This window comes from Mustela putorius, unplaced genomic scaffold (genome assembly GCF_011764305.1).
Source record: "Mustela putorius furo isolate JIRA1106 unplaced genomic scaffold, ASM1176430v1.1 tig00000145_pilon_pilon_pilon, whole genome shotgun sequence".
NCBI lineage: Eukaryota > Metazoa > Chordata > Mammalia > Carnivora > Mustelidae > Mustela > Mustela putorius.
This window is the reverse complement of record NW_025421294.1, coordinates 26123667-26411093: the sequence shown is the minus strand read 5'-3', so window position 1 is coordinate 26411093 and position 287427 is coordinate 26123667. Positions and strand designations below refer to the sequence as shown.

The 287427-nt window shown below is 42.5% G+C and overlaps 6 protein-coding genes across 29 annotated transcripts in view; 5 read left to right on the top strand and 1 right to left on the bottom strand.

Annotated features, from left to right (window-relative positions):
* The first annotated feature begins 6680 nt into the window (after nt 1–6680).
* JADE2 (jade family PHD finger 2) lies at nt 6681–60136 on the top strand. Of its 15 annotated transcripts, none has more exons than XM_013052492.2 (13): nt 6687–6787; nt 12109–12293; nt 17166–17265; nt 19420–19508; nt 31018–31175; nt 35671–35831; nt 36512–36723; nt 37852–38019; nt 39580–39696; nt 40651–41115; nt 51253–51370; nt 53972–54100; nt 55419–60136. In XM_013052492.2, the coding sequence occupies exons 3-13, from the start codon at nt 17166–17168 to the stop codon at nt 56222–56224; spliced, it is 2523 nt and encodes an 840-aa protein (XP_012907946.1). In that variant the 5' UTR covers nt 6687–6787; nt 12109–12293; the 3' UTR covers nt 56225–60136. The 15 variants fall into 15 exon arrangements, with proteins under 15 accessions (XP_012907948.1, XP_004745013.1, XP_012907946.1 ...); XM_045075498.1 differs by lacking the exon at nt 6687–6787 and adding an exon at nt 7994–8368 and having other exon boundaries at nt 17166–17223; XM_013052491.2 differs by lacking the exon at nt 6687–6787 and adding an exon at nt 7994–8368.
* A 19961-nt stretch (nt 60137–80097) lies between these two features.
* Nucleotides 80098–107642, bottom strand: SAR1B (secretion associated Ras related GTPase 1B). The gene is made up of 7 exons (XM_004744948.3): nt 107528–107642; nt 94238–94313; nt 89525–89644; nt 85347–85412; nt 83555–83658; nt 82261–82392; nt 80098–80731 (listed from the first exon to the last, which is right to left on the bottom strand). Exons 2-7 carry the CDS (start codon nt 94293–94295, stop codon nt 80615–80617), a joined length of 597 nt encoding a protein of 198 aa, XP_004745005.1. The 5' UTR covers nt 94296–94313; nt 107528–107642; the 3' UTR covers nt 80098–80614.
* Nucleotides 107643–119727: 12085 nt separating this feature from the next.
* On the top strand, nt 119728–187538 carry SEC24A (SEC24 homolog A, COPII coat complex component). 4 transcript variants are annotated; one of them, XM_045075495.1, is made up of 23 exons: nt 119728–119856; nt 139170–139661; nt 145171–145290; nt 150105–150182; nt 150995–151155; nt 151440–151612; nt 152674–152776; nt 153957–154083; nt 155648–155757; nt 157557–157669; nt 160049–160167; nt 165590–165645; nt 166737–166943; nt 168021–168141; nt 168471–168629; nt 172213–172386; nt 174615–174725; nt 177711–177886; nt 180551–180688; nt 183190–183294; nt 183605–183697; nt 184176–184279; nt 184553–187538. In XM_045075495.1, the coding sequence occupies exons 1-23, from the start codon at nt 119760–119762 to the stop codon at nt 184665–184667; spliced, it is 3252 nt and encodes a 1083-aa protein (XP_044931430.1). In that variant the 5' UTR covers nt 119728–119759; the 3' UTR covers nt 184668–187538. The 4 variants fall into 4 exon arrangements, with proteins under 4 accessions (XP_044931430.1, XP_004745004.1, XP_012907942.1 ...); XM_004744947.3 differs by having other exon boundaries at nt 145120–145290; XM_013052488.2 differs by lacking the exon at nt 145171–145290.
* A 3331-nt stretch (nt 187539–190869) lies between these two features.
* On the top strand, nt 190870–201454 carry CAMLG (calcium modulating ligand). The gene is made up of 4 exons (XM_004744945.3): nt 190870–191151; nt 192788–193248; nt 194844–194909; nt 200838–201454. Exons 1-4 carry the CDS (start codon nt 190980–190982, stop codon nt 201027–201029), a joined length of 891 nt encoding a protein of 296 aa, XP_004745002.1. The 5' UTR covers nt 190870–190979; the 3' UTR covers nt 201030–201454.
* A 6247-nt stretch (nt 201455–207701) lies between these two features.
* Nucleotides 207702–278299, top strand: DDX46 (DEAD-box helicase 46). 5 transcript variants are annotated; one of them, XR_006605366.1, is made up of 25 exons: nt 207702–207907; nt 211702–211890; nt 214261–214404; nt 219621–219717; nt 223627–223792; nt 227039–227190; nt 228090–228203; nt 229883–230048; nt 230765–230885; nt 231460–231635; nt 232579–232700; nt 235054–235132; nt 236908–236990; nt 249418–249582; nt 250311–250473; nt 258693–258886; nt 261440–261577; nt 261871–262020; nt 265957–266133; nt 268128–268346; nt 268677–268821; nt 275144–275217; nt 276468–276672; nt 276829–276907; nt 277977–278299. XR_006605366.1 is itself a non-coding variant. In XM_045075494.1 (23 exons), exons 1-23 carry the CDS (start codon nt 207891–207893, stop codon nt 276513–276515), a joined length of 3096 nt encoding a protein of 1031 aa, XP_044931429.1. In that variant the 5' UTR covers nt 207702–207890; the 3' UTR covers nt 276516–278299. The 5 variants fall into 5 exon arrangements, 2 of the variants coding, with proteins under 2 accessions (XP_044931429.1, XP_012907941.1); XR_006605365.1 differs by having other exon boundaries at nt 276829–278299; XR_006605364.1 differs by having other exon boundaries at nt 276468–276907.
* Nucleotides 278300–284077: 5778 nt separating this feature from the next.
* The window catches only part of CUNH5orf24 (chromosome unknown C5orf24 homolog), an 11442-nt gene continuing 8092 nt past the window's right edge, over nt 284078–287427 (top strand). The window contains exons 1-2 of one of the 3 annotated variants that reach the window (XM_045075492.1): nt 284078–284432; nt 286766–286842. In XM_045075492.1, the coding sequence (XP_044931427.1) occupies nt 286840–286842 (3 nt within the window). In that variant the 5' untranslated portion in view covers nt 284078–284432; nt 286766–286839. The remainder of the gene's footprint in view (nt 284433–286765; nt 286843–287427) is intronic. The other 2 variants (XM_045075491.1, XM_004744943.3) reach the window with 2 other exon arrangements.

Here is a 287427-nt window from a genome sequence, read left to right as displayed (position 1 = left end):
GATCTGGACCTGGAACTCACTGTCATAAGACAAAGCCTTGTTTACATAGGTGCTTGTTCTTTCTAATAAATGCATATTCTTTCTCATAAAACCGGATTACCTCCAGCATGGCTATGAATTCATCAGTAAACACGTGGGAAGGGTCTTTCTTTGTAAGACTGCCAGATGAGGGGATATTTGCTTCAATTTATCAGAAACTCTGGGGGAAAGCCAAAGAGTTTTGCTTACACTGTTCAACTTGACTTGGAGCCAGTGCCTTTGGTTCTCAGTGGTTTTTGGACTGAACCAGGCCCCTCAGCTCCACCCGGGGCGTCTCACACGTTGATGAGTGTCTGGTCAAACTGGCCCCTGACTTGGCCGGAGGTACTGCCTGCTGCCAGTTTCTGGGGAAGTGTTTAGAGGCCCCAGGGATCTTCTTTGCTTTCTGCCATCTGTGGCCACTGGGCTGGGTCTGAGAGTCTGAGAAGAGACAGGTGGCCTGGCTGGCACGTCATCCAGACATCTCCTAGAGCTGGTCAGTACCATCCCTAAACCAGCTGGTGAAGGCTCCAGAGGGGTGCTTCTCCCAGGCATGCATCTGTAGCACCACAGAAAGTGGCCAAGCTGGATCTCGCCAGGACAGCGTCTTAAGCCACAGATGCAGCCCCGGGCAGCTTTTCTATCTGTCCCAGACTCCACCTGCAGCTCCTGCCTGGAGTCTCGGAGGCAGAGCTGCTGGATTTGTCCTCTCCTGAGTGCCAAATTATGCACTTTGCAGAAGACTTGGCATAGAGTAGGCAGCCAGGAAACACTGACTGAATGACCAACAGAAAGAATTTCTACAGATATGTGACCATCCATGTCTATAAACATACATATTACAGAGAACTTCTCATTTTCAGGTAGAATCTTGGAACAAGCTGTAACAACTATAAATTTTCCCACTCTCTCTTAAACCCACTTAATCAGACTTTTGTCCATGCCACTCTGTTGACATGGCTTTTATCAACATTACCAGTGACCTCTACATGACTGAAACTAACCATCAGTTGTCACTCCGTATCTCACCTTATTCCCCTTGGTAGCTTTGTACATAGAGTTTTCCTCCCTCCTGAAACTCTCTTACCTTGGTTTCCAGGACATTCCTCCTATCTCTCTGGATACTACTGCTTCCCTTTAACTCTCTCCCCTCTCCCAATTTTAACAAAATTATCACTACTATTTTTGAAGATTTTATTTCTAAGTCACCTCTGTACCTAACATGGGACTCAAACTCACAACCCTGAGATCAAGAGTCACATGTTCTTGACTCTTGAATGAACCAGGCAGGTGCCCCTCCCCCCATTTTTAAAAAATTGTGGTGAGATACCCATAACATAAATTTTACTATCTTAATCATTTTAAGTGTACAGTTCAGTGATATTAAGTACATTCACACTGTTGTGCAACCATCACCACCATTCATCTCTGGAAATTTTTCATCTTGCAAAACTGAAACTGTACACATTCAATGATGAGTCCCCATCTCCCCTCCCTACCCCAGCCCCTGGCAAACACCATTCCTCTTTCTGTCTCTATGAATTTCACCAGCCTAGACATCTACAGTATTTGTCTTTTTGTGACTGGCTTATTTCACTTAGCATAAGGACCTAAAACTTCATATCCATGTTGTAGCATGTGTCAGAGTCTCCTTCCTTTTTAAGGCTGAATAATATTCCATTAGATGTCTATACTGCATTTTGTTTACCCATTCATCCATTAACAGACCCTTGGGTTGCTTCCAGTTTAGTTATTGTGAATAATGCTGCTGTGAACACATGTACACAAATATCTCTTCAAGATCCTGTTTTTAATTCTTCTGAGTATATACCCAGAAATGGAATTGCTGGATCATATGGTAATTCTATTTTTAATTTTCTGAGGACTGGACATACTGTTTTCCACTGTAGTGGTACTATTTTACATTCTCACTGATGGAGCACAAGGGTCCTAATTTCTCCACATCCTTGTCAACACGTGTTATTTTCTGTTTTCTAAAAATAGTAGCTATCTTGGGACACCTGCCTGGCTCAGTTGGTAGAGTACTCGACTCTGGATCTCGGGGCTCTGAGTTCAAACTCCATGTTGGGTATGGAGCCTACTTTAAAATAAAATGTAAAGGGGCACTTGGCTCGGTCGGTTAAGCATCAGACTCTTGATTTTGGCTCAGGTCATGATCTCAGGGTTGTGAGACTGAGCCCTGGGAAGGGCTCCACCCTCAGCATGGAGTCTGCTTGAGATTCTCTCTCTCCCTCTCTCTTTGTCCCTCCCCAGCTTGTGCTCTCTCGCTCTCTCTCTCAAATAAATAAATAAAATCTTCTTAAAATTTTTTTAAAAAGAAATAAAATAAAATAGTAGTTATCCTACTGGGCATGAGGTGGTACCTCACTGCTGCTTTGATCTGCACTTGCCTAATGGTTAGCAATCTTGAGCATCTTTTCATGTGCTTATTGGCCATTTGTATTTTTGCTTTGGAGAAATGTCTGAATAATTCCTTTTCACAATATCTTGGCTGATTCCTCTTCATCTTTCAGAACTCTTAATCTTGCAGTGGCCAAGGGCACCATCCTTGGACCTCTTTTCTTTCTACACTCACTTCCTGAGTGATCTCAAACAACCTTATATAGCTTTAAATACCAGCCGCCTGCAGACACCTTTCAAAAGATAGCTTCAGCCCAGAACATGCTCCTGAGGTGAGGCTACCATTTCTAGCTGCCTACAGAATGACTGCTTTTGGACGTCTAGGAGGTATGTTAACCTTACCACGTGTAACACTGAGCTCCTTATCCTCCTCCAAATCTACTCCTTCCCTAGTCTCCACATCTCAGTTAATGGCAATTCTATTTTTCCACTGGCTCAAGAGAAAATTTTTTTGTCATTCTTGACTTCTTGTTTTCTCATACCCCATCAAGAAATGTCAGAGCTGGGACGCCTGGGTGGCTCAGTTGGTTAAGCAGCTGCCTTCGGCTCAGGTCATGATCCCAGCATCCTGGGATCGAGTCCCACATCGGGCTCCTTGCTCGGCAAGGAGCCTGCTTCTCCCTCTGCCTCTGCCTGCCATTCTGTCTACCTGTGCTCGCTTGCTCTCCCCCCACCCCGATAAATAAATAAAATCTTTAAAAAAAAAAAAGAAATGTCAGAGCTATCTTCATAATATGGAATTTGACCACTTCCACTGCTACCTATTACCTTCTAACCTGTCCTCCAGCTTCAGCCTTTCTACTTTCAGGCTGTCCTTCCTCTGGCAGCAAACTACCCTGTAAAATCCAGTGTCAGATCATGTCACTCCTCTGCTCAAATCCATCTTTATTTTGCCTAGCAAAAGCCAAGTTCCTAATAACGCCCTATATAATCTTTTTCTTATACATTTACATAGTAAGCACATTGCTGCCTCAGGACCTTTGCATTTGCTGGTCTCTCTGTGGAGACAGTGGTTCCTTTTACTTTGTACCATGGACCCCTTTGGCAGTCTGTGATGCCTGTGGATTCCTTCTCAGAATATCTTTAAATCCATAAAATGAGTTTCATGAATTATAAGGAAAACCAATTATATTGAAATACAACTCTCAAAATATTTTTAAAATATGTAATATAGTAATATATGTGTTCCTTATTAATTCATTAAATCATAAGAGCTAGCAGCACAATTACGAAGTAGTGACAACTGTCATGATATTTTAAGATAGTTGTAACAACTATAATGTGATATGAAAATATCTATGATTGCTACAAGCAACAGTGTCACAGGTGCTGCTAATAATACTGTAATTTGCTGTCTGCATTCATAGTAGAAGAACATGCTAAATGTTAATTAGTGAAAATAAAGGTATAATTTTTACCCCATCTAAAGTCAAGACCCCCTGGATTTCTATCCACAGATCTCTGGAGGGGGGCGGTGACCTTGTGGACTCCATGCCAAAGAAACCCCAGCTTAGAATGTTCCCTCTTCCCCATAAGCCCTCCCAGCTCATTCCTTCATTTCCTTTTATTCAGAAGCCACATTCTCAGGCAGTTCTTCCCAGAGGACTCTATTTAAATTGCATGACCACATTCCCTATCCCCCTTTCCTACTTAATTTTTTCAAAATAGCACTTACTCACCTTCAGATATAATATTTTTTAAAGATTTTATTTATTTATTTGACAGAGAGAGACAGCGAGAGAAGGAACACAGCAGGGGGAGTGGGTGAGGTAGAAGCAGGCTTCCCGCTGAGCAGGGAGCCCCATGCAAGCCTCAATCCAGGACCCTGGAATCATAACCTGAACTGAAGGCAGACGCTTACCCAACTGAGCCACCCAATTGCCCCTAAATATAATATTTTATTTTTTAAAATTTTGTATTTCTTTCTACTAGAAAGTGAGTTCTGTGAGAGGGTGTCATTTTTGTGCTGTCCTCAGCCTCTAGCATGACGCATGGTATACAGGAGGCACTCAATAAATATTTGTTGACAAAAGTGAATGATTACATCTCCAAGAACTTTATGTTTCTTATTTTTTTTTCTGTAATAAGTTAATGATTTGTGAGACTTTTACTAAAGACTAAGGAGTTATAATTAGCTCCATTGCTATTATTCTGTTAACATTTTCTTCTTTTTTTTTTTTAAGATTTTATTTATTTATTTATTTGACAGAGAGAGATCACAAGTAGGCAGAGAGGCAGGCAGAGAGAGAGAGGAGGAAGCAGGCTCCCCGCTGAGCAGAGAGCGCGATGTGGGACTCAATCCCAGGACCCTGAGATCATGACCCGAGCCGAAGGCTTAACCCACTGAGCCACCCAGGCGCCCCACTGTTAACATTTTCAAGGTTAACCTTAAACAGTAGCAGAGAGCAGTGGAAATCCAAGAATTCTCCAGTCCTAAACAAGAAGTGCCTTCCAAGGACTCCTTCGGGGACCTGGCTTTCCCCCAAAGTCAGTGAACCACCTTAGAGGCAAAATGCCACCCACAAAATTCTTTCTTGCTATTATGACAATCAGGCCCCCATCCTCAATGAAACCAATAATGCTAATACTTTTTATTTCTGGCAGTGTGGTAAAACGGAAAAAATGCAGTCTTTGAGATCATCTGCTAGGTGCCAATTCTATATAACCATTTGCTAGCTTGTGTGACTGTTTGTAAGTCACTAAACCTTTCTGAATAGGTAAGATGAGATTTTTGTGAGGACAAAATGGAATGAGTTGCATAGTGCACAGCACAGAGCAGGTGCTCTATAAACGGTCATCTTCTCTCTCTTCTATCTCTCTAGGTCATTTTATAACTACTTACCAAGGTCACAGGATCCCAACCGCTAAGAGGAGGAGCCTGTCCAGCCTTTTGGTGCACATTAGCCCTCTGCAATTAGACCTGATCAGAGCAGTTTCTTTAGGCTGTGCCACTGTCAACGGGTGCCTCGATTACCACTTCAGATGTGTGGTTGAGACTGTTATCTGGACCTTGACCATGAAGCCCACCACGTACCCCAGTTTTTTCTCCTGGCCTTTCTTTTTGCCCTAACTAGGAGATCTTGTCTATGTTCTCATGGAGAGCAAGACAGAAATCATTGTTCTGCAGTTTTTCAGTGTTAAGAACCTTCAGGGAGCATATTCACCCTTCCAAAACTTAAGCACCAGAGAAAATGCTCTTGTGTGATGTGCACTCTGAGCCAGGAGTGTTTGTATTTTCACAAACAGCATATATATACAGACACACCGCTTCAGGACCCCTCCAGCCATCCTGTTCTACGAAGAGGAAAGAGACCCAGAGAAATGAATGCACTTGTCCACATCAAGTAGCTTCTCAACTGCAAACCTAGGATAAGAATTCAGGTAGCTAACCATTTTGTTACATGCAGACAGCCTGCGTCATGTTTTCTGCCATGGAGCTTGGGTTTGAAAAAATCCTAACAAAAAATCCTAACAACTGACCACTCAGAGCTGGAGTCAGGTCTAACCAGGAGGTGGTACCCCAGTTCCTCAATCTTGCCAGACAAGCCTCCCCAAACTTTGTGAATGAAGGCCAAGGAAGAAAATGTTGCAGTGCCTCCCTTTGAGTACATATTTCTTTCTTGTTGCAAAAAGTGCTTATTTCTGCATTCATCATCTCCCTCTTTGTTGTGTAGACAATTTACCCTGTCAGAGGATTTGTGCTGTTATTATGAGTTTGTTTATTATTAGATTTATTTCTCCTATAAGGAAATGTGTTCACAACATTCCATCGGGGGATCTTTTTAATTGTCACATAAATGTCATCTTATGTAAATTGAATATTTATCTTTCCACAGAAGGGGGTTAGAAGGGAAAGAAGGAAAGAATAAACAACCTTCAGTCTTGGAGAGGGAAGGCGGTTCCTGATCCCGTTCACCAACTCACCCACGTGCCGTCAAAGCCAAAGGTGAGTTGAAAAAAATGACTGTATTATCTCTGAGGGGCAGCCAAAAGGGAGAGTTAAAGAAAAGTTGGCAACGATGCTTTGGGGATGTTGACCCAGGCTCCCAGGTCTCCCCCACCAAACCCAGCCTGAGACCAGACCACCCCCTCCCCAGCTGGGAGCATCCGGAGAAGGCTGCAGCTGCCCCCCACCCCACCCCACCCAGGAGGCCAGCCCAGCTCCTTCCTCGAGAGAAGGTGAGCGCGGCGGGTGCCGCGGGTTGGGTGGGTGTGGCCCGTGGCTCCGGGAACCGATCCAAGGCCCCGCCACCGCCCGCGAGCCGCCCGACAGCCCGCCTGCCTGGCGAGCGCAAGCGCTTCTTCCAGAAACTGCGAGGATCCGAGCGCACTGTTTGTGCACCACAAGGTCAAGTCGGGAAGTGGAGCCGGAGGAGGAGGGGCGAGGAGGCGAAGGGTGGGGAAAGGGGCGCCCCGCTTCCTCGCCCAGTGCCAGCCTTTGGAAGTTGCCCCCTCGATTTTTAACCCTTTAGGGGTAATGGGAAGGACGAGCTGGGGGTTGGGGGAAGGGGACACTGTGGGGCAAACTCCTACTGGGACCGGGGCAAGCAGCTACCCACCCACCCATCATTGCGTTCCCCAACCCCCGGAAATGCGGGGCAGAGCTGGGAGCTCGGAGGCACCCGGGCGGGGGAGGGGGCGACGAACCCGAGAAGGACCCTCTCCACGGACCGCCCCTCTTTCTTGAGGTCGCCCACAATTTCAAGTTCCCCCCGCCCGGGTTGTTAGTTTCCATCTGCCGTGGGTGGGGGAGGAGGGCCGCGCCCCCTCCCCCAGACTCGCGCGCGCGCCCCTCCCCTCCGCTCCTGCCAGCACTTTCTGCTCACTTCTGGCGCTGCAAAGCGCCACGCGATTTATTCGATTCGCATTTTTAAACCAGCGATTCAGGAGCAGGGCCTAGGGCGAGGGTCTTCCAGCGTTGGAGCCCCGGGAGGCGGGGTGCTCAGTGCAAACCTCGTTCCCTCCGCGAGTGTCGCCTTCAGGCTGTTATTTGCAAAGAAACGTCTTTTTGACGCAGGGAGAAATGGCAAATTTTAAGTACGTCATTAATATGGCGCCAAAAGATTTTTTTAAGTATAAGCTTGCTTTTTTTTTTTTTTTTAAAGGTTGCGGGGGGCGCCGCCCGGGTCTGGGGAGCGAAGGGGGCGGAGTGTGAGCAGAAAGTGTGAGTGAGAGAGTGGAGGGGCGGGGTATGTGTGTGAGTGTGTGAAGTGTGAGCAGACCTGATGGGACTTGCACGGGCGCAGCCGCCGCTCGGGCCCGGCCCTGGGGACAGGGCGGGCTGGGGGCGCCCCAGAGCCCATGGGGAGTCTGGGCCCGAGGTGCAGGCAGACGGGCAGCCCGGCAGAACACCCTCCCCCATGAGGCCTGCAACGCTACCTGGACCCGCTTCCGAAGCCAAACAACTGGGCTGGGGGTGGGGCGGGCGGCTGGGGGTGTCAGGAGTGGAGATCCGAGTGAATAAGAAAAAAGTGGCTACTCCCCCTCCCTCGCTCCTCCCGCCCGCCCCCACCCCACCCCCACCCCAACACATTTTTTTTTTTTTCTAAAGAGATCACAAGGAAGTCTTGGTTTAAAAAGAAACAGAAACATACACAGGGGGATTGGTGAATGGTGCCGACCGCGGCCATCGCAGTTGGAGGCTATTTTGGAGGGGGGGTGGTGAGTAGCGTCCATGGAGTTACTTTGCGCCCATTCCTAGAGGCAAGGGTTTAGGTCCAGAGGGCTGACCGTCCCCAGCAAGGGTGCGGGGCCGGGGACGCCGCGGGCCCGGCCGCCTCCCTCACCGCGACCCCGGATGGATGCGCGCCCCCCGCCCGCCCGCGCCGGCCCCAGGAGCTCGGGGTTTCGGGTGCATCCTTCCCGCGCCGGCCCCCGCCGCGGCGCGTAGTCCAGGGCAGCGCCCCTCGGAAGGGCACCGTGGAGGAAGGTAAGATCCAGCCCCGAGCGATGGGCCCTGCGCATCTCCACGGCGTTATTTTGTGTTTTTTGCAACAGATCTGCCAGCGCTCCTCGCTCCCTCGCTCTCGCTCGCTCTCTCTCTCTTGCTCGCTCGCTCCCTCTCTCTCCTGCTGGCTGCCTGTTCTAGGAAGCCAGGGCGCGGGGGGGGGGGGGGCGGGAGATGCACAGCACAGGGGAGAGAGATTGCGCATGTTGGTCAGTCGTGTTTTAAAGAGTACATTGCGGGGAGGCTGAGAGGGGCGCATGCAACAACAACTTTTGGAAGGGTGAGCTTGGCGACCTTCTTTATTAATGACTGCGGCAAAGCGCCCCCGGGCCGGTGAGGGGGCGCGGGCGGGCGGGGGCGCGCCAGGGCTGCAACTTGCCCCGCGGGCTCTGGCCGCGCGGAGGGGCTGCGGCGGGAGACAGCAGTGGTGGGGAGGTCGTTCCGCCGGGGATGGGCGTTCAGAGGACCTGGAGCTATCTGCCCTCCTGTCGCCCTGAGTTTCATTTTGTTGATACGCAGCACGTCCGGCCGCCGAACCGGGCTGAGCCGGTGCACATGACTCCGCGCTGGGCTCACGTGCAGCCGGTCCGGTCCCAGACACCTTCCGGGGGCCACCGCCTCCGCCCTGTCGCCCCCTCTCTGGGTTGGGTGCACGCGGGCGCTGCACGCGGGGGCAGCATGCTTAGCTCCCGGGCGCGGAGGCTCTGCACAAATTAAACACAGTGTTTTGGAGGGGCGGGGGACACCCTTTCCAGGTGAGTATGCCGGGTGTGCAGCCCCGACGTACCGGGCGGGGGCTGGGGTCGGGGGCAGCCCCCCCTTCGGGGCTGCGCGGGAGACCGGCGGGGGAGAAGCGCTAGGAGAGTGGAAATGTACCGGCTGCGGCCGGAGCGGCGGGTGCGCGCCCGCGGGGCGACGGCAGGGGGCGTGGCCCTTGTTTACCTTCTCCCAACTCAGCCGGTTCGCGTCCCGCTTCGGGGACAGTACTGCAGTCCCCTAACCTCCGCCTCCGTCTCTGCCCCCTGGGTGGTACCGGGAAGATGTAGGCAAGTGGCAGTCTCAGCCCGGGACATACACACCTGACCCTCAAATAAGTGACACTGCAGCCCCAGCCCCCACTAAGCACCGCTGCAGTCCCTCTCCCGGATCCCCGGCCGCGCCCCGCCCCCGGCAGTGGCATCTTCCCGGCCTCACCTCCTTCCTCCCTCTCTCCCTCCCTCCTTCCCACCCACTCGCCTGCGCCTGCGGAGCGGCACCCGCCCGCTTCCTCCCCGCCTGGCTGCAGACTTGTGGCTCCCTCCGGTCCCTTCCCGCCTATCCCTGAGCCTAAGACACTCTGGTCTCCAGGCCAAGGGATGAGAAGGGGTCAGCTTGGCGACTCGTAGCTGTTATATCAGAAGGTGGGGATGTCTGCGAGACAGGCAGGAAGGCTTCGCTGTGGCTTCCAGAGGCCCAGGACACCCCACACACAACCAGTCCCCCGCCACACGTAGCTGCCCACTTCCCTAGAGGTTCGGCTCCTCTTACCGGCTTCACCTAAAGCCCTCCCCCCGCCCCAGGCGTCAGGTCCGCCACCCCGGCCCGAACCGCCTCTTGCCCTTCCTTCGCCTGGGCCGGAGCCCCCCGCAGCCACCTCCGGCTCCTCCTCCCGGCTCCCGCGGTCGGAATCACGCCGGCGCGCCTCCAGCCTGCGGTCCCGCTGACTGCCTCCAGGGGCAGGCTGGAGGCACGCGCCACCCCTCCTCCCAATCCTCTTAGCCTCAACCGCGGGCCGGGACGCTTTTTTTTTAACCACCTTGGCTGCAGGTCTCTTGTGCCCCGGGCTGTTGGGGGCGGGAGGGACCGTGTTTCCCTGTTCCCTGAGCCAAGGACACGCTGCGCCGGGCGACTCTGGTCTCTGCAGATTTCCAGACTTTGCTCCCGCGCTTAGCACCCCTCGCTCATCCACTGCGGGACATAAAGTTTTACCCAGAGGCTGAGTTTTGCAGGGGGTTATAGGGAGGCTCCTTGTCTGCACTCACAGCTGCGCTAAAGAGAATTGGGGAGGAGCTGAAAGGGCAGGACTGGCCAGCAGCCTTGCCTTTGTTGGAAAGGGGAGGAGCCCTGAGCTTTGAGCCTAGACTGGCGGTCAGGATGTCCCCTTTACGTTTCTGTTTGCAGACTGAATCAGGGGCCCAGGTGGTGGTACGGCTGCCTGGCCCCTCCTTCCACAGTGGCATTAACTCCCTCCCTTTACTGGTAAAATTCCCAGTAGGACATTTGGCAAAGGGGCCGTGCAAGGAGCTGCCAACCGGGCCTGGCCCTGTTTCCTGGGTTCCCAGGGTGCTGGCTTCTCCCCTACCCTGACTTCCTCTATCACCTTAGGGCCCCAAGTGAAGGAACCATCCCTCCCGTCTCTTTTTCCTCAGGCGGGTTGGGACTTGCAAAGCGATCTAACAAGCAGAGGAGGAAAATAACAACAGAATAACTGTAAGGGGAAGGAATGAGTAATAAAGCCGACCCAGGCAGGGAGGAGTGCTTTCATGTTTAAGAGACGCTATTTGCTTTTTAGGTCACAGGCTGCAAAACAGGCTTTGATCCGAAGTGGGCGAATAATTTATTGAGAAAGTTTGCATGGTGGGGGAAAAAAGGGGATGTTTGTTTGATCTGGAGTCCTCTGCGTTGTCCCAAGTGCTGTTGGGTGTTTGGAGTGGAAAAGCATTTGGTTCTACAGCAAATCCCTCACAGAGGGAAGTCCTTGCCCCAGGCAGCAAGCCTTGCACTGAATGTTGATTTTGAAACTGTTTGGCCAAAGGTCTCTCTAGCACTTTTGGAGATGAAGTGTTTAAGGACAAAGTTGTTTGGACTTGGGATGCAGCAATGTTTCCAGAACATTTCCCATCCAGCATGCTTTTCCTTTGCCTAAATTGCTCGGCTAAATGGCCAGTAACACTAATCCAAGAGAGCTTCCACTTGGCTTTCATTGGCAGGTGAGGTGGGACTGCTGGTCCCAGCCCCCAGGGTGCACCCCAGAATTTTGAGAGTAGGCCTTTGACACTGACTACCACATCTTTGAGGTAGCACTGGTGGGGGGCGGTGGCGAGCAGGGTGTTCTGGCTAACTGGAGTTGCTGGTGACAGGGAGGAGGTTATCTTATACCCAAGACCCGGTTCAGTGACTTCCAGTCCAAATTCTTCACAACTCATTTAGCAAGCTCTTCACAGACCTCAAAGTTAGTTCTACCTTTAGGTGCTCCAGGGCAAGGTCAGGATTGTGGGGAGGAGTTAACCCCTGGCCTGCTTTGTCTTCCATCCACAAAAGACCCTGACTGTGTGGCTCAAAGTTTAGGAACCCAGAAAGGTTCTCAGATAACTCATAGGAATCTGGAGTACCCCAGCCACACTCTGGGCTACAACAGGCCTGAGTACCATCGGGAGGTGGCGGGGTGGGGAGGGGGCAGGGTACACCACCTGGCGTCAGATAACCTGAATTTGAATGCTATAGCTGTGCAGTCATCAGCTGTGACAGTTGCTTTGTTCCTCACTTTCTTCATCTGCAAGTGGGGTTAATAACAGTCCCTACCCCATGATTGGTGTATGGATTGAGCAATATATTGCATAAAGAAGATTAAACCCAAAGCCAGGCATGTGGTAAGCACTTGATTAGTATTGGCCATTTTTACTATTATTAATGAACTGGAGAGGGCCCAGATGCAGCTTTGACCTTTGATCTCTCCCCTTTAGGCTAGGCCAGAGAGCCAGCTCCCTTCCCTGAAGAAGGGCTCGGAAGGACCTTGCAGTGGCCAATGGGCAGCCATCTGTGGGAGCGAGCGGACTGAGCTCTGCCCTCTCTGAGGTGGAGGGTAGGGTGAGAAGGTGCAGAAGGACAAAGTAGACAAAGCCCCTTTCATTCTTCCAGGATCCCCTAGGTATGTCCCCAGAACTGGGTTTGGGGGGTGAGTGTGGGCAGCATGTTTCAAGGGAGCTGGGTACCCTCTGGGACACTTGGTATTGCAGGTGGGCCATGATGAGTGTTGGAGGAGGACTAAGGTGCCCCTATGCTCGGAGAAGCAAGTTTGAGGATCTGTGTGTACAAAATCTTTTCTGTAATAGCAATTACTGTCCCCGAGAAGGCATTAAAGTTAATGAGAGATAGGAAAGAGCGGGGCTCGACCCCCGCTTAAAGCGGTTTAAGAGCATGCAGTTTTTGTTTTCTGAATGTCTGGCCTTCCCGACACAAGGAGGCTCTGAGGACAGGTTTTCCAGCCGAAATATCATTAAATTGTATTAGCATCTTATTACACACACGCCTAAGCGGTCTGCCTCAGACAGGGAGAGTTTTTGTTTCTCTTTGAAAGATTGTCTGGAATGGTAAATTGCCTGCTTGAAAGCCATTCCCCCCCCTTACCTTTTTTAAGGAAGAAGACGAAGTCCTGCTGTGTGTGGTGGCGGGCAGGGCAGGCCTGGTGTCCCCCAGGGAGGAGAGGCCGGAGGCCAGGTTGGGGTGTTTTAACTGCCCAGGGAGCTGCTGCACTAGTGGAGCTGAAAGGCCCACTGTTCCCAGGGTCAGCTGGAAGAGCGTTAATGGAGGCCCAGGGTGTTTGAGTTTATTTGCAGAGAGGTCTTTAAAGGGGGCTGGCATTGGGCATTGATGTTTCAAGTCCAGACCCAAGGCCCCCACTAAGGCCAATGGCTAGTGCTGCCAAGAAAACATCTGCCACCAAATTGCTGCCCTATTACTTAGTTGACATTGATCATTAGCCAGGAGCCCAACCAAATAAAGCCTCCTGGAAAATGTGTGAGGTTAAGATGGGGAAGGCAGGCTGTGAAAACAGGACAAAATCTTGGCCTGGGGTGTTTGTTCCTGCAAGCTGCAGGCCGGCCAGTTGGGCTCTGTGCTCCCCACACTTCTGTAGGGAAGGGACAAGAACATACTCCACACTCCCTGGGTACCAAGCCCATATCGTGTGCTGGGGATAACATCAGGGGCCATCGGGGCTCTCGCGGAGATCCAGACAGACCGTGCTTCTCACTCCCCTCTCTGAGGAGGAAGGCATTCAACAAGTAGATCACCAGACTGTAATTGTGGTGGAGGCTCTGAAGATGTTGACTAACGGCGTTGTGGGCTCTCTTTAGAGAAGGTAGCAGGCGAAGACCTCCTTGACATTGAAGCTGAAATGTGAAGGATAAAACATCAGACATGTACGCACTACATAGAATCTTCCAGGCAGAGAGCACATCTGTGCATAGGTCCCAAAGCATGGAATTTGTGGCTTCTTTCCGGAGATGAAAGGAGACCAGTGTAGCTAGAAAGCCGTGAGGAAGGGGATAGTGGGCCCTGTGAACTTGCTGAGGTAGGAAGGGGCCGGATCGTGTAGGATATTGTGGTCAAGAGTTTGAGTTTTGTCCTTTGATCGGCAGGAAGCCTTTGAAAGATTTTAAAAAGAGGGGGTATGACACGATCTGATTTATGTTTTTTTAAAGGTCACTCTGGCTGCTCTGTGGATTCTAGATAGGGGAGGAGCGATAGCGGGAGCTAGGAAATGAATGCAAAGTCCAGGCAAGAGATGGGACTGGTTCGGGCCAGGTTGGTAGCAGTAGACAGGCAGGACAAATGGATGCATTCAGCGTAAGTTCTGGAGGGAGAGCCCACTGGACTTGTCAGGGGTTGGCTGTGGGGCAGAGATTGCAGAGAGGCCGTGGGGCTGCTGCATTGAAGGATCCCTAGGACACCATGCTCAGAGGAGAGCTGTGTCTCTGTGTCTCTGTGCTGGGGATGGTGTGGGAGGTGCCAAGGGGAGGAAAAAGGGACCCTTGCTCTCCTAGACTCTCCTTTATAGGTAGGGCTTCAAAAGCCCCCACAAGTAAGTGCCTTAGGACAGTAGGGTGTTCTCCCAGAGCAGACCTTGCTTTGGGACAGGTTGGAGGAGCTAGTGGAGAGAGGAAACTAGAGGCCAAAACCCAAGTGTCAGCACCCACCCGCCTGGCCTGGATTTTGGCTTTGGTGAAGGAGTCCTCCCTGTCTCCTAGCTGTGTTGGAATGGGGGTTCCAGGGACAAAGGACTGTCCCATGGGAGAGCCCAGGCCTCCTTTGGCACTTCATTAGCCACTTACAGTGGAGGCTCACCTGAGGCAGGGAGGCCTTTGGAACAGACCTGGTTCAAAGGAAAGAAGCTTCACTCACAAAACAGTAGCTTCCCTCTGAAGCTTGGTTATTATTCCAATTAAGCCACACACAATCTGCTCCCTTAATAACACCCTATCCCAGAGAACTCTAGGGTGTTTTCACAGAGGGCAGGTTGGACAGGGCTGAGGGTGGGGTACAGGTCTGCATGCTGCAAGTCACTGTGACAGGTCCCTGGGCAGCAGGAAACAACATTACCAGAAGGGCATTGGCCGTCAGAGGGTCCTGTCCCAGGTGGTCTGATTTACAGTGTAGGTGCCCCTGGGTGAGGGGGTGTGGCTCAGAGGACTTCTCACCTGGCCCCAGATTATCACAGAATGACTAGCACTTATGTGGAGAGCCAGCCACCGCGCTCAGGGCTCAACGCTGCTCTCATTTATTCTCACCAGCCAATTCTGGCCCATAGATGTGTTTAGTTTGGCCCTCTCAAAGTGTTTTTAAAATTCTGAAACAATTGCCAACATTGGAAGTTCAGGAGACTTATGTGAAAATCCAGATGGAATCCTTGTCGTCTGGGAGGCACATCTTTCCCAAGAACCCAGGTCTGTAGAGGAGTAGAGTTAGAATTTGAATTCAATAACCCAAATCCAGAGTTTCTTTTCTTCTTTGGGAGATGTGGGCCTGGAAGTGGAAGCACCTGGGATCCACGGGCAGGATTGCAAGAAAGAAAAGTAGAGGCGGTCATAGCACATATCCTGCTGCTGCCCCCACCTGTGAGAGTGCTGGGCTGGTAAGAGGCAGGCTAGGCTCAGGGCCCTGTCAAAGTCATCTTTGTCACACTCAGATGCCGGAGGAGAGCAAGGATGGAAGCTGTGGGTAGCAGAGCATTATTGTCCCATTCAATCCACAACCTGGGCCATGGGACTGCTTGTACTCTGTTGCACGGAGGCAGAGAAGTCTGAAGGTGAAGAGCATGTGCTCCTGAACCAGATAAACTTCTTATAAGCACTGTGATCTTGAGCAAGTCATTTAACCTCTGTGCTTCCTTTTCCTCATCTGCAAAAGGGAAGCAGCCATCATGCCCACTGGCATAGAGGGTCTGCTCTTAGGGTTTCATGAGGTCCCTGTGTACCAAGGCATCCTCCTCTTTCTGTCACAGTGTTGAGGAATTTACATCCCTGGCACTTATGCCGCTGGTAGCCTCAGGCTCTGCCTGCCCCTGTGGAGCTGCCCAAGGGAATCTTTCTATCATCCTAATCCTGCTGTTAGGGGACACTGGAGTGGGGAGAATGTCTTGGCTGAGGTCAGGTCTGAGGCGGAGGGTCCTGGTTGGCCTAGAGGTCTGGATGGTCATGCCCCACCTTAAAGAGCTGATGTTCCCTTGTCTCTGCAGGGTCACCGGGATATAATGGGAAACCCAGGGCTCGGCACAAACAGACTTGTTGGAGTGGGTGGCAGTGACAGGCGCCCCATGGGGACCGGTGGGGACCCCGGTTGGCCGGCAGCTAGACTGAGCAGCAGGACTTCTCTTGACTGACACTGGCTCCTTGCCCTTTGCTTCGGGCAGTGAGGTGGCCCAGGTTCCAGACGAACAGGAAAGTGATTGGAAAATGCTATGGGTTCTGAATCCCAGATCTGTTCTCACATTAGGACTCAGCTACTGACTAGCTGTGAGACACAGGGCAGGTGAACAAGCCCCTTGGGTTGCTCCCCTCCAAGAAGAGACAGAAGCAAGCCCTGCCACCCTGGACTCTGTGGGATCCAAGGAAATAGTGGGTGGGAAAGCGTTCCCCACAGGCAAGAGCTGACCCTGGCACAAAAGGCAGCTCTCAGTGTGGGCTCAGGCATAAGACCACATGGATTCAAATCCCAGTTCAGCCAGTTAGAGTTGGACAAGGCCCGGTGCCTCGGTAGTCAGGGAAGCCAATGGCTCGGAGCTTCCGGGGGTGTTAGGATCATGAGCCGAGCCAGTGTTGTTAAGAGGAAGGAGTTCAGTATGGGGAGCTGCTCATCCTACCTTGAAGTAAAATCCTGTAGTTGAGATAAAGGTGGTTAATGTTCTTATCTGGGGAAGGACATCGCTTGAAGGAGGGTAGCCCAGCCTAGGACCAATCCCCCTGGGCCGGGCGTGTCTCAGGAACCCAGCTTGGAGCGTCCCTCCTCCTATGTCCTTTCCACACTCCTCTGGCCACCACCCTCAGAATGTGCCTTCAGTGCTATCTGAGCTGGCTTGTCTCTAAACTCAGGTGGCATGGTCCCTCTGGAAGAATCAGTCTTGTTTCCCCTTCCTGCATCTCCTCTGGGGTGGGAGTGGATTCTCTGGACCACTTGAGTTGCCTTGAGTGGAAGCTAGGGCTGAGCAGGCCCTAATCATTGTTCTGGGGCCACTGACTCCCTTGCCCTCCTTCTGTCGTCTTTGGCTGGACTCCTGCTCATCTTGGGGCTCTGGACTCGGGAGGTGGGAGATGCAGCCCTCTGTCCCACTCCCAGGGCTCCTGTGGGTGGCTTGGGAGAGAGGGTGAGGCTGGCTGGGAGAAGGCTAGGGCAAGAGGGCCTTGTTCTTGTTCTTAACTGCAGCAGGGTGAGTATGGGGAGGTAGGTTATTGGGCAGTTTTCTGAGAATCTGAGGATTCCCCAAGCCTCCTATAAGTATAATGGAGCCTGCCTTTTGTTGCAGATGGAAGAGAAGAGGCGAAAATACTCCATCAGCAGCGACAACTCTGACACCACTGACAGTAAGGCCTTCCATTTGGGGCTCCTACAAGGAAAGCATTTGAGTAATTATCAGGCCCCCAGGCCCAAATGGGGGGAGGCTGCCCCATTGTCTCAGTGTTGATGAAAGTGTTAATCAGGCCAGGTCCTTGTACTTAGTACTGAGAAAGTCGTACATATGTGTGGCCTCTAGACCCTTGCTGTCTTCTTCACCCTACTCCCCTCTACCCCCTAGGTCTCAGTCCCACGTGTTTTTCTCTGGTTGGAAAAGATCATCTCCCCTCTATTTTTTTGCATTTGCTGCTCCTGGCTGCTAGGAGCACATCCCTCTCCCTCTGGCCCTTAATGTTAGATCAGGACCCTGTTGAAAGTCTCTGCACAACAGACAGAAAATCTGTTAAGTTTTATTATAATTACCTGATAGAAGTATCATTTCTTAATTAGCGGTAAGCTCCTTGATAAGCGGGGTCATGTCTGGCTCATTGCTGTGTCCCCAGTTAGAGCAGGTACATAATAGGTGTTCAGTAAATGTTTGTCAACGGAATTAACAAGGGATCTTGGCAGGAGAATCTGAGAGGTAGACTTGTGTATGGGCTGTGTGGCAGCTGGATGACGTGGGGTTGGGGGTCACAGGGATGGTCGAGGAGAAAAGAGGCTTAGGGAGCCCCTTCTCAAATGTGGGGGGAGATAAGGGAGGTTTGCAGAAGGTGGGAGCTTTTCTCTGATACCAGAAGGCCGCTCTTCCCAGATGCCTTAGGAACCTGCCCTGCATGAGCTGGTCCAGTAAGGAGTTCTGTTGTACCCTACGTAGGAGAGGTACACTGCCAACTCCCTGCAGCCTGGTGGGAACCCACACAGAGGAAGAGGCTGAGCTCATTGCCAGGGAGGCTGGGCCTGGAGCCCTGCAGCTCTGCACCTCAGTTTGTTCACGAATGTGCTGAGCAGCTGGGGATAGCCCCCCAAGATCCTGAGGACAGACACCAAGATGGCCAGTCAGTCCCAGCCCCTTCCCTACCTCCAGGTCTCATTCACTGCCCTTTAGAATCTGTTTGCTCAGCTCGGCTCTGGTGTCTAACCTGGCCAGCCCTTCCTCCCTGTGGCAGGAGATCACAGCGTCCCGCCCTCTGTGGCCGCAACCACATTGGCTGTGGCTTGTCTCAGCAGAGCCAAGAAGAACCGCATCCTTTGCTTCTGACTTCAGTCAGGCACGGGAACCCCTGAGGGCCAGGCACCTGCAGGAGTGGGGGTCCGGGCAGCTGCAGTAGAGTTGGGCTGGACTGTGGCTTACTCCCTTCCCACCAGCCCCCCACTCGTGCACCCACCCATGGCTGCTGCCCCTTGGACCCACGGGATAAAGGCTGTAGTCCTGCGGTCCAGCAAGGGCCTCGGACTCTAGTGGTAATATCTCATGTGTATCGAGCCAGGCTCTGGGCCGGGGACTCTGCTAAGCCTTAAGAGGCGTGGCGTCCCTGAATTCTCACAGCTTTTTGTTAAGTTAAGTTCAGGTTAAGTCATTTGCCCAGGGTGACAAGCTAGCAAATGGGTTTACTTTATTTTTATTTTTATTTTTTTAAAGATTTTATTTATTTATTTGACAGACAGAAATCACAAGTAGGCAGAGAGGCAGGCAGAGAGAGAGGAGGAAGCAGGCTCCCTGTTGAGCAGAGAGCCCGATGTGGGACTCGATCCCAGGACCCTGAGATCATGACCCAAGCCGAAGGCAGAGGCTTTAACCCATTGAGCCACCCAGGCACCCCATGGTTTACTTTAGAGCAGCATTCTTCCTACTGGCCTTTCGTGCCTCTGCGTATCCACTGGGCATCATCCCAGATAGGATAGTGTCTCCAGTTATCCCCACCTAGGGCAGGAATGAAGCATGGCCACAGATGGCCTCCTTCCCCAAGGAATAAGCAGAGGATCAGAGAGGGCAAGAGACCTGTAATGGATCACAGAATAAGCTAATCCTGAGTTTGGGTCACTGCCTTTTATTTCCTAAGCCCCTATGCTTGGTGAGCGGAGGAAGCACTCACGTCCCCACGCGTCCTTGGAGAGGTCCAGAGCAGGGACAGGGTCTCACAGAGGTTTCCACCTCCTGAACATGCAAGTCAGAGCCTTCCTTACAAGCTTCCTGTCCTTGGGCAGGGGTAGGTGGTGGGTGGGTGGGTGGGTGGTGTTCCTGGCCTTCCAGGGGCCCCTAATGGGCTGTGCTCTCTCTGCAGGTCACGCTACATCTGCTTCACGATGCTCCAAACTGCCCAGCAGCACCAAGTCGGGCTGGCCCCGGCAGAACGAAAAGAAGCCCTCAGAGGTGGGTAGTGATGAGTGTCTGGACAAAGAGGAAGCAGTGGTGGGGAAGTGACAGGAGCGGACTGCCGTGGAGAGTGAGGGAGGGAACGCTGCAGATGCGAGGTGGGGGGAGCCTTCCCCCCCAGAGAGAAGAAGCCCTGCAGAGCCAGGCCAGTGTTGCTAAGTGCCATGAATGGGAGAAGGGGGTACATGTGCCAGCAGTAGCCGTGTAGGTTGTTGTAAAGATGTTCCAGTTGAGCTGAGTGAGAGTAGAGGCCTTTCAAGGATCATAAGCAGGGTAATGACCAAGTCTGATGTGTTCACAAAAGGCCCCACTGGCTGCTACGAAGAGAAAGGAAAATGTGGGCAGGGGTGGGAGCCGGGAGGACTGCTCTGCAGCTGTCCAGGAGAGAAGCCATGGTGGCTGACAGCCAAGTAGTGGCAGTAGAAGAGGAAGCAGTCAGATTTGGAATGTTCCGGAGGATAAGCCAAGGGCACCACGAGGTGCTGATATGGGGGTGAGGGCTGGGGTCCTCAGGATCATCCAATTAAGTTATCTGCTCTTTCTGCCCGAGTCCCATGCATCTGCATCCCAAGCCTTCCGTACTTGGGCCTGGGATGTTGCTTATGGCAGGTAGAGGTAGGTATGCCTGCCTTCTCAAGCTGTGAAAAAGAGCACCGGAGGTGGGTGGTGTTGGACATGAATGGACATCATGATCCTGCTTCTTGTGGCCCCTGAAAAATCACATCCTAGGACCACGTCACACTCTCTCAGGTCCTCAGTGCATTGCACAGGGCACAGAAGAGGCCCTTTGCACAGATGCAGCTGCAAGTGCATTGAGCCCCCAGGAATGGGGTTTGAATCTGGCCCTACAGCATAGCCAGGAGCTGGGCTGGACATTTCACTTTTTTGATCCTTCTCAGTGCATCTGTTACAATGAGGAAATTGAGGATCCCAGGGTTGTGTAGCGAAGACCTGAAGCTCTTGAGGCCAACATTACCAAGGGTGGGAAGGCCCAGAGTCTTGGTGCATAGCCCTTGAAGTGGAGTCGGGGAGGTATCTTTGTTCTGAGCCTGGAGCCCTGCTCCCCACTAACTGCAGAAGCAATCATGGCTTCGGGGGCAGTCCTGAGCAGCGGTAGTTAACCTGTCCCTTGGGGATAGGGGGCGCATCTGCCGCAGAACCTTGCATTTGGAAAAAAAAGCTCCTCGAGCTGGCCTACCCTAGGATTCTCTTTTTTGTGTGTGTAGGGTGCGGATTGGGACCTGATGCCTCCCATCCCCGTCCCCCAACCTAGTGCCCTCCTTTGGCCCCATGGGAGAGGGGTAAAGGTGGAAAGAGATGCCTCTGGGAATGCAGTAAGGACTGGGATGAAAGCTGAGAATTAGGTGGGCATGAGGGATACTGTTTTGAAGTTCTTAGCGCCCTCTTGTATCAGCCCTGCTCAGTGGGTAGATGGATGTGCTCAGGGGCACTGGAATGCACGAGGCAGAGTGTGCTGTAGGACTCTGGGAGCCTCTGGGACCACCTCTCTTCTCCTCTACCCTCACTCCCCTCCTGCCCTCTTACCCCCAACTTAGAGCCACTGGGCCTCCCCAGTTACTATAGTTGCATTAGTAAAACAATAGCCACTTTATGTTCCTTTCCTATACCTAGGAGGCAGGAATTCTCTGCCCTTTTTGGAGATGAGGAACCTGTCTCAGAATTCAACCTGCCCCTGCCCACTGTGGCTATTCAGATTGGAGAAGAGTGGGTAGTTCTGGGGAGTTGCTGGGGATGGCTGGTTCCCCCAACTCTGCCTGCCCTGCTTTCTCCAAGCACCAGCAGGAGGTGGGGCCGTTTCTCAAGGTAGTGATCCCAAGGGCAGGGCTGCCATCTGTACCCTGGATAGGCCAGGGGCTGGGAGGAAACAGGTGTCAGTGAAGGCTGAGGGGAAAGAGTGATTTGCATGAGGCTAAAAATTCCCCTCCCTCTTGGGTTTTCCAGCACAGAGCCTTTGAACCTTTCTCCACCTAAAAATAGAATCACATCTTTGTAGGGGTGCCGATGCCCAGCTCTGCTGGGGACTGTATAGCCCTGGGTTTGAGCCCCAGGGCCTCTGCAGGCAGCTCTGAGGCCTGACTGAAGACATCCGCCCTCAAGTCCTGGGCTCCAGGAGGGCTGAGGAAGCCCTCCCTGCCTTGAACTGTGGCCAAGGACAAGTTTTTCCTCCCACAGCAGGCTGGAGTGCAGCCTGTGAGGTTTCCCTCGTCCCCTAAGTGAGGAGGCTGAACCATAGCCGGCATAAATTCCAAGTGATCGTGGGGCCGAGAGGAAACCATCAATGAAAGCTTCCAAATTATTTGGCTCATGAGAAGGCAGAGATGAAAAGCAAGGATTTGGCGGCAGATAATGTTTGCGCTAAATCTCCTCGCTGGGCTGTTCCCTCTCTTTCTGTGAGGGGGTTGAAGAGGAGTCCCTTGATAGTCTGTAGGGCCTAAGGGGAGAGAGCTTTGGTCACCTTGGTGGAAGGGGATTTGGGAGTCCCATCTGTCCAGTCCCCTGCAGTAATATACCTGTGGGGTGGCTCTCAGGCTGGTCATACAGTGTGTTTCCAGTCTGACCCAAGATCCCAGCCAGAATACTTGTAAATTGATGTGCATGGTGCAGGCCTGTCCCTGGTGGGGAGCCCATGGTTCCCTTTGTCTCTTCATTTCTCAGTGTGGACAGTGATGGCATGGGGGTTTTGATAACTAGGAGTTCTTAGCTTAGCAGCAGCACCAGCACATAGTGAAGCCAAAAGCCACAGTAAGGGCTGGGCTTGGGTCTACGCCAGACCAGCGGCTGCCCCTGTGATGACCTGCCAGGGGCCGCCCTCCTCAGTGCTCCTGAAGGTATAAATCTAGGGGTTCTCTCTATACCAGAGTAAGGTGCTGCAGGGCTGGAAAAAAGTGCTCTGACCAGGAGTCAGGACCCTGGACAGGGCTGAGGCCTGGAGGCCCAGCTTCCCTTCTGGTCTTTAACCAGTCAGTGGCCTCCCTGGCCAGAGTGAAAGAAGGGGTGGGGGAATACAGGCCTCAGTACTGGAGCTGAAGGGACAGGCCCAGGGGTTCCTGGGAAAATGGGTTTTCGGTGGAAGTGTACCAAGTCTGAAGTCGGCTGCAGGATCCCCTTTGGCAGTAGAGGACAAAGGTATAGTTGACCCCAAGGACACAGGCTGCTCCCTTCCTCTGCTCTGCCTGCCTATAGGATCCCAACAAAGCTGAGATGTGTCCCTTAGGGCTTAAATCAGCAGACCAGCCCTGAAGGAAGGGAAGGGCTTAGCCTGTCCTGGGAAGGGGGTACTAGTTATAAACCATGCTATGGCCTTGGGTTTCTGGCTTGGCTTGTCAGACCAGATCGCATAACCATTATTGGTGCTTACCACTTCGTGGGTCCTAACTCTGCGAATCTGATGGAATCATGAAGGCTATTCTTTTAAATACTAATACCAGGCCCCCATCCTACCTCATCCCCAGAAGCTCTGACTTAAATGGTCTAGAGTGGGGACCCCAGGTCTCTGTACTTTTCTCGAAGCCCTTTTGTTGGAAACCAGGTTTGAGAACTACTGCCACAGACCTTTCTCCTTAATTTGCCAAGATGGGAGTTCCTGACTTGATCCTCCCTGGAAGGACCCTGAAGCCGAAGGAAAAAGGGGAGGCCTTCCAGCCTGGTTCAGTGACCTAAGCAAAGGCAGGGAATGTGGGTGAGTGGGGTCCACCTGCTGATCCCTCCCTCACCAACAGTGGCCAAGGGACTGACAGTTTTCTGCCAAACCATCGGCCTGGCCTTGGTATGAAGGACAGTTCAGGAGAAGACCTGAGGCTGGCCCCGTAGGTTGGAAGCTGCTGTTTGAGGCTGTGTCTTTCTCAGGCCTGGTGCAAAGAGGCAGACGGAAGGACAGGCCGAGCGGTGGGGGTTTCCCCTGGGCAGGGTTTTCAGGAAGTCTGAGCCCCCAAAAATCAGCCAATGGGCAGGGACCCGGGTCTTCAGGACCCAAGAGCTACTGATAGTGATTAAGCTCAGCAAGCATGTGAGGGCACCTGACAGGCCCAGCTGGGTGCCAGCGGGGAGAGGATGGGGGAGATGCAGAAAATGCAGGTGCTGTCTCCAGGGAGCTGGTCCTTTGGTAGTAGGATGCAGGTGCTAAACAGGAAAGCGTCTGTTAGGAGAGGTGCGGCCAGCTTTGCCACTGAGGAACTCTGACTGTTCGTCCCTGAGCCTCCAGGTCATCATCTGTAGAGCCCTGCCATGGCCTCTCTGTTCAGTAGAAGTAGCTGTCCTTCCCTGAGGCTTGTGGATCCCAAAGGTGGAGGAAGTGAGTGGAGGTGCAGCCTCCCTGGGATCAAAGTCTTCGATGGTCCCAGAATGGGGTGGGATAGGAGTTGGGATGCATCTGTCCTTTTCCTTTGTAGGCCTTGGTGACAAATTGGTAACCCCCTAGATGAGAGAATAGGGCTCTCTGCAGTTTCCACAGGGGCCCTTTACCATACTCAGTTTCTTGCCCTTGGGGACAGGGCCTCAGAGAAAAAGATGATCCTTGTGAATGCACAGTCTCTGTCACCACTGGGGTGTCCCCTAGACTCAGGGTCCATGAAAGTTTCTAAGTCCCCCCCCCCCCCGAAAAGGCAGCAAGGATGCAGCTTAATGGCTTGACCTGTTGCTTTTAAAAAATGGGATCCTTCTACCCTGGGTACCGGCATGGGTGGCCAGAATGTGTTGGGGTGCAAAACCACAGGGTAAAGAAGATGCCATCCTAGAGGAGCACAGGTGCTATCCAGATGTTTGAAATAACATTTTTTATTAAAACAGTGATGGCATATGTTACAGTAAAAGGCAAAATGCCGACAAACTTTAAAGATAAAATACAAGGGGCACCTGGGTGGCTCAGTGGGTTAAGCCGCTGCCTTCAAGTTCAGGTCATGATCTCAGGGTCCTGGGATCCAGCCCCGCCTGCATCAGGCTCTTTGCTCAGCAGGGAGCCTGCTTCCCCGACCCCCACCTCTCTGCCTACTTGTGATCTCTTTCTCTCTGTCAAATAAATAAATAACATCTTTTTTTTAAATAAATTAATTTTAAAAAATAAAGATAAAATACGAGAAATCCAGAAAGGTTTTATGCTTGCCCTGTGGTTTCAAGCCATGTTTCTAGTCAACAGTTCCTCTGCCGCCCCGTGGGGCATGCAGGCAGGCGGTGAGGGGGAGCCCTTCCACTGGGCCAAGTGCCTGCTTTCTTAGACTCCTGCTGCCTTCCTCTGGAGTGGGGAGCAGAATCCACTTCCAGTATAGTTAGAACCAGTGCTGCTCTCGCCAGCTGGAAAGTCCTCCTGGCCTCTGGGGCTTGTCTTGCAAAAGAAATGTGTGTAATAAATTCTTTTAAAGAGCAGGAAGTGCTGTTATCCTTGTGAAAGAGAAAGAGGGTATGTGTTTGAGAGATGAAGAAGTCTGACCAAATTAGCCTAGTGGTAGCTTGAATGGGGCTGGGCAGAGGGTGGCTGTGTTCAGAGTCCTTCTCTGGTGTTTTATGACTAATTTAAAGTAAGTTTGCTTTTGGCTGAGATACTCTCTTTTTTTTCTTTCTAAGATTTATTTATTTATTTGAGAGAGCCAGCAGGGGAGGGTGGAGGAGAGAAGAGAGGAAAAGAGAATCCTAAGCAGCCTCAGTGCTGAGCAGAGCCCAATACAGGGCTTGATCTCATAACCCTGAGATCATGACCTGAGGTGAAACCAGTAGTCGGAAGCTTAGCTGACTGTGCCAACCAGGCACCCCTGGCTGAGATACTCTTTGTATCAGATTCCAGCCCAGGAGGCTTTTTTTGTTTTGTTTTGTTTTTAAGATTTTATTTATTTATTTGAGAGAGAGCATGCGTGCATGAGTAGGGGGGGGACAGGCTCCCTCCTATCTGCAGGGAGCCTGACTTAGACCTCAGTCCCAGGACCCTGGGATCATGACTTGAGAAGAAGGCAGATGCTTAACGACTGAGCCACCCACACACCCCTCCCCCAGGAGAGACTTTGTAAAAGAAGAAATACCTGGCTGGCTCCCAGGCAGTAATATTGCAGCAGTTAAAATATAGTGCAGACCTCAAATAGTGGTTTACTTTGAGTCTCAGTTTCTCTATCTGTAAAATGGAGGTGATATGGATCAGTTGGCATTATATGTAGAGATACATGTATATTATATATACGTAAAACATTTAGAATGGCACCTGATTTAATAGGACAGTTACTTTTCAAAATTAACTGTTTTTTTAATAAAAGATTTTATTTATTTAAAAAAAAAAGATTTTATTGATTTATTTGACAGAGAGATCACAAGTAGGCAGAGAGGCAGGCAGATAGAGAGTGGGGGAAGTAGGCTCCCCGCTGAGCAGAGAGCCTAATGCAGGACTCCATCCCAGGACTGTGAGATCATGACCTGAGCCAAAGGCAAAGACTTAACCCACTGAGGCACCCAGGTGCCCCTTAGCTGTTGTTTCTAATGAGATGAAGTGCTCAGAAAAAAAGCAATTGGGATTTAAAATGAGGTATTCAGTAGTAATTTCATTTGGCTCTTTCAGGACAGACCCCCAAACATCCTTTGGAAGATTTGGGGGAAGGTGCCACTCCTAGCTTTATATTGGGACTCCTTGACAATGGTCAAGGAGAGGCCATCTTGGCCAAAGCTATTTTCATTGACTTTGGGACAGTGACCAAGACCAGTTCCTAAAGTCACCTGGAATAATCTTTGGGGCCAGTCCCCTGCATACCAGGCAGGATAGGAAGTTTCAGAGTTTAGTCCCACTTCAGACAAATCCTGGGGTTCATTCATTTATTCGCTGTACAGCATTTCTTGAACACCTGCTGCATGGCGGGAATGGTGCCACAGACCGGTCCAGTGATAATCAGGGCACATGCAGCCTCTGCTTCTCTCAGCTGAATTACTGGAGGAGATGGACATCCAACAAATAATTACACAAATAATCCTACTTTGTAATTAATGATAAGTGGCAGAGCCATTCCTTATATAACTGAACTTCCTCTTGGTGTCTCTCGATCTGAAATACACCCTGATACAATAATTCACCCTTGAGAAAAAGAAGCAGAGACCAAGGTCCCAGGATGAGATGTTCAAATGACATCCACTAATCTCGTGATCATGTATAAGAACGACCCAGGGAAAGTTGCCTGTGGTTGTTGTCTTGGCTTTTAGAGGTCATGTCAGCCTCCACTTTTAGTTTCTGGTAGAGCCTGTTCTGGGTTCTTCCTGGGGAAATAGGTGTGGAAAACCAGACTGTTCGTGGTTGTCGTCTTCAGTCTCAGGAAGAGGAACTGGAGGTCAGGGCCGTGCATGTATCCCTGCGTCTGGGCAGAACAGGGTCGAGTGCTTCCTCCAGAGCTGCTCTGGCTCCCCAGCACTCAGATTGGTTATTACCTTTGAGTTTTAGACCTTTAGACGTTCTTCATACTGTTTGAAGAAGCTACAATTAACATCTCCCAAGCAGCCCCAGCAGAATGTGGTTGCTAGGCAGCAGACCTTTAAAGACAATTTGTCATTTTCTGCCATAAGAGAGAAAAAATAGTAAACATACACGTTCTTGGAAAATTACTTGTTTTCCACCTTCTAACTTTCTGGCCCTGGCAAGGCCTCTGGTTCATCAGTGTCTGTTTTATTCTTTATTTAGTTTTCATAAATAATTCAGAGGCATTTGGGGAGAATAATTGAGTTTTTTTCAAGCTTAACCTCTGGTCATTTGGAACAAAAAGGATGTTTGGGTGGCAGTTGGGTTGCCGTATTTATGGACAGGTTGTGTATAAATGTACAGAGACTCCTTTGGAAGGTGCAGAGGACCCAACTGCCCAGCTGTACGTAACCTTGGGCAGCAACCCAAGAAGGTGGCTTCCGGTCCGTGGAAAGCTCTTGAGCCATTCAGCCTTTGTTTAGCACCTCTCAGGGGCTAGGCCCCATGTACACTGTTGGGCTCCAGCCTGTGGCCTGGCCAGACCTCACTGAGCTCACCAACTCTTGTGGGGGCTACATGGTAATTCCAATACAGGGGCTGTGGGAGGTCAGAGGAAGCCCAGAACCCAGCCTGGGATTGGGGAAGGTTTTCCAGAGCAGATGTGGATGGGACCGAGAACTCCAAGATATAATAGGCCGGCACCACTTTGGTAAGAGAGAAGAACATCCCAGCAGGGTGCTTCTCTGTGCCAAGGGTAAAAAGTGCTCCACAGACTATGTGTATCTGTGTGGCCACAGGGGCTGGTTGGCCCTGCAGCTCAGCCTGAGGGAAGACAGTGGAAAGCCACCCAAGGGCAGGGTGTGGAATTTGCAAAAGCCACCATCTGATTTGCATTTTTCAGCCTTTGGGGAAGCTGATTTGGCTCCTTACGGGCATTGAGCATGTGGCCAAAGGGGGCAAGGGGGTTGTGGGGGAATGCTGGCTGGCCTCAGAGTTTGTGGTCGGGGATCCTTTGCCACTTCTACCATGTAGGACCTGGTATAGGTTATTTAACTAATCTCAGGTTAAAGTCCCAGAATAGGCATTGATGGATGGCAGCACTGGCCTCACAGAGGTGGTGTAGGGACCACTATTAAATTAATTCCAGAATATCCCTTACACTGCTACCATATCCCACAGTGCTCTTCACCTGTTGGCTGCTGCCATTATGACAATGCTCCCCTTCCTGCACTTCCATCAGTCCCCTGCCCAAAAGGGCCACCTGTGTCCAGTCTGACACCTGATCCCTGAGTGACCAGGATGAAACGTGCACCTCTCTTGGGGCTAGACTCTTTCTCTCTCTCTCTCTCTTTCTCTCCCTCCCTCCTTCCCTCTTTCCCTCTGTCTTCCTCACCTCCTCTCTTTCCTTCCCTCCCTCCCTACCTCCCCCCTCTCTCCTTCCCTCTCCTTACTGAATCTGACCCAGTTGAGCTTGGAATCCCTTCTGTCTTGCTGAGTTCTCAACATTATGCCTGTTCCTAGCTCAGGGCCACCTGTCCCCTGCTTGTGAGGCTTGGCATTCTGGTCTTTAAGATTCCAACTTTGGGGGTGCCTGGGTGGCTCAGTGGGTTAGGCCGCTGCCTTCGGCTCGGGTCATGATCTCAGGGTCCTGGGATTGAGCCCCTCATCAGGCTCTCTGCTCAGCAGGGGGCCTGCTTCCCTTCCTTTCTCTCTCTGCCTGCCTCTCTGCCTACTTGTGATCTCTGTCAAATAAATAAATAAAATCTTTAAAAAAAAAAAAAGACTCCAACTTTGGTAGGGCACTGGTCCTTGGGCTTCGAGCCCTGCAGACCAGAGGCTGAGAATTGCTCTAGTTGGGTCCCCTTGCTTGGGGACTTCAGCTCTACGTATATCCTTGAGGTACCTTACCTTGTTGATGGGGTTTTAGAAAGCACCGTGGAGCACTGTGGAGGAGCCAGCTGAGGGCCGCAGACCCCCTCGGGTAATTTACCAGAGAGGCCCTTTCATTCATTCATTTCCTTACTCAGCCCCTATTTTCTAAGCACCTACTATGTGGCAATCATCATGCCAAGCACTGAGAACAGAGCAGACAGCAGGATTACCGTAAGGGAGATGGGGGGAGGTGGCAATAAATAAATAAATAAATAAATAACAACAGAAGAATACCAGTTAATTGTTGGGGTGTAAGTGCTGGGAAGCAAGGTAGGTTGACAGAGTGAAAGTGGCTCTGTGGGACGCTGGGCACTCCCGGAGTCAGGGTGATTGGGAAAGGAATCCTAAAGAAGATGGTGCTTATATGTCAGCCAGGATGAGGGAAGAACAATAGCTTTTAGACTTACCCGTGAGTCTCTGGAGGAGCGATTTCTGGGCCGAGATGATGAGCTGTCCCAGGTGGGAGGCTCCCTGTGGCATCAGAGCGACAGGGTTTTGGCCTGGACCCCACTTGGTTTACCAGGATCAGAGAACTCGAAGGCTGTGATGTGTCCCCTGTGGGTTCAGTTTACCCCATCAGGCCCCATCCTGGCTCCAGAAGGAAATAACCCAGCCCCAGTCCTGCCGGGCTCGGCAGAGGCGTCACCTAGGGAAGGCCCAAGCCAGGAGACGGGGACTTGGGAAGAACAGCACGGAAGCACCCACTGCCTGAGTTTGTGTTCTTGTATCAGCCGTCTTCACTGCTTGCTATTAAGATATGCAAATTATCAGGGCTGTGAGATCTTCGCCGCATTTCATCTTCTGCTTAATTAGTATTTAATCGTAATCTCATTTTAATTTTTTCACACTGGCACCCTAATTAAATGTTAGGGTGTTAGTCTTAACAATTAAATTATATTGGCAAATAGAGTCTTCAGGAAACTTGACCTTTTCCAAGCCGGGGCCCTCTCTAGCCAGATGCAAATGTTAATTAGATTTCTGCAAGATGCTGCCTTGAGTCCCCTTGGTGCGCCCATTTCGGTTGTTTTCTCCTTGTCGTGGCCCTCGATTCAAAGGAGGCAGATACCCACAACCAGTGAGTTGGGCCCCTGGTAGGCAGAGGTTTGCATGGAACGGCTTGGTCATGAGCCTCTGGAAGGCCAGTGAAGCTGGTTTTTCTGGGGACGGGGAGGTTTGTTGAAGTTTCGTCTGCGGCCTGCAGTGCTCTTGGAAGTGGTTTCTTAACTAGTCCTTCTCGTTGGGTGATCTGGAGCTGTCACTGAGACCTGAGGCAGCCTTTTGTGGAGGCCACAGTGAGGTCAGGCATTGGGGAGAGAGGGCATTGGTGGCAGTTGGGCTGGGCTTGCAGATTGTTCTGGGGTAGGAAGGCGGAGGGGATGGTTGGGGACAGACAACACTGGGAAGAGCAACTTCCTCTTGAATGAGCCGTTGCCTGGAAGAACACTGAGCAGGAGGGTGCGGACATTCATGGCCTGGCTCTGAGAAGATCTGGATGGGCTTGACTGAGAAAAAATGCAGCCCTATCCACCTCTGACTCTCACACACAGAGCATGGCCCTGTGTTGCCCCGGCTGAGCAGGGAACATGCTGTCCTTGTTCCTAAGGGACACTGGAGACCCTCACCCATCTATAAGCTCTGCCGGGGGCTGGCCTCTCCCTCAGCTGTCGACATAAGGTCCTGGCCTTTCCCTTGCCTGGCGTTGGTGCCCTGCACTCCTTCGCACCTCCCCTCCAGCCTCTGTTGGCAATAGGAACATAATTCTAAACCTTCTATAGAAAGGCCCCCAGGAGGCAGTCCTTTAATGGCAGTAATGCCTTCACAGAAGCCTTTCTACTATCTGGTTTTGCCCTTAAGTGTTTCCCCTTCCCTCTGAAGTCCACTGCCAGCCGTCATTCAAACTCTGTCCTTTAACATATCAGAACACAGGTGAATTCAGTTCCACATTTACCAAACATCTCCTGTGTACAGAGCCCTGGGCTGAGTTCAGAGAAGATGTGTCATTGTCATGATTGCCTTCATGTTGGCTTCTTACTCTGAAGTAAGCGGGCGGAAAGCCCACCTGAGCTGCCTTTGCCTCTTCCTGCCCTGGCTGCAGAGCAGACCCCCCTGAGGCACTCTTTCCTCCCCTCCTCCTGACAGGTCTTCCGGACAGACTTGATCACAGCCATGAAGATCCCAGACTCCTGCCAGCTCAGCCCGGATGACTACTACATCCTAGCGGACCCATGGCGACAGGAATGGGAGAAGGGTGTGCAGGTGCCCGCTGGGGCAGAGGCCATTCCGGAGCCCGTAGTGAGGTAAGCCAGACAGCCCATGCCAGGGAGCCCTAGACAGAAGAGGCAAGGGTCCTTTGTGGCCTGTCTCTAGTCTGTCTTAGATGCTTTGGTCTCCTCAACCACTGAAAAATTCCAGAAATACTAGTAGTCTCCCTTTGAGGCAAGGGCCTGGGCTTGGGCTCGGGCTCAGCTCTGGAGCCAGATGGCTTGGGTTCAAATTGCCATTTCCATTCAGTGTGACCTTGGGCCAGAAATGTAATCTCCCTGGGCCTCGGTTTCCTTGTCTGTGAAATGGGAGCAGTAACAATACCTCTTACTTTGTATGGTGGTCGGGATGACAGGACAGTGACGCATGGGAGACACTTGGCCCAGGGCCTGGCACATACCAGTGCTGGGTAGAAACTGGCCATGGATTAGCTTGATGTCAATCCAAGTTGAGTCCCATGAGCGGATCTCATCAGGGAAGTTTCCAGGGGTCTAAATAGTCTCTCAGACAGGGCTAAGCTGTGCTATTGACTTCTTAAACCTTTTTAAGGAGTTGTGAGTGGGAGGGAGATTTATGCTGGCACACAGCAGATGCTCAGGAAGCTCTGGCTATGACCATCCTCAAGAGGATTCCCCAACAGCGCTGGGTCAGGGCTGGGTCAGGGCTGGGTCAGTGGGTATCCTCTCTAGGCTTTGTAGATTCTGGTCTTGTGGATCGGAGAGACCCCTGGTGTGTCTTGGCCGTGGCCCTTCCTCCAGTGACAGAAGACAGACAAGTGCTACTCTCTGCACCCTGGAAAACCCCCTAAATCTTGTCTCTGGGCCAAGGGACCTGATGCCCTGGCCTCCCCGGCCCACCAGCACACTAGCAGCCCGGTGGCTCTCTCTTAGGCCCATTTGACCAGGTCTGAGGGAAAGAGTGCAGCCTTCATCGCCCTTGACATTGGCACCATTGCTTGCTGGCAGCCACACCTAGAGTGGCTCACAGACCCTCAGTGCCCAGCTGGTGCCAGGTCTGTGCTGGGCACAGGATTACAGGGATAAATCAGACTCTGTACCCTGCCTAGGTGCATTGTGAGGACTGGGTGCTGGGCAGAGCTCATGCTGTGGCTTCTAAGGTCTGAGTGCCTGCCAGCGCTTGGTGTCAGGCTCTCTGAGAATCAGGGGAGCTCTAGGCTTCTCTAGAAGGGAGAACATGTGGAGTTTTCTAGAGGGAGTGGATTCTCCACATCCCCTACCTGGGGCCAGAAACAGGGCTTAAGCTCCTAGCCAGTTTCACACCTTCATTTCACCAGACTAAGGAACTGTTATTAACCTATTTGAACCAGTTTCCTCCTCTGTAAAGTGGGGCTAATAATAGTAGCTGCCTAATGGTGTGATGGGGACTGCAGGAGAATACACATGGCAGGGACCCAGGCAGCAAAGGGGCGGGGCAGGCCAGCAGCTGGGGAGAGAGGTGCCTCCTGATGAGGCTTGGCCCAGCTGTCTGTTCTCCCTCCTTGACGTCAGTGTCAGGTGGTTCCAGAAACATCCAGTGGCCTGGGTAATTAATTGCAAATGCTTCCACACCAGTAGCATGGCTTCTGCCTGCCAGCTCAATGCCTTATCTGTTGACAACAAGAACAGAGCACGTGTTCAGGCAGCTCTGGCTCAAGGAGGTGCATTCCCTGGGTATGCACTGCGCCTCTAAGCTGACAGGAGCCAGGCCTGTCCGTGCTCTCTGAAGAGGACAGATTGGAGCAGGGCAGGCTGTTCTCGAGGAGAAGGCTCCCCTGTCTCCCTCCAGCCCAGTCCCTCCGTCTTCTTGTGGACCTCCCACTGAAAGGCCCTTATCTAGAAGCCACTGCAGCTGCCAGCACAGGCAGAATTGTTACAGCCGCTCTTCTTGAGAATCTGCTGGGTTGAGCCTATTACGTTCATCTTCTCAGTTAATTATCATACCAGCCCTAAAAGTACATCTTACTGCCCTGATTTGATAGATGAGGAAGCTGGGAAATTCTTCTGGGGAATTCCCTGCGTGACCGCCAGGGCCTCGGGGGCTGGGCCAGGAAATTACAAGCCCCGGGTTGCCCCCGTGAGGCCCAGAGAGAACCTGTGCCCCAGTCACACTGGCATACTGGCTGCCTTTCCCCTGCTGCTACCCCAGCGCGTTCCATCTCCCCCCTTTTAATCCAGTCTTTCCTGGCCCTGGGGCAGGTCTGCCTACCTCATGGTCTGAAATTTCTCCGGGTAATGAGAACCTGTCTCACCCCCTGATGGCGAACTGAGTGATGGCCTCTGCTGCTCCCTCTCTGTGGCCAGAAGACTCCACCCAGGGCAAAGCCAGCCTCTGGTACAGGTGTCCTCTTTTTGGAGTAGACACCCTCCCCCAGGTCCCAGCCCAGCCATCCACTTCCTGCAGCTGACCTCTGTCCTGCCGGCTAGAGCTGAGATGGTGTCCTTAGCCTGGGGTCAGATAAGCCCATGCCTGGGAAGAGACCTTCTGCCAGAGCCAAAGAGGTGTCACAGAGGAAGCTGAGGGCCCCAGGAAGGACAGAAAATGCCTTCTCTGACGTGAGCCCCTGAACCCTAGATTCTTCGAGAAAGAAAGGAACATGATCTTGGATCCAGGGGTCTGACCAGGTGGCAGCTGAGTGACCACACAGGTCGTAGCGTGAGGCCAGTAGGTCATGAGGCAAAGCTCAGATCCAAAACCTGACTGAGCCTGCTCTGGGGGGCACAAACAAAGCAGAGTCAAGACAAAAGTAATCTATGTTTTTAAAAGAATATATTAATTCCAATAAGACCCTCAGGGGACTTTGTAGGACTGAGAATATCGGTACTGCATCCATTTGGAATGATGTGTCTTTCAGGAGGATTGGGGAAGTCATACCATTAGTGGTTACCTGAGGCTTCCTTCATCTGGGCCTCCCACGTGGGACAGGGTGGAGCCAAGCACTTTCCCTTGCTCCTTGCGCCCCTCAGCCTCCTCCGACCCTCCCCTCCTGGTCTGCAGGCTGTTCTTGCCTCCCTTTCTCCTCCATCCTTTCTGCCCCTCTGGCTGACACGTGCCAACTCCTGGAGCCCAGGAGTCCTCCCCACAGCTCAGCCACGTCTCTGCCACCCTGCCTTCTCCTCCCCAGTCTGCACTGAGTCCCAGCCCCTGGCAGCCCTGCCTTCGACCCCAGGAGGCCTCTTGGGCAAGTGAGGGGCCTCTCAGCCCTGGCAGGGCTGGCCAGATGGAAACCAGGCTCCGCAGCGATAACCATGGCAACCGGTGGGGGGTGGGAAGAGCTGGCATTTTGAACTGGCATCGGGAACTCAGGGGCAGCACACAGCTGAGCCAAGAGGGGAAACTGGGCCCTCCCAAGGCAAAAAGCCCTCCTATTCCATTTCAGAAGGAGGAAAGTGATATCCAGAGGACTTAAAATACGCACTCAAGCACCTGTAGGGCTTGCTGTGTGCCAGGCACTGTTCTCAGAGCTTTACACATATCCGTCCATTTAACCCCTGCCAGCCATAGAAGGTAAGTACTGTTACTGCTAGGTTATTTTTTTGGATGAGGTCACTGGGCCCAGAGAAGTTAAGCAGCTTGCCCAGATCGCACAGAGTGGTAGGTCAAGGGGTGCCTGGCAGGCTCAGTTGGTAGAGCCTGTGACTCTTATCTTGGGGTCCAAGGTCGAGCCCCACATTGGGGCTAGGGTTTACTTAAAAGAAAATAGCGGATCAGGACTTTGAGTCCACATTCTGCAGCTAGGACCCTTCCCATCTGCCTCAGGGAGGGGCGTGGCCCAAGGGAGGGCCACGCTGGAGTGTGGTCCTGGGAATGTAGTAGGCATATCTTTCTGTCCAGGGGAGGAGGCCTCCATCTTGCACTGAGGGTGGAGGCACCACTGTGAGAGACTTACGGCCCAGGTTGCATTGTATCTGGGGAGGGAGACCTTTTCTGTAGAGAGGGCGATCCTGCCCTGCAATACTGTACCCCCCAGATAAGGCCCCTTCTCACTCTAGAGGAGGCCTAGCCTCACGTCCCCTTGTGGAGATGTGAGGACAATCCCTGGCCTCCCACCTAGCCTTGAGGGGTATATGCTAAAGGACCTGAAGCCTTACTGACTCGACCCCACTTCTCCCAAAGTGCCTGGCACAGAGCATTGCCCAGAAGAGCACATGGACTGCCTGTTGGATAGCCCCAGGCAAGGCAGATCTAGGTCATGGAGCTTTAACTGAGCCCAGATGCCCTCATGAGAGGACCAGGAGAGGTGTGCTATGGGCAGGATGGATGTTTACGGGATGTGCAGGACAGTGGGTCAGCACCCACTCCCAGTCCACATTCTGTCCTTTGGTCTCCTCTCCTGCTTACCCATAGTCCTTGGAGTCTCTGCAGGTGGGCAGGCAGGACAAGGTAGTATTAGGAGGTGACCTCAAAGTCTCACACTTCACTTGCCCACCAGCTCCTCAGCTGGGCTGGCCAACTCACTGGAGGTCCCCAGACCCAGTGAGGGTGGCAGGCTGAGGGTCCCTCCCCTCATGTTACCCTCTCTTGATTTCCTAGGATCCTCCCGCCGCTGGAAGGCCCCCCTACCCAGGTGTCCCCTAGCTGCTCTGAACTTGGCGAGGGCTCCCAGCCTGATTGGCCTGGGGGTAGCCGCTATGACCTGGACGAGATTGATGCCTACTGGCTGGAGCTCATCAACTCGGAGCTCAAGGAGATGGGTAGGTGACCTGCCAGGCTGAGAGCGGGATTGGGGCAGGCCAGGCAGAGTTTTCTTTAAATGGCAGCATTCTCACCCTCAGAAGGGCAGTGCCCACCACGAGGCTTTGGCGCTGCATGGATATGAAAGAAAGTCACTACCACATTACTGATCAGAGAACTTGTTTGGGGTCTCTGTGCCTCATGTGCTATAGCTGTCAGGTGGGAACAATAATGACCTGTCATTTGCAGAGTTCTTGAGGTTATTGATAAGCCTGTTACGCAGAGATTAAGTGAGCACATAAGTGAGGCTAGGATGACAGATGGGGTGTGGGGTCAGTTAGTAGGGGCCTCCTGGCTGGAGCCCACCAATATGTCCTAGGATGGTCCCCCGCCCAGCCCATATATGCAGCTCAGGCAGTGGATTGCCCATGCATGCAGCTGCATCCCAAAGATCCTTCCATGTTGTCCACATGTACACATGTGTGGTCACAAGCTGGCTGTCTAAAGTCAGAAGAGCAGGACCAGCCGCCAGGGGTGTGTGATATTGAACAGTCCAGCCCATCCCGTTTCCAGATGATGGCACTGAGGCCCATGACAGTGGATGCATTTTCCCAGGTCATACAGCGGACAAGTGGAGCCCCCTCCATACACCTGTCCTGACAACCCAGGCTCTTAACACCGTCCCCTGCTGTCCTCACAGAGAGGCCAGAGCTGGACGAGCTGACACTGGAGCGAGTGCTAGAGGAGCTGGAGACCCTGTGCCACCAGAATATGGTACGGGCCATCGAGACTCAGGAGGGGCTGGGCATCGAGTATGATGAAGACGTTGTCTGTGACGTGTGCCGTTCTCCGGAGGGTGAAGATGGCAACGAGATGGTCTTCTGTGACAAATGCAACGTTTGCGTGCACCAGGTGGGCAGCCCCTCTGCCCCACCCCCATCCTCGCCTGCTGCTGGCAGCTGGTCATCCTGGTCCTTGCTAGAGGGATGCCATAGCCCCACAGCTGCAGGCCCTCAGAAAGCAGGACGAGGGAGGAGGAAGGTGATGGAGTGAGTGCCCCAGGGCTCAGCGCTGTCCCCAGACTTGAGTAAATACCCGCTGAGTGGTCTTTACATCCTTTTCCTGGGGGCCCCTCGCTCCATCTATCCGCACTGAACTCCCTGACCCCCTGCTCCTCCCCTCCGACCTGAACTGAGGAAAAGGCTGCACAGTGCGGTGATGGAAAGCAAAGCCTGGAGCTAGGCTGCCTGATTGCAAACTGTGGCCTTGCCCTTTATAATCTCTGTGACCTTGGGTAATATCTTAATCTCTCTGGGCCTCTACTTCCTCAACTCTAAGTAAAAATTAGTCGTTGGGAGGATTCAGTTATTCCTAGGAGTTCTTTGCTTAAACAGTATAGTACAGGCTAAAAGTATTTACCACTGCTGATCTTACAAACCAGGTGTGTTGCCAGACGTGCTCTCCCTCTTCATCTTGAGCCCAAACCTCGCAGGTTTTAGGCATCTCTGAGCCTTACTTGCAGAAGACTTGACTGGAACCTAGTGGACCCACTCTAGCTCTGACTTGAACACACACTACTCCTTAGCCATTGCTGCTGGAAGAGCTCCTGGGGAGCTCAGAGGCAGTGGACCCCTCATTCATTCATGTCCCTTATACATAGTAGCTCATAGGTTCATAAGCCCTAGGCATGACTAGAAGGAGCCCCTTTCACAAATCTCTGAACAGAGAAGAATGCTCAGGGCCTTGTCCTCAGGCAGCATACAAACCCAAATTTGTGTCCAACTTCTAGGAGCTCATGGACGCTTCTGAAGTCCAACACTTACTAGGAACATCTGACCAAGATGACTTTCCTCCCAACAGAGGGCAGAACTGAGCCCTTCTGCGGAGGACTGGAGTCTTGGCCTTAGAATCCGTCCAGAGGCCTCCTTGCCAGAGCCTGCTAGCAGTGGGGTTCTGTAGCTCCTCACATGGGCTGGCCAGGGCTGTTTGCAGCTGACTCCCCACCAGATGTAGATGGTGACCACCTTGCTCTCTTCCCAGGCATGCTATGGGATCCTCAAGGTGCCCACGGGCAGCTGGCTGTGCCGGACATGTGCCCTGGGTGTCCAGCCAAAGTGCCTGCTCTGCCCCAAGCGAGGAGGAGCCTTGAAGCCCACCAGAAGCGGGACCAAGTGGGTGCACGTCAGCTGCGCGCTGTGGATTCCTGAGGTGGGCAGATCGGGGCGGGGGGTGGCCCTGGGGAAGTGGAGCATAGAACTACGGGAGCAGAGCACTGAGAAAGAAGCAGGCTTCTGTAAAAAGGGGTGTCTCATGTAGCACCTGAGAAGAACTGGGGCAGCAACCCATAGAGAGCTTTGCCTGTGGACTTGGGTAGAGCTCAGGTGGTGGTTTCCATGCTTAGGTGAGATTGTGAGCCTGGGGTACCCAGGGGGTAGGTCTGAGAGCCGAGCAGAAGTCAGGCAGCAGAGCCGAGGGGAAAGTGTGTTGTGGGTCCCTCGAAATCCAGGCAGTGGTTCCAACCAACATCAGGCTCCTTGCTTAAAACAAAAATAAGCCAGCTGACCTAAAAGGAAATCAGGTAGTCAGGCAGAGAGCTAATTAGAAGTGGATGGTGGTCCTGCTACCATGGCTGTGGCTCAGATGGAGGAGTTGGCCTGGGTCTGAGTCTAGGTGGTGGGGGACCGTGGGTGACAGGCCAGGCCCACTGTGACTTAGTGAGTCACCAGAGCACTGAGCCCCTGGAAGGCCATCCTGTTTTATTTGAAATAGGAAATGCTGAAATTCACCAGAGTTTCTGCCCCAACCCTGCTGTGTGCCCCAACTCGGAATATGGCCCCCCTCCGTTGCTGCCTGTGCCGGCAAGCAAGCCAGGTGGCCCTTTCAGCAGGGGCCCTTTCCCTTCTTGGGCTTCAGTCTGAAGGCTCTTACAGCGACCCCCACTAGGCTTCTGTCGTGATCGTGGTTGTGCTGACAGTGGTATCTTGCTCCCAGAGCAGCTCTTCAAAGCTGGGACTACCTCTGAGTATGCCCTGGGCTGGGCATTACAGAGACAGAACTAGCAAGAGCTCTTCCTCACCACGGGGGCCCTGTGGTTCAGGACCTCTGGACAGGGGCCCTTCTGCCGTCTTAGGCATGGACAGTGGGGAGGCAGATGGATTCACTGGGGCTGAGGGGTGGGCTGTGCCCAGGAGAGTTAGATAATGGTTGTTGGCTTGTCCCCGTAGGAGGGATAGGCAGGACTAAACAAAGGCATATCCCCAGTGCCCAGGAAAGCCCTGGAGGAGAAGAGATGCTGCCTTGAGGCCTTAGTTGCTGCCCAGAAATATAAACTAAATAAACACATGTTCTAATAAGAACTCCAAAGGTGCTAGTACGGAAGGGGTGACATACAGAAGACACGGGCATGCTGCATATACTCACCTGTGTGTGCATCTGCATGCGCACATGCACACGCATGCGCACACTCACACACACACACACACACACATTCTGCAGCCTCCCTGCCTCAAGGCCCACACCGCCACGGGCACATACACACACTCAGCTACACGGACTGATGTGTACTCTCAAACATGGTCACAAACAACTTAAGACCAGTCACAGGTGAGCAGACACTAGTTTACTTACTTCCTGGTCAGCTTGGGATTCGGGCTGTCGCACTGCCCTGTGTGCCCACTGCCTGGTTTTGGCAGATAACTCCCTTCTGGGGGATCACTAGAGTTGAGCTGGGGAGGAGAGGCCTGATGCAGCTCCCTGTCTCTTGCCCAGGTCAGCATTGGGTGCCCAGAGAAGATGGAGCCCATCACCAAGATCTCACATATCCCCGCCAGCCGCTGGGCTCTGTCCTGCAACCTTTGCAAGGAGTGCACGGGCACCTGCATCCAGGTACGAGGTCCTTCACCCCGTGGCTGTCCAGGGACTTCTGACATCAAATGTAACACGTGGGAGGGGCAGGAAACACTCCTCCTCCAGGTGAGCTAACAGGCTCTCCCCATGCAGGGCCAGGCTATGACAGTCTGTCCATAGCAGGGGGTCCCAAATTCTGGCATGCATCAGTTTTATCTGAGGGGCTTGTTAAGACAGGCTTGCTGGGCCTGTTCCCCGGGGTCCTGATTCAGTGGATCTGGAATGGGCTGAGAATTTGCTTTTCCAGCAAGTTCCCAGATGATGTGATGCTGCTGGTTTTGGGGTTGGAAAATGGGGGTTCATTTTTTGTCCTCATTTTCCTAGCAACAGTTGTCATTGCAGACACTAGATGTACTTCCACCCATTTTTAAGACTTTCAAAATGACTTGTGCTTGCAACATAAAGGTTCATTAATAGTTGGGTGCGGTATTGCTGAAACATTTTATGAGTGGCCCACAACCATCTTCCAAGGCTAGGGGAGAGTAGCAGACCCTGAGTTGGCCCCAGCTGCCTCGGCAAGAGAAGGAAGGGGCCCACTTCCAGCCCCTCTTCCCAGAGGACAAAGGAGACGCACAACCCTCCATCTCAGTTCATGCTGTGGAAGGGAGGCAGTGACCGACCATCCCCCAGCCTCTTTCTCCTAATTCCTCTTGTTCCAAAGTCGTTTTACCCACACAGTCATGCAGCTTATCCTCAAGGATTGTCTGATCACCTGACTGTCCATTTCCCCGGAATATGTATGGTGCTGAACCCCATTTCAGGCTCCCCTAGAACTCCCCCTTCCCATTTACCGGAGCTCCTTCCATATCCACAGGATGTTGGGCGTCCGTGCCACTTTAGGTCAGATCTCGCCAGGAGCCTGGATTCTCAGGAACCTCTTCCTTCCTCTCAGGGCTCCCCTTGTGCCTCACACTTGCCCTCCTCTCCCTCCAGTGTTCCATGCCTTCCTGCGTCACAGCGTTCCACGTCACATGCGCCTTTGACCATGGCCTGGAAATGCGGACTATCTTAGCAGACAACGACGAGGTCAAATTCAAGTCGTTCTGCCAGGAGCACAGTGACGGGGGCCCCAGGGGGGAGCCCACTTCCGACCCCGCAGAGCCCAGCCCGGCTGGCGAGGACCTGGAGAAGGTGACCGTGCGCAAACAGCGGCTGCAGCAACTGGAGGAAGACTTCTACGAGCTGGTGGAGCCCGCCGAGGTGGCTGAGCGGCTGGAGCTGGCTGAGGCGCTGGTGGACTTCATCTACCAGTACTGGAAGCTGAAGAGGAAAGCCAACGCCAACCAGCCGCTACTGACCCCCAAGACCGACGAGGTGGACAACCTGGCCCAGCAGGAGCAGGATGTCCTCTACCGCCGCCTCAAGCTCTTCACACACCTGAGGCAGGACTTGGAGAGGGTGAGTGGCCCCGGCTCTGGCCCACTGGCCAGCCTGCCTACCCAATGGATGTCCTGGGAACCTTTCCGCCCCGTGCACTCTGCCTTGCAGCAGCCACGGCTCTCCAGGACTCAGACGGTGCGCTCTGGCCGAGGGGCTGAGGACCTCCGGTTCTGTAACGGGGCGGGGCTGTCTGCTGCGGGGCAGAAGAGGGGAGCATCTGGCCCTTGAGTCTCTGAGCCCCTCTTGTCCCTACCTTTTTATAGGCCTGAAGGGTTGGGGGCCCTGCCAGGGTCCTGCAGCTAGAGGGCATCAGAGCTGGGCCACAGCCTAGGCTTCCAGCTTCTGCTGGTCTCTGTCCCCATTTGTGGCCTCTGTGAGCCATGCCTATTCCCAGCACGTGAGCTTCTGCTTGGAATCCGAGGCCAGGGAGGAACTGGGAGTCATAGCAGTTTGGATCAACCCGACAAACACGTGCTGGGCCAGGGCAGGGAAGACAGGTGTTAATGTGGGGTGCGGGGGCATGCAGGTGGGCCGAGACACAGTGGCCTGTGTGGAGAGAAGGGAGCTCAGTGGGTGGGTCATGATGTGTGTGGAAACTGCGGAATATTTTAAGCAGGGACTGTCCCTCTCTGGCTGCAACTTCCAAACGCTCACCCTGGTGAAGGAATTGTGGGGCCTGTAGCAGATAGGTGACCCAAACCCCCCAGCTGTGTGCCGGGAGACAGGGGGTCTGGGCATGGTGCAAGGTGGTAGTCCTGGGAGCTGAGTCACGTGAGGAGACACATGGCTTCCGGGTGAGCTGTGGTGGTTGAAGGGTAGTGAGAGTTGCTTTCCTGGAGCAGTGGAGGCCCCCAAAGCTTCAGTTCCCTTCTACTCCCCCAGAAAAGAGGTGAGGAGTTTCCACCTTCTTTGGGGAAGCCCTCAAACTCGACTCTTCTTTCCCACTGTGTTACCTCCAGTGCTACAACCAGGTTGGAGGCAACCCAAGGATGAAACAGGATGGTCTCTAAACCATCCTGGTGCTGTTCCAGTCCCTCGTCTTTGGGACATTCAGTTCGAGGGTTCCAGAGCACATGAGATCATGTCACAGTGTCTTCCGTGTGTGGCACAGAGACACCTGCCTATCCTTGCCCCAGGTCTTGTTAGGAGACAGACCTGTGTGGACACGTTCAGGGGGCTTTGTGTGACGTGAGGCAGCCGCTTATCTTGGGTCCATCTCTGTTGGCAAGTCTATAAAATGGGTAGAACAGTTTGGCAGGTGATCTGTTATATTGGGGAGAACATGAGATGGAGATGCTGAAACTGGGCCCGGTTTGCCCAATCTCCATCAGCCTCATCCTCTCCCCAGAGCGCTAGTCAAGGGGAAACGACTCTGCTGGCCTGGGAGGGGGCTTACTGCCTGGTAGCTGGCCTGGCAGAAGAGGCAGGTAGAGAGTGGGGACAGCAGATGTCCCTGGCTCCAGCCAGGCCAGAGGGCAAGGCCATCTACGTTGTAGCCGCCACTTCCTGGGCAGCCCAGTGCCCTGTCTCATGTGGCAGTGGCGTCAAGTATATGAGGACATGGAGTACTTTCAGAGACCAGAGCTGCCTCCAGAGTTGTCCTCGGGCCACCCCTGAGTCTGCACCCTCCAGGGCTCCAGTGCTCACACCTTGCTTTTACTCCCTATTTCCCAAATGACCCCTCAGGTCTGACCTCCCTAGGGTCTGTCCTGGTCAGCCCATGGTCTGGCTCCAGCTGGGCAGTGTAGGAGAAACCAGGAGGCGGGTGACTTATTTAATCATCAACCTGGAAAAAGAGACACAGTTATTCCTGCTGGCCCTAATGAGCAGATGAGAAAGCTAGGGGTCTGGAAGGATCTGGAAGATGAATGACAGGGAGCCTTTGAGGAAAGTGTGTTTTCTAGGATATGACTTGAATTTGGACCTGAATGGGGGTGGGGGTGGGAGGTTTGTTCTAAGGAGAGTTGTTGCCTTAACCTCCTGTTCTCTACACTTCCTGAGCGAAAGCATCCTTATATCAGTCCCCCCAACCTCTGGTCCTCACTGTCAGCTGGTGCAGCTGTGCCCAGGAGCCAAGGTCAAGAGCTAGGATGCCAGAAGGTTCCCAGGCAACCAGAGCTGCCATGCAGACACCTTTGGGAAAGGGACAGAGCCCTCCAAAGTCAGGTGTGAATCTGCCTACTCTTCCTCCAGGAAGAGGGGGCAGGGCTGACTTTTCAGGGCTTGGGAGGGCCCCATCAAAATGCTTGTCCAGAAGCCCCCGAGCTGAACTGGCGGGCACCAGCTGAGAACAAAGTGAGGGAGTGCACAGCCTTGGCTGGCCAAGGAGAGACTGCTAGACTCACCCCTCCAGGTCTAGCCTTGGGGCCTTTCACAGCCATGCACTGGTGGCTTGTGTGAGTGAGCAGGGCTGAGAGCTCTGCCACGGGGAGATGCTTTCTGTGGAGACCCATGACTGTTGGTGGCCTGGCCATGGCCCAGTGCCAACGGCCAAAAGGAGCCAGCTTCTGACTGGGCACCAGGCCAGCTTGGGGGCCAGGTGCATCAGGGACCGGGGTCGGGGTTGAGACGGAAGCCTTGGGCAGCCTGGGTTTGCATCCAGTTCCGGCATTTCCCAGCTGTGTGTCTTCTGAGTTTCAGTTTCCTTTCTGTAAAATGGGAATAAGGAGCCAACTGACCTTGGCGTCACAGCAAAGGTGGGAGCACAGTGACCTCTGCTGTCCACCATGGTTATAGTTGCTGTCTGGCTCTTAGAAGAGTGGGCTGCTTGGAGAGGAGCCCCGTGGAGGACTGAGCACACAGGCCTGGTGCAAGGACCTGGGGAGAAATCACAGAGCATACTTCCTGATCACTGTGTCCCCCAAGGCCAGGCAGGGGTTTTGCTGAGAGAAGCAGAAGCCAGGGCCATGCTTCCACCACTAGCCTAAAGTCCCGTTTTATGGTCGGCTTGGAAAATGTGTGTCCCTAAAATCTCAGCCGCAGGCCGTGGTCCCAGCATGCTGCTCAGGAAGGCACGGCTGCTGCCGGCTCCCAGAGTTATTCACAGCTGACACAAAAATTGCAGCGCTGATGAGCAGCCTGTCAACGTGGCCTGGTGTCCCCTAGCAACCGTGCCAGCGGCTTGGGCTGCATGGAGCTCCATGCCTGTGGCTCTGGTCTGGTTACCAGGAGTTTGCTTAAGAACATGACTTGGCTTGGGAAAGAGGGGAGAATTCTCAGACACACTCCCCCCTCCCTGAGGAAAGACCTGTGAGATCTCCCCAAGGCCACACTTCTGATACTCTCCAACACTCGCCACCCACCCACTTCCTTGTCAGATCAGTCATACCCCATCTCCTCTGTCCTCAGTACCCGGACTTGTTCTCATTGGCCTCCCACCAAAGCCTGCCTTGTGCCCCAGAACTGTAGCCCCTCAACCCCTCTATCGCCCATCTCTAGCACATTACCACTCATGTCCTCACTCCACTGAAACCTGGTCACCCCCTCACCCTGCTGCCCCATCAATAACTGCAACCTCGAATCCCCCTGTTTGCCCATAGCCTCCTGTCTCCCTGCTCCATTCCGCAGCCCCCCTTGGCTGTCCCCCGTTTTCTTTAGCCCCACCCCATTTGGCTTGCTGCCCATGCCCTTGCCACTGTGTGAAGGCCACATACCTGGCAGAGGCCCACCTGTTAGCAATCCCATTGTGCTGAGCAGCAAGTAAGCCTCACCGAGGTTCCTGTCAGCCAGCTTTGTTCTGTGATGTTCTGGGTTCCCCAGCCCAAACACTCCTCGTCTGCACCCCTATTTCATCTTACTCTGGGCTCCCCCTTCTCAGCCCTCAACCTTACTTCCTGTGCCTCAGACAAGAGGCAGCCCTCCAACGTCTGGCCGGTGGAGCCCTCTGTCGGTTCTCTCCCCTTTCTCCTTATCCCCCCTTCCCCCAGTGCGCACCCTGTAGCACAGGAGTCGTCCTTTTCTTTAGGCTCACTCAATCGCCAGGATTTGAGTCCGTTTCACCTTCTCGCATCTCTGAAAACACATCTTCCCTCCCCATTGTCCCTCTAGTTCTGGGACCCGCTACTACCCCCATCCCTATCTTCCCTTTCCTGTCCTCCCTCACTGTTCTTAATTCCTTGCTTCCCACTCTGGCCAGGCTCCTGCCACCACCATATTCCAGAACTATCCACCAAGGCCAATAGCTTCCATCTTCCTACCTCTCGTGGCCACTACACCATCCTCATCCTCCAGCATTCTCAGCCATGGTAGCCACTGTCAGACATACCTTTGGTCTTAAATTATGTTTCTTTTGGCCCCAGGGATCATCAGTTCACCACACCCAGGGGGACTTCTCAGTGCTCTGCTCCATGGCTCTGCTCCCCCTTAGGAGGCTGGTCCAGCCCACACCTCCCTTCTGGGCTCCAGCATCTCATGTCCAGCACACCCAGGTCCAAGCTTGCTCCCCCCACAACCTCCCTAGTCTCCACAGATGCCTCAGCACTGGTCTAGTCTAGCTCAGTACAACTGGCCAGAAGCCTTCCCTGCCCCTCCCCTCTCCTCACCCGTATTCAGGTTCACTCTGTAAAATTTGCTGATACTGCAACAATTTCATCAAAATAGAAAGGCTGTTTTTATGACCAATCCCTAGTTTGGGGAGACTTTGCTACTTGGTTGATTTTTTTTTTTCATTCTGATTTTTATTTTTAAAAGATTTTATTTATTTATTTGACAGAGACTACAAGCAGGCAGAGAGGCAGGTGTGGTGGGGGGGAAGTAGGCTCCCAGCTGAGCAGAGAGCCCGATGTAGGGCTCGATCCCAGGACCCTGAGATCATGACCTGAGCCAAAGGCAGAGGCTTTAACCCACTGAGCTTCCCCCCACCCCCAGACGCCTCTCTGACGTTTTTAAAAGAATTTATTTATTTACGGGGGAGGGAGAATAGCTGGGGATGAGGAGAGGGAAAGGGAGAAGCAGGCTCCCTGCTGATCAAGGAGCTCCATGTGGGGCTCCATCCCAGGACCCTGAGATGATAACCTGATCTCATGTCAGACACAACCCAACTGAGCCACCTAAATGCCCCTCACTCCCATTTTCTTCTAAGAGAACTTTCTATGTTTATAATAAAAAAAACAAAAACCAATAATGACAGTGTAAGGAATTTGATAGGTCGGATGAGCTTCTGCGGTATCAATATTTGGTCCCCAAAAGCCGTCACAGAAGAGAAATGCTCCATTTGGTAAAATTAAGTATGGAACCAACAAATGGCTTTTTTTTTTTGAACCAACAGTCTTGAGAGAAATTAAAGAATTAGTTGATGATTCCAGGGTGAGGGGGCAGCAGGGAGTCCCATCCCAACCAGTGTGTAGGCATTGTTGAGATTTTCACAGGAAGAAGCATTCCTGTCTTCTACAGCAAGAGCCTCCAGGTATCACTGATTGTGTAGTGTACCTTATCAGGAGAAAAACTCAGCATTTACCTACAATATGTTATACTTTTTCATGTCTCGTTCATGTCTACCACTGTATATTAAGAAGCAGACATAATCAGAATTTCTCACAGGATCAAAAAGACTCTGGTAGGGGTGCTTGGCTGGCTCCATCCGTAGAGTGTGTGACTCTTGATCTCAGTGTTGGGAGTTGCAGTTCACGCTGGGTATGGAGGTCACTTAAAAATAAAATCTTAAAAACACACACACACACTCACACCAGTAGATATTTTAATGTCTTTTTCCTATACGGTGATGAACTAACTCAGTAGCGTGTGCAGCTCACTTTGGAGGTGCTTGGCTGAGGATAGTAATTTTCAGATTAGGTAGTGCTATATAAAATATGTATTTGAGGACCCAATCCCCAGAGACTTTGCTATTCTCCCAAGCCTGGGAATCTGTGTGGGTTTTTGTTTGTTTGTTTGTTTGTATAAGTAAGTTGCACACCCATTGTGGAACCCAACACAGGGCTTGAACTTACAACCCCAAGACCAACACCTGAGCTAAGATCAAGTCAGATACTTTTTTTTTTTTAAGATTTTATTTATTTATTTGACAGAGAGAGATCACAAGTAGGCAGAGAGGCAGGCAGAGAGAGAGGAGGAAGCAGGCTCCCTGCTGAGCAGAGAGCCAGATGCGGGGCTCGATCCCAGGACTCTGAGATCATGACCTGAGCCGAAGGCAGCGGCTCAACCCACTGAGCCACCCAGGCGCCCTCAAGTCAGATACTTAAATGACTGAGGCCATCCAGGCTCCCCACTAGGAATCCGTGGGGGATTTTTTTGTTTTTGCTTTTAATATTTTATTTATTCACTTGACAGAAAAAGAGAGAAAGCACGAGCAGGGGAAGCTGCAGGCAGAGGCAGAGGGAGAAGCAGACTCCTGGCGTAGCTGGGATTCTGATGTGGGACTCAATCTCAGGACCCTGGGATCACAGCCCGAGCTGAAGGCAGACACTTAACCAACTGAGCCACGTAGGTGCCTTGGGAGTCCGTGTTTTTAACCAGCTACCCAAGGGATCTTGATGCTGGTAATTCATTTGGGTTTGCCTTAAGAAACCCTTTTGTAAAAGAGAAAAGACCAAAAAAAGTCTGTATTTTATTTATTTATTTTTTAAGATTTTATTTATTTATTTGACAGAGAGAAAGATCACAAGTAGGCAGAGAGGCAGGCAGAGAGAGAGTGGGGTAGCAGGCTCCCTGCTAAGCAGAGAGCCCGATGCAGGGCTCAATCCCAGGACCCTGAGATGATGACCTGAGCTGAAGGCAGAGGCTTAACCCACTGAGCCACCCAGACACCCCAAAGTCTGTATTTTAATAGGAAGTTCTTAAGTGTTGGTTTCTTTGAGAGGGGCATCTGCAGTTCTGAGTCTCAGGTCATCTTTCGAAGTTAGTGTTAAAGTTTGAGAATGAGGAGCGCCTGGGTGGTTCAGCGGGTTAGGCCGCTGCCTTCGGCTCAGGTCATGATCTCAGGGTCCTGGGATCGAGCCCCGCATCGGGCTCTCTGCTCAATGGGGAGCCTGCTTCCTCCTCTCTCTCTGCCTGCCTCTCTGCCTACTTGTGATCTCTCTCTCTGTCAAATAAATAAATAAAATCTTTAAAAAAATAAAAAATAAAAAAAAATAAAGTTTGAGAATGACATATTTGGTAAATTTCTTTAAAGCCATACCTTAACTGATCTGTGTTTTAGGTTGAACATGTTGACTGGTTTGTTTTCAGGCCTCCAGAGTATCCATGAATTTGTCTACCTCTCTTCATCCCCAGTGTCCCCATGCACACTAGGCCATGCGACTGCCGGGAGGGAAACGGACTAGGATACAGGGAGAAAAATGTTGGGTTGCTTGGATGCATTGGACAAGGAAGGTCTTTCAGAGGTGACATTTGAGCCAGGACCTGAAGGACAAGGTCCAGCCTTGGAAAGAGCCTCAAATATATACAAAGGCCCCAAGGCAGAAAGGGGTTGGACACAGAAAGGACAACACTGGAGGGCTATGGGATATGGGCTGTGAGGTGCCTGGGGGCAGTCAGATTGGGCAAGGCTTTGGACTTGGCTCTGATTTTTTTTTTTTTTTTTTCTTAAGTGTCATAGGAAGCTGTGTTCATTTTCTAGGCCTTCTATAACAGAGCATTACAAACTCAAAGCCTTTACAGAAATGTGTTTTCTTTTTTCTTTTTTCTTTTTTTTTTTTAAGATTTTATTTGTTTATTTGACAGAGAGAGACAGAGAGGTCACAAGTAGGCAGAGAGGCAGGCAGAGAGAGAGAGAGAGAGGGAGAAGCAGGCTCCCCGCCAAGGAGAGAGCCCGATGTGGGGCTCGATCCCAGGACCCTGGGATCATGACCTGGGCCGAAGGCAGAGGCTTAACCCACTGTGCCACCCAGGCGCCCCCCAGAAATGTGTTTTCTTAACAGTTCTAGAGACTCCCAAGTCCAGGATCAGGGCATTGTCAAGGTTGATTCTGTCTAGAGGCTCTGAGGGAGGATCTGTTCCAGGCCTCTCTCTCCCGGCTTTTGATTCCCAGCAATGCTTAGCATTTTTTGACTTGTAGAACCCTGATTCCATCTCTCCCTGTGTTGTCACATGGCATGCTTTCTATACTTCTTCACATGGTCTTCACGTGGCCTCTTATTCTAGGAATACCAGTCACTAGATTTAGGGTTCATTCATATCTGGTATGACCTCATCTTTGCTGATCATATCTGAGATTACACGTGGACGTAAAATTTGGCAAGGGGCACTGTTCATCCTGGTAGGAAAACCAGTGGGGGTATTAAGGGGAGGGGGATTTTACATTTCAAGAAGATGGTCTGAGGATGCCTACCTGTCCCAGTGGAGTTGATATGATGACCAGAAGTGGAGGGAGCTGATAGGAATGAGGTTCTCTAGGGACTAATGGGGCGTGCTGATGGACTGGCTCTGGGGGCACGTGAGGAGGAGCTAGGTCCTGAAGGGTGACTCCAGGGTCTCAGCACTTACATCCCACCCCCCCATCCCCAGCAAAGTCCCTCCTCAGATCTCCTCGACCTGGCTCAGTCAGGTAAAGTCTGGCACGCTAGCCACAAGGTCTCGCCCTGCCTCTCCCCTGCCTGGCCTATGTGTGCCCTTGTGCATGATCATCTCTCACTTGGCCTGACTTCCCCTATGTGCACGAAGCCTTCTCACCACCCCAGGTCTGGATCAGGGTTGCCTTGTCCTGTCAATACTTGCTTTACATCTCTCTGCCCTGCTAGGCAGGAAGCCCTCAGAAGGAAGGGATCTCCCCAATGGCACTCTGCACCGCTGAGCCCAGGGCCCAACGCCACCTGAGTTCCCAGAGCCACAGCTGGTGTTCAGGGATATGTGGCTATGAGGCGGTCCTGAGGAAGTCCAGGATTTGAGAGGAAGCAAGGGCTCTTAAGCAGGGCCAGGTGGCTGCCCCTTAGGGAGGTATGGGCCATGGATGGCCTGTGTCCAGGGTCTAAGCTGGGTGCACTTAGCAGTGTGGAGTGCTCTTTGGAGTTTCTGCAGAGCCTGGCATTTCTGGGATCTCTCCTACTGCTAGGTTCAGGAAGGAAGGGGAGGATGCCCATGTCTACAGAGGGATGTGATCACAGCTGTCCCCCAGGCCAGGAGAAATGCAGGTCATGACAAAGGCAAGGACTCTCGAACCCACAGGTCACCCCCGGGCAGCTTAAGGACATGAAGCCTGAACTCGGCTTTGAAGGCAGAACCCAGCCACAGACAGAGAGACCATCCTGGTGGAACCCAGAATTCCAGCTCACAGCTGCTGGCCAGCTGTCCCTGCTTTGAGGCTCCACCCTGAGCTGAACACGATGCTGGAACAAGGAAATGTCTTGATGGAGGGGGCCTGGTTTTGGCCCCAGAAGTGTGCCATTCTGAGAGCAGCAATGAGGGGATGGCATGCTGGAGAAGGGTGCCAGGTGGACAGGGAACAACATGGCCCAGGCTTCAGGTGCTTTCAGAACAGCTGCAGAAGTGGGTCTGTGTCCCATGAACTGATCTCCCAGGCACTCAACACTCTTCCTAGCTGACCGAAGGGAGTCAGAGAGGCCCCTACCCTCCCTCCTGAGGACATAGCCATGTGGACTAGGGGCCTTGGCCAGAGCAGGCGTGAGCTTGGCTTGGGTCCTAGTGCAGCAAGTGGACATGGCTTGGCCACAGCAGGAACCCTGCTGGGTCAGAAGCTGTTGTGCTGGAGGTGTCACTGCTCTGTGTCCTAAGACAGGAGTTGGGTTTGCCACGGGGCTTATGGCTGAGGAATGTCTTAGAAAAAGAGGCTTTGAACAGGAAGCAGAGGGATGGACCTGGTGACCTTGCCAGGTCCCAGTGAGCCTTGGGGCACTGTAAATAGGAGAGGGCAGCCATACTGGAAAGGCCTTGAGGGGCAGCTTGGCAGACTGGGCCAGGAAATGGTGGCCAGGAAGAGGTGGGGGAGTCCCCAGCCTGAGCTCACCAGATGCTCTCCCTGCGTCCCTTCCTGACTCTGGCTCAGTGGGGGCCGCAGGATCAAGGCTCTGCTCCACCTGTGTTTTGGACCAGAGAACTGTGGCTCGGGGCCGAGGACACACTCGTGGCTTGGGAACTGATTCCCAGATGTCCTGGGCAGAGTGGGCAGCGGTGGCCCCCCACAGTGGGGAGGTCAGGGGTGACCACCCGTGAGTAAAGTGGCAAACCTCTCTCTTGTCTCCTCAGGTTAGAAATCTGTGCTACATGGTGACGAGGCGCGAGAGGACGAAGCACGCCATCTGCAAACTCCAGGAGCAGATATTCCACCTGCAGATGAAACTGATTGAACAGGACCTGTGTCGAGGTGGGTGCCTTCCCTGCCATCTGCCAGCCCCTGCTCAGTGTGCACACTATCAGGGGGCCATGGCCCAGGGAGGGTATGTGTTCAGGGCCTGTACATGTACAGGGGGCATGTACAAGGAGCCCGGGGCTGCTGGCCCATGCATGGACTGTCCATAACCAACTAGTAGACCGAGATGGGACTGCTTAGGGCCCTCTTGTGTGTTGACTGACAAGGAGCCAGAGCTGGGAATGTAGGCTTCGGGCCAGGGAACTTTCTGGTCCACTGGGAACACCTAAGTACTTCCAGGGCCATCATGGTTCTGGAGTGGACGGCATGTCAACAGTGGCTCTAGGCTGGTGTTGGGGCAGGAAGGGCGGAAGCTAGTGAGCTTCTCTGAACCCATGTGCCTCCGTGTGGATCCTGAATCAGGCAGCTGCTCCAGAGATGGAAGAGAACCTGTGTGTTCTTACCCTCTGACCTCATCTGATAGAATTTAGACACTGTACCAGCAGGGTTTTTTCTTTATTTTCTTCAGCTGTTGCTGTGACATGCACTCAAAAGATCTGGAAATCAAGGCCAAAGAAGCTTCAACATTGCTGCAGTCTGTTAGTTGTGTGGATACTGCCAGACACAGGGCCCTTCCCAGAGTGTGTGCATCTTAAGGAGGGCAGTGCTTCACTCAAAAAAGGGCTCTTTAATGTTGGAAGACATGTAGCCAGATGGAGAGAGATTTTGAGCCAGCAGCTGCCTCTGCTGGGCCACCCTCAGAGCAAGCCCCTGGTACCACCCCGTCCTCGCCCCAGCCAAGCTGCCTGCTGTGCCCTTTGGGATCATGACCCACTCTGGCCTAAGAAACCTTAGCCCTGCCAGATACAAGCCCTGGTTCAGGCTGGGTCGAGTGCATGCAGAGGTCAGACCTTACTGTGCTTCCCCAGGACTGGCAGCTTCCTGGCAGCCAGAGCTTTCCAGGCTCCCTCTTAATCTGTTGATTTTTTGCAGCAAGCATGAACTGAGTGTAGACAGTATGCCAGGCTCTGTGCTGGGCACCGTGGGGCACACTGCCATGGACTGAATGGATAGAGTCCCTGTCCTTGTGGAGCCTCTCATCTGGAAAGGTAAAGGAGAGTGGTGCCCGAGGGGCTGCAGCTGGCTCCAGTGCAGAGACAGTATCAGGGATGGCTTCACAGCAGTGGTTATTCTGGAAACACATCAGGCTTCCTGGGAAGCATTTGGCTGCAGATGGAGAGCCCCACCATCAGGGTGACAGAAAGTGGCAGGGCATGTAGTAGCCTCAGGTACAGGATTCCAGAATTCCAGAAACCTGGTCAAGAGCCAGGGTCCTCCTGTCCCCGTGTTGAGTCTGGGCACTTTTACAGCTCCTAGACCTGAGTGGCAGCAGCAGGCAGCCCTTTGTTCAGAGCAGGCCATTTGGAGGGGAGACAGGTTTGCCCCTACCTGACTGATAGCCTTGGGGTTTTGACATTCAGCCCCTGGGACAGGACATGGCTACCACCAGCAGATTGTTGAGGCGCCTATCTGGCCAAACGGCTGGAGAAGGCTTCCCACAGTAGTGACGTTTATGCCGTGAGCTAAACCAGGTGGAGGGCAGGACGGTTTGGAATCCGAGAAGCCAAAGCCTGTCTTTTTAGAGAAACTGGAAGGAGGCTGGCCTAGCAGCCACTGGGACAATAAAAGGATGATGTCTCAAATGAGGTTTGGGGGTTGATGGGGTCAGAAATTCAAAGTCTTGTGGTCTCAAAGATCTCAGACTTTCCGAGGGAAGTAAGGGAAGCTTCGAAGTCTCCAAATTACGTAGGCACAGGTCCCACCTTAGAGATGAGACTTTTGAGGCCCAGCTTGAGGTTGCGCCGGCAGTTAGCAACGGAGCTGGGAAGACTGCATATCCCTCAACCTCCTTGTGAAGCTTTATCTGGAAACCGCGCCAGCCTTTAGCTAAAAATCTAGGAGATTTTTGGCAACTAGGCCTCTCCCTACAGATGTCCTCCCCTGTTCCAGTATTCTCAGGGGCTCCCTAGACCTGTGTGGTCAGGTATCAAAAGGATATGAGGGCCAGGTGTGCACCCCTAGTCTGCCATCTATTGAGTGACCTCAAGAGCAGATCAGGAGACCAGGGAGGAGACTTGCTCAAGGGCCTGACTAGAACCCATGTCTCAACACTTCAGTGTTCCTCCACCCTATCCTGCCTGGCTCCTCGGCCTGGTCTTGAAGGCCCTGTCCTGGCCACTCAGCTTGGCCCTCCTGCCTGTCCTGACTGCTCAACTTCTTCCCCCACCGACCAGGACTCCCTCCACATCTATAGGCCTGTAGATCAGCTTGCTTTCCAGGTCCTCCAGGGTGTCCTCCACCCTCTTCCTGGTCCTGTGCCCTCCCCAAGCTGCTCAAGAGCAGCAGTAGGCAGTGACCCCTCCCTTTCCCACCAGCTGTCCCTGACTCACTGGAGCCCCACTTAACCCAGGTGCCCATGACTCTGATCCCGGGGCCCATTAGCAGGGCAAGGTGACCTGGAAGGTGAGGCTCAGGTGAGCGAGGACTCCTAGGACGGTTTTGACTGAGCTGCTCCGGGTAACCACTTCCCTCCTGCTCTTTCTTTCCCTGGCACAGAGGGGTCTGGGAGGAGAGCAAAGGGCAAGAAGAGCGACTCGAAAAGGAAAGGCCGCGAGGGCCCAAAGGGCAGCCCCGAGAAGAAAGAGAAAGTGAAAGCGGGGCCTGACTCAGTCCTGGGGCAGCTGGGTGAGTGAGTGGCCACACTGGCCTGGCAGACATGGCCAGGCTCACACCATCACTCCATTTGTAGCCTCCAACCTAAGGTCAGCAGGATCTCCCAGCACCTCTATTGCACCTAGTAGGAAGGCCAAAGGGCTAACCAGGCCCTTCCATACTCAGGGGCTCACACCTTTTAGCCTAAGGGAAACCAGGTAGGGTCTCAAGAGTCCTGCCTGGGATCCCAAGAAATTCCCCTTTTGTAGACCTGGAGACTAGGCCGGGGACTCAGGAGCTGGCACGCACATTCCCCTAGCCAGTCTTGGAAGCCAGATTTTTCTGGAGGCCCTCAAGGGATCCGGTAGGCCATGTAGGCCCTTCTAGAATGTAGCCCTATGCTGGGAGATGAGGGTCTGCCGGAATTCTCCATCCTGGTCCCACTCTGCTGGAATTTCTCCAATGAGCCCTCCCTCCAGCACCAGGGAGCCTTCCTGGAGCCACCCAGAGAGACCCAAAGGAGATGCCACAGGTACTGGCCCAGCCCATCGTCATTCACAGAGTCCTTACTGCAGCCGCATTAAGCAGAACAGCTCTTGAATGTCCCCCGGCTCTGGGCTCTGTCTCCCGGGGTGTCATATGCTTCCCCGGAACACTTTTTAGGTATGGCTGTGGCATCTTCCAGACCTCACCTCCAGCAGGGAGGCCTCAGGTCATCTTGTCTTTCCATCAGTCTCAAGAAGGGGACCACTTGGGTATCAAAAGGAAGGCCCAGGATCACCTGCCGCCCCAGACCCCCAAGAGGGAATTTCTACCCAGAAGCCCTTGGCTACCCTATTCATGCCTGACACACTGATCCAGCTTCTCTGCTTTGGAAGGAGCGCTTATGAAAACCCAGCGCCCCCTGGTGGCATGAGGGTGTTTCCCTTCATTCCTCTATCTCCTGCTTCCCTGGGGTTGGAGGTGGTGGGCAGAGCTGGCTTCACGGGTGTGTATTTGTACGTTCTCAAAGGGCTCTTGCTTGGTTTAGTGTTCTGCTCTTGTTGCCTTGAAATATCTTAATAATTTTTGAACAGGGAACCCGCATTTTCCCTTTGCATTCTGCACCACAAATCATGAAGCCATTTCTGGGAGTAGCTTGATCTGGGGGAGAGGGGTATATGTTGTGGCCTCTCCTCTTACGTGGTGTTGGTGGGAGGGATCAGCAAATCCAGACAGCTCAGTGTGGTCTGGCACAGAGTGAGGGAGGGAGGCAGGTGGCCTGCTGGGGAGGGTCTGAGAGGGCTTCCTGAGAGAGGGTATGACCCACACCTGCGAGCATCTCACTTGCCTCCTCTCTCCCCTCGGCCAGGCCTGTCCACCTCTTTCCCCATCGATGGCACCTTCTTCAACAGCTGGCTGGCTCAGTCAGTACAGATCACGGCAGAAAACATGGCCATGAGCGAGTGGTCACTGAACCATGGGCACCGTGAAGACCCCGCTCCCGGGCTGCTGTCAGAGGAGCTGCTGCAAGACGAGGAGACACTGCTGAGCTTCATGCGGGACCCATCACTGCGCCCCGGGGACCCTGCCAGGAAAGCCCGGGGCCGCACCCGCCTGCCTGCCAAGAAGAAGCCACCACAGGATGGGCCTGGCTCACGGACCATTCCAGACAAATCCCCCAAGAAGCCCTGGGGCCAGGATGCGGGCTCCGGCAAGGGGGGGCAAGGGCCAGTGGCCCGGAAAGCAACGCGGCGAACGCCTTCCCACCTGCCATCTAGCCCTGCAGCTGGGGACTGTCCCATCCCAGCAGCCCCCGAGAGCCCCCCTCTGGTCCCCGAGACCCCGGACGAGGCCGTCCCAATGGCTGCCGACTCGAATGTCCAAGTGCCTGGCCCTCCAGTGAGCCCCAAGCCCTTGGGCCGGCTCCGGCTGCCCCGCGAAAACAAGGGAACCCGGAGATCGCCAGGTGCCAGGCCTGATGCTGGGACAGGACCGCCCTCTGCTGTGGCCGAGAGGCCCAAGGTCAGCTTACACTTTGACACTGAGACTGATGGCTACTTCTCTGATGGGGAGATGAGTGACTCAGATGTGGAAGCTGAGGACAGTGGGGTGCAGCAGGCTCCCCGGGAAGCAGGGGCTGAGGAGGTGGTCCGCATGGGGGTACTGGCCTCCTAAGTCACCCCTACCCCATCCCGGGCCCTGCCCTGGTCCTCCCATGAGGCCTCAGCCCAGTCACAACTGCCATTTCCTATCTCTGCTGAGTGTCTCAGACCCTTGAGACTGCCACTCTGTTGTGGTTTTATTTTTAATATAGAGAGAGTTTTGAATTCCACACTGTTGTCTTTCCTCTGTGCTGGCCTAGGACAGTAGGATTCCTTCCACGGCTCTGGCCGCAAGGACCATCGCAGGTCCTGGTCACTGTCCTTGTCTTGGCAGCACCCCGCCCCGGCCCACAAGGCCTCGGCGGGCTCCTGGCTAGATGTAGGCAAGGTGAGGAAGAGCCCAGGACTCCAGCCCGCTGCCACTGGGTGACACAGACCGTCGTTTGGGCATTATTTCATGGCAGATGGGCCAGCCCAGGGCCTGCCCCGCCTTGTCCCCAAATCCTACTGGGGTCCATTTGGGGGGTCCTGCTGCACTCCACTGATCCCCAAGGAAGTCTAATAAGTGATACCCAGCCAGAGTCTACTCACTGTCACAAGCACAACGAGCTTATACAAGAAAGCACTGAGGGGGGCGCAGAGGGCCCGCTGGTTCCAGAGGAACCGCAGCTGTTCCTGATCAACCCACATCATCTGAGGCCTGCCTGCCCACCCCGCGACCCTCTACTCCCTTGCTGCTCCACCCCTGCCAGTGCCCAGCCCGGCGGCTCGGAGAAAGGGTTCCTGGAACTCTTCCTGAGCTGTGCCATTTACTCAGGGGACTCCCAAACAGCCAGCCGCCAGTGCCGGTGGAGGGCTGCAAGGGAGGGCCAGTGCCCAGACAGGGGCGTGGGGCTCGGACTCCCCCACTTAGAGAATTGCTCTGGGGCTCCAACTTCCTTCCTTCCTTCGGGGCCAGTCTCGGCCCAAGTCTGGTCACTCCCAGACGACTGACCTGACCAGACCAGACCGTTTGCCTTTTCAAATTTTCCAGTCCTGCTAAGAGACGAGCTTCTTCCTCAGTTTCCTTTTGGAAACTCCTCCTTCCAACAAGCAGTGGGATCCCGGGGCCTGGGATAGGGATCAAGTCTTGCTGAATGTTCCTGGTACCTCTATCCCTATGAGCCGTGACCCCCTCTCCTGGCTATGCCTTCCCTCCCCACCACCGACCCGCCTGCCACCTTTTCCGTTTCACCCTCTAGGTCCCAGGTAGTTGCTCTGAAGAGTTTCAGTGGAGAGGCCCCAGGGTGATAGCTCAGGGAACAAACAAACAAGGAATTCAGTGAAAACATGGCTTTTTTTCTTTCATGAATTACTCCTGGGTCACTTCCGCCACTGGTGAAGCTAGAACTTCTCCAACAAGAACCTTGCAAAAGTCCAGTGAATCAGTCGAATCATTCTATGGATGCCAAAGAATATTTTGACCATAACACAGCACAGCCTGGACCTGACAACTTGTCACTTGGACTTTTTTTTTTTTCTTTTAATGGAGTTCTTTAGCAACAAAGTGTAGAGATGTGTTCATTGCACACACCCAAGGAGACAAGCCCGAGCTCTTGGAAAAGGATGCTGTTCTGCTGCTGCTCAACTGTTCAAATTGGGAAGCGGGACTCAGCATAGGATTTCAGGTCCGGGGCTGGGTCCACCATGAGCTTTCCCAAACTCAGACTCACAGAGGGGGCGAAGAATCCTGACCGCAAAACCAGCATGGCAAAAGTCTTTACCATGTGGTTCCCCTGACACAGATATACAACCTGCAAATCAGCGGGATGGGGAGCAGCTTGGCCACCCACCCCTGACTCCGAAACTTTCAAGGTACGACAGTGGCATTGTCATCGACACTCAGTTTCATGGGAATTTTAACAAAATAGGAAGCGAAGATAGGACTCCGTTCAGAAGATCAGGCAAATTGGTCCAGGTGGAATGGACTCAGGACGGGCTTCCAGGATTCTGGGCGTTGGGGTGGCACAAGGTACCATGTAGAGTTGAGTCGGCCTGCCTCCTTGGCAGTCATGGCCAGTGCAGTGTCCGCACCGGCGCCCCAATCCCCGTTCTCTGTTTACTGCCTTTGAACAGTCCTCCTTCCCCGTGCTCTGGGTCACAATCTTGTCTGTACTGGATTGCCGGGTCTGACCTCGCAGGAAGCCAGGGAACGAGCTTAAAGAACAACCAAATGCTGCCGGGGGTGGGGGTGGGGTGTCAGGAATGGCTCAGGCCCAGTAGACTCAGCACTTCCCCCCTCACCCGTTCATGTGTTCCGAGGCAGAGTCTGGGCTCCCTGGGGGCAGGAGAGAACTGGGCAGAGAATACAGCATGTCTGGCCAGGGTCTGGTCTGGGTAGGCCAGGCAGGGGGCAGCCAGCTCTCTTTGGGGGGCCTCTGCCCAGGCCTCTTGATGTGCTTCTCTGTTGGCTTTTGACTTTGGACTGGACTCTCTCTGGGGCCATGTCCTGCACAGGGATCTGTTCGGCCAGCTGGTGAGGGAAGTAGGGGTAGGGGGCCTTCACTCCCAGGCCAGGCCCTAGAGTTATTCTTGCCGGGCAGCTGTCCACCTTTAGGGCACCCAGCAAGACTACACAGAGGTCAAGGATGCTGGTCCCCACCACTGTCATTTCCTCCATTAGCCATAGCCTCTTCACTTACTCTCTGGTCTACTGCTCACCATGTGGACAGCTTTGCCACCCCTGGTGTTGAGCTTGGAAAGAGGGAAGAAAGCAGGAGGCCTTTTGCAGGCCATAGGCCGAGGCAGAGCCCATGCTTGACCACATATGTCCCCACTCACTGGCCCTCTTCTGGGAGGGAGAAGCTGCTCTGTTACTCATTCTGTCATTCCCCATTTTCCCAGTCTGGGCTGCACAGCTCCACCTTCCCCCTTTTCACAGTGAGAAAAGGATAAGTTGCAAGGAAAGTATTTTTATGGATCATAAATGTATTTTAAAGTGACTAAGGAGAAGAAAGGTAGAAGGCTTTATTTTATTAAATGAGCTCTCTGACTTTGTGACAGTGTGTGGCATTTGTAATATGAAGGTCTCGATTTCCTTCGAGAAGCCCCTGAGGTTTCCACACGTGGGTGCCAGGCTATAGGTGTGTGCCTCTGTACCAGGGCACATCTCCTGTGTCCTTGTGCATGCGTGTTTGTGTGTCATGTATGGGCACGTTGTGGGACTGACTGGGGCAATTTCTAGAGAATCACCTGTGTGCTACTAACAGACGTTGGCAGCAGCTGGACTTGGCATTTCCTTGCTCATGGCCAGATGTGGCCAGCCTCTGCCCATGCCCGGAGGTCTGCAGAATGATCCAGATGCCTGTCACAAGGCCCTTGGGGAGGCCACTTCCCACACCCCTGGCCCAGCTGGCCACATTGGCCAAAGAGCCAGGGATGGAGTCTGGGACTTTTGGTTGTTCTTTAAGGCACTTCCTGCCACCTTGTCCCTCAGACACACAAAACACTCTGTGCTCCGCAAACGACTCGGGGTGGGGGGATGATATGAATGTCACAGGAGGCGACACCTTCTGTCCTTGTTTCAAAGAAAGTGATGTGCCATTTGTTAATATACAAGAGAAATATTGAAAATATATTGAAAAGAGCAATTTTAAATTATTTTTGGCTTATGTTGCAATATTTATTTTCTTGTATTAGAAAAGATTCCTTTGTAGAGAAAAAATGTATTTTTCATTAACGCAAAGACCTATTTCTCCTTTTTGTACATTGTCCACGTTCGCTCCCCTTAACGAGCAATAGAATGTATGGCCGCCTCGCCACGGCCAGTGCCCGCGTGCCCTGCATGATTCCGTGTTGCCGCTGCTGCGTAGCTCCCACTCCCATCCTGTCCTGCTCACTCATAGGGCTTTCTGGACCCGGGCTCCCACCAGGGCCAGTGTCTCAAGGAGCCCTTTGCACTCCTCGTGTGTTGGCAAACGCAGTTAATAAAGCAATGTTTTCTGTGCCGGCTGGTGTGAGGCTTTGTTGCACCAAGGGGGTGGGGGGTGCACACCCCACAGCCAGCAGAGGCTTGGTGACCCAGCAAGTGCTCAGGAGTCCTGTAGTGATGCTCCGACCGAATCTGGGGCTGTGCTCAAGGGCAGTGTTTGCTCCTCACTGTTGGCATCCACCGGGATTTGGGTGAGGGAAGTTCCCAGAGGCACAGCTGTGATGGGAGGCAAAATTCCACATCACTGGCAGGATGCCTGCACTTGTCCCACCCTGCTGTGGGCCACCTACGAGGGACACTGGGAAGGTTTGCAGAGCACCTCGGGCACCTGTCCCTCCATCAGGGAAGTTTTGTTTCTCATTCCTGATTGCCTGAGCACCTGCTCGGTGCCGGGCTCTAGAAGGTGTTAGGAGCATAGCCACAATCCCTGCTCCAGGGCAGCTCACTGTCCAGCAGGTACAAAGATGACGAGTGGACAGGGAGTTACAGAGGCCTGGGCTGATTGGGGGATGGGAGGAGTTCAGGACAGGTTTCCCTGAAGAAGGGATAATACCAATCACTCATTCACCAATGAATCTTGACCATATACCTCCATTCTGCCAGCATGCTGGGTTGGATACCAAACATCACCAGGAGCCTGCCATCCTAGAACTTCCAGTAGAGACCTGAAGAATAAACGGTTGCTCAGTCAAGGGCAGCGGGGTAGAAGGAAGGGCCAACAGCATTCCTGAAAAGGCTCGGGCATGTGCAAAGATGCATCAAACTATGCAGAGTCGGAAGGGATCTTAAACCTCCTCTTAGAGCCAGAGGCGGGAAGAGGTAGAATTGAGATTCAAGGAACCTAGCTTCTAGAGCCACCGACTCAAGTTTCCTGCCAGCAAGAATTGCCCCATTTTGTCACTGGTGCAATAGGCAGAAGCCCCCAAGGCTACCTCCAGATCCAAGGTCTGTGGCCACAGCACAGAAGACATGGGAAGTGAACCTGGGGTTTCTGATTAGCCAGCCCACCTGTCACAGGGGCCAGCTGCCCTGGGCTCGCACCCCAGCACCCCATCCTCTCAGTCCTCCCTCCACTGGCACCATGCCACGCCCACTTGGCCACCTTGGTCCAGAAAAGTGATGCAGGGGCCCTGCTGCCAGACTGCCAGACCCACACCTGAAAGCTGACCGAGCTGCTACACAGGCCAGAAAGGCCAAGACACCTGTGGGTCTAAAGCAGCAGTGTTTGGTAGACATCAAGTGCAAGCACACATGTAATTCTGGTAGCCGCACATTTTTTTTTAATTTAATTTTCTTTATTTATTTGACAGAGAGAGAGATCACAAGCAGGCAGAGAGGCAGGCAGAGAGAGAGGGGGAAGCAGGCTCCCTGCTGAGCAGAGAGCCCGATGCGGGGCTCGATCCCAGGATCCTGGGATCATGACCTGAACCGAAGGCAGAGGATTAACCCACTGAGCCACCCAGGTGCCCCTAGCCGCACATTTTAAAAAGTGAAAACAAACATGTAAGATGGAATTATAATAATTTTATTTAACCTATCATCCAAATATAAGCACTTAAACATGTAGATCATATAAAACAATTGCTAATGAGATATTTTACATTCTTCTGCAGGCCAGTGTGTTTTCTGCATTTACAGCACATCTCAGTTTGGTAGCCAAGCCACCTTTTGAGTTCAATGGCCATGTGGCTAGTACCTACTCTTTTGAGTATCATAGGCCTAGAGGCCATCGGCTGCCTCCTGGATTGCTTTGGATTGACCCAGGCTTGTGGGGAGTGAGGGACAGACAGACAGCCATTGGGAACCCTTGTCCCGCTTCCACAGAGGAAGGCAGAGGAGTAGACCTGGCCCTAGTTCCCAGCCAAGTCCCTCTGGGGTCCCTTTCTGCACCCACTCAAGTCCACATGACTGCTTCACGGCAGGGGTCTCACAACTGGCTGGGGCTCCTAGGCCTTTGCCCCTGCAGCTGCTTCTGTTATCTCTGTCCCTGAGAACAGGACAGGACGAGTGTGGACTGAGCTGCTCCCAGCTCCCTCGTGGAGGGCCAGTTCTTTCCCAGTATCTCCCAGGAGGGGTGTGTCATTCATCCACCCTTCTATCTTGCTTGCACCGATTCCACACTCGCTGAACACCTGCTACTGGGCCCTGAGGACGTTAGGATGACCATATGCCTGTAGGAAGAGACCGGGCCAGTGTGGGAGACACACCTTAATCATGTGATCCCAGAGCAGTGTCCACTACTCACTAAGACCATCCTGTGAGCTGGGTGGGAGGGGGTCTCTGAGAACCTCCCCTGTTCTCACCAAATTTCTGCAAGGGTAGGGTATGGGGCGCCATCTGCTGCCCGTCGGGCCCAAGCACAGATGCCTCCAGCAAGGAGTCTCAAGGACCCCAGGAACAGGCCCAACCATGCAGTCCCTAGTTTCAGGAGTCCAGACCTCCCCAAGACACCCATGCCCCCATCCATGGCCCTTCATGAGCCAGCACAGAGAAGGATCTTCTTTATCAGCCTTCAGGATAAGGGACCAGAGGGCTCCTGAGAAGCTAAGGCATTGGTTTAGGCCTATGGGGTTCCCACACTGGGTAGCGTGGGTGGACCGGGGATTTCCAAGCCCTGCTATCTCATAACTCCTAAAGCAATGGAGGAAATCAATGGCGGGTTGGAGAGGGAGTGCTCCACACTCCCAGAGATGGCGTTAGTCCCTCTCACTGCACCCCTATGAGTCTGCCTCAGCCACCTACTCTTCATTCCCCTGATGAGAAACACAGGCAGGACATGGGGTTTCATGATCACCATTTGGGGGGTTGCCTGATAAAAGAAGAAATCCTGAAATATGGATTTTAGGGCAGCTTTCTGGGCTTCAGGCAGACTCACTGCCTAGAGTCAAAGAGAGCGCGAGGCAAGGATGGGGGCTCAGTCAAGCAGGTGACTTAGGGGCAAGCTTAGTGAAGCAGGATTGGGCTTGACACCCTGTGCTCCAAGCCAGGCCTGGAGTTCAGAAGCATCCACATCATCTATCCTTGGGGAACCTGGGTCGGGAGGCAAAGGTCCTGGTCCTGGCTTGTGAGGGAGATCCTCAGTGGGTTTGGAGGTTAGGTTGCCAGATATAGCAAATAACAGTACTGGAGCCACAGTGAAATTAGAATTTCAAATAAATACTGAATAATTCTTCAGTACAACTATGTACCAAATATTGCATCCTGGATTTTCCCTGGCAATCGTAGCAGGAGCCTCTTGTTCTCCACTATATCATGGCCCGGGCAGAGGGGTGATTTTTCATGGTGTGTAAGACTGGAGAAGATCCCAGACTGTCTCCACAACTCCAGAATGCTCACCCCTGAAGTTCAAGAGCAATGGAAAGGGGGCTGCAGCCAGTAGCCAGGACACACAGAACCCAAGACGGGCCTGCCCCCATTTCATCTCACATCCCAGCCTAAGGCTGAATGGAACTCCATCCTTGAAGGAACCCTTCTCCCTAGAGCTGTTTGACGCCCACTGGCCATTTATTACTGACGCAGGTGAGTGTCTAAAACACTTCTGTTGGCTGCAGTACTAATAGCCAAGAGGTGGAAGCAAACCACATGTCCATCAGTGGATGAATGGATAAGGAAATGGTGTCAGATCCATGCAATGGAGTGTTACCTGGTCTTGAAATGAAAGCAAATTCTGACATATGAACACTGAACACATGTTGCTAAGTAAGTGAAATTAGCAATCACAAAAAAGACACATCCTACATCATCGGTCTTATATGAGGTATCTCAGTAGTTAGGCTGGTAGAAACAGGAAGTAGGGTGGCGGGTGCCAGGGTCTAGGAGCAGAGGAGGTGGGAGCTGTTCAGCAGGTGCGTGAGCTAGGATGGAAAGAGGAGTTAACTTGGATCAGAGGGCTTCAAGCTCTCAACAGAAAGGAGGAGGGGGAAGGGACGACAGCAGATTAAGAATGTGTCTGTTTGGGGCGCCTGGGTGGCTCGGGTCATGATCTCAGTGTCCTAGTGACCTAGGATCGAGCCCCGCATCGGGCTCTCTGCTCAGCGGGGAGCCTGCTTCCCCTTCTCTCTCTGCCTAGTTCTCTGCCTACTTGTGATCTCTCTCTGTCAAATAAATAAATAAAATCTTTAAAAAAAAAAAAAAAAAAAGAATGTGTCTGTTTTGTAGAACAAGCAGCTCCCACCAAGGAGATTAGGGCCAGGTGTTCCCCTGGATAACCAGCGGCATGAGCCAGTTTGAGCCGGACTCTTGCTGAGGCCTTCAAGAGAAGCCCCCTAAATTGCCCTGAAGTTACCTTTAACTCATTATAATTCTAAGATCTCTTGGGCGGGAGTTGGGGGGGGGAGGGTTCAGCCATTTTTTAACACACCATGTATGCACAGCGCCTTGACATGCTAAGCTGAGCATGCGCAATTTATCCGAAGTGCTTAAGTAACAAAATACGGGTGAGTTCCTTAATGGGTTGGGCTCCATGCCCCTGTTCTGAAGCATACTGAATAAACGTCCCTGTATTAACCCTAAGAGGAGGCAGTGCTTCGAGAGCTATCTCCCTGTCTCCTTACTTGCGACAAGTAATAAAAACTCTTTGCTCCCAACACTTCCTTGGGTGGTGGTCAATTTGATGCACCCCAAGCGGCAAACCCCTTGAGTTCAGTTGCTGGTATAGAGGCAGGATAGGGGATTCTGTGGATCTGGTGCTCAGCAGTGTGCATATGGTTGACTGCACTGTACTTTACACTTAGAAGTGGTATGTGGGAGTGCCTGGATGGCTCATTCAGTTGAGCGGCTGCCTTTGACTGCCGTCACGATCCCAGAGTCTTGGGATACAGCCCCGCGTTGTTAGGCTCCCTGCTCGGGAGCCTGCTTCTCCTTCTCCCCCTCTTTCCTCACACTCCCTAATACATAGATACATACATACATAAAAGAACTTGCTACGTGTATTTTATGCTATGTGTTTTTTCATCACCCCAGTTTAAAAAAAAAATACTATGGGTCAGGGGTGAAATCCCTGCTACATTCAATAAGGCACATTCAATAAGGTTGTTTTTTTACAGCAACAACAAACAAAATGTTAAGCAAAAAGAAGCCATTCTAAAAAACTTTCAAAAAAAAAAAAAAGAAGTTGATATTGGGGCCTTTCCTGGGGCACCCGACTCCTGTAGGTCCCCCAACTCAAAGCTTAAACTCAAGGCTTCTTGCTGCAGAAATGGAATCTGGGGAATTTGGGTGTAATGGAGAATTAAGGACTGGTATTTTGGTCCTTCTGGGCCTCAATTCCTTCATTTGTTAAATGAGGATGACAGGGGCGCCTGGATGGCTCAGAGGGTTGAGCCTCTGCCTTTGGCTCAGGTCAGGATCTCAGGGTCCTGGGATCGAGTCCCACATCGGGCTCTCTGCTCAGCAGGGAGCCTGCTTCCTCCTCTCTCTCTCTCTGCCTGCCTCTCTGCCTGCTTGTGATCTCTGTCTGTCAAATAAATAAATAAAATCTTTAAAAAAAAAAAAAGAGAGGATGAGAGTTCCTGCTGGACCCCCATGCAGGGTAGGTGAGAGGTTTTAAGGGGATACAGACATGCGGTAGGCAAAATGAGGACTCCGCAAAGGTGGAAGAGGAGGGGAAGAGGAGGTTTGGGCAGAGAACAGCTCTGGGCTGGCAGACTAACCAGAGGTGAGGAGGCCAGAGGGATTTGTTTACTAACTCACTTCCTGGAATCTGAGCTGGCAGAGCCTGGTTGTTTACAAGTTCTCAAGGGCCTCCCTACCCCCATCCAGGACAACTGTGGTCTGGGGTGAGGGCCTGTCTGCTCCCTGGGTGGGGGCTGAAATAGGGGCTGGTTGTACACCTCTGAGGGCTGTCAGGGAGCAGCTCATTGTGATACCTGTAACAGTCAGCTGCCTGGGCCTGAGAAACCCCCAGCCTACCAGCTGAGTTCTCGGGTGGCAGTCCTGTACACAGTCCTGTACACTTGAAACCTTGTAACCCAAGAGATAGAATGTAGCTGAATAGAACATCCCTCCTATCCCCCCCACCCCTTTTTGCAAAGAAGGAATGTTCCATTGCTAAGAACTGAATGTTGTGAGCAACATGAAACTCACAAGGTGGGGTGGTTTACAGGAGAAGCCAAGACAGAAAGTGACTCAGCAAAATAAACCTTCACCTGTCCATGTTCCAAAACTCCCATTTTGGGGCCTGGTTCTGGTCACAGGTGCTTAGTTTCATAGCCTGGCTTCCCACATGCTAGCCATAACATTCATGCCCATTAGCTTACAGAAGGAAGCTTGGGAAGGAGGTCAGGTGGGCCTAATCGCTGCCTCATCCACTGTTAAGACTCCATAATGGGTTAATGTCAAAGGAAGAATGATGTGCCCTGAAGAGGCACCAGAAATCAGAAGGGATGCTCAAATCTCAGAGAAACCCCACCTCCACCCCCCCAAAACAGGAGCACTTCCTTCTAGTCAAGAAAGGGTATGGGACTGGCACCAGTTTGCACCATTAATCCTGGTTCCTGCTTGGCCCTCATCTTTGGAGCTGCATCTGGGTGAGAGGACTCGAGTTTGGGGGGTAGGGGAAAGAGAAAGCTCATCTTGTTGCAGGGTTCTTGTCTCACAGAGTTGAAGAATGAATCTCACGGACAAAAAGGTGAAGTGAGGTGAAAATTTATTAAGTGAAGGCAAGAACAGAAAGGAAAGGAAAGGTAAGGAAAGGAAAAACCTCTGTAGAGTGAGAGGGGTCAGGAATGGGTTGCCATTTAAGGGCTTTTACCCCCTGCATTATAAATAACTGACCAGGGAATTCCGTAAATACATCATCTGTAACATTTAGGACAAACAAGGTGGATCTGTTATAGTCCCTTCTATCTGAGTAATCTCTTGTCTGTAACACTTCTCCACATCTGGGATTTCTGTGAGCCTGATTACTAGCCCTCCTACATGTCCCTTACTCAGTCTTCCAAACCAACTTCTTGAGAACAGTTTCTGAATTTTAATGACAGAGAGACTGCCATTTTAAAGGCAATCCAGTGCTAAGTCATCTGTGCTAAAAAAAAAAAAAAAAAATCTTCTTTAAATTCAACTATAATTGTCTCCTTGAAGCTTGTTCCTATTCACAGGTCCTCCTGAGTCCTGAAGCCAGAGATCATGGACAGTCCAGTGTTCACTGGACAGCCCTTAGGCTATTTGATGAGTTAAGATAAGCCCATCTGACTCTTCAAGTTGGGTACTTTCTGAGGGGATTAGAATGCAGATAGGTATGCCCCTCCCCTTACTCCTACAATTACACTTGCATCATTTGATTGGTGGAACCAGCAGATCCCCACACTTTTCAGGTAAAGCCAGTCCCACGTCACAGGCTTACAGAGAGAGGGGTCAGATGGAACTGATGCTGTCTCAGTTCCTCGCTCTCCCGGCAGTATCCTCAGGGAGCACCCACCTGTTACTGACCCCAGGGCTTGGCCAGGCGTTTTATAGGTTGACAATCCCTGCTGTTTCAACAGCTTCATGCTTGACTTTTAGTTTTACCTCAAATCAGCATATTCCCCACTGTCAGCACCACACATTCTGGTGTACATGCTCAATAGTCAATGTGGCATTTTAAGAAGGACATGTCTAGGGGCGCCTGGGTGGCTCAGTGGTTTGGGCTGCTGCCTTTGGCTCGGGTCATGATCTCAGGGTCCTGGGATCGAGCCCTGCATCGGGCTCCAAGCTCCGCAGGAAGCCTGCTTCCCTCTCTCTCTCTCTCTCTCTGCCTGCCTCTCTGCCTACTTGTGATCTCTGTCAAATAAATAAATAAAATCTTAAAAAAAAAAAGAAAAGAAGGACATGTCTATCCAGAGGGTCCCAACTTCAAATAGCATGTCTGGATCCTGATCTGATGGTCCCAAGAGCAGAATATCCTGGTGGATCACTAGCTCCTACTGTGGATTGCTAAACATGGTCATACCTCATACAAGGCTGATTTTGGGACCAGTGTCAGAAATAATGTACATAGGGGTGCCTGGGTGTTCCCTCACTCGCTCTCTCTCTCTCTGTTAAATAAATAAATAAATAATCTTTTTAAAAAATGTACATATCATTACAGGTAAGAAACAGGATGGGAAAAACCTGGGGTTCTTCTCCTGCTTCCTCCTCAGGTCAGGCTTCATGCTCTTCAGTCTTTCCCTCCACTCTTGTCTTTTTCCTAGAACATTCTTCCCATAGTCCTCTTCAGGCACTGAGCTCTATCAGTCCCCAAATTACAACATGGCTTTTATTGTGATGCCTTTGTCTTTTGTGGGTTACCTAATTGGCACATCCTCTCTCACCTCTCCACCTAACCAATTTGTACTCCTTTTGGTGCGTGCTTTCTAAAAGCCTCCTTGGTAATGTTTGGGAACCTTTTCCTTTTGCCTCCCATGGTTTCCTGGGCAGATCTTTACCCATTTTTCAGTATGTGATGCCAGTTGCCAGCAGGTATTCAGGAAATGCCTACAGACTAAAGGAGAAGCAGACCGAAAGTGAGGCCACGCACCCAGAACTGAATCTAACGGCAGCACAATACTTGCCAAGTGCCTGGTGATAAATAATAGTTCCCCATATGTAAAGCTTTGTGTGTGAGAGAGGGGGGAAAAAAGCGAGAACCCTAGTGGGGTTCCTCCCTATTTTGCCCAGCCCAGCACTGACATATGGGGTGGTAGGCAAAGGCTGTCCAATCATCTCATAGAACAGTCGGAGCACTGCTTCTCGGAGAAGGAAGGCAGAATGAAGCCCCGGAGAGTCCAGGAGGGACCCCACTGCTACTCAACTACCAGAGGACTGATGATTCTCAGCCTGGCCCTATATAGAAGCTGGAGTGGAGAAAAACTCAGGTTGTTCTCTAAATGGCTTCGTGCCCTTGCCATCAGCGGTCAGGCAGTCAGGAAAGAAGGCAGCATTGAAGAGCTTCCTTCAGGAGCTGACAGAACTCTGTTCCTGGGCAATGGAGCCCTTAGTTACACACGAGCTCCCACCTACTTTGCTTCTCCAGCGCTAGAGCTCTTCAACTCGACCTCAGACCCAGTCCCACTGGCGGACGTTCTCCAAAGTGACGTCCCCGAGCACGGCGCGCTCCCCGTCGCCCCGCCCCCGTCACCCGAACGCCGCTCTCTCATAGGCTGGAGCTCTACCTGCAGCCCCACCCCGCGCCTTGGCCCCGTCGCCGCGCCCAGTTTGAAGCTTCCTCCCGGCCGCGTGGGCAAGTGTTGCTTGGAGCTGACCGCTGAGGCTCCAAGCGTTTCCTACCTCAGCGCGAGGTTCTGGGGGTAAGTGGAGGGAGATGTGGAGGCCTCGCCGGGGTCAAGGGGCAGAGAAAAGAGACGCAAGGGTGGGCCGTCACCTACTGAGATCTCCAGGAGGAAGGGCAGCAGGACGAGACCCGTACTGCTGATTTTTACTTCCCCTCAGGTGACCCGAGACGTTTCCTTAGCTCACCCCCAATTCCTCGTCCTCGGATCAAAACCTTAACTGCCCTCCTGGTTCCGCGCCTTATTTTGGTTCACGAACTTACTTGAGACTGATGCATACTGAATCGTTTTTGCAGTAGACTATACCAACACGACTGAGCATGAAGTTCTGCCTCAAATTTTAAGAGGTTCAGGACGTTCTGACAAGTCAGGGAACCCATGTTAAGACTTAGCCTGCCCCCAGTACTTCTGCCTATTTGGACACAACCCAGGGGCTATATTTTGTACATAAATGTACATCGTTTTATATATATATATATATATGACTACCATTTGTTGAGTGCTTAGTACATTTTTGCAGTGTATTTTCTTATTTTATCCTTTCAACAATTCCTTGGAGGTAGGGATTCTAATCTCCACCTAGGTTTACAATGCTTAGGTCATTTGTTACTGCTGAAAAAAGGGCTAAAGGAGTTAAAAGCCAGATTCCACAAATAAAATTTAGGCCTTTATTTATTCCTCACGAATTCAGAGAGAACCAGTGTTTGACCACTTTTTCTACTGCTATAAGACCGAAGAAAGGGGCGCCTGGGTGGCTCAATGGTTAAGTCTCTGCCTTCAGCTCAGGTTATGATCTCAAGGTCCTCGGATCAAGCCCCACAATGGGCTCTCTGCTCCTGTTCCACCACCCCTCCCCACCTTCTTGTGATCTCTCTCTCTCTCTCTCAAATAAATAAATAAAATCTTTTTAAAAAATTTCTAAGAGACTAAAGAAAGCAGATGGTAGCTATAATTTTGGGTATATAGTTGTTGAACCAATGTGTTGTATACTTGAAACTAATGTAACATTGTGCATCAACTATACTTAATCAATTTGAAGAATAGGACCCACTCCCAAAGCTAAATGTGGTTCATCATGCTGTTATTTTATTTTTTTATTTTTTAAGGGATTTTATTATTTTTTAAGATTTTACTTGTCAGAGGGCAGAAGCAGGGGGAGGGGCGGGCAGAGGGAGAATTAGACTCCTTGCTCAGGGGGGCGTCAATCCCAGGACCCAAGGATCTCGTGGTGTGCTGGAGGCAGATGCTTAACTGAGGGAGCCACCCAGGGATCCCAGTATTTTATTTATTTTAGTCACAGATTTTATTTATTGTGCAAGAGAGAGCGGGGGCATGGGACAGAGGCAGAGGGAGAGGGCGAGGGAGAGAGAAGCGAGCTACGTGCTGCGGGCAGAGCCTGATCCATGCTCAGCATCCCATGACGGTGAGATCATGACCAGAGCCAAAACCAAGAGTCAGAGGCTTCATCAGCTGGGCTACCCAAGCGCCCCTATCATGTAGTTCTATTCATAAGTAAGGCACTAGTGTAGTTGAACTGGTCCTGTTACTCCATTGTGATGGCCAAACCCCTTCCTGTGCTAAACTGTCGTAACAAAATGATGCTTCTGCTAAAGTTAAATGTTTTCTGTTTTCCTGGAAATTATACTAATTTACTTAGTCTAGAGCATTTTTACAGCAAAACAGTTGGCTAGAGGCATTGCCTTCTGAGTCTAGTAATTTGTTTTTACAGAGGTGTCACAGATGTGTCTCAGAGGTGGCAGAACTTGATGTGGACCTTGAAGGTGAAGAATTTGGATGAGGCAATTGGGACATTCCAGGTGAGAGAAAGGTGTGCAAGACGGCTCTTGTTGTGGGCCAGGTGCAGGACATAAAGTGGATTAGGAGGTACAAACTTCCAGTTATAAAATAAATAAGTCACAAAGATGAAAAGTATAGCATAGGGAAGATAGTTAATAATACTGTAATAACATTGTATGGTGGCAGATAGTGACTAAACTTACTGTGATGAGCATTAAGTGTAGAATTGTCATATCAGTATGCTATACACCTGAAACTAATATAATATGTCATTATATTGGGTATGTCAACTCTACTTCACTTTAAAAAATTCTTTAAATTTTATTTATTCATTTATTTATATTTATCTACTTTAGAGAAAGGACATGTGCATGTGCAAGCAGGGGGAAGAGTGGAGGGAGAGGGAGAGAGAATCCGGAAGCACACACCTTGTGGATTGCCAAGCACTGTGTTGGGCTCCAGCCCATGACCCTGAGATCATGACCTGAGCCAAAATCAAGAGTTGGTTTCTTCACCAACTGAGCCACCTAGGCACCCCAACTTTTTTTTTTTTTTTTTTTTAAGTGAAGACCCTAGAATAGCCAAAAGTCAACTTGATTTTCTCCAGACTGCATTCAGCCTGGTATGGGCTTCCCAGTCCGGATACAGGTCTAGACAGACTTGAACCCAAACCCAAGTGCTAGGAGAACCATAAAAGTGGTGCTGTAACTTGGTAATATTTCTAATCTCTCTAGTTTGTGAAATTTTGCTAATCCCAGATCAAATGGGACTACAATTCCAATACTGAATTTCACCTTCAGTTGCTTTTTTTTTTTTCTTTTTAAGATTTTATTTATTTATTTGACAGAGATCACAAGTAGGCAGAAAGGGAGTCAGAGAGAGAGGAGGAAGCAGGCTCCCTGCCAAGCAGAGAGCCTGATTTGGGGCTCGATTCTATGATCCTGGGATCATGACCTGAGCCGAAGGCAGAGGCTTTAACCCACTGAGCCACCCAGGGGCCCGCCTTTTTTTTTTTTAAAGATTTTATTTATTTGACAGAGAGACTACAAGCGGGGGTTGTAGCAGGCAGAGGGAGAGGGAGAAGCAGGCTCCCCTCTGAGCAGGGGGAGCAGGATGTGGAATTCGATTCAGAGACCCCAGAATCATGACCTGAGCTGCAGGCATTTGCTTAACCAACTGAGCCACCCAGGTGCCCCACTTTTAGTTACTTTTTGCTCAAGAAAGCAGTGAACAGGGGCACCAAAGCTGATAAGAGAGAGCTGGGATTTCAGCTCAGGTAAGGTCTGAGTCTAGACACCCCATTCTTCATCTCTAGTTGCTTGTTTAAGTTAGAGAAAAAGAGACAGCTACAGAAAAGAAGAAAAGGTATCCAAAGTTTCTGGCCCCTTAGGCCCTAACTGTTCGGGTGTATTCTCTTTTCATTTAAAGTTGCTTTTATGGGATGCCTGGGTGGCTCAGTAGGTTAAATCCTCTTCCTTCAGCTCAGGTCATGATCCCAGGGTCCTGGGATGGAGCCCTGCATCCGGCTCTCTGCTCAGCAGGGAGCCTGCTTCCCTTCTTCTCTCTCTGCCTACTTGTGATCTCTGTCTGTCAAATAAATAAATAAAATCTTAAAAAAAAAAAGAAAGCATGAACAAAAATCTCCATTTTGACCCCTGTCCACCTGTATCTCTCCTCCAATTATTTCTTCTCCTTTTTTACTTTTAAACAGCCTTGAAACCTGTTAGGTAGAAAACCTTTTGACTGCATTGATGTGTTACCTATTAACCCAAGCCCTTTCAGTACAATCAAGGAAGAAAGCTCTTGAGTTAACTTTTGCAACATAAAGAGCTTGTTTGTAGTGGCATATTGCCATCACTGAAGTTAGTGACTTTAGTAAACATCTTAAATTACTTGTTATAACGTCCCAAATCAAAACCCACGTTCCAAAGCAAAGCTTACTTTATATACTACGTAATAGCCAGAAAATTATTGAGCCTTGATGTCAAATTTTATTTTTAAAATTTTATTCTTTTATTTATTTAAAGATTTTTATTTATTTGTAAGAAAGCACATGGTGGGCCGGGGGGCAGGGTGCGTGGGCAGAGGGAGAATGAAAGGCAGAAGCTGACTCAATGCTGAGTGTGGAGTCTAACTCGGGGCTCCATCCCAGGACCCTGACATCATGACTTGAGCGGAAGTAAGATGTTTACCTGACTGAGCCACCCAGGCACCCCTAATATTTATTTATTTATTTAAGTTTATCTAAGTAATGTCTACCCAACATGAGGCTTGAATTCACGACCCCCAAGATCTAGAGTTGCATGCTCTTCTGACTAAGCCACCTAGGAACCCCTTTAATGTCTAACTTTTAAATAAATCAAGGTTAAGAGGCTTTGTAAATAGAGGTCCTGACTTTTGTCAGTGAACTGCATCCCTAGCTGAACCCTGTATAAGGGATGCCACAGAAAGAAGGCCTTTTTTTAGGACCTTCGTTTTGTTTTAGGACTTTATAGTTAACAAGTTTTTAAGCAGTGTCTTACCTTTCTGGGGTTTTTTTGTGTGTGTGTGTGTTTAAAGATTTTATTTATTTATTTGATGACAGAGATCACAAGTAGGCAGAGAGAGGCAGGCAGAGAGGAGGAAGCAGGCTCCCTGCTGAGCAGAGAGCCCGATGCAGGGCTCTATCCCAGGACCCTGGGATCATGACCTGAGCAGAAGGCAGAGGCTTTATTTAATCCACTGAGCCACCCAGGTGCCTCAGTGTCTTGCCTTTCAATAAGGAGAGTGGCCACCACCCAAAGGGCTTCATTTACATTTATGTTGTTTTTTAGGAAGTTCCCTATTCAGAGCAAGGTGTCTTTCACATTCTGCAGAGGTCTCTGACCATTGCATTACTTGTACCTTTGAAAAAGATACAGCCTGGGTGGTTCATTTGGTTAAGCGACTGCCTTCCACCCTGGTCATGGTCTTGGAGTCCTGGGATTGAGTCCCACATCGGGCTCCCCGTTTGGCGGGAAGTCTGCTTCTCCCTCTGACCTCTTCCCCCTCTCATGCTTTCTCTCTCTCTCTCATTCTCTCTCCCTTTCAAATAAATAAAATCTTAAAAAAAAAAAAAAGATATAGCTAAATTCAAGAAAATGGGCTAAACTGGACATTATTTCTCATTATTTGTCCTTTCATTGCACTCTATCTTCCTGTTAGTTTCAACTCAACAAATAATTTGAGTCCAGAGGTAGATCTATTTGATGGACACAACTGTAATAGAATCGTGATTGCTTATGTTAAAAGAGCTAGCCCAAAGGTGGTTGTCTTTCTGTCCATTTTTGTGGGAAATGTTAAAGGTAGGAAATGTTTAAGTCTCAAAAGTAACTCAATAATCCTTACCAAAATGATTAATGTTTTTCTTCACTGATGAACCAGTAATCGTTTAGTGTTATTAGTATTTAGTATTGTTACATCTCTATTCCTGCTAAATGAAAAATTCATGTACTCTGGTATCAGAAAAACCTGAGAAGCTTGTGAATGATCCAGATTCCTGCCCTCCACCCCCACTCCAGATCTACTGAATCACCACCTTTGGTTGGATTTTTTTCTTTTGTGCTTTTCAAAAAGATCTTCCCAGGAGGGGTGCCTGGCTGGCTCAGTCAGTTGAGTATGGGACTCTTGATCTCAGGAGTTGTGAGTTAGATCCCCACATTGGGCAAAGAGTTTACATTAAAAAATAAACAGATAAAATAAAATCTTCCCAGGAGATTCTGATGCATACTAACGCTAGAGAACTTTGATATAGATAAAACCACTGGTTGCTTTATTTTTTACATTTCAGCAGAGTGAATATTGTGTCAGTTCGACTTCAGTTTGCCCTTGTTTTCAGGCAAGGTAGGCCTTGATATTTAAGCAAAGTTTCTTAAGAATCTTTGTACAAAGGGAAAGTTCTATTCATAATTTCAAAGTCCAAGAAATTTCCAGTGAGCAAAATGAAAATTAAAGTTGGATGATAAAGACAGAACTTGACACTAGAGTTTTTCAAAGACCATGTTAGCGTTTTATTTTTCTATTCCTGACACTCAAATTCATAGGGGGTGAATAATAAAACAAAATCAAAATAACATACAAACACAATTCAATTCAAGAACATTTAACCATCAATCGTAGCTGTTCTTTATAAAATACATAAAGGTAAACAGAAACATCTTCATATAAATTATGCTTAACAATCTGTATACACTGTGAAACCATTGTTAAAATCCACACTGAGATGCTAGTGCAAGCAATGGTATACAAAAGTGCAAACAAGGTTAGTGATAAAAAGAACTGACTGACTTACCATTAAACATACTCTATAATTCAAATACTGAAGTCCTCACTACAGAAAACACTTTGATCACTTTCAAAGTAACGTGACTACATTCACCCTGAGTGCTCTCACCTCAGTATGGCAACTGTATGATGATGAGTTCAGGTTAGGAGTGGCACCAGGGAACAGAGAAACCCATGTGAAGTTGGTCATTCTGATGTGAATCTTTACACTTGATAAAGAAAACAATTCCAAAGACCACTTGTATGTCAAAAGCTGTAGAACTATCACCCCCTTTCCCCCAAAATGTTTAAAATTGAAATTAATTCAAATTCTCCCTCCCTTATTTAAAGAAGAATTCATCCACTCCAGTGAAGCTTTTCCAAAAATAACTTGGCGTGAAATCACTCAAAAGGCTTTTCCATTTCTGCCCTAAAATCTATTTGGGGCAAGGATGCTCCTGAAACAAAGTTTACTTTTTTATTTTTTAAAAGATTTTATTTATTTATTTGACAGAGAGAGACACAGCAAGAAAGGGAACACAGGCAGGGGGGAGTGGGAGTGGGATAGGGAGAAGCAGAAGCAGGCTTCCCACTGAGCAGGGAGCCCAATACAGGTCTCTATCCCAGGACCCTGGGATCAGGACCTGAGCAGAAGGCAGACACTTGACTGAGCCACCCAGGTGCTCCATAAGGTCTACTCTGGATAAATTTGCTTAGTGTGATTATTTTTGATTCTTTTAAAAACTGTAGTCAAATCCCTGAACAATCAATCAGTGGTATTAAATGCATTAATTACTTAATGTTCTAAATTATGAGAACAAAAATTTGTTGGTTCAGAGCTACATCTTCAATATGACTCTTCAGTGACTCTGTAGATTCCCTTCATACTTTTTTTTTAAATATTTTTCTTAGTTATTTATTAGAGAGAATGAGAGAGAGAGCATGAGAGGAGACAGGTCAGCAGGAGAAGCAGACTCCCTGCTGAGCAGGGAGCCCAATGTGGGACTCCATCCTGGGACTCCAGGATCATAAACTGAGCCAAAGGCAGTCACTTAACCCACTGTGCCACCGGGGTGCCCCACTTCATACTTTTTATCCAGGTGTAGTGTAGGAGTGTGAGGGAGGGATGGTTCTAGGGACCAAGAGTAGACACATGGTTTTAACAAAATCCCAATCACTTTGCACAGAGACAGAGTCCCATAATCCAAGACCTGTTCTTTCCTTCCTTTTTGGGGGGATGGGGGCTTAAAAAGCACTGATTTGCATTTCAAAAGACCAGTGATGGAAGCCATCAGAAGCATACCATATAGTTTTGAGAATTTAGACCTTCACTGAAGATACACCGTTTTCTGAACGCTTAGATTTATAGCAAAAAATAGTAAAGGTTCATAGAAAACCTTTAATTCATCATTAATTTTGCATTAAGGAATTTTTTTTTGCTCATCTCTATTTTTTTCATGCTTTCTTGGAAATTTTTGGAACCTTCACCAACTTTTACATAGGTTTAAATTGATTCAAACAATATATTCTAAGTAAAATGAACACAAGATATTTTGAGAGCATTCCCTTCATATTAGCTCTTCTCATTGTAGTCTATTGAAAATTTGGCAATAAATCTTTGCAAACTTGAATCACATAACTATCAAAACTGAAATGCCACAGTGAGTCACAACCAATACAGTTTCACAACATGTAAACCTTTCTCTTACAACTCTCAAATCATGTCAGCTAGAATTACACTGTTTTTAATGATCGAACTTGTGAAAATGATGTGTTTTGAATGTGACTGATCAAATCATTTTGCAGAAGGCAAGAAACAGTATTATTATAGCTATTACCTTATTTTAATTATTTTGCAAGTTTATGTGCTGTAAAGTACTAGGAAGACGTGTGAGCTGGTTCAAAACTCAGGAAAAAAAAAACATTGTAAACCACAGTAAATGTGTATATGCATATAAGCACACAAAACTAAAATTGACATCTATGCAGGCAGTATCTGGATTCATACATCTTTGGCATTCAAAGATACTGGGTCAACCAAGCCAATGGTGAAGAATTTTTTTCACATATTTCAGAAAATGTCTTGCCCCAATTTTAAAATGCTATGCTCTTCTCTCCATTTTAAAAATTCACTGAGCTAAAGACAAACTGGAATCAGTTTAAAAAGTTACCCGAAAATATAATTAACAGCAATCCTTGAAAGAGGTGTGAGGTTAAAGCTTTCATTAAAATGAGAAATGCAGGCTGAGATCTTGTTTTTTAGAGCTGTAGACTAAAGATTTTAATGTATGTTTTGAGCAGTGCCTGATTTATATAGAATCCAATCTTGTATACATTTTCACAACTTATGGTAAAAGGTACAAAATTAATCTATGTCCCCAATGCTACAATTTACCCCCAAAATACTGAACAGGCGCACATACTTGCACAAGCATGTAGAGAGTAAATGTCTTCCCCATGTGCTTTTACTTTTTCTTGCAATTCTCTTAATATGCTTCTCTTGAAGGGGAACAGTGACTCAATGGATGTGTTCAGAGGAGCTGGAAGAGTGAGATGGTAAGCCCAATGACTCGGGCCCATCTCCCCAGAGCTGAGATGAAAGCCACTTGCTGCTATGTGCAGCTTCATTTCTGAACATTCAGGCCATAAGAATCTCTCATCATTGGGAAAAGAGCCACAGTTTAGTTGTGGTCCACAACTGACTTTAATTCTATGATCCCAGTGTCAGAACTAGAATGAGAATTCTGGAATGATATATTTTGTTACCAGAAAGCATTTCTCCACTTCAGAGAAATTAGGAGGGTTTTTTCCTTTATACCAATTTATGACACAAGTAATTGATTTCACAATATCACAATATAAGGAAATACTTGAAGAAAATGCAATGTCCTTGTAGGTGCTCAAGATAGATACCAACAAGAGACAGTTACTTTTAATAAGGCCTAGTTCTGTTTAGTCAGGATATTAGAAGTACTTGATTTATTTTTCATTCGTTTAAGTAATCTTTACATCTAGTGTGGGGCTTGAACTCACAACCCCAAGGTCGAGTCACATGCTCCATAAAATAAGCCAGTCAGGTGCCCCTAAGAGTGAGTACTTGAATTAAATGTGGCAAAATAAACCAACAGGTTGATATGTCATCTCCTCCTTTTCCCATGATGCTAGTGATGATTCGGAGCAGGGAAGAAGCTCTTATTTTCATTTGAAAGAAAGGTTAAAGTGAAACAGAAGAGCCATATTACTAAAACCAGAGGTCATGCTGAAATGACCTTGTTGATTTAGCTAACTGGTGATTCCTTCCAGTCATATCCCTTAATCCTTAATCTGTCTCAGATGTTCCATTATTAATGATAGAACTAGAGTAACTGATTTGGAAAAAAGCTAAAGAAAACACTAATTCTGATGTTAAAATTATTCTTGATGGAATGGAGCAATCTATTCTCAATGGAACTAGTTAAATATACTATAAAATCCTGGTTTATAACCAAGAGAGAACTAACTCTCTTTTTTTTTTTTTTTTTTTTAAAGATTTTATTTATTTATTTGTTTGACAGAGAGAAATCACAAGTAGATGGAGAGGCAGGCAGAGAGAGAGAGAGGGCGAAGCAGGCTCCCTGCTGAGCAGAGAGCCCGATGCGGGACTTGATCCCAGGACCCTGAGATCATGACCTGAGCCGAAGGCAGCAGCTTAACCCACTGAGCCACCCAGGCGCCCCGAGAACTAACTCTCTTAAGTTTAAATCTTTAAAAATACATATTTGGCACTTATCTTTCAGCTTATTTTAGTAATTATAGGAATCTCAGAACCTCATGGAAAAGAATTACTCAATTTCTTAGAAAGTTAAAGTGCTTTAAAAGCTACCTAAAACATTAATCTATCAGTGAGGCTTGCAGATGCTATCACACAGCAGGCATTACTTGTAAAAACAAAAGACTTTGTGCTATAAATATAAAGTAAGAGCTGACAGCAATTAAGAAAAAAGAAAATCGAACACAAGCATTCATTGATTTCTAATGAGAAATAAAATATGCCAAACAATGCAAAAGAGCTATAGGACAGGACCAGAATCCCCACGCAGCTCAGATGGCAGAATAGGCTTCCTTTCTCCTCACACATACAGGCCTCTACAATGAAGCTACGCACAAGGTGCTGTGCTACCTGTTGCATCATTATTTAAAAGGGAGTGGGGAGTACCTCTAAATGTGGGGACACTGGTGCCCGTCACTACTTTTGGTGAAAAGGCACAAATGACCAAACAGGGCACCGGTAAATTGGAACACTTCAGAATCAGACAACTGGAATGGAGCTATAGGCCTATCAAACCCCCAATTAACCCTGTGTTGTACCAGATATGCTTTTCTTCAAAAGACGGATCCCACAGAAACTAGAAAGTGGATCCCATCAGCATTAATCATGGTAGCATTACTGTGACAAATACACGCGATGCAGAGAGAAATGTGTAAAATGGAACCAAACACAGTGTGTCTTCTGGTAAATGCAAAAGCTTCTAGAGACTTACACATTATCCTAAAAATTCTGAAGTGATCTCCCTGCCCCACAACCCCCTCATACGTATGTTATTAAATACTAAAAACGTCAGAGCATACTAGCTAGATAAGACACATTAAAATGAAACACCTGCCCAACAAAGATGCCAAACATCAGGATATGTTTTATTGCATGACGTTTGCATAAGAAAAAATATTATTGAAAACTGTAAGGCATCATGCAATCATCAATAACCTAATTATTAACTGTACACTTAAGATAGGTGGACATATAATCTAAAATTTAAAAACTAGTTCCAAAATAGTACATAAAAATTTAACATGATGAGCTTTTAAACATGGTTTGTATTCGTAGCTTTACGTTGTTAAAAAGTGCTTCAAATGTACTGCTGGAAAGTTGTTCTTTATAAATGGCACTGGGGATAATGTCAGATTATAAACTGTATAAACTATTTTATGGAATTAGAAAGCTAACATTGTGATACTCAAACTTGAATCAGTTTTCAATTTGCACTCAAATTAAGTTGATATAATATTAATAATCTAAAAAAATCTGTTTTCTAACCAACAAAAGTCTATTGAATTCAAGTTATGCATGTTGAGTGGATCAAATCTCTGAGTAGGCCTGAATGATGAGACCTGGAACCGATGCAAGTGGTTGTTAATCAATGTACTGTGCCATCCAACGGAAACCTTCTCCGTAACCTTGCCTTTTGAGCACGCTGCACATGAAAACTTCTAAGGGTCGGGCATTCAGTTCCTTCAGAGATACATTGCCCTAGAAGGGAAGACAGACATTATATTATGATGGATGACCTCTTTATGAAATAAAAGCTCCACTTTACAGCTTCTACATCTCAGAACAAAGGGTGACTGTGCTTAAGCCTCGGGTGTTGGGCAGACAAGTGCCTTAGACACACAAGAAATCTCCTCCTCTCACTCAGTGGGAAAGAGGGGAGTTTGTGAGGCACATAAAAATGAAAACAGTCTTTGACTTGGAAAAATTTAAGTTACCCAAGCCGGCTTCACTAATATTAAAGACAAACCTTTCTGAGTAGGTTTATGACTAAACAAGGCATTTCCTAAAAATGGGGAGTTGACTTACTGAAAAGAAGACACAGAAAACAGACTAAAGTCTACCCTAACACCAGAGTCTCCTTCAAAACAGTGCAGTATTTCTCTACTCTGAAAGAAATACATATAAACCAAGAAAATTTTGTTTGTATATTCTGAGATTTTTCTATACCAACGTCTCTCCCTCATACAAATTCACTGTAAAAATTGACTGCAAAAATAACACATTTTGAAGCTTATTATAAAGTATTATGTTCAGGGCGCCTAGATGGCTCAGTTAAGCATCTGCCTTCCGCTCAGGTCATGATTTCCGAGTCCTGGGATTCAGCCCAGCATGGGGCTCCCTGCTCAGCAGGGAGTCTGCTTCTCCCTCTCCCTCCCCCACCCCCTTATGCTCACTCTCCTTCTCTCCTATAAGTAAAATCTTTTAAAAAAAAGTATTATGTTCGGGACACCTGGGTGGCTCAGTTGGTTGAGCAACTGCCTTCAGCTCAGGTCATGGTCCCCACGTCCTGGGATCAAGTCCCACATGGGGCTCCTTGCTCGGCAGGGAGCCTGCTTCTCCCTCTGCCTCTGCCTGCCATTCTGTCTGCCTGTGCTCGCTCTCTCCCCTCCCCCTCTCTGATAAATAAATAAAATCTTAAAAAAAAAAAAAGTATTATGTTCAAAAAATCCCAACACTCCTGTATTCAAATCTACATTTTATTTTTATCTCTGATGAACTCAGGGTCTAAATACACTATTGGAATGCTTAAACATTTAAGTATATTATTTGGGGGCTAATTCTGAAAATCTATGACAAATAAAACTTTGAAAGTTTTCATTTGGTTTCCCACAAGCATGAGTTTTGACATTCTTGTTATCCCCAAGAAAAGGTTTCATTCAGTGGTAGAAAGAAAACACATAAAGACATTTAAAGACCCAAATGTACAAATGAGTTTTTATGAAAAAAAAAAAAAAATAATAATGGGCATATGTAGTTGGACAACAGTAATTTAAAAAGACATTTTGTTGTATACTTAAAACTAACATTACATATAAGTTATACCTCAAAAAAGAAAAAAAAAGGCAGACCGCCAGTTGAACTAATCACCATGATTACTGCTAGTGCTAATATTGGAATTAAACTATTTCAGAAGATAAAAATAAATAAGACACTGAACTGAAAGACCTTTACACTGTCAAATGAAATATTCACACTAGTCAACAAAAAAAGAAAACTCTTTTATTTACCTTTCCTGTTGTCTGACCATATAAACCAAACATCTCTCGTAACCTCTCTTCACTGATGGCTTCAGGTCTGTCAATCTTATTCCCAAGAATCAGTATAGGCACATTAGCAATGGTTTCATCTGTCATTAGTGACTGAAACAAGACAAAATGAAAGATAAGATGTTGATATGAAACTATCTGAAGAGCTCCTTATGACAAGATACCAATGAGTAACAAGGACTCATTCTCTACCATAGCATGTCAGTTCTGCCAAATTCCATTGACAAACTTTTTGTACATTTGAAAGTAAGATCAGGGGTGCTTGGCTGGCTCAGTCAGTAGAACCTGCAATTCTTAATCTGAGCCTTGTGAGTTTTAGCTCCAAGCTGGGTAGAGAGAGGAGTTAAAAACAAACAAAAAAATAACCTTAAAAACACACAAAAAAGTGAGCTCAAAGAAACTGTAAGCTCCTTGTGTAAATGCTCAACTCTGCTTCTCGCTCTGTGAATCACTAAGGGACTCTAAAACAAACACCTTGAAGCTAGCAGACCTGGTTTCAATTCTAGTTCTACTGCTTATGAATTGTGAGATCTTGAACAAATAAGCCTCAGTGAAGCTCAAAGAGAATTTGGAAGAGTAGCACCTACCTTATGGAGTTGATTTGGGAATTAAATGATATAATATACACATGCCTGGCACAAAGTAGGTAGTCAGGAAATCCCTGACCCTGTTCCATGACCACAGAACCTACCTGGACTTTGCCACATGAACAATTTTGCCTGCTCTGGGCAGAGGCACAGTCAGGTCAAATCACTGCTTCCTCTGTGGTCCCAGATCAAGCCCTGGCCTTCCTGGCTGTTCCTGAGCCACTTTATGAAGCATCTGACCTGGGAGAGGGGGAAGAATAGTGCCTACACATGCCACCACTCACTCGTAGAAGTGGTGACTAAGATAGCATGTTACACCATTGCCAGGTTCCGGCCAACTCCTGAAGAAAACGGCATCTAGGATGACCAGGGACTCAATACCAAGGCACTCCAGGTATGCCGCAAACATGAAATATACTACAAAGGTACGCTGCACAGAGTGAGCTTAGGTCTTCAGGAAGAAGGACTGTACTAGTATGTCCTCAAAAGCTACAATTACTCGAAGCTACTGTCTCTGTGTTCTAAGCAGAGTTAACCACTGAGCTCCATAAATTGCCAGGAGTTGTATCAGAGACTACAGAAAAGCTGCACTCTGATATTTAGATCTCCAACCTATTTCTTCAACCTTACCAGAGTGATTCAGCTACGTTTAGTTTTAGTTAACTTACATCAAGTTCTTCTTTTGATTCTAACAGCCTTTCATGGTCTGCACAATCCACCAGAAATACAATGCCATTGATAGCAGGAAGGTAGTTTTTCCACACTCTTCGAGCTAACAAAAACAATCAGGAGTTAGATTTTATTTGCCGGTCAAACCTAGCAGATGGTTTGATGGAAGAGTCCAACAAGAAACCAAGTTTAATTATCCCTTAGCTGCTACCACTTCACTATATATTTAAATTCATCTTTAACCCAGGATCACCAAATTTTTCCAGAGGACCAAGGAAGGCTTTCCTTGATATAAGCAAGTCAAATATTTTTACTCTACTCCAGTTCTCCCAAGTTAGAAGTGGAATTATTGTTTGCTACCAATGGACAATGATGCACATTAAGTTCACTGGATGACTGTCACTATTTTTAAAATTTATATGCAATATTCATTTTCTGACATTTCAAGTTTAGCAGTTATTTTGCCACTGATAAATTTGGAGTCAGTGAAAGAAGGAAATTAGTGGGTACAGATTTGTTAAGTTAAAATAATAAAACAAACTGTTATAACAGAAATTAACTGAAGTCAACAAAACCTTTAGGGTAATTTTTCTATGACATTATTTTTAGAGAAGTTTTAGGGGTGCCTTAGGGGTAAGCAACTGACTTCAGTTTTTATCTTAAAAACAACACAGAAATTAAATCTCAGACTCCATTAGGTTCCAATTCTCTCTAACCATTGTATTCTGGAGTATTTCATATATATTTCAAATAATTATAATGTCTCAAATGTGCATTCACTAGCCACAACCACCAAAATCTTTTCAACTATTTGTCACAGGAGCTTTAGAATGCCCACCAACTTTGTAATATTCACTATTTATGAATTACCATGTGCTGGGTACTGTCATGTCTTTTGGGGGACATATGAAATACACTTTAGTTCCTCAAAGTTTAGTAGAGGATATAACAGAGTCTTTTCCAAACTTGTAGACATTTACACAAACGCACTAAGCACCATGGAAATATAATTAAGAGCATTCCCAGGTGAGAATGGGAGGTAGCCACACTTACGCTGGGCCCTGAAGGTGGGTTACTTGTGTGCAGATGGGGATGGCATGAGCAAAAGCCCAGAGAGGAAGAACACCGAGAGGGTTTTGTTTGGTTGGAGAACAGAGAATAGAAAAGGGAACAGGGGAAAATAAAGACTCAAAAAATAAACTGGGATCAGATTATAGAGATCACAAATGCCAGGTCAATGAGTTTGGCTTCCATTTTATAGGTCAGCCATTGAAAGTTTTTAATACAGAGCAGTAACATCATAACATGATTATGACAATTGGTGAAATGTGGATTGGAGCAGAGGACAGAGGCTAAATTTAGGTTACATGCTTTATACCAAAAGCAATTAAGACTTAAACTGACCAGGAGTATCATGAAAATCACTTTGGTTTAAAGCTTATCTTGTGGTGGGATGCCTGGGTGGCTCAGTGGGTTAAGCCTCTGCCCTCAGCTGGGGTCATGGTCACAGGGTTCTGGGATCGAGCCCCACGTCAGGCTCTTTGCTCAGCGGGGAACCTGCTTCCTCCTCTCTCTCTGCCTGCCTCTCTGCCTATTTGTGATCTCTGTCTGTCAAATAAATAAATAAATAAATAATTTTTTTTAAAAAAAAAGCTTATCTCGTGGTAACAATTCTTAAATTTTAAGTGTACTCTGCCTTCCTTAACAGAACAAGATTTCATGAACTGGAAACTAATGGCCACATTTTTATTAAAATAAAACCAAACAACTATAAGTGTAATAGAATCTTACCTTGCACATGTCCACCCAAATCAAAAGTTGTAAAGGTCATGCCAGCAATGGTTAGTTCTTCTGAAGCTAAATAACAATATGGTAAGAAAATCATATTATTCTTACAAGAAAATCAGATATCCATTCATGGTATATATTGCTACTTAATGTTTGATTGCAAATTAGTTCAAATCAAACATTTAGGCACTAATACAAGAATTTGTTATAATTAGATATACTTCAATTTATACTGACAACATAATGCAAGTCATGATAATATTCTAGTATTCACTAACCTCCACAAATCCAACATTTTTTTCCTTCTCTCTTTCTCCTGCTGAAAATATTAACTATTCAGATAATTATTTGCTGTGAATTCAAGTAACTGCTCCAACCTAATAATTTTTTCTATAATTCATCTTAGATGATACCAGGGAAATTTTCTCTCACGGCTGTCATATTACCAAGTGACGACAGTCTTTAATGATAAACATGGTTGCAATAAAAATTTTTGCTATGTCTTCAAATTTTTTTCTGCTCCCTCCCTCCCTTCCTCTCCTAGGACTTCAAGTATAGGTTGGCTAGACTGCTTTGTTTTTGTTTTTAAGATTTTATTCATCTACTTGATGGACAGAGATCACAAGTAGGCAGAGAGGCAGGCAGAGAGAAAGAGGGAAGCAGGCCCCCTGCTGAGCAGAGAGCCTGAAACATGGCTCCATCCCAGGACCCTGGGATCATGACCTGAGCCAAAGGCAGAGGCTTTAACCCACTGAGCCACCCAGATGCCCTAGACTGCTTCATATTTGCCCGCAAGTCACTGAGTATCTGTTCATTTCACTTTTCTCTGTGCTTCATTTTATACACTTTCTATTATGTTGACTTAAGTTCACTGGTCCTTGCTTCTGCAGTACTGGCATTAATTTGTTGTTAATCCTATGGAGTGAAAATTTCACTTCAGTTACTGTTATTTTTTTCATTTGTAGACGTTTCCACTTGGTTGTGTCTTGTATCTTCCATTTCTTTCCTCATTCTTTTCATGTTTTCCTTCAGTCTGTGAGCACATTCATCACAGCTCTTTTGGCATCCTCATCTACTAATTCCATGATCTTAGTCACTTCTGGGTCTATCACTACTGATTGATTTTTCTCCTGGTTTTGGGTCACACTTGATTGCTTCTTTGCATGTCTAGTCATTTTTTACTCGATGCTGGATTTCACTGTATTCCTTTGAAGTGAGGTGGACTTTGTGCTGGCAGACAGTTATACTGCTTGCAGATCAGTTTTTAAGTTTTGTTAGGTTATAGTTGTCTTTACTTTACCAGTACTTCTGCCCCATTACTAAGGTATGGACCTTATGGAGTCTCTAGTGAATGCCAGGTCTCTCCTTTGCGGTTGGTGGGAATATGAATGATTCCTGGGCACATGTGAACTCTGAGAATTACTTGGTTAACAGCTCTGCTACAATTATTCTTTCTCCAGAAATTGTTTTTTGATTGGCCAAGGGGAGTTTTACCCTATGCACATGGATTGGTATTTAGCCATGAACCTTTCTGCAGTTCTTTGTCTGCAGAGCTCCTTCCTCTCTGGTATTATGCCAAGCAAATTCTCGTCACCTCAGTCTCTGTCTCAACTCAGCAAGGATACTGGGTTATGTTTGGATTTCTTCTCCCTGCACCACGGTCTGAAGATTATCTCTGTGGTAAAACTTGAATAAAGAAAGGTTTGTTTTCCTTCTCTCAGGAATCATAGTCCTGTGTTAGATATTGTCCAGTTCTGAAAACAGTTGTAGTATATACGTTTGTCCAGTTTTCTAGCTGCTTACAGTGGGATAATTCCAGATGCTCTTACTGCCCCAGAGCAAAAGCAGAAGTCCCCTATAATTATAATGAAAGGTTCAGTATAATTTTAACTATCCATTATATTGCTGAGGCGCCAGAGTATTTTATTAAAAATTCTTTATGTCGCCTCCCAACTGAATAAACCAATACAATTCGTGTTCAAAGTGTGTTCCTTCCCATAAGGTAAATATAATGCTTGGATTATATTTACTTGGGAAATTACCTTTATGGTTACAATCCCTAATATGCTAATATACTCCCTACTTTATAAAATGTCCCAGCTTGAGTAAGACACAGAAAACTTTTAATATCCCAGGGAGTTTGCCCTTTCCCACTCACTGTCCACTCCCAGGAGTAATCTGAATTCTATCATCACAGGTTTGTTGCACCTGTTCTAGAATTTCATATAAATGACACCATACAGTATGTAACTTTTGTGATCATCTTCTTCCAAGCATCATAATATATACTGTATATATAAACAGTTATCCCTATTTCTTATTGAATAGAATTTCATCATTTATTCTTTTGGTGGGGATGGGTATCTGTGCTGTTTCCAGTTTGGGGCTATAACAAAGAAAGCTGGTATAAGCATTCTTGTACAAGGATTTTGGCAAATATATATTTTCATTTCTTCTTGATAAATACTTAGCAAAGGAACTGTCAGATCATAGGGTAGATACATATTACCTTTATCTCATATGTTCTTGATTAATGGAAAATGTTGAGATAAAATGAACAAGAACGGCATGAAAGTTGAGTGGCAGATGTTTTCTGCCACTGCTTTCACTCCTCATACTTTGAACAATGTGTGACATAAAGTAGGTGTCAATAAGTATCTGATGAATAAAGGAGAGCAACATCAAAAATATAAAAATGGGGGTGCCTGGCCAGCTCACTTCATAGAGCATGCAACTCTTGTTCTCAGGGTTACACACTGAAGCCCCATGTTGGGTGTACAGGTTACTTAAAATCTTTAAAAAAATTTTTTTAACTGACTTACACCTAATATAATACCACACCACTCTATAGTCTCTTGAGTATATAAATTGCATGCAATTTATATACTCAATTTCACAATTATCATTTTTTCTTTAATAGTATTGTTCTTGTATCAGAATCTTATTTGCCAAGCTCCACTCTTATCCTAATATAAAAAAAGATGTATCAGTTTTATGAAATCTTCCTTTTCCAACTAAGAGTTTTATTGATAAAATAGTACTTTTTGTTATTCTCCTTCCTTTTTCTCTGTATATTTACTGAATTAAATAATTATCATATTATTATCTACTTTCTGGTCCAGTGCTCAATTTTATGCTGATTATTTAAATCTACCCTCATTATTTCATAATTAATCTGTGATTAGCTTGCTTTTGAACTAGTTGTTTAAAAAAATAAAATTAGAGGCACCGAGTGGCTCAGGACATGATCACAGGGTCCTGAGATCGAGCCCCACACTGGGCTTTCTGCTCAGCGGGAAGCCTGCTTCTCTGCCTACTTGTGATCTCTGTCAAAATAAATAAATAAAATCTTGAAAAAAATGAAAAAAAAAAAAAACCAAAAAACTTTATGTCTACTTGACTTATAGTCTTTTCAAGTGACAGAAGGTCACAGGTATTTAAATTAGGCTTCTATTCTAATAATTTTGTCACTTTAACATGAACTTTACTTTCTCAAATAGTACCACGATATAACCTTATATACTTACTAGATGGTATCTACTAAGTGATTTACAGAGTCATTGTTAATGTCATTCAGGCAGTCTTTCTTAAAGAAACCACAGTAAATTGTTTTTCAAATTTTCTAAATTGTTTTTCAAATTGTTCTAAAACTTTCTATAAATGTATCTGTATGTGCCCTGTTTTTTGTAATAATTCTATGGTCTTTATAACATACTTTATTGAGGTTTCTCAGAGTAGAGAACTGACTGGTTAACAAATGTCACTAGCAAAGTATAAGACTATAATCTGTCCACTGAATAATGATTAGAAGTACAGTTTTAAAACTTGAAAGAAATTTAGGTTATCTAAACAAGGTAACGGTGACTATTTATAAAGCCTAAGCAATATCTGGTTGGAAAGACCTCAATCACGTTAAAATCCCTGAGACAGTAACTTTAATTCCTCTAGCTGAAGAAGGGTATACTAACTGAAAAAAAGCTATGTGTATTATTTTAAGATCTAAATGTACTTCTTGGAAGTGGAGTGGGTCAGCTATGATTTATTATACTATTTTAAGAATAGGTCATATCACCTGATCATAATATACCAAAAAACACCAAAGATAAAAAAAATTTTTGGTTAGTACGTATGAACTGGTATCATTTGATAAAGTAACATGTTGTACATGGGAATATACTTACTGGGATGTAACGTTGGGACATGTTGTCCAAGTCTGTCATCTTTTAGCATGTGTAGCAATGTTGTTTTTCCTGCATTATCCAATCCAAGAAATACCAATTTACCAGTTTTCTTATATAATCCTGCAGAGTAAGAGCTATGATTAGTCAAAATTCTCTCTGACATAGATTATCCAAGCAAAAGACTTCAAATAATAGTATAACATTTACATTAGTATAGTATATACATATATATACATATACATAAGTATAACATTTACATAAGGAAAATATGTTTTGAACTTGTAAGATTTTAAAATTGGCTTGAATAAGCTTGAATTTCTAATCTATTTTTTGTTTTGAAGAGCTATTCTAAATCTGTCATGATTTCCAAGTTCAGGTCTTTTTTTTTTTTTTTAGATTTTATTCATTCATTTGACAGAGAGACAGAGAGAGCTAGAGATAGCGCAAGCAGGGGAAGCAGTAGGCAGAGGGATCTGACAGTGATCACAGGCTCATGACCTGAGCTGAAGGCAAATGCTCAATGGACTGAGCCTCCCAGGCACCCCTCAAATCATTTCAAAACTAAACTTTGGGGACGCCTGGGTGGCTCAGTTGGTTAAGCTGCTGCCTTCAGCTCAGGTCATGATCCCAGGGTCCTGGGATCAAGTCCCACATCGGGCTCCTTGCTAGGCAGGGAGCCTGCTTCTCTCGCTGCCTCTGCCTGCCACTCTGTCTGCTTGTGTGTATTCTCTCTCTCTGACAAATAAAATAAATCTTTAAAAAAAAAACAAAACAAACAAAAAAAACCACTAAACTTTGTCCCAGTCATTGAATGTGTTACCTAAACTTGTCTCAATACCACAATGCTGATTCCCTTGACAAGTTAGGGATAAATAGCAATGTTCTCTATTAGAGAAATACTCATAACATACTTGATATCATGTATTTATGAAGCTGGACCAAAAGGAAAATTAAAGGAATTTTCATGGTTGATAAAAAAGTAAGAAGTTATGACAATAAAAATCATAATGAGTTTTTTCAATGAAAAGTTTAGGTCACTGTCAAATTTCCCTGAGAATATGGTTAAACTATTCACAGAATTGCCGAAAACTAAAGCAATAACAAAAAGAACCAAGCACATAATTTAGATGTATCAACCAATACTGATAGAGGAAGTGACAGGAAAAAGATCATTGACCAATTTGTAAGAGATTAGCATTTACTGTGAAATTCAAAATTGAGCTTTATTATTTTTTTTAAAGGTTTTTTTTTCCCCCCCAGAGGAGTTTTAGGTTTACAACAAAACTGATAGGACAGTACAAGAGATTTCCAGTGTCACTCACCAAAATGGTACGTTTTTAACCAATGATGAACCTATACTGATACATCATAATCACCCAGAGTTACCTTAGGGCTCAGCTCACTCTTAGTTTGTATATTCTGTTTGTTTGTTTGTTTGTTTGTTTGTTTTTAAGACCATTCATCTACCGGACAGAGATCACAAGTAGGCAGAGAGGCAGGCAGAGAGAGAGGAGGAAGCAGGCTCCCTGCTGAGCAGAGAGCCCGATGTGGGGCTCGATCCCAGAACCCTGGGATCACGACCTGAGTCAAAGGCAGAGTCTTTAACCCACTGAGCCACCCAGGCGCCCCTATTCTGTGTTTTGACAGACATATAAGAACATACATCCATCACTGTAATATCATACAAAGTATTTTCACTGCCCTAAAAATCCTGTATGTTCTGCCCGTTCATCCCACCCTTCCCCCACTGCCTGGCAACCACTCATCTTTTTAGTCTCCATATTTCTGCCTTTTTGCCTTGCCAGAATGTCATATAGTTGAAATCAGACAGTATGTAGCCTTTTGAGATTGGTTTCTTTTACTTAGTAATATGCATTTCAGCTTCCTCCATGTCTTTTCATGGCTTGATAGCTCATTTCTTTTTGGTGCTGAATAATACTCCACTGTCTAGACGAACCAATTTAGTTCTCTGTTCAACTACTGTAGGATACCTTGGTTGCTTCCAAGTTTTGGCAATTACAAATGAAGCTGCTATAAAACATCAGTGTGCAGGTTCACGTGTGGATCTAAGCTCTAAACTCCTCTGGGTAAATACCAAGGAGCACAACTGCTATACTGTATGGTAAGAGTATGTCTAGTGTTTTAAGAAATCACCCAGTCTTCCAAAGTGTCTGTACCATTTTGCAGTCCCAGCAGTGAATGAAAGTTCTTGCTGACCCACATCCTGTCAGCATCTGTTACTGTCAATGTCCAGCTTTTGAACATTCTAATAGGGTATGTGGTAATATTGAACTTTATGTTTCATGTGTTTAACTGTCTCACACACATGGAATTACATGAGCACTGGGGACATAGCAGCAATTCCAAAAATATTCACTCAGCCAATAAATGAACTTTTAAAGACATAAGGCATTGTCATTCAGGTTACCCATTTAAATAAGTTCATGCCAAAATAATACCCAACTCTTTATCCACATTGAAGCATAAGAAGTAAATTGTTTAAAGTCCTAATCTTCTTTTTTTATTTTTTTTAAGTCCTAATCTTTTGATAACCCAGTCACCAAGAGTTCTGATCCTAAGGGGAAGACTGTCTTCCATATTTACTTGAGCTGGGATACTACATTTCTTATTTAATCATGAATTGTGACTAACACATTTTTATACATTTGTATTTTTTTTTAAGATTTTATGTATTTATTAGAGAGAGCAAAAGCAGAGAGAGGGGCAGAGGAAGAGGGAGAAGCAGACTCCCCACCGAGCAAGGAACCTGATAGGGGATACCATCCTAGGACCCTGGGATCATGACCTGAGCCAAAGGCAGACGCTTAACAAACTGAACCACCTAGGCACCCTGACATTTCTATTTCTTAAAATGTCTCTACACAGATTGTTTCTAACCAGTGCAATCACAATCAATCTTACCATCCTTTTAAGTAGTAGAAGTGCACTGGATAAGATTCCAAAAGGGAACACGTACAATGTTTCAGCTTTAATCTTTAAAGTGGGTTGGATTAAATCCTTATCTTGTGACAGGCACTATTAAGCAAGCTGTTACACATTATGTAATCCTTAAAATAACTCTTTTAAGTAAATACTATTATCTTCTTTTTTACAGAAGGGAACAAAGGCTTAAAGTTAACTTGCTCAAATGCTGAAGTTAGAAGTAAGATTTGAAATCACACCTGATGCCAAAGCTTTGGTTCATTTCTTTTCTCTACACTGCCTCCCACTGTTAGCCCTATTAACCTCTTGCTCCTGCGTATGAGGCAATTTATTTTGCTTTTTCAACATAGTTCAGTAGACATTAATTTTTCTATAAACTGAGATATAGATACCAACCTGTTACAACCTGGGTTATCCCAGTATAATGAAGTTTAAAATTTTTATTTCTGACCCAGTTGTTGCAAATATGTAACAAAATATTTCAATCTGATAAAAATATTTAAGAGCTCTTGAGGAGGTAATGTAGAGAGATCTGATACTTGACCTGTAGTAGAGTGACATTATAAAATGTGAGGAATTTTATTTTAAAAAGGGGGAAAAAAAAAAAAACCCAAACCTTGATTTTTAAAATGTGCAAACATTGAGGTCTAAATAAGAAATAAAAATAGATTGACAAAATTTGATCTTACATTTTTGTCCTTTTAATACATAGTAATCAAACAAAATGTGTATTTTCCAAACAAAATTTATTTCCTTTGTTAAAACTATGTTTATGGAAAAAGAGCCATTTATATAGAAGATGATAATTCATAAGTATGGTTGTGGCCAGTGAGGAATTATGTTGACAACTCTGTAATTACATGAAATGCGTCTCTTTGTTCCAGTTCAAGATGATGATTACATGGAGACTAAACTTAGGGCATGATTTGAAAATAGAAGACCAGAAATATCTTCATTAATTACTACAATAATAAAATTGTATACATCAGAACATAAAAGTTAATCAAAAGCTTGTTTCACTGGAAAATGTGAGAAGTTGAGAGTGTAAATAAGAGAATAAGATGCTAAAATTTTTCCTCTTTAAAATCTAGAAGAGAGGAAAATCACTAGTCAGATTTGCTGGGTATACAAGTCTTATTTAGCAGATTATATGCTGCCAGTTATGATATACAAGGTACTTTATGGAACGTTCATTTTATAGTAACAAAAATAAAGCAGAGAATTCCTGTGAGTGTATTAAATGAGATAAAGTATCTAAAGCACTTAGGTAAAGTGGCTAATCAAAGGTACATAATATTCCTATCAACAACCTTAAGGGGTAGAATTATTTTTAATTTACAGATAAGGAAACTAAGGTTAAGGTGGAAAAAGTAATTTGCCCAAGACTACATAATTTACAAGTGACACAGTGAGTAACTACATTTGTATGATTTCTTTTTTTTTTTTTAATTAAAGATATTTATTTATTTATTTATTTGACAGACAGATCTCAAGTAGGCAGAGAGGCAGGCAGAGAGAGAGAGGAGAAAGCAGGCTCCCCACTGAGCAGAGAGCTCGATGCAGGACTCAATCCCAGGACCCTGAGATCATGACCTGAGTCGAAGGCAGAGGTTTTAACCCACTGAGCCACCCAGGCGCCCCCATTTGTATGATTTCTAAGCTCACATTCACAACTACTGGGTTATAATATAAAGAGGCTCTAGACAAATAAGCACTTTTATTTAAGTAGGATTAAATGGGATAACAATAAAGAACAAAGAGCCAACATACCTAAAAACTGTAGCACACTGCTGAAACCACTGTAAATCCAGTCAAATATGAAGGACATATCGAAATCTTACTGGGTCTGGAAAAGAAAGTGTTTGAATTTAGTAGTCACCATTTAACAACATTAAACGTGAACTCTGAGTAAATAATCCTACGAGAACCTTACAATAAGGAGTTAGCCATTCATATCCAGGGTGATCTTTTTTTTTTTTTTTAAGATTTTTATTTATTTGAGAGAGAGAGAGAGAAATCACAAGTAAGCAGAGCAGAGAGCCTGATGCGGGGCTCAATCCCAGGACACTGAGATCATGACCTAAGCCAAAGGCAGAGGCTCAACCCACTGAGCCACCTAGGTGCCTGTATCCAGAGTGGTCTAATCTGATATATACTGATGCATTAAAAAAAAAAAAGGCCATTAAAATACAAACTAGTGGGGTGCCTGCCTAGCTTAATTGGTAGAACATTTGACTCTTAATCTCAGAATCCTGAGTTCAAGCCCCATGTGGGTTGTAGAGCTTACTTTAAAAAAGGAGAAGGTGGGGGGTGGACGTCTTTAAGTGTCTGCCTTTGGTTTGGGTCATGATCCCAGGTCCTGGGATGGAGTCCCTCATTGAGCTCCTTGCTCCTCAGAGAGCCTGCTTTTCCCCCTGCTTGTTCTCCCCCGACCCCTTTCTTTGACGAATACAAAAAATCTTGAAAAAAAAGAAAAAGTAAAAGCTCTTTCCATTTTTAAAAAACCCACCAAAAGAAAGTGACTAAACAAACAAACAAACAAACAAAAAACCAACAACCAGAGACCATTACTTGCCAATCAGAGTGGCAAACATGAAAATGAAGTGTAACAGCCAGAACTGGAAAAATGTGGTAAGAGAGGCAGTTAGTGGCAGTATAAATTGGTACAAATCTTTTTAACAACTAATTCAGCAGTAATAAATGTTATACCGTTTGACCCAAGAATTCTTATTCACTTATTTATTTACTTATTTATATAAGATAGGCTTTAATTTGCAACCCTGAGATCAAGACTTGAGCTTGAGATGAAGAGTGGGATGCTTAACCAACTGACCCCCCAGAAACCTCCCCAAGAATTCTACTTTTAGAAATTGTCCTAAATACAGACAATCTTTATGTAAAAAAGATATGCATCAAAGCATTATGTAAGAAAAATTTTGGAAATAATCTATAATCAACAGTAATTTAAATGAAGTATATATGGTCTATGAAATACGTACCAAAACCTTAGAGTGGGGGTAGGAAGAGCAAAGAGAAAGAGATGAAACAAGGAAATTTATGATAATTAAGTAAGTTTTCCAAGTTTGATTATACCTAAGTGGAGTAAAAACCCACTTTCTGTTACTTTTGGTCTTTTATAGCAGATGGTAATAGGTGGCAAATTTGGGGGTCTATCATCTTTCCGCATTTTTCAAATTTTAATCATATTACTAAATATTAAAAAACCATTTTCTTAAATCACAGTAGAAAATGCAGAGCATAGTTTCGTTTAGCATTTACTTGACATGGCTTGATAACTAATAAAGCTAATATGGAAAGAAAAGGGAAAAAATCCTGGAGAAATTAAAGATCACATACACAAAAATACATTTTCAGATAACAAAGTTCATTTTCTTTTTTTATATATATATTTTTTAAGATTTTATTTATTTATTTGACAGAGATCACAAGTAGGCAGTGAGGCAGGCAGAGAGAGAGGGGGAAGAAGGCTCCCCACTGAGCAGAGAGCCGGATGCGGGGCTTGATCCCAGGACCCTCACACCATGACCTGAGCCGAAGGCAGAGGCTTTAACCCACTAAGCCACCCAGGCGCCCCCAAAGTTCATTTTCTAGCGCTAAACAAAACCCAGGCCCAAATTTGGGCCAAGTCTTACCAATTTGAAAAGTTCTTTGACATCTTTAGACAAGTGTGACACACTTCTTTCTTTTTCTTTCTTTTAGATTTTATTTATTTATATGACAGACAGAAGCACAGCATGAGAGGGAACACAAGCAGGGGGAGTGGGAGAGAGAGAAGCAGGCTTCCCGCTGAACAGGGAGCCCGATGCAGGACTCGATCCCAGGACCCTGCGATCATGACCTAAGCTGACCTTAGCTGTGAGCAGATGCTTAACAACTGAGCCACCCAGGTGTTCCACAACACTGCTTTCTTTAACCATTTCCGTCAGTGGGCTGCCAACCTTGATCCAGGTAGGCCCAGCAAACTCAAGAATTGCTAGATAAGGTGTTAGGAGATTACATTGCATTGAAAGTGAGAGAAAAAAGAGACACCTACCTCCAGTTTAGGAGGCCTAGCAGTATTTACTAGGATATTCCCTGGATCCAGCCAATAGCCTCTCCTCTCTTCCATCCCCTTACTTTAACTCGCAAGAGCAAAATTTTGTTCTTGCAACCAGTCCATTCCTGACTGAGAGTGACTCACAAATTATGAAGTTTCATGGGTCAGTAGCACAAAAATGAGAACTAGAAGAGCCACAAATATATACAAAAATCTAGGGATGCATGGGTGGTTCAGTTGGTTAAGCACCTGCCTTTGGCTCAGGTCTCGATCTCAGCATCCTGGGATGGGGTCCCATATCTGGCTTCTTGCTCAGCAGGGAGCCTGCTTCTCCCTCTGCCTGCTGAGCCCCCTGCTTGTGCACAAATGTGCTCTCTCTCTGACGTAATAATTAAATCCTCACCACCGCTCACTTGCTCTCTCTCTAAATAAATAAATCTTAAAAAAATATCCAGTACCTTAGAAATTCTTATTTTACTCAAGTTGAAAATTATCTCTCATTCTTTATTATTCTTCTAGGTCATGTAGAAATTTGAAACTTGTAGTCACAGAAAATATATATAAGGGACTTATCTTTCCTGAAGATTTTTAGGTAAGATGTTTATTTTTCAAATAGAATCATAACTTTTACTGCAGGAAATCAAATAAAGCAGTGGTATATTAAGACGTTTTTTTTAAAGATTTTATTTATTTTTTTGTCAGAGAGAATGAGCACAAGCAGAGGCAGAGGGAGAAGCAGGCTCCCCGCTGAGCAAGGAGCCTGATGTGGGACTTGATCCAAGGACGCTGGGATTCTGACCTGAGCCGAAGGCAGCTGCTTAACCAACTGAGCCACCCAGGCGTCCCAAGACATTTTATTTAATTCTAACGATTACCAAATTCATATTATGTCCAAGATCCTGAGCTAAACACCATACAGGATACAAATATAATAAACACAGCTCTTTCTCTTGAAAAGGTTATAGTCTAGAGAGGTAAGTTAGCTACACAAATGTAATTCAACTGAAAAATGTTAAAACTGAATAGAATATTATCTAGGATGGTAACAACTTACCCTATAGAATTTCAAAACTTATACAAACACAAAGAAAAAAAACTGTCCATACTGAAAATCTTAAGCTATAAGGGGATTAATAATCCTAACAGTGGAAAATCAGAATAAAAGAAGTAATGCAGTAGGAAGGGGTATGGTATGCTCACAAATGACTTTATGTTCTGTATAGAAAAAGAGAAAAACAGTCCTCCTTGTCTCTACATACACAGTCCTATTTCCACAGTTCTACAAAGGCAACAAGTTGTAGCTAAGGAAAGGTTTCTTGGATGATGTTCAGCCTGAATCTTGAAGATTAAGTAAAGGTTTGCTAAGTGGTTGTTGGTTGTTATACTATGTGCAGAGGTGTGAAACGAAGTGAGGACAGCAAAAACTCAGGTACTGTGATGGGACAGGTTAGGGGGCTGCAAACAGTGTTAGTCAACAGATGGTCACCAGTGAGGCATAAGTCAGAATGAGAAACAAATCTGAGACTAAATTTAGGCATTTGGTCTCATGCTTGCTACCTGAAACATTTGGACCTAAGAAACAATATTCAATCAGTCTTTCAATTTAACAAAGCAAAGCTCACAAGAAGTAGCAGCTACCCCTGTAAGCATTATAATTTGCTGAAAGGTTAAAAACAAGAGCTACAGAGCCAGGACTTTACCACTGACCTTAGACAAGTTATTTTAATTTCCTTACCTGTAAACTGGGGACAATAATAGCTACCTGAGATGGCTGTGAAGATTATATCCATTACTACACACAAAGCACTTAGCAGCTGGCATGGAAGAAGCATTCAGCGTTAGCTGCTCTATTTCTCCTACCATGTGGCCCACAGGCACTTTGTGGATGTCACCACTAAATACCCCAACAACCTTTCAAAGTAAATATTATATTATTTTTATTTTTAAGTAGGCTCCATGCCCAATGTGGGGCTTAAACTCAGGACCCCAAGATGGAGAGTTGCATGCTCTACTGACTGGGCCCCAAAGTAAATACATTACTGTTCCATTTTACAGAAGAAGAAACTGAAGTTATAATAACTAAATTTCAAGTATTAGGGATTGTCACATTCAAGTTCCAAACATGGGTCTTTCTGATTTACAGGTCCATTCCCTTTCTCTTACGTTATAGTGGCCTTATGACCGTTTTAAAGGCTTAGATTTTCTCTCTTTTTTTTTTTTTTTTAAGATTTTTATTTATCTATTTGACACAGAGGGGCGCCTGGGTGGCTCAGTGGGTTAAAGCTTCTGCCTTTGGCTCGGGTCGTGATCCTAGGGTCCTGGGATGGAGCCCCGCATCCGGCTCTCTGCTCTGCGGGGAGCCTGCTTCCCCCCCTCTCTCTGCCTGCCTCTCTGCCTATTTGAGATCTCTGTCTGTCAAAAAAAAAAATCTTGTTTATTTGACAGAGAGAAAGAGAGAGAGAGAACAAGCAGGGGAAGTGGCCGGTGGAGGGAGAGGGAGAGGGAGATGGGAGAAGCAGACACCCTGCTGAGCAGGGAGCCTGATGTGGGACTCAATGCCAGGACCCTGAGATCATGACCTGAGCTGAAGGCTGAGGCTTAACTCACTGAGCCACCCAGGCATTCCAAGGCCTAGATTTTTTTTTTTTTTAAAGATTTTATTTATTTGACAGAGAGAGATAGAGACAGCAAGAGAGGGAATACAAGCAGGAGGAGTGGGAAAGGGAGAAGCAGGCTTCCCACTGAGTAGGGAGCCCAATTCGGGGCTGGATCCTAGGATCCTGGGATCATGACCTGAGCTGAAGGCAGACGTTTTCTTAAAGACTGAGCCACCCAGGCACCCCAAGGCTTAAATTTTTTTAAATGGTTATGTACCATTTTTTTAAATTACTCCAGCTTATAACTCTGATGTGTAATTCCTCCTCCCTCACATCCCACATCCAGTTAAGTTACATCCCAGCTCTATCAGTTTTTGTAGTCTCAAGCTTTCTTTGATTCATACAGGCACCAGTAAGTGAAGAGCCTTAAATCACATTCCCAAACTATCATCTTAACCTCAAATTCTGTTTGTACCAGTTTGTACACACCCTCCAGAATGGCTTCATCAAAATGTCATCTTAGACTTGACTTGTTGCATGATCAGGGTGACTATAACTCCCAGCTTGCTGGGGACAGTCTCCGCAAAGTTAGCTCAGTACAATTATTATTTTTTTAATATTTTATTTATTTATTTGACAAAGAGAGCGAGCGAGCGAGAGATCACAAGTAGGCAGAGAGGTAGGCAGAGGGAAAGGGGGAAGCCGGCTCCCTGCTCTGCTTGACTCGAGCCCAGGACCTGAGATCATGACCTGAGCCAATAGCAGAGGCTTAACCCACTGAGCCACCCAGATGCCCCAGTACAATTATTAATAGTACTTCCTTTTATTCTCAGAAACATCCTGATTAGATAAGAAATTATATGGCCACCCTATACCTTTGGATAGAGAGCCACTAGAGGTCTGTGGGCTGAGAAATGATTCAAACTCCTCATCCTGTAATTCAAAACTTCCACTATCTATCTTTTGGTCACCTTTACAAGCTTAAATCTTCTCTATTTGTAGCTTTCCCTGGGTCAAAGTGAACCACTTGCCATTCACTGCTGGTGACCTATACTTTACCACCTTAAAACCTCTACCCATTCTCCTTCCCAACCAACAAATGAATTTCTCCTATCTATTCTGCCTAAAGGCCTCCTGCCTCAAGCACCAGCCAAATGCTATGGAAGAAATGACTTTTCACTTGAGATGGTCTTAAGGGACAGAAGAGTAGAAGAACCAAAAGAACCCTGAAAGGATAGAACTAGAAGAGGGGCGCCTGGGTGGCTCAGTCAGTTAAGCATCTGCCTTCAGCTCAGGTCATAATTGTAGGGTCCTGGGATTGAGCCCGGAGTCAGGCTCCCTGCTCAGAGAGGAGTCAGTTTCTCCCTCTCTCTGCCCTTCTATCCGCTTGTGTTCTCTTTCGTTCACTCTCTCGGATAAATAAAATCTTAAAAAAACAAAAACAAAAAACCAAGAAGAGATGGTGGAAAAAGTGGAAAGAAGTTAGCCCCACGAAGTACCACTTTGCAGTACCACTGCAAAGATGTCACAGCTTTCTTCGTGACAAGGTGACAACCGCTGAGAGCATAAGCCCCCCACAGCAGAGCGGAAGTCCTAGAGACCCAAGGCCAGTACTTAAAGCACAGCAGAGCGAGGTCTCCAGAAGTAATTAACTGTGTGACCTTAGAACAAGCTAGAGTTTCTTTTGCAAACTCTGGCAGGGTGTTATGAAGATCAAGTGAGATAAAACGCACAAAATAAGTACTTAATACCTGGCTGCTGTTATTATGGAGAGAGTAGAACAGAAGGTCAATAGCTAGAGGCAGTAAGGAAAGATTCTTCTTTCAAAGAGTTTGAAATGAATGACAGAAATGGGATTTTCTTCTTAAGGAAGGGTAAGTATGGGCGCCTGGGTGGCTCAGTGGGTTGGGCCGCTGCCTTCGGCTCAGGTCATGATCTCAGAGTCCTGGGATCGAGTCCCGCATCGGGCTCTCTGCTCAGCGGAGAAGCCTGCTTCCCTCTCTCTCTCTGCCTGCCTCTCCATCTACTTGTGATTTCTCTCTGTCAAATAAATAAATAAAATCTTTAAAAAAAAAAAAAAAAAAAAAAAGGAAGGGTAAGTATGTTGATAAGGAGCTAGCAGAAAGCAAAAGGGCAAAGTCTCAAGAAAAGCCAGGGCTGAGAGCACGTCTGCTCTAAGAGTAGAAGGAAGGAGAGCCAGGAACGTACAGAGGAGGTTGCAGGAATCCAACAACGAAAGTGAAGAATGAGTACAGAGACTTTTCTGAGGAGCAGAGTGAAGATTCGAATAGCTACTGTGGGGAAAAGATCAAGTTAAAGGACTGCTAAAAAGAGCCAAGTGCTTGATTGGGGCTGAAAAACATTCACAGCTCTGCCCATCTGCATGGATTTCCAACCTCCCCTGCTGCCCTCACCTCCCAGTGAGGATCAGCTTTACAGAACATGGAGTGAACAGGGATTAGGACCTGAAAAAAGACAAGGGGAACAGGAATTTGAGAGTACTAATGAGAGGCTGAAGTGGTATGATCAAAAGTTCAGGCTGTGTGAGTAAAGGTATAAAGGCAGCTAGTATATAGGGATAAACTTGGGAGCAAAGGCAGGCTTCTCACAGAAGAGAACTAAGAGAACGGGGGAAAATCTGATCAAAAAGCAACTGTAAAGATAGTCATAGTAAAAAGGGCGAGAAAAGTGAAAGATGGAGCAGAACTGTGTCAGCAAACTGGAGGAGAATGCCGTGTTCAGAAATTCAAGAGCATCAGATCCGGGTGGTGGCAAGTTCCAAGGCCTGGCTCTGGCATAGACAGATGAAGAAAACTGGAGTGAAAGAAAGGGGAAGCCAGGATACATGGTATACTGTCCACACTGACAGCAAAATCACCTGGAAGAACGGAGAGCTAGAGAGAGCAAGACTGTGAATCGACTGACAAAGTCCTTGAAAGGGTGCCTGGCTGGTTCAGTCAATGCAGCATGTGACTCTTGATCTTGGGGTCATAAGTTTGAACCCCATGTTGAGAGCAGAATTTACTAAAAAAGGAATTCCTCACTGAAGATGACTGTTAGTAGGTGAAAGCTATGAGACTGACAGAGAGTGGAATAGGGTAGGGTAAGCCTTAAAAGAAAAATGACTTTGCATAAAGATGGTCCAAATTTGCTGTTGTAAATAATTTATTAACACATATGGGGAAACTCTGCTTTAGAAGATAATGAGATACTAATATTTCTATAAAGTTGTGGTTTCTAAGGACCTTAAAACAAGGTAGCAAGCATTAGTCATTTCAAAGTAGAATTAAAAATGCCCAACTAAGAATAAAGTTACTTAGCCACAGATACCTGAGCCCTGAAGAAGTTACACAACACCATGAATACACTATTAGACATGTGAAGAGCAAAGGTCAAGAATAAGGAAACATATACACGTCAGCAGATTTATTTATTGCATGAACAACAAACAGGAAAGTGCCTATACAGATTAGAAAAGTGATCTACTCTAGTAACACGAAAATCAGCACTTAAGAGTAGAATCGAGCAGAAGCTCTCAAATTACAAATAACTGCTTAAAGCCTTCTCCCATTAAACTTAAATGAATGATTCCATTTACATGAAATGTCCTGAACATGTAAGTTCTCAGACCAAGTTAGTGGTTGTCAGACAAGGGAGGTAAAGGGGAAACAGGGAGTGACTGCTAATAAGTAGTGGATTTCTTTTAGGGTGATGAAAATGTTCTGGAATAGATAGTGGTGATGGTTGCAGAACACTGTGAATATACTAAAAACACTGAACTGCATACCTTTTTTTTTTTTTAATTGTATACTTTAAGAGGATAAATTTTATGGTATGTGAACCATCAATAAAGCTATTATTAAAAAATAAAGACTGAGGGTTGCTGGGGGAGTAGGAGGAAGGAATAGGGTGGCTGGGTTATGGACACTGGGGGGGTATGTGCTATGGTGAGTTCTGTGAAATGTGTAAGACTGATGATTCACAGACCTGTACCCCGAGGCAAATAATACATTATATGTCAATATAAATAATTTTAAAAAACAGAAATAAAAATAAAAGCGCCAATGATCTAAAAAGGCAAATATAACACCAGAGTAGCATTACAGAAACAATACATTATTAATTTTGGGAAGCAAAGGATGATAAAGCTATGGTGCAAGTGAGTTCCTATCCTAGAATTTTAAAAATCTGGATTTAATATGCACCATTTGAAATACTATCATTTTTTTCTGGGAAAGGCAATCTTTCTGAGCTCCAGTTTTTTCTTACCTATAACAGGAATATATTATCTGCCTCACAGAGTTTTAAGAATAATTAATTATGATAATGTACCTGAAAACATTTTGAATACTATACAATGTAACATGGCATTAACTCATTCTGACTTAATTAACTGAAATTCAAAATAAATATTTTAATGATTTTTTTAAAGTAATCTCTACACCCAGCATGGAGTTTGAACTCATAACCCTGAGATAAAGAGTTGTACACTCTATAAACTGAACCAGGTGCCTCCTCAAAAGCATAAACTCTAAATGCCAATTTTCAAGTTAACTTCAACATTAACAAGAATATGGAAAAACTTCAGTATTTTAAAACGAAAAAAATTTTTTAGAGAGAAAAAGGTGGGAGGAGGAAGGGGGGGTAGAATCTTAAGCAGGCTCCATGCCAGAGCTAAGCCTGACTCAGGGCTCTCTCTCACAAAACCCTGAGATCATCGCCTTAGCAGAAATCAAGAGTCAGATGCTTACCCGACTGAACCACCCAGATGCCCCGATATGAAGAAGTTTTTAATGATACTTTTCATGAATAGCTTCACTTTAAATATTAACAACATTGTCACTGTCACCAGAGAAGATACTAGAGTAATTTCCTTCAACTCTAGGTGAAGATATTTACTAGAAAAGATTAATCATAATTTTCTATCCAACTTCATCGGGTTTATAATGAAAATGTGCATAAATTCCATAAGATCAGTAAACTACCTGTAAGCTAATTCAGAAATTAATGCACACTTCTCTTTCAAATTCAAATAGGACTAGAAATATGAGCCCAAACTCTGCTTGACCGTCTTTTATAGAATTTCAGTGCATTACCAAGGATGAAAAGTAATAATGTTAAATTAATGTTAAGTAATAATGTTAAATTACCTGTGCATTACCAAGAATGAAAAGTAATGTTAAATGTTTCGAGACAGTGCTGCCCTTATAAATATTCTCCCCTAAAATTCTTAAGATTTTTCTTTCTATAGCCTTTAAAGTTTTGAAACAGTGATGCAAATACAAAACTCAAGAAAACATTTTATGATTGAATGCATAGCAATCATAGTAATGGAATTAGACCTTTGCATTCACGTAATCAACAAGAATAAAAACTCAAGTTTCCTTTGGGGAAAAGTGACACTCAACTGGAAGGTTAAATCTGTGACAAATATAAATAGGATTTTTTTTAAGAGTGAGCGAAGGGGGAAAAATGCTTTGTTATGAAAAGTTGTGAGTCTTGAGTACTACACTTGCCTATACTGAATTAAGAAAATGAAAATCAATATAAGCAGTGACAAATTCAAACCTTAAAATACTTTTTTTAAAAACTTCTAGGCCAAGGGTGCCCAGGTGGCTCAGTGGGTTAAAGCCGCTGTCTTCAGGGGCACCTGGGTGGCTCAGTGGATTAAGGTCTCTCCCTTCAGCTCAGGTCACGATCTCAGGGTCCTGGGAGAGCCCTGCATCCGGCTCTCTGCTCAGCAAGTAGACTGCTTCCTCCTCTCTCTCTCTGCCTGCCTCTCTGCCTACTTGTGATCTCTCTCTGTAAAATAAATAAATAAAATCTTTAAAACAACAACAACAGGGGCGCCTGGGTGGCTCAGTGGATTGAGCCGCTGCCTTCGGCTCAGGTCATGATCTCGGGGTCCTGGGATCGAGTCCCGCATCGGGCTCTCTGCTCAGCAGGGAGCCTGCTTCCCTCTCTCTCTCTCTCTGCCTGCCTCTCCGTCTACTTGTGATTTCTCTCTGTCAAATAAATAAATAAAATCTTTAAAAAAAAAAAAAATAAAAATAAAAAAATAAAACAACAACAACAATAAAACCCTCCAGGCCCAACATGGGGCTTGAACTCATGACCCCAAGATCAAAAGTAGCATGCCCCACCGACTGAGCCAGCCAGGCGCCCCCTTAAAATACACTCCCTTAATTGAAATTGTTCAAAAGCTATATACAAGAAAAAGAAAATTTTTCTTTTTCTTCAAATTTTTATTTAAATTCTAGTGAGTTAACATGCAGCGCATATTGGTTTCAGGAGAATTCAGTGGTTCATCACTTACAAAAGAAATATTTCAAACGTGTAATTTTTTTTTTTTTAAGATTTTTATTTATTTATTTGACAGAGATCACAAGTAGGCAGAGGGGCAGGCAGAGAGAGAGAGGAGGAAGCAGGCTACTTGCTGAGCAGAGAGCCCGATGCGGGGCTCGATCCCAGAACCCTGGGATCATGACCTGAGCCGAAGGCAGAGGCTTTAACCCACTGAGCCACCCAGGCGCCCCTCAAACGTGTAATTTTAAAGGTTTTTAGTTAGTAATGTTTTGCAGACAAATCATTTAAATGAGTATCAGACAAGTACACTCAAAAGAGGGTGGAGAAATCATCATTACTATAGAATTCTGACTTATAAACTTCAAACAATGTGCCAGTGATTTTCATTCATGACAGCCTAATCTTTTTTTTTTTTTAAGATTTTATTTATTTGACAGAGAGAGATCACAAGTAGGCAGAGAGGCAGGCAGAGAGAGAGGGGGAAGCAGGCTCCCCACTAAGCAGAGAGCCCGATGTGGGGCTTGATCCCACTGAACTATAAGATTAGTTAAGTTCCAAATATCTTGGTAATGAATGTATATCCTCAAAACAGTATTAGAGGAGCGCCTGGGTGGCTCAGTGGGTTAAAGCCTCTGCCTTCAACTGGGGTCATGATCTCAGGGTCCTGGGATTGAGTCCCACATCGGACTCTCTGCTCAGCAGGGAGCCTGCTTCCTCCTCTCTCTGCCTGCCTCTCTGCCTACTTGTAATCTCTGTCAAATAAATAAAATCTTAAAAAAAAAGTATTGGGCACCTGGGTGGCTCAGTGGGTTAAGCCGCTGCCTTCCGCTCAGGTCATGATCTCAGGGTCCTGGGATAGAGTCCCACATGGGACTCTCTGCTCAGCAGGGGCCTGCTTCCCTTCCTCTCTCTCTGCCTGCCTCTCTGCCTACTTGTGATCTCTATCTGTTAAAGAAATAAATAAAATCTTTAAAAAAAAAAAGTATTAGCTATACATTGCTTTACTAAGTCTGCACCACAATTATTGACAAATAATTAATTTTCCCTTATTCCTCATCTGTAAAACAGAGATGATATCATTACCTTCCTTAATGAATTGTGTGAATGGTTAGCAACTCACACATAGGAGACAGTAAATGTTTCCTTTTCTCTCATACTCTTTTTTTTTTTTAAGATTTTATTTTATTGAGGTAGAAAGAGAGAGAGTGCGCCCAAGCCAGGGGAAGAAGCAGAAGGAGAAGCAGACTCCCCGCTGAGCAAGGAACCCACACCCTACTGGATCCCAGAACCTTGAGATCATGAGCAGACGCTTAACAGAATGAACCACCCAGTCGCCCCTTCTTTCATCCTCTAAACTGGTATTTTAACACTGAACCTAGGATATTCTTCAGAGTAAGACCCGTGGTAATACTGAGCTTGACAGATAAATATGCAAATACTACTACTTTTAATTTTTCAAGTTAAAAGGATTCCCTCACCTCGTTTTGCTCAAGTGTACCAAATACTTGAAGTACCTAATGAGTTTGGCTTTTGGGCCAGTGAGGTCAGAGCTTCAGCTGTTGTCAAAACAAATCTCTATGCTGTTCAAAAATCTGGGAACAATTTATAAATCATTAGTTTTCCCCCAACCAGTATCTTTTCTCCCACTCACCTGGGACTTGGGCTATGGCCAAACGTTAACTTCTACTAGTAAGGAAGCTCACTTTGCCAGCACACTAACTGGGAGAACTGAAAACACCGCGTCGCAGGGTCCGGAGCTGTCAATGATCCCGGCCGCCTTTGCCTGATCAGGTGAGGAAACTGAGGCTGAGGGGAAGGAAGGGCTTATCTACGCCTTACAGTCAGCTCGTTCTTTCCTCAAATGATACCGTTTGACAGCAGCAGGTGCACTATCCAGAGGACTCTAAGAGCGACCACCGCAGAGCAGGAAAAGAACCCGTTCCCTTTAGCGCTGCCTGACTCCGGAGAGGAAAACAGGGACCCCTTTCTCTCTTGGCCACAACCAGGGACCCCGGTGGGCTCAGGTCCGAAAAGTGCACTTTCCCTGTGATCCACAGCTGCCGCCTGCCGGTTCTACCGGGGAAAGAGACCGGCACTCACCTGCGAATGGGCAGATCGCAATTCCCCACCTGGAGTCCGCCCTACAACCTTCTAGTTCGAACTGCAAAACGCGATGGCTGCCGAGGTCCCAGCTCCCGTCAGCTCCTTCCGGGCCGGGGCGGGTGGGGGGGGGGGTGTGCTTCCCTCCCGATGGTCCGCAGGGCCATCGTTCCACGAGCCCAAAGTTCCGCCTCCTCGCGGTTCCGCCGCCAACACCTAGGCTGAGCGCGCTTGAGGGCTGGAGCCAAACTCGTCTCCCCATGCCGGTCAGGAAGGGCTTCAGAGGTCCGAGGGCCTAGGCAGAGAAGCAAACGCGAGTCTGTAGCTTGGGAAAATTATACATTACATCCGTTTTTAAAAATACATTTTTTAAAAATATATCTTTTAAAGTACACCTGTTTCTTGAATTCACAAGTAATTTTACAAAACGTAATTATGTGCCAGATAATAGGTTGGATGCTAGGTTTTGAGCTTTAAACAAGACTGTCCTGACTCTGCTGTTCTTTACTGGTGGATTAACGGTATCTTCCTTAAATGTGTTTAAATAAGAATATTTGAGTGCCTTGAATGGAAGTGTGAGGCTCTCATGATTGCTCACAAGCCTGGTTTTGAGGCCATAGGGACAGAAGAAGGAGCTGTTTGGGGTTAAAGAATGGGTTATTCAATAGAAGAAAATTCTATGACTTCCTCTGCTGGATCTCCCTCTTTTGGCTGCAGCCTCAGAAAATGCCTTAGCCCATGTGTCTTCCCTTCACATTTGCCATTTCTTCTGCTAGAACAAATTTTCTAAACCTCTCCTCTCTACCTCCCTATGTCATCTATACTCTTCAGGTCTCAGCACAGAGACCTCTCATCAAAATCTCCCTCCCAGGGGTGCCTGGGTGGCTCCTTCGATTAAGCTTCTCACCCTGTTTTCAGCTCAGGTCATAATCTCAGGGTTTGAGATCCAGCCCCAAGTATGGTTCCGTGTTTAGTGGTGAGTCTGCTTGAGATTCTCTCCCTCCTATTACCCCTCTACTCCTGCCCACCCCCAGGTCTCCCTCTCTCTCAAATAAATATATAAATAAATAAATAAAATTTTGTGTGATTTTATTTATGTATTTGACAGAGAAAGAAACCGCAAGAGCAGGAATATGAGCTGGGAGAGTAGGAGAGGGAAAACAACCTTCCCCATGAGCAGGGAGTATGATGTGGGGGGCTCAATCCTACGACCCTAGGATCATGAACCCAGTGGAAGGCAGACACTTAACAGCTGAGCCACCAGGAGCTCCTAATCAAATAAAATCTCAAAAATCAAAACAAAAAATAAAACAAAACTCCCTCCCAGGGGCACCTGGGTGGCTCAGTGGGTTGAGCTGCTGCCTTCGGCTTGGGTCATGATCTCAAGGTCCTGGGATCGAGTCCCACGTCGGGCTCTCTGCTCAGCGGGGAGCCTGCTTCCTTCTCTCTCTCTCTCTCCCTCTCTGCCTACTTGTGATCTCTCTGTCAAATAAATAAATAAAATCTTTAAAAAAAAAAAAAAACTCCCTCCCAATCTTGGTTTCCCCAGCAACTGTATAATTAGCCTATTACCATTCGAGTTACTTATAATTGTCCAAGTAAATATGTGATTGATTGTGTAGAGTCTCTCCCAATAGACATTCTGTATGCTTCCTAAGATTAGGAACCATATCTACCTTTTCCTCCCTTGAACCTGTTTTCAATGCTTGGCATATAATAGGTGCTCAATACATATGAGCAAGTGATCTATTCATAAATGAAGGACTCCTACGTACTTTTTAAAAAAAGGGTTTTATGGGTGCCTGGGTGGCTTATTGGGTTAAGCCTCTGCCTGGGGCTCTGGTCATGATCTCAGGGTCCTGGGATGGAGGCCCACATCGGGCTCTCTGCTCAGCGGGGAGCCTGCTTTCCCTTCTCTCTGCCTACTTGTGATTTCTCTTTTTCTGTCAAATAAATAAATAAAATCTTTTTTAAAAAGTAAAAAAACACAAGAGAGCAAGAGAACACAAGCAGGGTGTCCCAATGCAGGGCTCAATCCCAGGACCCTGGGATCATGACCTGTGCGGAAGGCAGTCACTTAACCGGCTGAGCCACCCAGGCATCCCTCCTAGGTACATTTTTGTCCTCAAGGGATTGAAGAATTTCCCTAAAGTCCATTGATCTAAGTTAGAGGAACTTGTTTTTCCAGTCTAGGTTCCCCTCTACTCTCCTTTCCACTTACCTACTCTTGAATCCTGTTTGATTTCTTTAAAATTAATAAAAGGAAATCTCATTTAAAATGGAGTCAGGACGGGTGCCTGGCTGGCTCAGTCAGTGGAGGATGGGACTCTGTCTTGAGATCATGAGCTGGAGCCCAATGTTGGGTATAGAAATCACTTAAATAAATAAATCCTCAGGGCGCCTGGGTGGCTCAGTGGGTTAAAGCCTCTGCCTTCAGCTCAGGTCATGATCCCAGGGTCCTGGGATCAAGACCTGCATCTGGCTCTCTGCTCAGCAGGGAGCCTGCTTCCTCCTCTCTCTCTCTGCCTGATTTTCTGCCTACTTGTGATCTCTGTCTGTCAAATAAATGAATATAATCTCTTTAAAAAAATAAATAAAAATAAATCCTAACACACACACACACACACACACACATATTAAATAAATAAATCTTAATAAAATCTTAAAAAATAATCTTAATCTTAAAAATCTTTAAAAAATAAATTTTAATCACGTATACACACACACACACACACACACACACTGGAGTCAGGAACCAGAAATGGAAGCTCTTATACCCTGCCACTCTTCCTCCATTGCAGACCCTTCCATTGCATTCCCCATATGAAAAAAAACTATTTACCTCTGTAACAGGAGGAAAGGATTTCTTTGTCCAGCAACAGCCCAGCCAATGAGAGACTGTCACAATTGAGCCAATGAAAAGCCACTAAACTTAGAGCTCCCAGTTTATTCTGAGAGGTGTTTTGTTTATAACAAAGGCCTCTCAACTTAGCCAGTCCTCTGTAAAGAGTGGTCCTCTCCCATGTTCTCTAGACTTGCAAAGCCTTAGCCTGTGTGTCTGGAAATGCAGTTCTCTGCTATTTCAGAATAAACTTTTTTTTTTCCCAGTAAGATAACTGACAGTTTAATTTTTAAGGTTAACAGTTTTTTGTTTTGTTTTCTTTCAGTTATAGAGAGACAAAGAGAGCACGCAAGCCGGGGCAGGCAAAGGGAGAAGGAGAGAGAGAATTCCAAGCAGACTCCATGCTCAGGATGACACCCCCAACATGGGGCTCAATCCCATGACCCTGAAATCAGGACCCGAGCAGAAATCAAGAGTCTAATGCTCAACCCACTGAACCACCCAGGCGCCCCTTAAGGTTAACAGGTTTAACAAATGCTTCTAAGTAGTTAAAGGACTAGTTCACTGGATTCCTCAAAATTATAGCTCTTATCTTGATAGCCTTTCTTTCCTGATATTGCTGGCATTTTATTCAGCCTTAAAAAATCTAAACTCCTGGCTTCAGCAAGAAGTTGTAAAATATCTAGGAATGCAGAGTTGTGACAATAGGCAAAACATAGTGTCTTTACTCAAGGACCTCCCAGTTTGGCAGGAAAATGAGTTAAGTCACACCTGACTTTCAAAAAAGATGAGGGGAGAGAGGATAATGTAGAAAATGGTGATGGTGATGAGGGAGTGAAGAAGCCAGTGATGCCAGTGTTTGAGACATTCTTTTTTTTTTTTAAGATTTTATTTATTTATTTGACAAATAGATCACAAGTAGGCAGAGAGGCAGGCAGAGAGAGAGGATGAAGCAGCTCCCTGCTGAGCAGAGAGCCAGATGCGGGGCTCTATCCCAGGACCCTGGGATCATGACCTGAGCCGAAGGCAGAGGCTTTAACCCACTGAGCCACCCAGGCGCCCCTGTTTGAGATAGTCTTAAAGGCTACATAACATATTTCTCCCCATTCTTTTTGATGATTGTTGTTATAAAAGTAATACATATTAATTATAAAAAGTTTGGGGTGCCTCGGTGGCTCAGTCAGTTAAGAGGCTGCCTTTGGCTCAGGTCATGAACCCAGAGTCCTGGGATTAAGCCCCGGGTCGGGCTCCCTGCTCAGTGGAGAATCTACCTTTTCCTCTTCCTCTATCTGCTGCTCTGCCTACGTCTGCCCTCTATCTCTCTGTCAAAAAAAAAAAGAAAGGAAAAGAAAAGAAAACGTTTAGAAAACCCAGAAAAATACCTCCTGGAAACAAAAATCACCCCCAGTCTCACCTCACAGATTAAACCATTCTTATTAGATTATAATCATACTATACACAGTTTTATAAAACATTTAAAATTTAAAACATTTATTATAGACACTTTACCATGTAATTAATGATTCTAAATTCTGAATTTTAACGGATACATTTTTAATAGAATATAAAAGATAAGAGCACAACTTCTAGCCACAGACTATGCTTCTAACAAAACTAGCCACCTAGAGTGCCCGTGTAGGTAAAATGGGGATTAATATCCAGAAGATTCAGAAGGGATGATATAAGAGAAAATAACATACAAAAAGGGGGAGAGATGGAAAAAGCACCAGGCAGGTATTATGATTTGACTGGGTAGATTTGGGCTGGACTATCATAGGCTCCCATATTATAGAGCCTCTTGAGGGTTTTGAATAGAGCAGAAACGTGTTCAGTGTTGTTTTTGAAAGTTTGCTCTAGGGGAGTCTGGGTGGCTCAGTCGTTAAGCATCTGCCTTGGGCTCAGGTCATGATCCCAGCGTCCTGGATTCAAGCCCCACATAGAGCCCAGCATTGAGCTCCCTGCTTGGTGGGGAGTCTGCTTCTCCCTCTCCCACTTCCCCTGCTTGTGTTCCCTCTCTCACCGTCTCTCTGCCAAATAAATAAATAAATAAATAATCTTTTAAGGAAGAAAGAAAGTTAGTTTGCTCTAGCAGCAACTAGTGTGGGTTGTATTGGAACAGCTTGACTGAAAACAGAGCTCAGGAATGAGGTTGGTCCAATCATGCAGGTAAGTGGTAACACAGGCCTAGGTTGGGTCTGCGAGAACAAAGAAATATGGAGTTGTGTGTGAGAATCTATAAATCCTTGAACAAACCTGTAAGATGTCATGATTGATAGCATATTATTAGCTAAAATAAAAGAGTTTTTCAAAGTCCAGAATTTTAACTTGGATTACTTAAATTCCCACAATAGCAACCTCACTGCAGATTACTGGTATCCCTGGCCTAGTTTAATGCAACAACTCCATTCTTCTCCCTGCAGTCAATAATCATCACAGCTGTTGGATTTTTTTAAAGTAAGCTTTAGGCCCAATGTGGTGTTTAAAGTCATGACCCCAAGAACAAGATTTACATGCTCCACCCACTAAGACGGCCAGGCACCCCAGATTTTTTTCTTTTTAGTTTCTTTGAAGATTTTATTTATTTATTTGAGAGGGAGTGAGTGAGGGAGAGAGAGAGAGAGAGCAAAAGTGCGCACAAGTTAGGGAAGAGGCAGAGGAAGGGAGAAGCAGACTCCCTGCTCAACGGAATCAGGAGCTGAGCCAAAGGCAGATGATCAACCAGCTGAGCCACCTAGGTGCCTTCCTTACTGATTTAAAAAAAAAAAAAAAGGAATTCAGGGATGCCTGGGTGGCTCAGATGGTTAAGCATCTTGTGGGCGCCTGGGTGGCTCAGTGGTTTAAGCCGCTGTCTTTGGCTCAGGTCATGATCTCAGGGTCCTGGGATCGAGTCCCGCATCGGGCTCTCTGCTCAGCAGGGAGCCTGCTTCCCTCTCTCTCTGCCTGCCTCTCCATCTACTTGTGATTTCTCTCTGTCAAATAAATAAATAAAATCTTTAAAAAAAAAAAAAAGCATCTTGTGGCTCAGGTTATGATCTCCAGGTCCTGGCATGGAGCCTCAGGTCAGTTTCCTAGCTCAGTTTCCTGGCTCATCAGGGAGTCTGCTTCTCCCTTTCCCTCTGCCTCTCCCCCTACTTGTGCTCTCTCTTTCTCCGCCTCTGTCTCTGTATCTCTCTCCAATGAATAACTAAAATCTTTTTAAGAAATAAAATAAAATTGCATTCATCTTAAAGCACGACTTGGATCAAATTACTCCCCTCTTTATAACTCTTCAACTGCTTCCCAAGGCCTATAAACTTCTTACAATGCCTTACAAGAGGTATTGCTCTGCCTTATCTACTTCTCCAATCTTACCTCTTGCCATTTCTGCCTTGCTCACCATAGCAAGCTCATTCCTGCCTCTGCATTTTGTAGGTGGTGTTGCCTTTGACCAGAGCCTTTCTTCTTTCCATTTTTTCTCTTTGTATAGCTACCTCTCTCATCCTTTGGATCACACCTTAAATGTCACCTCTTGTCCTGACCATCCTAACCAAACCAGATTCCTACTTGTTACTTGTTGTCTCAGTACCAATACTTCAATACCACTGACAAAAATTTAAATTTAAAAATAATGTATTTATGGGCGCCTGGGTGGCTCAGTGGGTTAAAGCCTCTGTCTTTGGCTCAGGTCATGATCCTGGGGTCCTGGGATGGAGCCTGGCATCAGGCTCTCTGCTCAGCGGGGAGCCTGCTTCCCCTTCTCTCTCTGCCTGCTGCTCTGCCTATTTGTGACTTCTCTCTGTCAAATAAATATATAAAATCTTTAAATAAAATAAACAAAAATCTTTTTAAAAAAGAACCTGAAAGAATGAAAGACAACATAATTTAGAAATAAGTACTAGTAATGTGGTTTAGACTATACTTGAAATATGAACTCGAAGTAGTGAATTGTTGAGGGGCAAAATAGTCAGAAGAATGGAAACGATGACACTTTAAATTCATTCACTTGAAAACATTTAGTGAACACCTGTTAAAGGTGAGGCCCTAAGCCAAGTGCCGAGAATATAGATGTGAGAAGGACACATCCTTGGTTTCTACTATCTGAGGATCTAAAAACAAGACACATATGAAATTTTAAAAATTACCTTATGGGGTGCCTGGGTGGCTCAGTGGGTTAAGCCTCTGCCTTCGGGCCCAGGTCATAATCCCAGGGTCCTGGGATTGAGCCCCGCATGGGGCTCTCTGCTTGTTAGGGACCCTGCTTCCCCCTCTCTCTCTGCCTGCCTCTCTGTCTACTTGTGAGCTCTATCTGTCAAATAAGTAAATAAAATCTTTAAAAAAAAAATCACCTTAGAATGGGGAGGATATGTATAGAATTTTATTCCAGGAAGAAAGGTAAACATAGCCTCAAGCATTTAACAATGAGAAGTGTTATGGGAAAAAAAAAACCCACAATAAGCAAGATAAGAGGGTTAGAATGAGCAGAGAGGGTATGCTATTGTAGGGGTATTTAGAGAAGGGGTAAACAATAAGTTATTGTGAATAAAGCCTGAAGTGGTGAGAGATTGAGCCACAGGTATATCTTTCAGAAGAGCATCGTGGGTTAAGAAGTTAAGTGTAGGGGCGCCTGCTGTGGCTAAGTGGGTTAAAGCCTCTGCCTTCAGCTCAGGTCACGATCCCAGAGTCCTGGTGATGAGGGAGCTGGAGGCTGGCTGAGGACAAAGCAAAAGCTGGTTTACAAATGTCCTAAATTTCACTAACAAAGACGATTGATAGCAGGATTGTGACACCCCACCAAAAAGTCTCCCAACGATCTTAATGTTAATGGATGGTCTAAAGACAACATTGATCCAGCAGCAAGGGCAAGGCCTCTGGCAGGCTTGGAACATCCTGGCACCTTGTAGGCCCTCTTTAGCATATGAAAACTCCACTGAAACCTCCCTTCCCCTCACCTTCCCCCAAAAGCAGGGTACATAACCTGCCATCCCTCACAACCCGGGGCAGCAGCTCTTCCTGCCCACGGGTCCTGTCCCCGTGCTTTAATAAACCACCATTTTGCACCAAAGATGTCTCAAGAATTCTTTCTTGGTCATCGGCTCCGGACCTCAGCCCACCAAACCTCACCTAGGTTCTAGAACTTCATCACTGGGATTGAGCCCCGCATCAGGCTCTCTGCTCAGCAGGGAGCCTACTTCCTCCCTCTCTCTCTGCCTGCCTCTCTGCCTACTTGTGATCTCTGTCAAATAAAAAAAAGAAAAAAAAGAAGTTAAGTGTAAAAGGCAGGCTTGTGGTTGGGTAGGTGGAGAAACAGCAAGTATGTGTATAGTGGAGTGAGTGAGAGAGTGTGGAAGATGAAGACAGAGAGGTATCAGGGCCAGGACATGTGGGACTTAGAAGGTTGAGTGGGGATTTGGGTTTTACTCTGTGCAAGATGAGAAAAGCCATGCAGAGAAACTTGATGGAACAGACAAGGGGAGCAATTATAGGTGTTGGGGTAAAGGAAAAGACAGAATAAAGACAGAATCAGTATTTAGGAGCTCAGTTAAACATGTAAGATGGATTGGAGAGAGGCAAACCAGAAAGGCTATCCCTGGAGCTCCCGTGCAAAATAATGAAAATTAACCAGTGGGTGGTGAGAATGGCAAGAACCTACATAAAGATGCAAAGTTTTCAAAGAGAACGATGCGATTTACTGGCTTGGTGTGAGATGAGTGCTCTTGCGGTGTAGCTTCTGAGCTACTGACTTTAGATACAAACAGATGTCCTGCCAGAGGCAAATGAGGCCAAGGGAACTGTTCTTAAAATGGAGTCACAAGAATTTCAGAACCTGTTGTTTGTAACTGAAACCTTTTTTTTGTTTGTTTCTTTGTTTGAAATAGGACACATATTTAAATAATTAAAGGACCTAAATTAACTCCCCCTATTCTGAAAAGTAAACAGAATTGTTCCCATTTATCAGCTGACAATTCAACCTGAGGAACAGGCAGGCAAAGGGGCCCTCCTGTATGAGCCTGGGTTCACTTCTGCATGTCAGCGAATTTTGTTTTATTTTATTTTTAAAAAATATTTTATTTATTTATTTGACAGAGACCACAGGTAGGCAGAGAAGCAGGCAGAGAGATGGGGAAGCAGGCTCCCCGCTGAGCAGAGAGCCCGATGTGGGACTCAATCCCAGGAACCTGAGATCATGACCTGAGCCGAAGGCAGAGGCTTTAACCTACTGAGCCACCCAGGTGCCCCTGTCAGCGAATTTTATTAGGAATGCTTGTCTACCTCTTTGGTTTAAAATAAATAATCACATTTAATGGAATATTCTTTGTATAGTGCTGAGACTCTGAAGTATCACCTAGTTTTTTTGTTTGTTTATCATCTTTAGTAGGATTGAAGGCTTTGAAAATAATGCGTGGAAAATCTGATACATATACATATGAAGGGTGTATCTGTGGCATAAGGTCCTGCTGTTCTGGAAAACAAGGATAAAAAGGTAGAATATATTACTGGCATCAGTTTAGAAAAATGTATGGTACTGTAGGATAGATTCATATAGTTAAGTAAAAAAAAAATCAATACCCTTAATAACTCATAATAGCACTAATAATTTTTCCTTGATATTTATATAGTCACACTTTAAGAAGTCAGAGAAGGGTTTGACAATGTATGGATGACATTTAAAAAGAAAAATACTGTTGGGGCGCTTGGGAGGCTCAGTCATTAGGCGTCCGCTTTTGGCTCTGGTAGTGATCCTGGAGTCCTGAGATTGATCCCCACATTGAGCCCCATATTAGGCTCCCTTCTCTGGGGGGGGCCTGCTTCTCCCTCTCCCACTCCCCCTGCTTGTGTTCCCTCTCTCACTGTGTCTCTCTCCGTCAAATAAATAAAATATTTTTAAAAAGGAAAAAAAATTACCTTTTTAACTATGTTGCCTCACCTCAATTCCTTAAACTTAACTTCCTATTGTCCCTGAGAGTGGGCAGATGACAAATGCTGCTTTTCTCCTCGGTATTTTATTTTTTTATTGTAAATTTAGCTTTTTATTTTTTATTAAAATTATTTTTATTAACATATAATGTATTATTTACCCCAGGGGTATAGGTCTGTGAATCATCAGGCTTTACATATTTCACAGCACTCACCGTAGCCCATATCCTCCCCAATATCCATAACCCAACCCACCCTAGTCCTACCCCCACTCCCCCCAGCATCTCCTAAGTATTTTAAAACTATCACTTAGCCATAGTTTTTGGGGGGAATAAAAACAACACAAGGAAGGGGGACAAATTTTAGAAAAAGGAGTATTTACTTACTAGCATATTATGTTTTTTTTTTTTTTAACCAACCGTGGTTGGTTTATTTAGCCAGCCATTGGTTTGTTTAACCAACCATGATTTATGTTTCAAAATGTCTAATCTTTTAGGTGTTTTTTTTTCCCCTCTGAGCACACAGATATTGCTTAAACAGAATAAAGTCCAAAGAAAGTTTGATTTAACCAAATGAAACTCCGGTGCCAAAGTCAATAAACCAATTAAGGAGTTGCATTAAAAAAGAAAAAAAATTAAACTACTGCAAGTTTGAGACCAGGTCTAAGCATTTGTCTCTTTGAAGAATGACGGTGACTTTCTCTCTGACCTCAGGAAGGTATAGTCTCTCTGAGTTCCGTTTTCTTTTTAAAACATTGAGAGGCTTGTGTTGCTCATATTTTTGATTAATCTTGAGATATATGATTTGGGATTTTGTTATAGGGAAACAGTTTGACTAAAAGTATCATCTTCATTCTAAAGAAACCTTCATACTTGCATCTTGTGCAAAGGAGTTTAATTGTTTAACTCCACACAAGACAAATACATTTTTAGTAAGGTTCTGAGGCAAATGATAGAAACAGGATTAGGAGAAAATTTAACCCTTAATTATTTGAATTCTTACTGTTTGCTTTTCAGGTCTGACACAATGGTTTAGCTCTTGCTCTAATGATTATATACCATAACATTATACAATATAAATACAGTATTTCATAGCAGGCATTTACAAAATCCTTGGCGTGACTTTTTTTTTTTTTAAGGTTTATTTATTTATTGGAGAGAACCCAAGTAGGGAGGAGGGGCAGAGGAAGAGGGAGAAGCAGACTCCCCCCTGAGCAAGGAACCCAATGCAGAACTCCATACCAGGACCCTGGGATCATGACTTGAGCTGAAGGCGCTCAACCAACTGAGCCATCCAGGCGCCCTTGGTAGGATACTTTAATCAACAGAACAAATCTGTAGATTAAAGAAGAGCTTTGTCATCAGCTCAGGGCAGGAAAAACCCAAGTAGAATGAAGGTAGGTAAAATGGTTAAGGAGACCATCAATTAACTGTATTATCCCACCTCCCTAAAAGTATATATAAAAAAATAAGTCTGTTTGCCCAGAAAGGAAGTTTGAATGTTCTCCCTTACTGTAACCTCTTAGAAGAGGAACTAAAACTGCCATTTAAACCTGCTGCTCAATGTGATGATGTTAATGAACTTTCGCGTGACTATGCTATGAATCAGCGAGTTTCAAAATTAAAATTAGTTGAGTCGTCCAGTGAAAACAGAGTTGCTCCTCGATTTGATTACTTTTAACACACGTACATAATTACCCCCCCTTAAAACAAGCAAACAACCCCCCCAAAAAAACCCTTATAATTTACACTTGGAATATAATGAAATGTGAAATGAAATACTGCGACTAATATTCATCAGTTCAGCTACCAGAGGCATAGTTTTAAGAGAGGACGATGACGTCTGTCGTCTCAGGTTATCTTCACAAACGCCGAGAGAGGAACTGTCAGTCCCACCCCTCGAAAGTGGCTCCCGAAGCCCGGCCTGCCCTCAGATTCTAGCCCTGCCCGCGAGATGACGTTCACTACGGCGGGGATTTCCGTAGCAGTGACACACGCCACTTCCGGCCGGCGGTGCGACTCAGTGACGTGGCAGGCGAGGTCGAGCACGGTCCTTCGGGCAGGGACACCCGGAGCTATCGGGCGGTCTGGGAAGCCCTGAGAGGAAAAAAGAGCGCACCGACCGCAGCAGCGACTTCGACCGAGCCCGGAGCCGGAAGTGCCACGTGTCTCGATTGCGCCTGCGCGGTCAGCGGCTGACAGGCACTTCCGGCTGGGGCCTCTCTCCTCTTTCGGTAGGCTGCCGCCTTCCAGCCCGGAGTTCTCGGCCCCACCTGTCCGACTCCCTGGCGTCAGCTCCCAGGCCAACCCGTGGCCGCTCGCGGGCTGGGAAGAATGCAGCGCCATGCCTAGGGCATGATGCGCCACCCTCTCTCCTCGCCTCAGTCCTGAGTTGGTGGTTCCTTCCCTCCGCTTCCAGCAGTCGTCTTTCAGCTCTTAGTTTGGCGCTGTCGCAGACCCCGACCATCCCCTGCCAACCCCGACGCGCACTGTCGTCATGTCCCAGCCGGGGATACCGGCCTCCGGCGGCGCCCCAACCGGCCTCCAGGCCCAGAACGGGGCCGCCTCGGCGTCGGGGTCTCTCTACAGCAACGGTAAGTACTGCCCCGGGGGGGCGGGCGGCTGGCGCGGCCTGGGCTCTAGCTGACCTTTGGTTACTGCCGCTGCCTATGGCGACAGAAGAGGGTGACCTCCCGGCCAGGCAAATGAGCGGGTGGTGGTGGGCGCCTGGGCGAAGGAGACCGCCGTGAATATCCAGCCGCAATCCCAGACTCGTCTTAAGTTGTTTCATATTTATTTATTCATGCGTTCAGTGAACAATTAATGAGTGCTTGCTGAATACTACACGCTGGGAATACGTGGGTGAAAGATACAGATTCGGTGCATACCTCAGTACTCGCATGCAAGACTCATAGTGCCTGTTCATGTGCTTTCCCCTTCCTTGCCACTTCACCCTGTCTTCCAAGACAGCACAGCTCCGGGACTGATTCATTTATTTCAGTTCCACAGGGCCTGCGGTGGGGTGGGGGTGGGGGGGCGTCTGAATTTATGGAGGTAAATGAATGTGCTTTTGGCAGGCCCCTTTAAGGCCTGCTCGTGTCTTCCAGAACCATAGGCGAATGTACTTAGGCCACTTGTTAAGTTTTTCAGCTTTGGAAGAACCAAATAATAGGGGATGATCTCCTGTTTGATTTCCAGAGGTCTTTACTCACTTGGAAAAGTGGTCGGAAACACCTCTGAACCTCTCTCGAGAGTGTACATGTGGCACTGCACTTTCTTAGTTGGTGTTAGAGTTAGTTTTATGCCTCTTCTAGGACTCTTTAAATTGTCTTACATGGTGATTGGGTAAACTTACTATAATTGTTATATTAGAGAAAGAAAGATTTTTTGCCAAAATCTTTCCAAGTTACTGATTTACGAATAAATCTTTGGCTCATCATAACAAAACTAGTAGAATAAAACTAATATACTTAAAATGCCCATTGTAATCTAAGATTTTTGAGAAGTTCAGGAAAATAGCCAGTGACTAAAATACCCAATTTACATTGTGTTTAGAGAAGACTAGTGTTTCTTTACAAAGAAGGCTCTAAAAGACTTTTAAAAATGTCTTGAGTAGGCAGGTATGTAGGCAGAAGCAAGAATAAGTGTAAGCACTGTAATGGTATTAAGTTGAATGAATTGTTCCTTCTCATACTTGTGGTAACAGATTAAGTAAACTGCGTTTGATTCTAGGCTATTTAGTAACATTTACACTGAGGATGAAATCATTTTAAGACTTTCACTTTGAGGCAGAAAAACTGAATATGTCATATGATTGCAGACAACCTCTCTTCCTGTCCTTCCTGCTGCTTTCTTGCAGTGTATTCAATAAACTTCTATATCCTTAAAAAAAAAAAAAGTCATATGGCTACGGCTTTTTCTTATAATCTATAAAGTGCAGTTTTACATGAGCAAGTCCTGCAAATACGCTTGTCAGTTTATATTTAAGTGCATTGTGATAATTTTGGTGTTATACTGAAGGAAGTTAGCCACTGCAACATGTAGTATAAAAGATTTTGTCACCTCTGTTGGCTTAACTCTGTCCAACAGACATTTGTTGCACACTTTCTAAGTTCTGTCCTTGGGAATGTAAAAGAAAACAAGAAAACAGTCCCTGTGCACACATTGCCCAGGGCCAATTGAGAATTCACTTAGAAAAGGAAATCCTTAGACTACAAATAGCATTTTGAAGGTATAATTTTGAAAGTCTTTATTATCCCCATTTCTAAAGTTTTTGTAGAATTATTTTCAGTAAAATGGCTAATGGTGTGTGCTGGGTTTCTTTGTTGTTCATCCTGCTAATAATAAAGACAGTAGGGATGCAGTGAACAATTGGAGAGGGTATTTCTCTAGAAGGTGGAAGAAAGAGTTCAGTGTTGAAATCTGATTTTATTGGTTAACTCTTTTAGGGCAGTTATTGGTCCTAAAGTATCTTTTGAATACTCGTACTGTAAATTTAAAAATATATATATTTTATTTATTTGTTTGACAGAGAGAGAGGGAACACAAGCAGGGGGAGTTGGAGAGGGAGAAGCAAGCACCCTGCCAAGCAAGGAGCCTGACACAGGGGCTGTATCTCAGGACCTGGCATCATGACCTGAGCTGAAGGCAGGCACTTAATGACTGGGCCACCTAGGCTCCCCTGAATACTCATACTGTAGATTTAATGTAGCTTTTTATTTTTTTAAAAGATTTATTTATTGGGGCACCTGGGTGGCTCAGTGGGTTAAGCCTCAGTGGGTTAAGCCTCAATGGTCATGATCTCGGGGTCCTGGGATCGAGCCCTGCATCGGGCTCTCTGCTCAGCAGTGAGCCTATTTCCACTGCCTGCCTCTCTTCCTACTTGTGATCTCTCTCTCTGTCAAATAAATAAATAAAATCTTTAAAAAAAAGATTTTTTTGTTTGTTTTTAGGGAGGAAGAGAGAGAGAGAGGGTGTGCAAGCCTGAGTGCACCTGAGGGCGAGCCAGGGGAAGGGCAGAGGAAGAGGGGTAGAATCTTCAGCAGACTCTCTGGTGAGCACAGACTACCAGGAGGGGCTCCATCTCACGACCCTGAGATCATGATCAGAGCTGAAATCAAGAGTCAGATGCCTAACTGACTGAGACACCCAGGCACCTGTTAATGTAGCTTTTTAAAAATTACAGTTGATACATAATGTTAAATTAATTTTGGTTATGTAGCATTACTGATTGGACTTTTCTATGTGCTGTGCTTATTTTTACTACAAGTGTAGCTACCATCTGTCACCATACAATCCTATTACAAATACAATTGACTATATTTCCTAGGCTGCATCTCTCATCCCCATGACTTACTCATTGCATAGCTGGAAGTTTGTACCTCCCAATGTAGCTTTTTTATTTTTTTTTTTATTTTTTATTTTTTTAAAGATTTTATTTTTTTTTTTTTTTTTTTTTTTTTTTTTTTTAAAGATTTTATTTATTTATTTGACAGAGAGAAATCACAAGCAGACGGAGAGGCAGGTAGAGAGAGAGGAAGGGAAGCAGGCTCCCTGCTGAGCAGAGAGCCCGATGCGGGACTCGATCCCAGGACCCTGAGATCATGACCCGAGCCGAAGGCAGCGGCTTAACCCACTGAGCCACCCAGGCGCCCTAAAGATTTTATTTATTTATTTGACAGACAGAGATCACAAGTAGGCAGAGAGGCAGGCAGAGAGAGAGGAGGAAGCAGGCTCCCCGCAGAGCAGAGAGCCCGATGCGGGGCTTGATCCCACGACCCTGGGACCATGACCCGAGCTGAAGGCAGAGGCTTAACCCACTGAGCCACCCAGGCGCCCCTGTAGCTTTTTTAAATTGCATATTACAGGGGCGCCTGGGTGGCTCAGTGGGTTAAGCCGCTGCCTTTAGCTCGGGTCATGATCTCGGGGTCCTGGGATCGAGTCCTGCATCGGGCTCTCTGCTCGGCAGGGAGCCTGCTTCCCTCTCTGTCTACTGTGATCTCTCTCTGTCAAATAAATAAATAAAATCTTAAAAAAAAAACTTAAAAAAAAATAAAAAAAATAAATTGCATATTACAGTTCAGTTGAATATTCAGATACTTTTTAGAAAATCAAAAGACTGAATAGTTACCTTTTCCATTTTTCTGTAACTTATTGTGGTATTTTATAGTGTCATTATATGTAATTCCTGACACACCAGGACATTTTTTTTCTGTGGTAGATTGTTACATTGCAATCTAAAGGTTGTCTAGACAAGTTTTTCTAAGTCTGTATAGATTTGTGTACACATAGTTTTTTTGCAAAAATTGACAATGAAACTGTAAGGCTATATAAACTGGCATATCTTCATCTCATTAATATGTAATAAGGCTAAAGGCAAATAATAACTCCCACTCTTTTTTGTTAAAGATTTAAAAAAAAATTTTTTTTAAGTGATCTCTGTACCTGTGTGGCTCAAACTCACAACCCCAAGTATGAATCCCATGCTTTACTGACTGAGATAGCCAGGTGCTCTTCATGACTCCCACTTTTTTTTCCTTTTTTTTTTTTTTAATTTGAGACAGAGGAAGAGAGAGAGAGTGCATACATACTCTGTGGGAGCGGGGCAGAGAGGGAGAGGGACAAGCAGCCTACACACTGAGTGCAGAGCCCAACATGGGACTCCATTTCACAAACCTGAGATCATGATCTGAGCCAGAATCAAGTTGGCCGTTTAATCAGATGAGCCACCCAGGTATCCCATGACTCCCACTTTTAATTAGTTGGATTTTTTGACTACTTGGATCAATTTGCCAAGGCAGTTTCTAACTGTAGTTTTACTAATTTTATTTTTTGGTAATATTTACGTAATGTTCACTTTCTCCCAAATATAGTAGAGGTCTCAAAGGATATTTGTCATCATTTGTACCACCCAGATACCCCTGGTTTAATGTATGTAATTTTTTAATTTTTTGAAGAGTTTGTTTGAGAGAGAGAGCAAGCAAGCACACAAGCAGGTGGAGAGGCAGAGAGAGGAGAAGTGGACTCCTCGCTGAGCAGGGAGACCGATGTGGAGCTTGATCCCAGGACTTTGGGATCGTAACCTGAACTGAAGGCAGGCACTTAACCAGCTGAGCCACTGAAGTGCCCCTAACATATGTAATTTTGTAAAATAATACCTTTCTGCCCTCTGGACTATAAAAACTATACAAGCAAGGCTATCTGCTTTTGCACATCATCCTCTCTCCAACTTTCCACATGGTATCTAGCACATTTGAGGAATTACCAGTTTCATTGAATGGAAGTTTTAGAATTAGGTGTTTTGGAATTTAAGTCACTAAATATGTATTCACGTAATACAAGATTAGAGCTCATTTCCAAACTCCTTTTTTTCTGATGTATTTTTAGTGGTTTTTTTTTTTTTTTTTTTTTTTTTTTACAATATTAACTAAGAAAATAGAGTATGTTGGGGGTTGTTATTTGGTCATCAATTTAAATGTTAGACTTGTGCCATCTGCTGTAGGCATGACAGAATGTAGGTCTTTTTTAGTTTCATTATGATGTAAACCATGTTTATGATTGTGTATTTGATATAGAAAATCTCTAGTTATGAACAAAGCATGCTACAAATAAAATTGGCATGTGGTCTGTGATTGTTGTGGCCTTTTCATATTTTCAGTAGGGGCAATAACTTTGGACTTCCAAAACTTTTTGTGTATCTCTGTGAGAACTTTTGGTGTTGAGCTTCATGTTTGTCTCTGCTGATAGACTGGAAGTTCCTGAAAGACAGATATAGTAACCATAAGAACTAACATTTATTGTTTACATATTCCAAACCCAGTGCTAGGTTACATTATACCCATTATCTCATCTAATACTCACAACTGCACTGTGGGGTAAGAACTGTTAAGTACTGACAAGGAAACTATGATGCGGGATGCCTGGGTGGCTCAGTGGGATGTGCGTCTGCCTTAGGCTCCGGTTGTGGTCCAGGGGTTCTGGGACAGAGTCCCCCATCTGTTTCTCCCTCTGCCCCTCCCCTGTGCTCATGCACATGCGCATTCTCTCTCTCTCTCTCTCTCTCACTTGCGTGCTATCTTGAATAAATCAATAAAATCTTTAAAAAAAAAAAAAGGAAACTGTGATGGGTGGACAAGGAACTAGTTTAAGGTCACACAGCTAATAAATTGTGGAAACTAGATTTCAAGCGTAGGCAGTCTTAGTTAACCACTCTTACTCAGTTTATCTGGTTGTTATATCTGAATCTCAGGACCTAGCACCTGGAATTAGAGCCTGAATCAAGGATCAGAACCTTCTCTTTGGTTTCTTTGTGTAGGTGGATGCATATGATTATAGTAAGCTTATATTTTTCAAAATTGCCACGTAGCTTATTCTCCCTTGGATTATAATTATTATATAACCTGACCCTCACTTTTTTTAGTATATAGTCAGTTTCTTTGCTATTTCAACATCACATTTCATAAATGTTTTCCAGATTTTGTAATTGCTCCTACCCCACTTAGATTCCTTGCATTTGCTTTTCTCTTTCCATTGCTTTCCGAGTGCTATTATTTTTTAGTGACTGACCCACAAGTTGTACTCACACAGTGGCATCCATTTGTCGCACTTTAAGTTTCATTTGGTGAGCTCTCTTAGTGATCAGAATATATTTAATGTGTGGGGTGAGGTGCTGAATGAGATTCTTTCCCAATATTTAATTTATCATTCAAACCTGTTGTATTTAAAAATACCTACTCAAAGGGGCGCCTGGGTGGCTCAGTGGGTTAAAGCCTCTGTCTTTCGCTCAGGTCATGATCCCAGGATTCTGGGATCAAGCCCCACATCGGACTCTCTGCTCAGCAGGGAGCCTGCTTTCCTTCCTCTCTCTGCCTGTCAAAACAAAAACAAAAACAAAAAACCTACACAAAAAGAAGGAACTTGTCAAGGTTTAAGGAACATATTGCTCTCTCAAATGGGATATTTTTGAATACTTGGTCATTTTTCTCTGACTTTTACTTATACTTCTGTGTATGACACCATAATTAATAGAACCATACTCTGGAGAGCCTTGAATTAATTTAAATTGGTCATTCAGTTGAATTCATGTATGATTGATGGAAAATGTAAACTGTCCCTGGCAAATAGTATGTATTTACTGAATGGATTAATGAATGAATTGCTTAAGAATACAAAGAGTGCTCGTCTTTTTGCTTCAAATTTTAGGGAAAACCATTCTTGGCGCCATCTTTTCCCTTTAGTATTAAATTTGCATGAAAGGGATAGTTTATGGATTGTGCTTTTTTGACTGTCCAGTAGGCTTTCTTGAAGAAACTTGTAAAATTAAAATTTATTTTGGGGGCACTTGGGTGGCTTAGATGATTAAGTGTCTGCCTTGAGCTCAGGTCATGATCTCCAGGTCCTGGGATGAAGCCTGGCAGGGTCCCAGCTCAGCAGAGCTTCTCCCTATCCCTCTGCCTCTCCCCTTGCCTGTGCTCTCTCTGTTTCTTCCTCTCTCAAATAAATAAATAAAATATTTTTAAAAAATAAAATTTATTTTTTATTCATTGGAATAGTATACTGAAGTTTTTTGAAAATTTTTGCATTTTAGATTTCATTAGTAATCATATATCAAGGCATTTTGGCACATCAGTGGTTTCTTCATAAAGTTTCTTCTGATGTACATGAGAACCCCTAGGACATGACATTTTTACTAATGGGGGTTCTGGGATCCCATTGAGTGCAACAGAAATGGAATTTACAGGGGCAACTGGGTGGCTCAGTGGGTTAAGGCCTCTGCCTTCTGCTTGGATCATGGTCTCAGGGTCCTGGGATTGAGCCCCACATTGGGCTCTCGGCTCGGCGGGGAGCCTGCTTCCCCACACCCCTCTGCCTGCCTCTCTGCCTGTTTGTGATCTCTCTCTGTGTGTCAAGTAAATGAGTAAAATCTTTGGGGGGAAAAAAAAAGAAATGGAATTTACAAAGTTGGAACTTGTATCTCTTTGATTCTGAAGCTGCTGTTTGGGTAATTGAGTAGCAATCATTTACTTTTAAAGATTTATTTATTTATTTATTTACTTTGAGAAAGAGTAGGGGGAGGAGCAGAGGGAGAGGAAGAAGCAGAGTGCAGAGCCCTCCACAGGGCTTGATCTTATAACCCCAAGACAGACCTGAGCCGAAATCAGGTCAGACCCTCAGCCTACTGAACCACCCAAGTGCTGCCATCTGCTTTTATTTTAATCTCTTGTTTGCATCTTTGCCTCTTTACCTTCTCTAAATTTGGCTTCTATTTCCACACATCCCCCAAAACAGCTTTAAATAAGGCTACAGATGACTTTTTAGTTATTAAATACAAAAAATATTTTCATTTCTCATATTTTTCTTTTTTTTTTTTAAAGATTTGATTTATTTATTTGACAGAGAGAGATCACAAGTAGACGGAGAGGCAGGCAGAGAGAGAGAGAGAGAGAGAGGGGAGGAAGCAGGCTCCCCTCTGAGCAGGGAGCCCGATGCGGGACTCGATCCCAGGACCTTGAGATCATGACCTGAGCCGAACGGCTTAACCCACTGAGCCACCCAGGTGCCCCATCATTTCTCATATTTTTCAAGCAGCATCTGATGTTCTTCATTACTACTTGTTTCCATTTAAGACTCTTCTGATTTGTCTTTTTTTCCTCAACAGCAGTATTCTTTTTTTTTTTTTAAAGATTTTATTTATTTATTTGACAGAGAGAAATCACAAGTAGATGGAGAGGCAGGCAGAGAGAGAGAGGGAAGCAGGCTCCCTGCAGAGCAGAGAGCCTGATATGAGGCTGGATCCCAGGACCCTGAGATCATGACCTGAGCCGAAGGCAGCGGCTTAACCCACTGAGCCACCCAGGCGCCCCTCAACAGCAGTATTCTTAATTTTCTTCTTTTTTTGATTGCCTTTTTTCTCCTCTCTCTTCTTTAAAATTTATTTGCCAGAGAGAGGGCATGATCAGGGAGAAGTGGCAGAGGGAGAGGGAGAAGCAGGCTCCCCACTGAGCAGGGAGCCTGATGTGGGACTCAGTCCCAGCACCCTGGGATCCTGAAGGCAGATACTTAACTGACTGAGCCACCCAGATGTCCCTTCTTTTCTCTCTTTCTTAAATATTGGTGTTTCTCAGGTTCTGATTTGGTTCTCTTCTTTTTCTTTTGTTCTTAATAATAATAACAATAGGGGTGCCTAGCTGGTTCAGTCAGTATAGCATGTGACTTTTGGTCTAAAGGTTGTGAGTTTGAGCTCCATGTTGGGTGTAGAGATTACTTAAAAATAAAATCTTTCCTGGCTGGCACAGTTAAGTAGAGTATGGGCTCTTGTGAGTTTGAGCCTCAAGTTGGCTATAGAGATTATACAAAAAAAAAAAAAAAAAAAGAAGAAGAAGAAGCAAAAAAACTTTAAAAATTTAAAAAGAAAACCCCCCAAATTTTTTTTCACATCATTTCTGTAGCTAGGTTTCTTCTTTTCTTACTCTATGTATACTTCCGGATGTCATTAATCCCCATGGTATTAAATGTTGTGTATGTGCCAGTGATTGCCAAAGTTATAATCATAAGCTGAAATCCGTCTCTTTGGCTGCAGATAGATGTCTTTCTGTTGTACATCTGTACTTGGATTTCTTGGTGACACCTGAAAGTATATTTAAAATAATTCTTTATTCCCTCCTCCTTTTGCTGTTCTCTATCTTTCCCAATTCTTTTCTTCTCCTTCTCTCCAGTGAATGGCACTGCTGTCCACTGAGTTGTTCAGTTTGGAATCTGGGGAGTTATCCCTGATTGCTTCCTCTATTCACTTTCTTCACATGAACTCAGATATTCAGTTCCACATCAAGTCCCATTAGTTGTATTTCTTCAGTCAGTTTTTAAAACTTACGTATGGGTGTTAAATATTTGTTTGCAACTCTAATGTTAAATTTTTTTTTTAAAAAGGTATGCAAACACAAAGCTAGGCTTAAACTTCATATGTTTATAGGTTCTGTACAATGTAAAAGTAAAAGTTAAAATAAAAACATCTGTAAAAGCAGTACAGTTCAAAGTTAACATATTAAATAATGTGATGGATTATGTCGGGTTGAAGCCAAAACTGATTGGATTGTTTTAATTTTGTACGTGTTGGAACATCATTTGGGGGTTATCATGGTCAGTCTTCTTTTCTTTTTAAACTCAAGTGTTGCCTGGGTGGCTGAGGGGGTTGAGCATCCAACTTGATCTCAGTTCAGGTCTTGATCTCAGTATGAGGCCCACCTTGGGCTCCATGCTGCTCATGGATCTACTTAAAAAAATGCGGGGCACCTGGGTGGCTCAGTGTTTGACTTTGGCTCAAGTTGTGATCTCGGGATCCTGGGATGGAGCCCTCCATTGGGCTCCACACTCAGTGGGAGTCAGCTTCTCCCTCTTCCTCTGCCCCATTTCCATTCATTTTTCTTTCTCTCTCTCTATCTCTCTCAAATAAATAAATATAATCTTCAGAAATTGAAAAAATAAAGATGAAACTTGTTTTCAGTTGTGGGGGAAGAACTTTTCCTACACTGTTAGATTTGGTGTTTGGGGGCCTGTGAATTAAACTGGCAAGAGACAGAGATCAGTAAGAGAGAAGATACCATTTTTTTATATAGTATGAGAGTTTACAAAGATGTGACTCAAGGAGACAGATAGAATTTGGAATTTAGGTACTATCCTTTCTTTTTTTTTTCCTGGATTTTATTTATTTATTTGACAGAGAAGGAGAGCACAAATGGGGAACGGGAGAGGGAGAAGCAGGTCCCCACTGAGCAGGAAGCTGATGTAGGGCTCAATTCCAGGACCCTGGGATCATGACCTGAACCAAAGGCAGACATTTAACTGACTGAGCTGCCAACCACCCCTTAGGTGCCATCTTAATAGCAGAAGGGGAGAGAGAGAATGGCACTTACGGTAAAACAAAATGATTTTTAGGAAAAATGGGGCCCTTAATAGAATTGATGGGAGATTTGATAGTTCTGTGGCAATATGTTTAAGTGTGGTGTGGAGACTTCTCATTTCAGGTGATAGGAGTCAGTTATCTCTGGTTGTTCCTGGGCTGGAGATTTATGATAATTGAGTTTTTTGGCATTCTTTTGGGAGGCTCTGCTTTTGGTTGACTAAGAGATTTAAGGAACTTATGCCCTGTGCTCAGAATAACTTGTATATCACAGTGCTGTGTTCTCGACCCATTCATAATCTCTGATCTCTAATTTTGATGGACTACTTACTTTATTAATGACTTCAGAATAAAAAAAAAAATTAAAATCATTTTAAGTAAGCTCTAAGCCCAGCATGGGGCTTGAACTCATGATCCTGAAATCAAGAGTCACATACTCAGTTGGTTAAGTGTCAGACTTCAGCTCAGGTCATGATCTCAGGGTCCTGGGATTGAGCCCCATGTTGGGCTCCCCACTCATCAGGGAGTCTCTCCCTCTTCCGCTGCCCTCCCCCCCTTGTGCACACACTGGCTCTCTTTCTCTCTCAAATAAATAAATAAATAAATAATTTTTTATCTTAAAGTCATACACTCTACTGGCAGCCAGCCAGGTGCTGCCTTATTTTGTGCATTTTTAAAAAGGATTTTATTTATTTGACAGAGCGTGTGTTGGAAAGGGGGAGAGAGGGGGAGAGAGAGAATCTTAAGCAGACTTTGTGTGGAGCATGGAGCCCCATGTAGGGCTCAGTCCCAGGACCCTGAGATCATGACCTGAGCAGAAACTGAGAGTTGGACTCTCAACTCTCAACCTACTGCATCACCCATTTGTGCATATTTTTTTAAAAGATTTTATTTATTTATTTGACAGAGAGAAATCACAAGTAGATGGATAGGCAGGCAGAGAGAGAGAGAGAGAGAGGGAAGCAGGCTCCCTGCCGAGCAGAAAGCCCGATGCGGGACTCGATCCCAGGACCCAGCGATCATGACCTGAGCCGAAGGCAGGGTCTTAACCCACTGAGCCACCCAGGCGCCCCACCATTTGTGCATTTTGATGATGCTTGGCTTTCATGTGGCTGGACCTGGATTGAAGGCCTTTTTTTGCATTTAGCCTATGATAAAACAGTAAATAAAAATACAAAATGAACCATGAAATCTTGTGATAAGATTAGGCTGTGAAATATCTGTTTTTACCCATAAGACCCACAATATGCTTATGAATTAACTTTTGACAAATGTTTTTACTTCTTTATATTTATTTATTTATTTTTAAAAGATTTTATTTATTTATTTGACAAGAGAGATCACAATTAGGCAGAGAGAGAGTGAGAGAGGGAAGCAGGCTCCCTGCTGAGCGGAGAGCCCCATGCGGGACTCGATCCCAGGACCTTGAGATCATGACCTGAGCCGAAGGCAGCAGCTTAACCCCCTGAGCCATCCAGGTGCCCATATTTATTTATCTTTGACAAATGTTCTTACTGATTCAAACATCTCTATATTCCCATGGCTGCTTTTTATTTAGTCAGTGGTTTCTTGTCTGGACTACAGCTGTAGACTCCTTTCAGTCTCTGATCTCTTCTCTAATCCCTAAGAGGTTCTCTTACATGCAAATTTAAAATGTCTCACAGGTAGCCTTTCCAAGCCTCCCATTGCTCTTAGGATGAAATCCAGACTTTTTTTTTTTTTTTTTTTTTAAGACTTTATTTATTTAAGAGCTAGAGAAAGAGAGAGAGAGAGTGAGAGCACACACCTGGGGCGGAGTAGAGGTTGAGGAACAAGGAGACTGTTCTGAATGTGTAGTTGGACTCAGGGCACCATCCTATGACCTTGAGATCACAACCCAAGCCAGAATCAAGAGTGGGATGCTTAAGTGACTGAGCCACCCAGGCGCCCTTGAAATCCAGACTCATTAAGGGAAAAATTCTGAACTTGTGTTGCACTGCAGAGATTTGCTCAGTCACTTGTCTTTTGTTCTGTTATACTGAACTTCTTTCACAGTGCCTTTGTATGACCACAGGCTGTTGTGCATGTTGCTCCCCTTTCTGGAAACAGTCTTGATACTCATTTTCCTGGAACTAACTCTGATTATCTCTTAAGATCTTAGTTGAAGCTTCCCTTTCTCAGGAAACCATCTTTGCTACCTTTTTGCCTTCTCTTTAGACCAGGTGTTACTTCCTCCGTGCTCTCATAGTGCCCTGGGTTGCCACTGTCACATCACTCTCAATTGTCCTTGCCTGGTTCTTTGCCTTCCAATCTGGACTGTGAGCTACTTGAGGGCAGTGTTGAAGTGGATCTTATTCACCTTTGTTTACTCCAATGATATTTGGTAAATGTGTGTTTTAAGGAAGGAATGAATAGAATGTTCTTAACCATTTGGAATAAAATGAATAATTAGGTTAAATACAGGATTAGTCTTAACTAAAAGAAACACTAGGAAAAAAGATTAGTTCAGATGAAATTATTTGATTTACTGAAAACAGCCTTAGGGGAGTGCTACATTCTTAAGGGCACAAATACATGTTTCTTAGATGAAGACAGCAAACATTTATTGAGTACTATGAGAAATACCACTGTAAGTGTTTCATATAAATCTCATTTTATAAAAAAAGATTTTACTTACTTATTTGACAGCAAGAGAGGGAACACAGCAGAGGGGGAGTAGGAGAAGGAGAAGCAGGCTTTCTGCTAAGCAGGGAGCCCAATGTGGGGCTCGATTTGAGGACCCTGGGATTATGACCTGAGCTGAAGGCAGATGCTTAATCATCTGAGCCTCCCAGGTACCCCAAAGCCACTTTTAAAAACAGATTTATTGAGATATAATAATTCACATACTATACTATTCACCTATTTAAAGTATACAAGTAAGTAGTTTTCAGTATATTCATCATCACACCTGCTTTGCTTTGATTTGATTTGATTTATTTTTAAGTGAGCTCCGTGCCAACTCTGGAGTGCTATGGGAGGGTTTGAACTCACAACCTTCAGATCAAGACCTGAGCTGAGATCAAGAGTTGGATGCCTATGGGCACCTGGGTGGTTCAGTGGGTTAAGCTTCTGCCTTCAACTCGGGTCATAATCTCAGGGTCCTAGAATCAAGCCCAGCATCAGGCTCCTTGCTCAGCAGGAGCCTGTTTCTCCCTCTCCCTCTGCTTATCACTCCCCAGCTTGTTGTCTCTGTGTGTGTCAAATAAATAAATAAAATCTTAAAAAAAAAGAAACCTACAAAACAGTTGGACACCTAACCAGCTGAGCTACCCAAGCGCCCCCACAATCGATTTTCATCACCTCCCTCCCCAACCTTAAACCCATTAGGTCACTCTCCATTTGTCCCCGGGGTGGGGGGTAGAAGTTTTCCTCTATCTGAGGTTTTCTAGATGGACTAAGAATTAAATACATGAGACAGATTAATATTACATGTGCAGAGAGACCCAATAATGAAATTGAGACCTAAAGAAATGACCAAGGCAGGTACTTTTATACTTTTTAGACAGGCAGTGAATCTGTGAGAAATTGACAGGACAGAACTTAACTTTGAAAGCTTCAATTAGCGGGACGCCTGGGTGGCTCAGTTGGTGGACGACTGCCTTCGGCTCAGGTCATGATCCTGGAGTCCCGGGATCGAATCCCGCATCGGGCTCCCAGATCCATGGGGAGTATGCTTCTCTCTCTGACCTTCTCCTCGTTCATGCTCTCTCTCACTGTCTCTCTCTCAAGTAAATAAATAAAATCTTTAAAAAAAAAAAAAGAAAGAAAGCTTCAATTAGCAAGGAATAATATTTTTTTAAGATTTTATTTATTTATTTGACAGATGAGATCACAAGTAGACAGAGAGGCAGGCAGAGAGAGAGAGGAGGAAGCAGGGTCCTTGCTGAGCGGAGAGCCCATGCGGGGCTTGATCCCAGGACTCAGGGATCATGACCTGAGCAGAAGGCAGAGGCTTTAACCCACAGAGCCACCCTGGTGCCCCCCCCTTTTTTTCTGTAAGATTTTATTTATTTAGGGTCACCAGGGTAGCTCAGTCATTGAGCATCTGCCTTCAGCTCAGGTCATGATCCTGGGGTCCTGGGATTGAGCCCCGCACGGGGCTCCCTGCTTGCCGGGAAGCCTGCTTCTCCCTCTCACTTTGCCTGCTTGTATTCCCTCTCTCGATGTATCTCTCTCTTTCTCTCTCTGTCAAATAAATAAAATCTTAAAAAAAAAAAAAGATTTTATTTATTTGTGAGAGAGAGCACAGGTTGGGTAGGAAGAGGGATAAGCAGACCCCCTGCTGACCAAGGAGTCCAATATGGGGCTTGATTGCAGAGCATTGGAATCATGACTTGAGTTGAAGACAGAAATTTAACCAACTAAGCCACTCAGGCGCCCCAGGCATCCTACTCTTGATCTCAGGTCTTAATCTCAGGGTTGTGGGTTTGAGCACTATGTTGGTCTCCGCACCGAGCATGGAACCTACTTAAAATAATCACTGATAGAGGGGCGCCTGGGTGGCTCAATGGGTTAAAGCCTTTGCCTTTGGCTCAGGTCATGATCCCAGGGTCCTGGGATGGAGCCCCGAGTTGGGCTCTCTGCTCAGCAAGGAGCCTGCTTCCTCCTCTCTCTCTCTGCTTGCCTCTCTGCCTACCTGTGATCTCTGTCAAATAAATAAATAATATCTTTTTTAAAAAGTCACTGATAGGGACGCCTGGGTGGCTCAGTTGGTTAAGCAGCTGCCTTCGGCTCAGGTCATGATCCCAGCATCCTGGGATCGAGTCCCACATCAAAGGAGCCCGCTTCTCCCTCTGACTCTGCCTTCCACTCTGTCTGCCTGTGCTCGCTCTCGCTCGCTCTCTCTCTGACAAATAAATAAATAAAATCTTTAAAAAAAAAAAAAGTCACTGATAGAGATTATATAAATATTTCATTCCTTGTTAGACTATGAATTTATTTATTTATTTATTGGTTTAGACTGTTTATTCAGTGGATTATAATCCACTGATATTATTATTACTTATTTTGAATTTATATTATCTCAGATGGCTTTTGGGTGCCCTTCAAGCTGTCCACTCTGTTTCTTGTATTATATCATTCCTGGGCACTTTAACTTCTGGCACAGTAAGATACTATAGGCTCTTGTACTTTCTAAGATTCCTTTTTTTTTTTTTTTAAAGATTTTATTTATTTATTTGACAGACAGTGATCACAAGTAGGCAGAGAGGCAGGCAGAGAGAGAGTGGGGGAAGCAGGCTCCCCGCTGAGCAGAGAGCCTGACACAGGGCTCGATCCCAGAACCCTGAGATCATGACCCGAGCCGAAGGCAGAGGCTTTAACCCACTGAGCCACCCAGGTGCCCCTAAGATTCCTTTTTTGTTTATTGGTTTTTGTTTTGTTTTGTTTTGTTTTTTGTTTTTGTTTTTTCTTTTATATTTTGCTAGCCATGATTCCTTTTAGTGGAGAGAAAAATACTTAGAAACCAAGATCTTGTACTAGATGTAATCAGAGAATTAGAATGTCTCTGCTACCAGTCTCAGCAGACAGAATTAAGGAAACTACCTATCTATATATGTATTGAAATCCATGAGTTTCAGTTGTAACTCCCAGTGCAGACCCACCCACCATCATTAGGTTCATTCATTCTAGTTTGCCCCTTTCCATATTTGTGACTCCCTTCTCAGAGAGTGAGAGACCTTGCTTCCATTATCCTGTATGGATTTAATTGGTTAGTTCTCCTGTGTGTAACCATTCTCCCATTGCTGGTGCTGCTCTGTCATTCTATTCTACCTTCCCTCCGGTGTGGATGCTTATACCTTTTCCCCAACCCCATGTCTTTAGCACCGAATTTTTCAAGAAAGGAACTATTTTGCTTTTTAGCTTATTTATTTAGATTTTATTATTTATTTATTTAGAGTGTGAGTGAAAGGAGGGGCAGAAGGAGAGAAAATCTTAAGCAGGCTCTATGGTCATTGTGGATCCTCTTGTGGGACTCGTTCTGATGACCCTGAGGTCATGACCTGAGCCAAAATCAAAAGCGGACTGCTTAATTGACTGAGCTACCCAGGCATCCTTAATTTATTTAAAAGTCATGCTTATAAGAATATCCAGCATGGTGCCATATCATGGAATAATTTTTTTATAAACATATAATATATTTTTATCCCCAGGAATGGAATAATTTTTTTTTTTACCTTTAAGAGATCCCATCAGCGGGGCGCCTGTGTGGCTCAGTGGGTTAAAGCCTCTGCCTTTGGCTTAGGTCATGATCTCAGGGTCCTGGGATCGAGCCCCGCATCAGGCTCTCTGCTCAGCGGGGAGCCTGCTTCCTCCTCTCTCTCTCAGCCTGCCAAATAAATAAATAAAATCTTTAGGAAAAAAAAAAAAAGAGAGATCCCATCAGGTGAATACTGTAGCATTTGAAACTAGCTTTTATTACAGTTGATTCTCACATTTCTCCAAATAAAGTCCCTATCTTCATGGATCGTATGTTATAGTGAGGTGGAGAGACTATAAATAAATAACATGTGTCATTTTAACACTAGAAGGAAAAATAAAGCAGGGTCAGAGGTGAAGAGAATGAAAAGAGGTGCTATTTGAATTATGGTGTTCACGTGGTGCTTCTTTGAGGAGATTGTTCGAAAAGAGACCCGAGTAAAGACACTGAATGAGATTATCTTGGGGAAGAGCATTCTTGGCAGAGTTAAAAAGTGAAGGAACCCTATGGTAGGAGCATATTTAAGCTTGTTGTAGGAACATTCAGGTGGGTGGGACTGGAGCTGAACAGAGGAAAAGGAGTAGGAAATTGAATAGCTTGTTTATGAAGGTCTTTCGCCATTAAATGAAGTAACATGTCAGTTGACAGTGACTTTACCATATGCATATATTAAACTCAAAGATGAGGGTCTTCATTATACATAAATATTTAAAGAGGAGCTGGGGCATCTAGGTGGCTTAATCAGTTAAGCATCCACGTCTTGATTTTTGCTCAGGTCATTATCTCAGGGTCATGAGTTCTGGCCCAAGTACAACTCCAAGCTCAACACGGAGTGTATTCATCCTTCTCCCTCTGGTCTTCCTTGTTCTCTCTCTCTTTCAGATAAATAAATAAATAAAATCTTTAAAAAAAAAAAAAAGTTGCACACTCTACTGACTGAGCCACCCAGGTGCACTCTGAGTGCTATCTTTTTAAAAAGTATTTTGACTGGTACAGTCTTTTAAGCATTTGCCTTTGATCTCAGGGTCCTGGGCTTGAGCCCCACATTGGGGATCCCTGCTAAGTGGGGAGTCTGCTTCTCTACCCTCTACTCCTCCTGCCCCGCTTGTGCTCATACTCGCTTGCTCTCAAATAAAATCTTTTTAAATAGTGTTTATCTATTTCCTTTTATTGTCTAATTTAAGCAACAGAAATAACAGTATATTCCTGAGTAGAAGTAGTAGTTCTAGGGATTTTTCTTTATAGCAGCTTTATTTTGTAATTAGTTTTAATCTTTTTAATTTTTAAAATATTTTTATTTGTTTGATAGAGATCACAAGTAGGCGGGGGGCGGGGAGCAGGCTCCCCGCTGAGCAGAGAGCCCAACGCGGGGCTCCATCCCAGGACCCTGAGATCATGATCTGAGCTGAAGGCAGAGGCTTTAACCCACTGAGCCACCCAGGCGCCCCATAACAGCTTTAAAATGGACAATTCATTGATTTTTCTTGTATTCACAGAGTTTTGCAACCATCACTACTATCAATTTTATAATTTTTTAAAGATTTTTAAAAAATTTATTCATTTGTGAGAGAGACAGAAAGAGCACAAGGAGGGGGAGCAGCAGGCTTCCTGCAACCATCACTACTATCAGTTTTATAATATTTTTATAATACCCAAAAGAAACCCTATTCTTACTGGCAGTTACTCCCCATTCCCTCCTCCTCCCAGCCCCTACAATCTCCCAGCGCCTGCAGTCCAGCAAATACAACTGGATTTTGCTGTTCAGCACATTTCATATAAATGAATCATACAACGTATGCTCTTGATGGCCAGCATCTTTCACTCAGCATAATGTTGTCAAGGTTTATCTATGTTGTAAAATGTAGTCAATATTGCATTCCTTTTTATGATATTGCGTTGTATAGATGTACCCTTTGTTTATCTGTTCATTGGTTGATGGACATTTGGGTTGTTTGTACTTTTTTGCAATTATGAATAATGATGTTATGAACATTTGTGCATGAGTTTTTATGCAAGGTAAGAGTGGAATTGCTGGATTATATGATAACTAGGTTTAATACTTTGAGGAACTGCCAAATTGTTTTCTACTGTAGTTGCCCCATTTTACACTTCTTTTAGCATTGTGTGAGGTTTTCAGTTTCTCCACATTTTTTTTAAAGATAGATTTATTTATTTATTTGTTTGTTTGTTTGTCGGAGACCAAGAGAGAGAGTGCGCAAGCAGGGGTAATGGCAGGCAGGGGCAGAAGGAAAAACACGCTGCCCACTGAGCAAGGATCCCAATGCAGGACTGGATCCAATAACCCTGGGATCATGACTTGAGCCAAAGGTAGACGCTTAACCAACTGAGCCACCCAGGTGTCCTGTAAAGATTTCATTTATTTATTTGACAGAGAGAGACACGGTGAGAGAGGGAACACAAGCAGGGGGAGTGAGAGAGGGAGAAACGGGAGCCTGATGCAGGGCTCAGTATTTTCTCCAGGTTCTTGTTAACACTAAAATGTTTACCGACTTTTTCATTTCAGTCATCCAGATTGGTGTGAGTGCCATCTCACTGTGGTTTTGATTTGTATTTCTCTAATGACTAATAATGTTGAGTGTTTTTGCATGTGCGTATTGACTGTTTGCATATCTCTTTGGAAATATATTTGAATGCCTGAATCTTTTGTTCATTTTTAAATTGGGTTGTCTTTTTATTATTTAATTATAAGAGTACCATATGCATTACTGTATTTCTTAAAGTATTTTTATTGCTTTGTTTGCAATACTAATTTTTCCTCCTCTTATTGGAAGGTCCTGTCCAAAATGCACTGGTGTCTTCACAAATATCAGTGAACCAAGGATATAATTCTCAGCTTCCAGGATCCTATCCTCATCTAATACCAGCAAAGACATTGAATCCAGTCTCTGGACAGTCTAACTATGGTGGTTCTCAGACTGTTTCTCCGTTAAGTAATTATCAGGGACCTGGGCAGACTCTTCACAGACCACCTGTGGCTTCTAATCCAGCGACACCTTCACTTCACAGTGCTCCTGTTCCCCGAATGCCACTACCTACTTCTCATAACCCAGCTGCTACACCAATGCCTTCTGGTAGCTTTCTTCCTGGAGCCAACGTACATCCACCTTTGAATTGGCAGTATAACTATTCATCCACAGGATCACAGACAAACCATTGTCCTCCTGCATCATCCCAACCAACTATATCTGGGAATACAAATTTGACAAGTCATCAGTATGTCTCTTCTGGAGATCCTTCATTTCAAAACAACTTCATAAAATCAGGTAGAGTTCTTATTAGGAGTACTTCCTCTGTAGAAATGAGAAAATTTTGGGAGTTGAGATGTTATAATTTATATTTCAAGACTTAAAACCAAATGGAGAACTCTTAGTTTTCTCATTGTTAATCTTTAAATAAGTTACTTCTCTAACCTTGAGTTAGCTTAGAATCATGGGTTTGCTTTTTACCTTTGATGGTATCCTCTGTGTTTCTTTGAGTCACCCATGATACTTCAGGGAATCAGGTATGCATGTAGATCTACTTCCTTATGGGCTTGCCATTACTGTTTTTTAACTGGGTTCCATATTAAGAAGCTCAGTTCCATATTAAGAAGCTCGGTCTCTTTTTTGTTGTCTTGATCTGAGGCTTGGGTTATCTTTTTGTTATGGCTTAGACAGTTTTGGTCCCCAGAAAGTGTAGGATCCTGACAATAACTTTGTAGTGAAGAGTGTTAATTACCAGAATTGCAGCCAGAAAGCAGTGGGCAGAGATTTATATTTATTTTTTCTTGTAAGGATTTTATAGTTTTAGCTCTCATATTTCGGTCTTTGATCAATCTGGAGTTAATTTTTGTGAATAGTGTGAGGTAGGGGTTCAGCTTCATTCTTGTGCGTATGAGTATACATTTGTCCCAGGACTATTGGATGGTAAGACTGTTCTTTGTTTCATTGAATGGTGTTGGCACCCTTATTGAAAATCAATTGATCATAAATGTAAGGGACTCTGATCTATAACTGTCTTTATACCAGTACCAAACAACTTGATTACTATAGGTTTGTAGTAAGTCTTGAATTTGGGAAGTATGACTCCTCCAACTTTTTTCTTTTCTCTTTCTTCTCTTTTCTTTTTTTAAAAGATTTTATTTATTTATTTGAGAAAGAGAGAGCACGAGCAGGAGGAGGGGCAGAGGGAGAAGCAGACTCCCCACTGAGCAGGGAGCCCCACGCAGGGCTCATCCTAGGACCCTGAGATCATGACTCGAGCTGAAGTCAGATGCTTAACAGACTGAGCCACTCAAGCACCCCTCCAACATTGTTTTTCTTTTTCAAGTTTGTTGTGACTATTCTGCCTTCCTTGGCATTTTCATAAGAATTTTAGGATTAGTTTGTCAATTTGCAGTTTTGGTTGGGATTGTGTGTACATCAGTTTGTATATCAAAATTTGGTCATATCTGGTTCACAATTACATTTAACCATTTCGCTGTTCCTACTTAGCTCTTAAAATTAGTGTCTTGTACACTTAACAAAATTAATAGTGTTACTTTAAAAAGCTTTTAAAATTCTGTATTGAGATCTGCAGGTTGATTCTGTTGAGCCGACATCCTCAAGGAAATGAACTAGTAAAAACTTCCAAATGAAATAGTAATATCAATAGTTACCTAGTGTATGTATTCCTGTATACTACATATACTTGAACTGCTGAAACTGTTTTTCTTGGCCTCTGATCAGTCATTGGCTCTGGTGAATACATTTTGCATTTTGGTCTATAAAGGCTAAAGTTGCTTCTAGAAAATTGGTTTCTTTCTTTTTTTTTTTTTTTAATATTTTATTTATTTACTTGTCAGAGACAGAGTGAGAGAGTGAGCAAGGACAGGCAGGGGGAGTGGCAGGCAAAGGGAGAGGACAAGCAGGCTCCCCGCTGAGCAGGGAGCCCAATGAAGGACTTGATTCCAGTACCCTGGGATCATGACCTGCACTGAAGGCAGACACTTAACCAATTGAAACTGAAAATTGGTTTCTGTGTAGAAATCTTCTGATCTGCAGTTGTTCAAACTGAAATCGTCTGGTTACTTTTATTCTTATTCATTTGGCACCATGAGTGAGCATCAGTCATTTGAAATTAATGAATTTTCATGTCATTATTGATAATTATAAGTAACATTTATTGAATGTTTTTATTTTCCAGCACTTTGCCAAACTTCTGTATGTGGTATCTTAATTAATCTTCATGACAGTATCTTCTTTTACAGATAAGAAATGAGGTTTGAATACTTGGCCCAAAGCCACAAGAGAATAGTTTGGAAAAAGCTACTATTAAAAAACTATTTAGGGGCGCCTGGGTGGCTCAGTGGGTTAAAGCCTCTGCCTTCGGCTCAGGTCATGATTCCATAGTCCTGGGATGGAGCCCCACATCGGGCTCTCTGCTCAGCAGGGAGCCTGCTTCCTCCTCTCTCTCTGCCTGCCTCTCTGCCTACTTGTGATCTCTGTCTGTCAAATAAATAAATAAACAAAATCTTAAAAAAAAAAAAAAACTATTTAGGGGCTCCTGAAGGAGCCACTGAGGGTGGCTCAGTGGGTTAAAGCCTCTGCCTTTGGCTCAGGTCATGATCCCGGGGTCCTGGGATCGAGCCCCACATCGGGCTCTCTGCTCAGTGGGGGGCCTGCTTCCTCCTCCTCTCTCTCTGTCTGCCTCTCTACCTACTTGTGATCTCTGTCTGTAAAATAAATAAATAAAATCTTAAAAAAAAAAACTATTTATGAGTAGATATAGCTTCTTATTAAAAAGCACATCATTAATAATCTGAAATTTTTTCAGTTATTACAAGCCCTCAGGTAGAGAGCTACACCACAGATACGGTGAAAGACAAAAGCAAATGACAAAACTTAGGAAGCTTCTTATATAAAAGAAGGGGAAGAAAGATACATTTACTAAGAAAATGAACCTTAAATAAATATATGATTATCCTTCTTTTTTCTTAGATACTTCTAAAAAAAATTCCTCATTTTTTTAACACTTAATTGGTAGTAGGTGCCTGATTATCTGATCTCAAAACTGTATCTAGGTTATGCTAAGTTTCGAGTCCACATCATTAAATTTCTCTTTTTTCCTTTTTTTTTTTTAAGATTTTATTTATTTATTTCAGAGAAAGAGCATGGAAATATGAACAATGGGAGAGGGCGTCTAAGGGAGGAGGAGACTCTCCACTGATCAGAGAGCGGTTGCTGGGGCTCAATCCCAGGGTCCTGAGATCAGGACCTGAGCTGAAGGCAGATTCTTTTTTTTTTTTTTCTTTTAAGATTTCTATTTATTTATTTATTTGTTTGTTTGTTTGTCTATTTTGTCAGAGGAGAGAGAGAGCACAAGCAGCAGGCAGGGAGAGAAGCAGGCTCCCCGCTGAGCAAGGAGCCCAATGTGGGACTTGATCCCAGACACTGGTATCTTGACCTGAGCTGAAGGCAGACACTTAACCGACTGAGCCACCCAGGCACCCAATCTGACTTTGCTTTTACCTCATAAGCCATCTTTTAACATCCTTACATTGGCTTTAGGGGTCTCAAGAGGGCAGGTTCTAAAACTCTAGCTACTAATGTTATATATAAGATTTATTCAACTTGAGGGGCGCCTGGGTGGCTCAGTGGGTTAAAGCCTCTGCCTTTGGCTCAGGTCATGATCCCAGGGTCTTGGGATAGAGTCCCACATCGGGCTCTCTGCTCAGTGGGGACCCTGCTTCTCCGTCTCTCTGCCTGCCTGTCTGCCTACTTGTGATCTCTGTCTGTCAAATGAATAAATAAAATTAAAAAAAAAAAAAGAATTATTCAACTTGAGGGGCACCTGGGTGGCTCAGTTGGTTAAGTGCCTGCCTGACTCTTGGTCTCAGCTCAGGTTTTGATCTCGCAGTCATGAGTTCAAAGTCTGTTGGACTTCACACAGGGCTTGTGACTACTTAAAAAAGAAAAAATTATTCAGCTTGAAAAAATGTCTACTTTAGGGGCTCCTGGTGGCTCAGTGTAAGCCTCTGCCTTTGACTCAGGTCATGATCTCAGGGTCCTGGGATCAGGCCCTACATCGAGCTCTCTGCTCAGTAGAAGCCTGCTTCCCCTTCTCTCTCTGCCTGCCTCTCTACTTACTTGCAATCTCTCTCTTTCTCTGTCAAATAAATAAATAAAGTCTTTTTAAACAGTCTACTTTATGAAATGTAGCATGTTGTGGTTTCAATTTTTTTTCTTAAACCTGTGAAAAATCTCTATAAGCTCACTTGTATTTTGTTAAACATTAGGTTGTTACACCTTTGTGGCCAGATGTATCATACATTTTTGCTCGTGTTGAGTTGGTAGTGTACCTTGTCCTTTTGTTCTTTCGACCTGTCTGTATTGCCATGGATATATATCAGTGCTTCCTTGATAAGGGAGTTATATGGCAGTAATCTGTATCTTCAGTTGTTAACAGGGCACTGATTTGTCTTGTTCGGAGCTATAAGGTTCAGTAATAACAATCACGTTTCATTTTGACCCTGGAGAATTGAACAGTATTGAAGAAACATTGAAAATTTTCGTATCTGGGTCTCTTTATCCCTTTACTTTAAAAAATCACAAGGTTTTACAAATACAGGTAGAATATCAGTAAAATTCATTTATTATCTATTTCACTTACAAATTCAGAGGATTTAAAAAGTCCTGGAATTTGGACACGTGGTTGGTTCAGTGGGTTAAGCCTCTGCCTTCTGCTTAGGTCATGATCTCAGGGTCCTAGGATCAAGCACCATATCAGGCTCTCTGCTCAGCAGGGAGCCTGCTTCCCCCTCTCTCTGCCTGCCTCTCTGCCTACTTGTGATTTCTCTCTGTCAAATAAATTTTTAAAATCTTAAAAAAAAAAAAAGAAAAGAAAACTCGTGAAATCAAGGCAGCAAGATACTGGTAGATATAATGAAAAATACCACGTCATTCCTAGTTTAGTTTTGTGAGTAGTGTTAAACTTCTCAGATATCAGTGTTTTATAAAGTATATACTTTAACTTTTGTATCATTTCCTGATTTTTTAAGCCTAGGAAGTGTTCCTTTGTTTTCTTTTCTTCCTTCCTTCTTCCTTTCCTTTCTCCTTCTCTTCCCCTTCCCTCCCTCCCTCCCTCCCTTCCTTCCTTTCTTTATTTTCTTTGAGAGAGAACTTGTGAGCAGGGGAGAGGAATAGAGTAAGAGGGAGAAAGAGAACCTTAAGCAGGCTCCAAAGCTCAGCAGAGACCCCCACATGGGGCTCGATTCCAAAACCCTGAGATTATGACCCAAGCTGAAAACAAGAGTCCGTCCTCAACTGACTGAGCCACCCAGGCACCTCTAGTTTGTAGCTTTAGAAAGCTGTCAACCTAATTAATGTTAATTGAATGGACTATGTTAATAGGTCATTAATAATAATTTATTCATGTTAATTTCTGTTGGAATATTTGACATGGCCTTGTTGAACCTCTGTGACCAGTTAATTAAAATTAATCAATAAACAGGGCATTGAATCTACCCTATAAGTGATTTGATGCTCCTTTAATAATTGACAAATAAGAAGCATGTTAAAGAGACTTGAAAATGTGTAAAGCATGCATATAAATTAGGAAGTCATAAACCTGAGCAGGTAACATATTTCTGGTAATTTGTTAGTGATTTTAATTAAAATGTAAATCTGGAAGTTAACACATATTTGGTAAAAGGCTGTTCTTCTTAGTTCTTAAGTGACTTGTAAAAAACTGATGTTTCTGTAGGTTCTACACCCGCATTAGTGAACCCATCTCTGCCTACCACTTTCCAACCAGGAGCTCCTCTTGGGCCCCCTCCAACTGGAGGACCACCTCCAGTGAGGGCAGTCACTCCTCAGAAACCATCACATAGAGCTGCGCCCCACCCCTCATTCAATTCAGTTGTCAACCAAGAAGGTAAGCAAGGCAAAACCAAGTCAAATCCTAATGTTTTGACTGGGGGGGTGGAAGGATCAATATTATTTGAATTTTTGCATTCAGGTATTATTTTTTCCAGAAAATTTAGTTGTTTCACTTAGGAAGGCCTTCAAGAATTTAGAGTTTAAAAAAGTTCCTTAGTATTCTACTACCCTGTATTGGGCCTAGCATTTAGGAACTACTGTTATCTTTTTTTGTTGCTGGGCAGATTTTAACAATCATGGCTCTAAAGTTAGATGGTTTTTGGCGGAGGAAGGTGAGAATTTCTGTTTTTCTGGGCATGGTGTTAGAACTGTCTTTTTAATACATTGGCTCTTTTCCATGAAAGCAGTGTTTTTTTTTTTCTGCTGTTATTGTAAATGTTAACAAATATTCATCAACCTAAATAAAAAGTAAAATATACAAGCATTTTGAAGTTATATGTAAGCAGGAAAATGTTTTGTTTTTTTTTTAATTTTTTATTTTTTATAAACATGTATTTTTATCCCCAGGGGTACAGGTATGTGAATCACCAGGTTTACACACTTCACAGCACTCACCAAAGAACACACCCTCCCCAATGTCCATAATCCCACCCCCTTCTCCCAACTCCTCTCCCCCCAGCAACCCTCAGTTTGTTTTGTGAGATTAAGAGTCACTTATGGTTTGTCTCCCTCCCAATTCCATCTTGTTTCATTGATTCTTCTTCTACCCACTTAAGCTCCCATGTTGCATCACCACTTCCTCATATCAGGGAAATCATATGATAGTTGTCTTTCTCTGCTTGACTTATTTCACTAAGCATGATACGCTCTAGTTCCATCCATGTTGTCACAAATGGCAAGATTTCATTTCTTTTGATGGCTGCATAGTATTCCATTGTGTATATATACCACATCTTCTTGATCCATTCATCTGTTGATGGACATCTAGGTTCTTTCGATAGTTTGGCTATTGTGGACATTGCTGCTATAAACATTCGGGTGCACGTGCCCCTTTGGATCACTACGTTTGTATCTTTAGGGTAAATACCCAGTAGTGCAATTGCTGGGTCATAGGGCAGTTCTATTTTCAACATTTTGAGGAACCTCCATGCTGTTTTCCAGAGTGGCTGCACCAGCTTGCATTCCCACCAACAGTGTAGGAGGGTTCCCCTTTCTCTGCATCCTCGCCAGTATCTGTCATTTCCTGACTTGTTGATTTTAGCCATTCTGACTGGTGTGAGGTGATATCTCATTGTGGTTTTGATTTGTATTTCCCTGATGCCGAGTGATATGGAGCACTTTTTCATGTGTCTGTTGGCCATCTGGATGTCTTCTTTGCAGAAATGTCTGTTCATGTCCTCTGCCCATTTCTTGATTGGATTATTTGTTCTTTGGGTGTTGAGTTTGCTAAGTTCTTTATAGATTCTGGACACTAGTCCTTTATCAGATATGTCATTTGCAAATATCTTCTCCCATTCTGTCAGTTGTCTTTTGATTTTGTTCTGTTTCCTTTGCTGTGCAAAAGCTTTTGATCTTGATGAAATCCCAATAGTTCATTTTTGCCCTTGCTTCCCTTGCCTTTGGCGATGTTCCTAGGAAGATGTTGCTGCGGCTGAGGTCGAAGAGGTTGCTGCCTGTGTTCTCCTCAAGGATTTTGATGGATTCCTTTCGCACATTGAGGTCCTTCATCCATTTTGAGTCTATTTTCGTGTGTGGTGTAAGGAAATGGTCCAATTTCATTTTTCTGCATGTGGCTGTCCAATTTTCCCAGCACCATTTATTGAAGAGGCTGTCTTTTTTCCATTGGACATTCTTTCCTGCTTTGTCAAAGATTAGTTGACCGTAGAGTTGAGGGTCTATTTCTGGGCTCTCTTTTCTGTTCCATTGATCTATGTTTCTGTTTTTGTGCCAGTACCATGCTGTCTTGATGATGACAGCTTTGTAATAGAGCTTGAAGTCCGGAATTGTGATGCCACCAACTTTGGCTTTCTTTTTCAATATCCCTTTGGCTATTCGAGGTCTTTTCTGGTTCCATATAAATTTTAGAATTATTTGTTCCATTTCTTTGAAAAAGATGGATGGTACTTTGATAGGAATTGCATTAAATGTGTAGATTGCTTTAGGTAGCATAGACATTTTCACAATATTTATTCTTCCAATCCAGGAGCATGGAACATTTTTCCATTTCTTTGTGTCTTCCTCAATTTCTTTCATGAGTACTTTATAGTTTTCTGAGTATAGATTCTGTGCCTCTTTGGTTAGGTTTATTCGTAGGTATCTTATAGTTTTGGGTGCAATTTTAAATGGGATTGACTCCTTAATTTCTCTTTCTTCTGTCTTGTTGTTGGTGTAGAGAAATGCAACTGATTTCTGTGCATTGATTTTATATCCTGACACTTTACTAAATTCCTGTACAAGTTCTAGCAGTTTTGGAGTGGAGTCTTTTGGGTTTTCCACATAGAGTATCATATCATCTGCGAAGAGTGATAATTTGACTTCTTCTTTGCCGATTTGGATGCCTTTAATTTCCTTTTGTTGTCTGATTGCTGAGGCTAGGACCTCTAGTACCATGTTGAATAGCAGTGATAATGGACATCCCTGCCATGTTCCTGACCTTAGCGGAAAAGCTTTCAGTTTTTCTCCATTGAGAATGATATTTGCGGTGGGTTTTTCATAGATGGCTTTGATGATATTGAGGTATGTGCCCTCTATCCCTACACTTTGAAGAGTTTTTTTTTTTTTTTTTTTAAAGATTTTATTTATTTATTTGACAGAGAGAGACCACAAGTAGGCAGAGAGGCAGGCAGAGAGAGAGAGAGGAGAAAGCAGGCTCCCTGCTGAGCAGAGAGCCCGATGCGGGACTCGATCCCAGGACCCTGAGATCATGACCTGAGCCGAAGGCAGCGGCGTAACCCACTGAGCCACCCAGGCGCCCGACTTTGAAGAGTTTTGATCAGGAAGGGATGCTGTACTTTGTTAAATGCTTTTTCAGCATCTATTGAGAGTATCATATGGTTCTTATTCTTTCTTTTATTGATGTGTTGTATAAACAGGAAAATGTTTTAAAGCATTGTCTTCAGATATAACTTTAAAATACAAGTTTATTAGTTTAAACAATATATTTTGTCAAGTAAGAAATTGATTTTAGCAATAACCTAACCAATGCAACAAAATGTGGAAATAGGAAAACAGAGGAGGGAAAAACCGCTGTCCATATCCTACTTCTGAATACGATGAATATTATTTTTGTTTTTTTTCTAGCATTTCCTTTTTTTAGTATTATATAAGTAGGGAAAAGGGCGACCTATGAATATTTTGGAAAGAATGGTGTTAACAATGAGTAACAAAATGAAAATGTCCCACTGTCTGCCACATTATAATTTTGAAAATCAAGCTACAATAAATATTTGCATTTTTTTTTAAGATTTTATTTATTTATTTTTTAAGAGGCAGAGGGAGAAGCAGGCTCCCTGCCGAGCTAGGAGCCCGATGTGGGACTCGATCCCAGGACCCTGGGATCATGACCTGAGCCGAAGGCAGCTGCTTAACCAACTGAGCCACCCAGGCGTCCCAAATATTTGCATTTTTAACCAACTAAAAATATGCCCAGTGTTTTTATTTTCTTTTACAAACAGTTTTACTAAGTTTTTCATATCAACTCATGGTTAAAGTCATGGTGGTCTTGAGAGCTAGAAAGGAATTAACTGATTTTATCAACTATTAAACTTAACTGTTGGTGTTAAAATGACTGTTAGAGTTAGCACCTTTGTACTTAGATGCTAGAGGTTGATTCTATTTACTAATTTTAGTTTCTTCTATACCTGACTTAAAGTTCATAAATAGTAGAGGTCCTTGAAATAGATTTCAATTCTTCATAAGCAGGTGTTCCTGGCATTTATCTTTAAATTTTTTAATTGGAGGGAAAGGAAGTTAAGACTTTTATTTTATTTTAGTAGCTGATCCCTAGAATAAAGCAATCATTACATTAACTCATATCATCTTCAGATTAATTCTAGATTCCACTCTGTTCCTTAGTTTGAAAAAAAACTATATATTTTTTTAAGATTTTATTTATTTGACAGAACACAAGTAGGCCGAGAGGCCAGCAGAGGGAGAAGCAGGCTCTCAGCTGAGCAGGGAGCCCGACGTGGGGTTCAATCCCAGGACTCTGGGATCACAACCTGAGCCGAAGGCAGCCATTCAACTGACTGAGCCACCTAGTTGCCTCCCCCAAAAAAGTATTTTTATCTTCATGATTTATTTTCTCTTTAAATAGTATTGATTTTGGTGACTTTTTTTTTTTCAGTGTGTACTGTTCTTGAGAGGTTTTTAATGCTCTCAACTGCTGAAATCTTTCAGATAATATATAATTTTACAAACTGCACGAAGGACTATCAGTTTTAGAAGTTCATAAAATTATTTAAAACTTTTATATATTTTGGGGGCGCCTGGGTGGCTCAGTGGGTTAAAGCCTCTGCCTTCAGCTCAGGTCATTATCCCAAGGTCCTGGGATCGAGTCCCACATTGGGCTCTCTGCTCAGCAGAGAGCCTGCTTCCCCCTCTCTCTCTGCCTGCCTCTCTGCCTACTTGTGATCTCTGTCTGTCAAATAAATAAATAAAATCTTTTTAAAAAACCCACAACTTTTATATATTTTGTATACTTTAAAATGTGCATTATTTGAAATTTTTATTTCAAGATTTGACATTTTTCCTGGGTTGTGGGCTAAAATATTTGGAAAGTTACATTAAAGTTTAGACATTAGTGCTCAAATTTTTCAGAAATTTTAACAATTTTTCTAGTTTAAATATTGTAATAAACTTCTTTTTTAGGTATTGCATCAAATACCAATAATGGATCTATGGTGGTTCACAATAGTTATGATGAAATTGAAGGCGGTGGCTTCTTGGGTGAGATGCTATAAAAGATGATTTTTGGTTTTTTGTGTATGTGTATGTTTGTTTTGTTTTAGTATGTGTTTATTATAGGAAACAGTGAAGAAAATTTCATAATCTTATCACACAGTAATACCTCATGGTAGCATTTTTTAATTTCTATACCTTTAGATTTTTTTATTAGTTTTCTTTTCCTTTAAGAATTGGGATCATGGGGGCACCTGGGTGGCTCAGTGGGTTAAAGCCTCTGCCTTCGGCTCGGGTCATGATCCTGGCGTCCTGGGATCAAACCCTGCATTGGGCTCTCTGCTTGGCAGGGAGCCTGCTTCCCCCTCGCTCTCTGCCTGCCTCTCTGCCTACTTGTGAGCTCTGTCTGTGAAATAAATAAATAAAATCTTAAAAAAAAAAAAAGAATTGGGATCATGGGCTTTATTATTATGTTCTGGCTATAGAGTATTTTTATGAATTAAATCTATTTCAATATATTAAACCAGTTGTACATTAATATGTTTTCATTGATGTTTTGAATTAGAATTTTAGTCTAAATATAAAGTTTAGTAAATGATACAAAAGTAAATCAACCATACCAAGCTTATTTTTTTCATATAAGCTTATTTTTATGTGTTTTTGGTTATAGTCTACATTAACTAGATTTTCATCATTGCTATTATTTTGTCAGTAGTGTTTATTTGTCTTATATTGCAGATTTGATAAATGAAGGAATTAAATTACCCAAGGGATTTTAGAGTTATAATTCAATGGATGTATGTGTTTATTTGAAGTATTCTAGAGTATAAAATAGAACTTAAAAGTTACCTTGTTTCTAGCAACACCACAGCATACTAACAAGAATCCCACAATGAGCCGAAGTGTTGGGTATTCATATCCCTCCTTACCACCTGGTTATCAGAACACAGGACCACCTAGTACAACTGGAATGCCACCCTCTTCCTTGAATTACTCAAGTGGGCCACAGGGCTTTATTCAGGTAAACTTTTTTTCTTCTTTTTTAACCGGCTTTCCATCTTTTGATTTAAACTGTGTAGGCATAAAAGTTTTGGGAAGCTGTAATGAATTCTTTTAACCCATTAAAATAATGGAATTTCATAAGACTTGTTTTATTACATATCCCCAGAACCAAACAAAATTGACCAGGAAATGTAGATTAGTTTTGTTATTTAGAGCAAAATTAAGTAACTAAGTCCTTATATACTTCTGTTTTCAACTGAAAACATTATAAAGGCTACTTACTTTGAAATTATGTATCTTTAGACTCCCTTAGGTGCTAATCATTTAGCTGCAAGCATGAGTGGATTAAGTCTACATCCAGAGGGGCTAAGAGTTATCAATCTTCTTCAAGAAAGAAACATGCTTCCAGCAACACCTTTGCGGCCTCCTGTTCCAAATTTGCATGAAGATATCCAGAAACTAAACTGTAACCCAGAGTAAGGTTTCAAATAGTGTTTCTTATTCCACATGACATTTTATTCTAGAATTTTTGGATTTTGTTTTTGGCGCTACATGTTTTATGAACTAGCAGTACAACCATTAATTTATGAAAATAGTTTTGCATACGGGAAAATAGATCTTTGTTAATTGCTTACTTGATATTTGAAATATTCTAACTCAGATAGGGTTGTAACTTCTAAGCTGATGACTGCTCTTACCAGCCCTAATGGAACTATGACACTCATTATCATTGTGGTGAATAAATTTTTTTTTCAAGTCCAACATATAGGATTTGATTCTACATAATTCTTTATTTGCTCTCATTTAAAATTCTTTTTCATAACAAACTTAATACCCTTCTATCCCTTAAAATGGATCTTTAGTTTAAAATGTATGTGGTGATGACTTTGTAGTGATAACAAAATCAAATTTTGTTATTTTTTAAATGGTTTTTTTAGAACCTTCAACAAAACTGATCTTTTCATTAATAAACTTAAGCTTGCATTTGTACATTTGTGTCATCACCTTTTTTTTTTTATTTTAAGATTTTATTTATTTATTTGACAGAGAGAGATCACAAGTAGGCAGAGGCAGGCAGAGAGAGAGGAGGAAGCAGGCTCCCTGCTGAGCGGAGAGCCCAATGCGGGACTCGATCCCAGGACCCTGAGATCATGACCTGAGCCGAAAGCAGCGGCTTAACCCACTGAGCCACCCAGGCACCTGTGTCATCACCTTTTAATTCCAGTGTAATCAAGATTTATATAAAGAAAAAGTCATTTGTTAGTCTGGGCTGTTTTATGCACAAGCCAAGCCAAGAAGAGACTGTATTTTAGTTACATAATACTGGGTTGTAACTATCCAGCCTCTCTTTCTGAATAGGACTTAAATATTTAATGGGATAAAATTTGAAAGGGCCTATTGAAAAGTTTCTTTGTAATTTGATCCACTGTTAAAATGTGTTACCTTTCATATATTTTTTTTTTGTCCAAAAATAATCATAGTGACAGCTGACAATGATTCTTTTTTTTAATGATACATGGTTTTTACTTTGATACAGCTTATTTCGATGCACGCTGACTAGCATTCCTCAGACTCAGGCCTTACTGAATAAAGCCAAACTTCCTTTGGGACTGCTGCTTCATCCTTTCAAAGACCTAGTGGTATGTTTCACTAATGAACATAAATGTCTAATGGAAAATTATCTTGGTGGTAAGGAATTTTCTACAGTAGTGCAAGAATCACATGTGGAATTTATTTGCGCTTTCTTTAGGAATTTGACCATTGACAGGTTTCTTTATTTGTAATTCAGCCATCATTTTTATTACCAAACACTTCGAAATGAGGTAAAATAAGCCTATTTTTGAAAAATTCAAGAGGTGCTGAGAGAAAATAAATAAATGAACCATGCTATTTTAAAAAGTTGTAAATTATTTGCCTATTTAAAATGCTTTACCCAGTCTCCCAGTCCTGCCATTCTTGGAGTAAATTTATTGCTTTAGGAAGCTGTTCCCTCTGCTTACGGGAAGAACAAAGAAGCCCTTCCACTTTTATCATAAGGCTTGGGGACCTTGACATACTCTTGGGAGGATCAGTACATAAGTGAGGTGACTATTCCAAAACAAATTTATATTAAGACTTTAGAACTTCTAGTATGTAGGATAAACTTTAAATAGGAACATAATTGCAGGGTTTAATTGGATACTTAATAATTTACCCTTACCTTACTTTATGACAGTTCTTTCATGAGAATTTAGTAAGCCTCTTAATACAACATGAAGAAAACTCCTAGTAACTTTTGGCCATTTACCATCTATCTCAAAAATACATTGGGTATTTACCATGTTGATTTCATAATATAAATGTTTAATTAGAAAATAAATACTTTTAGACAAACCATAAGTGACTCTTCATCTCACAAAACAAACTGAGGGTTGCTGGGGGGAGGGGGGTTTGGAGAAGGGGAGTGGGGTTATGGACATTGGGGAGGGTATGTGCTTTGGTGAGTGCTGTGAAATGTGTAAACCTGGCGATTCACAGACCTGTACCCCTGGGGATAAAAATATATGCTTATGAAAAATAAAAAATTAAAAAAAAAAAAAGAAAAGAAATACTTTTGAAAAGGCAGGATTAATGAGAATGTTCCTGGAGAAAAATAGTTTTTAAAATCAGTACATTTTAACTACATAACTTTGTTGTGTGACAGTTTGGACACATCTTTTACCCTTGTTTTTCTTCTCTAAAATTACAGTATCCCAGAAGTTAACTTGAAAGGTATGGATTAGTATTTGGCCTTTAGATGTGATGATCACTGCCTTTAAAAAATCAGTTCTGTTTTTTTAGCAATTGCCTGTGGTTACCTCCAGTACAATTGTGAGATGCCGCTCATGCAGGACATATATCAACCCTTTTGTCAGCTTTCTGGATCCAAGGAGATGGAAGTGTAACTTATGTTATCGAGTCAACGATGGTATGTTTTTTTAATAACATTTACAAATTTCAGTTCATGTTGTAGAGAAAGCAGATAAGGTGAAATTTTTTAAAAAAGCACCAATAACCTGTCTTACTTACTTGTAATCCTTCAACACTAAGATAACTTTTGTTAACTTCTTTCTACACATTTATACATACATACATATATGTGCATATGTATACATATATGAATAATTATATACTTTTTGAACAAAATGTGATATTCTGATACCACTTTTTTACATTTATTATATTAGATATATAATAAATGGCATATTTCATGGTATTATTTAAGCCTATAATTTAAGAAATATTTTTATTTAGAAATTGTCCCATACCTTTTCTCTAGGGTGAAAGAAAATAAGTCCACAGAATAGCTGCCATTAGCTTCATTCACTGCTGTATGAAGGGAGGTGGGCAGTGCTAGAAGGTTAGTTGAATGTAGTTTTTTCAGTAATTGAGGAAGAGGAGATCTCTTTCAGAAGTTGCTTACAGTCAATGTTTAAGGAATATCAGCTAACCAGTAACACTTTATTAGGATTAGAGAGGAAAAAGGGTATGTTGATAACCATATTGAAACTTAGGTCTCCAGGGTACCTGGCTGACTCATTTAGGGGAGCATGTGACTCTTGCTTTTGGGTAGTGAGTTCAAACCCCACATTGGGTGTAGAGCTTACTTTAAAAAAAAAAAATTAAGATAAAAAAGAAAACTTGGTCTCTGTTTGAAAGGAAATTTCATTAAGCATTGGGAAATGGGGAATTTAAGAGATTTTTAAAGACCATTCTTATGTTTTTTAGGAGTAAAGTGAGCATAGAATAAGAACATAATTTTTACTCTAATAATTTAGAAAACATATGTATAGGGTTTGGTATGCCTTTAAAATCTTATGTATATGTGCTTTAGAATGTGAAATAAAATTATAATAAAGGTAGGAATCATGCAGCCCAGGACCATTTCATAAACTATGGCTTACCCTTCAACAGGATTTGAATTTCTAAACATTAATGGGAAGACAGGGGCAATGATAATTTAGAAAATATTCTTTGAGCACTAGTATATTATAAGTGGTAGGTAACTGATATTCCATAAAGGCCTCCTTAATTAATGGAAGTCACAGAACTGTTAGGCTTTAGCTTGTATTTTTACCGTAGATTTGTGGGGCAGCCAGAGTCTGTACATATTGTGTCAAATGTTAATATTTGTGTACCATTATGAAATTTAACACAAAATTTAGTCTCACATTTAAGATAATAATTGGTATTTAATGAATTTTTATCATCCTTTCAAGCTGATTTAGGAAAGCAATTTTAGCAAGAATTAAGACAAAGACTATATTAGAAGGTAGGAAGAGAAAAATCACCGTTATTGCGGCTGTAAAAGCAAGACATACTTGGTGCTATTGAGTGTGGGGGAAACTTGAAGTCAAAAACAGTGTATTTATCCTTTAATATTTAGTCCATATTGGCTTATCTATAAATCCTGAAAATAAGAAAACAACTAAATGCAAGATACATCAAACTTAAGCCTTTCGGTTTTATCACTGAATGTTGTTGACTTATAGTTCCTGAGGAATTCATGTACAACCCTTTGACTAGAGTTTATGGAGAACCTCACAGAAGACCTGAAGTTCAGAATGCTACTATTGAATTTATGGCTCCTTCAGAATACATGGTAAGCTTTCATTTTTATGTAGCCTATTTATTTAACACTGGGCTTTAAATAAAACATTGTAGCATTCTATAACAAAATTTTATGTTTTTAAATCTTATATTTGTTCATTATAAATGTAATTTATTATATAAGGGTAAATTTGAAAAGTAAAAGTATACGTAAAATTTCATCTGTATTTTTTGTGTATCAATCTAGAAATGTGAAATACCAGGATCATATTTACTTTTAGGTCACTTCCAATATTTTTCTAATAATGTCGTGATAAATGTTCTCTTGTAAGTACTATTATTATGCACTTGTATGAGTATCTGAGGTCTTGGATTTTTAAAATAATAATTAGGCCTAATGTTTCGTTAGCATTTCACATTTTATTAAGCACTTACATATTTTCGATCATCACAAACAACCATCCGATTTAAGCGAGGTCAGTGCTGTTAATCCTGCTTTACAGATGTGAACACAGATTAAGTGACTCGCTAAATATCCTTTAAGTAAGTGGGAGACCTTGTATAAAAATCCATGCCTTTTGATTTGCTTATGCTTTCACCATGCCATTATGCCTCTAAATAGAAGGAATATGAAGATAAGACTTCACGTCAATTTTTTATGTTTGGTTTTTTTTTTTTTAAGATTTTATTTATTTATTTCACAGAGAGAGAGAGAGAGAAAGATCACAAGTAGACAGAGAGGCAGGCAGAGAGAGGGGGAGGAAACAGGCTCCCTGCCGAGCAGAGAGCTGAATGCAGGGCTCAATCCCAGGACCCTGAAATCATGACCTGAGCGGAAGGCAGAGGCTTAACCCACTGAGCCATCCAGGCGCCCCAATTTTTTATGTTTTATTTTACCTTGTTATGTTTTTGTGGGGGTAATCTCCGGGCAATGGGAAATAGAAATTATGAGGATTCATTTTTTTTTCACCACAAAAAAGTTCATTGTAGAAGACAGTTTTGTGACACTTAAATGGTTGGTAATAGTTTTCCCTAGTATAGCTATCTCTTTGTTGAATTAAAACCAAAAAATCAGAAGATGCATCTGTTCTTTTGTATTGGCTGCCTGAGGTGTCTTTTATCTCCCAGGGTTTGGAAAACTGACTTCCTTTAAATTTGTAAATTTGCCTATTGCAAGATGTTTTGCACCTTCTCCATTTATCTTTTAGGTGACAGATGCTATGAATCTGGCAAGTGGTCTGTGCAAAAAAATACAAAAGTTAGTACACTCCAAAAAAAAAGTTAGTATACTACATGCCCAGTTCTCATTGTGGTTATTTGATGCTTTTTTATTGACTCGAGAACAAATCTTTGAGTTTGGAATTTTAAAATATAGTTGTACATTTTTATGGATCTTGACTAAAATGCGTTGGTTAAGAAACCAGCTCAGGCTAACTTGATTTGTCACTTACACAGTTTTAATTTCCCTAAATTGTGAAATACAATATATATGTGGAAAAGTCTATAAAACAAATGTGTAGGTTACCAAGTAGCTGTAAACACCTGTGTTATTAGTACCATGCAGGTCAGAAATTGAACATTGCTGTACTCCCAAAAGCCCTCTGACTATATTTTCTCTCCTTGTCCCTAAAGAAAAACTCTCTGACTTAGGGCAATCACATCTTCATTTTTCTTTTTCTAACTCCACATCTGAAAACAGTATAATATAGTTCGTCTATTTTTAGAACTCCTGATATTTCTATGTTATTTTCTTAATCCATTATTGTTTATTAGTGTCTCCATTTAATCTACAGTGGTAGGTTTAGATTTAATCCTGTTAAAGGTCTTTAATGAGATCTTTCTTTTCTCCAGTTACGACCACCTCAACCTCCAGTGTACCTCTTTGTATTTGATGTATCTCACAATGCAGTTGAAACTGGATACTTGAATTCAGTTTGCCAGAGTTTGTTGGACAATCTGGATTTGTAAGTACCTTAATTCAGCTTAAATTTGAAACTACTGTTTGCAAAATGAATAGTTTCAAAATACTAAAAATGCTGTATATAATTATGTTCTAAATGTCCATTTAAATTGGTTTGTTAGAGGTACATGGGTGGCTCAGTGGGTTAAGCCTCTGCCTTCGGCTCGGGTCATGAGCTCGGCGTCCTGGTATCGAGCCCCGTATCGGGCTCTCTGCTCAGTGAAGAGCCTGCTTCCTCCTCTCTCTCTCTGCCTGCCTCTATGCTACTTATGATCTCTCACTGTCAAATAAATAAATAAAATCTTTAAAAATAAATAAATGGGTTTTTAAATATTTTATTTATTTATTTGACAGAGAGAGGGGGGGGAAGCAGGCTCCCCCCTGAGCAGAGAGCCCAATGTGGGGCTCGATCCCAGGACGCTGAGATCATGACCTGAGCTGAAGGCAGAGGCTCAACCCACTGAGCCACCCAGGCCCCCTGAGAAACAAATTTATTTTAACTTTTCATTATGGAAAAATTTCAAACAACTAGTAAATAGAATGTAGTGAACTTCTAGGTACCATTCCTCAACTTTAATGTTTTTATGTTCATTTGTTCTTGTTTCATCTAATCCCTCCCATACACAAACACTTTTTCCACATGAGTATTTTTTTCTTTCTTTCTTTTTTTTTTTTTTTTAATTTATTTATCAGAGAGAGAGAGGGAGAGAGAGCAAGCACAGGCAGACAGAATGGCAGGCAGAGGCAGAAGCAGGCTCCCTGCTGAGCAAAGAGCCCGATGTGGGACTTGATCCCAGGATGCTGGGATCATGACCTGAGCCGAAGGCAGCTGCTGCTTAACCAACTGAGCCACCCAGGCGTCCCCCACATGAGTATTTTCACTCAAATCTCAGCCAGCATATCTTCTTACCTATAAATAATTACAATTATTTTTTCACCCTAAGATACAAGTATCACAGCAAACAAAATTAGCAGTAATTCTATAATATGATTTAATACCTAGTTCAATTTTTGGTTATGTCAGAAATGCCCTTTTTGAAGGTTTGTTGAAATAAGAATCCAAACAGTGTATACATGTTGCATTTAGTTGTCATATCTGTTAAGTCTCTTAAAATATCTGTACTATAAATGGTTCTTAGATACTTAGTGTAACCTATAAAGGCTAGTATAACTTTTCACTGTTGTGAAATATAGTGCTCTTGCGTGGTATAGAAGAATGTGAAGGATCATATCTTACCAGAAATGGACTAAGTCTCTCACCTGGGCGAAAGGAGCCTCCTTATTCTTGCCAGCATTTGTATTTCTTTTTTATTTTAATTTTAATTAATTTATTTTTAAAAGATTTTATTTATTTATTTGGCAGAGAGAGAGAGAGAGATCACGAGTAGGCAGAGAGGCAGGCAGAGAGAGGGAGGGAAGCAGACTCCCCACTGAGCAGAGAACCCGATGTGGGGCTCGATCCCAGGACCCTGGGATCATGACCTGAGCCGAAAGCAGAGGCTTTAACCCAGTGAGCCACCCAGGTGCCCCTGGCTAAACTTTTTAAAAGATATGCAATACATTAATTTATATTAAATTTTAGGGGTGCATGGGTGGATCATTGCTTAAGCATCAAACTCTTTTTTTTTTTTTTTTAAGATTTTATTTATTTATTTGACAGAGAGAAATCACAAGTAGTCAGAGAGGCAGGCAGAGAGAGAGAGGGAAGCAGGCTCCCTGCCGAGCAGAGAGCCCGATGCGGGACTCGATCCCAGGACCCTGAGATCATGACCCGAGCCGAAGGCAGCGGCTTAACCCACTGAGCCACCCAGGCTCCCAAGCATCAAACTCTTGATCTCAGCTCAGGTGTTGATCTGAGGGTGTGAAGTTCAAGCCCTTTGGTGGGTTCCATGCCTAGCATATATACACATACATATATATATTATATACACATAGACACATGAATATATTCTATTTTACAGTTGCTAAGTGGTAATTTTTTGTTAAAATCATCTACAAAGTTCACTATAAGAACATGAAAATGTTTATATATACATTCAAATATTTTTTAAATATATTATTTCCTTTGTAATTTATGTAACTTTATATAGGTGTAGTGAGTTTTGGATTGCTGTATTATTGCAGGGTTTTATTGATTGGCTTACGTGTAATGTTTTCACTTTGAGTAAGTTCTGTTTTCATACTAGTTAAACATTTGGTGGATTAATCATTTATTTTGGGACTATTTCCGTAATACAAAAGTATTTTGTATGATATACATATATATGTTATCATATATCATATTTTGTATGATGTATATATGTTAACTCTTCACAGATATTTTTATATATGTATGTATATGGAAAAACTTGATGCAATATTCTTTTGAATTTGTTTGTTGTAGGCTTCCTGGGAACACCAGGACAAAAATTGGCTTCATTACATTTGATAGTACAATCCACTTCTACAGTCTTCAAGAAGGTCTCTCTCAACCTCAGATGCTAATCGTTTCAGATATTGAAGGTATATATACTTAAAATTATTGAAACACCTTAGGAATTTTCAGTTTTATAAATATATCATGAATATTTGACATATGTATGTGTGTATGGTGTATATGATATGACTAAGAGCTTGAGTATAAAGTCATAAGCTTATTGTAATTGTAAGAGTCCTTTAGTCCAATCCCTCATTTTATAGAAGAGAAAACAGTAACAGAGGTAAAGTGAATTCTGAGGCAACAAAAACAAGTTAATGTTCAAACAAATTAAACATAGGTTTCTTTTTCCCTTCTTATTCATTCATTCAAAAAGTATTTGAGGAGAGACATATAAAAGTAATGGGACAGAATAGGTTTATTCCAGGAATAAACCAAACATATATGCTGAACTGATTTTTTTTTTTTTAAGATTTTACTTATTTATTTGACAGAGATCACAAGTAGGCAGAAAGACAGGCAGAGAGAGAGGAGGAAGCAGGCTCCGTGCTGAGTAGAGAGCCTAATGCGGGGCTCGATCCCACTGGGATCATGACCTGAGCCGAAGGCAGAGGCTTTAACCCACTAAGTCACTCAGGTGCCCCTGAATTGATTTTTTTTTTTTTAAGAATTTACTTATTTATGGGGTGCCTGGGTGGCTCAGTGGGTTGAGCCTCTGCCTTGGACTTGGGTCATGATCTCAGGGTCATGAGATCAAGCCCTGCATCAGGCTCTCTGCTGGGCAGGGAGCCTGCTTCCCCCCATCTCTCTGCTTGCCTCTCTGCCTACTCGTGATCTCTCTCTCTCTCTCTCTCTGCCAAATAAATAAATAAATAAAATCTTTTAAAAATAAATTAATTAATTAAAATTAAAATAAAAAAGAAATACAAATGCTGGCAAGAATAAGGAGGCTCCTTTCGCCCAGGTGAGAGACTTAGTCCATTTCTGGTAAGATATGATCCTTCACATTCTTCTATACCACGCAAGAGCACTATATTTCACAACAGTGAAAAGTTATACTAGCTTTTATAGGTTACAATAAGTATCTAAGAACCATTTATAGTACAGATATTTTAAGAGATTTCAGGGTCCTGGGATCGAGTCCCACATCAGGCTCTCTGCTAGGCAGGGAGCCTGCTTCCTCCCACCCCCCCTCTCTCTGCCTGCCTCTCTGCCTACTTGAGATCGCTGTCAAATAAATAAATAAAATCTTGGAGAAAAAAAAGAAAAAGGAAAGTAGATAATTTGGCTTCTTCAAAATTAAAAAATAATTTTTAAAAAGATTTATTTATTTATTTAGAGGGCAAGTACACAAGAAGGGGGAGGGTCAAAGGACAGGGACAGAATCTCAAGCTGACTCTCCTAAGCATGGAGCCCTATGTGGGGCTCAAGTTCCCAACCCTGAGGTCATGACATGTATGTAAATCAAGAGTTGGCCATTTAACCAAGTGAACCACCCAGGTACCCCCCAAATTAAGAACTTTTGTGTTTCACAGTTAAGAATGTAAAAAGGCAACCCACAGAATGAGAAAATATTATAAATCATATGTCTGATCAGGAATTTATATCTAGGGGCACCTGGGGTGGGTCAGTCATTTGAACTTTCTTTGGCTCAGGTCAAGATCCTAGGGTCTTGGGATTGAGCCCTGCATCCGGCTCCTTGCGCAGTGGGGAGCCTGCTTCTCCCTCTCCCTTTGCCTGCTGCTCCTCCTCCTCGTGCACATGCTCTCTCTCTCACATGCTATCTTTCTCTCCCTCTGTCAAGTAAATAAATAAAATCTTAATTTTATTTTATTTGAGAGACAGACAAAGAGAAAAGAGAGAGAGAGCACAAGCAGGGTAAGAGGCAAAGGGAGCAGCAGACTCCCAATGAATGGGGGAGCCTGATGCGGGCTCAATCCCAGGACCCTGAGATCATGACCTGAGCCGAAGGCAGATACTTAGCCAACTGATCCACCCAAATGCTCCAATAAATAAAATCTTTTTTTAAAAATATAGGAATTTGTGGGGCACCTGGGTGGCTCAGTGGGTTAAAGTCTCTGCCTTTGGCTTGGGTCATGATCCCAGGGTCTTGGGGTCGAGCCCCACATTGCGCTCTCTGCTCAGTGGGAAGCCTGCTTCCCCCTCTCTCTGTCTGCCTCTCTGCCTACTTGTGATGTCTCTCTCTCTGTGTCAAATAAATAAATAAAATCTTTAAAAAAAGATATAGGAATTTACATCTGCATTATAGAAAGAACTTCTACAACTGAACAAGAAAAACACAATTTAAAGTGGGTAAATGATTTGAATAGACATGTCTCTATTCTATACACAGTATTCAATATTTTCTATAAACAGTTGGCTGATAGGCTCTTGAAAAGATGCTCTGTATCATAAGTTATCAGGGAAATACAAATGAAAACCACGATGAGACTAGTTAGAAAATCTCCGATTCAGAATTCAAATAGTTTTGCTGCTCTGAGCATGTCTATGAATGTCCACAGAAGCAACAGCATGAGTATTGGTTTTGGGGTTACAAATAAATATTAGTGAGTAGGGGTACATGGGTGAGCTCAGTTGGTTATGGGTCTTGCTCAGAGGGGAGCCTGCTTCTCCTTCTCCCACTCCCCCTGTTTGTGCTCGCTCTTTCTCTCACTCTCTGTCAAATAAATAAATAAAATCTTCAAAAAAAAATTTTAGTAGGCAAATTGGCAAATACAGAATCCATAAATAGTGAGGACTCATTATACATCTTTAAAGGGCAGTAGTTTAAAAGAGCCCTGGTTTCTGTCCTGGTTGTTTTTAATCTCACAACAAACCAGCCTGGTTATTCATTCATTCCCTAACCAGATAATTATTTTGCATGAAATAAAATCACTGAATAGGTGATTCTGATGATGGGCCAAATTGTGAATTCGCTGCTAAGATCCAGCCTCTCAGTTTTATACATAAGCTGATGGATGGAGTGTCCCTTGCTGGATGTCATATAGCAGGGATTAAAAAAAAGATAGTAACAAGTAAAGTATTTGCAAGAACGTGGAGAAAGTGGAACTCTCAGACACTGCCTGTTGGAATGGAAAATACTGCAGCCACTATGGAACAGTCTACTTCTTGCTCCAAAAGTTTATAAACACAGAGTTATCATATGACCAAGCAATTCTAGTCAATATATATATAGATACTCAAGGAAAGTAGGAAAATGTGCAGGTGGATGTTCATAGCAACATAGCCAAAAAGTAGAAACAACCCTAATGCTCCTTGTTTGATGAATGGATAAATAAAAAGTGTATCCGTACCATGAAATACTATTTGTCAGTAAAAAAGAATAAAGTACTGATAGGTGCTTCAACATAGCGAACCTTGAAAACATTATGCTGAATGTCAGAAGCCAGTCATAAAGTACCTCATACTGTGACTCTTTCGTGTGTGACTCTTTTTATTTTAAAATTTTATCTGTTTTAGAAAGCGTGTGTGTGTGCGCGTGCTTGCACTTGTGGTGTGGGGGATGGGACGTGAGGGAGGAGCAGAAGGGAGAGAATTCCAAGCAGACTCCCCCGTGGGTGCAGAGTCTGATGTAGGGCTTGATCTCACAATCCCGGGATCATGACCTTCGGACCATATTCTGAACTGAAATCAAGAGTTAGTTAGGTGTTGGGCTATTGGTTTCGTCTTAGATCATCTGGGCATGGAGTCTGCTTGGGATTCTCTGCCTCTCCCTCTGCCACTCACCGCTATCATGCATTCTCTCTCTAAAATAAAGAAATTAAATATTTTTAAAAATATGAAATTTCCAGGATAGGCACATCCACAGACAGACTGGTGGCTTCCTAGCTCTCTGGGAGTTGGCAGGGACATGAAGAGTTCACATGGTGTTTCCTTTTGGGATAATGAGAAGGATCTGGAATTAGTGTTGATGATTTGCAATTCTGTGAATATATAAAATATATTCAATATATTTTAATATATTTTATTATTTTATTATATTTATAAAATATATTCAATATATTTTAATATATATAAAAACATCACTGAATTGTTATCTTCTATAAGGGTGAATTCTATGATACGGGAATTATATCTCAATTAAACTTATTAAACATTTTTAAAATTTTTACGATTGATTTATTTGAGAGAGAGCTACAGAGCGTGTGGGGGGACGGGCAGAGGGAGAGAGCCTTAGGCAGCCTCCATGTGAAGCGTGGAACCCAACATGGGGCTACGACGTGAGCAGAAAACAAGAATCAAACTTGGATGGCCTGACTATGCCATCCAGGCGCCTCAAAACATTCTTTAAAGAAAAAAATCTAAATAGTCAACTGTCAACGAGAATTTTTTCAGATTTTTCTAATTTATTTGAGAGAAAGAGAGATGCGGAGGGAGAAAGGGAGAGAGGGAGAGAGATAGAAGCAGATGCCCTGCTGAGTAGGAAGCCTGATGCGGGGCTCAGTCCCAGGACCCAGAGATCATAACCCAAGCCGAAGGCAGATGCTTGACCAACTGAGCCACCCAGGTGCCCTGACTGTAGAATTTTTGTGTGGCAGCTAAAGTAAATATTTAATATTACAAATAGTATTTTAGTATTATTTTTTATGAACATTATAATGAGCCTTTAAAAAAAAAGCAAATAGTACCAATATGTGGAAAGTAAGACTTCTTATAATCCTTCACCTCCACCCATAGTTTTGCTTCCTTTTAAAGGAAGAGAATTTAATTCCTAAGTAAAAATGAATTTGAATCCTGAGGAGCTCATCTGAAGTGGTCAGTTAGCATACCATCTGATTTACCTGACTTTATAGTCTCATAAATATTGGCACTAGTTGGGACATTCTTTATGAGACAGTATGTGCTTTTTGAATGACAGAGCTGTTGTTGGGTTCCATTACTTCTTTGTAAAGACCTAGCATTCTTGTGTGTCATCTTAGTCAACATTTTTTTTTTAATGCCAAGACTACTAGTTTCATGGGCTAATAAGCAAGAATGTAAAGTAGGATTCTGAACTCTTGTCTTTAACTTAAGAAGCAAAGCACTTGTGCAAACCTGTACTGAGTGTTTACTCAACAGATCAATATTTTCTAATTAGGAGCCTATTTACCTTTTATATGGTAACATAAGTTATAATAAATACCTAAATCAATGGTCCTTTGATGGCTTTTTTAATATAGGTAGACAGTGCTTATATAATAGAGGAGTTCACTTTTCTTTAAATTATGAGGGTAAATTTTTTTTTTTTTTTAAGATTTTATTTGTCAGAGAGAGCACAAGTAGGGGGAGCAGCAGACAGAGGGAGAAGCAGGCTCCCTGCTGAGCAAGGAGCCAGACACCAGACTGTATTCCAGGACCCTGGGATTGTGACCTGAGACAAAGGCAGATGCTTAATGGACTGAGCCACCCAGGCATCCCTGGGGGTGGTTAATTATATCAGTGTTAAATGTTTGAAACATCTTTAACAATTAAGTTTTGTTTGAAAGAAATATTTATTTATTTTTTCAGATGTTTTTATACCTATGCCAGAGAACTTATTAGTAAATTTAAATGAAAGTAAAGAGGTAAGTTACATTTTCTTATCTGACACGTTTTTTTTAAATATTGAAGGAATGTATTTTCAAAATGAACTTTAAGTAGTTTTTTTCTTTCTGAGGCATTTCTAAGATGTATAACATTTTATATTTGCTGTTAGTTAAAATTCATCAGATGAACAGATCTTGAGTTTACCCTTGAACTGATGGCTCTTAAGTCTAACGTAGCAAGATACTTTGTAATAGGGTAGAAGATAAGCCTATTTCGTAAAGGAAAACCTGAAGGAAACCTGCCTTGCCACCATTTGGGAAATGGGGAGGGTTGCTCAGATAAGCTTCTGGTCACTACATAGAAGCACTTTAGCTAGGCTGCTTTCAGTGCCCTTTGCTTTTCTGATTCACAGAGTGTCATTGGGGTCAGTTCAGAAGAAACTTATTCCCTGCCTGGAAATTGCCATGACATAATACAGTGAGAGGTGAACAGAATGTGTCTGAAGGGGGGATGTTGTCTACCCTGTATATGCATATATGCCGTAGGGGTAACATTTTAACTAGCAAGTCTATGGTCTCAGCTGTTGGCAACAGTGACTTCACCATAGCGTGAAGTACTTTTTTTCCCTTTAACTCTCTTTATTTGTACAACCTAACCTGAATAGGTAGTAGTTTTTCATTTTGTTTTTCTTTTGTAGTGGTATTACTAGTTGGAAAATTTACTGGCTATCTTAGACTTTTCAATAGGGGAAGAGTTAAATCGCTTTGGAACTGAAAAGAATAAAGTGTGTAGAGGTGATTGAGAAGGCCGTGTTTGATGGCATTAAAAGAAATCAAATCTAAACTGTGATGGTTCTTTTGGATACATTTTGGACTTATAGTCTTGCTGGACTACTGCATGTGCAAGAACTGTAAGGCCCCAATTTTGATTTGTCTTGCTTGCCAATTTATAATGTTGACTTAAAATGGCTTTCTTGTCATTTGGCCAACTTCATTGTTTACTGTACTGTCTGTAGATTCTCTGACCATCATCATGACTCAGTGTCTTGTCTACTGTATTAGTTATTGACTTTTGTGGAAGAAGTTTTTAATTGTTAACATCTTTGAGTTTTCTTGCTTTATTTTACAAGCTTGTTCAAGATTTACTGAAAACTTTGCCGCAAATGTTCACCAAGACCCTGGAAACCCAGAGTGCCTTGGGTCCTGCACTTCAGGCGGCCTTTAAGCTGATGTCCCCAACTGGTGGTCGAATGTCTGTCTTTCAAACACAACTTCCTACTCTTGGAGTGGGAGCCCTGAGACCACGAGAGGAGCCCAACCAAAGGTCATCTGCTAAGGTTAGAAAGTCATCAAATGTATGTTACCATATATTTTGGGACTCTACTCTGTCCTTTAACCACAAAGCCTGTTCATTTATTTTTCAGTTGTGGAGAGGAGGGAGTATAAGGAAAGAGACAAAGCATTTCTCTTTTATGTCGAAATTTCTATTTTGTTACACTTACCACCTGATTCACTTTTACCTTATTTTTGGATCTTTAGCGGGCCGCTAGCAGTGCAGCCTGCCTTTAATAAGAAAGTCTGGCAGTCTAAAGAATATACCTTTTAGGAACAAAGTAGAATGTGGGTGACCGCTAAAAAGTAGTCTGTCTTATTGACTGCCATGGATTGCTTTTGAGCACTTTGTGTATATAAATGATTTGAAGTGTGTATTGGTTAAAAGATGATGAGAGTTGCTGTATACTGTAATGATGATGGTGTCAGTCCTGGGGTCAGTCTGTCTAAATTCTGCTTTTTGTTTTATCATTTTTACTACTATGTTTTTAAAGATTTTATTTATTTGTAATAGAGAGCCCAAGCAGGGGGAGCAGTAGGCAGAAGGAGAAACAGGCTCTCTGCTGTGCAGGGACCCCGATTTGGGGCTTGATCCCAGGACCTTGAGATCATGACCTGAACCAAAGACAGATGCTTAACCGACTGAGCCCCCCAGGGCGTCCCTCAACTGCCTTTTAGCTGTACGAGCTTGAAGAATTAATTTCTTTGCCCTTCTGTTTCCTTATGTTTATTTATAAAGTAAAAATAATTATAGTACTAACTTCTTACAATAGTTCAAAGGTCTACATAGACATTACACATGAATTCTTTAGAACATTTTCCAGTATTCTAAGCATTTAATAGATTATTGAAATTAGCATTATAGATGTATTTCTTTTTAAAAGTAGAAAATAGAAAATCCTTAAGTGGTACATGTTTTTCACTGAGAAAATGAAGAACTGAAAAGAAAGCATTTTTAGCATGCCCAAGGATAATTGTTAACATCTTGGTATATATATATATATTTCAAGGGATAGGTTTTAAAATTTTATGACAATTTAATAATTAAAAATTTTTTCTTTCTTGTAATTTATTATTAACAGGAGATTCACTTGACACCATCCACTGACTTTTACAAGAAATTAGCCTTAGATTGTTCTGGTCAGCAGGTAGCCGTGGACTTATTCCTTCTCAGTGGACAGTATTCTGACTTGGCTTCTCTGGGTGAGTTCTTCCTCATGATCATTTTTCTCAAGTGAATGTGAAAATGACATTTATATGATGATACTCTAAATAAAGGACAAAGTGAAGGAATTTTTATTCCTTTGAGAGAGTTCATCAGTCTGTTACAAACCTTTGGTCTTCTAAACATTTATTATGTATTTCTGAACGTTTATAATAGAGAGATTTTATAGTGCTATTTAAAAGGATGAAATACTCTTTTTTTGATAATACTTTGGGAGGCTGGGACAAGATTGATTCAAACACCAGTAGTTTTTTCATGCAGTATTAGTTAATTACAGAATTTTTAAAAAGTATGTGTTTTCTTCCAGGTTGTATTTCTCGGTATTCAGCAGGAAGTGTCTATTACTATCCTTCTTACCACCATCAGCAGAACCCAGTCCAAGTACAGAAATTACAGAAGGAACTACAGAGATACCTCACTCGAAAGATTGGCTTTGAGGCAGTCATGAGGATTCGGTGTACGAAAGGTGGGGGCACTTTTTTCGCACTTACATAGATGTGTTGCTTTTGATATCAATAAATAAACATTTTCAGCTAACGTTATTTCATAAGGTTTGCTCATAAGAGTTTATTTTGGGGTGCCTGGGTGGCTCAGTGACTCAGGTCATGGTGTCAGGGTCCTGGGATCAAGCCCCGCATTGGACTCTCTGCTCAGCAGGGAGCCTGCTTCCCCCTCTCTCTGCCTGCCTCTCTGCCAACTTGTGATCTCTGTCTCTCTCTCTCTGTCAAATAAATATATAAATAAATACATACATCTTTTAAAAAAAAAGTTCATTTTATAAGAGATTTTACTTAAACTAATGGAATATGAAATTAAGAATAGGGAAGAGAGGTACCTGGCTGGCTCAGTTGCTAGAGCATGCAACTCTTGATCTCAGGGTTGTGAGTTCAAGTCCCACATTGGGTGTGGAGTCTACTTAAAAAAAAAAAAAATGTTTCTGAAGAAACATTATAAAAGAAAATAGAAGCTTTTTTTAAAATATCTTTTTAATTTATTTGACAGCGCACAAGCAAGGGAGCAGGAGAAGGAGAAGCAGGCTCCCCACTAAGCGGTGAGCCCAGTGCAGGGCTCGATCCCAGGACCCTGGGATCGTGATATGAGTTGAAGGCAAAGACTTAACCCACTGAGCCACCCAGGTGCCCCAGAAAATAGAAACTATTTTGAATGTTCTGAAAGCCACTGAATTGTACATGTATGTGTGATTTTTATGGTATGTGAATTATATCTCTCATTTTAAAAAAATTGGGGGCGCCTGGGTGGTTCAGTGGGTTAAAACCTCTGCCTTCAGCTCAGGTCATGATCCCAAGGTCCTGGGATCGAGCCCCACATCAGGCTCTTTGCTCAGTGGGGAGCCTGCTTCCCTTCCTCTCTCTCTGTCTGCCTCTCTGCCTACTTGTGATATCTCTCTCTCTCCCTCTCTGTTAAATAAATAAATAAATAAATCTTCTTCTTCTTCTTTTTTTTTTTTTTTAAAGATTTTATTTATTTATTTGACAGAGAGAGATCACAAGTAGGCAGAGAGAGAGGAAGAGAAGCAGGCTCCCTGCTGAGCAGAGAGCCTGATGCGGGACTCGGTCCCAGGACCCTGAGATCATGACCTGAGTCGAAGGCAGAGGTTTAACCCACTGAGCCACCCAGGTGCCCTTTTATTTTAGATTTTATGTATTTATTTGACAGAGTGCACAAGCAAGGGAGCAGGAGAGGAAGAAGCAGGCTCCCCACTAAGCAGTGAGCCCAGTGCAGGGCTTGATCCCAGGACCCTAAAATCATGACCTGAGCCGAAGGCAGAGGCTTAACCCACTAAGCCACCCAGGTGCCTCTTTATTCAGATTTTTAAAATAATGTTGTTCTGGGATGCCTGGATGGCTCAGGTAAGCGTCTTATCTTCAGCTCAGGTAAGCGTCTTATCTTTGGCTCAGGTCATGATCCCAGGGTCCTAGGAAATTGTTCCTATCAGGTGCCTGTTTCTTCTTTTACTTGCTGTTCCTGCTGTTTGTGCTCTCTCTCTCTCTGCCAAATAAATAAATCTTTAAAAATATATAAATAAAATAATGTTCGGGGCGCTTGGGTAGCTCAGTGGGTTAAGCCACTGCCTTCGGCTCAGGTCATGATCTCAGGGTCCTGGGATCGAGTCCCACGTCGGGCTCTCTGCTCAGCGGGGAACCTGCTTCCTCCTCTCTCTCTCTCTGCCTGCTTCTCTGACTACTTGTGATCTCTCTCTGTCAAATAGATAAATAAAATCTTTAAAAATAAATAAATAAAATAATGTTCTTTAAGAGATATGAAGCAATAATTTTTTTAAAGTGGAAAGATTATATGAAATAGCAAAAAATATATATATATATATATCAATATATAACGACCCATGGACCTGTCCACTAGATAGATGTTGAAATCTTTCTGTCAAACCATGTGTCAAATGAAGTTCTCTCTTATCTGTCACTGTAATAAAAAGAAAAAATGGTTGAGTAAAACAGCTGACAATAAAGCCTTTGTAATATGTAAGATTTCAAATACTTCTATAAGGTTGCCACATCTCCAGACAACTCAGGTAGTAATGTCACTCGTCACCAGTTAGTTACCAACTAGCTTTCTGTTTCTGGTTCTTGTGCTCTGATTGGCTGGCTGTAGATTGGAGGTTCCTGCTACCCCCCTCTTTGGGTTCAATTAATTTGCCAGAGAAGCTTACAGAAATCAAAGAAACATTTTATTTTCTAGATTACTGGTTTATTATAGAAGGATGTAACTTAGGAACGGTCTGATGGAAAAGATGTATAGGGAAAGGTATAGAGAAAGGGAAAGGGCATGGAGCTTCTGCAGCTTCCGTGTTCTCTCTGAGCACTCCACTCTCCCCAAATCTCTGTGTGTTCACCAATCTGGAAGCTTTCCAAAGGACCTCTCCTACTAGGTTTTACATAGTTGTGGCTGATTAAGTTATTGGCCATTGATGACTGACTCTACCTCCAGTTCCTCTGCCCTCCCCAAAGGTTGTTGGTGGGGGGACAGGTTGGACTGTAATTTCCAACCTTCTGATTACATGGTTGGATCCTCTGGTAACCAGCCCCCATCCTTTGGTTACATAGGTGCTTATCAAAGATCACTCCATCAACATAGCAGAAGATACCTTTGTGAATTTCATCACTTAGATCGTCCTAAGAGTTTAGGAGTTCTGTGCTGGCAATGAGTGAAGATCAAGTACCTATTTCTTATTATAAATCACAATATTACATGCAAACGTTTTTTTTTTTTAAAGATTTTATTTATTTATTTGACAGACAGAGATCACAAGTAGGCAGAGAGGCAGGCAGAGAGAGAGGCAAGCAGGCTCCCCGCCAAGCAGAGAACCCGATGCGGGACTCAATCCCAGGACCCTGAGATCATGACCTGAGCATAAGGCAGTGGCTTAATCCACTGAGCCACCCAGGCGCCCCAAACTTTTTTTTTAAGTAGGCTGTACACCCAGCATAGGGCCCAGTGAGGGGCTTGAACTCACAACTCTCAGATCAAGAGCTGAGCTGAGATCAAGAGTTGGATACTTGGGGCACCTGGGTGGCTCAGTGGATTAAAGCCTCTGCCTTTGGCTCAGGTCATGATCCCAGGGTCCTGGGATTGAGCCCGGCGTTGGGCTCTCTGCTCAACGGAGATCCTGCTTCCTCCTCTCTCTGCGTGCCTCTCTGCCTACTTGTGATCTCTCTGTCAAATAAATAAATAAAATCTTAAAAAAAAAAGATTTTATTTATTTATTTGAGAGAGAGCAAGAGTGAGAGAGATAGCATTCACAGAGGAAGAGGGAGAAACAGACTTCCTGCTGAAAAGGGAATCCAACACAGGGCTGGATCCCAGGACCATGAGATCATCATCCTAGCGGAAGGCAGACCCTTAACCGACTGAGCCAACCAGGTGCCCAAAACTAAACTTTCTCCCCCACTCCACAGCTCCACAACTAAACTTTTAAATTTACTCTGTCAGTCTGATGGGTGACAAAGATAAAATGGAATTATCTATATATTGCCTTATGTAAATCATCTTGATAAAATTTTCTCTTCTAGGTCTTTCCATTCATACTTTCCATGGGAACTTCTTTGTTCGGTCGACAGACTTACTGTCTTTGCCTAACGTAAACCCCGATGCTGGGTATGCAGTACAGATGTCTGTGGAAGAGAGTCTTACTGACACTCAGTTGGTTTCCTTTCAGTCTGCACTCTTGTATACATCCAGCAAAGGTAAATTGGTTTTGTTTGTTTGTTTTTATTGTGGCAAAGACATATGAGATTACACTTTTAGCAGATTTTTAAGATTACAATCCAGTGTAGTTAACTATAAATCCATTGTGTTGTGGCAAAGGTAAATTTTTTTATTTAGTCATGTATTCTTTGCCTTATAATGAATGCCCTCTCCTTTGGACATACTCACTCCTATTAAGCCAGAAGAGTATTTCTCATCTTAAGAGCTTTGTTGCTATTCCTGGTAAAGCTAAGATGTGTTGTATTTGTTTTCCTTAGCCATTGTTTTTAACAGATATTTACTAAGAGTCTACTTAGTGTCAGGCTGATTGTTTAGAAAAATCTTAGTATTGTCAGATTGTTTTTTGGAAGGATTTCACCAGTTCATGGTCCCATCAAGTGCCCTTTCCATTTCAGCCTCTGATTTTGTGTGTGTGTATGTCTTTGCATGTCTCTCTGTATGTTTATTTGTTGTTGTTGATAGGCTAATTATTGTAACTGTTTTCTTTTAGTTCTCACTGTTTTTGGCTAGAATAGAAACTCTAAACACTGTTACCCTTTTTTGCAGATATTATTTCTCCTTTTTAAAAGTAATTTAATGAGCTCCTCATAAGTACATTTTCATCACTCTTCATGTATCAGTACAGGTTGTAGTATGAATATCATCTCTAGTTTTTTGACTTGTTCTTTTTCATTAGTGTTCAAGGTTTTACTGGTTAGAAATTTTAAAAATTATATCAGACATAATATCTGATATTTGATGGTTATCAAAAAGTTTTCATCTTTCTGTATTTATTGATTTTTTATTGTGGGTAATTACTAAAGAGAAAATAATTGTATTTTTTTTAAAGATTTTATTTATTTGACAGACAGAGATCACAAGTAGGCAGAGAGGCAGGCAGAGAGAGAGGAGGAAGCAGGCTCCCTACTGAGCAGAGAGCCCTATGCAAGGCTTGATCCCAGGACCCTGGGATCGGATCATGACCTGAGCTGAAAGCAGAGGCTTTAACCCACTGAGCCACCCAGGCGCCCCGAGAAAATAATTATATTAATTGATTTTTTTTTTTTTTTAGTTTTTTCTGCTGGGTGTGGTGAATAAACAATAAATAAACAATCTTGGAACACTGAAAAAATAAAATAAAAAGTTTTTTCTGTGATTAAAGAGGAAAGTATAAAATTTCTTTGGACTTTAAATGTCAAAACAGACTCTAGAACACGTGTGGAAGTATTGTTGTCATTATGTATGTATTCATGTGTGTATGTAATTCATATATACAATGTATGTAATTCAAAATTTATATTAATAAAAAAGATAAAATAACCAAAATATTCAGAAAAAAGTTTTTTTTTTTTTTTTTTTTTTTAAAGATTTTATTCATTAATTTGACAGAGAGAAATCACAAGTAGACAGAGAGGCAGCCAGAGAGAGAGAGAGAGGGAGAGGGAAGCAGGCTCTCTGCCGAGCAGAGAGCCCGATGCGGGACTCGATCCCAGGACTCTGAGATCATGACCTGAGCCGAAGGCAGCGGCTTAACCCACTGAGCCACCCAGGCGCCCCCAGAAAAAAGATTTTTAAGCTAGCATTTTACCACCATTTGATTATGATCCCTTTTCAATTGTAATTTGAACAAAAAGAATTTTTTAAAAAATTTTATTTATTTGAAAGGGAGAGAGAGAGAGAGGGAGCACAAGTAGAGGGGAGGGGCAGAGGGAGATAGAGAAGCAGACTCCCCACTGAGCAGGAAACCTGAACCAGGGCTTGATCCCAGGATGCCAGGATCATGACCCTGAGTCTTATTATCTCAGGGCAGATGTTTAACCGACTGAGCCAGTCAGATGCCCCAAACAAAAAGAATTTTGTAGTGAAAAAATAAGAGGACTCAGTCAGTTAAGCATCTGCCTTTGGCTCAGGTCATGATCCCAGGGTCCTAGGATTGAGTCCCGCATCAGGCTCCCTGATAAATGGGGAGTCTGCTTCTTCCTCTGCCCTTCCCCGCCCCCACTGCTTGTGATCCCTCTTTCTCTCTCTCTCTCTCTCAAATAAAGAAAATCTTTAATGAATAAAACTCTGAAGTTTGTTTCTTTTTGTTTATTTTTAAAGTTTTGATACTATTTCTGCATACTGAATAACCCTTTTTGGTTCTAAATTAAAAAGAAGTGATTCCAAGAAAATACAAATTTTTTAATATAGTTGTGTCCTTACTATCATTTTTGTCTTTTCGGCAAAGGTGAAAGAAGAATTCGTGTTCATACATTGTGTTTGCCTGTAGTTTCAACTCTGAACGAAGTCTTTCTTGGAGCTGATGTTCAAGCAATTTCAGGGTTATTGGCCAATATGGGTAAGAATCATTATCGGCTATTATAAATATTTCACAAATATAATAATAGAAAAATCTGCTTAGTTTTTTTTTCCTTTAAGTAAGTACCTTTAAAGGTTTCAGTGTTTTAGAACTTCTGTATGCCTCCTAGGTAGCTACTTGAATGAAAGGATCTTTTGCAGGTAACCTTATTTTTAAAAAAACTTTAAGAGCTTTATTGGGATATAATTTATATACCACTTCACATAACCCATTTTACCTAATACAACCCCACTGTTTATGTTTACAGAATGGCATGGCCCTCATCTCAACCTGATTTTAGAACATTTATCACCCCAAAAAGAACCTCATGCCCATTAGTAGTTACTGCCCACTACTCCTTCCTCCTTCCCTCATTGGTTTTAGGCAGGTACTAAACTGCTTTCTGTCTCATAATCTGCCTACAATGGGCTTAAATATCATATTTTAGTTAATATTCAAATTTACTGGGGTGCCTGGGTGGCTCAGTGGGTTAAGCTGCTGCCTTTGGCTCAGGTCATGATCTCATGGTCCTGGGATCGAGTCCCGCATCGGGTTCTCTGCTCAGTAGGGAGCCTGCTTCCCTCTCTCTCTCTCTCTCTGCCTGCCTCTCTGTCTACTTGTAATCTCTCTCTGTCAAATAAATAAATAAAATCTTAAAAAAATATATTCAAATTTACTAGTGGTTAATAGCTTTTTAATGAGTTCTAGAACCTGGATTACAAGAGACTTTGAACTGTAATGATCTTTAGTCTTGGAGTCTTGGAATTCAGGATTAAAAACCAGTTTACTCTCACAGATAAGTTTGCAGCCTTGGCCAGATCACATGAGCTAGAAGAAAATTTACTGATACCTTCACTTCTTTACTTCCGTATCAGATATAGTTGCCTCTTTTGGTCTTTTTCAAATACATAGAGCTTAACATCATTTTGATTCTTAATTTTTTTCCTCCTTCAGGAAAGATGCCATTGCCTCCATTTGCTTCACACTCAGATCTGTCAATATTAGGAATAATTACTCATTTTCTCACATTTCCTATTGGGAAATTTTTTTTCTTTAATGAAGCCTGATAAGGAATCCAACCCTGTTTTAGTCTCACATGCAGTTGAAGGTTAAGATCTTGACCTAAAAATATGAGGATCACTACCTTTATATTTTGTTGAACTAACACTTTTTTTTAAGATTTTATTTATTTATTTTACAGAGATCACAAGTAGATGGAGAGGCAGGCAGAGAGAGAGAGGAGGAAGCAGGCTCCCTGCTGAGCAGAGAGCCCGATGTGGGGCTCAATCCCAGGACCCTGAGACCATGACCTGAGCCGAAGGCAGCAGCTTTAACCCACTGAGCCACCCAGGCGCCCTTGAACTAACACTTTTTAGTAATCATATGGTCATTCTTTTTTTTTTTTTTTTTTTTTTTTATTTTTTTTTTTTTAATTTATTTGAGAGAGAGACAGAGTGAGAGAGCATGAGAGGAGAGGTCAGAGGGAGAAGCAGACTCCCCATGGAGCTGGGAGCCCGATGTGGGACTCGATCCCAGGACCCTGGGATCATGACCCGAGCCGAAGGCAGTCGCTTAACCAACTGAGCCACCCAGGTGCCCTCATATGGTCATTCTTTTATTATCTTTATTATCAACAACAAGAACTATAATTCAAGCAGTATTTGTAGATTTAAAAAATTTTCAGAATTTGCTTCACAAATATTTATTTTATTACTAAATTTCCTTTATCCCAGTATGCACATTTTTTTCACATTTTATCAAAATCTTAAGAAGTCTTCAATTGAAGTCTTAAGCATCCATCTCTTGGTCTCAGCACAGGTCTTGATCACAGGGTCATAAGTTCAAGCCCCTTGTTGAACTCCAAACTGAGTGTGGAGCCCACTTTAAAAAACAAAAAAAAAGAGTTGCTATTGGCCAGGTAACAGTGGTCTTCTTTCTTGGCTATGTACAAATTTGGTTATAGCAGTTAATATCATTACTTTATTGATTGTATTTTTGAGACCACATGAATTGAGTTTAGTTCTAGTTTGAGAAGTCTTCATTTTTTTTTTTTTTTTAAAGATTTTATTTATTCATTTGACAGAGAGAGAGATTACAAGTAGGCAGAGAGAGAGAGAGGAGGAAGCAGGCTCCCCGCTGAGCAGAGAGCCCGATGCGGGACTCGATCCCAGGACCCTGAGATCATGACCTGAGCCGAAGGCAGCGGCCCAACCCACTGAGCCACCCAGGCGCCCCTTGAGAAGTCTTCAAAACAATAATAGTTCTTTTAGTATTTAAAAAAAAATTTTTTTAGAAACATTTTTTTCAAGTATGCAGAAATGCATATGAACAGGGACGCCTGGGTGGCTCAGTTGGTTGGACGACTGCCTTTGACTCAGGTCATGATCCCGGAGTCCCGCGATCAAGTCCCGCATCAGGTTCCCAGCTCCATGGGGAGTCTGCTTCGCTCTCTGACCTTCTCCTCGCTCATGCTCTCTCTCACTGTCTCTCTCTCAAATAAATAAATAAAATCTTTAAAAAAAAAAAAAAAGAAATGCATATGAACAGTGGCATGACTGATGATAAGAATCATCTAAGTAGCTTCCTGAGAGGTCTTTCAATAAATATAAAGTTCTCTGTGAAGAGAGCATGTATGTTTAGTTACAGAGTTTTTTCTTTCTCTGTGGTATATAACATAAGATGGTGGATTATAATTAATAACATCTTAGATCCAGCAAGATACAGTTTTCCCATTTTATAGATAAGCTCATGAAGGTTAGATTCCTTGCCATATTGTTATACAGCTAGGAAATAGAGACCGATTTCAGGGGAGTTTGGTTTGATTTGCCAAACTATGTGCTTTTAAATGCTTTCCTTGGTTGCTTATCTGTGTAATAAGTTAGAGAATTTGTATAATAAAAAAAATTACATCTCTTCTATCCTTAACAGTGGGGTAGCTAAATTTCTCTCTTTTCTCTTGTTTGTCCCTACCTCTGTCTCTGTTAGCTGTTGACAGGTCTGTGACTGCCAGTCTGAGTGATGCTCGGGATGCCCTAGTGAATGCTGTCATAGACTCTCTTTCAGCTTATCGCTCTTCAGTCCTAAGTAACCAGCAGCCTGGACTCATGGTTCCTTTTTCTTTGCGGCTTTTCCCACTCTTTGTGTTGGCTCTCCTTAAACAGGTAAGAGAATCAAAACCAGAAACTGTAACAGTGAAAATGTCAATAGCCCAAATTTTTATCCTGTGAACCACTGAACACTGTATGTATTACTTTAAGCCATTAAAGTTTTCTGAGGACAGTGACTTTGACTCTTACTTGAACCTTGAAAGAATCTGTAACCTAATAAATTCACAAGATACTGATTTAAAGCATGTGCCATATTTGTAAGAGATGTTCACCAAGTATTCATTGACATTATCAGAGATGTCAATGATCAGTTTTTCAGTTTTCCAGAACAAGAGCTATATGTTTTATTGCTCATGTAAGAAGTCACACATAACATAAAACTCTTCTGGCTTTTTCCTGCTCTGTCCAGTATTTCACCCACATACTACTATTTAATCTTAGATTTTCCCTCTCATACATGTGCACCTATTTCCATGACCTGCATTATACTTTCTGTTCCTTCCTGTGTTTGAGTTTAAATGTTACCTTTCTGGCAGTTGCCTTTCCTTCTATGGTCTTGTAGAGTTTTTTATTTGATATTAATTACTTGTCTTCTCTGCCTGCTCTTTGCCCTACTGCTGGTAGGTAGAGGAGGCTTATTTTTCCAGTATCCAAAATAAAAAGTCCAAGCTTGTATACTTAGGGTGTAAAGTTTATTAATTTTAAATACATATTACAAATTTTTAAATATATCAATTAAATTTTATCAAAAAGCTTATGTTAATAAATCACCCGGGAGAGCATCCCAGATTCCAAAATTGATGGAAACTACAAAAATTGTCAATTTGTATATTTTTCTGAACTCCAGGATTGATTTGTCTGGTGTATGTCATCTCTTCTAGGGAAGAAGGACAACCCACTCATCCTAATAGAATGGCTTTTGGATCAACTTCTAGCTTCTTTAACTCAAATTATGTATTTCCACTTCTGAATATAAATGCACAGAAATTACATAAATGCTTAAATTTTAATACTTAAAAATCTGAGCTTTTCTCTCTTTAGGTCTTCCATTAAATGTTGTCCTTTTACTGAGGCCTGCCTTTCCTGATCTCCCCATTTAGTGTGCAGTGTTCTAACCTATATTCTTCTTTACCTAATGTACCTAACCTACATTCTTTGCTTCTCTTTCCTCCCTTTTCTCCATAGTTTTTAACACTGACATATCAATATTTTGCTTATTTATTATTTACTTTTTCCTTACTAGGATTTTGTCTCCATGAGGGCAAGATTTTTATCTTTTTTTGAAAAATTACCACATTGTCCCATCACCTAGAAGAACAATTCTTCGTGCATATTGGACTATCAGTAAATAGTTATTGAATGAATAAATAAACTTTCCTTCTTCCGTTTCTCATAATATTCTTTTTTCTTTCTTAATGACTATCAACATACTAATTTAAAAGATCTTGGGGGGATGCCTGGGTGGCTCAGTTGGTTAAGCAGCTGCCTTCAGCTCAGGTCATGATCCCAGCATTCTGGGCTCCTTGCTCGGCAGGGAGCCTGCTTCTCCCTCTGCCTCTGCCTGCCATTCTGTCTGCCTGTGCTCTCTCTCTCCCCCTCTCTCTCTCTGATAAATAAATAAAAAATCTTAAAAAAAAAAAAAGTTCTTGGGGCACCTGGATGGCTTAGTTGGTAGAGCATGCAACTCTTAATCTCAGGGTCATGGGTTTGAGCCCCATGTTGAGTGCAGAGCTTACTTAAAAAGAAATCTTAAGAGCCTTGGGGCTTCATTCTGGCTCCTTCGATAGAGCATGCCAGGTTATCACTTCAAGCCCCATTTCAGAAGTAGAGATTATTAAAACAAACAAACTTAAGAGCCTTTTCCAGTCTTTATTTATTTATAGCACTTGCACTTGTTTTAATACATCATCTCATTGCTGCTAGCTCTTTGCCTGTTTCTACAACTTTCCATCCGTAGGAATGCTTACAAATTTCTTTTAAAGATTTTATTTTTTTTAAGTAATCTCTGCACCCACTGTGGGGCTGGAACTCACAACCTCACAATCAAGAGTTGCATGCCCTACCTACTGAGCCAGCCAGGAGCCCCAGGAATGCTTAAAACCCTACCCCAAAACTAATAATACTCTCCATGAAGCTAATATATCAGTTAAAACTTAGTACTTAAACATCAGTAAAACTTACTATTTACTACTTTTATTCTGCTAATTAACATCCTCATTTCTATTTTTCTGGTTGATTTTTAACCTTTCTTGTGTTGTTTAATTTCTCTAATTATGGGAGAAACAAGGATAAGTTAACCACATTAGTCATCTCCTAACATTTACAAAACAGATCTTTAGTCCTTCATGTATGTTTTTATTTCATCATCTGCAGTTTAACTTTATTCTTCTCATGGTATTATTTAGATTTCTATATCACTATCCCTCTATGGCAGATAGAATATTTAGATCTAGTTCAGTGATTAGGAAACACCAGAGAGACCTAATGACTTTGCCGTGGTCATGTAATTAGTTTCTTTCAGGTGGCAGTGTAGTCATAATTTAATAGATGTGTGACTTTTTAAAAGATACTTAACAGAATCCATTAAAAGAATAATTAACAAAAAATTTGCTAATTCTGTCTGAAGATATTCTTTTAACATCTTATATTTGCAAAGCTTTGTTTATATTTATTATTAAATCCCCCCCTTTATTTAATGGGGGTTGTGTTTTGTTACAGAAATCATTTCAGACTGGGACAAATGCACGTCTAGATGAACGCATTTTTGCCATGTGTCAGGTGAAAAATCAGCCCTTGGTTTACCTTATGCTCACAACTCATCCCAGTTTGTATAGAGTTGACAATCTCTCAGATGAGGTAAGATTGATTACTTTTTTAGTGGCTATTTCTTGGAGTTTTTTTTTTTTTTTTTTTTTTTTTTTTTTTTTTTTTTTATTTATTTATTTGACAGAGAGAAATCACAAGTAGGCAGAGAGGCAGGCAGAGAGAGAGAGAGAGGAGGAAGCAGGCTCCCTGCTGAGCAGAGAGCCCGATGCGGGACTCGATCCCAGGACCCTGAGATCATGACCTGAGCCGAAGGCAGCGGCTTAACCACTGAGCCACCCAGGCGCCCCTATTTCTTGGAGTTTTAAAGTCCTAATTATTCTGAGTCCATTGTAGAAATGAGGAAAGTTTTGTTGTTATTGTTTTCTAAAGATTTATTTATTCATTTTACAGAGAGCATGCGGGGCGGGGGGGGGGGTGAGGGCAGAGCAAGAAGCACACTCCCCGCTGAGCAGGAAGCCAGACAGGGGCTTGATCACAGAACTCCCAGAATCATGACCTGAGCCAAAGGCAGCCGCTTAAAAACTGAGTCACCCAGGCGCCCCAAAGAAAAAATATTTAAAGGTTTTTTTTTTTTTTTTTTTTTAAAGATTCTATTTATTTATCAGAGAGAGAGAGGGGGAGAGAGCAAGCACAGGCAGACAGAATGGCAAGCAGAGGCAGAGGGAGAAGCAGGCTCCCTGCTGAGCAAGGAGCCCGATGTGGGACTCGATCCCAGGGCACTGGGATCATGACCTGAGCTGAAGGCAGCTGCTTAACCAACTGAGCCATCCAGGCGTCCCAAGAAAAAATATTTAAATTGTAATATTATTTGCCCCTTTTTTTACTTCATTCTTTCTTATGGGTCTTTGCTAGGAGGCTAGAAAACAGTGCCACTGATTGCTTATCTTCTTTCCCACCAGAGAAAGACAAGATTCTTTTTTTATTTCACATTAGAAAGCCTTTAGGGAGGGTGCCTGGGTGGCTCAGTTCATTGAGTGCCTGCCTTCCCTACAGGTCACGATTCCAGGGTCTTGGGATGGAGCCCGGCATCGGGCTCCCTGCTCCGCGGAGGGCCTGCTTCTCTCTCTAACCATCTGCTTACTTGTGCGCTGTCTCTATCTCTCTGTCAAATAAATAAATAAAATCTTTTAAAAAAAAAAAAAAGCCTTTAGGGGAAATTTCTGAATGGCTCTCTTGAGTCTGCGTATTCTTTGTGGTGGTTTCCACATGCCTTAAGGTGTGAGGTCTTAAGGTAATGTGATTAATACTCCCTCTTTAAAGCTAAATCCTTAAGCTGGATGGGGCATACCCCTTGATAGATCAGTATTTTATTTACTTCTTCCTTTAGGTAAGGTTTAATCAAGCACCTTAGTTTAAGTACTCAAAGTTTTTTTGGTAAAAAATTAATAGTTATGAATATTTAAAGGTGTGTGTGTGTTTTCAGAGAATAGTAGTATTCATTATAAATGAGAAATTTCCATTTCTGGCCTTAATAAATTAATGTCAAACCTAATAGAACTATTAAAATCTCATTTGCATTCGGCCTTTATTTCTCCCACACATGTACACATAACCTAAGTCACACAGTTAACCATTATTTATTAACTAAATTCCAGACTTCATTTGGTTCTCACTGAAGTCATTTTTCTGTTCAGGATACATAGGTATTGGTTGCATTTATTATATTTTTTAAATAATAGTTAAGATCAGAAGTTAATTTGGATTTATTGGGATTCAAATGGGTTTGTTTAGATGAGCAATAAATATTTCTTCATCTTCCTTATATTTAAATATGAATAACTGATTTAGCTAAGTTTCAAAGTCTTGGAAGTGACATTTAAAAAATTTTTTTAAATTGTGACTGCATATTACCATGTCAACAAAAATTCCTGGAATGCAAAGATTTGGTTCGAGGCAAGGGAGAGCTTTAGTGCTGTAGAGTTTACAAACCAGAAGTCAGCTCTGAAGGTGAAGGTTTGAGCTTGAATTTGAATAGGCACAAGTTCTGTGTCCTTATTAAGGGCTGGCCAGCCTGAGGTCCCAAATTGCAACTTTAGGAACAGAGTGACAAGCTGGATACATTTTCATACTTCTCGTAGCAGCTTCAGGATCTGGCAACAGCCTGATAAGGTGTGTGGCGGGGGTCTGCAAATTTTGCTGAATTTTGTGTGTGCTTGCTACCTCAAGCCGTGTTGTCTGGTTTTGTTCCCTATCGGCATTTGGTCTGATAAAAAGTTTAGGTTTTTTTCCATTGACATGAGGGAACCCATCCTGTCAGCTGTTGCTGTCTAATTATTGGGGTATTTTGTTCTTAAGTTGTATTGAAAAGCTATAACTTTTTGGGGGGCACCTGGGTAGCTCAGTCGGTTAAGCCTCTGACTCTTGATTTTGGCTTGGGTCATGATCTCATGGTTGTGGGATCAAGTCCCACATCGGACTCCATGCTGAATGGAAAGTATGCTTGAGATTCTCTCTCCCTTTCCCTCTGCCCCTCTTCTCTCTCTCAAATAAATAAAGTCTAAAACCTTTAATTTTTTTGCTTAATTCCTCAGGGAGCACTCAACATCAATGATCGCACCATACCTCAGCCACCTATTCTTCAGCTTTCTGTGGAGAAGTTGAGCAGGGATGGAGCTTTCCTCATGGATGCAGGCTCTGTGAGTAATCTGACTAATCTGGATCCTTGTCTCTGCATACTGCTGTATCTTCATTCCCTTTAATGTCTTTTTCTGAACAGATTATGTGCTATTTAATCTATACATTTTTGTATGAGCCACCTTCTCCCTCCATAGCCTCTTTTCATGATAAGCATACATGTCTCATCATGGAAAATTATTCAGTTGAAGACTGTATAAGCTCACTAAACGTACTCATCATTTTGATCTTTTAGAACATACTCAGTGGTAAAGGTGAGTCAGCAGTTCGCTGTTACACACATTTCAAAATGATTTTTTTCCTATTCCCCAGGTATTGATGCTTTGGGTTGGAAAAAATTGTGGACAAAATTTTCTCAGCCAGGTTCTAGGAGTTCAAAACTATGCATTAATTCCACAGATTATGGTAAGACTGTTTTATCGTGATTATGATTGTGGTAGACTCACAAGACCATTTCATTGGTCTATGGCAGGGTCCTTTTAACCACTGATTTGGAGTAAGAACTTATCTAATTGCTAAATAAGCTAATGATTTGTGATTAGTGTCAGTTGGATTAATATATATTATTGAAAAAAGTAATAATAAACTTTGTCACCAGCTCTGTAATCATGGACAAGTCACTAACAGCCTCATTTGTAAATTAAGAATGTTCTTGCTTATGGAAGAATAACTGAAATGATCCATGAGAAAGCATTTGTTAAGCTCTATAGCATTTGTTTGGATAATTTTCGATTTTAAAGTTAGAATTAGGTGGGCCTGGATGGCTCCGTTGGTTAAGATCTCCAGGGTATTCATATACATGATAAAGTTTGAGAAGCACTGTAAATGATGCTTTAGATATGTGACTCAAGTAAGTTGGATATTGCTTGGTTTTGTTTAACAGACAGACCTTCCAGAACTTGATACACCAGAATCTGCCAGAATAATAGCATTCATCTCTTGGCTAAGAGAGCAGAGACCATTTTTCCCCATACTTTATGTAATAAGGTAAGTTGAATTTTCCATTTGCTAATAGTGAAATAGCAGCTTTACAAGGTTTACAGTTGTTCAGCTTTACAAGGACCTATTTTGAGTCATATGTGACCTAATGCTTAGGCAAACCCTTCAGGAAAAAAAAAAAAGATTTTCAATAAATATTACTCATATATTCTTTATATCCAGTTATTAGTAAAGAGTATATTAAAAGCCTCATGACAAATCCACTTTATTTTACTATTACATTGTTATCTAATGTATATATTTTTATCTTTTATTCCTCAGGGATGAGAGTCCAATGAAAGCAAACTTCCTTCAAAACATGGTAGAAGACAGAACAGAATCTGCATTATCATATTATGAATTCCTCTTGCATATACAACAGCAAGTGAACAAATGAAGATATTTGACTTAAAGTCATGATAATGCAGAACACCTGAGAATGTGTAATACTTTCCTTTTCTATTAGGTTTGTGGACTAATGGGATGATTATATGTTCTCACTGTGATTTCAACAAACTATAGCAAATAAAGGACCACAGCAGAGAATCAAACATGAAACTCTGAAATACTGTATTTTTCAAATCAAAATATATCTACATACATTTGACTGGATACTTTTTTTCCTTTGCTGCCAATAATGTTTGAGATGTTATGGATTGAAATAGGATGAGACAATATTGCAGAGGCAAAGTAAATTTTGTAAAATAAAGACTTCTGTGTTTCAAATGTATATTTCTCCTTTGTTCCTGAAAATTTGGCTGCTATATTTACAACCTCATGAGACTGAGTGTTGCAGGGATATTACAAATCCATTGATAATGATCTTTTTAAGATCAGAAAAATTTCAGAAGTAAATATATGTAGAAAAGCTAGACCCCATCTCCCACACCTGTTTGTTTTTTTTTTTTAAAGGAAGAAAAAGGATCATCATGTTAACTAAAACCAGAGTAAACTAACTCTAGTCTAGTTTGAGAAGAATATGAAATAATACAGTCAAGCTTTAAAATCTGTCAGTATTCTCTATACTTGAAGAACAAAGTCACTTTGATTTGAAATGAAAACTAATTAAGTGGTTTCCTGATTTGACTGCAGAAGACTTGGTTGGAGCCAGTATCATATTCTGCAGTGAAAAGAATCAGCTGCCTTCATAAATACATTGAGACTGGCAATGGTAATAGGGAGATGAGAGACTTTGGTTATCTTGATCCTTGAAGTGGGCTTTGTTTGGTTCATTTCTGCTCTGTGATGTATAATAAAAGTGTTATATTGGTGAATTGATGAATTAAAGAAATTAAAGGTTTTTAAAATTCTGTCTCAAATGCATCAGTAACATTTTTCTAAAAAGTTTAATAATTGGAAGCCGCTCATTAGATATTTATTCTTGGATATTAAAACTTACTAAAGCATGAATGCTGCTGTTTGATTTGGTGGATATTAAGATTAGACATATCCAATATATTGAAGTTATGGTAGAAGCTTGATTTCTGAACATGCTCAAGAGACTGCTTTTTTGATTGAGCCAGAGAAATATTATAGTCAAAACCATTGAGTGGATTTTGTTTACAAATAGGTAAATTATGCATTTATATATTTAAAGTGCTGTGATAGGATATCTTTAAAGAGTTTGGCCCATTTTTCACAGATTCACCTTGTCTTGTATGAACTTCTTAACATAACATAAAAGTTGTTCGTGTGTAATACTTGATGAAAATATTTTTGTTTCTTTGTTTTAATGGGTTAGAAAAATGTGTTTACAATCTTGGTCTTATATGATCACCAATGAAATAGTAACTTTCAGGTTTACATCAGTATGAGCTGACTTTAACTGAATTGTTTGGGGACAGAGAAGAAGCAGGTCCCATTAGAATATACACTACTGCTTACCTGCTGGGTCAGACTAAATGTTTGGATTTTATAGGAATATCATCTCCCTTAAGCAGTGTTAAGATTTATCTTCAGGATGAGAGTGGCACATGAACTGGAAATTTTCTTGAAATCTGCTTCATTATTATTAGGAAACTATTTTAAAGTTGTAGCAAATTAAAATTGTATTTTTCCCTCTTTTAAAGAAACAGAGTCATCCTTGTGCACTGATGTTTCTTAGAATAACTAAAATTCTCTTCTTAATGTGAACTGTCAATCTTGATATTTGTAGATCCTTTCTTAATAGTAGTGAAGAGCCTTCCAGAGGAAAAAGTTTGTGCTTCTAGGGAAAGAAATCTTCCTTGTGCCTCACTTCATCCCTAAGTGAATATGACTCTTGTTATTGCCACATGCTTTGTTAGTATATTTCACAAATTTACTTTTAAAATTTCACCTTAAAAATTATTTTAGATAGTGTGTAACATGTGCAATCCAGAATAATTTTGTCATAGGCATGTCATAAAAAAACAACTTTAGTTAAGATTCATAATATTTGTTCTCTGGGTAATGAGGGAATGAATGAACCTTTTGGAGATAATGATATTAAGCAATTATTTTTTGCAATACTGAATGTGTTTAGTTTAGTTTAGGTTTTTTGGTTTTTTTTTTTTTTGCTGTAGGCACTACCTGCTATCTCATCTTGTATTACTTTTTGATGTAAAGTTACTAATATTTACACTATGCCATATTTTTTTTATTGTAGTTATAAATTATAAACGATCCTTAAATTTTCTACAGTTCTACAACTACTAAAGTAACAGACAAGGGCAATCTTGGTATTTAAATCTGAGCATGGCAATTCTACCATAAAAAGTACTCTATTTTTCTAATTTCTAGGATTTTTAAAATAACATTTCTGTACATCCGACATTAATATTCACTCAAGCTGTATACCATTTTAGTTTGCATATACTTCATTTTTTTAATTTAATGTAATGTATTAAGTCTAACAGACTGTTTTTCGATAATTAGAACAAAAGATTTATTTCTTCTAATCAAAGATGCATAACAGCTATTATCTAGGGGACCATCAAATGTGATTTCAAGATTTTGTTAACTATTTCAAATATAATCCTTATATAGAAATTTTAATTTTGTAAAGTAGTGTAAAATATTGTAACATTAAATTCTTGTTCTCAAATTCAAATATGTATTGATCTTCAATGTGTTATGTTAAATCTTGCTTCTCTTAAATATTAGAGACAAGATTTGTCTTCCTTTTTACAGTTTGTAATTTTCACTGTTTTATTCCTGTAAAAAAGTCATTTGTAACCCATGCAAATAATCGTTTGAACTGTGCTAACTTATCAATTTGGCTATTCAATAAAGTTATGGAGAGAGCTTACATATACTGACCTGTTATTTAAAGGGGTATGGATAACCTGCCAGTCACTGAATTGTGCCATGTTGTACATACACCTGCGTTAATAAGTCAATGGAAGGCTTTGGCTGAAAGCACTTTGAATCTAAGCTGGTGTCTGGGAGGTCATAAACTAAATTCTCACTCCTCAATGATTGCCGGATTTAAAATTCTAGGTTGAAAGAGGTTTTTGTTTTTTGTGTTTTTTTTAATCTTGATATGTTTAAGATAGTATTCCATTGTCTTCTGGACCCTTTGGTAATTGGTAAGATGCTTACTGTCAACCTAATTGTTACTTTGAAGGTAAATTTGTTAGCTTTCAAGATTTTTCTATTATCCTTAATATTCTATAGTTTGGCTACTCTGAGTTTATAGTTTATCTTGCTTGTTTTTCAGAGCACATTTTATTTTTATTTTTAAGGATCTTATTTATTTGACAGAGATCATAAGTAGGCAGAAAGGCAGGCAGAGAGAGAAAGAAAAGGAAGCAGGCTCCCTACTGAGCAGAGAGCCCACCACGGGGCTCCATCCCAGGACCCTGAGATTGTGACCCTCACCGAAGGCAGAGGCTCAACCCACTGAGCCACCCAGGCGCCCCTAAACATCTGACTCTTGGATCTCAGGGTTGTGAATTCAGGTTCTGGGTCTTGCTCTCAGGGTTGTGAATTCAGGTCTTGCTCTCAGGGTTGTGAATTCAAGTTCTGCTTTGGGCTCCAAGCTGGGTGTGGAGCCTACTTAATAAAACAAAAAACTAAGGAGCACCTGGGTGGCTCAGTTGTTTAAGTTATTGACTCTTGATTTCGTCTCAGGTCATTATCTCAGGGTCATAGAATTAAGTCCTACCTCTTCTCAGCAGGGAGTCTGCTTGTCTCCGCCCATCTGCTCCTCCCCCTGCTTGTGCTGTCTCTCAAATAAATGAAATCTTTAAAAATATAATAAGAGAGGGGCACTTGGGTGGCTCAGATGGTTAAAGCCTCTGCCTTCAGCTCAGGTCATGATCCCAGGGTCCTGGGATCAAGCCCCGCATTGGGCTCTCTCCTTGGTGGGGAGCCTGCTTCCTCCTCTCTCTTTGCCTACTTGTGATCTCTCCCTCTCTGTCAAATAAATAAATAAAATCTTTAAAAAAAAAAATATATATATATATATATATAATAAGAGAAAAATTTCTGCAACTATTTACAAAAGTTGAAACTAGTGCTGTCAGTGCTAGGTTTGGGGCAAACTGGTAAATTTTTAAAAAATGAGTGGGTTTGCCTTCGTAAAGTCCATAGTGAGGAGACAAAAATTAATATAATAATCTTAAGTATGCACATCATTTATCAAGGAATCATACCACTGAGAAGTACTAGGAAGTTTAACCAATAAAATACAGAAACCCCATAGGGAAATGGTTCCCCAGAGTTATGTAAGCATATAACATGAAATCTTCACACTTTTAATTCTTACCAAACTAAAGGATCTATCATGCATCTAAGACAAAATTTAAATTTGGCTTCTATAGGCTCTCTTAAATGAAAAAAATATTGTTTATCCTGGAATTGTATTTGGTTTTGGTTCATCAGGATTATATGTCATTAAGTTCTGCACATTTATTATACTTAACAATTATTTCAGTTTTAGAATTTTTTTTTAAGACACAGAGATGTAGGTCTGTACACACAGGGCAACATTTTCTAATGCTTTGTAATTAAGTAGGGTATGTTCTCGAGATTTAGCTTTTAGCCAATCAAGGGAGAAAGTCGGTGTACATACCTTGGCTCTTCTTGTTATTGAATCCAAAAGATAAATTGTTAGGTTCTTTTTTTTTTTTTTTTTTACATTTTTTCCCTCAAACTTTTCTGTCTGTACAGGGTCAGGGGACTAAGTAAATATAGTAGCAGGTTAAATATAGTAGCTTATTACCCTCTGTTTTGGCCAGGTTTCACGTTTCCCGATTCCAGTCTACATTTTAGGGGACCCACTAGATTGCTTCACCCTCTGCAGCCTGTCAAGTGGCCACAGGGCCTCTTACCAAGGGTTGAAGGATGATTGAATTCCTTCATTCTTTTATCCATTCACTTGGACTTTGTGATTAATAACTATCATTTATGTACCCTACACAATTTACTTCCTCTATAAAGGCTTTATTTATTTATTTATTTTAATAATGTTCTAGGCCACGTGCCAGCTCAACTAAGAACCTGAACTCAGTACCCTGAGCTCAAGACCTAAGCGGAGATCAAGAGTCAGTGGCGCCCTCATAAAGGCATTCTCAAGTTCTACTTTATGGCTGTTGTTATAAGGATAATTGTAATCCATGTTAGATTCATTGTTCTATGTTATCATTATACTTTTCTTCTGACTTAAAAAGAAATTAAAATTAAAACATTTCCTAATAGTGATTCTCAACACGGCGTTATAGTTAGGTGGGCTCTGCCAAGTGCTCACGCCGTTCCAGGAGTTGCAGTTCTGAACAAAACACAAGGCTTGTCTTCATGGAGCCTACAGTCTAGCTGGTGAGAAACGGACAATAAAATAAGTACATTTAGCTTACGAGTCGGATAAGAAAAATAAGATTAGAGAGTATGGAGTCTTGAAAAGGGTGGTGATTTAAGCAGAATGGACAGGGACGTCTTCACTGGGAAAGCCGCGAACAAAGACGCAAAGGAGGACTTCAACAGGTTGCCTTGATGGCTCAGATGGTAAAGCATCTGTCCTCGGCTGAGCTCATGACCCTAGGTCCTGGGATCAAGTCCTACATCCAGGCTACCCACTCAGCAGAGAACCCGCTTCTCCCACGGCCCCCCTCTCTCTCTTCCTCTAAACTAGGGGGTAGGAGGGGAGGGAGAGAAGGTCCGAAACGCGCCACGTGCGTATTTGGGAGAAAAGCAACTGAGGAGAAAGGGAAAATGAGCGCAAAAGACACCCTAAACGCAACTCTCTCTCTAAATCGTCGCTCTCAGGTTACGTAGTTCCGTAGTTTACAAGCGAGGTCGCAGGTCACTAGAAACAAGCGTCTGCCGCAACAGCCTCCATTTTGCTTTTGGGCACCAACCTCAGGTGAGTTTATGCCTCGCCCACCTTCCTTTCTCTCTCGTCATCATGGAGGCGGGTTTTCTTCACGTCCGAGTGAACTTCAGAGAAACCCAGTGGCGGGGGCGGGGGGCGGAGGTAAAGGAGCAGCTAGGGCCAACCCAGGCAGACGGGACTGGGGAGGTGCACTCTGCCCTCATTCAAGATGGCGGCGCAAGCCCCGCGCTTTGTCCGGTCCGGCAGCACGCGTGCTTAGCCCGCCTCTCAGGCTCGGCGCTGCAGGGGCGGGCCTACGGCAGGGGGCGGGCCTACGGCAGGGGGTGGGCTCGCGCCCTGCGGCCTGGCCTTAAGTCATCTGCGGAGCGGTTGCCACCTTTTCACCACCGTTAGCTTTCCCTGGTTTTGGTGGGGGAGATGGAGCCGGTGACCGTCGCGCCTGACAGCGGCGACCGGCCAGGGGCTCTGGCGAACTCAGGCCTGTCGGCTTCCCAGCGTCGGGCCGAGCTGCGGCGGAGGAAGCTGCTTATGAACTCGGAACAGCGCATCAACCGGATCATGGGCTTTCACAGGCCCGGGAGTGGCACGGGTGAGAGCCTCCCGTCTTCCCTCACTCTCCCACCCACCGCTCTGAGTCTTCGGGATCGTTCTTGCTTTCCCTGTAACGCCCCTCTGGCCTTTTGAAAAAGCTCTGCTCTCTGACCTCCCCTCTTGTCTCCGTTTCTTAGGTGATGCCCCAAGTTCTCACTTAATTAACCCCCGGACCTTTCTAGTCCCTTTCAGTTTTCCGTGGGCTTCGCTCTAAGATTGTCCCCCATCTCCGCCGCAGGCTGCGAAGCCTTGGCTCCTATGCCATGGTGCCCTGTGCCCAGTTATGCGAGAGAGTCCCCTTTTTCGTTCCCACGCCCTCCCCTCTCTTGCAGGGCGCACCTTTTATCCCGTCAGATGGCTCTATTGTGCGCCTCAAGGAAAAGACTCCTTTATTTCCGTTCCAAATGCTTTCCCTTCCAGTGCCTTTCCTAGCGTCTGTCTGCCTTCTTTTGCGTTTCGCCGTTACTCTGTCGGCCCTCCCGCTCTTTTGTTTACTGAACAACTCCCTAGTCCTTCGTACGTGGAAATGGGACTCTTACGGTCATAATCTGGTGTCTGTGTTCAGTGTCCTCAACACTGTCATCTACAGGCTTTCTACAACAGGAAGATAAAACTGGGTGACCGTTCTTTGTACCCCCAGCAAGTGGGTCGTGCCCCCCTGAGGTCTTCTCTCCTAGTGTGCTGAGATTGATACGATTGATGTCGGGAGCCGCATTTAACCCTAAAGAGAGTTCCTCATTTCTCGCCCAGTGCATGTACAATTCAATGAGTATTCATGTGAATATTTATTGAGCACGGAGTATGTGCTAGTGTTCTCTAAGTTTCCATTGGTTGCCTTTTGTGATTGACTTTTATTCAGTGTTTGCAAGCTACTTAAAGCTTTGTGATTTCTGTGGGCTTTAGCTAGACAGCAGTGAACTTTTGGATAGTTCCCAAGTTACCAGGAAAGGTAATAAGCACTCTTTCAAATTCTTCTAGAGCAATAGTTAGAAGACACATTTTTCCTTTTAATGATTATCAACAGGATATTATTTCCGAAGACATTTATTGTCCTTCTCAAGCTATATTCTGTATTTTGTCCTTTTGCTTTGAAAATTCTGTCACTAAAGGTTTTGTTTTGCTTTTAAAGCAGAGCAGCATCTTCAAACTGCTTAGTTACCTAGGAATGGCTCCCTCACTACAGTAGAAGGATTACGTAAACAGTAGCTTTACTGTAGGATATGCCACACCCTATGCTGGCAGGACTCTGGATTCAGAAAGTAGTATTAAAATACAGATTTTTAAAAAGCTTTAATGATTTTATATTTTTAATCAAATAAATTAGAGCAGGCAATGTAGTCATTCTTCTGGGAGATATTATCCGTGAAAACCTGGTCTTTATAGCTTGCTCTATCCATGATCATCTTTCCCACTTTGTCTCCTAGTTTTATCTTCCTACTCCCAAAGTTTGGGTTGTATCCTCTTTTGGGGTGGTATATATTCTAAGGGTGGAGAGGAAGGAAACAGTTTATGTTTTATGCAGAATCAGTATTTAGATTCAGAGACTGCAGAGTTCTAGCAGTAGCGCATATTTTTTAATATGAAAGGTGTTTGCCAGTATATACTACATAAGACTTCTAAATTTCTTTTCTCAGAAGACGAAGGTCAAACAAAATCAAAGCAGCAGGACAGTGACAAATTGAACTCCCTCACCATTCCTTCAGTTTCAAAGCGAGTAGTGCTGGGCGATTCGGTCAGTACAGGAACGACTGACCAGCAAAGTGGTGTGGCCGAGGTAAAGGGGACTCAGCTGGGAGACAAATTGGACTCTTTCATTAAACCACCTGAGTGTAGTAATGATGTAAACCTTGAGCTCCGGCAGCGGAACAGAGGGGACCTGACAGCAGACACTATCCAGAGGGGTTCTCGCCATGGCCTTGAACAATACCTCTCGAGATTTGAAGAAGCAATGAAGCTACGAAAACAGCTGATTAGTGAAAAACCCAATCAAGAAGATGGAAATACAACAGAAGAATTTGACTCTTTTCGAATATTTAGATTGGTGGGATGTGCTCTTCTTGCCCTTGGAGTCAGAGCTTTTGTTTGCAAATACTTGGTAAGCAGCAGAGTGGAAACTGCAAATTGGCTATGGAATGAATCCTTTTACTCCATGGAATTGATTTCCAGTATTACTATTAACCAGATTCATATGGCTCTTTGGAGATATAAACTGTTGTTCACCTTAGATATAGATGAAATGTTCTGGTAAAATACAGAGCCCAATAATAATTGCTTAACTTTTTCTATACTCTAGGTAGCATTCTGAATGCTTTACATGTATTGAGTCATTGAACCTCATCCTTCTGATTCTGTGTTTTATGGATGGGGGAATGAAGACTCAGAGGTTAAATCATTTGCCCAAGGTCACATAGTTCTAAGTGATAGCTAGGCTTTAACTTACGCAGTTTCTTTCCGAAATCAAAGGGTAAAGTATCTACATGTACTACATAAAAATTACCACTTTTCAAATAATTTGAACCTCAAAATGCAGTTCTGTGGTCCGAAACAGATGTAATTTTTCTGTGATTCAGCAAGCACTTCAGCATTTCATAATGTTGTAGTATCATAATGGCAGTCCCATATTCTTGGTGCTTTCACCTGCCAGGAGAAATGAAGAAAAGCATAGTTCATAGTTCAGTGTCTTGCTCTTAGAAGTATTTCCATTCACTAGACATTTTAGGAATAACTACCAACTAGTGAGCTCAAAGCAAATTTTTGAGATAATTAAAGTTTATATTATTCATCAAGAAAGTTTTTAAAAATCTATTTTATGCACATTTTTTTCTTAAAGAGATTCCGTTGTACAGACTTAATTTGACATTACATTGTTATTATTATGGCTTTCAGCATTTAATGAGATATGTAGCTGCTTTTTTTTTTCTCCCCCCTTAAGGGCTCTGTGCTTTTAAGATTTTTAAAGTTAATGTCCTATTTATGTGTGAGGAGGCTTTTTGTTTGTTTGTTTGCGGTTTTTTGGGGTTTTTTTTGTTTTTCTGTTTTTTTGCTATCAGATCAGATTTACAGCTGCTATTTCTCACAGCTTTCATTATACATCCATCTGGTAATGTTTGCTCTTTTACTCCCTTCATAATATTTTTAATTTTAAGAATAAATGTAAATTAATTATCATTTTGGTCTTTTCAGTTTTATTGTGCAAGAAGCAAGATAACCACACCATTTTACCTACAGTAAGAATAGCTTGTCATTTAGGTGCCAGTGGTATAGCTAATGAGATAATTTCTTGTCCGAGTGTCTGGGAATGGATGGCATCTAGTGAGTACTGGGCCTTTTATGTGTGCTTTGAAATTGTTGTTTGATTACTTCTAGATGAGAGAGATGTTACTGCATAATGTTTTATACATCTGTCACCACTGAATATTTTAAATCCTTAAAAGAATAAGTTTTTGTGAGAGTAGCCATTTTGGGGTACATTGAAAGAATGTGACTTGACTTGAGAGACATATTTTATGATAAGGAGATCCAGTCCCTTTATTTTTTTACCCTTGTGCAGAAACAAGACTGCTTTCAGCCACTACAATTAAATTTTGTATTTTTTTTTTACAGTTTTTTTGCTTAGAATTTTATAGCTGCTGTTGATTTGATTTGAATGATGATGTTGAAAATACATAATTTTATTTTCTGTCTTCACAGTCTATATTTGCTCCGTTTCTTACTTTACAACTTGCGTACATGGGACTATACAAATATTTTCCCAAGGTAAATTAAAACTTTTTCTAAATTATGGTGATGTATTTAGACTGATTGATGACTAGATGATTTTAAGAACTTAAAAAAAATTAGTCATACTCATTGTCTGAATCAATGCTACTAGAAGTGTCATTGGCCAACCAATGCTGATCTTAAAACTATTTATTTTTTTTTGTAACAAGTTCAAAAAGTGAGTGATAGAAACTTTTTGGCAATTTGACATTGCTGTAACATTTTTCATGTTTTACAAAAATGTTGGTCCATCATGGATTGGGGGGAAAACTTAACCACAGAGTTTGAATAATACTTTTCTGAGAAAATATTCAGTTTAATTATTTAGTGAATTTAGTAATACATTTTATCTGTAATAAAGGAAATTAATTTTATTTTATTTTATTTTTTTAAAGATTTTATTTATTTATTTGACAGACAGAGATCACAAGCAGGCAGAGAGGCAGGCAGAGAGAGAGAGAGAGAGAGGAGGGAGCAGGCTCCCTGCTGAGCAGAGAGCCCGATGCGGGACTCGATCCCAGGACCCTGAGATCATGACCTGAGCCAAAGGCAGCAGCTTAACCCACTGAGCCACCCAGGCGCCCAGGAAATTAATTTTAAAATGGGTTCATTTATCTTACTATGCTCTTTACTGGATGCCTAATAACATGCACTGTGTCTTTAATGTCAAGGCCCTGGTATTTCCAAGAAATATTTGGCCAAAATTGAAAAACAGAATCATGGAGAGTGTCCGTGTTTACCTAGTCTGCTTAACTACAAATATATACACAGTTTTACGGGACTTGGCTGGCGTAGACTGTAACCTCACTGATGTAATTGAGTTTTGTGTGAGGTTTTTTGTTTTGTTTTTGTTTTTTTTTAAGATTTTACTTATTTATTTGAGATAGAGTGAGAGCCAGACAGAGAGCATGAGCAAGGAGGGGAGGGGCAGAGAGAGAAGGAGAAGCAGGGTCTCCACTGAGCATGAACCCCAATGTGGGGCACAATCCCAGGAACCTGGGATAATGACCTGAACTGAAGGCAGACACTTAACCCAGGTATCTCTTGTGTGAGATTTTTACTGAAAAACTGCTACTTGGTCTTTTGCTTAATCATTTATAATGCACTGAAAGACTTCATGTGTGTTTTCAATGGATTTGAAACATTTACATTCACGAAGAGTTAAATAGATTATATATATAATACAGAAAGGAATGTAATTTTATTTGTAAATTTATTTAACTTTTTTGAATGATATAGGTGTATATTTATTGAAAGATTGATTATAGTTTTGCAATAGCAAAGTTTAGAAACAGCGAAGATGTCTACTAATAAATGACTCATTAAATTATGGCATATCCATTGAGAATGATGAAGCTCTGATATATGGATAATGGTGAGGTTGTCCAGAAATATTAAGAGAAGAAAGCAAAATGTAGAATACGATCTAAAGTATGCTACTTTTTTCATAAAAAGGAGGAAAATAGGGGAGCCAGGGTGACACAGTTGGTTAAGCATCTGACTTGGTTTCAGCTCAGGTCATGACATCAGGGTCTTGGGATCAAGCCCACACTCAGGCACCACACTCAGCATGGAGTCTGCTTAGATTCTCTATCTCCCTCTCCCTCTCCTGCTCGTGCTTTCTCTCTCTCTCTGTCTCTCTCAAATAAATGGATAAAATCATAAAAAAAAAAAAAAAAGAGGAAGAGAAAAATGGATACTTGATTTTCTTGTATATGTGTGAAGACACTTTGGAAGAATTTTTTAAGATTTTATTTATTTATTTGAGAGAGAGAGCACATGTGGAGTTGTGGGTGAGGAAGAGGGAGAAGCAGCGTCCCCACTGAGCAAGGAGCCTGATAGAGGACTCAGTCTCAGTACCCTGAGATCATAACCTGAGCTGAAGGCAGCCATTTAACTGACTGAACCACCCAGGTGCCCCTCAGCTCAGGTTTTTATCTCATGGTCGTGTGTTTGACCCCCATGTTGGGCTCTACACTGGGCACGGAGCCTACTTTAAAAAAAAGAAAAAAAAAGAAAAGGGAAAAAAACCTCTACAACCCCAAGATCAAGAGTCACACACTCCGTTGACTGAGCCAGCCAGGCACCTAATATACTCGACAAATATTGCATGAAACTATTAACAGTAGTTATTTGTGCAGGAGTGTGTATGGGTTACTAGGTAAACGGGGGAGAGAAAAGGAAGGGAAGTTACTAAATACTTTTTTCTCAACCAAACATTTTGTTGTAACTTTTTTTTAAAGATTTATTTTACTTTTATTTATTTGACAGAGAGAGAAAGAGAACACAAGTAGTCAGAGAGGCAGGGAGAGGGAGAAGCAGGCTCCCCGCTGAGCACTCCATCCTAGGACTCTGGAATCATAGTCTGAGCCGAAGACAGATGCTTAAGCTATGAGCCACCCAGGCGCCCCTTATTTTTTATTTTTTAAGAGTTTTGTTTGTTTGTTTGAAAGAGAGCTTGTGTGTAGGGGGTAGGGAGGGGAGGGTAGAGGGAGAGAGAGAATCCAAATCAGACTTCCCACTGAGCACAGAGCTCATTCCCACTGAGTACTCCATCCCAGGACCATGAGATCACAACCTGAGCTGAAATCAAGAGTCAGGTGCTCAACTGACTGAGCCACTCAGGTGCTCCAGGACTTTTTTTTAAAGTAATCTCCACGTCCAACATGGGACTTGAACTCAGAACCCTGAGATCAAGAGTTTCATGCTCCACCAAAGGAGCAAGCCAGATGCCCCTTACGACAGTTTTTATTTTTATTATTTTTTAAATATTTTATTTATTTATTTGACAGAGAGAGAGAGATCACAAGTAGGCAGAGAGTCAGGCAGAGGGGGAGGGGGGAACAGGCTCCCGGCTGAGCAAGGAGCCCGATGTGGGGCTCCATCCCAGGACCCTAGGATCGTGACCTGAGCCGAAGGCAGAGGTTTAACCCACTGAGCCACCCAGGCGTCCCGCCTTAGGACAGTTTTTAAACTCACAGAAATGTTTAAAGAATTGGCAGTGAACTACCATTTACACTGATGACCTAAATTCTATAATTAACATTTTGTTATATTTTCATGTATTTCAGAGTATGTTGTAGTTGTAGACATTGGTATACTTTACCTCTGCACATTTTGGCCTACATGTCATTAACTACAATTCAGTGGTGGTTTCTGGTTCTTTTTTTTTTTAAAGTAAAATTTTTTTACAGTGAAATGTTCAAGTCTTTAGTATACCATTTAATGAGTTTTTCACCCTGTGAAACCCAAATGTTTTCAAGGTTTAGAATGTGACTGTGGGGATGTTCCACTGTGCCCCTTTCCAGTCAGCTTCAGCCCCTACAGACTGAGGACCTGATTTCCTTTTTCCCACTGTAGATTAGTTTTTGCCCGTTTCAGTACCTCTTTTTATTTTTCTTTTTTTTAGGATTTTATTTATTTATTTGTTAGAGAGAGAGAGAGCGTGAGCACAGGCAGACAGAGTGGCAGGCAGAGGCAGAGGGAGAAGCAGGCTCCCTGCCAAGCAAGGAGCTGGATGTGGGATTCGATTCCAGGATCCTGGGATCTTGACCTGAGCCAAAGGCAGCCGCTTAACCAACTGAGCCACCCAGGCATCCCCTTTTTTTTCTTTCTTTAAGATATTAAGTAATCTTGGGCGCCTGGGTGGCTCAGTGGGTTAAGCCACTGCCTTCGGCTCAGGTCATGATCTCAGGGTCCTGGGATCGAGTCCCACATCGGGCTCTCTGCTCAGCAGGGGGCCTGCTTCCCTTCCTCTCTCTCTGTGATCTCTTCCCTTCCTCTCTCCTACTGTGATCTCTCTCTGTCAAATAAATAAATAAAATCTTTAAAAAAAAAAAAAATATTAAGTAATCTCAGGGCACCTAGGTGGCCCCTAGGTGGGTTAAGCCTCTGCCTTCAGCTCAGGTCATTATCCCAGGGTCCTGGAATAGAGCCCTGCATCGGGCTCTCTGCTCAGTGGGGAGCCTGCTTCTCCCTCTCTCTCTCTGCCTGCCTCTCTGCCTACTTGTGATCTCTCTCTCTCAAATAAATAAATAAAATCTTTAAATAAACAAAAAAGATATTAAGTAGTCTCCATTGTGGGGCTTCAATTTACAATCCCAGGATCAAGAATTGGCATGTTCTACTGACTGAGCCAGCCAGGCTCCCCTTTATACATGTGAGATCATTCCTATACATACTTTTTTGTACAAGGCTTCTTTTATTCTCCATAATTTTGAGATCCATCCATGTTGTTGAGTATATTGGGCCTCACCGCCCCCCCGCCTTTGTTTTTTCTGACAAATATTCCGTTGTGTGACTGTATCCATTTGTTTATCTGATCTCCTGTCCAGGGACATCTGTCTAGGGTTGTTTCCAGTTATTGGTTATTATGTCTAAAGTGGCCTATGATTTCTCTTGGGTAACAATACCTTTTTATATTTAGAAATTTGGGGGGCTCAGCTGCTTTTGGCTCAGGCCATGATCCCTGGGTCCTGTGTTTGAGTCCTGTGTTGGGCTCCCTGCTGTGCGGACAGTCTGCTTCTCCCTCTGCCTCTTCTCCTTGTTCATGCTCTCTCCAAAAAAAAAAAAAAAAAAATCTTTAAAAAGGTTTTTAATCATGTGACTAGATTTGGTGATACCAAATCGACTAAGTAAATGAAAATTCAGCCTTAAATGTCTTTAAAAATTAGCCAAGAAAATTTCATCAGGGAATACATGTTTTGGGTGCCTGGGTGGCTCAGTCAGTTGAGTGTCTGCCTTCGGCTCAGGTCATGATCCCAGCTGAGCCCCACATCAGACTCCCTGCTTCTTCCTCTCATACTCCCCCTGCTTGTGTTCCTTCTCCCACTGTCTCTTTCTGTCAAATAATAAATAAAATCTTAAGGAAAGGAAATAGATGTTCATTGATATCCTACTACATGTGTAACAAGTGTGAATTCCTTTGCATGACCGTTAGAGCTCTATAGAATGTTCCTATGATTCTGTCACAAATAATAAAGTATGGCTATTACTCTTCTCTTACTTTTGTTGTCTAAGATGTACCTCCAATAAGATTTCTCCTCTCATTTTTGTCCATCTAAATCTTGGTCATTCCTGAAGGTCTGTTTTTGATTTTACTTCCCTTTGAAATCCTTCCCTGGGCTTTCTTTATACACCTAACCCTGGAGTAAGTTTCTATCTTCTTTGAGCCACTGTGCCATACATTATTCATGTACTTCATTTAGCAGTGATTTATGTCTCGTGTATTAGTGTTTTCTCTGTTTTTGTCTTGGCTGTTGTATATATCTTAAATTGTTATTTGTCTTGCCTTCCTTCCAAGATAAGACTTTTTTTTTTTTTTTTTCACTTTGAGAACTTGGTTAAAGGTTTTTATTTATTTATTTATTTTTAAAGATTTTATTTATTTATTTGACAGACAGAGAGCACAGTAGGCAGAGAGGCAGGCAGAGAGAGAGAGAGGGAAGCAGGCTCCCTGCTGAGCAGAGAGCCTGATGTGGGGCTTGATCCCAGGACCCTGAGATCATGACCTGAGCCGAAGGCAGAGGCTTTAACCCACTGAGCCACCCAGGCGCTCCTGGTTAAAGGTTTTTAATCATGTGACTAGATTTGGTGATACCAAATCGACTAACTAAATGAAAATTCAGCCTTAAAAGTCTTTAAAAATTAGCCAAGGAAATTTCATCAGGGAATACATGTTCTGGGTGCCTGGGTGGCTCAGTCAGTTGAGTGTCTGCCTTCGGCCACTTTACACTTTACACCTTTAACCAGTTTGCTGCTTTACATATTATACACTTAGTAGATGCTAATATATTACTGACTGATGTTTTGAAACTTCATTAACAGGTTTGATTCAGGCAAAAATAATAGTACTGATAATGTTTGTGTATAGCTTAAGTAGTCTTCTGAAAGCTGTAAGATTTATCAAAGTCTTTCTGTATACAGGGTGAAAAGAAGATAAAGACAACTGTACTAACAGCTGCCCTTCTATTATCTGGAATTCCTGCTGAAGTGATAAATCGATCGATGGATACCTATAGCAAAATGGGCGAAGTTTTCACAGATCTCTGTGTCTACTTTTTCACTTTTATCTTTTGTCATGAACTCCTTAATTACTGGGGCTCTGAAGTACCATGAAGCTTGCAGCACTCAGCAGGAGAAGCTTACCAAAAAGCACCTTCTCTTCAAAACTGCAGTGTCTCTAAGGAGGCAGATGGCTTTACACCTTTATGTAATTCTTGTACTTGATAGGGGTTGTAAAATCATTTGATTAGGAATGGAATGGCAGGTTCCCTGATTTAAAAGCGTTGAGTTTGTCTTAATACTGTTGTGAAGAATAGACTTCCATTGTCATTAATTGACTTTTCTTGTATAATTAGAATCCCTAGTCTCCACGTTTCTCTAACTTCTAAGATTTGTAATTTCTCTTTTGGGAGCTGAGCTGCTGCTTTTAGGAGAGCACATGAATACGGTCTCATCCAGCCCCAAGGGCTGCAACTTGTATTTGTGTTACTCTGTCCTGAGAAATGGAGCCATTTAAAAATAAAATGAGAGAAACTGAACTGTCTAATGTTAAGTCTGCACATGCTAACTTATAAAGGCTATTTTGTCAAGTATCTTAATTTATACTCCAGTGCAAATATGGAGTAATGAAACAATTTTTAATATTCATACATGTGAAATTAGAAGGTATTTATAAAGGTATTCATTTTCATTTTTATTTATGAAAAATTATTTTTTATTTAGAAAAAAATTTTTTAAATATTTTATTTATTTATTTGACAGAGAGAAAGCATAAGCAAGGGGAGCAGCAGGCACAGGAGAAGCACACTGAGCTCCCTGCTGAGCCTGATACAGGGCTCAATCCCAGGACCCTGAGATCATAACCTGAGCTGAAGGCAGACACTTAACTGACTGAGCCACCCAGGTGCCCCTATAAAAATTTTTTTATTACCAAACTCGTAATTGGGAATTTTCACTTTGGAGTTTTCAATTTCTAGTAGTAAGGTTTTTAATTTATTTTTATTATTTACTTTTAAAACAATTTTTAAGATTTTATTTACTTATGTGACAGAGACACAACTAGACAGGGAACACAAACGGGGAGTAGGAGAGGGAGAAACAGGCTTCCTGCTGAGTAGGGAGCCCAACGCAGGGCCTGATCCCAGGACCCTGGGATCCTGACCTGAGCCCAAGGCAGACGCAATGGCTAAGCTACCCAGGTGCCCCGTTTTACTTTTTAAAGGTTTTTTTTTTTAAGTAATCTTGTACACTCCCCCACCCCCCATGGGGCTGGAACTCATGATCAAGAGTTGCATGTTCCTCCTTCTGAGGCAGCCAGGTGCCCCTAGAAGTAAGGTATTTAAGCAAACGAGAACAGCATGATTAGTACATATAGAATTGGGATTTGAAAATTCACTGGGGTATGCAACCTAGTATCATAAATCCCCTTTTAAACAACTTGGTAACACTATCATATTTGGAAGGTTATAAAACATTAAACATCATATTGCTTAATATTAAATTTCCTTAAAGATTTTTGTATAAATTTGATTAATTCTTGTGAAATTATAAATATATATACCTTCTTTTAGTTACTCCCAAAGTCTTTATTTATTTATTTATTTTTAGATTTTATGTATTTGGCAGAGCACAAGCAGGGGGAGCAGCAGAGGGAGAATGAGATGCAGACTTCATGCTGAGCAGGGAGCCCGATAAGGGCCTCCATCCCAGGACCCTGGGATGATGACTTGAGCTGAAGGCAGACACTTAAGCCACTGAGCCACCCAGGCGCCCCCAAAGTCTTTATTTTTGTTATTTTACTTTGAACCACAATAATAGAGAATAAGTATAATTAAGTGTATTCCTCTGACTTAGGTAAGATGATAAATACACATTCTTCTTGACTCCCTAATGAATCTAGTATCTAGAGGATTAGAAAGCACCCTTGAATGTCATTTCCCCTCTCAATTCCTGGGAGGACACTAGTGGTCTTCCGTTGCACATATTTATTTCTTTTGTTTCTTCTCTTTTTTCCTTTCATTTCTTTCTCTTTTTTTTTTTTGTTCTTTTTTTTTCTAAGATTTTTCTTTATTTATTAAACTGAAAGAGATCACAAGCAGACAGGCAGGCGGGGCGGGACGGAGGGGGGTGGGGGGGGGACGGGGGAGGAGCAGGCTCCCCGCTAGAACCCTGAGATCATGACCTGAGCTGAAGGCAGAGGCTTAACCCACTGAATCACCCAGATGCCCCTCCTTTTGTTTCTTTAAAAAGAACAAAAAGGCCTCAGTTAGCCAGTTGACACATGGGAAGCCTTAATAGTTGTAGATCATTATCAAATCTTGTCAGAAGAGGTAGCTATAATATATCTGTGTCTCTTGGTGCCGCCTTTTTTTTTAAATTTAGCCAATTGGCATCTTCTAATAATTAAAGTATGTTTAATAATAATGCACAGAAATGGGAGTTTCTCAGTTTGGGGAATAAACTTTTACTTAGAAATTTCAAGGACTTGAAATATTCATGGGTTAAAACTAGACTGAAAAGTGACATCTTTGACTAGTAGCTTTTTAGGCTGATTAGTTGTATAAATGGATGTGCATGTATCACCATTGGTACTAAAAACAGCAAGAGGGTTATGAGAGAGAACTGGGTTAATTAGAAACAAAATCTGCTTTGGAAGTCAGGGCATTTTGTTAAAAGTGATGTGTCGGAGACATACTGGACTATAATTACTTCTTTTATCTGCCCTAATAGTTAAAAACAGCTTTTTCTGGGACATAGAATTGCTCCGAACTTTACATAAACTTGCTGTGAAGATAAAAAGCCTTTCAGGATTGTCACATGAATGTGTTCTCTTAAAGGGAAGTTAGTTCTAGGGGGCATCTGGGTGGCTCAGTTGGTTAAGTGTCTGACTCTTTGTTTTCTACTCTGGTCATGATCTCAAGGTTATGAGATCCAGCTCCAGGTCGGGTTCCATGCTCAGTGGGGGAGTCTGCTTGAGAGTCTCCCTCCTCCTCCTGCTCCTCCCTCTGCTCTCTCTCCGTCTCTCTCTTGCAAATCTTTTTTTTTTTTTTAAGTGGGAGTTAGAAATGAACATCTTGAAAACAGCTCTGGCCTGGGTATCAGATGCACGGGTTCTGGTTCCGGTTTAGATTCCGAAAAGATTAGTGACCTAGGATTAATTTTGTGTTTGTTTCCAGAGTCTCCATTTCCTCAGTTGAAATCAAGAAATTCAAGTACGGGATTTAAAAAATCTGTTCCTGCTGTAACATTAAGTTTTGCTTGGCCTCATCCAATTTCATGACTTCAAATACTGCGTTCTTAAACATTCCATAAAATGTTTTTGACCCCTCTCTCTCTTTTTTAAAAGATTTTATTTTTTTATTGAGAGAGTGAGAGAGAGCATGAATGAGGAAGAGAGGGAAAAGTAGGCTCCCCACAAAGAGGGAACCTGACTCAATCCCAGCATCCTGGGATCATGACCCAAGCCCCCTCAGACAAGTTCTATTTCTCCCTTGAACCCCAGATTCCTGTGTCTCCTATATGGCCATTATCTCCTGGATATCTAGTAGGCAGCTCAAACATCACATCACTACATCAGATCTACTGATTTTCTCTACATCCCCTATCAAATTTCCTGCTTCCATGCCTTTCTCCACAAGATCACCACACCCCCACAGCAGCTCTGTTTAAAGCCTGATGGGAGGCATAAAGATGACAGTTCATATCTAACTTAGTGTTTGGAGAGCTACCTGTGGAATATATCCAGAATCTGACCACTTCTCAGTGTCTCCATGTTTAAGTCACTAGTGGTTTCCTATTTCTCTTAGATTGAAACCAATACTTGTTACCTTTAGTCCACAATGAAGCGATGTAGAATGACTCTGATACTTCCTGTCCATTCTGTCAGGTATCAGCCCAGGCCTCTTTTACCCTGGGGATGGACTGTACTGTTGTCACCAATGGACAGGAAGGCACAGAGGAAGAGCAGAAGTCTGTCTTGGAGTCATAACTAGGTTTCTTCTTCTTCTTCTTTTTTTTTTTTTTTAAGATTTTATTTATTTATTTGACAGAGAGAGATCACAAGTAGGCAGAGAGGCAGACAGAGAGAGAGAGGAGGAAACAGGCTCTCCTCGGAGCAGAGAGCCCGATGTGGGGCTCAATCCCAGGACTCTGGGATCATGACCTGAGCCAAAGGCAGAGGCTTTAACCCACTGAGCCACCCAGGCTCCCCGGTTTCTTCTTTTTTTAATCAAGTGTTTTGAGGTCAAATTTATATGCAGTAAAATGTGTCAATCTAAAGTTTACAGTTTGGGGCGCCTGGGTGGCTCAGTGGGTTAAGCCGCTGCCTTCGGCTCAGGTCATGATCTCAGGGTCCTGGGATGGAGTCCTGCATCGGGCTCTCTGCTCAGCAGGGAGCCTGCTTCCTCCTCTCTCTCTCTGCCTCTCTGCCTACTTGTGATCTCTCTCTGTTAAATAAAAAAAAAAATCTTTAAAAAAAAATAAAGTTTACAGTTCATTGAGTTTTGATGAATGTGTACATACATGCATTAACCGCCACAATCACAATCTGGAACTTTTCTTTCTTAGGCAGAAGAATGTAAAATAGTACAGACGAATGTTAACTATGAGAGCTTCTGTCTACATTATAGCTTTGTGTCAAAACAATACTTAACAATTCAGTGTGTTCTCCTAGGTGAGTCATTCTCACCTTAAGTATAATTTCAAAATTGCCCAAGAAGCTTAAAAATTCCCAGTGCACAGGAAGCACTCCAGACCAAGTAAATCAGAATATCGGTATAGAACGCATGGATCCATTTATGTATATTTTTTAAGATTTCATATTTAGGTAATCTCTACACCTGACCTGGGACTTGAACTCACAACCCTGAGATCAAGAACTGCATGTTCTATAGACTGAGCCAGCCAAATATCCCATCATGTACGTGTGTGTGTGTGTGTGTGTATGTATGTATAGTGAGAGAGAGAGAGATTTTTATTTATTTGGCAGAGAAGGCACAAGCAGGGGGAGTGGGAGAGGAAGCAGGCTCCCAGCTGAGCAGGGAGCCTGATGTGGGACTGGATTCCAGGACCCTGGGATCTTGACCTGAGCCTGAGGCAGATGCTTAACCATCTGAGCCACCCAGGCACCCCATCATGTATTTTTAATTTTTTTTAAGACTTTATTTATTGGGCCCTGGGTGGCTAGTTGGTTAAGTGACTGCCTTCACTGGGGTCATGATCCTGGAGTCCTGGCATCCAGTCCCACATGGGGTTCCCTGCTCAACTGGGTGTGTCTGCTGCTCCTCTGACCCTCCTCCCTCTCCTTTCTCACTGTCCCACAGATAAACACATAAAATCTTTATTTGAGAGAGAGAGAGGGAAAAAGAGAGAGGGAGGAGGGTCGGAGGGAGAAATTGACTCCCAACTGAGGGGAGAGCCAGACCTGGGTTGGATTCAATCCTAGGATCCTCGGATCATGATCTGAGCCAAAGGCAGACACTTAACTGACTGAGCCACCCAGGCACCCTCCTATCATGGTTTTTTTTTTTTTTTTTTTTTTTTTACAGTGTCCAAGCTCAAGCCATGTTGAGAAACGCTATAATCTTAGGAATATATTTTTAGCTTTTCCTTTTCCCCACCCTCTTAACTCCTACTCAGTCTTCACATCTCATCTCAAAGGTCACATGCTCAGGGAACCTTTCTGAACTCCTCTCCTATGCTGTAATCTCTTTTGTATTACATTTGCTTGTGTTTTTACTTATGTCTATATACCCCACTAACTTGTAAGCTCCTGGAATGTAAGACATGCCCCACACATATACCATCAATATAAATGAATGAGAGTGAATGATGTTGGTAGCATCACTCAGCTCAGGTTAAGGGGTGGGAATGCATATGGTGCCTCAATGTCCCTTGCAGGAAAGACCTTCTTCTTCTTCTTCTTCTTTTAAATAATTTTTTTTTAATTTTAATTTTTAAAAAAATATTTTATTTTGGGGCGCCTGGGTGGCTCAGTGGGTTAAGCCGCTGCCTTCGGCTCAGGTCATGATCTCAGGGTCCTGGGATCGAGTCCCGCATCGGGCTCTCTGCTCAGCAGGGAGCCTGCTTCCTCCTCTCTCTCTCTCTGCCTGCCTCTCTGCCTGCTTGTGATTTCTGTCAAATAAATAAATAAAATCTTTAAAATATATATTTTTTATATATTCTCTGCCTGCTTGTGATTTCTCTCTGTCAAATAAATAAATAAAATCTTTAAAAAATATATTTTATTTATTCATTTCACAGAGAGAGATCACAAGTAGAGAGGCAGGCAGAGAGAGAGAGAGGAGGAAGCAGGCTCCCTGCTGAGCAGAGAGCCCCATGCGGGACTCGATCCCAGGACCCTGAGATCATGACCTGAGCCGAAGGCAGCGGCTTAACCCACTGAGCCACCCAGGCACCCTTTTAAAATAATTTTTAAAAAGTATTATATTTATTTGACAGAGACACAGCAAGAGAGGGAACACATATGCAGGAGGTTGGGGAGAGGGAGAAGCAAGCTCCCTGCAGGGCTTGATTCCAGGACCCTGGCATCATGACCTGAGCTGAAGGCAGACGCTTAACCAGCCGAGCCCCCCCAGGAGCCGAAGAAAGAACTTCTTAAGGCCCGCAAAGCCAAGGCACCTTTCTCCACTGCACTAAAACGCAGACTTTCATGCACCGCAGGGAAAATCCGCCCAGGTCGCCTCTTTCGGCGCGGCAGGCGCTGTGCGGCCTCCAGCCGAGAGAGAGCGCTGTGGAGAGAGCAGCTTCCGCCCGCTTTCTCCTTCTCTTTGCCGCGGGCGCCAGCACGTCCTGTTTTCGTTGGCCGCTCTTCGATGGTCGCCGCCGCTGTAGCTGCTGCTGCTCCCCCGTAGTGCTGCTCTTCGCCTGGCTAGCTGAGGGCGACGTGACCTCCTCCTTTGTGCTGTTCTTCTGCGCGTTGTCCCGAAGGGCGTTGCTTTTCGCGCGGCCGGCAGCATGGGCCGGGAGTCACGGTGAGGCGGCGCGCCTAGCGGGTGAGCGGGCGGGCGGCTTCCTGGGACTGGGGGAAAGAGGCGGGAGTTGAGGTGGCAGCGGGACCAGGCCTGAATCGGTGCGGCCCCACGTGCGGCCAGCGCTCCCCGCGGCCACCCGGGGGGCAGGGAGACCTCGGCCGAGGAAGTGACTGTACTTGGGCCGGTGACGCTCGCAGGGTTCCCTACACTGCCATCGCCCGTTGCAGCCCCTGGAGCGGGACCACCGCTCCAGGAGGTCAGTGATTGGGTACCACATCCCGCCATTTCCACGAAGCCCTCCGTGATCCCTCCGTCAGTAGTGATCCCAGTTGAATTTCTTACCCGTTCGCGTTTGCCCCCTTTCCCTGGCGCTTATTGCTGTCTATTTTAGTACCGTATGCGTGTCTTCTATTTTTCCAAATCAGTTGAAAGGAGCTGGAGGCTAAATATTTTTACATCATATACAACATTGAACGTGACTAGGCTTTTAGTGGGCTGCAATAAATACTTGTTGTATGGAGATTTATTTCTCCGGTAGATATCATATTTCTTTGTTATGTATTTTCTGTCCTTTTAACACCTGGATTGGGAGGTCTTATTAGAATTCTGATACCTCTTCAAAACTTTAGATTGTTAAAGGGGGTTTGGGACCTTGAGGTTATTATCTTAAAGATGAATATTTGCTTTGTATTTAGCAGTGAATGAAAGATCTTTTTATCTGGGTTATAAATAATAAGTAATAGTAGCTTATTGAGATACAGTTAATGTTTAGGGAAATGGACAAAGCTTAGGGTAGAACTAGATGAAATTTAGCAAATCCATAAACTGAGTACCATCACATGGATAAAGATAAAGAATGGTTGTATATTTACAGAGAATTCTTGTGCAGGTCTTTTAAATTGCTATTCATCTGGCTACCCAAAGCAGAAACCTGGAAGAGAGAGTTTATTTGATTAATTTTTCTCTCGTACTGTCTAAACCCAGTAAGATTCTACACCCTGTCTCCATTTCTGCTCTCTGACTTAATCCAGGCCCTAATCATTTAGTGTTCAGACTGCTACACTTGCCTCAAATTGATTATCTTCCTGTGATCTTTGCACTCCTAATAGGTTCCTCACACTGCAGCCACAGTGACACTTCTGAAATAAAGATTATGTCCTTCCTCTCTTTCATCGCTGTTGGTTCTTACTGCTTCCAAAGATAAAGTCAGACTATTTAGCACATCCTTCAGGACCCTTCACAAGGAAGCTTCTTCCAGCTCTTTAGCCTTTTCCCCTGCCTGCATGGCTTGTGCTCTAGGTTGGTACAGAAACTTACGGAAGGCTTAGAAATGGGATGGAGCAAGGTGTTCGAGAAACAGATAAAGAGCCCAGTTTGCCTACATATCTAGGTGTCATGAAGGGTTGACGATAAGTGGTAGGAGGTAGGTTCTAAAAGGGAGTTGCGTCCAGAATGTCGGTGGATTGTAGATTTAAAGAATTTTTTTTTTTTTAAATGAGATTTTTTTTTTTTTTTAAAGATTTTATTTATTTATTTGAGAGAGAGACAGTGAGAGAGAGCATGAGCGAGGAGAAGGTCAGAGGGAGAAGCAGACTCCCCATGGAGCTGGGAGCCCGATGCGGGACTCGATCCCGGGACTCCGGGATCATGACCTGAGCCGAAGGCAGTCGTCCAACCAACTGAGCCACCCAGGCGTCCCAAGAATTTTTTTTTTTTTAAGATTTTATTTATTTATTTGACAGAGAGAAATCACAAGTAGATGGAGAGGCAGGCAGAGAGAGAGAGAGAGGGAAGCAGGCTCCCTGCTGAGCAGAGAGCCCGATGCGGGACTCGATCCCAGGACCCTGAGATCATGACCTGAGCCGAAGGCAGCGGCTTAACCCACTGAACCACCCAGGCGCCCTAGATTTAAAGAATTTGAGGGGCCCTTCAGTGGCTCAAGCTGTTAAGCATCTGTCTTCGGCTCAGGTCATGATCCTAGTGTCCTGGGACTGAGTCCTGCATCAGGTTCTCTGTTCAGTGGGGAGCCCGCTTCTCCATCTCCCTCTACTGTTCCCCCTGTTGGTACTTTCTCTATCTCTCAAATAAATAAATAAATAAAATAGATAAATAAAATCTTGAAGCTAAGAATTTGAGAGCCTTTGAAGATTTTGCCTAAGAAATGTTTGGGTGTGTTTATATAATATGGTCAGAACTCTGCTTTACAAAGATTACCACTGAAGCAACAAGTGAAACAGATTTCAGGGAACAGAGAATAGAAACAAGAAGACCAGGAGTCTTCTAAAATGCCCTAACTAGATAGCTCTGATGTGGAGTAGTGACAGTGGGAACTCTGAGGTGCTGATATAATATGAAGAGAATTACAGAGATGGAATTGGTAATACTTGGTGTTTTACTGGTTGTGTAGAAAAAGAGAAGTATTAAAGATAACATATTTTGAGACTACTGACTAGAAGTTGTGGTAATAAATGGTTTGGGGAGGCAAAGGTAATGAGTTTGGGTTTCTACACATTGAGTTTCAGGTGCTCGGATAATGAGGGGCACTCATTCCCTAGCCATCTTATCCATGTTTGTTGCTTTAAGTAGCCTTTGTACACTGATGGCTGTGGAGCCCTTCATGAATTCTAGACTGATATTTCAACTACCTACATACATCTCCATGTGAATGCCTAATATCCTGACCCCCCCCCCCCCCCACACACATATGATTCTCCCTCAGGCTTCCCATCTTAGTAAATGGCAACTTCATCTTTCTACTAGGTCCAGCCGTGTATCTCAGAGACACCCATGGCTTCTGCCTTGCTGTCACACTTGGCATCGAGTTAATCCATAAATCAGTCCTTTCTAGTTTCAAAATACCTAGATTTTGACACTTCCTAGAAACTCCAAACTTGATATTCTCATCCCATCCACCATTCTCTTACTTGGATGATTGCTATTGCATCCTACCTCTTTTCCCTGCTTCTGCATTTGCCTTTCTTCAGTTTGTTCTCCCCTCAGCAGCCAGACTAATGCTTTAAAAATATTAGTGAGGGAAAAAGTAAGTAAGAAATAAATAAAAATATTAGTGGGGTAACACTACTGCTCTACTTAGAATCTTCTAGTAACTTCTCAACTTACTCAGAGTGAAAGAAAAACTCCTTAGAATGGCCTGTAAGGCTCTACAGAGCTCTCCATGTTTTCCTGCCCTACTATATTGCTGATCTCATCTCATGGTACTTGGTCATTTAGACCTAGCCGCATCTGCCTTCCTAGCTGTTCCTTAGACACACCAGTCAAGCTTCTTCCTCAGCGACTTTGCACTTGTGGTGCCTGTTCCCTGTAAAGTTTCTCCCCCTTGTATCTACATGGTTCCTTTGATTTTCTTCAGACCTCTGAAGTGTTTGGTTATTAGTAAGTTTTTCTCATCACCTAGTTTAAAATAGCAAACCTCCTACCTGCCACCCTTTCTCTTTCGTTTACTCTGATCAGTTTCTCTCCGTAGTACCATGTGATGTATTGTGTATTTATTTCTTTACTTGTCAGTCATTTCTTCCTTTGCCAGAATGCAAGTTGCTTGAGGCAAGTTTGGTCCGTTCTTTTTACTGTCCTTGCTTCTGTTTCAAGATAGTTTTTCCCTGTCTATGTGGACTGTAGCTGTAGGAGTCATTACTTCCCCCTAATTTTAAGAGTTGATGAACAAAAAGGCCTTTCAGTGTTTAATTTGCTGAGATCTTTTAGGAAAATGTGATTAATTAAAATATAATAGAAGTTACCTGTGTTTGCTAAACTTAATCTTGAACTTCACTTTCTAGCCACTATCGGAAGCGATCAGCATCAAGGGGGCGCTCTGGAAGTCGTTCTAGAAGTCGTTCACCCTCAGACAAAAGAAGTAAACGTGGAGATGATAGACGGTCTAGAAGCAGAGATAGAGATAGAAGGAGAGAGAGGTCTCGTAGCAGAGATAAAAGAAGATCTCGGTCAAGAGACCGGAAGCGCCTGAGGTAAGACAGTCTCCTAAAGACTCATGATAAATTGGGCCTTCTCAGCTAAATTGGGCTTGTTCAAGAGTATGACTTGGACTGAAATTTAATGGTCTTTGGTGGGCACTCTGCTTTGACCCCAGCTCATTTGATCAGGTCCAGAGGTGCTTTGCCTGGAGCAAAGAGTCTCAAAGGTAATATGTCATTAAGACTGTTCTGTTCTAATTCTGTCCCAAGAGAGCTGACAACTATGTTCAGACCAGCCACTAAAGCCAGCAGGAGAAGGAAAAGGGCAGAGCCATCTGCAAGCCCTGCTTTAAAAAAAAAAAAAAAAGGTATTTTTTTAAAGCTTTATTTTAAAAAAAATTTTTTTTTAAAGATTTTATTTATTTATTTGACAGATCACAAGTAGGCAGAGAGGCAGGCAGAGAGAAAGGAGGAAGCAGGCTCCCTGCTGAGCAGAGAGCCCGATGCCGAGCTCCATCCCAGGACCCTGGGGTCATGACCTGAGCTGAAGGCAGAGACTTTAACCCACTGAGCCACCCAGGTGCCCCTAAAGCTTTTTATTTTTAAGTAATATCTCTACAGTGTGGGGCTCAAACTTAAAACCCTGAGATCAAGAATTGTGTGCCCTACTGACTGAGCCAATCAGGGACCCTCTCAACTCCCCCTTTTTTTAATTTGTAAAGAAGATTCTATTTATTTATTTAAAACATTTTATTTTTAATTAATCTCGCATGCAACTTGGGGCTTGAACTTACAACTTTAAGATCAAGAGTTGCATACTCCACCAGCTGAGCTAGTCAAGTGTCCCTTTTTGACACTCTTTAAAAAAAAAAACTATTTTGAATAAAAGGATCTCCTAATTTTTATTTTACTTTTACTTGCTTACACATTCCTGGGCACCAGTCAAACAGCTGTATATAACCTTTGTAGAGGTGGAAAACATTGTAAATAAAAATAATCTTCCCCACACCAAAAAGTTATTTGATAAGTTTCTTATTATAATAGGAAAGAAGACAAGGCTGTACAGGTGCTGTGAACTGATCATAGAAAAAACTCTTTTGCAAACATTGGAAGAAGAAATTGTGGAAGTATTACTTGGTGCTCAGGGAGAGAATACTCATCTATGAAAAAGTGGATAGTGTTGACTTAGTATCATATTATGTGGTCCCAGGAACAGTTTCATATAATTCATTCAAGCATGTATTTTTTTTTTTTAAGATTTTATTTATTTATTTGACAGACAGAGATCACAAGTAGGCAGAGAGGCAGGCAGAGAGAGATGGGGGGAGCAGGCTCCCCACTGAGCTCGATCAGTGGGGCTCAATCTCAGGACCTTGAGATCATGACCCGAGCCGTAGGCAGAGGCTTAACCTACTGAGCCACCCAGGCGCCCCCATTCAAGTATGTATTAAATGAAATTGATTTTTTTAAGATTTGGTCTTTGGCTTTTAGGATTGAAAGTAGAATCACAAGGTTTTAGAGCAAGAAGGATTTTGAGATTATCTAAGTGGAGCCTCCATATTATATAGATGAGGAAACTGTGATGCAGAGAGTTGATCTGCCCTATGTCATGTCACCGTCAGCTCTAGAATGTAAATTATCTCCTAGTCTTCATTATCTGTGTTCTTCCATAGCCCCATTGTACCCATCCTTATACTTAAGCTTTGAAATTTAGATTTTTCTACTGTAGACTGTAGATTTTAAAAGGACATTTATTATCACAGATTTGCTGTTTTTTTTCCAACAAATATCATTTTGGAATTAGTATCCTCACTTTTTTTTTTTTTTTTTTTTTTTTAAAGATTTTATTTATTTATTTGAGAGAGAGACAGTGAGAGAGAGCATGAGCGAGGAGAAGGTCAGAGGGAGAAGCAGACTCCCCGTGGAGCTGGGAGCCCGATGCGGGACTCGATCCCGGGACTCCGGGATGATGACCTGAGCCGAAGGCAGTCGTCCAACCAACTGAGCCACCCAGGCGTCCCTCCTCACTTATTTTTAACCACTTCTAAGAATTGACTTTACTTGTTCCTTTTTTTTTTTTTTTTTTTAAGATTTTATTTATTTATTTGACAGAGATCACAAGTAGGCAGAGAGGCAGGCAGAGAGAGAGAGAGGAGGAAGCAGGCTCCCTGCTGAGTAGAGAGCCCTATGCGGGACTCGATCCCAGGACCCCGAGATCATGACCCGAGCCGAAGGCAGCGGCTTAACCCACTGAGCCACCCAGGCGCCCTACTTGTTCCTTTTTTATCTGATTTGATGATTGTTTGAAATCTCAGCCTTTAATAATAGTAATAGTTAAGAAGCTTCTTTCAACACAGTACAAAACCGTTATCTGAAAGTAATACTACTTGGTCATAGAATGAATGAAAAGTGTCTCCCTTTCAGGCGTTCCAGAAGTAGAGAGAGAGACAGAAGTCGAGACCGAAGAAGATCTCGAAGTCGAGACAGGAGACGTTCAAGGAGTAGAAGCCGAGGCCGGCGATCCAGATCCTCCAGTCCTGGCAATAAAAGCAAGAAAGCTGAGAATAGGTAATGTTATCATTGGACTGTATCATGCAGTTTGGGAACTGACTCTTTCCTTTTCCTTCCTTTTTTCAAAGAAATCTTTATAAATAATTACTGACTAGCTCTACCATCAACTACTGGTTGAATTAAATTAAATTAAATTATTTAAATATTTTGTTGATTTATTTGTCAGAGAGAGAGAGAGCGTGTGAGAGAGTGCACGAGCAGGTTAAAGTGGCAGGCAGAGGTGGAGAGAGAGGCAGGCTCACTGCCGAGCAAGGAGCCCGATGCGGGACTTGATCCCAGGACCCTGGGATCATGACCTGAGCTGAAGGCAGCAGCCTAACGGACTGAGCCACCTAGGCATCCCTATTTTATTTATTTTTATCTTAAAATTTTTTTTTAAATTTTAATAGTTTATGAGGCTTGTAATTCAGTTGGAAATAGTAGATTCGGTTAGTTTTAACATTCATAATACACTGTTCTCTTATTTGATACCTATTGTTAATGGTCAGGAATATATTGTATAAACATCTTTTTGGGAACTCTGTTTTTCCTTTGAAATGATGTTCTTAGCATTTCTGACACTGGTTGGCAGATAACTTCTTAACTCATGATGTGAATTGCTGAATTGCTCTTCGGGATAGGTATGAACTTTGCTTGTGTTAAATGTACATGTTTCCTTAGGATGCTAGTACCTTTCAATTTCAAGGTATATCTATTAGACATAACATGTTTACTCTTCATATTTCTCTTTTCAATGATTTGTTCTTTGGCTGTTTCTGAAGTGGTGACATAGTTGATATATGAATTTGTATTATAGTATATTACTCACATTATTCATGAGTGTTTTCCTCATGTCATTAATTTTATTTTATAAATTTTACTTTTATTTTACCAAGGTTGGTGTAGTAATGCCCATTGGGATTATTTTGAGTTAAAAGTAAAATATAAATTTGGAAAAGTGAATGAAATGTAAACATGCAGTTTATTAAATAATTATAAAGCAATATTCATGTAACCACCACCAAGGATAAGAAATAGAACATGTTAGGACGCCTGGGTGGCTCAGTTAGTTAAATGTCTGCATTTGGCTCAGTTCATGATTCCAGTCCTGGGATCAAGTTCAGCATCAGGCTTCTTGCTCAGTGGGAGCCTGCTTCTCCCTTTTCCTGCTCTGCCTGCTGTTGTTCCTGTTTGTGCTCTCTCTCTGACAAATAAATAAATAAAACCTAAAAAAAAAGAAAAAGAAAAGAAATAAAACATATCAGTATCTCTAGAAGCCCTCCATGTCCTTTCTATAATTCCAGCTCTCTACTGCCCTAGATAAAACCACTCCTGACGTTTGTACTTGTAATTTCTTTGTCTTTCTTTAGAGTTTTACACTAGTGTTCACATCTGGAAAAATAATAGTTAAGACTTATGTTTTTTAACTTTACTTGAATGAGTTCCATATTCTTTTGTATCTTTGTTGATCATTGTTTGAGAGTCATCCATGTTGTTTATAACAGTAGTTCATTTTCACTTCTGAATACTATTTGGTGGTATAAGTATACCACTATTTATCTGTTCTACTGAGGTGAGTATTTGGGTTCTTTTGACTTTTTTAGGGTATTTGGAGCATTTTTATGTATGTGTCTTAGTATACATGTGCTTGAGTTTCACCAGGGTGTGTACCTAGGAGTGAAATTATATGGTTATAGAATAAACATAGCTTTATTGTTTTTTTTAAAGATTTGTTTATTTGAGGGAGAGAGTGAGTGCAAGGCATGCGAGTAGGGGGAGGGCAGAGAGAGAGAATCTGCATTCGATGCCCTGGTGAGTGTGGAGCCCAGCATGGCATGATCACAAACCTGAAATCTTGACCAGAGCTGAAGTCAAGAGTTGACTCAGTCAACTAACTGAGCAACCCACCCACCCCAGTGTAGCTTCATTTTTATTGAGTAATCCCAAATGCTTTCCAGAGGAGGTATGCTGATTGTATTCCGATGAGCAGTATCATTGTATTGCTCCATACTCTTCCCAGTATTTGGTAGTCAGTCCTATTAAGTTTTGTTAATTGGTTAGACATACTAGTATTGTTGTGGCTTTAATTTGTATTTGTCATGACCAGTGAGGTTGAACTTCATATGTTCTTTGGTCATTTGGATTTCTTCTTTTCTGAAATATGTTAAAATCTTTTGCTTATTTTTCTGTTGAGTTGTTTTTTTAAAAATTGACTTGTAGGAGGTTTTGTTGTTTTTTTTAAATACGCTTGCTGGTTGTTGATTGTCGTTTATATGAATGACACATATATTCTTTTACTCTGTGGCTTGTCTTTTTACTCTGTTATGATACTTTTGATGAATAGAGATTTAATGAAAAAACATTTCTTTTTTTTTTTTTTTTTAAGATTTTTATTTATTTATTTGACAGAGATCACAAGCAGGCAGAGAGGCAGGCAGAGAGAGAGAGAGGAGGGAGCAGGCTCCCTGCTTGAGCAGAGAGCCCCATGCAGGGCTCCAACCCAGGACCCTGAGATCATGACCTGAGCTGAAGGCAGAGGCTTTAACCCACTGAGCCACTCAGGCGCCCTGAAAAAACATTTCTTAATTCATGTTATGTATTGAGAAGAACATAGATATTAAAACCTGAAAAGGACAGTATGAGAAAAGATAACTATAGGCTTTATTTAATCTAAACATAAAGACTATTATACTGAATCAAAAAACATGTAAAGAAAAAATTATGAACTATGTGGATTTATTCCAGGAATGGAAGGTTGGTTTAACATAAGAAAATCAGTCCGTGTAGGGGCACCTGGGTGGCTCAGTCAATTGAGTGTCTACCTTTAGCCCAAGTCATGATCCTAAGGTCCTGGGATTTGAGCCCCGTGGCAGGCTCCCTGCTTAGCAAGGGGATTTGCTTCTTTCCCTCTCTGCTCCTCCCCCTGCTTGTGCTGTCTCTCAAATGAATAAATAAATCTTCTAAAAAAAAAAAAGGAGAGAGGGTGCTTGGGTGTCTCAGTTGGTTAAGTGACTGCCTTCAGCTCAGGTCGTGATCCTGGAGTCCCAGGATTGAGTCCTGCATGGGGCTCCCTGCTCAGCGGGGAGTCTTCTTCTCTCTCTGACTCTCCCCTCTTTCATGCTCTATCTCTTGCAAATAAATAAACAAAATCTTTAAAAAAAAAATAAAGAAGAGAGTAAAATCAGTCAGTTTAATTCTTTATATTAATAAGATTCAAGGAGAAAAGTCATGGTTATCTAAGCAGATTTAGAGTAAAGCATTTTATTAGCTTCAAAACATATTCATATTAAAAATGCCTAGCATTTAGAAAAGTATTTCACAAACTGATTGTAAAATTAGAAATGCAAGGGCATAAACTGTCTTAAAGAACAAGATAGGAGGGCTTGCTTTACCAGATATTGAAACTTGTCATAAAGTTGTCCAAATTAAGTGTGGTTTTGGTGTAGAGACAAATAGATCAGTGGAACCACGTAAAGAGCCCAGAAGAAGATCCCATGTATATGGTCACTTAAATGACAGTGGTAACAGTGTAATTAGTGGGGAAAAGTTCTTTTAGTAAGTAGTACTTGGGTTGGTGTGAATGCCTGGGTGGCTGTCAGTTAGATGTCAGACACTTTTTTTTTTTTTTTAAAGATTTTATTTATTTGACAGAGAGAGAGTACAAGTAGGCAGAGAGGCAGGCAGAGGGAAAAGGGGAAGCAGGCTATCTGCTGAGCAGAGAGCCTGATGCAGGGCTTGACCAGAACCCCGAGACCATGACCTGAGCCAAAGGCAGAGGCTTAAGGTTCTGAGCCACCCAGGCACCCCAAGCATCAGACTCTTGATCAGCTCAGGTCTTGATCTCAGGATTGTGAGTTCAAGCTTAGTGTGGAGCCTGCATCAAAAAAATAAAAAATAAAAATAAGTGCTACTAGGGTCATTTGCTACCATATAATGAAATAGGACGACCTCTATCATTCTGTACATAAAAGCAGATAAAAGACCAAATCGATGGCATAATAGTAAACTTTTTAGAAGTTTACACTAGAGAAAATATTTTTTTAATAATTTTTTTTAAAGATTTTATTTATTTGACAGATAGAGATCACAAGTAGGCAGAGAGACAGACAGAGAGAGAGAGGAGGAAGCAGGCTCCCTGCTGAGAAGAGAGCCTGATGTGGGGCTCGATCCCAGGACCCTGGGATCATGACCTGAGCTGAAGGCAGAGGCTTTAACCCACTGAGCCACCCAGGTACCCCTAGAGAAAATATTCTTTACCTTTGGATATCTTCATCAAATCTGGAAGGTTTAAAAAGCACCAGTTTCTTTAAAAGGGGAAAAAGAAGACTGAATTGATTCCATTCAAATTAAGTATTTTTTTTTAAGGCTTTTATTTACTCAGTTTGAGAGAGAGAGCAAACGATCATGACCAAGGGGAGGGGTACAGGGGAGAGGTAGATGCAGACTCCCCACTGAGCAGGGACCCCTCGATCCCAGGATGCTGAGATCATGACCTGATCCGAAGGGAGATGCTTAACCAACTGAGCCAGCGAGGCGGCCCAAGAAATTTTTTTTACTTACAAGATACCAAACATAGGGGTGAAATGCAAGGCCTGTTGGGGTTTTAAATGTTATTTTTTACTTTTTAATTTTTAAAAAATTTTTTTACGATTTTACTTATTTGAGAGAGAGAGGGAGAGTGTATAGGGAGAGCGAGAGGGAGAAGCAGACTTTGTGCTGATCAGGGAATCAGATGTAGGACTTAATCCCTGGCGGCTGTGATCATAACCTGAGCCAAAGGCAGATGCTTAACCGACTAAGCAACCCAAGCCCCTTAAACATTATTAATTTTTATTTATTTTTTTTTAAAGATTTTATTTATTTGACAGAGAGAGAGAAATCACAAGTAGGCAGAGAGGCAGGCAGAGAGAGAGGGATGCAAGCCCCCTGCTGAGCAGAGAGCCGGATGCAGGACTCGATCCCAGGACTCTGGGATCTTGACCTGAGCTGAAGGCAGGGGCTTAACCCACTGAGCAACCCAGGCGCCCCGAGAGAAAGAATCTTAAGCAGCCTCCAGCCTCAGCACAGAGCCTGAGGTGGGGCTCGATCCCATGACTCTGAGATCACAACCTGAGCCAAAGTCAGAGTTAGACACTTAGCTGACTGAGCCATCCAGGCGCCCCCTTTAAATGTATTTTAGATGTGAATGTTTCCAAGCACAAATAAATGATGTTTCTTCTTCTCTTTTTTCATAGGTCTAGGTCCAAAGAGAAAACAGATAGTGGGGAAAGTTCTAAAGAGAAGAAAAAAGACAAAGATGACAAGGAAGATGAAAAAGAAAAAGATGCTGGCGTATGTTTACTAACTAAATAATTGTATTATATTATCATATTTGTTTCTGTGATCACAAACTGTTGGGGATTTTTATTGCTATATCTTTAATTATATTTGTTTCTTTTTAAGTAGGCTCCATATCCAACATGGGGCTTGAGCTCACAACCCTGAGATCAAGGGCCCCATGCTGTACTGACTGAGCCAGCTAGGTCCTCTATATATTTTATTTTTATTTTATTAATTTATTTTTAAGGACTTCATTTCTTTTTTTTTGAGAAAGAGTAAAGAGAGCACAAGCAGGGGGAACAGCAGAGGGAGAGGGAGAAGCAGACTCTGTTGAGCAGGGAGGCTGATCGGGCTTGATCCCATGACATTGGGATTATGACCTGAGCTAATGGCAGATGCTTAACCAGCTGAGCCACCCAGGCATCCCTATTTTCATTTTTAAATGATAGTATGTAAAAAACAAAAACCAAAAAAGAGATAAAGTAAAAACTGTCCCTATTAGAGGAGTCATTTCTCAAAAATACTGCATTATCTATATACATGATCTGTTTTTTTTTTTTTTTATTTACTTGACAGAGATCACAAGTAGGCAGAGAGGCAGGCAGAGAGAGAGGAAGGAAAGCAGGCTCCTGCTGAACAAAGAGCCCGATGCGGGGCTCGATCCCAGAACCCTGGGATCATGACCCGAGCCGAAAGCAGAGGCTTAACCCACTGAGCCACCCAGGCACCCCTCCTTATTTTATTTATTTATTTATTTTTTATTACGTAATCTCTACTCCTGATGTGGGTTTCAAACTCAGCCCCCAGATCACGAGTTGCAGGTTCCACTGACTGAGCCAGCCAGGTGCCCTGCTTTTGTTCATTTTTAAATTGTTCAATTTTAAATTTTAAATTTTTAAATCTATTTTTTCAGTATATAATGTCTGAAGAAGAATACACAGCAGTATATCCAACATTCAACTTAAATAGTGTGCCTTGTTGTTTTCTTTTGTTATATATTGGAGATCTTCTGTAACTGCATATATAGATATAGCTCATTGTTTTCAATGCCTGCATGGGGTTCTGTTGAAACAAAGTAAGGAAATCACCTTTGATGGATATTTAGGTTATTTTCAGTCTTCATTATGAACAGTGGTATGTGAATGTAGGGTAAATTGGTATCAATGAAATGGCTTTGTCAATGGGTATATGTATTTAACATTTTGACAGATAGGATCAAAATGCCCTCTAAAAGAGTGGTATACTTTTTTTTTCCTTAAAGTTTATATATTTAAGTAATCTCTTCACCCAGGGTGGATCTATACTCCTCTCGTGACCCTAATATTAAAAGTCGCATGTTCTTCTGAGTGAGCCAGCCAGGTGCCCTAAGTTTTGTTTTTGTTTTAATTATTATTATTATTTTTTAAGATTTTATTTATTTGACAGATATTTGTCAGATTATTTGACAGATATTTATTTATTTGACAGATATTTTATTTATTTGACAAAGAGAGAGACATACACAGTAAGAGAAGGAACAGAAGCAGGGAGAATGGGAGAGGGAGAAGCAGGCTTCCTGCTGAGGAGGGAGCCCGATGGGCTCAATTCCAGGACCCTGGGATCATGACCGGAGCCAAAGGCAGATGCTTAATGACTGAGCCACCCACGTGCCCCTTTAATTAAGTTTTTAACTTTAATTCCAGGGTATTTAACATCCAGTGTTATATTAGTTTCAGGTCACCATTAAAATTTTGTAGTATTTTCTTTGACTGTTTTTTGATGTAGTATTTCCATATCTATAATGATAGCATATGTAGATTTTTTTTTAAGATTTTATTTATTCGTGAGAAAAAAAGAGCACAAGCTGAGGGAGGGGCAGATGGAGAGGGGCAAGCAGACTCCCCACTGATTAGAAAGCCCACAGCAGAGCTCAATCCCACTATCCTAAGATCATGACCTGAGCCAAAGTCAGACATTTAACAGGCTGACCCACCCAGACACCCCAGCATATGTCAGTTTTTTATTTTTACGATGTTTAATCACTGAGTTCCTGCTTAGGGCTATGAAAATGGTTTGATTTCTCCTTTTCAGAGTATTATTTATTTATTTATTTATTTAAAGATTTTATTTATTTATCTGATGGACAGAGATCACAAGTAAGCAGAGGCAGGCGGGGGTGGGGGAAGCAGGCTCCCAGCGAAGCAGAGAGCCGATGTGGGGCTCAATCCCAGGACCCTGGGATCATGACCGGAGCCAAAGGCAGATGCTTAATGACTGAGCCACCCACGTGCCCCTTTAATTAAGTTTTTAACTTTAATTCCAGGGTATTTAACATCCAGTGTTATATTAGTTTCAGGTCACCATTAAAATTTTGTAGTATTTTCTTTGACTGTTTTTTGATGTAGTATTTCCATATCTATAATGATAGCATATGTAGATTTTTTTTTAAGATTTTATTTATTCGTGAGAAAAAAAGAGCACAAGCTGAGGGAGGGGCAGATGGAGAGGGGCAAGCAGACTCCCCACTGATTAGAAAGCCCACAGCAGAGCTCAATCCCACTATCCTAAGATCATGACCTGAGCCAAAGTCAGACATTTAACAGGCTGACCCACCCAGACACCCCAGCATATGTCAGTTTTTTATTTTTACGATGTTTAATCACTGAGTTCCTGCTTAGGGCTATGAAAATGGTTTGATTTCTCCTTTTCAGAGTATTATTTATTTATTTATTTATTTAAAGATTTTATTTATTTATCTGATGGACAGAGATCACAAGTAAGCAGAGGCAGGCGGGGGTGGGGGAAGCAGGCTCCCAGCGAAGCAGAGAGCCGATGTGGGGCTCAATCCCAGGACCCTGGGATCACGACCTGAGCTGAAGGCAAAAGCTTTAACCCACTGAGCCAACCACGCGCCTCTCTTTTTCAGAGTATTATTAATCATCTTGATAAAGTCTTTGGAATGGGTGTTTTTAGGAAACTTAGACCTAAAGACCAAAAGACCAAAACTTTTTTTTTTTTTTTTTTTTTAAAGATTTTATTTATTTATTTGACAGAGAGAGATCACAAGTAGGCAGAGAGAGAGAGAGGAGGAAGCAGGCTCCCCGCTGAGCAGAGAGCCCGATGCGGGACTCGATCCCAGGATCCTGAGATCATGACCTGAGCCGAAGGCAGCGGCTTAACCCACTGAGCCACCCAGGTGCCCCAGACCAAAACTTTTTAATCATGTTGATAAATAGCTTTCACTTACTCACTAATTTTTTTTTTTAAGATTTTATTTATTTATTTGAGAGACAGAGATCACAAGTAGGCAGAGAGGCAGGCAGAGAGAGAGGAAGGGAAGTAGGCTCCCCACTGAGCAGAGAGCCTGATTTGGGGCTTGATCCCAGGACCCTGGGATCATGACCTGAGCGGGAGGCAGAGGCTTTAACATACTGAGCCACCCAGGTGCCCCGCTTTCTCACTGATTTGTAATAGAAAATTTCTTTTTCATGGAGGCAGTCTTTGAGGTGTGTAGAGGATTTAAACTTGAGAATAACTAGTAAGTGGGGAATTATGCTTATTAATTCATCTAGTTTCTCATTTTAGGAAAAAAGTGGATTCATGTTTACATCTTGCCTGAAATTAAAATGAGATTAATCATGTTTGAAGTCTGCTTTCTTAGTTGAAGATGATTTTTTTGTTTGCTGGTATATTCGTAGATATATTTAAAAGATGTGTCCCTGCAATTGTATCGCTTTGGGAGCTATTATAAATAAAGCTGCTATAAACACTCAAAAACAAACAAACAAAAAGATGACTGATCTCAATCTGGTGTAAATTGAGTTTGTATATACAGCTGTTTTTCATTTTCCTCTTTATATAATTTGAGAGTTTATATGGAATATTGCTGGAATAAAGTTGTTAATCTTTCTTTCCTTCTGTATCTCTCATTCCCCCCCCAAGAACTTTGATCAGAATAAGCTGGAAGAAGAAATGAGAAAGCGAAAAGAAAGAGTAGAAAAATGGCGAGAAGAGCAACGTAAAAAGGCCATGGAAAACATAGGAGAACTGAAAAAAGAAATTGAAGAGATGAAACAAGGGAAAAAATGGAGCTTAGAAGATGATGATGGTATATTCATTTGTTAGATAGTCTATGTAATAATTCACGTGACATATTCTAGAAATACGAGTAATATTTCATGTTGGGAATTTTTAGGCCATTTTTTACTGTGGAAAATACAGCATTTTAACTTTTTTTTTTTTTTTTTAAGATTTTATTAGAGCATGATCAGGGGTGAGTTGCGGAGGGAGAGGGAGAAGCAGAGTCCCCACTGAGCAGGGAGCCCCATGTGGGGCTCAGTCCTGACCTGAGCCAAAGGTCGATGCTTAACTGACTGAGCCACCCAGGTGCCCCAACCATTTTTTTAATATTTCCTTTTTTTTTTTGTTTTTGTTTAAAGATTTTATCTATTTATTTGCCACAGAGAGAAAGAGATCACAAGTAGGCAGAGAGGCAGGCAGAGAGAGGGGGGGGGGAGCAGGCTCCGTGCCGAGCAGAGAGCCTGATGTGGGACTCGGATCCCAGGATCCTGAGATCATGACCCAAGCCAAAGGCAGAGGCTTAACCCAGTGAGCCACCCATATATCTTATATATGAGATACAATCTCATATATTAAAGGCACCCCTTTAATATATTTTTTAAAGATTTATTTATTTGAGAGAGCTAGAGCACGAGTGCACATGAATTGGGGGAGAAGCCAAGAGAGGGAGAGCAAATCTGAAGCAGATTCAGCATGAGGCTGGACTCAGGGCTTGATCCCACAACCACGAAAGCATGATCTGAACTGAAATCCAGAGTTAGTTGCTTAACCAACAGAGCCACCCAGGCACCCTGATAATATTTTTTAAAGATCTATCCATTTGAGAGAGAGAATGATCAGGGGGAGTGGCAGAGGGATAGAGAATCCTCAAGCAGGCTCTCTGCTGAGTGTGGAGCCTGATGCAGGCTTGATCCCAGGACCCTGAGATCATGACCTGACCTGTAACCAAGTGTGAGATGCTTAACCCACTTACCTATCCAGAGCCCTCATTTTAACCATTATTAAGTGTATAGGTCTGTGGCATTAAATAAATTCATGGTATTCATCACCCATCACTACTATCCATTTCTAGAACTTTTTCATCATTCCAAACAAAGTCTACCCAATATGGATTTCTTTTTCTTTCTTTTTTTTAATATTTTATTTATTTACTTGTCAGAGAGCATGTGTGCACAAGGAGGGGAAGCTGCAGGCAGAAGGTTAGCAGGCTCCCCACCCGGCAAGGAGCCCAGAGTGGGACTCGATCCCAGAACCCTGGGATCATGACCTGAGCCAAAGGCAGCCACTTAACTGACTCAGCCACCCAGGCATCCCCAGATTTCTTTTTCTTTTATTTTATTCTATTCTTTTTTCTTTCTTCCTTCCTTCTTTCTTTCTTCCTTTCTTTTTTTTATTTTTAAAAACTTTTAAGTAGCTGTGACACCCAGTGTAAGACTTGAAGCCACAACTCTGAGATCAAGAGTCTCATGTTTCACTGACTGAACTAGCCAGGTGTCCCCTGTACCCAGTAAAAATTACCTATCTTTCCCTCAATTCTTTTTTTTTTAAAGGTATTTATTTATTTATTTATTTATTTATTCATTCATTCATTCTTTCATTTATTTATTTATTTGACAGAGAGAGATCACAAGTAGGCAGAGAGGCAGGCAGAGAGAGAGGAAGGGAAGCAGGCTCCCTGCTGAGCAGAGAGCCCGATGTGGGACTCGATCCCAGGACCCTGAGATCATGACCTGAGCCAAAGGCAGCGGCTTAACCCACTTAGCCACCCAGGCGCCCCTTTCCTTCAATTCTACTATCAATTTGCCTATTCTGGGTACCTTATATAATTTTAGTCAGAGAATCTTTTTGTCCTTTTGCATCTGGGCTTATTTCACTCAGCATGATGTCGTCAAGGTTCTTCCATGTTGTAGCTTGTATCAGAAGTTCATTCCTTTTTTATGGCTGAATAGGAGTCCATTTTGTTTATAATACTACATTGTATTTATCTATTTGTCTGTTGGATATGTGGGTTTTTTCACCTTTTGACTGTTGTGAATAATACTGCTATGAATAATGTGGGAAATATCTCTTTCTTCTTCTGGTTCTTTTGGATATATACCTAGAAGTGGAATTGCTGAATTCGTATTGAGATACTAAATCTCTCTTATAATATTTATGTTAATATGTGAATTGTAGTATAGTCTTCAATAAGGATTACTGATTTTACTTTAGACTGGAAAGTTGGGTTCTTATGGGCATAGTCAGTAAATAGCTCTTTCATTATTATATGTTAGTAATGAAGATAAATTAAGAGGATGTTTTCAGGTCACTCCTGATTTTTCATAATTTAGGAGGGAAATATTTTCCTTCCATATCTGTTTTTGACCTTGATGTTTTAGTGAAGTAGATGAGTATGAAATTTTATAGAAAAGTGGATTTTGCTCTGTTTTTTGTGTGTGTGTGAAAATTCAGTGATTTTTGTGTGTGTAAGTTTCATAAAATGCTTTACTTTAAAAAAATTTTTTTTAATATTTTATTTATTTATTTGAAAGATCACAAGCAGGCAGAAGAGAGGCAGGCAGAGAGAGAGGAGGAAGTAGGCTCCCTGCTGAGCAGAGATCCCAATGTGGGGCTTCATCCCAGGACACTGGGATCATGACCTGAGCCAAAGGCAGAGAGGCTTTAACCCACTGAGCCACCCAAGTGCCCCTCACAGAATGCTTTAAATAGATGAAAGAATTATATCTTTACGGGGAAATGATGTCTTAGTTATATGAAAAAAAAAAGTTAGGTTGTCTTGATTTTAAAATGCTTGTTTTTCCTCTGAAAGTAATTTTTCCGGGACACCTGGGTGGCTCAGTTGGTTAAGCATCTGCCTTTGGCTTACGTCATGATCCCAAGGTCCTGGAATGGAGCCCTGCATTGGGTTCTCTGCTTAAATCCTGTTTCTCCTTCTGCCTGCTGCTCCCCCTGCTTGTGCTCTTTCTGTCAAAGAAATAAGAGCTTCTAAAAAATAAAATATAAAAAGTAATTGAAAGAAAAGAAACCATCTATCATTAGGAATTTTTAGCCCTACCTCTTTTCAGTTTACCTTATATATTAATATTACTACTTAAAACTGATACATGCTTGATCTGGAAACATAAGTGTGCATAGTTGCACTGCAATGTACCTGGGTTGATTGGAAGGAAGGGCATTTAGGCAGGGAGGGAATGGGTAATGGTGTGTTGTGATATGATTATTAAGTACTTCCCTTTGGAAACCTGTGTACAGAAAAGTGATTCTTCTATTTTAGATGATGAAGATGATCCTGCAGAGGCTGAAAAGGAAGGAAATGAAATGGAGGGTGAGGAGTTAGATCCATTAGATGCTTACATGGAAGAAGTAAAAGAGGAAGTAAAGAAGTTTAATATGAGAAGTGTGAAAGGTGGTGGGGGAAATGAAAAGGTAAGCCATTTTCTCTTATTTTTGAAGATTTATCCAGTATTCTTAATTGGGTAATTTGAATTGTTATCATGGTGACCTACTGCTGACTTGCCTGACTTTAGAAAGTTGTTTCCCCCGCCATCTCAGAAATGCTGGTACTTTTTCTTGGTACTACAGATGCTCGGGAATTTTAGCTATAAACATTCTTTGAAAAGTCACTTTTATGCCACCATCTTTGATACCTTTGCTTACTATTGACTTCTCAGTAGGTCTTCTCCAGACCTTTGCACTTTCATCTTTTGTGCTCGAGGACATGTTTTTTTGTTTTTTTTTTAATTTTTAAATTAACATATAGTGTATTATTAGCCCCAAGGATACAGGTCCGAGAATTGCCAGGTTTTCAGACTTCACAGCACTCACCATAGTGTTTCTTATTTTTTTTTTAATGGTGTTTGTTACCTTTTCACAGAATATATAGTTTAGTTTTTTTATTATCTTTATTGTTTTTCCTGTCTTGTAAAATAAAAGCTCCCTAAGAGATGTGACGTTTATCTGCTTTGTTTATTAATTTATTGTAAGTTCCCTGAACGTGTCTGTCTTGTCCAGTGAGTAAAAAGTACCATTTAGTAGTATTTTTAAAATGAACTATATTATAATATTAGATGTTATATAACTTTATATACTATATAAAAGTCACAATATTATATAAAATATACAGTAAAATATAATGCAGTTATGCTACATTTTAAAATTTAAACAAATTCATCAAGAGAAAGCAGACTTGTCTTTTTTGTCAATTAACTTTTCAGTGATAAGTGTTAATTTGGATTATAAATTGTGACAGTTATTATTATGTTTCTTTTGCATGCAATTTGATTTTCACTTTTGCAAATACTTTATATATCTGCCTTTAATTTTAGAAGTCTGGGCCAACAGTCACAAAAGTTGTCACTGTCGTGACAACCAAAAAAGCGGTGGTAGATTCTGATAAGAAGAAAGGTGAGCTGATGGAGAATGACCAGGATGCCATGGAGGTAATATTTCCTTAATTTTGACTTTGTTCATGATACTATTCTAGAAGGATTTATTAGAAAGCATTGGTGGAGTTGTGTTTTTCAGTTATAGAAACTAATGTTAGGAGGTTTTCTTGTTATTCTCAACAGTACTGTTGCTGCATATCCAGTGGCTAGAACATTCTGCTATCTTTGACCTTTTTCTGTATGCCCATGTTTTGCTTCCCTTCTGCCCCTCATGAACTTACCTCAGACATACAGGGTGGGAGAAGACATAAAGTGACAGAATTAATTGAATTTCTTTCTACTAACGTGCCTTGTAAAGATTTGTGTGGAGGGAATTATATCAAAACTTCCTTAAAGCTATATTAGAATTGGGCGCCTGGATGGCTCAATGGGTTTAGCCTCTGCCTTCAGCTCAGTCATGATCCCAGGGTCCTGGGATGGAGCCCCACATTGGGCTGTCTGCTCAGCGGGGAGCCTCCTTCCTCTTCTCTCTGTCTCTGCCTGCCTCTCTGCCTACTCGTGATCTCTGTCTGTCAAATAAATAAATAAAATCTTTAAAAAAAAAAAGCTATTACTAGAATTATTTTTGTTATTTTAGCTTTATGTTGTTGCTATGATGTTCTGTGAGGGCCCAGAATAAAGAATGTAAGAAAGTAAAAGCCAAGGAATATTTGGAAGGATTTATTTATCTATTTACATATATATATATATATATATATATAAAGATTTTATTTATTTATTTATTTGAGAGAGAGCATGAGAGGGGGGAGGATCAGAGGGAGAAGCAGACTCCCTGCCTAGCAGGGAGCCCGATGTGGGACTGGATCCCGGGACTTCAGGATCATGACCTGAGTTGAAGGCAGTCGCTTAACTAACTGAGCCACCCAGGTGCCCTCTATTTACCTATATTTTTAAGAGAGAAGGACTTTATCTTACTTTAACTAGTTAATTAATTTTAAAGATTTTATATTCATTTGAAAGAGAGCACAAGTGGTAGGGAGGGACAGAGGGAGAAGGAGAAACAGACTTCTTGCTGTGCGGGTAGCTGGACGTGGGGCTAGATCCTGCAACCCTGGGATCATGACCTGAGCTGAAGGCAGACAGCTTAGCCAACTAAGCCACCCAGGTACCTCAAGAGAGGTGGATTTTTTTATTTTTTATTTTTTATTTTTTTTTTAGGATTTTATTTATTTACTTGTCAGAGAGAGAGAGAGCGCGAGTGAGCACAGGCAGACAGAGCGGCAGGCAGAGGCAGAGGGAGAAGCAGGCTTCCTGCCAAGCTAGGAGCCCGATGTGGGACTCGATCCCAGGACACTGGGATCATGACCTGAGCCGAAGGCAGCTGGTTAACCAACTGAGCCACCCAGGCGTCCCAAGAGGAGGATTTCATTTTATTTTTATTTATTTATTTATTTTTAAAGATTTTATTTATTTATTTGACAGAGAGAGAGATCACAAATAGGCAGAGAGACAGACAGAGAGAGAGATGAGGAGAAGCAGGCTCCCTGCTGAGCAGAGAGCCCAATGCGGGACTCGATCCCAGGCCCCTGGGATCATGACCTGAGCCAAAGGCAGAGGCTTAACCCACTGAGCCACCCAGGCGTCCCAAGAGGAGGATTTTAAAAGCTAGGAATATTGCCTCGCATAAGGAGGAAGTAGTAATGGTTGTAGCTTTTTAATTTTTTTTTTAATAGTATTCTTCAGAAGAGGAAGAAGTTGATCTTCAGACAGCTCTTACAGGATATCAGACAAAACAGAGAAAGCTTCTAGAACCAGTGGACCATGGAAAAATTGAATATGAACCATTCAGAAAGAACTTTTATGTTGAAGTTCCAGAATTAGCAAAAATGTCTCAAGAGGGTAAAATTCTTTCTTTGATTAATTGGTTATTTTGGAATGCGGGATGTGCATTGCTTTGCTCAGGAGAGGAAATACTGGATAGGTGTGTGAGTTGATGCATAAGGAGGAGGAATTTGCACGGCTTACTTGAAGAAATGGGAAAGGAAGCTAGACTGCCAGAAGTCATTCTAGAGAGTATGAACATTTGCAAAGATTCAGACCAGTGATGAGTCAATGTAGTTTTGGAAGTATTTTTAAAAATGAGCAAAAATTAGTTTGGCTCTTGTAGTTGAAAATTTTAGGGTTAAGATTACTCTTCATGTGAAGTTACCACTTTAAGTATTGTTAGCCTTTTTCCTTCTGGGGTTTGAGGGATAGGAACCAGCATGAAACTATAATTATGATTGAATAAGGATAATCTGGACAGCTCTTGGCTTGGAGAAAAACTGTATTACCTGTCAATCATTGTTTTTTATTGATGTTCTGATATGAGACATGATAAAAGCCAAGTTATAGAAATGGGAGTATTCCTTTTTGTCCCCAGTTGTAGCACTAATTGTATTAACTGTCTCCATGAGCAGTTCAGTAGTTTGTCCTGTAGCTTTTCTGTTGAATTACCTTTAGTAGCACTAAAAAAAAGATTTAAAGATTTTTAAACTTAACTGTGGCTGATTAAAAAGTAGAAGGCATTAATGGAACAATATTTAACAGCTTTTAATCTGGATTTTGTTTCATAGAGGTCAATGTATTTCGGTTGGAGATGGAGGGCATTACTGTCAAGGGAAAAGGTTGCCCCAAACCAATTAAATCTTGGGTCCAGTGTGGAATTTCCATGAAGATCTTAAATTCTCTCAAAAAGTAAGTGGTTAGCAATTATCTGCATTTTTCAGTGTCTTACTATTTAGAATGGCTCTTTTATACAATTAACTGTTATATTTTTATTCTAATAGGAAAACTTACTATTTTTTTCTTGAACAGCTTTATTGAGGTAGCATTTACATGTTGTAAAGTTTGTTCTTTGAGTTTACAGTTCAGTGATTTTTTAGTATACTTAATGGAGTTAACACAGTCATCACCATAATCTAATTTTAGAACATTTCATTATCCCAAAAAGAGGCCTTGTATCCATTCGTAGTCACACTTCTTATCCTCTCCTAAGCAGCCACTAATCTACTCTCTCTAGATTTGTCTATTGTAGACATTTCCTGTAAACGGGATTGTACTAATGTAGTCTTCTGTGACCAGCTTTTTGACTTAGCATGACATTTTCAGTGTTCATCCACGATATAGAATGCCTCGGTACTTCATTTCTTTTTGGCAAATAATATTTCATTGTACAGACATATCACGTTTTGGAGAACCTTATTATGGAACTTTGAGAGACCCAGAGATCTCACTTCTTACCTTGTCTTACTTTGGTTTCCTTTTTAAGGCATGGCTATGAAAAGCCCACGCCAATCCAAACCCAGGCGATTCCTGCTATAATGTCTGGACGAGATTTGATTGGTATTGCCAAGACAGGAAGTGGAAAGACCATTGCTTTTCTCTTACCCATGTTTAGACACATCATGGATCAAAGGTCATTAGAAGAAGGAGAGGGGCCAATAGGTACAATTTCTTTCATTAAACTGTTTTTTCAGGTAACAACTTTGTTGTCAGTTAATCAGAAAGACCTGATACTGTATAATGTTATATGTAACAATAAAGATGTCTTTATGTACATTTCCTTTATAAATTTGGCACTTTGGGGCTGATTTCCCCTTACCAGCAGGTGGAGTGAGAATCTTCAGAGCTCTGGAGTGACATCTCAGAAGTACAAAAACAGCCTCTCCTGGCACAGCTCAATTTTTAAACTCAGACTCGGCAGGTAGACTCCTCGTGCATCTATCTGTTTATTTATATTGAGGTTTGTGCTTAGGGAGTATCATAGATCACATGGATCAGTGAACTCAACATGGAAGATTGTAGGGAAATATATTTCCTTTTTTAATTTTTGGCCTTAAAAGGCTGTATAGTGCCAGAATTTCATTCAGGATTAGGTCTACAGATTCATTTCTTGATTCATTTGGCAGAGATCTGTTTTGCAAATTTGAGTAGGGTTTTGGAAATTTGTTCAGCTCCTTTCTTGGAAAAAGAGGGCACAATATATTCCTACTCTGCCCCTTCCGTATACCATGGTGGTTTCCGGAAACCGAGGTATGGCTCTGCAGCACAGTGAGTCACTTGATTATCTTTGCTCTGTGATTTGCACTTCAGAAGGATTTGCATTCTTTTCAACCAGGTATTTTCCTGATGGTTGAGTGAGGCATTTAACTCTCATTTATCTTTCTATAGCATGTTCTTAAAATTTACATAAAATTCTCATACACCACAATGTCTGCTGTTTTAAAACTTTTGAAATAGGATTTTCCAAGGTCCGTAAAACAAATAAAAACAAAAACAAAAATTAGACTGAGAAATTTGAATGTTATTGCAGAGGTTAAATTTAACACTTTAAAGCATAGTCTCCAGAATTTCGGTGGATAGTCTTTTGACATATTTATCTTTTCAGCTGTCATCATGACTCCAACTCGAGAACTGGCTTTACAAATTACTAAAGAATGTAAGAAGTTTTCGAAGACCCTGGGACTTAGAGTGGTGTGTGTTTATGGAGGAACAGGAATCAGTGAGCAGGTAGTTACAAAAGGAACATTCACTTTTTCCAGTCTTTTCTTAAATTAAATCATTTAATAATGTGAAAATGATTTGTTTTAGTCTTTTGTATAGCCGTTGCTTTTATACATTTATTTTTTTAGTATTTTCTTGTCAGGGAGTTAGGGAAGGGCAGAGGAAAAGGGGAGAGAGAATGTTCAGCAGGTTCCACGCCCAGCATGAAGCCCAGTGCGGTGCTTGATGTCACAACCCTGAGATCATGACCTGAGCTGAAATCAAGAGTCAGGTGCTTGTCCAACTAACCCACCCAAGCATCCCTCTGTGTACAGTGATTGCTTTCAAAATCTTAAAAAAATATGAGGTGTGACAATAAAGTGAGGATGAATTATGCTAATATTTTATTTTAGGATCTTGAGTCTTTGTAAAAATATTTATTTATTTTAGAGCATGGGTAGAGAGGGACAGAAGGAGAGAGGAAGAGTCTTAAGTAAATTCTCTGCTTAGCATGGAGCCCACCATGGGGCTCCATCTCATCACCCTGAGATCATAACCTGAGCTGAAACCAAGTGTTGGACACTTAACTGACTGTGCCACCCAGGTGCCCAGGATTTTGAGTCATTTTTGTATGTTTGCTTTCCTGTTCCTCTTCGTCTTCCTCTGCTCAAGGAAGGCAGATATTTTTTCCATTCTACTGATAAAGAAATGGCAAGAAAGGTTAGATATGTTGATTAAAGTATTTAGGTTAATAAGACTTGGTTTGTTCTAGACTTCTGATTCCAGACCAGCATTTATTTTCTCTAATTCATATGACATCTTTACAAGGTGGTGATGAGTGTTTTTTGCTGTATCAGTTTTATTTGTATCCTTAAATAATTTCAGCAAAAATTATTTAATTATACCTTTATTTTGTTTTGTTTTATATTTTATTTATTTATTCGACAGACAGAGATCACAAGCAGGCAGAGAGGCAAGCAGAGACAGAGGGAAAAGCAGGCTCCCTGCTGAGCAGAGAGCCCGGTGCGGGGGGTCTATCCCAGGACCCTGGGATCATGACCTGAGTGGAAGGCAGAGGCTTTAACGCACTGAGCCACTCAGGTGCCCCTAATCATACCTTTGTTCACTCTCTTTACTTTGGCATTTCTCCAAGTGTCTTTTTCTTTTTTTATTTTTTATTTTTTTTATTCATTTCCAAGAGAATATGAGCAGGGGGAGGTGGGTGGAGAGGGCCATAGAGAGAGGGAAAAGCAGACTCCCCACTCAGTAGAGATCCAGATGCAAGACTTGATCCCAGGACCCTGAGGTCTTGACCCTAGTTAAAGGCAGATGCTTAACCAACTGAGCCACCCAGGTTCCCCTCTCCAAGTGTCTTCGGAAGAATGACAGTCATTAGATATTTTGCTTTAACTAGAAGGAGGGAAAAAAATGGGTTCTGTGATCAAATAAATTTTGGAAATGTCACATTTTATAGGGTTAACGTAGGGTATTTTTCATTAGGACTTCTTAGTCTTTAATAAGAAATATGTCTTGTGATATTAGAAAAATGGGATAAATTAAGTGACATTTTCTGAACTTATGTCACCACAAAACCTTTTCTGAGAAATAGTTGCTATTGTTAAATAGTTTATGTTTTCTGAATTTATCTTCCTCAGTTGTTTTGATGACAGTTTATTGTAAGAAATGGTATTTAAAAACTTAACTTGATACATGTATAAATATTATATAGAAGTCAAACAAAAGTTTTATGATATCTAACACATTCTGGTTTTTCCATTCTATTTCAATTTTAAAACACCAGTTGTGACTTTTATAATGGTTCACAAATGGAAACAATTCTTAACTTGAAATAATTGGTCTATATACTTGCTTTAATTACTGCTCTCTCATGTTCCTTTCTTAGTTTTGAGGGATTGGGTCAAATTAAAATTGGTAAATGCTCTGATTCTCATTGAGTTCAAAGTTATAGTACCATGTAGTCATGTTGCTGTTTCCTCTTCCTTTAGGAGTGCTCCATCATTCCAAAGAATTAAGCAGGAATCTTTGGAGGCTTCTTTTTTTTTTTTTTAAGATTTTATTTATTTATTTGATAGAGATCACAAGTAGGCAGAGAGGCAGGCAGAGAGAGAGAGGGAAGCAGGCTCCCTGCTGAGCAGAGAGCCCGATGCGGGACTCGATCCCAGGACCCTGAGATCATGACCTGAGCCGAAGGCAATGGCTTAACCCACTGAGCCACCCAGGCGCCCTCTTTGGAGGCTTCTAATCAGACCTTATTGGCTTTACTTTATGGAGCTGTGCAAAGACCCTGGGCAGTATTTTCAGATATGTTCAAATAAATAATAGTGATAAATAGATAGTAAAATTTCATCTTTTTCATTAGATTGCTGAGCTGAAAAGAGGTGCTGAAATTATTGTTTGCACACCTGGTCGAATGATTGACATGTTAGCAGCTAACAGTGGTAAGTCAGGGGTATTTTTTTTTGTTCTCATTTCTCTTTTTTGAATTCTGTACATTTTTGTTAAAGCAGATACAAGAAATCACCAAAGTGTTTTTATATTTCTTCTTAAAGCTGTAATATCTTAAAATTTGTATTGCAGCAAGCTTATTGTTGCAAGTGTTCGTAAGATTATTGCAGTTTAATTTACAACTTCTTTTCAGAACTAACTCCATTTCATCTTTTTAGCCTTTAACATGGATTCTTAATCAAATTTTGGCCTAGCCTTGCTTTTAGCAGCAGTGCGGGGGTGAACTATCTTTTTTTTATTATTATTCTAAACTTTAGACTTTTTTTTCTACAGGAGCTAGTATTTTCTTACAATACTGGATAAATTAAGGTATTGCAGCTTCAAGAAATGTTTTCTTTTATAAATATTGCATGTTTTTTAGCTTGTATGTTGTGCTTTGTTAAATTATTCCCTATCAAAACTGTTACTAAACTGTTGACATTATTTAACTTCTGTGGAGAAAGGCCCTTCAAGATTTATAGAACTGGGCTTCCGAGACGTAAGCCATCCAAGGTAGGTCATTTAATGCTGTTCCCAACTTTGCAGAACTAATGGGGGCTGCAGATGGTGGTATGGAATACTTAATATTAGAAAGCATTTATTTTGGCTTCATTTCTTATTTTTTTGAAGAAAATGCTTTCAAAAGTTTCCATTGCAGTATTCAGTATATACATAGTAGAGTATTAAAAACTGTAAGTAATGCATGTTTTTCATAGCATTCTGCTTGAATTTCTGTATACATTTACTTCTAATTCTCCATGATGTTGGTGAAGTGACATTGAAGTTGTTCGATAAATCTCTGTGCCTGTACAGCATACGAAAAGTTTTGGGTTGAATACTGATAAAATAATCCCTTGTTTTTTCTCAATGCTGCATTGATTAAGTCTCCTGACATTCATCTTGATTAATTTTACCTTTTTCCTTTATCTGTCCTTTTGATTTATATTGAATAACTATTTTATACATGTTTTTGCCAGGTGATTGATTCTTCAGTTGATAGAAATGCTTGTGTTAATCCTTTAGAAAGGCTTTCCTCTGTATGTATTTAGTTTTCTCTGGCTAAGAAGTGCTTTGCAACTATTTAAATCAGTGGGAGTGTTTAATAAAATTGAACTTATATCTTTGTATAGGAAAAAGTATATATGCAATACATTTGGTATTATAGTTTTTATGTAGTACTGTAGTTATCTGAGGATGTTGAATAGCTTCTCATTAATATCTTGACATGCCCATTAGAAGCATCTAACTATATGGAAGTAGTTTATGAATTAATATAAAAAGGAAGTTTTCTGCATCTAAAATAGTTAGCACTGGAACTTGCTTTCCACACATACGCTGTAATCTCTAATATGTTTTTTCCTAGGTGATGCTGTCAGATAATGGCTGATGTGGCTCGATGCTTCATCTCAGTCTTAGTTTTATGATGTGTTTTGGAGAGGGCTGTTTTCTGAATTTTACAGGTCCTTCAGGCCCTATGATGGTATGCAAGAGACGAGTTTGACAAAATAAAGGGCCTCATATACCCATTGTCAGAAAGTACTTGCCATTAGATTAAGATCTTGTAGACCAAAATTTTGTTTCACTGTTTAAACATACCTAACTTACCCCTCTGGTTAAGTCAGGCATTTTAGTTCCCTTTACAGTTTTTTAAGTTCTTGGTAGTCATAAAATGAATTATGACTGATTTTTTAGTTTTTGTTTTGTTTTTATTTTTTTTTCCTCATCTTAGGTCGGGTCACAAATCTTCGAAGAGTGACATACGTTGTTTTAGATGAAGCAGACAGAATGTTTGACATGGGTTTTGAACCACAGGTAATCACTAAATGTTTTAGTGTTTTGAACTGTAAAATAAACCTTGTTAACTACCATGAAAATGAATTGTTCGTATGGTGTCTGAAATTTTCACACACATTTTGTTGTGCTGTTACATAGTAAATTGAGCACATATGGAATTGAAATAGGTATTTATGTTTTGAATTCCTCATAATAGGTTCAGAAGGTATTTATGCAGGCTTTCTGTGTAGGTCTTTTAAAAAAATCATTGGTAAAATTAGAATTGAAGTGCTGGTAATAGAAACTTAAGCTTTCATATTTTATAGTTTTAATTGTCCCTTTTCTTACATGTTTTTAAATATGTATTTATTTTTAAGCTTTTATTTATTTGAGAGAGAGAGAGTACAAGTTGGGGGAGGGATACAGGGAGAGGGAGAAGTAGGCTCCCCACTGAGCAAGGCACGAAATGTGGGACTTAATCCCAGGACTCTGGGATCATGACCTGAGCTGAAGGCAGAAGCTTAATCGACTGAGCCACTCAGGCACCCTCGTTGTCCTTTCAAATAAATTCCTTTACTTCATGCTTTTAATTACTTCATGATCAATATAGCACATACTGTTTACATTTTCCAAATGTAAAAATGAAGGCCCAGAGCATTTATTTACTTTAGATTTTCTTATTCCTCATACACACTCTTTGTCAGATACAAAATTTCAGTGATAAAAACTTAGAGGGAAACATGTTAAGAGGTAGTATTTTTAATTTTTAATTAAATTTTTTTTTTTTTTAAGATTTTACTTATTTATTTGACAGAGATCACAAGTAGGCAGAGAGGCCAGCGGGGGGTGGGGCAGAAGCAGGCTCCCTGCTGAGCAGAGAGCCCCATGTGGGGCTTGATCCCAGGACCCTGAGGTCATGACCTTAGCTGAAGGCAGAGGCTTTAACCCACTGAGCCACCCAGGCACCCCAATAGTATTTTTATTAATGAGATAAGGAATGTAAGTTATCAGTGTGCTATGGATGCAAAAGGAAAAAAAAAAACTGCGTTAATTGAAGTGGAGTATGAGAAAGGGACACCGGGCGCCAGGGTGGCTCAGTTGGTTAAGCGACTGCCTTCGGCTTAGGTCATGATCCCGGACTCCCTGGATCGAGTCCCGCATTGGGCTTCCAGCTCCGCCAGGAGTTTACTTCTCCCTCTGACCTTTTCCCCTCTGTGCTCTCTCTCATTCTCTCTCTCTCTCAAATAAATAAATAAAGGAAAAGGGGGGGGCACAGTTAAAGTGGTCTTTAGTCTTTTCAGTTTATTCATGTAAGTCTCCAGAAATGTATTGCCTGTCATAGTGTGTGTGTTTAGATTTAGGGAACACAATCTAAATGAGGTACAGAAGAGTGCATAAGAGTAAACAGGACCATGTGAGAAATAGTTTAAGAAAAGAGGAATATTTAGGTTGGAGTAGACGACTTGATAGCATCCTTTAACCCTTTGAAAAATGTCTGTCACTTGAAAGAATCATTGAGGAGTAGACCTGGGACCCACTTGGGAAGTTAAATGAAGCGGTATCTGAGCATAATGTGAGAAAAGGTCTGGATAAACATTACTTGGAGATGAAACAGGTGATGTTGGGAAGAGGGCAGATACTGAATATGCTTTTCATCCACGTCTTTTGGTAGAGGCACGGTGGTCCATGTGTGGAAAGAGAGTAGGGAAATTGATGAATCAGTTGGAGGATGGAATTAGATCCATTTAATGTTTGTCCAACTGCCAGGGAATCTTAGACTTTATGGTAGTGTTTAAGTTAGGTGTGGTGATGGGGCCTTTCTGGTCTATCAATTAAGCTTTGCCAGAAAGAGGTCAAACATTTTCCATTGGTACGCAGAGTGTGAATCATCTCTTGCCCTTAGTGCTTACATCTCCCTAAGTACCTGAGGGAGAAATGCTGAGTGATAGTTTCTTGCTCACTAAAACCTGTTGAAGAGAAGAAATTTTAAGAGTAAGTTAATGATTATTTTGTGAGCTGTAGTGTAGATTAAAAAGTGTTGGGTTGAGGTCAGTGCCACAGACCACTGTTGGGGTGTAAAGCAAATAAAGACACTCACTTGTGAATCAAAGCTGGTGCTGGTGAATGCACATCTGCAGACTGTCTTCTGTCTAGAGAGGAGTGGGCAGGCGGTATACCTCCAGACAAGATTCAGTACTGAAGAAAATAATGAACATGGGGAAATAAATCATGGCCGCTGAATATATATATCTTTCTGAGTATAAATGTGCAGTAGATGTACACTTTGTGCAATGACATGGGCGAAAGTTACAGGACTCTACTTTTCCTCATTGACGTGTGAACAGGCTGGCAGGCAGAAAGGTGTTCGGCCAAATCTTTGTGTGTTGTTTTAAATTTAACTCTTTTAGTGCCAAAAGAGGAGTTTTTAGTATGACGGATAATAGGATTTCTTTTCTTTCCTTTTTTTTTTTTTTTAAGATTTTATTCACTGGGGCACCTGGGTGACTCAGTTGTTAAGTATCTGCCTTTGGCTCAGGTCATGATCCCAGGGTCCTGGGATCGAGCCTTGCATTGGGCTCCCAGCTCAGCAGGAAGCTCTTTCCCACTCCCCCTCCTTGTGTGCTCTCTCTCGCTGTCTTTATCTTTCTGTAAGATAAATACATAAAATATTTATAAAAGGAAGAAAAAGATTTTATTTATCTGAGAGAGAGCTGAAGGCAGATGCTTAGCCAACTGAGCCACTCAGGGACCCTGGATAATTGGATTTTTTTTTTTTTTTTTTTTTTTAATAATAGGATTTCTTAAGAAGACCACAAGTAGTAGAAGAGTTTCCCTGTTTTTTAAACCTTACTGTTTCTTTTTAAACTTACTGAAGAAAAACTTGTACTTATTAGTGGACATCTTCCTAAGGGCTACAACACAATGTGAAGAACTCCTTTTGGAACCAAAGGCAGTGGAAAAGTAGATTAGGAATCCATTTGTTCCTGATCTGAAATTAGAGTCTATTAAAAGTAACATTTGACAAGATATTAAAAAGCAATTCTCCATGAGAAATTGCTCCATAGTTTCTGGGGTATGTTCTTTTTTAATTTAGTAAAAATAAGGAGTAAGAGAAGAAATTGATTATATAAGGAAATTAATCTTTAGCTTACGTTAGCCACTGTGGAGGATATATACTTTGGTGAAAGTATGTAAAAAATAATACTCGTCCTGTAAAAAAAATCATTACTTACGTGTTCTGTTTTTATTAACAAAGATAAGAATGTTTTAATTGGCCTAAACTTATTCATGCCTTTGTCTAATACAAAATGAAGGTCCTCAGGATTCTGAAGAGGTGTAGTCCAGGTTTTCACTTTCTTTCTTTCTTTTTTCCTTTTTTCTCTCTCTCTTTTTTAGGATTTATTTATTTGAGAGAGCAGGGGGAAGGGCAGAGGGAAACAAATCCCAAGCAGACACCCCGCTGAGCACAGAGCCCAACTAAGGTCTTTATCCCACGACCCTAAGATCATGACCTGAGCTGAAGCCAAGAGTTAGACGCCCAACCAACCAAGCCACCAAGGCGTCCCACCGAGCTTTCCACTTTCTTAAAAATACCAGTCACATAGTAAAATGAGAGAGTAAATGTGCTTGTCAGTTGCACACTATAAAGCACCGTGCTTGCATCAGTCATCTTAAGGAGCTCACTATCTCATAGGAGATTACTTTAACTTTGAAGGCTGTCTTCAAATTGGTATCAAAATTAGATAGATGTTTAGATACCTTAGCATCTCTGAGCCTCTCTTTTGAGGGCACCTATGAAATATTGGTGGATAAGCAGTTACTGAAGAATAACATGGCTACTACATAAGGAAATTGAGGTACTGATAAAAGACAGATTTTTGAAAACTTATTTTTAAGTCTAATGTAATACTTTAGATTAGAGGAAGCAGATTAAGGGATGTAGTTACATTTGACTGGCCCTCCCGTGCCCCTCTCCATGCCCCAAGTTTTTATGATCTAGTCCAAAAAAAAATTTTTTTTAAAAGATTTTCTTTATTTATTTGACAGACAGAGATCACAAGTAGGCAGAGAGGCAGGCAGAGAGTTAGTGAGGGGGAAGCAGCTCCTTGCTGAGCAGAGAGACTGATGCGGGGCTCCTGGGATCATAACCTGAGCTGAAGGTAGAGGCTTTAACCCACTGAGCCACTCAGGTGCCCCTAGTCCAGGGTAATTTTTACCAACATAGATACCAACATCTCAAGGACCCTGTTTGTGATTTAAAAATTGGGTTTAGGTTGTTTACATTGGTGAGTAAATAAATTACTTTCTTGAGGATAAAGAGAAGCATTGCATATCATCAAGAGAAGTATAAGACAGAATGTGTAAGTCTTTTAGAATGTCTCTAAAAAGAGCATATGCCAATGATCAGGAGTTGAATCAACAAAAAGTGGAAAAACTGCCAACTTTTATAAACGTTAGTGACTGAACTGATGACCTTAGTTTTAGCTTATGAGTGTGAAAGGAGAAGTTTATAGATTTACTTGGCAGACCACAGCTGACTTGAAGTATCTGTGTAGTGTGAGAGAGGAAACATTGAAACTTTCAGGAACAGCTATTATAACAGCTTTTAATCAGTAGCTCCCAGTATGATAGCTCCCAATCTTATAGTCAAGCCAGTGGAAACACAGACCAGTCATCATTGAAAAGGTGTGTGAACATTAGGATCATTCTGTAGCCATCTTCATGACTCTTAAGCAGTAATAGTCATAAGGCAAATCTAAGCTCCCATGTGTAGTGCACTGTTCTAGGAAGCACAGGGTTTGTAGCTTATTCAGGAAGCTTTCTCTGTACTATGACGAGAAAAGGAGTTAGGTTTGATTCTCCAGAAAACCTTTACCCTTTGATACTGGCTTTTCTGAAAATGCTGAGGATGAATGGTTACTTGTGAATAGTCTAGGAAGGCAGGATGTGTATTATTCTTTGAAGAGATTTTCAAGGCCTCAGTGGGGCTTTAATGTGAATTTTTTTTTTTTTTTTTTTTTAATTTATTTATTTGACAGACAGAGATCACAAGTAGGCAGAGAGGCGGGCAGAGAGAGAGGAGGAAGCAGGCTCTCCGCTGAGCAGAGAGCCCGATGCGGGACTCGATCCCAGGACCCTGAGATCACGACCTGAGCCGAAGGCAGCGGCTTAACCCACTGAGCCACCCAGGCGCCCCTGAATTTTTTTTTTTTTTTAAGATTTTATTTATTTGACAGATCACAAGTAGGCAGAACAGCAGATGGGGGTGGGGGAGCAGGCTTCTCGATGAGCAGAGAAGCCCCACCTCCCCCATGCAGGGCTAGATCCCAGGACCCCGAGATCATGACCGGAGCCGAAGGTAGAGGCTTAACCCAGTGAGCCACCCAGGAGCCCCTAATGTGAATTTTCTGATCCTTGTTCTCACGTGAGAAGTTGAGACTAAATGAGCAGTTCTTTGACTTAAGATGATCAGATATCTGGGAGTCACAATGCTTTGTATGTAATGTCCTAAAATTTGCAAACATTGAGGACCATTGTATGAGTTTGCAATGATATTACTACCAAATTCATGTTATCACACTTAGCATGGTTAATGATTGCTAATTTTCATTAATATACTTCAGTCATTCTGAAAATGTTGTCATTTTATGTAGAAAATTCAAGAGAAGCATTGCAGGTAACATGACACAGAAACTGGGACCTGAGTAAAGTGAGAAATTGAGCCGTGGGGATATTTGTTAGAAAAGTGTTACAGGCAAAGCACCAGTACAAATGCCATGATGTGGGAGCTTGCTTGGCCATGTCCCCAGCGCAGAATAAAGAACGGGGAATGTGGTATGAGAGAGGAGGGGATGAGGACAGAAAGCTGTACTGATGGTGTGAGCATGGTGAACATATAAGACCCTGTACAGCTGGGGTAGGAATTTGGGTTTTGATTTATTTTTTTATTTAAAGATTTTGTTTATTTATTTGACAGAGATCACAAGCAGGCAGGGAGGCAGGCAGAGAGAGAGGGGGAAGAAGGCTCCCTGCTTGAGCAGAGAGCCCGAAGTGGGTCTTGATCCCAGGACACTGAGATCATGTCCTGAGCCGAAGGCAGAGGCTTTAACCCACTGAGCCACCCAGGTGCCCTACATTTTTAGTCTTAATGGTTACACGTGCACAGAGGTTTAATGGTACCCTTTCTATACTTCTCTTCAATCTCTTAGCTGATTATTGTGGTATTCTACTTCTCTAAATAGTGTGCTTTTATTTCTCCTTTTCATTTTTCTGTTTTTTATATTACTTAATGACTTCCCATGGGGGAATGTAATTTCTTGTTTCCCTTCCTCCTGTCACATTCTTGCATCATTTTCATCCTTTATTTTTTCAGTAGATTTATGTTGTTACTTTAATTGAATCCGTATATAACATTATGGCAATCTAAATGTTATTCAGAGCTGGGCAGTGTATTAAACTGATTATTTTAAATTTCTTCTATACCTTTTTGTTTTCTCCAGAGATAATTGTCTTTTTATGTTTGTTGACTGGATTTCTATGTATTTAAAACTAATTAAATGCCAAACTCTATTAGTTACATAAATCTATCAAGTAGTTGAAACACGTCAAGTTTTCTGTTTGTTTCATCTTCCTTAAGGAGTTTTTTCAGAGCCTGTTGACCTGTTTTAGTCATGGTTTGTTGTTTTCCCTGCTTGAAATACAGCTGCTGTCCTGGGATCCATCATTCTGGGACCAACAAAGAGTTCCCCTTTGCTTCTCACCTTGTTAGGTCCCCAGAGATCTATAACCCAAGAATAGATCTTTTCTTAAATTATTATTTTTTTTAAACAGAAGGCTTCATGAATTTCTGTGTCATTCTTGCATTAAAGGGCCATACCAATCTCTGTATCTTTCCAATTTTTTTTAGTAAAGTTGTTGCTAAAGCGAGCACTTAAGTAATTAATTTTAAAAAATTGTTTTTATTCAAGAATAATTAGTATATGGTATTATATTAGTTTCAGGTGTACGATATCCAAGTGTACAATATTCAGTACAATATTACTCAGTACTCATCCTGATAAGTGTACTCTTAATCCTCTTCACCTATTTCATCCATCCCTACATCTGCCTCCCCTCTGTTGACCACCAGTTTATTCTGTTTTTAAGTCTGCTTTTTTTTTTGTCTTTTTTATTCTTTTTTTGTTTGTTTGGTTTCTTAAATTTTACATATAAGGAAATCATATGGTATTTGTTTTTGTCTGACTAGCTTATTTTGCTTAGCATTATACCCTGTAGGTTCATCCATGTCATTGCAAATGGAAAGATTTCATTTAAATGACTTTTTTTTTTTTTAAGATTTTTATTTATTTATTTGACAGAGAGAGATACACTGAGAGGGAACATAAGCAGGGAGAGTGGGAGAGGGAGAAGCCGGCTTCACGCCAAGCAGGGAGCCCAATGTGGGGTTCAATCCCAGGACCCCAGGATCATGACCGGAGCTGAAGGCAGATGTTTAATGACTGAGCCACCCAGGCACCCCTAAATGATGCATTTAAGAAAAAAATATTTTTTTAAGATTTATTTGACAGATTGAGAGAGACAGTGAGAGAGGGATCACAAGCAGGGGGAGTAGGAGAGGGAGAAGCAGGCTTCCTGCTGAGCAGGGAGCCCCATGCAGGGCTCTATCCCAGAATCCTGGTTTATGGCCTGAGCTGAAGGCAGATGCTTAATGACTGAGCCATCCAAGTGCCCCTGAATGACACATGTTTAAAGATTGCCTATATAGGATTTGTGTCCTCTGAGTTGCTTTTCTCTTTGCTTTGGTTTCTAAATTCTGTAGATGTCTGGGAATCTGTAATTTTCTACTTATGTTAAAATTCAAAGCTCTCTGTGCCAGAGCAGGACTTACTCTTGAGTTTCAGTGTTGTGATCTGGTTGGGTCTTTCTTTTGGAAGGGGAGTATCTTCTGCTTGTCTGTCCCTGGAGAAAAAATGGGCAGTCTTCTGCCTGGAATAGGAAGGTCTGTCTCCCGTTTTGGGTTGGGAAGGAGGCCCTGAGGGAGAGGTGGGAGTCTCAGCATCAAGCATTATGTGTTTACTTAATGCTTTTCCTCTTAGGATGTTATCCTTGGTTCATCCAGTCATGCTCTTGTTTTAGTCTCTCCAGAAGCTAAACCTTTCGTGTTGGCTAGGATGAGAGAAAGGTCCATTGCCTGGCTAAGTAGCAGTTGGGTGGAGGTCCGGTGATTTGATTCCTTTTTTATTTTTTTTTTAATGCTTCTTAAGCAGACCTTGTATCAATTCACCTTCTTATTTTGGCGCCCCACCTTTCACCTCCATGTGGGAAGAAAAGCTTTGTTCTCAGTTTTTCCTCACTGCTAGCATGGGATTCTGCTTTCTTGAGGTTGATTAATCTAATACCATCTTAAAACATTTTTATTGCTTTTTGTTTTGTTTTACTGGCAAATAAAGGGGTATTTACATACCATAAAACTCATGCTTTTATTTTTTTAAAGATTTTATTGATTAGAGAGAGTGTGCATATGATTAGAGAGAGAGAGTGTGCCTGTGAGTAAGGAGAGGGAAAGAGAATCCTAAGCAGATTCCCAGCTGAGCACAGAGCCTGGTTCAGGGCTTAATCTCATGATCTTACAACCCTGAGATCATGACCTGAGCCAAAATCAAGAGCTGGAGTCTTAACTGAGTCACCCAGACACCTCTCCCTTCTTGCTTTTTTAATCTTTTTCTGTATGACAGTACATTTGAAAGCTTTAAATTAAACAGACTAAAAAATAAGAACAGTGCAATAGATTAATTAAAGAAATCAGATTTTAATTTTCCCATAAGGAAGCCACCAGTTCCTATGTTATTAGCAAGTTCTACCAAATATTCAAGGAATAACTATATTCCTAATCATTTCAAAGTATGAAAAAGGATGAATACGCAACAGTTTATAAGATCATTGTAATCTTTTTTTTTTTTTAAGATTTTATTTATTTATTTGACAGAGTCACAAGCAGGCAGAGAGAGAGGAAGGGAAGCAGGCTCACTACTGAGCAGAGAGGCCAACTCAGGGCTCGATCCCAGAAGCCTGGGATCATGACCCGAGCCGAAGGCAGAGGCTTTAACCCACTAAGCCACCCAGGCACCCCTGTAATCTTTTATTTTTAAAAGGGCTCTCAGTCCTCATTATATACCATAAAAATTCACCTGTTTTAAATGTATAATACAATGGTTTTTAGTGTAATACTCATTTGTGCAGCTATTACCACAATCCAGTTTTATTTCTTTTAAATCCAGTTTTAGAACATTTCCGTCACCAGAAGGATGCCTCATGCCTACTTTTACTCATTTCCGGTATTCACCCCAGTCTGAGGCAGTTGCTGATCTACGTTGTATCTTTATAGATTTGTCTTTTCTGGACATTTCATATAAAATTCATGTATTACATATCTAACTTATTTTATTCAGCATAATGTACTTGAGGTTTGTCCATCTTATAGCATATCTTTCATTGCTGAGTGGTTAGTATTCTGTCATAATGATGTATATCATATTTTGTTTATCCATGAACTGTTTGATCAGTATTTTGGATTATTTCCACTTTTTGGCTGTTACGAATGATGCTGCTGTGAATATTTGCTTACAAGTGAACATATGTCTTCATTTCTACCAAGAGGTAGGATTTCTGAATTGTGTGGTAACTTATGTTTAATTTTTTAAGAAACTGTCAGACTTTTCCGTGGTGGCAGTTTCATTTTATAGACCAATATAATATTGGTATCGCAATCAAACAAGGTATATTTTAATGTACAATGATGCAGAACCCCTAAAAATTATATTAGGGAGCCAAATATAGTAATGCTTATAATAATAAATCACATTGACATTAGTATTGTTTAGATGCAAAGGCTAGTTTAATATTAGAAAAATCAACTAAGAGTCACCAGGGTGGCTCTGTTGGTTAATCACTGACTCTTGGTTTTGGCTCAGGTCCTGATCTCACAGGTCCTGAGATCAAGCCCTGCAGTGGGCTCTGTACTCAGTGGGTAGTCTTGAAAATTTTCTACTTCTGTCCCTTATTTGCACACACTCTCTATCTCTAAAATAAAATTGGGTCACCTGGGTGGCTCAGTTGGCTAAGTGTCTGCCTTCTGCTCAGGTCGTGGTCCAAGGGCCCTGGAAATCAAGCCCCATGTCCGACCAGCTTCCTGCATAGCAGGGAGTCTCCTTTTCTCTCCCCTGCCCCCTTCTGGTGCTTATGCTTTTTCTCTCTCATAAATAAATAAAATCTTTAAAATAAAATAAATCTTGTCTTAAAAAAAGAAAAAAACAAAATAAAAAAGTATAATCCACCCTATTATTAGAATAGAGGAAAAAACCATACTGTTATCTAAAATGTGGAAAAGGCATTTGATAAAATTTCATTTATTTTTATTTTTTAAAAGATTTTATTTATTTATTTGACAGAGGGAGAGACAGCAAGAGAGGGAACACAAGCTGGGGGAGAGGTAGAGGGAGAAGCAGGCTCCCAGCTGAGCAGGGAGCCTGATGTGGGGCTCGATCCCAGGACTCCAGGATCATGACCTAAGTCAAAGGCAGATGCTTAATGACTGAGCTACCCAGGTGCCCCTAAAATTTCATTTATGATTTAAAAATTCAGTAGAGGTGGGTAGGAGTTGGAAGAGAGATAGTTGGAATAATCCAGATAAGAGATGTTTAAGTTTAGGGAAGGAACCCAGGATTTCCAAGTGCCTTGGGTAGGACTGCTCCTTTCACAGATTTCACATCATTGATTGGAGGGAAAATGTCCTAGAATTCTGTGTATTCCTGGCAAGACCTTTATCCATTCCAATTTCCAGTTTCTTACCACTCTCTCCCTGATCATTACTTCTATTTTTCTATTTTTCTGGTTTATACCAGGCATCTCAAGAATCCTAGAGGTACCTATATCCTACCCCTCAACAGTATGTCAGCCTTCGTTGTTCTCTGTGTTCCTGTTGCTTATATCAGTCTTTGACACATAATGTATTTATCTGTCCACCTTCCTTCGAATACAAACTCCATGAAGACAAGGTTTTGTCTGTTTTTACTGCATATTGTAAGCACCTAGAGCAAATGCTTTATGATACAGTAGCTCAACAAAAATGTTTTGAATAACTGACAGAAAACAGTGATACCAAGGGAGAATAGTTGTATCCCAGATAAAGTTTTTTTTTTTTTTTTAAGATTTTTTATTTTTTTATATTTTTTATTTAACAGACTGATCACAAGTAGGCAGAGAGGCAGGCAGAGAGAGAGAAAGGAGTAGGAGGCAAGCTCACCTGCTGAGCAGAGAGCCCGACGTGGGACTTGATCCCAGGACTCTGAGATCATGACCTGAGCCGAAGGCAGAGGCTTTAACCACTGAGCCACCCAGGCGCCCCCCCAGATAAAGTTTTCAGATTGAGAATACTGAATTTGTTGGTGGATTGGGTGTTAGATAGTTGAGAGAGAGAGGTAACAGATGGCTCTTAAATATGTGAATAACTGTAGTTCCCGTTCTTAGGAGGGGGTAAACGGAACAAAGAAAATTATGGGTTAAAATCAGTTATTTGAAGGTAATAATTTTAAAAATCACTAAATGTTCTCAAAATTTCCTTTTTATGTGTGTGTCGGGGGTTATTTTTATTTATTTATTTATTTGTTATTTTTTTTTTAAGATTTTATTTATTTATTTGACAGAGAGAGATCACAAGTAGGCAGAGAGGCAGGCAGAGAGAGAGAGGAGGAAGCAGAGAGCCCGATGCGGGACTCGATCTCGGGAACTTGAGATCATGACCTGAGCCGAAGGCAGCGGCTTAACCCACTGAGCCACCCAGGTGCCCCTGTTATTTATTTTTAAAAAGTTTTTATTTGTTTGAGATAGAGAGCACCAGTGGGGGAGCAGAGGGAAAAGCAGGCTCCCTGCTAAGCAGTCTTGATCCCAGGACCCCAGGATCATGACATGAGCCCAAGGCAGACACTTAACTGAGCTACCTAGGTGCCGCTTTTTTTTGTTTGTTTGTTTTTAAAGATTTTATTTATTTGAGAGGGAGAGGCAGACTCCCCACCGAACAGGGATTCTGTTGCAGGGCTTGATCCTAGGACCCCAAGATCATGACCTGAGCTGAAGGCAGATGCTTAACTGACTGAGCAACCTAGGTGCCCCTTTTCTTTTCTTTTGTGTTCTCTTTTCTAAGGTTTTATTTATTTATTTGACAGAGAGAGACATAGCAAGAGGGGAAACACAAGTAGACTGAGTGGGAGAGGGAGAAGTAGGCTTCCTGCTGAGCAGGGAGCTGGATGTGGGGCTCGATCCCAGTACCCTGGAATTATGACCTGAGCCAAAGGCAGATGCTTATCGACTGAGCCACCCAGGCACCCCCAGGTGCCTGTTCTATTTGGTTTTAACATCATACGATTTTTGGAGACTATACTCACCATATTTATTTGCAATGTGTTTTTAGGTCATGCGCATTGTGGATAATGTCCGTCCCGATCGACAGACAGTTATGTTTTCAGCTACTTTTCCCAGAGCTATGGAGGCTTTGGCTCGCCGAATCTTGAGTAAACCCATTGAAGTGCAAGTTGGAGGCAGGAGTGTGGTTTGCTCAGATGTGGAACAACAAGTGGTGAGTACAATCTTTAGGAAATCCTCAGTTTCCTGAATGTTTAGGCAGTATGTGATCCTTTGGGGATCACTGTGATGAAGGCAGGTAATTACCTAATCTTAAATAGGATACAGCTCAGCCATTAATATTTTATCTGATAAACTTGAATAAGCAGTTCCTTGGAATAGCATGTTTAAAGATTTTATTTTTTATTTATTTATTTGACAGACAGAGACCACAAGTAGGCAGAGAGGCAGGCAGAGAGAGAGGGAGGGAGGAAGCAGGCTCCACACCAAGCAGAGAGCCCGACATGGTGCCTGATCCCAGAATCCTGATACCATGACCCGAGCCGAAGGCAGAGGCCCAACCCACCAAGCCACCCAGGAACCCCGCAACAACATGTTTAAAATGCTCTTTTTAGTTCCTCCCTTTAGAAGAGATGGGACTGGTGGATGGAAATATCATATACCTATTTTATTCTTTAGTTAATAGGATGTGAAGTCAAGAGGCAGAGGGAACTAGATGATGGTTTACTCACATTGGCAAGTCCCTTCTCTCAAAGTTAGACTTTTTTTGTGTGTTCTGTTTTACTGGTTAATTGGTTAAAATCAACATTTTACTTCCCATTCCTAAAGATATAGCAAGATGTTGTCATTTAGCCATTTGTCACAAATAAAATAAATATTTTTGCTTAAGAGATATATCTGCATTTTTACTCCCATTAACTTGGTACAACTTGATATTTTCAGATTGTGATTGAAGAAGAAAAGAAATTCTTGAAGTTACTTGAGCTTCTTGGCCATTATCAAGAATCAGGATCTGTCATTATATTTGTGGATAAGCAGGAACATGCTGATGGTCTTCTGAAAGATTTAATGAGAGCATCTTATCCTTGCATGTCTCTTCATGGAGGTAATGTTTAGTGAAGTATCTGTTGAGTAGTTAATTTGGCCAAGCACTGCTGTGTTCTGAATGATAATATTTACCATGTACTGTAATTTAGAGCCAGATTTCTTACCATCTATCTCAGTTTTATTCACAACTCTATGGGGAAGTTCAGTATTATTGTTGTTCCATCTTAGAGATATAAAGGAAAGAAGACATTGGTTTGACCAAACCATGTAGCCATTAATCAGATAAAGAGAAATTGAACTTAACATTTCTGTTTCATATTAAATCCTTTCCATTGTGCCATGCTACATAGAATTTTCATGATTTACATTAGACCTTTAATTGAAAAAACATTTCTGTTTTTTGTTTTTTTAAAGATTTTATTCATTTATTTGACAGACAGAGATCACAAGGAGGCAGAGAAGCAGACAGAGAGAGGGGGGAAGCAGTTTCCGTGCCAAGCAGAGAGCCTGATGCGGGGCTCGATCCCAGGAGCCTGGGGTCATGACCTGAGCCGAAGGCAGAGGCTTAACCCACTGAGACACCCAGGCGCCCCAGCATTTTGGTTTTGATGTAACATTTCCATTGTTAAATGTATGTGGGACTTATCTGGTGGTCAGTGGCTTTGTAATCAACCAGCCCAAAATTTAGTGGCAAATGTCATTTATTTATAAATCTGCACTGCGGGTGTAGCTCAGCACATATTATCTAGTTTCTGTTTCATGTTGTATCTACTGGGGTGGCTTAATTGGGACTGGGGGTCCATTTCCAAATTGCCTTAACTTAGGTGGCTGGCGTGTTGGCCCTGGCTCTTGACTGAGCTCCGTAAGGCAATTGGCCAGGGGTGCTGGTCAGTTGTCTGCAAAGGGTGCTTCCCTTTGCAGACCTCTCCGTGGGACTACCTGGCTGGAAGGCAAGGACCAAAAGCTGATTAGGCCAGTTAAGGATGGTACTGGGAATTGGCAGAACTTTCATTTTCACAATATTCTGTAGGTCAGAATAGTCCCAGGACTGGCTGAGATTCAAGGGGATAGAGGCATAGACTCCCAGTTCTTGATACGAGGGTCATTCCCTATGCAGAATAGTATATACAATAGGCCATACTTCTGCTATCATCTTTGAAAAATACAGTCTACCATACCATATGTCATTGTGGATGTAATTAAAGGAGCTTTGAGTTACTTTGACGGTATATATTTGGTTAACTTTTAATGTTTGAAAATACCTCATATTTTCCCTTTTTTTGGTTACTGGGATAAAATATACATTATGTAAAATTTACTGTTTTAACTATTTTTAAGTACATAAATCAGTGGCATAATTTTCTGTGAGGCTTATTGATGTTTTATCATGTATCAGAATTTCTTTTTTCTTTCTTTCTTTTTTTTTAAGATTTTATTCATTTATTTGACAGAGAGAGAGAGAGCACAAGTAGGCAGAGAGGCAGGCAGAAGGAGAGGGAGAAGCAGACTCTCCGCTGAGCAGGGAGCCCAGTGTGAGGCTTGATCCCAAGGCCCTGGGATCATGATCTGAGCCAAAGGCAGATGCTTAACTGACTAAGGCACCCAGGTACCCCCAGAATTTCTTATTTTTTTAGTAAGTATTTTAATTCTAGTATAGTTAACACAGTCTGTATTACATTCAGTTGTATACTATAGTGATTTAGTAATTCTACACATCACTTAGTGCTTGTCGTAAATGTACTCTTAATTCCCATCACCTATTTCACCCTCCCCCCCCCTTCCACATCTCTAGGGGTAACTCTCAGTCAGTCTGTGCTCTAGTTAAGAGTCTGTTTCTTGGAGCGCCTGGGTGGCTCAGCGGGTTAAAGCCTCTGCCTTTGGCTCAGGTCATGATCCCAGGGTCCCGGGATCGAGCCCCGCATCGGGCTCTCTGCTTCGCAGGGAGCCTGCTTCCTCCCCTCTCTCTGCCTGCCTCTCTGCCTACTTGTGATCTCTGTCTATCAAATAAATAAAAAAAATCTTTAAAAAAAAAAAAAAGAATCTGTTTCTTGTATATATGCATACATATACCCTACATCTTTTTTTTTTTTTTTTTTAAGATTTTATTTATTTGACAGAGATCACAAGTTGGCAGAGAGAGGAAGGGAAGCAGGCTCCCTGCTGAGCAGAGAGCCCGATGCGTGGCTCGATCCCAGGACCTTGGGACCATGACCTGGGCCAAAGGCAGAGGCCTAACCACTGAGCCACCCAGGCACCTCACACCCTACATCTTTATCCATTCATCTATTGATGGATACTTGGGCTGCTTCCATATTTTTCTTTGATTATTTATTTATTTCTGAAATTATTTATTTATTTACTTGCATATTTGTTTGTTTGTTTGTTTGTTTTGACAGAGGGAGACACAGTGCAAGAGGGAACACAAGCAGGGGGAGTGGGAGAAAGGGAACAGGCTTCCCACAGAGCAGGGAGCCCAACACAGGGCTCAATCCCAGGACCTGGGATCATGATCTGAGCCGAAGGCAGATGCTCGCTCAGTGACTGAATCACCCAGGTTCCCTTGCTTCTGTATTTTAAATAATAGTGCTATAAACCTAGGCATGCATATGTCCTTTTGAATGAGTGTTTTTGTATTCCTTGGGTAAATACCCAGTTGTGCTATTACAGGATTGTAGTGTAGTTCTATTTATAAGTTTTTGGGTAACCTCTATACAGTCTTCCCACAGTGGCTACACCAATTTGCATTCCCCCCAAGAGTGCTTGAGGATTCTTTTTTCTCCACATCCTTACCAGCACTTGTTGTTTCTTGTGTTGTTGATTTTAGCCCTTCTAACACGTGTGGAATGATAGCTCATTGTAGTTTTTATTTGCATTTCCCTGATGAGCAGTGTTGAGCATCTTTCCATTTGTCTCTTGACCATCTAGATGTCTTTGAACAAATGTCTGTTCATGTCTTCTGCCAATTTTTTTAAAATTTCAATTCAATTAACATATAATATATTAGTTTCAGGGGAAGAGCTCAGTGATTCATCAGTCTTATATAATACCCAGTGCTCTTTACATCACATGCCCTTCTTAATGTCTGTCACCCAGTTACCCCATTTCCTCTCTCCCCTCCCCTCCAGTAATCCTCAGTTTGTTTCCTATGATTAAAAGTCTCTTATGGTTTGTCTCCCTCTCTGACTCAATCTTGTCTCCTTCTCTGACTTCATCTCCCCTCCCTCTCTGATCTCCCTTCTCCTATGCTTATCTGTTTTGTTTCTTAAATTCCACATATGAGTAAGAGCATATGGTATTTGTCTTTCTCTGACTTTATTTTGCTTAGCGTAATACCCTCTAGTTCCGTCCACATGGTTGCAAATATGTTTCATTCTTTTTGATGATGCTTAACCGACTGAGTCACCCAGGTGCCCTTCTTTGTTTTATTATTATTTTTTTAAAGATTTTATTTTTAAGTAATCTCTTTGCCAGTGCGGGGCTTACATTTACAATCCCAAGATCAAGAGTTGCACACTCCATTGACTGAGCTAGCCAGGCTCAGTTGTGTTTTTATTTCACTTGCCTCAGGAGATGTATCTATGAGAATGTTGGTTTGGCTGGTGTCAGAGAGCCTGTGCTCTCTTCTAGGATTTTTATGGTTTCAGTTCTCACATTTAATTCTTTAACCCATTTTGAGTTTATTTTTAAGTATGGTGTTAGAAGAATTTCCTTTTTGTTAATGCTAAGTAATAGTCCATTGCATGCATATACCACATTTCCTTTTTTCATTCATCTATGGATGGACACTTGGGTTGTTCTGCCTTTTGACTTCTGTGAATAATGCTACTTTGAACACTGGTGTACAAGTATCTGTTGGAGTTCCTGTTTTTATTTCTTTTGGGTGTATAGCTGCAAGTGGAATTGCTGGGTCATATGGTAAGTCTATTTTTAACTTTTTGAGAAACCACCATGCTATTTTTTTTTTTAAAGGATTTTAAATCTTTTTTTTTTTTTTTTTAATTTTATTTGACAGAGAGAGAGATCACAAGTAGGCAGAGAGGCAGGCAGAGACAGAGTTCGGGGAAGCAGGCTCCCTGCTGAGCAGAGAGCCCGATGCGGAGCTCGATCCCAGGACCCTGAGATCATGACCTGAGCTGAAGGCAGCGGCTTAACCCACTGAGCCACCCAGGCGCCCCCCACCATGCTATTTTTTATAGCCGTTGCTCCATTTTGTATTCTCACCAGCAGTGCTGTAGGGTCCCAGTTTATCCATAGCCTGTCCAGCACTCGTTTTTCCTTTGTTTCTTTTAAAGATTTTATTTGGGGTGCCTGGTGGCTCAGTGGGTTAAGCGTCTGCCTTCGGCTCGGGTCATGATATCAGGGTCCTGGGATCGAGCCCTATATCAGGCTCTCTGCTTGGCAGGGACCCTGCTTCCCCCTCTCTCTCTGCCTGCCTCTGCCTACTTATGATCTGTCTGTCAAATGAATAAATAAAATCTTGAAAAAAAAATTTTTTTTTTAAAAGATTTTATTTATTCATTTGACAGAGAGAGAGAGCTAGAGGGCACAAGAAGGGGGAGCAACAGAAGTAGAGGGAAGCAGGCTTCCCACCAAGTAGGGAGCCCAACATGGGGCTCAGTCCCAGGACCAACATGGGGCTCAATCCCAGGATCATGACCTGGCAGATCAAAGGCAGATGCCCATCCATCTGAGCCACCCAAGCGTAGCTTGTTATTTTCTCTTGTTTTAGTAATAGCTCTGCTTGTGAATGTGAAGTAGTATGTCATTTTGGTTTTGATCTCCATTTTTCTAATGACTGAGATTGAGCATCTTTATAGGTGCTTATTTGGCATTTGTACATCCTCTTTGGAGAAATATTCTAGGCTTTTGCCCATTTTTTATTTTTTTTTATTTATTTTTTTTTTTTAAAGATTTTATTTATTTATTTTACAGAGAGAGATCACAAGTAGGCAGAGAGGCAGGCAGAAAGAGAGAGGAGGAAGCAGGCTCCTGCTGAGGAGAGAGCCCAATGCGGGACTCGATCCCAGGACCCTGAGATCATGACCTGAGCCGAAGGCAGTGGCTTAACCCACTGAGCCACCCAGGCGCCCCTTGCCCATTTTTTAAAGATAACTTGTTTATTTGTTTATTATTACTATTTTTAAAAGATTTTATTTGTTTATTTGACAGAATTCACAAGTAGGCAGAGAAGCAGGCAGAGAGAAAGGAGGAAGCAGGCTCCCTGCTGAGCAGAGAGCCCAATGTGGGGCTTGATCCCAGGACCCTGGGATCATGACCTGAGCCGAAGGCAGAGGCTTTAACCCACTCAGCCACCCAGTTGCCCCGCTTTTGCCCATTTTTAATGAGTTTTTTTTTTTCTTCCCCAATTGCCAAGTTGTAGGATTTCTTTATATATTCTAGATAGCAGTCCCTTATCAGATGTACAATTTACATATGTTTTCTCACATTCTGTGGATGTCTTTTCACCCTCTGGGTAGTCCTTTGATGCACAAAAGTCTAAATTTTGAAGTCCTGTTTATATATATTTTTATTTCCTTTTTTTTCTTTAAGATTTTATTTAGAATTCATAGTTGTTCTCTGCAGGAGGGTTGGCCCAATAAATAGTTTCTCCTTCATTGAGGGAAATGTATGTTTTTTCTTTTTCTTTTTTTGTAAGATTTTATTTATTGATTTGAGAGAGAAGGAGAGTAATCATGAATGGGGGGAGGGGCAGAGGAATAAGCAGACTCACAGCCTCAATGCTGGACTTGATCTCAGAACACTGAGATCATGATTTGAGCCAAAGGAGATACTTAACCCACTGAGCCACCCAAGAACCCCAGAAATGTGTTTTTTCTGTAAGTAAGGACATTTTCCTCCATAATCCCTTGTCTGTACTTCTCTTGTCTCTTTTTGTCAGAATTGCATCACATGGTTATGCCTAAATCATTCATAAGCAAACAGAATGATTAATGGTTCTTAAGGTATTGTACTCCTGTGGGTCTCAGAATTTCAGAGGTTCATGAGACCACAAGTATTTGTGTAATAATCTCATTATGTGCTTTGCCTTTTCCACTTTCATTCCATTAGGAGTGAATAGAGTAGTTTTCTAAAGGCTTCATGGCATGTTATATTGCTCCAGATCGGATGCAAAAGATACAACATGCAACTGTCCTCTACTAAGCCAGACATTAAAGAGATTTACAAAGTTGTGAAGCATCTTAATAAATTACTCTACTATATCAGAATGGTTATTTTCACAAAAATATTATCAATTGTAATACATAATTGCTTTTTAAAATTTTTTAAATAAGGTAATAACTACTTAAAAATTTTTCTCCATTCTGGTTTCTTTCTTTCTTTTTTTTTTTTTAAGATTTTACTGATTTACTTAAGAGAGACAAAGAGTATGAGTGATTGAGGGGGTAAGAGGGAGAGGGATAAGCAAATTCAGCCCCCTGAGAGTGGAGTGTGACACGGGGCTTGATCCTAGGACTCAGATTTTGAACTGAGCTGAAGCCATATACTTAACTGACTGAACCACCCAGGTGCCCCAGTTAGAGTTTCTAACACATTAAATATAGATAGAGATGACTTATGTAAAGTAAAACTCTCTGAGTTTGATCTTTATTAATTTTAAGACTATAAAGGCAGCCTTAGCGCAGAAAGTCTGAGGGGGATTCATTCACATCCTACTACTGAGAATTAGGCTCAAGTCTGGTTTGATATACATGACCGTGTGTTGGGTGGATATTTGAATGAAATTGGGGTTATGTTTAAAAGGAAGAGGGTTGGGGCACCTGGGTGGCTCAGTGGGTTAAGCCTCTACCTTCGGCTCGGGTCATGATTTCAGGGTACTGGGATTGAGTCCCGCATTAGGCTCTCTGCTTAGCACGGTGCCTGCTTCCCCCTCTTCTCTGCTTTCCTCTCTGTCTACTTGTGATCTCTCTCTCTCTGTCAAATAAATAAAATCTTTAGGGAAAAAAAAAAACAAAAACGAAATAGAAGGAAGAGGGTTAATTGTTGGACAGGTATCCCATATACTTCACTTAGTATATTATATTCACTTCATGGAATAAGGTACATGCAGTTGAATTAAGTAGTCGGGATATGTCAGTCTAAAAAGCTTTCGCACCTTTTAAATTTAATTTATATCGATATTGATTCCATTACTTTTTCTTGTAAGACTTTTGGGGTCAGTGTTAGATTCCACTTGCTTTGACATTAGCTCCAAATACTTTCTTTAATTCAGTCTTTGAAGAATACATTTAAATTTTAGGTAACATTAATTAACATTGATATATACATAGATGTTAAGTATTCTCTTTTTTTTTAAAGATTTTTTATTTATTCATTTGACAGAGATCACAAGTAGGCAGAGAGGCAGGCAAAGAGAGGGGGAAAGCAGGCTTCCCGCTGAGCAGAGAGCCCAATGCGGGGCTCGATCTCAGGACCCTGAGATCATGACCTGAGCCGAAGGCAGAGGCTTAACCCACTGAGCACCCAGGTGCCCCCGTATTCTCTGTATTTTTAAACTCAAATCTTATGTGAAGTCTTAGGATATTTCCTACTGCAGAAATCAATTTCAGGGTTTGAGAATTTACCCCATTCCATTTTATAATTACTAGAAATTCTCCATCATAAAATCAGTTTGTAGTCTGAGTATCTTACAGTAGAACATTTTGGCATTTTACATTCTCCTTTATCAGTTCCCTCGAGGCTCTTTGGGTAACATATTTAACCAATTGGGTATATACTTTTTAACCAATGTATTTCAAACTTTAATAGGAAAGTGTAATCTCCTAAGGATCTTGTTAAAAATGTAGTATCTGATTCATTAGTTTGGAGAAGGAGTTGAGATTTTGCATTTCTAATAGTGTCCCATGTGATGCTGTTTCTGGTGCTCGGAAAAACAATGGTTGGCAAGGCTCTAATTGACCCATAAGAGAAAGAGAACGATATGAATCCTGTTAATGTAGGCTGAATGTACCTGCCTTTTATCTGCTGAACAGGTATAGGTAAATGAATCTGAGATGGGACTTCTGCATTTATAACCCTTATACATAAGAAGGGGAACCATACAAGGGCAGATTTGGAAGATTAATAAATGAATTAATAGCAGTAGCCTTTGATCTTGCCTTTAGTGTTTTATTTTTTATACTGTTGTTGGTGGATATGTGGTCAGTGTACATTGGATTTATTCTTTACTCTGTGTTTAACTTATTTCTGTTTCTGAGGAAATGAAAAATTTAATTGCAGTGTGTGGTTTTATAACTTTTTTTTTAAATTTACTTGCAGGCATTGATCAATATGACAGAGATAGCATCATAAATGACTTTAAGAATGGGACCTGCAAACTTCTCGTAGCTACTTCTGTTGCTGCTCGGGGTCTAGACGTGAAACATCTGATTCTTGTAGTAAATTACAGCTGCCCCAACCATTATGAGGATTATGTGCACAGAGCAGGACGGACTGGAAGAGCAGGCAATAAAGTAAAAAGAATTTTTCAAAGTTGATTTCCATTATAATAAAATATAGAGGGTTTTTTTGGGTAGGATTTTAAGCGGTAAATAATAAGAGTTATGAAGACATTTTGAAAATGATCAATTATCGGAGTATGGGGACTAGTTGATATTTATCATTTCTGTATATAGTATTATTAAAATTGTCAGATAACCAACCAGCTGTTCTATTTAGGCAGATAGTATTAATTGTTTATGTCCTCTTTCAGGGTTTTTTTTTTTTTTATTTTACCCTACCTAAAACTTTCTGTGTCGGCTGTGTAGGTATATACGTACATGTATATAATTTGGGATCTTTCATTAATTTTTAAAAAATTTTTTACAATATTTCTTCATTTGAGAGAGAAAGAGTGAGTGAGCGGGGGAGGGAAGGTAGAGGGAGAGGGAGAAGCAGACTCCCTGCTGAGCCTGGAGTCCAATTCAGGACTAGATCCCAGGACCCTGGCATCATGATCTGAGCTGAAGGCAGATGCTTAACCTGCTAAGCCACCTAGGCACCCCTTTCATTAATATTTTTACCATGTAGGACCATAAAGTATACTTTTCTCCAAAACTGTCACCCTTTTTTCTCATTACTCCCCTGTCCCACTCCATTTGCTATGTATATTACTTGCTTTTTAAACTTGTCTGTAGTCTGGTTAAGTATATAGTCTAAGTCATTCTTTTTCTTTTTCTTTTCTTTTTTTTTTTTTTAAAGTCTAAGTCATTCTTCTTGAAGGCAGCAAAATATTTTGTTGGAAGCATTGATGATGATACAATCCTGGTCATTTCTACATAGTGAAACAATAATGTTAATAACAATAGGCTATATTTATGTAGTTCTTATGGAGTTCGAAGTGTTGTTTTCAGTGCTTTTCATACATACTGTCTCACTTTATCCTTACAATTTCCCTTTGAGGTAAATAATATTACCCCAGTTAATAGATGAGAAAAGCTAAGGCACATGAAAGTTAAGTTACTTGCCCAAGCTTGCACAGCTAATAAGTAGTGATGGCTCTTATTCTTTTAACCTGAGTTATTCTATATATTTGGGAAAGTGTGTACAGGGGCACATAGTAAAAATTGTAGCCTTTTTGGTCTACATCCAATCTCTGTCATATGGGGTGTGTCGTGTGTGTGTGTGTGTGTGTACATACAGACCTTAAAAAAGAATTGATATAACTAACTTCATTTTTGTATATGTGTGTGTATATATATATTTTGTACACATGTGTATATATATACACATGTATGTATACATGTGTGTCTATATACTTGTATACACACATATGTATATTATAAAAAGATGAAGTCAGCTACATCATCTCCCTGGGGATTCTCTAAAGCCTTAGGTTTCACATGTCTCCAGGAACTTTTTTTTTTTAAGATTTTATTTATTTGTCAGAGAGAGTATGAGCTGGGGGAGTGGCAGTAGAGGGAAAAGCAGGCTCTTCGCTGAGCAAGGAGCCTACTGCAGAACTCAGTCTTAGGACCTTGGGATCATGACCTGAAATAAAGACAGACACTTAATGGACTGAGCCTCCCAGGTGTCCCTCCAGGAGCTTTGTGGTTCAGGCAAGAAAAAGGCTAGAGTTGTGCATGTTTATGTATGTACGTACATACATACATACAAATACATATATGCACACACATAAATTTTTAAAATCTTTTATTGGTCTTAAAAACTGTGTAGGGGTGGGGTGCCTGGGTGGCTTAGTGGGTTAAAGCCTCTGTCTTCGGCTCAGGTCAGGATCCCAGGGTGCTGGGATCGAGCCCTGCATTGGGCTCTCTGCTCAGCAGGGAGCCTGCTTCCCTTCTTCTCTCTCTGCCTGCCTCTCTGCCTAATTGTGATCTCTGTCTGTCATATAAATAAAATCTTAAAAAAAAAAAGAAAGAAAATCTATGTAGGGGAAAAAATATGTGGAAAGCTACATCCTAGAAAGTTGATACAAGTTAGTTGGAATAGAGTGGTAGAGTAGGTCGTGTAGGAAAGGAATGCAAATAGAAAGGGTAAAAATAATGTACTATATTAAAATTCCTATGCATGACCGTGCATTTGTGCATTTATCTAAAATCATAATTCTATATACATGAAGAAATCACAATTTCTGGTTTTGCTTATTTTTTTTTTTTTAAAGAAAGCACCTCCCTACAGAATTTCTTTTTAAGATTTTATTTATTTATTTGACAGAGAGAGAGAGAGATCACAAACAGGCAGAGAGAGAAGGGGAAGCAGGCTCCCTGCTGAGCAGAGAGCCCGATTCGGGGCTCAATCCCAGGACCCTGAGATCATGACCCAAGCTGAAGGCAGAAGCCAAACCCACTGAGCCACCCAGGCGCCCTTGGTTTTGCTTATTCTTAAATATTAAACTTAGATATTTCACTTGTAGCATTAAAGAATTTAGTAGGACTCTCCTTTTTTAAAAATTCTTTAGTAATGAAGTTAGTCTTAAGAGGATATATTAGGTTCAGATTTTATCTTGTGATCTGAGTAAGAGTCATGTTGTTAGTGCCTAATAGTTCCACTTTTTCATCATTCATTAGGGTTATGCATATACTTTTATCACAGAAGATCAAGCTCGCTATGCCGGTGACATAATTAAAGCTCTTGAATTGTCGGGAACTGCAGTACCTCCTGATCTGGAGAAACTTTGGAGTGATTTCAAAGATCAGCAGAAAGCTGTGAGTTTTTTTTAACTCCCATTGTTTTTATGCAGCTCATTATTGTGTTGAATATTTAATATTTGTAAACCTTGATGGGATTATTTTATCTTTTTAGGAGGGGAAAAGGAGTGAAAACAAAATCCTCTCTTGCTTCAGCTCAGTATTTCGCAGAGTTCTTTTTTTGTTGTTCTTGTACTAGATGAACTTTTTGTTACATTGACCTGTATGACCTTGAAAAATAATTACTCCTAAGTTCTTGAACACTAAAGCTTTTTAGTATGAAACTAACCTTTTTTATTTTTCCTTGAAAGGAAGGAAAAATAATTAAAAAGAGTAGTGGGTTCTCTGGTAAGGGATTCAAGTTTGATGAAACAGAACAAGCTTTGGCTAATGAGAGGAAAAAGTTGCAAAAAGCGGCTCTCGGTCTGCAAGATTCAGATGATGAGGATGCTGCAGTTGACGTAAGTGTCCGTTTTCTAAGCCTCATTCTTGCCAGTTGAAGCATTGTTGCTTTCATCCTGGAGGTCTTAACCATTCTTATCTCTTGTTGAGATAGCCAGTTCTTGCAAACCTTTTTGGTATGTGACCTTCCCTACCCTTTCTCTGTCTCTGTGTATATTCTCCTATGCCCTATCCATATTTATGTATTTTCATAAAAATGAGGCCATGCTGCTTTATAAACCTTCTTTACAACAATAGTCTTAGGTTAAAATATTCTCGTTTTCATAAATTCATTCTTGCATTTTTTTAAAGTGAATTTTTAAAGATTTATTTCTATTTATTTGAGAGAGCGTGCTCGCATGCCCAAGTGGAGGAAGGGGTAGGAGAGAATCTTGTGCACGCTCCCTGCTGAGCACAGACCCTACCAGCGCTTACTCCCACAACCTTGAGATCATGACCTGAGCCAAAATCAAGAGTTAGATGCTGAACTGACTGAGCCACCCAGGCATCCCTCATTTTTACATTATTATTATTTTTTTTAGATTTTTATTTGTTATTCATTTGATAGACAGAGATCACAAATAGGCAGAGAGGCAAGCAGAGAGAGAGGAAGGGGTACAGGCTCCCTGCTGAGCAGAGAGCCTGATGCAGGGCTCGATCCCAGAATCCTGGGATCATGGCCTGAGCTGAAGGCAGAGGCTTTAACCCACTGTGCCACCCAGGCGCCCTCTTACATTATTCTTAATGGTTACATAATATGGATGTTCCACATCAGACCCCTAATTTCGAATATGTGGGTTTCTATATATTCATATTTGGAATATATTTAATCATAAACTGTTCTTTACTGCTTATCCTTGCACATTTAATTTTGCACATTCATCAGATTAAGTTGAAGTTGAATGTGTAAATGGAATTACTAGGCTAAAAGGTGTATCAAATTTGGTTCTGAAACATTGTTAGATTGTCCTCCTGCAAAGTGAATACTAGTCTGCATCTCCCGCAGTGGTGTGAAGAGTCCCTGGCTCCCCATGTCTTTTATAATATCAGTACTAATATTTTTATTTTGTTAAACTTAATTGTTATATTGTCATTAATGGTAGTTAGGATACCTGGGGGGTCTCAGTTGGTTGAACATGTGCGTTTTCATCTTTGGGTCCTGAATATAAGCCCCACCCATGTTGAGTATAGTAGAACTTACTTAAAAAACTAAAAGCAGTAATAGTTAGCATTTTTGAGTGTTACTAAGTGCCATGCATTGTGTCAGATGCTTTACAGGGAATACTTCATTTAGTTCTGCACATTATCCAGACAAGGTGGATACTCAAAAGAGTATTCCCATTTTATAATTGAGGAGACTGAGACTTAGAAATAATCTTTTCAGATTTACATAGCAGTTAATGGAATGAGCTGGGCCCTGTACCCATTCCAGTCTTACTTCAGATGCCATGGTCTTAGCTAATGGCATTATTTGTGACCCAGTGAAGAGGGACCCTGAGAACTCAGCATATTCGTGGTTTTACAGAGTGTCCTTTGGACCCAAAGAAGCTATAGCTTTAGAAGAGCATGTTTTCATTACAACATAATTTTTGGAAACTCTTCCTAGTGTATACCACTGGTAATGGTATTAGCATATCAAAGTATGTATAAAATCCTCAATTCAAGAAGCTTGTTTAACTCAGAAATTCTCTAACACATTTGATCATTGAACATAGAAGTTGGGTTTTATTGTTTTTTCGATTAAACCTAAGCTCAGGACATAATTTTAGAATCAGGAATTCATTCTGATCTTGTTGTTTGAGAAATTTGATTCCCAGAAAAAGTATTTGGCCCACAGCCACATTGCCTCTTAAGCTCAGACAGCACCAGACCCCACATCTCTCATTAACCATTTCTTTCTAATATACCATACCGACTTAAAATTTAATTAAGTCAGTGTTACAGTTTTTGCTTATGGTGTAACAAATCAATCCAAAACCTTGTAGATAAGACAACAAACACTTATTATCTCACATTTTTGGGGGGGTAGGAGATCAGGAGCAGTTTAGCCTGGTAGTTCTGGCTTAGGGTCTCACTGAGGTTGCAGTAAAGCTGGTGTCCCCGGGCATGGCAATCTGAAGGCTTGACTGATACAGGATCATGTTCTTTTAAGATGGCTCACTCACTGTGATGTTGGCAGGATACCTCTTTTCTTTCCTCTGCCTGTGTCCTCACAACATGGCAGTTTGCTTTTCCCAAAGTGATTGAGCTGAAGGAGTGAGCAGAGAGGAAGCCTTAAGGCCTTTTATGACTAATGTCTAAAGTTACACACTAGCACTACTACTTTATTCTGGCTCTTAGAAATATGTCACTAAGTCCAGCCCACCCTCAAGGAGAAGCTCCACTGAAGAAGAAGAATATTAAAGAATTGATGGCCCTGCTTTGAAATCACCTCCCAGTTTTATTTTCTTTTTAGGGTGGGTAGGGGCAGAGGGAGAGAGAGAATCTTAAGCAGGATGCACACCTGCACGGAGATTGACTCAGGGCTCAGTCTCACAACCCTGAAATCATGACCTGAGCAGAAATCAGAAGTCGTATGCTTTAACCTACTGAGCCATGCAGGCTCAGCTTTTTTTGTTACCTTGAAAATTATTTTGAATCTCATTGAATCTCTCTGGTTAGTTTTTTTTTTCTTATTTATTAATTTGTGAGAGAGACAGAGTAAGCATGAGTAGGGAGAAGGGCAGAAGGAGGGAGGGAGAGAATCTCAAACAGAATGAGCACTGAGCATGGAGCCCTATGCAGGGCTCAGTCTCACAACCTTGAAATCATAACCTGAGCTGAAATCACAAGTCAGATGCTTCAACTGACTGAGCCACCCAGATTCCCCACTTAATTAATTTTTGAAACTTTATCCATGCTCTTCCCTGGGTTTGAGCTTTAGCACATGAGGCCTTATTAGCTTAATTTAAGTATAAAAAGAGGTTTGTGTCTTCTTTAGTGGGTATTATCAATAGTCATTGCTGGACAGAAGGCATCTTTAAAAGGAAATGCAAATAGTTTATGAGGTAGATGTGTCCAGTCAGGATGACACAGTTACAGTTGGACTTACATGGCTCCTGGAAGAGCTGAAGCAGTCATCCTTTTTTCTTGCTTCGGTGAGGAAACCAACCTTAACTTTTTTTCCTTTTTTGGTTTCAAAGGAATTAAATAGTAAAGCCTTATTTTCTGATTTTGTTATCCAATATATTTTTTTAAGTTTTTATTTATTTGGGGGAGAGAGCGAGAGACCATGAGTGAGGAGGGGGCAAAGGGAGAAGCCAACTTCCCATTGGGCAGGGAGCCTGTCGTGTAGCTCCACCCCAGGACCCTAGGATCATGACCTGAGCTGAAGGCAGACACTTAACTGACTAAGCCCCCCAGGTGCCTTTCTGTTACCCAGTTTTTAAGGCAAATCCATTTACGTTTAGAAGTTGAGAAGGATTTGGGGACCCCTGCCTTAGGAACATGAACCATTCTCCCTGAGAACTGTTGACTGTATTTTTAGTGGCCTGCTGGCCTTGAGTTACACTGCCCTTTTTCCAGCCTCTTTCATTGCAGTTTAATTTAGCCTCAAGTCATAGTGACTTCTCAGCTGCAACATGTTGGGTGCTCTGTCTTGACAGCACATGTTCCTCAATTGCTAAACTGGGATGGGATGTATTTCCACTTAGGAGTGTGCTCACTTGGTTCATGTGGCATTGTATTCTCTGTTTTCTTTCTCTTACTCTTTTTTGTTTCTCTTGCCATAAGTAACTTATTTTTTAAAATGTGCTACCCTCAGCAAATAGCTGTTAGTCTGTGTGGTTGAATTAACATAAATACAAGTGTCTAATTCTAGTCCTTTGATAGAAATATTCTTTATTAGTTTCTGTGGATATATCTAAATTGGTATTTTTAATCCAATTTTTATTAATCTTTTTTTTTTCCTTATTTAGATTGATGAACAAATTGAAAGTATGTTTAATTCAAAGAAGAGAGTTAAAGATATGGCTGCTCCTGGAACATCCAGTGTTCCTGCTCCAACTGCAGGAAATGCTGAGAAATTAGAAATTGCTAAGAGGTTGGCTCTTAGAATCAATGCTCAGAAGAATTTGGGCATTGAGTCTCAGGTATTAAGTAATTTGTTCCAAGTTTTAGTCATTACTTTTTATGTTAGCGCAAGTGAACCAGTTGTTCTAGACATTGAGTTAGTGGGAATTTAACTTAATCTGAATACAGAATTCTTTAATTACTGCATTTGGATGATGCCTCTTATATGGTTAACAGAAGTCCTAATGCCTATTTTGGAACTCCTAACTGAAGGAAGTTAGCTGCTGATTTTTAAAGTAATATTCTGATTGAGCTTACCAAAATCTTAAGGAAATAACTCCCTTTCTTTTTCCTTTTTTTTTTTTTTTTTAATGTTATTTATTTATTTGAGAGAGAAAGAGAGAGTACAAGCTGGGGGAGGGACACAGGGGAAGCAGACTCCCCATTCAGTAGGAGCCCTATGTAGGGCTCAATTCCAGGACCCTGGGATCACAACCTGAGCTGAAGGCAGTTGCTTAACTGACTGAGCCACCCAGCCACTCTGCTTTTTATTTTTTGATCTGCTTTTATGGGATGATTTATTGGGCACACAAACAATTCCTCAGAAGCATAATACCTGGTTACATAATTCAAACTAACATGGGCTTAACCAGTGGAAAATGTGTTAAATATTTGACATGCCATCTTTCTCTTGAGAGCTTTTTTTTATTAATAAATTTTTTTTTTAGATTTTTATTTATTTATTTGACAGAGATCACAAGTAGGCAGAGAGGCAGGCAGGGGAGGAGGGGAAGCAGGCTCCCCGCTGAGCAGAGAGCCCAACATGGGGCTCAATCTCAGGACACTGGGATCATGACCTGAGCTGAAGGCAGAAGCTTAACCCACTGAGCCACCCAGGCACCCCTAATTTTTAAAAAATTACCAGCTTAATTTTTAACTAAGGGTAAACTTTCATAGCATTCCCAAAGAATAGTTTGTGTATTTTAACAGTGTTTTGAAGTTTCTGAGAGTTTGTGGAGCTATAGAACCCTCTGTCCAGTAGGTTGGATAGTTTCAGGACTGTAACACCCAAGCTGGAATGACCAAGCCAGATGCTAGTGCACTGACTTAATGAGGCAGTTGCAGTCGAGGTTTAGAGTCTCAGGTTTCTGTTTGTTTTGTTGAGCCAGCAAGAATCTCTTCTCTGCTGCTTGGCTAAGATCAAGTGTTTAGCCAGTGAGTTACCGTGAAATGTCTGCTATACTCACGCCTTAATTCCTCTGAAAACGGGGATTATAGTGCCCAATCTAATGTTCTCTGGGTTTATTATTGCTAGTAACTCTACTGGTGAAAGCAAATAGCCACGCCTTCTCATTGTTAGAAAAGCTTGAGGTTTGAGTCATGTACTACCTACAGAGTTCTGCTCACATTAGGCATATAGTAAAATTAAGTTCAAATTAAAAGGTTTAAGTACAAAATGAAGTAAAAAGGTAAGTCAGTCATTTACTGTCATTTATTGGACATGAGCTTTGGTTGTGGGAGGAGGAAAGTTCAGTGGTAGTGGACAAAGTTGCTAATTTAGAGGAAACTCTAAGGAGCCACAAAGTTATATAAATGATTTTAGAAATATTTTACTATATTTGATACCAAGAGTTACCTAATTTTGATCCAGTAGAGTTTTTTTTTTTAAGATTTTTATTTATTTATTAGAGAGAGAGACAGTGAGAGCATGAAAGGCGAGAAGGTCAGAGGGAGAAGCAGACTCCCCATGGAGCTGGGACCCTGATGCGGGACTCGATCCCGGGACTCCGGGACCGTGACCTGAGCTGAAGGCGGTTGCTTAACCAACTGAGCCACCCAGGCGCCCATCCAGTAGAGTTTTTAATAATAGAGTTGAATATTCTTTATTTTTCTCATCAGTGTAAGGGAGATAGATCTATTAAACTATTAATATGTACTGCTAAATTACACTTGAGTAGGACTCTGCAATAGAAAGATGCTTCTAGTTAGTGGCTTTCCAGAGAATAATTTGTGGTAGGATCCTGATCTTATCTCTGCCCTCAGTTGAGATTTGACTGTAGGTCTTCTTTAACTGCAGGATGTGATGCAACAGGCCACCAATGCAATTCTCAGAGGTGGCACCATCCTGGCTCCCACTGTGTCTGCCAAAACCATTGCGGAGCAACTTGCTGAAAAGATTAATGCCAAGCTCAATTATGTGCCTTTGGAGAAACAAGAAGAGGAGAGACAGGATGGTGGACAGAATGAATCTTTTAAGAGATACGAGGAAGAATTAGAGATCAATGACTTCCCACAGGCAAGTAATAGTTTTCAACCTTTTTTAAATCATGGAGTAAAAACTCTTCTTGAGGAGCAAAAGTACCTTCTTTAAAACCTGTGAACATTTTAATAGCTACTTCACTTTTTATTTAGATGAGGGAGACAACAATAGAAATTTTATTTATATAAGTATATTCTAGTTACATTAGGATCTAATGATTTTATGTGAAGGTGTTAATTGTATTCTTTTTTTTAAATTATATTCTAGATATTGATCATAATATTATTTAACTAGCCTATTCTTTGTCAATACACCAGGTTTTTGTCCTGTTGTGAAGTGATATCTTTCCCCCACTCTGTTTCATAGACTGCTAGGTGGAAAGTTACCTCTAAGGAAGCTCTGCAGAGAATCAGTGAATATTCTGAAGCTGCAATTACAATCAGAGGAACATATTTCCCACCTGGAAAAGAACCTAAGGAAGGAGAGCGGAAAATTTACTTGGCAATTGAAAGTATGTATTGCTGTTCTATCGTAGTCTTGAGTTAGGTTAGAGTTGATATAGATGTAACAGGCATGGAGAGACTATAAGGTCAGTTCTTGATAGAATAAAAATAAGGAATACTTCCAAGAAAAAAATAATTTTATATATCATTTAAGGTCTTCATTTAGAAATTGAGTATATATAGAGAGGTTAGTGATCTGTATATGGAACTCTTTTAGTCTTGAAGATTCAGTCAAATTAGAGAATCACTCTAAAGGAAAACATGCATTTTAAGGACTTATGTGTTTATGCTTCTAATAAGTAGAATATTCTGGCCAAAGTTTATGTTAGAAAATAAATCAGTATATTAGCTCACGTAATGAATCTTTATCCAAGCAAGTGGTCCCTGTGAAATTGTGCCCATAAAAGCTCTTGCATATCTTAAAAAAAAAAAAATGAGGATATCTAACACAAAGTATACAAGTATCATATAGAGTGATCAGATTTGTTTTTTTGTGTGTGTTTTGTTTTGTTTGTTTTTAGATTTTATTTGTTTGAGAGATTGTGTGGCATGGGGGTGCACACGAGCAAGGAGAGTAGCAGAGGGAGAGGGAAGGGGAGAGAGTCTCAAGCACACTCCTTTCTGAGCATGGAGCCATACCTAGGATTAGATCTCATGACCTGAACCTAAACTAAGAGTTGGATGCTTAACTTAGTGAGCCACCCATGCACCCGAATCAGATTTGGTTTTTAACTTTCTTTCACACATTCACGAATGAGTTTGAAAGAGTTTCCATTTGTATTTTTCCCCTAATGTATTCTCCCACTGCATAGTAGGACCACTTGCGTCCCTTCATTTATATTTAATCTGAGTATCTTTGTAGTAGACTTACAGGTGTAGACCAGTCAGATCCACTTCATCTATTTAATGAACTAAATATTTGTTGCATCCTGGTTTTGGAGCTGTGGAGAGGTTCATTCTGTGTGTTCTGTAAGCTCAAAGTCTGCATACTTAGTGCTTTAAAGGGCTTTGATGGCTCCAGAGGACCCTTTCTCACACTGTGTATTATCTCAGGCACTAGCCTAGTTACTTTGAGGTGCACACATCACTTCTGAGAAAAGAAGCCTTACCTCATCCTAGCTCTTTACCGGTTTATTTTTCTTCACAGTACTCATCACAGAAATTGTAGTATATTTTTACTTGTATGTGTTTCCCCCTCCCCCAGCAATATGAGTTCCGTGGATGTAGTGACTTTATTATCTGCTCTGTTCTTAGAGCAGATGGTAAACACTTAATAAATTTTTTGAGTAATGCATCTGATTAGGCCCCATAGTCGTTTGTCTTCAGGATACAAAGTATTACTTGACAGACCTATACTCTTTTTGATCTCTTAAAAGCTTCACTGTCCAAGGGAAGACTCTGTAATGGCTGTGGAGCACTCAGAATGTGGCCAGTGTGACTGAAATTTGTAAATCTTATTTAATTTTGTAAAGGAATTCATTTTTGATTTTTTTTTTTAAGACTTTTTATTTATTTATTTGACAGACATAGATCACAAACAGGCAGAGAGGCAGAGAGAGAGAGAGGAGGAAGCAGGCTTCCTGCTGAGCAGAGAGCCTGATGCGGGGCTCGATCCCAGGACCCTGGGATCATGATCTGAGCCGAAGGCAGAGGCTTTAATCCACTGAGCCACCCAGGCACCCTTCACATTTGATTTTTTAAAATATTTTATTTGTTTATTTGACACACAGAGACATCACAAGTAGGCAAAGAGGCAGAGATAGAGGGGGAAGCAGGCTCCCTGCCGAGCAGAAAGCCCAATGTGGGGCTTGATCCCAGGACCCTGAGGTCACAACTGGAGCCGAAAGCAGAGGATTAACCCTCTCAGCCATCCAGGGGCCCCTGATTTTTTATTTTTTTAAGTAATCTCTACACCCACTCTGGGGTTCAAACTCATAACTGTGAGATCAAGAGTTGCATGCTCTACTGACTGAGGCAGCCAGGTGCCCCAATTTTTATTAAGTTAAATTTAAATAGCCACATACATGGCTACTAGCTACTGTAATGGTTAGCTTTTCTCTAAAGTTTGTTGTTGGTAATGGTTAGCTTTTCTCTAAAGTTTATTGTTGGGAAGATCATTAGAAGGTATCCATTGTAAGTATATTGTAAATAAATTTTGTCATTGTTAGTGACAGTGTTAGTTTGTTCTTTGTTACATTTTGGCATTTGATTTTGTGAAGACTTTTAATTTTAGGTAAATTCTTTTTTTTTTTTTTTTTTTTTTTTTTAAAGATTTTATTTATTTATTTGACAGACAGAGATCACAAGTAGGCAGAGAGGCAGAGAGAGAGAGAGGGAAGCAGGCTCCCCGCTGAGCAGAGAGCCCGATGCGGGGCTCGATCCCAGGACGCTGAGATCATGACCTGAGCCGAAGGCAGCGGCTTAACCCACTGAGCCACCCAGGCGCCCCAATTTTAGGTAAATTCTATACTGAGTATAATCTACAGATGATTTGCTTACCTATTAGGATTTGATTCTTTCCATCCCACAAACATGACTCAAAGTAAATTAGTTCTGTGCCTGTTCAGCCACTTTCCTATGAATTGGTCACCTCAGTTGTTTTTGTGTGGCATCTTAGCATAAAGACACAAGAAGAGAAATAGTATCCTGCCTACCCCTAAGTAGAAATCATTTCCTGGCCAAAAGTGCAAGATAGGGTCAGAGTAAGTTAAAGTACTAAAAAGTCCTGTTGCCTAGATTATGCTGGGTTTTTTTTTCTTTCTTTAATAAGTATTTTCCTTGTTACTATAAACTTTAGATTAGTTTCCAGAATTCTGATACAGGTGATTTCAGGTTTTTGTAAATTTATTCACTTTTTGTCAAAGGACAGGCTTTTGGAGTTTGAGGATCTGTCATTTTCACTGATGCACTCTCACTATAGGACCTTTTATTTTATTTATTTATTTATTTATTTGAAAGATTTTATTTATTTGACAGACTGAGATCACCAGTAGGCGGAGAGGCAGGCAGAGAGAGGAGGAAACAGGCTCCCCGCTGAGCAGAGAGCCTGATGTGGGGCTCGATCCCAGAACCCTGGGATCATGACCTGAGCAGGCGCCCCCACTATAGGACCTTTTAAAGTTAATGATGAGGGGCGCCTGGGTGGCTGAGTGGGTTAAAGCCTCTGCCTTCAGCTCAGGTCATGATCCCAGAGTTCTGGGATCGAGCCCCACATCAGGCTCTCTGCTCAGCGGGGAGCCTGTTTCCTCCTCTCTCTCTGCCTGCCTCTCCGCCTACTGGTGATCTCAGTCTGTCAAATAAATAAATAAAATCTTTAAAAAAAAAAGTTAATGATGGGGCGCCTGGGTGGCTCAGTGGGTTAAGCCTCTGCCTTTGGCTCAGGTCATGATCTCAGGGTCCTGGGATCAAGCCCCACATCAGGCTCTCTGCTCAGCGGGGAGCCTGCTTCCTCCTCTCTCTCTCTCTGCCTCTCTGCCTGTTTGTGATCTATGTCTGTCAAATAAATAAATAAAATCTTTTAAAAAAAGAGTTAATGATGAATTGTGGCAGTAGGGAAACTTGAATGCAGCCTTTATATGTTCCCTCTTATTTCCATTCTGCTGTTATTTCATGCATATTTTAAAATGCACGCATATTTAAGATTCATGCATATTTTAAAATGGTATACAAAGGATGTAGAGCTAGAGCTAAGCAAATTCCATAGGTTTTGGGGAGGGTTTTTTTTGCGTGTGATTGTGACTTTTACTAAGTCAGGTTTTTAAATGCATCCTTTTATGTGTCCCGAAAGACCTTTTTGTTCTACCAGTGGCTGTGTGTTTTTAAATCATGTGATACTTTTCCTTATTGTGTAGTAAAATGAAGATAGCTGGCACCTAGCGCTTTAAGGCGAGAAAGTTACACTGACATCTTTCTGCACCTGGAACTGGACAGGTCTCCCCTACTCTGTTGTTCTTTAGACCATACAGGTTGTAGACACAGTGTCTTCCAGTGGAATCTGATGATAAAACCCTTGATATATATGCAGTGATCCTTTTATTTTCAGCTTGAATATCATGGGTGTCATTTAAGCAAAACTAATACTTTTAAATGCCTGCCTTATAAAGACGTAAATCAGAGACGTAAATCAGGGGCATTTGCTTTGAAAAAGGATCCTCTGTGTAATTCTTGAATTTAAAGGTAATTATGTTTAGTATAGTATAAGTAATATATCAAGGTTCATCTTACATAGAACTTTATCAGAACATATCTCCTCTATTGCTAAATGAAGTGAGAAGCCCACAGCTTCTGCTTTACTTTTCCATCCATGTAGAATGCTTCTGGTCATTTCTCTCCACTGTCCACTTGTACTTGGGAAATAACATCGAATTTTTATAACCTAAACCAGCCTTTTCCAAACCCTATGCAATAAGGTAATCTTGTCAAAAATAAATCTTTAGAATTCTAGAGCTATAGTGATGGTTAAGGACTGGACATTAGTAATTAAAATGATCCAAAGCTTTGAGATTTTCATAGATGATTAGTTTTTTTAATGATTTTTTGTTTTTGAAACTCCAGCCAAATCAACTGAACTCTAATAGGATGAAAACAGGTGTTGGAAGGAGCCTTGTGTCATCTGTTTCTAGTTCTGTAATTGGAGGGACACTAATGCCTGGCTCCTTGGAGGCTCTGTGTGGGTCAACAGTTTCAGGCCTCCCACCAGGCAGCGGGAAGGAGAACAGGAAGGACTTAGGTGCCTAGCCATCCTGTATAATTTATAGCCTGTTTTGTGACCCTCTCTTTTTATTAGTGGAGAATCCCTTAAAAGCAGCCAGAGTTGTTTTAGGACCAATGAAAGGAAATGCCTCTTTTCCATGGCAGCTTATAAACATATGTAACCTATTACCCAAAGAGGCTTTATAAGTCAAAACTTTAAACTGGTCCAAATGGTCAGGCTCTAACTAAAATAGGAAAATTAGGGACGCCTGGGTGGCTCAGTTGGTTGGACGACTGCCTTCAGCTCAGATCATGATCCCGGAGTCCCGGGATCGAGTCCCGCATCGGGCTCCCAGCTCCATGGGGAGTCTGCTTCTTCCTCTGACCTTCTCCTCGCTCATGCTCCCTCTCTCACTGTCTCTCTCTCAAATGAATAAATAAAATCTTTAAAAAAAAAAAAAAAAAAAAAAATAGGAAAATTATTCTCTTACTTCGATTTAGGTGAGAGTGTCATTTTCTTTCTTTTTAAAACAGCACAGAATATCAACAAGCTTCACACCAACTCATGCCGAGTAGCATATTTTCCTCCTGAATTTTATTTTGGTTGTAATTTTTAGTCTGGCTTTGCTCTTGATTCTACCCTTTTGTTTTCTTTCATCCATCTCTCTTCTCTTCCAGCACCCACAGCTTTAAAATGTGCGGTTGCTGGCTGGTGGAGGTAGGATTTAGATTAGATATGTTGCTGTAACTTCACAGCCATACTCCTGGCTCTTTCCTTCCTATTGTTAAACTGTTTCTTCTTCTTCCTCCCCTTGCTATTTCTCCTCTCCTCTTCCTTTTCCTTCTTCATCTCTTTCCTTTCTTTCTCTCCTCCCTTCCTTTGCTCTCTTTGGAATCAGAAAAGGTCATTTTTGTCTAGTAAGGGGAATTCTATGGCTTGTTTTCCTGATTTCTTTTTCTTACATAAAATGATAAATACAGGGGCGCCTGGGTGGCTCAGTCAGTTAAGTGTCTGCACGAGCAGGAGGGGCAGAGGGAGAACAAGAGAGAATCTCAAACAGACTCCCTGCTGAGTGTGGAGTAGGATGAGGAGCTTGAGCTCATGACCCTGAGATCATGACCTGAACCGAAACAAGAGTTGGACACTTAACTCCAGGCGCCCCACTCCCCTCCCCCCAACCAGGAACTCTTAACACCACATGTAATGTGATCTCATTGGTTATATTTGAAACTCTAAAAGGAATCTGAATAATAAGCAGCCATTATATAATGTGGATGATGTTCCACCAGGTTCTGAAAGGCTATATTGGAAGGCAGTACAGTGTTTTTAAGTCATCTATAGGGGCACCTGGGTGGCTCAGTTGTTAAGCGTCTGCCTGCCTTCAGCTCAGGTCATGATCCCAGGGTCCTGGGATCAAACCCTGCATCAGGCTTCCTGCTTGGTGGGAAGACTGCTTCTCCCTCTCCCACTCTGCCTGCTTGTGTGCCCTCTCTTGCTGTGTCTCTCTATGTCAAATAAATAAATAAAATCTTTTTTAAAAAAAGTCATTTACAGTATTTCCTTTTGGATCTCCATGACATGGATAAACATCCAGTGTAATTCTAGTAATACAAATAACGCTTTCCTCTCATTACCAGGTGCCAATGAACTGGCTGTGCAGAAAGCAAAGGCAGAAATCACCAGGCTTATAAAAGAAGAACTGATTCGGCTGGTGAGTGAAAACCTCAAAGACTTTTCTACTTGTTTTAGTAAATATTTTATTGAACTATAATATAAATTCAGAAAATTACACAAGTCATAAACATATAGCTTGGTGAATTCTCACAAAGGAAGCACACTGATGTCATCTCTGTCCAGATCAAGTAACATAGTATAATACCAGCATTGGAGAAGTCACCCACATACCCCTCCCCCAAATGTAACAGTATTCTGACTTTTAACATGATAGATTAGTTGCAACCTATTTTTTAACTCCATTTAAGTGGATTGATTGCTGTGTATTCTTTTATATCTAATTTCTTTGACTCAACATTACTTGGAGGAAATCCATGTTGTTGCATGTAGCAGTAATTAATTATCTTTCATGTCTCTTTTGTATACATCAGTATGCTTTTCTCTTGGGTATATACCTTGGAGTTGAATTGCTAGTTGTAGTGTAGATGTAGTTAGGTTTATGTAAGTGTTTTTTTAAATAATTTTCCAAAGGGGTTATGCCATGGAAAAGGCATCCTCTTACAGATCAACTTCCCAAAGAAGGTGAACGTATCCCTGTGTCTTTTTTTTTTTTTTTTTTTTTTAAGATTTATTTATTTGCTTTGGAGAGCATGCATATGAGGCAGAGGAGGAGCAGAGGGAGAGAAGCAAACTCCAGCTGAGTGTGAAGCCAGCCTCAGGGCTTAATCCTGAGCTGAAATCAAAAGTCCAGATGCTTAATCAGCTGAGCCACCTAGTTGCCCCCATCCCTGTGTCTTTAGTGCCAGTTGAAGTTTGTAAGCTCCCTATAATATATACATTGGGTGAAGGCCCTTTGAAAGGACACTTTGTCCTTTCTCCACAAATGTGTTTTGGAGGCCTTTTCTACAATTCCCCTTATAGAACTTTCTTTGGGGTGGTAAAAGGTTTAAAGAATAGAAGCTATACAAAACAGGAAGGAAGAAGAAAATTTTTTCTTTTTCTTTTTTTTTCGGAAAACAACCTTTGATTCAAGGGCTTTTAAGACTGTTTCACCAAGAAGTGATAAAGAACCTTGATGCCACCACCATTAGTTTGTTCAAAACTGCTAAGAGTAGTCACATGAACACAGATGATTGGTTATTGAGGAGTTTTTCCTTCCTCAGTATAATACTAACATTTTCTGTTCAAAATATCTGGTAATGCTGTAAGTTTTGAAAGGAAATGCCTTTGACATGTATTTTTTTCTTCCTTTGCTTTTTCTGAGTATGCATCTTTTTTCTCTTTTAGCAAAATTCATACCAACCAACAAATAAAGGAAGATACAAAGTCTTATAAAACATCCGGAAAAAACTTTTTACTTGTGTTGGTCTGTGACACATGTGGCAGTTGTCTCCAGTTTACAATGTATTGTAAATTAAGATTTTTAAAATTCTGTCTTGCTGATTTTTTTTAAATATATGAAACCAGTATTTGCTAAAGAAATCTTCTTTCAGTAAGTACCACCGGGATTATCAAACTGTATTTAAAGCAGGCCTGTTTTCAGTGTATTATGTCCTTTAATGTAAACTTTAAATATCAATATTTTAAGTATCTGGATAATATTTCAGAAGTTTAAAAAAATGGAAATATTTGGACTTTATATTGACAGTAATAAAGTATACAAGTCACTAAGGGGCTCTTCACCTTATCCTCTTGAAATGAAATTGTGATCATCTTCTCAAAAAAAGGTAAAATTTTCTAATTTTGTGTCTGTGCCCCCCCACCCCCCCCCCCTCAGCTTAAATCTTACTTGACTCCATGGGACAATATGAACTGGGCTTAAGAATGTTATAATAGAATTTTTACAAAATGTTCCAGTTTTTGTTTCAATTTTATCATCATAAATGGACAATAGTTGGACTGCTTTTTGGTTTTATAAAATTAAATATTTGTAGTATAAGAGGTTTTTGCATTTCTTTACACTGCAAAGAGTTTTAGTATTCACTCCTCTTAGGTTCCCCCTCACAACCTCTGTCTCTGTGTCTAGCTACTAAATCTTTTTTAATCTTCCTTAAAAGAAAATGATTTGTAGCCTAGAAATATTGTTTCCTCCTCCACCCCTTCCAGAAATTGTTTTTTATACATCTGTACATAAAAACACAATAATTTTAATCCACATTTTCTCCAGGATTATTGAGTAGGTTATGAATTTTCTTTCTTAAAAAATTTCCAGCATAATGGTATCTGTGTTGTAGACTTAGATTTAAGCATCTCTCAGTGAAATTTAACTCATGGGAGTCATAAATTATATTTTTGACCCCTCAGATATATTTCCTGAATATTCTAATTTAAAATATTGTAATTGGATCACCCAATATTCTTTTCAAGATTCCTGGTATATTAGAACTTTGTATTATTGTCACTTCTTGAAAAAAAGAAAATAGCCAGGAATTAAACAGATATATGTCTTAAATTAAGAGAGACAAGTTTCTGAATATTCTTGACTTAAGAGTTTTTTAAAAAGAAGAAAATAAAGCATACTAAAGTCATACTTAGTACATTAAGTGGTTAAAATGACAAGGACTGTCAATCATTTCTTCAGTATATATTGTTATGCTTACTGAAAAACTAAGGTGGATATTCTTAGATTCCTTTCATGTCTACTTTCTTTCTTAGAAGAAGAAAACAAACAAGACACATGTAACAGGAGAACCAAATAAATCATTTACTCTGAAATGCAGGCATCTTGGGTTACTTTTCCTTTCCTTTTATTTATTTGCTTATTTACCTAGTGATTTTTTTTTTCTTTTTTGATAGAATAATGTGGCAGTCTCACTTTGGTGACAATTGGTGCTCCCTTCAGCCTCCTGGATCACCTTGAGATTCAGAGTTTTATATCATTTTAGCATTACTACCTTTATGTTTGTATATCTAGTTGTAATAAAACACTGATAGTATTTTGTCCTAAAGTGAAACACATTTCTCTGTTAAAACAATTTTTAGTGTCACACTGACTCTTTGATTTTTAAAATCAGAATGATGTACAGACTAAATGATTTTTTTAATGCAGTATCAATATCTGCTCATGTTTTCTAAATTCCTTATAAAATAAAGTTAATTCAACCTACAGTTTCCAAAAATTATCTCCGTTGAAATGTTTTATGCTGTTGCTCTAATTTTGTTTACAGGTATGTGAAAGGAGTATTGTACTCTGTATCTTTATTAAAAATTCTGGCAGTCCTACGGCTCAGAATATACAGTCTTATCCAAAAATATCTTCCTGAAGAAGCCTCTTAGTCTTAGATTTTGTTTGCATTTGGTATAATACAGGCGATAGGTGAAATAATAGTTCGTGTGCCAGTTGGCATTGTGTTACAGTGCACTCGTTTTACAAAATGGAAGTATAGAATTTAACAATGATGGCTAAGTTCTTTCCAAGTCATTGTAGACACTTTATTATTTGATATGTTTCATGTCTTACCAGCCTCGTTGGTGTACAGATGGTGGTCAGCTGGGAGTCACAGTGCACCTGAGACCGCAGTCCTTCCTCTGAGGCAGGCAGACTGGACATGTGAAGTTGTTTGAGCAGAACCAGCCCTTAAGTACCTGGGATTTATAAATCCTATAAAGCCAACTGTGGGATCTGTTCCTAAATAGCATATTAGCACTGTAGGGATCACAGACTAGAAAGCAAAACCTCCAGAGTTGTAACTTAAGCTATGCGTGAGCTCTTTTCCCTGTGGTGCCTTCCTTTCCTTTATAAAACCATCCGCTGAGGTCATTTACTAACAGATAACATAGTGCTTAAGATGTGAACTGGGGGGGAAATGGTAGTTGAATTCTAGGATAGAAAGCTACACTTTGTTTAGTAAAATGTTATATTTTTGTTACTTTATTGATGATGGATGCAAAGCTCTTACAGCAGGCGAGACTAGCTAGCCCAGGGTGATCCTTGAGGTCAGATGCTTCCTCTTGGATTGAGATCTGGAGCTACTAGTTCTTCAGTTTGGTACATAGTTTTAACAATTGGAATATGCTTGTATTTTTTTGTGCCTTCTGCTTCTGGCACAAAAAGCTGAAGTTAAGATGGGTATGTAAATATAAAGACAAAGAGTAAATGAATGTGTGTGGAGGAGTGGAGGGGATGTCTTATCTTTTTATTCATTTTAGGTAATATAATCATCAAAAAGCCTTAATAAGATCTCTCTTGAGTGGGCTCTTTTGCTTGGGAATATGATCAGCATCTTACTGCTTAACGTTAGGCAAGTTCTCCAGAGCTAAAGATGGCTACATTTCCCTCCCTAGTTAAAGATCCCCTGGTGTTTTCAATTACAGCTATTTGAAGGTCATTTTTCCCCCCTCCTGTATCAACTTAAAATTTTCCTCAGGCAGGAATCCAAGTAGAAATATGGAGGAAAATTGTAAACAAACATTTTCTTTGCAAAATCCCTGCAATATTCGTGATCTCACCTTTATAGTGTCTTCTGGCTAAGCTGGTATTTGTGTACTTGTAAGTGCATACTGTCAAATCACATGACTGGAGAGGAATTAACTTTTTTTTTTTTTTAAGATTTTATTTTAAAATAATCTCTTCACCCAGAATTCACAACCCTGATATCAAGAGTTGTGTGCTCCACGGACTAAGCCAGTTAGGTACCCTGAGGAATTTACTTTTGATTATTTTTCTTGACCTTACTTTTCTTCAGATATGGCTTCAGCTTATTCATGATTCTGAAGGTCTAGGCTTTCAAAATAAATTCTAACTTTGCATTAACCTTGGGGAGGAGAAAAAAGTATGAAATAAAAAAATAAAGTTTTAACAATACTTTGGAAATCTAGAGCTCAGAGTTACCCATTCAGATATTATTAGGATTACTATAAAAGCTAGAGTTTCAGAATGAAAAAATTCCTAACCATTTTGTTTTTAAAGATTTATTTATTTATTTGATAGATAGAGATCACAAGTAGGCAGAGAGGCAGGCAGAGAGAGAGGAGGAAGCAGGCTCCCTGCTGAGCAGAGAGCCCGATGTGGAAATCCATCCCATGACCCTGAGATCATGACCGGAGCTGAAGGCAAAGGCTTAACCAACTGAGCCACCCAGGCGCCCCCAGTTCAAGTATTCTTGAAGGCATTATTTACTCTCTGCTTTTGCCTGTAGAAGTCTTCTGAAAGCTGAGACCCCTAGAACTGTATTTTGACTTTGCAAAAAAAGAGTTTTTTTATCTTCCACGCCAGCCCAGGGCCTACATCACCGATTTGGAAAGCTTAATGGAAAGAGCAGAGGAATGAACACCTGGGAGTTTCGAGGAGAACACAAGTTCCTCTAAAATTTTAGGGGTCTAATGGTGCTATTTAAGTGTGTCTGGGGTCATAATGATTCTGTGATACATGTCCAAATTTGAAAACTACTGATAATGTTCACTTTTGTTCTTGGATTTTGACTGCCTGTGATCTAATGTGGTGGTCTCCAAAGTGGGGCACATGTATAGTAAGTCATTTGGAAAGCAAGTAGAAAATACTGGAGCTATTTGTGTTACTTTTAAAATCTAATCCTTGGGGCGCCTGGGTGGCTCAGTGGGTTAAGCCTCTGCCTTCGGCTCAGGTCATGATCCCAGCATCCTTCGATCGAGCCCCGCATAGGGCTCTCTGCTCAGCGGGGAGCCTGCTTCCTCCTTCTCTCTCTGCCTGCCTCTCTGCCTACTTGTGATCTCTGTCAGATAAATAAATAAAATCTTTTTTAAAAAAATAAATAAAATCTCATCCTTTAAGTTGTTTTTTCAAATATATTTATTTCACAGAGAGTGCTTGTGAGCTGGGGGGGGAGGGACAAAGAGAGAGGGGGAAAATCCTCAAGCTGACTCCCCACTGAGCACAGAGTCAATCCCAGGATCCTGAGATCAAGAGCCAGACACCCATCTGACTGAGCCACCCAGGTGCCCCATCCTTTAAAAAAATTTTTAGTAGCTTTTATAATATGTTGTTTAACATGATGTGTTTAAATATATTGGTTACAACATTGGTAAAACAGCTCACACACATAATTATAAATACATTTACTATATTGGGGTACCTGAGCAACTTGAGGCAGGTTCCTTAAATGCTTTAAAATGTTTGCTTTTTTATATGTAAATAGGTGTGATAATATCTTTCTTCGGATTGTTGTGAGGATGAGGTGAAATAGAACATTTAAAACACATAAAGATAGTGCCTGGCTTATGGTAAGCATCCAGTAAGTATCAGTACTATTACCATTACAGTGGTATGGGTTTTTTCCATGCTCTCTCCATATTGCTCTTATTTTCAATATTGCTATAAGCTGTATACCTACTGAGGACAGTCGATGGCTACTGATAAGCTAACGTCTAGAAAGTAAGATTCATTTTTTTCTTCGTGTATCTTTCAGTTCAAGTGAAAGTATTTAGGAACATTTATTGCCACAGTTCAAAGGTCTCTGGAGACAGCCAGCTCCTGGCTCTAGACAAATATTCCTGTTATGGCCTTCCTTTTGCATGTGTACAACCACCATTTATCATTCAAAAATCTTATAAGCTAGTCATCTGTCTATCTGATCTGGCCTGTCAGAGTCAGGCTGAATGAAGCTGTTGGAAGAGGAATGAGGAATGTTGGATCGAGTTCATATTGTATTTCAAGGATATATACTTTTGAAGAGGAAACGTTGGTTGATAAGTCAGAGTATGACATTTAAAAGTGTTGCTCCTTAAGTGATGATAAATGGCTTTGCTCTTGAAAAAGCCTCTACATTCAGGACTAATTGTTACATTTTATCTGTGTGTACTGTAGCACCTCATTAAGGCCAACCTGAGATGATTATGAGAAAACAACAAATTACTGCATTTAACATTATATTCTGACTGTCAGCTTGCATTTTTGTCTACCTCACCAGAATCTAAACTCCCAGAGGTCAAGGGCCCTGTTAGTCCTGTATCCCCAGGACTTTGCATTCAGTAAATATATGTTGAATTGAGTAGTTGCTTGTCCAAAATCATATAGCTAATAAGTAGTAGACCTAGATTTAAATCTATCTCTATTTCTATCTTTACCCATTAGCTCATTTAATTTCTTATCCCTGCAAGGAGGACATTGTCTTCATTTCACACAGGGAACTTCTGGAAAGAACTGTGACTTGCCCAAGGTACCATAGGAGACAAATGACAGAGAGGCATTCAAACCCAGCAGTGTCTGACTTCATCTGTTATTCTGGCTACCTCTCCATTGGGCCTGCAAATCATCAGACCTCATTAGGACAAAAGTTTCTGTTTCTTAAGTGGTTTATTTATTTATTTATTTATTTATTTATTTGACAGAGAGAAATCACAAGTAGATGGAGAGGCAGGCAGAGAGAGAGAGAGGGAAGCAGGCTCTCTGCTGAGCAGAGAGCCCGACGTGGGACTCGATCCCAGGACTCTGAGATCATGACCTGAGCTGAAGGCAGCGGCTTAACCCACTGAGCCACCCAGGCGCCCATCTTAAGTGGTTTTATGTACAAATGCCATTTCAGACCAAAATACAGAATAGTCATGGTATGGGAGTGCTAGAGTGCATTTTCAAATTCCAGTTCAAGAATAAAAAAGAGGGGGGCACCTGGGTGGCTCAGTGGGTTAAGCCTCTGCCTTCGGCTCAGGTCATGATCTCAGGGTCCTGGGATTGAGTCCCACATCGGGCTCTCTGCTCAGCAGGGAGTCTGCTTCCTCCTCTCTCTCTCTCTCTGCCTGCCTCTATGCCTACTTGTGATCTCTCTCTGTCAAATAAATAAAATCTTAAAAAGAATAAAAAAGAGGACTTGAGAAAACCTGTTTTAATGTTTTTTGGAAGGGTACTTAATATGTCCTCCAATCTGTACATATTTTAGCTGTCTTCTACATTGGTATTTTCTTTTTATATATGAATAGTACTGGTCTAATCAGTTCTGTTTTGTATTATTTCATAGAAGTAATCAGTCAGAATATTTAGAATTGTAGTTAGGGAACTATGCCTGCCAGAAAATGAATGGACTAGCTTGTTTAATGTACTGTATTTGGTTTTCCTGTTGCTCCTGTCTTTTCTACTAGCAGCAGTGCCTGGACAAGTGCTGTGCTCATAGCAGAACTCAGTGCTCAGAATTACCTCCTCAAACAGTCTTCACTGCATAGGCAAAAAAGGAGAAGCACCACCCCTAGCCTCTTAGCACTACCTAGTAAAGGGTCATCTCCTTGGTAGTCTTCCTAATTCTGGATCCTATCCTTTCTAGCATATTCGAATTCACAGCGTGAAGAACTGGGGAAACCAGCCCTTTTAAGTGGCTTGTACGTGATGACTGATATGCTAGAAATTTCACAGTAACTACATAAAGGGGGTGATTTTGTAAGCAAACTACTTCTGGTCCCAGTCCTTGTGATGGTGTAATGAAGAATATGGCAGTTCTGAGGTCATGAGTATAAAAATTTTAAAAAATTATAGCATGTCACACAAAATGCAGCTTTTCATTATCACATGATCCTAGGGTTGAGGGTCCAATAGCATTATTATTATTTGAATATTACCCATTTTGTTAGCAGGTGGAGGTCTCATCCCACCTATCCATAACCAGTAAAGGGCAGAAGTTAGGTCCTTTCAACATGTTTTGGAAAGCATATGATACATTAGGCATTAATCTTTACCAACAGCGATTAAAGGCACACTTTCTGGAATCACACAGCTGGATTCAAATCCTGACTCCTGTAATCTGAGTTATGGGGTCAAGTAGGAGTTCCAACATCACAGAATTGGGGTGAAACATCAATCCTGTAAGCAAGTTATTACCCCTAAGCTGTGTCTTCAACCCATGCGACCCGCACTGTCTGCATTACAGCCTGAGCCGCGCGGGCCTAAGCCCCGCCCCCTACCCGTCCCCACGACGCGCAAGCGCAGCCTGGCTCCGCCGGCTACCCTCCCCAGGCTTGCGTGCTGGTCGTCGGCGGGAGATTGGGTCTCGCGATGTGCGTATGCGTGTGCGTGCGCGGTCCTTGCGAGCTCGCGCACGCCTCCCCTCGCAGTTCTGGGCTGTGGCGGCCTCTTCCTCTTGCGTTTGGGGCAGGACCCTGAGCGGTGGCCGCGGTGAGAGCTGGGAGCCAGCGTCCACTTCGCCGCCACCGCCCTCGCTGCCTGCCTCTCCGACTTGTGCTCTTCGCGCAGTGCCGAAGCGACGGTCTGGGAAGGGAGCGGCGTCGTCGTCAGGTTCCCAGCTGATGGGCAACCCCTGGGCTCGCTGAGGGGCCGGGCTACCAGCAGCTGAGGTAGGTGGGTGCGCGGGGGTTTGTCAGTCTGGCTCAGAGCGGAGTTGGGGCCGCGGGAGCTCTTGGAGAAGGCGAAGAGGCAGCGAGAACCGGCGCTGCCGGTGCGAAGAGGTCTCCGACCCACGTCTGAGGAGGGGCTCTGGCCCAGCCCGCAGCGAGAGGAGGGGCCCCGGACGTAGCCTGCTCTCCCTCGGCGTGGAGCCATTATTGGGGGGAACTGCCTCCGGCTGCGGGGGAGGGGTCACCCTTTCTTTTCTTTAAGAGGTCAAAATTAGCAGTCTTCCCTGTCCCTCGTTAAATTAAAGCCTGCCGGCTTCGAGATGGACGTCTAGATGGAGTGGCCTGTGGACTTCTGCCGCTCGCAGAACTCCCCAAGTGCAGGGATAGCGGGCTATGAATTTTGGTTGTTGGAGGGTACGCGACTCTTTATCTGGTGTGGGCGTGTATCTTCTGTAAAGTTAATGTTAATGCTTTAATAATCGCTTTTGGTTACAACAGCTAATACATTTTCAAACGCCTCTTGTCAAGTAAGGATTCTGGTACGGGGGAAACTGCGCCGTGGGGCACAATTAAGGGGTAGAGAGGAGACAAAGAAGGCCGTTATTTATGATCTGTCGTGGTATCAAAACTTTCTGTGGTGGGACAGGCTGCATGGCTTTTGGCATTTATTTTGGCTGTTGCTGAATAGATTTTCTGAGTAATGTGGGTCACAAATGGACTTTTATTTAGAATTATAAAAACACATATGATTCTATATAATCGTTACAACCCAAATGACCTGAAATAAATCTGAGAATTGTTTGATGTTTGATCTTTGGAAGAGACCACAACTTGGATTTCTTGAAAGGAAGATTTTCTCCGTGTTTAGAAAGCTTCAGGAGTGCTTTGTGAAGTTAATAAAAATAGTCATAGTTCTTTATGTTGGCAGTAATGAGTACCACATTCAAGAAAAGGGAAAAGAATTATTTCGTAAAGAATGGCTCACCCAGAGAATTTAAACACAGTAGAACATTATCAAAGATAGCAAGTTTTAATGTGTGCTTTCTCCCCCCCCTTTAAAGATTTATTTATTTATTTATTTTAGGGGGCAGGGGGAGGGGCAAGGGAGCGGGAATCAGAAGCGGACTCCCCGCTGAGTTTGGAGCTGGACGCTGGGGCTCAATCCCACGACCCAAACGGAAATCAGCAGTTTCTCAACCGACTCAGCCTCCCAGGCGCCCCAGTGTGTGCTTTAAAAATTCTAATTTAGTCATAGTTAAAATATATAGAAGCTCTTAGTTGATTCCCTTATATTCAGTGAACTATTTTTAAAGGTAATTAACCTTTGATAGGCTACACGTTCAGTTATGTAACTCTTGACTTTCTTTCAGTCCAAACTTTAGAGAAATGAATTCATTCTCTCTTTAAGAATTGTGGCCTGCATACTTTCATTGAACTCTGTACTGTTATGGGAAGACTCTTAGAAGAAAGAACAGTATGCCGCCAAGCCCTGAAGTAGGAGACATTATAATAAGTGTAGGATTAAGTAATGCTTGTATATATAAATAACTGCTTACAAACATCTATCTTGTGTATGTGTGTGTAGGTGATGATGCACAAAAGGATCTAATGGCTGTTGTTTGATTCCCATCTGAAAAGGTTGAACTTCAAAGTAGAAACTGTTTCCTTTTTAGTTAACTACATCAGTAACTGTCATAGTAGATTAATTTCTTTTCCAACTTTTTTTTTTTTTTTTTTTTTTTTTTTTTTAAGAAAAATGGAGAGCTCAGGGTGTGGGTGAGGAGAGTGGGGAGGGGCAGAGGGAGAGAGAAACTTTTAAGGCAGGCCCCACACCTGGTTTTGTCTCATGATCCTGAGAGCTGGACCCTACCGAAGTGCAGAGTGGGACACTTAACCAACAGAGCTACCCAGGCGTCCCTCTTTTCTAGTGTCTTAATCAGTTATTGAGTAAGCGCAATACTGTACTGATTTTTTTTTTTTTTTTTTTTACTGTTGTGGGGAAGGAAAACAGAACATGTAGAAGACTTGCCCTTAGAAATGTTCCTTAAGTCAGTGCCTCATTGTTTTTCCATTGGAATAAACAGCTGTACTCCTGTTTTGTGTCCTAGTGCTAGTGCTATGTTTTGCATGGACTTGGCTCTCAATAAATGTGAGCCGTGTCAGAACTAAATTAACATAATACAAACCAAATGCCTGAATTCCTGGAGAAGATTAAAGGAATTGGTGAGGGGTGCTTTTCTTTTCTTTTTCTTCTTCTTCTTTTTTTTTTTTTTTTTTAATTACAGGTCTACTTTTTAAGTAGTGTGGGGTTTTTTTGTTGGTTCTTTTTTCAGTGTTTGTTGGTATCTGAGTAGAAGAAACATGGCCACATCTTTCTAAGCTGGCTCTGTATCCTGAGTGCTAATATATGGTGAGTGTTCTGCTAAATTAAGAGGAAGTAAAGTTAAGGGAAGTAAGATCCAGAGGAAAGGTTTTGGTAAATGATAGGAATTTAAAAGGCATAAAATGTAAAGCACTGAAATAGACTGTAGGAAGAAACATTTTCTTCTTTTACTGTCAGTGCTGGTTGTAGATGGGAACTTGTGCCTTTCTACCTCTTTTTACTAGAGTTTTCCGTTCAGCAGGGTGATTTCTGAATGATAAAATTGAAAACGGGTTCACTTTTTCTCTTAAAATCTTCTCAGAGGTCTGTGTTTATCTTTGTTTTTGCATGTGGTCTCTAGTCCAACTTTATTGGCAATAAACTGGTATTTTTATTTCTGTGAAATTCCTGTTTATATGTCTCAATTAGTTTATAACTTCAAGGGAAAAAGAATGTGGTTAGTCCCTTCACAAATTCCAACGTTAGCTTTTCTTCAGTTTGGAAGACAAATCTGTTTGACTTTGTAGATGTTATCAACAGAAAGATTTTGTGGCTGTTTGGAGAAGTATGAGCGACAGAGGTGAATAAAAAACAAGAATATGGGGCACCTGGGTGGCTCAGTGGGTTAATAAG

Coding starts and splice junctions, on each gene's coding strand:
- JADE2 (XM_013052494.2), top strand. CDS start 17,166: ATGGAAGAGAAGAGGCGAAAATACTCCATCAGCAGCGACAACTCTGAC. Junction 38,020..39,579: donor GCGCGCTGTGGATTCCTGAG/GTGGGCAGATCG, acceptor TCTCTTGCCCAG/GTCAGCATTGGGTGCCCAGA. Junction 41,116..51,252: donor TGAGGCAGGACTTGGAGAGG/GTGAGTGGCCCC, acceptor TTGTCTCCTCAG/GTTAGAAATCTGTGCTACAT.
- SAR1B (XM_004744948.3), bottom strand. CDS start 94,295: ATGTCCTTCATATTTGACTGGATTTACAGTGGTTTCAGCAGTGTGCTA. Junction 83,659..85,346: donor TTTGGGTGGACATGTGCAAG/GTAAGATTCTAT, acceptor TGTTTTTGTTAG/CTCGAAGAGTGTGGAAAAAC. Junction 80,732..82,260: donor ATGGTCAGACAACAGGAAAG/GTAAATAAAAGA, acceptor CTTCCCTTCTAG/GGCAATGTATCTCTGAAGGA.
- SEC24A (XM_004744947.3), top strand. CDS start 119,760: ATGTCCCAGCCGGGGATACCGGCCTCCGGCGGCGCCCCAACCGGCCTC. Junction 145,291..150,104: donor TTCAGTTGTCAACCAAGAAG/GTAAGCAAGGCA, acceptor CTTCTTTTTTAG/GTATTGCATCAAATACCAAT. Junction 168,630..172,212: donor GAGGATTCGGTGTACGAAAG/GTGGGGGCACTT, acceptor TTTCTCTTCTAG/GTCTTTCCATTCATACTTTC.
- CAMLG (XM_004744945.3), top strand. CDS start 190,980: ATGGAGCCGGTGACCGTCGCGCCTGACAGCGGCGACCGGCCAGGGGCT. Junction 193,249..194,843: donor CTTTTGTTTGCAAATACTTG/GTAAGCAGCAGA, acceptor CTGTCTTCACAG/TCTATATTTGCTCCGTTTCT. Junction 194,910..200,837: donor TATACAAATATTTTCCCAAG/GTAAATTAAAAC, acceptor TTCTGTATACAG/GGTGAAAAGAAGATAAAGAC.
- DDX46 (XM_013052487.2), top strand. Junction 211,891..214,260: donor AGAGACCGGAAGCGCCTGAG/GTAAGACAGTCT, acceptor TCTCCCTTTCAG/GCGTTCCAGAAGTAGAGAGA. Junction 249,583..250,310: donor CAGATGTGGAACAACAAGTG/GTGAGTACAATC, acceptor TGATATTTTCAG/ATTGTGATTGAAGAAGAAAA.